Consider the following 288,358-nt stretch of genomic DNA (forward strand, 5'->3'; position numbering starts at 1 on the left):
CGCGTGTAGTATTCGTGTAACACACGAGGATCTTTTTCTTATAAAGTTAGCATCGAACTATAATTAAAAATATTGGTTCTGTTTCTTCAGTAAAGATCTTAATTTGTTCTTTTTCAACAACTTTACTAATTAATTAGAGACAATTACTGCATTACTGTACCGTAACCTATTGTATGCGTCGTCAACATTGGCGGTCTCAATGTAGGCTACGCCTATATACTTATATCAAAATGTTATATTAAATATATATTCAAAATATATTTTAAAATGAAACGATATAAGGCATTAATCTAACTTTTATTAATTGAATTGAGAACGTCGTAAAGTTAAGAGTACAAACAGACCAAGTGACGTTAATAACGTGATTCTGTCATGTCATGTGTGTAGTATTCGTATTTCTTATAATGTAACATCGAACTATAATTGGAAACTGGTTCTGTTTTCTTCAGTTCTTTACTAACTTTACTAATTATGCTTGGTTCCCACTAGTACGACGTAACGCAACGTAAGTGAGTTGACCAATCACAAGCGATGGATTATTCGAACTGTCGCTTGTCATTGGTAAACTCGCTTACGTTGCTTTTCCTGGGAACTAAGCTTAAGAGACAATTACGCGTACGGTACCGTAGCCTATTGTAATGCGTCGTCGACATTGGTGGTAATGTAGGCCCATAGTCTACTGCAATTGTCACTCCACACCAAAAATATAGGTAAATTAATGTATTATATTACGTTATTTAAGAGATATGGGTTATGACACAATCTAAGAAAACAAAACCATAATTACCACAAATAAAAAAGGGGCCGACAGTCGATGACCTTGTGATGTGACACGAGCCAGTTTCACATCATGGTCTAACGCGCACATGGCGTTGAAAGCTCTTGCAGAACAAATGCTAAATAAACATCTTCATAGACAGAAATCTTAGTGTCTACAAAATACAAGTCAAACGGTTTAAGATATTATTCATTTTACTTTCCCTACAGAAAAATATTTAAAAAAAAGCTAATTAAATGGCGTCAAACAGGCGAGATATCCGATGGTTATGGAATGATTTTTCTGTTTCAATTTTGATATATTTGTACTTTAAAACGCCAATTAATAATGTCGACATAAACTGTCTCTTCAGGGAAGCAAGTTCAGTCAGATAAAAACTATAGAAAAGAGTCCTGAGGAAAAACCAATAGGTCTATTTACACGGATGATTCAAGGAAAATGAAGAACTTAAAGTTGTGAATACTTGGTACTTTCTAAAGTTTTCTCAACCTCATTTCACACCAGGTTTTAGGGCATTTAGCAACATTTGTATACAAAATATCAATTACTAAAACAATGTTGTGAAACGGTAAGCATTTGTAAATACACTTTTTTTTTATATAGAAAATGATATCGAAAAATATAGAATATTACGTATGTATGTTTATTGTCCTTCTGCAGTGGGGGACGAAAATGTCGAATACAATGATACAAGGATTCCCCATAAAATGAATTACCAATAATATGTCTACGTTTGTATATTCCGTATGACCGTAAACTCAATATGGCGACACTGTCTTTTATGTGTGTAATATTTCATATGAGTAATGATATGAATAACAAACATGATAAAAGTGTACAATGTTTATATTAGACGAATCTTTTATTATTTTGATTACTATCACAACAAATAAATCGACCAAAATGCGTAATAGCCAACATGTGAAGAATAATTATGTCTACAATTATAATTCTACAATTCTAATAGGATAATACATTTAAAATGTTTTACAAATAATTTGGCAATGCAAACGTATACCTGACAGCGTTTTAGTAATTTAGTAATTGCCTATTCAATTATTGGTTAAATAACCTAATGTAGTAATTATTTGATTTAAGTTACATCTACTTCTGTTGCAGAATCAGTCATGAGTTGTTGTTAGAGGCCCAGCTATAGGCAATTCCAGATTACTTGAAATCATTATTTTCTTACCAGGGATGGATTCATAATTAGCAACAATTAGATACGATAGGGCCTCAGAATAGTCATAACTTTTTTTTCTCATATCACCACCGTACGAAAAAACAACAAACACCAAGTTTTCCAAGTTTTCTATCCCCAACAGCTTGTTGAACCTTTGAACAACTACTGTTTGGCCTATCGTGGAAATCAACCTATTTCTCCATGGTTATAACAAGGCAGTTGTTGGATTGAATTGGTTACTACGACAACTAGCTCCTGAACGCTTTAAACAAGATAGATATTATGGTATGAAAAAATACGAATGTTTGCTTCATCAGGAAAATCAATTTGTTACCCTTCCTGATTCTGATTAAATGGCGCCAATTAAGAGAAACCTTAATAGCAATACACCTGCCTCTGATTACATTGTATTAATTAGCAAAAGGTTAAAGGTTAACGGAAAGTATAAAGCTATTTTCCTTTTGACTTATGAACTGTACATATCACTTCAGTGTAAAGTACCAACATGAAAAAGAAAAAATTAATTAAGTATTTATATAGGCCTATGTTTGATTTGAATTTATTTCGAAAATATTGCATAAAATTACAATATAGAAGATTTTTTAGGATAGTAACACAACGCTAATGAGCTTATTTAAATTGGAGTCCTACAGTATTATTTTTATCTATTATAACGTTATTATATTTAACACTTATAATGTGTCCACAATTCCATGTGCCTTTCAAACGATGATAATCACAATTGCGACAGTTTGGATGATTCATCGTGTCGTGATTGGTCAAATTACTTGCGTTGCGTTGCACGTACTTGCTTGCTGCTTCATATGAGAACCATACGAATCTGCTGCAGTAACCACATTACAGCAGTAACATTGCTTATTTGCGTTGATTTTTTAATTAAACAACAGTATTATAATGACAGAATTACTCTACAAGGGGTTTCATAATCCTAGCTTTAATTTCCTATACAATTACAGCAAAGGATTCAGAATAGTTGCCGATCAATAAGAACCTTATTGTATGGATACAAGGTAGCCGAAGACAAAATGATCCAATTTAATGTATTCGTTAAGCATAGGTTCCTGTGATCGATTATTATGAAACCATGTACATTTTGTTGTTGTGTACTGATTATGGCCTGTGGGTCTTTATCTAACCTTTGACATGTTAAAACATTATTTATACCTCAAATCAGAATTGTGATTTCATTTTGATTGTACTAGTCATGATAGTTCATAAAGTCGTTGAAAAAAATAAATACAGATCAGTATCAGTGTGGATGGAATAGAACATGTGGCATATGAAAGAAATGATAAAGCTTTCATTGTGTTGTCTTTCTTTATCAGTTATGCATTAATTAACACTATCATATGCCTTACTATCTTATACTTACACATTCTTGTATCAGGATACACATCGTCATTACAAACCGTTATGTAAACATGTAATCGACAAATGTCGGTTTAATTGATAGGTTGCGTGTTGAACTAATTACATAAATGCTATCTAAATCGGTTTTATGTTGGTAGATAAAACTGAAAATTACACAATCTTTGAATGAAACCAAACATTGGCATTAGTATAGCGCACGCACAGGAGGTCTACTTCGTGGTTTAGCTCTCTGTTATGCCGCTTTTGCCGAGGCCTAATAAATGCAACAAATGCTCAACATGATAATTGTTGCCTGGAAGAAAATTCCTTCCCAGGGTGTGACTAAAGAGATTCTCTTGAAGATGAGCAATTTCGATCAATACAAGAGAAGTAATTAACCATTGTATTCGTGTGTTAATAAAGGTGTCTAACCATCTGCATATAAAGATAACATCTCCATAAGTGCCCTTACAGACGACAGTGAAAGTACACAATTGTCAAAAACATTGCGCGAATTGTATACAGACCTACCCGTCCACAGGGCGGTTACAATATTAATGAATGATTGATGGGGCGGCTTTTCCAGTTTTACAATAGACGATCATTGATATCGTGCGCACCTTTAGGTTTATACCGTAGCCTATGTTGAAGACGAAGTCTATAATACGATGAAGAGGAAAACCATATTGCGGATAGGCCTACTCGCCAACAGGCAATTGTGCGAACCTTTCTTTTCACAACAATCAGCTTCATTATTAGACACATTCAATAGCAAAAAAAAGAACATACGGTATTCTTTCTGTAAGCTTTTGTTCAAATATTTTGAGTGGATCGTTTTAAATCTCTCCAATTTTGTGTAATCAAAGCCCTAATATGTGCTTTGATATGCATTCTCCTCACAGTTCGATAATCATTCTGCGCTTCCGGTTACATCTGTTGGTATTCCTCCAAACAAAAACGTGCTTGGAATGTTAATATTTAGTAAATGTGTATGGTTTGTCAATATCTTAAATTCACAGCAATATGCTTATTTGTTCGTACAAAATGATCGTTAAAAAAAACTATCGTGGGATTGATATTATTAAACAAAATAAATGGAAACTGATAGATGAACGTAGAGACTACGCTCTTGCTTGTATCATGTACAAATGTATACATGGTATTGCACCTTCCCGTCTGTGCAACGATATTGAAATGGTTTACGACCAACATGGATACTCTACGAGATATTCCCAATCTCTGAATGTTATACCACCTATGCCAAATTGCTTATTGATGAACGGATCGCTAAAGATTGCAGGAGAAAAAGCTTGGAATAAGATCCCTGTAAAAATTCAAGATAGTTTGTCTGTAAATAGTTTTAAAATTAATAAAAAAAAAATAATTGTATTTCCACACGTATTTTTTATTAACGTTCTATATTCACTGATTGTTATATTTTTTTTCTATTTTTCTTGTGTTTTTTTAAAAAGTTTCATTGCAGGACCATATTGAAAAACAGAAATTTTGTGATCTTTTATTTTCTGAATTATGTTATCCTGCCTAAATATGTTTTAATAAATAAATAAATAAATTATAAATAAAAGTCGTGCTGAATTTCTCTATTTTTTAGATCAATAATTATTTTTTAACTGATTACTCAAGTGTGACGAACGCACGAATATTACACGCGTAAGGCAATTTATTTTTTATCCGTGGTGGAAAGGAAAACACCTGCTGTCCGATATCACTACAATTGTTTGAACAATAATAAAACAATATTCATTGTCGCTTTAGAAGGTGTAACATACGATATAGCGTACACAACGGCTTAAAATTAAGCTCAGATTTGAATATAATGCATAAGGATTAAATGCATATTAAATAGGATCGTTTTCATGATGATAATCGATTGTTTTGCACATTCTTAATACAAGAAATAATCTTTACGTACTGTACATAGACCATAATACTGGTTAACACGAAGGGAGGGAGGGGAAATGCATGATAACCTTAAATTTAGCTAACTATATTGGTATAGTCTATCATTCTTCATGTGTGAAGTGAAATAAAATAGTATTAATTTTTATATTTCGTGATATTCTATTTTTTTTTCTTTTATGGCCGACTTCTGTCGTAAACGACAATGTCAATTAATCTTACATTCATCTGAATGATGCTAAGCCAGGACTGTTTAAAGCACCTTTGGCTGATCTCAACATTGACCAAAGGCCTTCTCTCGTCCAGTGCCCACCTTAACCAGAAGAGAGGCATACTAGATGCAGGGGCTGCCGTAAGAGTTAGCAGTGCTGATTTCAAATGCCTAATGGGAGCCCAGCTTCATATACAGCACCCAGTATTCCCAGATGGTCTCCCATCCAAGCTCTAACCGGGCCCAACGTTGGTCGGTGATCTGACGAACGGTGTTTCAACGTGGTAATTATATATAAAAGATAAAGATATTCTTGAGATAAAAATATTCTTACAATATCCAATAATACTTACCTTTCATGTAATCTTAATTTCGCCAGGTAAGACTAATAAGCGTGACAAGTGTCTTATTTCTAATCCAAGAAACGCGCGTTCAAGAGATGTCTTTTATGTATCGTCCGTCCACGTGACAGCAACCTCAATATTCAAGCGGATAACCAAACAGTTTATTGAGCATGTGGACAAAATGTGGTTGACGGTTAATCAATCATGTTTTAATCATTGTTATACAGTTTTTTGTATAAAAAAAAAGGCACAAAATAACAGCAATCTTGCTTACCGACCTACCTTAAAAGAACTGTCAGATTAGGCCTATTTCTAGTGTTGTTCGCGCGCCCAACAATATTCACCGGGCAAACTCTGGAACCCTGCTGACACCACTAGAAGACCACTCGGCAGTCATGGCTCAGATAACCCGTTTTGTCTGACGGTTTCATGGGTTTAATTTTATATGATGGATATATACTGTTCATTCTACGTCTTAAAAAACGCGTTACATTCGTCAATTATTCGTTCGGTTTTTATCTATAAAATAATGATGGAATGCTCATTGTTATTTAAAAAAAACGCGTTAATATTCGTTAATTCTTTCGTAACAGCTGATGATCAAAGACACAAAAACAACTCAATTTCCAGCTTAAAGGCGCAAGATGCGACAACATTATGGCAATCAACTTCGATTGCTAGTCATGCAACAGACCTACTTTTAAGAACAATAAACGAATTGTGTCATATTAAGTCAGTGGTCCTTTTTAAAAAACAAAGTTGGACGCACACACTTATTGCTGTCCAGACAAGTACATTCGTTGAAAACGCTCATGAAAAAAATATTCAATCTAAATGCAAATAATTTAAAGCCACTCATAAGTGGTGTTGAATTTGCTCAATATGGATTAAGTTTATGTAAATGTTACACAGTAAATCAAAATAAAAAACACATATAGCTTATTAAGCATTCGTTAAAACAGGTTCTGAAGAGTTTTTAATTGATTAGGTTGTGTATTACTCGTCAATCTTTTCTGTGTCTACACTTACTGCGTCAACTAGACTTTAAGATAATTATTCAACAACTAAGATTAACGAGAATACATTTTTATTGCTGCAATTTAAATTTTTTTTTAAATCTTATAAATGTATTGTCGTCCAATAGTTCATGCCACAATACTGTACCGTGTATTATTATTGCATTAAACTCTGTCTACACTATATCAAACTAGTTTGACAAACAAAGTGTGATGTGCCCAAATATGGTAGTGAAATTCCCAAATATGGTAGTGAAATTCCCAAATATGGTAGTGAAATTCCCAAATATGGTAGTGAAATTCCAAAATATGGTAGTGATATGACATTATCATGTCCAAACATAAAGTTTGATAATGTGGACAAGTCGTTAGGGTATAGATATTAACATACAGTAAAGTAATCGGTGATAGTTGTGTTGTTTATTCACAAACAAAATATTCATCACAATTAACAAAATAAATATCAACATTATTAGCAGGCACGTAGCCAGGGTGGATTTTTATGGTTCGGACGAACCACCCCCTCCCCACCCCCTTTACATCGAACCCCCTAAGCCGACTGCGAACCCCCATCCCTGACATGCCCAATACCTCACCCCATCTCTGAAAATTCTCCAAATACGTGCCCCACAGTACAAAAGGTTATTCGTAAATTGAAAAATTCGTAAACTCGTTTGTGAATAACTCATACCTTCTTCCCTGTATGAGCGTACGTCGAGCGATACGTGTTTGTAAGTTTATAAGAGTTGCAAATGAATTGCCGATTTTCACCTGAAAAATAAATACGCATTTTTGGGCAGTGACCCAAATACTTAGTGTCCGAACCCCCCTTGACAGATCCTGGTTACGGCCCTGATTTGAGTTATCTATTTTATTGTTTCACGTTAATTTCATCATTGCATCGTCTGATCTATCACATATGAATGATTCTGCCACGTCTTATTCGAATCGCTGCCGCATCACTATACATAATAATGACAAACACGTATTTCAATTTCCTGGCAAATAAATGTAGATATTAGTGTCAAAAGTTATATCGTGCTGTTTTCAGATATTTTATTCAAAAAAAATGTGAATGGATATATTATTTGGGTTTGTCAAGATAGCGATGGAGGTGGAGAGAAAGCAAATACAGCAACGGGTATCAAATCTCTGTGGTCAAGGAAGAGTAATTTTACTTTCCTTGCTATGGCCCGTGTGCAGAAGCAAAAGGATTGTAAATCGGCTCGGTTCTTCAGTGACGTCATTATCAAGTTGTTGGGTTAGATCAAGGCAATTGTATTGGTTTGATCAAGTTTCCATTAATGTCTTGTTTTAAACATGATAATATATGTATTTGTTAATTTGCAACCATATTTAACGTGAATTCTCCTGTATACCCGCATTCCTCTTTATCATTAAGAACCTTGTTTCAAATGAGAATATTTTCCAAGCGAGTAAACCTCTAATATTTCCAATATGTATCGTCGCGCATCATAAAAGCTTTAATGTTTTATATTTACTGTACCGGGATAACCTATGCTTAATGGCATTTATTCATTCATTCATATCTTTATTTAGTCTTTTTAAAAATCTCAAACAAGAAACAACACAAGACGACGGCAATCAAGTAGACAATAAGCAAGGAATAAAATCGCTGAAGCAAATCTCACTAATAACTGACTTGTCCACCTTAGATTACATAACAAAAAATTAGATAAATTAAACATTACAAATAAAATAAACGTTCTAATTAGAATAATAGTAAAGTCAGCATCATTAGGGGAATGTCATTGAATTGAATCTAGTCATTTATTAACCGAACCTGGGGGAGTTAATGTACTGTATAAACATTTTTATGTTGTCAATAATTGCATGCCTTTCCGAATAACGAGGCATTCGTAGAAACAGATTATGAATAATCGCTTTCCGTTTTGCTTATGTCTATAGAAAGTAGGCCTATGGGTTAATGGACTGTTGGTTTGCTACTCTAATAGCTCGTATACTAGAGTATATTATTGCGTATGCGCAGAGATTGTAAAGGTATGTTTGTTGAGTGTTTGCCGAAACTACAGTAGGCCTACAAAAACTGAAATGATCAATAACATATTCCTGAATTTATGAGTGTTCAGTATGCGAATCTGTCTAATGATTTTGTTGAATTACCACAACGAATGTTTGATCAGAGATGGTTATACTAGATGTTATGTTGTGTAAATGGACAAACTCATTATGTTGTTTGCGCTTTTTCGGATGTACCAACATGAGAACTGTACGTGTCTTCTGCAAATAAGTTCTGTCAACATACATTTCCCGCCAAAAGCACTTAATTGTCTTATGATTCACACAGGCAACATTTCTAGTATAGTTCGCCGAACATTTGTCAATCAATGAGATGATTTACATCACCTTGTATTAGTGTCCTCCACTGAGAGTGTACACTATTAAAAGCATTCAATTGCAATAATTAGCTACGATTCGCGATCGACAGCGCGTCACACAGGTAAATTAGATAAAGTAGCAGACGACATCGTCTTTCTAGTCGGCGTGCTATGCTCTACTTCAAAGGTACTTTATGACAGTAAATGATGTAATATGAAAATCAGTAAGTACACTAAGCTACTGAACTTTGTATTCATGAATAACCAGGGTTATTATTACATTCATCACCTTTGAAAAGAATCTATAATGGTTTTCTGGTAAAGGAGTAGGCTATCTGACTTGACACTATACCAACTTAGTTATGCCATTCTTCAAAGATCCTCGATTTAAAATGATAAATTGCAGCATGCAGTTTGGTAAATACTCAATACAAGTTCAATGACTTTCCTATGCTATATGTATTGTGCTCAGCTGACGCAACATGTAGTATGCTCATCTTTTAAAAAGAGATATTAATTTTAAATGGATAAACTTAGCTTTAACTAAGATATTCTACTGTTACTCTTTCCACCCTCGATTTACCAGCATGTGCCTCTTTTGTTTTTATTTCTTTCATTCCAGTTCACTTGATGTTTCCCGAAAGAAAATTGTTCTGGCTGTTTTCATCGTTTTCATTTAGCCTTTTGCTTATTTTATTTTGTATCGCCATTGAGATCCAGCGACTGATACACACTACACAGCATTGTCATTTTTGTTCAGTAATTTGCCTTTGATTTAGATTTAAATAGAGATATTTTTATTTTTTTAAATTTTAAAATAATTGTTAACAGTTTTGCCCGCCATTTAGTACCGTATAGCTGCAGAGTATATGAATCCATTAGTCGTGAGGTCAATTAAAAATACCAACAATTAAATGAAATAACTCTATAACCATCAATGTAAACGTCACAAACACAGAAGAGCGAAATACAATAAAGTGCTTTGAAAATGAATTGCAACAAATAGGCCTATTTGCGCTTTAATTTCATAAATAACATCGGAAGGTTCTTACAGAAGTAGATAATTTAAACAAATCACATAACTTACAATGAAATACAAATAATTTAAAATAACAATCATTCTAATTATCTTCACGTTAAATACAAATCACTATTAAAATGTTACTGTGGATTGATTTAGGTACAAAAGGTGATCATTTAGTAGCCGTGGCTATAATTCTGGTGTCACAATAATTGGAGTTCGATCGTTGAAAATTTAGTTTTCACCCGAAGGCATTTTAATGTAGACAGTGTTGTCACTTTTAACAAGATATCATGTGATGGGACCAATTGCATTTCCAGATTTTAGCACAAATCGCTCTTTTGGAATTATTATGGCAACATCCACGTGATCGAGGTGCTGTAGTTTTATATATAAACCTGAACCACCGTAGAAAGAAGGTTTGGCATGAAGAATAACCACGGCTATTATTCATTTTATTTACAATACAACTATCAATTTACTGGTAATAAAAGGCAAATGCCATTTATATCAAAATTTAAGGAGAGCGTTCTTTAAAAGCTCACGCAGTCTTACGCAACAACAATTTATCATCCGTGTCACTAACACCAACAAACAACCAACCGGTTTGTCCAACCATGGTCCAACAGAAAGCATAATATTTAATTTAAAATAAGTATATATATTGGCTAAGAGATGACGCAATCAGACGGTTCGCCATTGTGTTTCATCTTTGGTTTACTGCTTCTCCGAATCAGACTACGACTTCGTGTCATATCCTTGTCGGAAACTCTAAATTTGCCATCCTTATGTCTTGACTTGTATCCGTACTCACTCATCCTTCTCTTGAGCACTGGGCTTAACTCTCTTGCGGCTGGGATCTTTGCAAGCTCTAGAAGCTTTTGAAAGATGTCTAGAATGCTTTGGTTCTCCTTTGCAGATACTTCTAAATGTGCACAATGCCAGTTCTCATTGATAGTTATATCGTTGACTTCTCCTTCGCCGACTCGACGACCAATCGATATATCTAGCTTATTGCCAACTACAACTACAGGTATCTGATCATAGTTAGATCGTTGCTCTCGAATCTGTTCGTAAATCTTACGAACTTCTTCAAACGATTGACGGTCATCTATAGCGTACACAAGCAGAAAGGCATGCGCAGTTGATATAGACAATCTTCTCATTGCAGGGAATGCCATTGCTCCAGACGTGTCCAGAATATCAACTTTGATATTGTGTCCATTTACCGTATATTCTCTACAATGTAAATCCTCAACAGTTTCTTTATATTTTGTTTCAAACTTATTTTGTAGAAATTGTGATATGATAGAACTTTTTCCAACCCTGCCAGCTCCAAGAACAACAACTCGGTAACGCTCATCCGAATCCGACATATTACTTAATAGTATGAATTTTGCAAAATTGAAAATGTACTGTAGTAGCTACAACTGATGACGCAATTATAAATAAATTTGATTATTCGAAATTTATTTATTAAATGTATTCTCACTAGCTACCAATTATAACCTCTATTGTATTTTTATCCAATCGGTATCATTGTCATTCAACAAATATGTGTTCCATTTGTCTGCTAAGCTTCATGTGCAATCTCTTCATAGCTGAAAGACACGATTTAAGCAAAGACTATACCGTTGCTTACTATGTCGTCATGGTGATAACAACCCTACGAGAAAAACATAAAAGATTTTAAAACACTTATTCAACGTTAATTATTAGTTTGACCAGCAAATAGTAATTATTTTAATCTGATCGCACTCAGATTAATTACAACCATTTTTAAAATCAAATTTATAACATAAGAACGCCATTGTTGTAATTTTTGCTTGCTAGCAATCAATTCATTTCCTGCAATAAACAAAATATGATGATTAAATTTCATTATTAAAAAATTCACTTCCGTTCCAAAGAATATATTACCACAGTAGTCAAACCTAACACCAATCCTTTCAGTAGTGTTAACATAATAACAAACGTTATTATTCTAATTTATTTACGCCCGCAGTCATCGAGTACGACTACTAGATGCTGTGTTACATCATAGCCAATCAAAAATTAAAAACAATTAAAGCACTAATGACGAATATGGAAAATGCTTTTAGCAGGAACCATCCGGGTACTTGTTCGAATGACATCATGTTGTATATTTTAAAATGTAAATTAGAAACTGTTCATAATTAATGATTGTTATCTCCAAGGCTGTTCAACCCGACCAAAAGCAGCTGCCCTTTAGAAATTCCATTTAAAATCATAAGCATGACAAAATAGATCCAGCTAGCTAATTTCAAAGTTACTCGAGCGAGTTTAAGGCCTGTAATGCTCCAGAAACTGTGGCCATTTGCCTAGCATTAAACATAATACCTTTTTTTTTTTTATTATGAAGGAGGTTGTATTTTGATAAATGCATTTTTATTTTATTGAAGGCCGTGTAATGATGTTGGATTGCATCGATATGTAAAGAAACAATTCTTAAGTTAATGGCTGCTTTAAGTTCCCCTTTAAGCAAACGTATAATGTCATCGTGAAAAAAGATGAGAGACGAAATTGACGCTTCCAGCTAACGTTGCTTCTTACAATAGTATGATCAATTTTGATGTTTACGTGACTTTCAATGGCTAAAAATATTAGATACATTCTAGGAAGCATTGTAATTCTTTCATTAATCGAAATCAACAAGGTAAATTTCTTCTACACATTTTGGCTTAAGAATGATGGGTTTTGGTACTAGGGAGATTGTTCAGGCTTTTCCATGGAGTGTGAAGCAACGCAGAAATTATATCTGTCACAAGTAGTACTTACATAATCCTGAAACAGAAAATATTGAATTTTGAAGGAAAAAAACCCAACACTATTACAGTTCAGTACCACTTTTTGTGATACTGGGCTTTAATCAATTTGTGTCGTCACTGTTTAGGCCCGATTTAAAGCAACATTTTAAGCTTCATAAATAAATAACTCTTAATGTGCTCACGAAGTTTTATTTATCAACTATGTCAATTAGGTATAACATAGCTTAGCGGTGATGAACTCGGATTTTACGAGTATGAAACACCTTCTATTCATCAAACGAAACGACTATTCTGAAGAAAAGAGCCAGTTGACACCATAAAGATTCTTATTTCTTTCTGCTAACACGCACGTAAATCTCTTTGGAACAATAAATTAATTCTCTGCATTCGATAACAAAGTATACATCACTGAACTGAATGAAACATCACCCTTCTATTCAGAATATAAATTTTGCAAGTTCCCCGGTCAATACAGTGTTTGTATCCATCCAGATTTATCCAGGGACAGTCTTACCTGTACCTGGCTGTAGTCGCCACTTTATCCAGGGGCGTATTAATCAATGTCTTAAGCTTTAATAGAATGCTAGGTAGAATTCCAAATTGCAATCGATAGATTAAGATATGAAATTATGTCTGAAGTTATATTTCTTCTAAAAGTAACGTTTTAAATCATTTTTTATCACCAAATAAATAAGATGAAATTCTTTGAACATTAAAAAAAGATAAAATGATTCCTTGGTTACTGATAAACGAAAATTCAATTTCAAAGGAATTGAATGTAACTAATATTGAACGCTAGAACTTCAACTTTAACTGAATAAAACCTATATATCAGGAAAAATTATGTTACTGTGGATTCGACTTAAAAGTTTGAAATGTATGTCGGCTTCAAGTAATCGCATGATTGGTAATTACCGCGCGGTACTTTTTTTTTATAACACGCATTACATCAATCAATTTATTCGTAAATTTTGCCTCAACAGTTCACTAATCTTCACAATAAAATAGTTTTTGCTATTCGACTATAATAAAAGACATTAATAATGTAAAACATGCTGGAAGTCATGCGCGACAGACAGGCTGGGGATTAGAATACGATAACATTTTATATGTCTCTAATGTAAAATTGTCCAAAAGAAGAACTAGTGTGTAACGAAATTATCCGAACATGCAATGGAATAGTTCATTGAAGTCCTCTAGTGGGGACCAGTCAGGTCCACCCCTCTCTCTACATTATAATATTATATATAATGATCGTATCTTAGTACGACGATAAAAACAGATTTAGTGAAAATTATTATAATTTTTTTTCTGTTTCATTTTCGGTGCTAATTATATTTTACGTGTCCAATAAAGCATAATTTATATGCTCTCGTAAATACACACTATTGATTTGGAGATATTGTGTTCGTCTTTTTATGTATTCCTGAAAATAGAAACTACCAAGATTATTATATCAACTCTTTCTTCTTCATAAGTAATAAATTAATAACAAATATATTAACTGAAAAAAAACCTCATCGAAATATGTTTCTGTTGTTTAGCTTGTCATAATAACACTAACAATTCATTTTGAAACATTACTATAAATATAAAGAAATGAATAATTAATTGATATCCAAAATATAATATAATTATTATGTGAATTGCATATAAATCTCTGTATGGTATAATCTTTAACCCACAATGCACTTTTATGTTACGCTTGTCGCGCGCGCGCCGCTACATGACGTGTGAATAAACCGTATATAAAGGGGTAATTTTTGAACGCTTCCGTTTATCATCCGTTTTTGTATTCATATCAGCTGTTTCTTCAATATAACGCCATACGATTCTTTTAAGTGAGCCACTTAAATCTAAATTTTACCTCATTAAATTTGTAATTAATTTACTAATTGCACTTTGCTATTATGCTTTTCCATTTCCAAATCGTGACAAAAGTGATACAAACATAGTTGTGGCGGCAACATACATGATGCTCACCACACACGCAAAAGACAAATTTACTAGCGCCACACGTTCCAACAATACCAGAATTCACAAGCCATGTAATGGAACGTGTCGGTGCTGCATTGTCAACGATTTGCAAACTCGTCTATTTTCTCCAGTACAAATTAAATCGACATTAGCACCAGGTTGGGCATTCTTTACTTCGTTAGCCTGTATTATAGTTTCTTTGCTGCTTTTTTTTTTACAGTGAGGTCGTCGTTAATTTTCCGTAATTTCCTTTCACGTCCTTTGAAAGGTTTCGTAATTTAGCATTGGACATGACAATAACTTAACTTAACCACTCAGCCGGATGGTTCTTAATTTTCTAAGTTACGTGACAAACGCTAATCTACACGTTGTGTGCGAGTTGAAGCATTACACAATGTTTTCCGTTTCTATAACAACGTTGATAATGTGTTGAATCGATAAAACCAGGTTATGAGGGACAATTGTTCTTTCAAAGCTGAGATTTGGTTATTATACTATCGATCCGGTCAGGTCGACCTATAACAGCAATATCGGCCTACCTAACTATGGGTGAACATGCAGTAAATTGAGTTGACCTCAGAAAAACAGGATAAAGATAACAAACTACCTAATTATCACATTTTGATTTGACGTATAATTTAATTAATGTTGATTCTCTTTTATCTCCAAATAATTAAAATTACATTAAAGAGCGCCGCATAGAGTTTACATCGCGCCCTCTATCACAAACTTTTGTTCAGACCCATGATGTTTATTACAACTTAATTCAGAACCACTATATATTTAATACATCAGATTTTCTTTTATTTATGGTTATTCTTTGAAAATGTAGAAAGGTGAATTTTGCAATTTCCCAATAAATGCAATTATGCGATAGTAATTTTAAATATACACAGATTCTTTGTCTAGATGACTCACGTAATAATTCCATTAAAAACATAATTTAACATCTAACAACATGCCAGTTGAGTATTTTAGTAAAGATAAATGATTTAAAATTGGCATTGATTGTCCATTAGATTCTCTATTTAATATCATAAGATTTACGACGGGGGAGGTTAAACTGTCATTTAGTATTAATTTCTACGCCTAACCGACAGTGTACAGTATATAGGAAAATAAATTAGACGCACGCAGAATATGAATAATTATGCCATGTGATTATTATGTGAACCAGCTAAATGCTGAAAACATTAATGCTGTGGGTATCATGTGACTTTATATTTATTTATTTATTCTTATTTATTTCATTAAACTTGATTAGAATACAAAATAGATAAGCAAAAAAAGATATCGTAAGTGTGTAAAAGCCGGAGTTTGCTGGGAAATGTAGCAGGGGTGGTATTACTAAAAAAAAGAACTTATTGCTAGTGATGCCAGACTAGTTTTTATTGGTCTACGGTGTTGGCATTGTTGCTATTAACTTCACACAGTTTTAGCCATTAATATATTATGTATTGATAATATTCCTACTTAGGGGCATTTCCACCGCCAAGAAAGCTTAACACTGATTAAGTAATATTTAATTATTATAACTGTGTCTTTTTGTGATATAAATTATTCAAGTCGTGTATTAAGTAAGTGTATACTTATTTTCGATAGGCATTTAAACATTGGTGGTCCGCTGACAACGATTGCATTAAGTCATATTATAGTTCTGAATGGAATATCATAAAATATGTTTTTAAAAATAGAAGATTCAAACTTCAATCGTAAAAAAGTGATTCACCTTGAACAATAAAGGACCGTTGAAAAAATAAGCATAGTCTGTCTCGTTTAGCTGTCTACAATTAATAATAGAATAGCATATATAATTCAAACATCCATATAAAAGATTACGAACAACAAAGAGCATCTAAAAGCGAAGGGAAAGAGAGAGAAATATAAATCGTCTAGACAATCTGAACGCACACTATGCATAAGATACAGAAAAGTTGCATACAAGTAAAATATAATTATCAATCAACAAAATACTAAAGCAATCAGATTACTTAAAATCTAGCTTGCAGAATAACGACAACTTCCGTAAGTAGTCAGAATTGGTCGTATAATATATAACGCCGCTAAGAGTTCGGCAAAAAGTGCCTCGAGTACTCAGAATATTAGGTAATCCTTTGAAGCGTGGTATATATTATAACTGATCACCTTTAGCTAACAAACGTTGATTAATACCGTAATTAACCAGGGGTTTGCTATCAAAAGGGGTCTCTATAACTAATTCTCCCTGCGGGCCTTCTTTATCATGTCAGTTGCAGTGGAATACGCAACGTAAACGGTATACTTATAGCAAATTAATTGCACGTTCACTATAAATATATATCGTGTGAAACTAGCAACCTATATACATTTGATTCTGAATTTATACAGATCGTTAATAATAGTACTATTAATATAAATGATAATGAATTAAATGAATGAATTTAAGTGGTTATTACTCCTAATTATATTGACGATGGTTAATAATTAAGACATGCGCAATGCATACTACCATTTTTGTATCACCAGGTTCTCGTACATTAACGTCTAGCGACAATAAACAGCCCCATTAATTATAGTTTGTTGTCTCCTGACTGCAACCTCACTCACATGGGTTTACCCCTGACACTATGCCTATGTGTGTTTGGACAAAGCATGTTACCGTCTCTTGACGTGAAGTGTTTGGTGTCTTTTTAGACATAAAACCGTACCAGAATCGAATCAAGTTACATCATGTAAAAGCGTCATTACATAGGGCTGAGAATAAAGTAAATTGCATTAGAAAATAATTCAATGAGTTGTGTGTAAACAAGAGGCAAACTGATCCATTAGTGAAATCTCTGGTGATGCTTTTTAATTAAATTACATGCTGTAAAATCTTAGCTCTAAAATAATGATTTTAATAGCCTTATGTTTCTGCCGATTTGTTTACAAAAATATCGTAAGAGGGTTCACATCAATTAACGTTTTTAGGTCAAAATTAAATCAGTCTTGTATTTTGTACTGTAGCCTTCGTTGAAAACAGTGGGGAAGCCATGAGCGTTAAATCGAATCCCTACAATACACCATGCACACAGTAAGATATATACTATACGATTTATAATAGTGTAGAAGAAAACATACATTGAAATACAGGATAAATGAAAACCAGAAAACCTTTTTGAATATCAGAGATAAAATACTTGCTTCGTATCATAACTGACTCGCTTCTTTAATTACCTCGACTAAGTTTAAATGTTGTCAATAACGTTTTGATAACGAATGCATACACTTCATAAAACCTCGTTTAAGAAACATCAGAAGGATATACGATCGTTTATTATCTCACAATCTTGCAATTAGTTAAAAATGTTCGCCGTTGAAAGAGAGTGACGTTTGATGTATTATATTGCATTTCATGTACCGATGGACGGCTTATACAAAGGCCTACGGTGTATTCGCACAAAGGGATGATGAAAGGAAAAACATTCTATAAGTAATAGAACGCATTGAATACACTCTTATAGTTTGTGAAATTATCTAGAGATCTACACAAGGTGAATGGGAAATATAAGAAATATACAAAAAGAAGCAACAACAATAGTTTCATTTTCAAAGAATGAAATGCCTATAATGATATTCAACCATCATAATCAAGATTCTGATTAAGTTTAGTAATGAAGAAATAATTGAAATAAATGTGAGTGAATCTCACAAAAAAAGTATAAAAGCACTTATATTAACTCTAGCGCAACAGAAGAAAATGCAAAAGTTAAACCAAGTAGGCTTACTAGATAATTCTGTAGTAGACATAAATGTTCTTTTAAAAGTAAATATAAAGAACAAATTGTGAGTAAGAATTCCTTTTTGTAGCAATGAAAAGCTAAACATCTTTTTAAGGAATTTGAAACCGATTATGTAGACCAAGAAATTGCTCGGTTAGCTTCAACTACTACTATATAATGAATACTGACTGCAGACCGAATGTAATTTAAGACAAATAAAACATCCCTTCAGGGTAAAAACAATATATTGAAGATTTTTGAAAGTCGATATTAAGCACGATCTTTTTTATCGGAAAAAAGTATATTTATCTATTTAATTGATGCTTTTATTTAAGCTTATTTCTGACTATATATTTACTTTACTATCGAATCATGTTAAGATAGGTCTTTTAACCATGTTGGCCTTTTCCATTCTCTTTTATCATTTATGAGGCTTTCAAAGCACCCACAGTTTAATAATTGAACGTACTGTAATTGTTAAATTGTAGTCATCTTTAATTTCTGTAATGGTTTTCTTTTTTTTTTCTAAAATCTTAATCGATTTGTGCAATCTATTTGTATTTTATTTATATATTTTTAAAATGGAAACAAACGTAACTCCGTATATTTTTATAAATAAATAAATATTGATTATCAATATTAATACGAGTTTTTTTTTTAAAGTTTGTATTTAATTAGCTAATTGTTTTACTATTGACTATATCTGAGAGAGTTTGGACTATCATGATAATTTAAGAATTATTCCTCAGAGTAACATCAAAACATCTTTTGTGTCTTTTTTTAGAGTTAGAAATGTTTCTTTCTGATTGAATTGTTTGTAAATATTGTTTAGAATAACATACGGTACAAATTATTTCCTTTCTATTCCGTATACTCCCTACAGATCTGTTCTGTTTGTATATCTCAGTTGATTTTAGCACGACCGCTTTCACTCGTTTCCTAAAAGATTCGTTAAGTTGGATTTGCAATTAATCTGTAACAGTTTAGTAAGTCTGTGTTTTGGTATTAACGCTAGCTTGTAATTCCAATTATTTATGCTACGCAAATCTCTCAAATCAGCAAGTATACCAATAGTAGGCCTAATCGTAAAATTGCATAAAATACTTTCCAATAATATAAGTCACTCTACTTTGGCAACCATATTTGTTTAGAGATGATAAACAATTTGAAGGATACATAACAAGTAATTTCAGTATTTCAAAATATTTAATGGGTAATTCAAATGTTATAGTGTCAATTAGTAGTTGTTTGTTGAGTCACTGAGTCTGGTACCTTATGTTCGGTTGCAATTATGTTATACACATCAACCATTTACACTAAGATAAAAGGAAACGGTTTTGATCGGACCGTTCTTTCATTTGTAAGTATACAATAATTTCTAAAGACCACAATTCGTAAAATACGAAATCTGTTACAAACCAAACAATACCGGTTGTGTGAATGTCGAACAAATAGTAGATATATTACAGCAAAACAAACAATTTACATATTTTGGATGTAGGCTTACGAAGCATGGTACGACTAATGAAAACACCAGACGTTATTGTATCAAAAGATAGATTTAGTTTATGTACATTGATGTATTCATACTTACCGTGTTTCAGCTCTTAACTGTAATTCCAATGTATTCCGCCAAATAATACGACAACCGATTTTCGAATACACAAGTATGACAACAGAAAACGCGTAAATCCTAATACAATGTATTATAAAACACCATCTGTCGCCAAGATAGACAGTGAAGGCGGATCAATGCATTGTACATACATGTATTATGAAATAGTAATAATACTTTTTTTATGGATTCATATCTGTTGATAGTGCGCGCTGTCCAATAACAACAGGCTATAAACTGTGTAACTGCTATCTTTGATACTATAGAGCAATTCTTTGCTCTACGATACTAAACGTGATGTAGTCTGCGTTGGATGTTATAACCAATACGGTAGCAAGCAGACGTTAATGTAGGTGGCGCGAAACTGCAATAGGTCGAATAAACTACTGTGTATCACTAAAACACAATACTGATGCAATGTACAGACAGACGGTTAATAAAACCTGCTGCAGCATTGCTAATAGAATTGATCAATAGTAGATTGCCGATTCATATCAATATCAGTGTATATTGCAGTGCAAGTTTATTTCAATTTAAAATAAATAAAGACCGCGAAAATGTCTTTAACAAAATAAAGAAAACGTATTTTTTTATTGTACAAAAGTTGAACTAGGGGGCGATATTGCAGTTTGATTCATTGTCATGTCTAAATATTAAAGTTTTGCTTTAAAAATATTATTATATAAAACTATTATAACAAAAAAATCATACTTTTATTTCCAATATTAATCAGGTACATTACATTTTAAAAATCGTTATATTATTTACTGGTACAGTATACTACATCTAAAACATTGTCTCCACATTATTTTACAGTCGGAATATATATGACCGTAAAATGTTATCATAAACTATGAATCTGTTACTGAGTATTATAACATTGTAACTGTGTTCAGAAAGCATGAAATAATATTGGCCATTAATATGTATTTATAATATGATATTAATCATTGTTAAAATATACACAAAATATACACATACGTTTTAATATAATATTAATTATATTACAATTCTACAATATCCACTGTATGTACCAAGAATATTATAAATGAAACTTATAATGGTTAAATTATAATAAACGTTCATAATATGTATTCATAATTCTAGATTTATATGAAATGTTCCTGATTGTGTCTTCCTTAACATATTAATTAATTATATTATAAAACATCTCACAAATTGTTTTTGTGAGAATTTCATCAAAGTTAAAAAAAACTAATTGTTAATTATAGAGAGTGACTATAGGATACCAAAAAAAGTGGCACTTCTGAAAGGCCTTTTACTAAAAAATAACCTAAAATTAAACTACAAAATTTAATTTAATTAGCCTAAATAATACATTTTAATTCTAAATTATACTTCCACCCACATCTCTCATTAGAAACCCAAGTATATTACATACTAAAAGCAACTTGGATTATATCCTTGAAACTAAACTCAGTAAAAAAAACCAACACATCAATAAAATGCTGTAATACGGCATTCTGTAGTAAAAAAGAAATAGTACGATATGTCAACAGATAATTGACATAAAGCTAGCTATACTCACATTGCATAGTCAGAACAACTTTTTGTTCTAATGCCGATATACAGCAAATACATGAATCAAAATACTATGAAGTTTAAATCTGGCATAAGTTTGACGAATGTACATTTCTCTAATTCATCTCTTCCACTGTCAAGCCGATGGAAGAATGACAGAGAAAGCTGCAAAACGCACTTGTTTCCAGGTTATCTGTCTTACAATGTGCATATTTTATAACTTAATTGCTATATCCAGCCCAAGCCACAATGTTTTTTAAATCAACTCATTTAAATAATAAAATCTTTAAAATATAGTAATACTAATTAGCAATAAAAAGTGCAATGACAAGATTTGAGAAGCAATGAGGAAACCTCTGAACTCTACTAGACCACCATTTGCAAGCTTAAATCTCTGCTGGCAAAAATGTTTAAACGCTCCAGATATTAAATTTCTATTGTTTATTATAAAATATAAACCTTTGCACCAACATTCATAATACTGTAACTCCATATATTTTTCGTTAGTGGTAAGCAAAACAAGTGTTAAAGGTTCTTATATTATAACCAATAGAAATTTAAAACCCGGCGCTACCCTTCAAGTTTTTTGTAGGTAGTAAAATGTATTATGTATCCATCAAATAATATACATTTACAGTCATTCCATTTGAGTAGGATAACTCATAACAAAGATGTCAACAAACAAAGCCAATTGGATATTTAAAAGAACTTCTTACACAGACGTGTCAAGAACCATTTCTAAAAACTGAAAAACACACCATGAATGATAAATAGAAGATAAAGCAACTGATGTATAAATTATGTGTAGACACATGTTGACTTAATTAGACATAAAACTCCTATAAATAAGTAATGGTTTTACTGCATGCGTTAAATTATGCAAGGTATAATTATACAATGATCATTTATAGGTTAAGAGTTCTTAAAGTTCAAAAAAAGTATTAAAATATAACTTTTACTCTACTATAATTTTTTCAAGTAAAATAGAGAATCTATATATAAATTATGGTTAATTCTGACATAGGCGAGCACAATGCAAAAACTTCGGTACAAATCTCCGCCTTGGATACCTACCTAAAGCGTGGTTCCCACTAGCGACGCAACGCAAGGACGTAACGCAACACAAGTGAATTGACCAATCACAAGCGATGACTTATTCGCTTGTGATTGCTAACTGTCTATAACTTCGCTTGTCATTGGTCAACACGCTTGCGTTGCGTTTACGTCCTTGCGTTACGTTCTAGTGGGAACCAAGCTTTATCTATCTCAGATGTACCGCGAAACGTAGATTTGATAACATTAGTTTTCACATCGACGCTATTGTTCCATATTTCTATCTTAGGAAGATATTATAAAGGGTTTTATAAGAAATTTTCTGATTTCAATCGGTAAATTTTAACTCTACGCGCGGTAGAAGTCATTTGCGGGTTCACGGTAAGGTGTTGGTTTCAACCAGGGAGTTGTAAAACAACTACCTGTTTCAACTAAGTTGGCCGTTGGTGCTTGGTGGCGATAGCCATTTTGTTTTTTTGTTTATTTTCGGAAAGCGTGTGTGAAGGTATATAATAGTAGTACATAAACCCCGATAGCCGAGTTTTTGAGTAATCTGCCAAGACTTTATGTATACTGTGCGCTATCTGTGTCCCGTCAGGACCCTGGGATACTTCTGCCCATGTTGCAAGCCGTCTAAAACGTCTTTCTTCTTAGGCCACTGTGTCGCGGTGTATTAATTATACCAATTACGATGGTATTTATTTGAATAAACGCCCGGAACACCTCCCCAATAAAACATCAATTCAAATAATTATCTCGCTACTCAACCCCACCCCAAATACATCTAATAAACGCCCATCCACAATATTATATTTATAACCCAATTATACTATTTTTAGTAGATTTCTTCGGACTGTTATCTACAATTTACCAAGCATTTGTTATTCTTTTTTACCACTTTTCATATCTCAATAAACACTATACGCCTTAAACGCTATTAATCATCTAAGACACTTAGGTTAGTGAGTACGTTTAGTTTTACGAATATCAAAAGCATTTAAATAATGGTAACCGACCGAAATTGTCCAGGCCAGAATGTCCTTCTAAAACTGTTTACGTCCCGAGTCATTATCATTCCGAGAACCATCGTCTACACTTCCTAGAGGGGGAGCGAGCGAAGCGAGCTCACCCTCTAGTAATATAAAATACCCTTAAGTTGTGTTCACACTGAGCCTGGATTATCTCTATGGTTAGTTTGAACACTACACACATTTTTCATTATTTTTCATCCAACCTAGAATCCGGGCTCAGTGTAAACATAGCTTAAAGTGCGACGAAGAAATAAACAACAAAATTGATACACTAACTATACTGATTCAAAATCTATGCTCAGTGTAAACATAGCTTAAAGTGCGACGAAAAAAGAAATAAACAAAATTTATACATTAACTATACTGATTCAAAATCTATTATAAAGTCTGCTATGAGTCTATATCTATAAAGTCTACTGATTGCATAACTTTTGTAATATACATAATTGCAATTGAAATGTATTTGCATACTATACGTACCTCTTCATAATGTATTTTAATATTGCCTGATCTATTTGTATCTTTCCGCTTGAATGACTCTGTGAGTGAGTGCAACATTACACAGCACTGGATAAAGTCATCAAATTTTATCGTATGGACATCAGTTCTGTCAAATTTTCGCATAATCAAGTGACAAAAGTTCATTGACCTATATTTAATTAAATAATAAATAAAATAAAACACAATTATTATATATAATAACACTATAATAATATAAAATAACAAAACAATTTAATAAAATCTAAAGTTAAGATTTATTAATTATTAAAATACTCACAAATTGTAACCAAATGTAACAAAAGCAGAGTGCAGCTCCTGTGCATCTATATTGCCAGATCTATCTTTGTCAAATCTATATAAAAACAATTAATTTAAATGATGGTGACAATGACAATGATTGCTATGTGATGGTAATAATATGTTTTCTATTTCAGGGCCATAGCCACCAGTACGGTTGGTAAGGTTTCAACCTGATCACATTTTCACAGAGGCCTTTGACAACTCAGTGGCTTGAACAGAGATTATTCCCTTTTCTTGTGAAAACCTTTATTTCTACGTTACATCACTGTATTTAGATTGAAACTATGGTATAAAGCTCTGTCTACACTATCAAACTAGTTTGACAAAAAAAGTGTGATCTGCCCAAATATGGTGGTGATATGCCCAAATATGGTAGTGAAATTACATCATCATGTTCGTATGGACATAGACAGAGCTTTAGATGAGGTTGATCAATGGTATGGTTGCTTTGGGGATTGAGGGAGAAGCGCTTACCTATCAAAGCATTGTTTCCATTCTTGGATGTATTTCCACAAAGCAGAGAATTCATTAAAATCAATTGTTCCATTTCTAAATGAAGGTACAAAATTATATATCACTTTATTTCAGTTGGATAGTGCAATAGCATATATAATACATATAACCAATATTAAACTATTGAGGTATTATATACCTCCATGGTTAATCAACATACTGAGATTAAAGGCTGCAGAATATGCAATGCTGTAATTTATTATTGCACAAGATGCTTGAAAATAGAAATAATACTTTAGTTTATCATTAGTATAGTAACAAGTATTTAACAAAGCAGTGAAATAGTTTCTTCTTAAAGGATGTTGCATAGAAGGTAGTGAAAGCAATGATGTCACAATCATTGTTTCCCTACAATCTGCAAGCACTTTTTTCGAATTCCCATCACCAAGTTACAACATTGAAATTATCATGTAAATACTCTTACTTGTCAGTATCAAACATGCCAACCATAAGGCGGCAGGTCTCTTCATTAAAATGGGACCAATTACCATTGATTAGAGCCTGCTGAAGCTCGTTCACAGTTATAGAACCACTATGGTCAACATCCACAGCCTTTAATAACAGCAAAGTACTAGAATTAAGCAAGCAACTAAGCACTGACAGAGTAGAAAATTAAGCCAAGGCAATTAATAAAAGAACATGCACAGGAGGAGGGATTAAATTCAAAGCTTATTTCTACGAAGCTTCTCATTTATAATTTTAAGCAATTTATCTCCCTAGTTATTCAAGCAGTGAAATGTATGCATATCAAATAATTGCCATAGCTTAAACCTTCAGCTCGGTCTACACTATCAAACTTTATGTGACAAAAAAAATGATGTCATATCACTACCATTATTAGGCATATCACTACCATATTTGGGCACATCATACTTTTTTTTGTCAAACTTGTTTGATAGTGTAGATATAGCTTTACTCTGTATTTGTGTAAATAGTAAATTTGTTAAAGATTTCTTAATTAAAATAAATCTAAAAACTTAATCAAATTAAACATTATATTTCAAACTGTTGTCCAAGTGGTTTATAAAAATTTGGGCAAATAATGTAATAGTTTTTGAAATCACAAATTCAATCTTTAACAAATTTACTATTATAATTAAAAAGATATTCATCTTTAAAATAGCACTTCACATTGACCGACTACATACTTATTCTTATCAAACATTCCTATCATAAGTCGACATGTCTCTTCGTTAAATCTTGACCAATTGCCATTAACGAGAGCTTGTTGGAGCTCTTTTGTTGTGATCTGATTGCTACTATCCGCATCCACTGCCTTGGGTCATTGTGAGGGAAATGTGCATTAAAAAAGCAAGAGATGTTTCTTAATTAATTCTCATGAGTGAAAAACACAAAAGATACAAATTACAAAACCTGTGGTTTCAATATAACCAACGCCTACAAATAGTGATTACTTTTTCTTTGTACTTTAAACATTAAATATTAGGACTTTTTCTCCCAATGTTAGTGAATTAAAACAAAAGTTAATGTTGGTAACTGTTAGACATTCTTACTGTAATAACCTGAAAATTTAATATTTTTGTTTAATGTTTTTAATACTTCCAAAGTGGCCTAAGGCAAAAACAACAATAATCACATGATTTATTGATGGATGAATAGAATGAACAATTATGTAGTCACCTTAAACCAATACCATAAAGTTTCATTTGCTCCTTGTGGTGGTAGGCCAGGGTCTCCTGGCCTACCACCATATCCCTGTGGGGCACCATATCCTTGTTGCGGGGCACCATACCCTTGCTGAGGAGGAGGGGCACCATAGCCATGCTGAGGCGGAGCACTGTAATGTTGTTGAGGGGCACCGTATGCTTGCTGTGGTGGTGGTGCTCCATATGCTTGGTGTGGTTGCTGTCCATATTGCTGTGGTGGCTGGCCATACCCACCCTAAATATTAAAAAGATTGAAAATGGTTAATAGCAACAGGACAGTATACATCAAAAGTAAAACTAAAATGTTTGAAAATATAATATTGGCTATCATTATCAGCACAGTCAACCATGCATGTAATTTAATATAGTTTTCTGTTGACATGTAGGTGGTATAGGCACAGTCCGGCACAGTCGACTGTGTCAAATGCATTGTTACCTATCACCACAGAATGTTGTTTTGGGTAAAAAACTGGGCGGCCGAAATGCACTGTGGTCGACCTTGAGTTACCTTGTAACCGCCCCACACACTGTCTACTAGAGTATACTAGCCTAGGCTAGGGCCTAGCCTAGGCCTAGCTTCTGGTAGGCTAGCCCTATCCTAATATAGATAGGCCTGTGAACCTATTGTTTATTATCTGATATATTAATTACATGATTCGGGTTGTAGGCTGGATGACTACCTCCGTAAGACATGTTTGTATGCTGTTTTCTAATCTAAAACTCGGAACGAAGTAAATTACACTAAAATAAAAATTACGCACTAGGCTAGGCTACCGCCCCCTATTTATCAACCAGGAAGTGTGTTGCTAATAGCAGACGACCTTTCCTAAGTGTTCAAATGCATAATTATATTGTTATTGATTAATACATCAAATTTTATAAAAAAAAGTGTATACTACGACAAATTATATATTTAAAATATTTTTTTAATGAATATCATAGTAAATATAATTATAGGTAAAAAATAAAATAAAACAAATGAACAACAAAGTGACAGAGGTGGTTGATAGCAATCGTTTTAAAAATCCAAGATGGCTTCTCGTAACAACAAGGGTTCTTCCGTTTCTAAAGGTGGTATATGGGATTCCCGTACGCCAGCCTACACTAAAGAAACACAAGATCTGTTGAAAGGTATTTAACTAATAAGAAACATCCAACACATTATGTTTTAGTGCTGAATAGTGTGTAATTATGCCACACTAGGCCCTCCATCTAGCCTAGTACTAGGCCTAGCTAGGTAGGCCAGTAGGCTTTTAGGCTAGCTATGGCTAGCCAGCTGGCCGGCCCGGCGGCCGTTTTCAGCCGCTCGGGCCTAGGCCTAGATCGGCGACTTTGCGATGGGGCGTCTTGACTAGCATCCGCCTAGATCTGGCCTAGTAGGATACAATACTAGACTTAGAGGAAAGAAAGATTTAAACAAAAAGGTTAAATAGTAGTAATAATAATTATTGAATTATCAATTAAATTAACCTAGGTTTTAGCTAAGTAGTACTATTAGGCTAGTATTAATTTTATATTTTATTTATAGTAATGATGCAAGAATCGAAATTAACTGCTTTCCAACAACGTCAACTCCAAAATACGATGAAAAGTAAGTGTGTTCATACTATAGAAAGTGATGATGTTATTGAATACATACTGTATGTATGTAGTGTAATGTTTGAAAAAAAGATCCAGATAGAGGCATATCTGTATAAGCTAGCAATTTGTATACTGTAAGACAGATTACCAGACAAGCTTTGCATTGAACGATAATTTACCTGTAGAAACTTTTTTATCTTGTATTATTAAATGAATAGATATTTAATAATTGTGTACTTTTTCTAATACAGATGGAAACAAGCTTCCTCTGAAATGCAATCCTACAAGTAGTGCTAAGCCAAGAAAACCCATGTCACCAAAACCATCCAGTGTTAAAGTGGATGTAAGGGAGTACCAAGGTGGTATTCGCAGCCGGGATGAGATCGAAGAATCAGGGGCTTACGAACGTCCCAAATATTTGCCAGGTCCAAGCAGTAAGTCATGTGTGTCTGTTGTAACTGGCAATTAATTCATTGATTGGTTGACCTTTTGCATGGCATACATAAATTACTCTTTGAACCGAGTAAACATTATTATTGTATAAGGTTGTTATTTGAGCATGGCATGACATTATACTTCATTTCTATTAAAAGCAAATACTGTAAATAAAAAAGCCTTCCATAGTCATTTTAAAGTACAGGCAGTGGAGATGGACACAACTCATAACTTTCATATGTATTGTAAAGTCACTTACTTATGGAAGGAATATTTATTTTATTTAAATTTTCTTGTTAATTGATAGGAAATCTTGAAAGAGAGAAAAATAGATTACAAAACTTCATGGCTTATGGGGAGGACTTGAAGATAACAGAGAAGCGCAAGAAAGAAGTTCTAAAACCTCCAGAACCACAGCCAGAGGCAGACAGGTTTGATGAACGTAAGAATATTGTTTGATATATGTTATATAATAATGTATACAAAATTAATACATTTTCTATCCTTGCTTCTCAACTTTGAATGTGATTAATAAAAAGTGCCATATTCTTCAAATTCTCTTACCTCAACTTTACTAAACAAGTTTTGATTTAAACTATTCTTAGTTAAATAAATAATATGTCATCATGTCCATATAAGGGCACTTTTATATTTTGTTGTCACATAAAGTTTGATAGTGTACTGTAGACAGAGCCTTAATGTAGAAAATAATGTATTTTATTTTGCAGTACAAGAAGAGATAAATGAGCGTCAAAGTTTTCTCAAAGAGATGGAAGGTTTAGGGCGAGGCAAGCAGTATAAAAGTATCATAGCAACAGAAATATCACAGGTAGGTGTCCTATAATAAGTAACCATGGCTGTTCTTGTGGCAATGCCTAAGAAAGAAAGAAATTAATCTTAAAAGATTTAAATTAACCTTGCAATTCATATTTTTATCTTTAGAAAATACGAGAAATGGAAGTAATAGACAAAAAGAAAACTCAAGAATTGAAGAATGCTTTGGAAAAACAGAAGAAGTCTTCTAATGATAATCACATTCCTGAACCTTCCTTTGATGGTGACAGTGAAGGGTGAAATCATTTTAAAAAAAGCACTAAGAAGCTGAATGTAGCTGTATTGAATAAGGCACCACAAGTAGAATCTTAAGCCTAGTCTACACTAGCAAACTCTTGTTACTGGAGGCTGTTCATCTGAAGATCACATGAATGACTACACAAAGTTATATGATCCTCAGATGGACTGTCTCTAGTAAGTACAACCTTCAGTATTTATTTATTCTGTCTTTATACTGAATGACGCTAAAGTATTGATTTCCAAAGTGGTTCAGTAGAGAAACATTACTTTGTTCAGTAGAACAAAAGATTCTTTAAAAAGTCTTCTTTAGAGTTTTGTATATAATTTCTAATGTGAACCATCCCAGTAAATATGTGTACATTGTGTGTAATTATAGATCATAGTTATATATATATATATAAATGTATTCAAATCCCTTATTTTTTATAAGACATGTTAAATTATTGTTTGACGATGTTGCTATTACAGACTTAACAGTGTTATTATTTGTGCGATTTCTGTAGATTTTATTTTTTTCTTTTATGGGTTTTATTCTTCAATAAATATGTAACAGTAGTTTCAGACTTATATTTTTAACTTATTGTTTTTCCATTAAATTCATGTTTTAAAATAATTAATTTAATATTCTGTACACATGATGTGTTATTAAATCAAAGTTAACGAATATGGCCTCACAGATATTTATTAAGAATCTTCTAAACTGTACATTTGACTACCTTTGTATATACAAAATACTAAATATTCATCACTCAATAATTCCATTGATAATGTATGTGGTCACCTTCTGCACCTTTAACACAGCAGTGCATATATAGTTCTTTTTGTAATAAAAAATCTACATCATCGAAATGTTATTCTTTTTGAAATAATTCAAGACGATAAAAAATAGTACCATTTAAACAGCAACATATTATGACATATACAGTTATAATTTAGACGTTAATTAAATAAAACTAAACTGTTTTATATTTATTGATATATTATGTTATACATATGTTGCATATTAAAAAATTAAGATTAAAACAATTTGTTTCTAAAGCACCTCAAATGATCCCATAGTTTTAAAAGTGCCACAATTATTTGTAGCAAAGGCAAAATATTTAACCATCAAACTGAATGACTTAAAAAAAATATATGATTTGTTTATGCATAGACAATTCTACTACAATATCTGCTGTATACTACCATTGATAACCATTCATAAACTTTTGTACAAATAAAGTTATTTTATCTTTGAATACTACAAGACTAGTATTCAAAAAAGTATTTAAAAAGTAGTACGCTGCAAATCTACTGCTATAACATTAACAACGTAACTCACATAAATTTGCATATGATGGTTAAAAGTGCTGTTAAGATAATACTTTGGCTGTTAGCGTTATTTAACCATTCAAACAAGACACAAATCCCTATTTAAACGCTCACATTTTGTTGATTTTGTATTTATATAAATACTGTATAGCATATACTACTTGGGATATATATTCCAGTCTCAGACAAGTTATATAATAGCTATACTAGTGGAACAACTGCAAGGTATAAGTCCAAATCCATACCTGAGGAACATGACTAAAACTTTTCTACATAATTATTCCACTTTGTAACTACGCTACAAATAAAAATAAATATTTTTAAAAAGCAGCAAAGTGATGGAATTTAAGTATGTTAAACATATTTGGAAATGTTTAAGTTATAAACAAAAATTGTTTAAATTAATTTTCTAAAATACTGAAAATGTATTTAAAACAAATAAACATTACATATTTGATATGAACCATTATTGTTCAATGACAGTAAATCTATGATAATGAATTAAAAACAATTTGGTATTTAATATTTAATAAGGCAAACACTGGCATTTGGCATTTAGTGTTTAAACTAATTTAAACTAAAAATAAAATGTAAACAAATAGTTACAGTTGCAAATAGCAATTGGTAACAGCATAATGTAATGTGGAAGCAATGTACTACGTCAAATCTAGATTATATCTGATGCAAAGAGGTGCCTAAAGCTCTGTCTACACTATCAAACTTCATGCGACAAAAACAATTGGTGTGCCCAAATATAGACATGATGATGTCATATCACTACCATATTTAGGCGTATCACCACCATATTTGGGCACATCACACTTTTTTTTTCAAACTAGTTTGATAGTTTAGACAGAGCTTTATACAAGAATTTGAAACCAAATGGAGAACTTCATACAGAAACACAATGTCTTCTTTTTCTTCTAATAATGTTGATAATTGCCATATTCCACTTTCTTCTTTTTTACCATAGTATTCCCTTTGATTCCCTTTTTTTTTTCTTTTCCTTTTTGCTTTTCACTTTCTGAGATGATATGGGTTGTTTGCTTAAACCTGAAACAGTAATTTAAGAAAATTCTTTAAACATGACAGATAGATAGATAGATTAGACCGGTGAGAATCATAGTGAAATTGTACAACCTACTCTTTCAACCAAATGTTTCACAATGTACTTACCACTTTCTCTCATCATAACACGTATGTCTTCGTCCTCCTGCTCTTCTCGTATACGGTCGTTCTCAAGTCTGTCCACCACTTCAGCCCTCTTTGTTACTACATCCACAAGTAAGTCCAATAGTCTTTGTTCCTCTACAGCATCTGCATCTGTTTTTTCATGTTCTTGTTTTAACATGATACGTCGTAGGTCAAACTCAATTTCAGCATGTTTCTTTTCCAACTCCTGCGATTGTGCTCTAGATATTGAAAAGGAAAAAATTATTAATTAAATACATTTAAATGAACAATGTCTAAATTGTATATTGTGTATACAGTGTGTATTAATTGGGATTAGCAGGAAAAAAAAAACTTGGTGTTGCTGCTAAAATTAAGTACAACTAAAAAAAATGTTATCATATTTTTGTCAGTAGTACTAATAGTAAATTAAAGGGCGTGGCAATAAATTTTACCGGTGGAAGAATATAAATAATTGACTTACAGTGCTACAAGTTCACCTTCTCTTCTTACTAACTGGTTTTTATTGTTGACAAGTTCAAACCATTCAATTAACAAGCCTTCATCATTAGCACCATCTTCTATGAAAAAGAATCAATTAATATTGAGATAGGAACATGCAATATAACATGCAATAGAGCATGCAATAGAACATCATAGAATGTTTAAAGCCTTGTCTACATTATCAAAATAGTTTGACAAAAATAGTGTCATGTGCCCAAATATGGTAGTGATATGAGGTCATCACACCAAATTTTCTTGTCACATAAAATGTGATAGTGTAAACAGAAGAAAGAAAGGGAGAAATAATTAAAATATGTATGAGGACATTAAATGAAGCAAAGGAGAAGAGAACAGGGAAAGTTAAAGGACAAAAAATAGAGGAAAGGAGAGTTACAAAGACACTAGAGAAGAAAAGGATTACTAAGCATTTGCAAAAACTAAACAAGTGAGTTGGATGATAAAGATAGTGTCTGTTTTTATTTATTTACAAAAAATCCCCTTGCTATGTAAAGGAAGTAACAACTTCCTAAACAATGCATATACAGTATTTGACTCATATATTTGTTGAAATTATATAATTAATACATATTTTAAATAAACAATACAAGATCGAATTATAATCAGCCAATCAGTGAGCTGAGCTAGTAAATTAATGAAATGTTTGTTATTAATTTAATTGTTGTTATTGTTTTGTTTAATTTGTTTGTCATTTATTTATTTTCACCATTTGATTTTGTTGTCTCATTTGATAATTTAATTAGTTCTCACCATTCATTTGTTCTCTTAATTTTTCTTCTAGCATAACACCTTTCCTTTCCATATCATTTTGTTTTATTTCGATTTCTTTCAACTCTCGTTGAATGACAAGCGTATCAACATGGTGTTTTTCAACCTAAAACAAAAGCAGGGTTTGAAATTTAAGCATATATTTTAAAATTTAAATATCAATTTATCAATCAACATCGTAGTATTGAAAGTGAAATGATAAGTAACATTTATTTTTAAGTTGTTTAAGTAAAAGGACTACTTTTATGATTATTTCCATACTAAAAAATGTAATCTTCAGATACTTTGTGGTTAGAATGCTTACAATATTATTCAGGTGGTGACATATCTATAGTAAGGGCCTCATACATGCATGCATTGCAAGATAAGAACACAAGGAAATGAAACTATAGAAGAAAACAGATTGTCTGGAAAATATGACATTGACCGGAAAAGGTGGTAACCAGAGAGAGGAAACAAGTTTTAAAATGAGTAGAAAGATGAGTGGATTAAGGAAATTGAGCAAAATCCTTGTTTACACTATCAAACTTTATGTGACAAAAAATATCACTGCCATATTTAAGCATATCACTACCATATTTGGGCACATCACACTTTTTTTGTCAAACTAGTGTAGACAGAGCTTTAGGACGTGGATTTTACTAAGGTTTTTATAGTTCAATGTCTTACCTCTCTTTTTATCAGTGGGGGTGGAGGCGCTTTGAAAGATTTGCACGATTTCCTCTTTGACATTTCCTGAAAAGAAACAAGTTGAGAATAATCAGAGACATAATTTAATAGTTGTCTCAGGAATAATTAAAAAAGGAAACAAATATGAAAGTAATCAGATAAACTATTTCCAAAATACAATACTTACTGGTGTGCCAATTTTGGGGGAGTTTGCTCCATTTTTCTTGGAACGCAGAACACTGAAAGCAAGAGTAAACAATTAAATGAAAATGCTAAACAAAACAATGGAATAGAGAATAAGACGATGGAGAAATGCCAAAGAATTTTGTCTTTCGTGCTGTTCTGTGTGTATTCTTTGCAAGAGGTTTTTTTCCCATTAACCTTGTCCTTTCACCAACATTTCAAATTAAGATAGTAATCAACTTTACCTTGGTGATTTGTGTCCTGAAACCATCTTCAACTGTACTTTCTGAAACTCCAACTGTCCGTTATTTCCAGCAGGCGGTGGTGGGGGCGCTTTGCGATCTTTCTTCCTTGTTTGTCTTGGAGGAGGGGTTAAATTGGCTTTAACACTTGGTGAATGGCTTGGAGGTTGACTGGGGCGTGGAGGTGCACGTCGTTTCTTTTGTTTTAACGTTGATCGATCACGCTGCATTTCTTTGAGAATTTCTGTTCTACTTTTCACTGAGTATGAGACACCAGAATTTTCTTGTGTTTTTGAAGGTGGTGTTCGTGGTGGGTAGTTGAAATCAGACTTATTTACTGGTGATCCAGTAAATGGATTTACATCCCCACCGTTTGCTTCCTCATCATTAAATGGATTCATTGCTTCATCATAGTCTTCGTCGGTATCAACTTCTCCAAATGGGTTATCTCCGGAGTAGTCTGAATCTTCAGAATCAGCAAAAGGATTTTTATCATCATCATAAACCTCTTCTTGATCTGGTTGAGGAGAAACCTCAATTTCTGTTTTTTCGTTGTTTACAATTGTTATATCTTCGCTCCCATTGTCTGCTTTTTGTACTAGCTCATCTTTATCTTTCTCTGAATTCTTTTCATCTACTTTTCCCTTTTCCTCATTGTCTGACTTTCCTTTTTCATCAACCTCTAAGCCTTCCATTTCATCTTTGTCCTTTTCATTGTCTTTCTCAATCTCTTTCTTTTTATTCTCTTCTATTTGCTGTGTCTGTGTTTTTTCCAAATTCTCACTACTTCCTTCATTAGCTTCTTTTGTCCCATTTGTTACCTTCTCATTATCTACTACAGCTGTTTCAATCTTCAATTTTACATCATTGTTTACATCTTCATGTGCATTTTCTTCACTTTGATCACTTTGAGATGGATCAACCTTTCGAGCTGAAGCTGGAGATTTTAATCCAGTCTTTTTTCTTGGTGGAGGTTCTAGACTACCACTACTAACTGAATTTGATTTACTTGAAGAATCATGTGAACTAATTGATGGTGATTTACTGCCAAGAGATGGAGTCAATATTTCTTTACTGGAAGTCATGTAATCACGACTCGATTCTGAACTTAAACTGTCTTTACTGCTATAGCTTGAGGAATCACTTCTAACAGCTGCCAATGATTTCATCAGACCTTTTCTTGCGTCTTCTTCAACTTGAAATCTTGCACGTGATGTCTGAGCAGCTAAAAGATGAGGATGTAGTCCAGCTGCAGGGAGCTTTACTCCTCCAAATGGCTTTGGAAATAATTCTGGTTTATCTGACGGATCTGGTTTAATTTTTCGACGTGGAATCTTTGGCGACATCTTCTGGTTAGGTATCAAATCTATTCTATTTGCCCAAGGATCATTACTTTCTCTTTCAGGTTCTGTGGCAACTTTAACTGGTGGTTTCTTCTTGATCTCTGCTGGCTCCCCAGCGGTATGAGTTTCCCAAATAGTATCTCCACCAACGCCTTCCGATTTTGGAGCAGTTTTTGCAGCTGCTCTTTCTGAAATATTTGCTCGTATTTTCCAGATATCATTGCTGTGGTGAAGACATTCAAACTCGCGAGAGTCTCTCTTTTTCTTATACGTTCCAGAACGTAGGGTCGCTTGACATGTAGAACACTTGAAGCAGGCTCTGTGGAATAGTTTTCCCTCAATCACCAACCGTTCCATTAAATAAACTTTTTTCCCGCACGAAATACATTTATCACCCATGATTGCTATCTTGCGTGGTGGCTCACTTGCATCCTATAATTACAAAATATTTCCCTTCATTAATATTACACAAACTTATAATAATGGTGGAATGTCTCTTTAAAGCTCTGTCTACACATCAAAATAGTCAATATCAAACAAAAAAAGTGTGATGTGCCCAAATATGGTAGTGATATGCTCAAATACGGTAGTGATATGCATGTCCATATCACCGATCACATTTTTTTGTCACATAAAGTTTGATAGTGTAGACAAGGCTTAAGAGATTGAAGTAGATTATTAAACGAATGTGCCTCACAGCATACAAATGCATTTATACAGGCTTCTTTGTTCTTCTCTTACTTTGTTTCATAGTTACCAAATGAATAGAGAGTATAATTCCCAGTCTCACCAACTCTTCACAAGCCTTCAATAAACAAATTAATTAAAATGTGTCTCACCTTGGGCAGAGTTTTCTCTCTCTTTTTCGCCCCAATGTGGCCAATCCCAGATCCTAAATAAAGGGGAAAAAGAGGTTAGTAGTTTAATGCAATGAGTATACTATGGGAGGAATCACACAGAATCACATAGTGTGTGTGATGTGCAGCATAGAATGCATTGCAGAGAAAGTACAACTAAAACAGCAGACTCTTTTAAAACTATAATTATTTATAAAACATTATGTTGAATGTCAGCAGTGCATTGTTCAACGTTAGGGCCAATTTACACACGGCAACAGTAAGCGAGAAAAAAAATGTAGCTTGTCCCATGCAGAATCTGCATCTATCCTGAGTGGGTTTCCGATCGACCACTCCACTTTCATGTAAATAGATTTTGGTTTTCCGCTTACCGTCACCGCTCGTCTGTGTAAATTGGTTTTTATGCTGCCAGAATGTGCTGTGCTACAGTATGTCTACTGCCGCTAACTAACCACTAAGTTAAATACAACCAATCCTCTCGCCAACTAACCTGCTTTTGCTGAGCCTTCATCTATTGATACTAATACAAAATAGTATACATCAAACTAATAATATAACCTTACAAATACTTGATAAAAGACTAGTATAGTATTTGGTTCTTTAAGCTCCTACTAGCTGTTTAGTTTGACCTTGCAAATGCTTGTTTTAAATGTCATTGTCAACAACATTGTGTACGAGACCTGGCCACAATTTATTTCAATTCTCCTTTCTTTATTCTTAATGTAGCACAATGCAATATTTAATGTATAGTAGTGCTTTAAAGAATATAAAAATAAAATATATGTTATATGCTGGCTAACTATGCAGTATACTGTACTGTAAACTACTACATGATTTTCAATTGATTTGTTTAATGTCATTGTCAAATAAAATGATTAAATTAGAAAAAGTTATTATCATTTCAAATTAAATTAATAATTACACAAGTAATGAAATGAAATATACAAGAAATTAAAATTAATATACAAAGTAATATTTAAATAATGTTGTTAGGAATATTAAGAATGATTATAAAAATAATGCTAACTAGAATATTTAGGTTGAGAATATATAATTATCATGAAACTAAATAGTGTATGTTATATGTTGCACTATGATTAACATTAATGTTGTATGAAACATCAGTAATGTTCTTGACCTTTAACCATGAATCAGCACATACAGTAGAACGACAATTAGGGGAGACCTGCAGGATCCAAAAAAAGAAGAGTCCCCTTAAAAGAGGTGTTCCTTGAATATGCGAGTCCCAAAGGACATTGTACAGTACAGTATAGCTAGGTATATTTCCCCATCAGGAATAGACCTTGCACATTGTTAAATTGAAATGGGGGCCTGTGGGGTGTACAGTAAATATCATAATTCTACTATATTAAAATTAATATTTCCTGCTTTATGAAAAATCATGTTCATCCTCTTTCATCCCCTTCCTCTCTCAACAATATCAAGGATTCCAAAATGACAGACCACATTTTAACCATCAGTGAGCAACACAACATAGAACATTATAATTATCATTTTTTTGAAATGTTTTTATACAGTACATAACATTGACATGATGACATATGATGGATGATGACAAGTTAAAAAAAAACATATAATCCTAGAATCTAGTGCCTGGCACTGAAATAAATAATTACTTATGTGCTTGCAGTAACTGCAGACAAATGATAAATAATATTAAATATAAGAAATATATAATAACCTACCATTGCCCTGATAGTCTTTTATTAAAGCTAAACTTCTCATTTTCGATCGTCTAAAAAGATTTCAACTCTAAAAATCTACTGATTTCCGTAAACTAACCACATCAACATCTTGCTTCAGACTGAATGTTTTGCAGCAAATAACCTTCCCAGAATGCATCAGGGATGTTAATGCACATTTTTCGTTTCCTCTTTAAGAATGAATTCTTAAATTGATATATCAAACCAATGCAGACAGTATTTATCAATGACATTATTAATGACATATTAATCTATAAGGCTATAGATGGATTAAGGCTACTAATCACTTTTACTATAAAAGTTTAGACTCACAGACATAGGGACTGTATCAAATTGATTCTATTGTAATTATTTTTAACACTGTACACTGTTATTTTTTTTTAAAGAATGACACATTTTTAGTAATAAATAATTTGCTTATACATTAGAAAAGCAACCTCTTAATAAATTCTTACTGTAGTTTTACAAAGAGAAATAGAAAACGAATATGAAGAAAAACTCTCCATCTTAGATAATCACCAATTTGTTTGTTTCTACATTTTTAACCAATTTCGAACTGATTTTTTTAATGTTGATATAAAGTTTGCGGTACACCACGTATATTAGTTCTGAAAATAACTGTTGAGTTTCCTCGACGTTTTTCGATCAATATGCTTTGATCGTCCTCAGGAGTAAGAATGCAGAAAGTCCAGGAAACTGGGAATATAAGTGGAATAGGGTGGGACTGGTGTGAAAGCTAGAAACAATAGCAAGTTCACACAGTGGGAGGGATTTTTAACCAGAATGTTGGTATTATTATGCATTTTTTACTTTTTGTATTCAATTTATTCTTACAATTTCAAATAATAATAATATAATAATAAATGAAATGACATTAATATTATTTGAAAATCTGAAAATGAAAATACTGTCACATCCAATAGTATTATATTTAGATGCATTACATAATGCTGGTTTAGTAGACAGAAATTGAGGAAACGTCAATATTCAGACACAGATGTTAAAAATTAGTTTAATAAAAATATAAAAAAACAAGAAGTGCAAGGTCCTAGAAATTTATCAGTTTATAATTTATCTTATTTTTCATTACACATTACCAATTTGTTTGTAGCCCCTTCCTCTCTGTGCATGGCACCACCTTCCACACACTAAACATACTCTTATCACTCTAGACTCCAAAGTTCCCTTTATTAAAACATTAAAGTTTAACACTTGTATCTCCCCACCCCAGGGCTTCCCTTATAAAAGGCAGTCAAAACAGACTCGTAAAGGAAATGTAATTTCCTAACTATGGATCAAATATAAAGTTTGAATACAGATAACACATTGATGTTATAATCACTAAACTTGCATAGTGTATACTGTATAATTTGTTTGATAGACCTGTGTTATGTCATACTCTTGCAGACTTTTAGCTCAATGTTGATACTGTCCTGAGAAATCCATGAAAGTCAAACAACAATGTCTAACAATACATACCATAAGATCATAATTTGTGTAAAATTGTTTGCTCTTTTATTTTTAAAAAATGTGGATCAAAATCATAACAAAAAACAAAAGTGCTATGGCAACAAAATGCATTAAAATAAATAAAAAATAATTAACTGCAATGATAAATTATTAATAATCAATTATTAAATTATACAAAATTTAAATTTCAAAATGCATTGTGAGTTTAAAAAAAAAAATTTATAATTGCAAACACTTTGAATGAAGTTGTGCCTAGTCATCTGAATTGACCAAATATGGGCACATCACCTGTGCTTTATGTAAATGATGATGCAACCATGCATGACCTTCAATTATGTGTATTAAATAAAAAAAGTATGCATGCTTTTGAGTATAACATAAAAAATCCGTCAGGCAGCAAACTAAAAATGATTTCTTTGACACATACCTTTCGGGCGCTTCTTTGCTGAAAATGTGAAAGACATTTTACCTGTATATTGTCATTCTAATATTCACTGTAATTTATTTGTAAGAAATCTACAACAGACATGGACCATGGGGGAGGAAATGATATCAATTTGCCATTTCCCGAGTTGATGAAGCTCAGTGCAGGAAAAAAAGCAACAAAAAAAGTGTTGTAAATTAGCGGTGATGTCGTATAGTAGATGTGAAATAAATAAAACTGCAAAACTTCATTATTAAAGTATGCCTGATTCTATAGTTCTTCCAAAAGATGTACAGTACATTTTTACATTGTTTTGCTAAAGCTCTGTCTACATTATCAAACTAGTTGGACAAAAAATGTGATCTGCCCAAATATGGTAAAGATATGCCCAAATATGGTAGTGATATGACATTATCATGTCCATATGGGCATATCACATTTGTTGTCATATAAAATTTGATAGTGTAGACAGAGCTTTAAGGAAAACATCCTAATATATCACTAAGTTAATAGTTCATAACGTTCTGATAGCTTTATTATTCATTTGAGCTGTTGTTACTTATAGTATTGAACTACTATGATACAATGATTTTCCTAAACAAAAAAGCACCTGTTGTTCAACATGTTGATTACTAATAATGACAACATGATACAAAAGCAATACACCTTGGACATAAAGGTCATTTAATGATACACTTGACAATCATAATCAAGTCATAAACAATACAATATAAACATTCATGATGACATTTTATAGACTACTTTATGAATATTCATGAATGTCAAGATGTATTGATACTTCTTTATGAATATTCATGAATGTCTAATACAGTATATTCAAAGAGATTTTATATTAGAAGTAGTTTGAACAAGAATTTAATCTGAATATATTCATACAAAGTGTAGACGAAGGTCATGTAATCTTATGAATGCTCTGCTTTATTCTAAATTGAAACTTAGCATTTATACAAATGAATACTGATCTTAAATGAGGTCACCACTTCTTAGGACCTGCTTAACAAGTGACCAATTGTACTAATTCTACAAGTATAGATTACAAGTGGAGAAGAAACATGTATCGTATTTATACGTTTATTTATACCAATCCACTTATCAGTCAGTCACTTGTATAATGCAACATAACATCTTACTTTAGTCACATGACCGGTATCTAGTCACATGACTGGTATCTAGTCACATGACTGGTATCTAGTCACATGACTGGTATCTAGTCACATGACTGGTATCGAGTCACATGATTGGTATTTAGTCACATGATTAGTATCTAGTCACATGACTGGTATCTAGTCACATGGAAGTTAGGGGAGTTATTTACAAATAAATGAAAACTGAAAAAAATTTAAAAAAAAACACTTTACCTGGTGACTTGCCGTGGAAATAGTTGTAATATTGTGAGACGTAGGTTAGGATGCTAAGTCTGTCTGGTATCAGCATTGTTGCCATGTCCTCTGGGTCCAGCAAGGCAGGGATGCCAAGATCCCGTTCGGCAACCTCAAAGGCCTACAAACAAATGTTTTAAAATGTTCAAAGCCGTTAAAGGTAGAAAGTTAATTAAGATCTCAGTATTAAACCACATAATCAAACATTTGAACAAGAATATCAATATAAAAAATCCACCTTATAAAACTCGCAACCTGCAAAGCTAACGTTAATATATCAAAGAATTTGAGAACAATTTGTACCGAGTGGAGCCAAAGTCATGTGACTTCCTAGTAACTGATAACAGGTGTAACACCTGTAAACAAGTGAACACACCTGAGGATTTGTCTTATTTCATCAAATTATCGAGATCATTTTAGACAGGATGTAAAAACAAACTGTCAATATTTAAAGGTATACCATTTATGTGACTGATTTTTTTTATTATGTGAAATGCTGCAGTACTGTACACATGGTGATACTGGGAGATTTGATTTTATCTGAGGATTTTGTCTAGAGCAATCACCAACAAGTTTAGTTTTTTTTTAAAGTAATTATAATCTACCTTGAACTTTTCCCACCCATCCAACACATGTGATGTCAAACCATGATGATCAACTAATGAATGTTTAATTACTTTACTTTTTAAAATCATTTTTTTTTTACATAAAGAAAACAATTATACAAAGAAAAGTTTTGTCTTAATTTCTAGGTTACCATTTATAAGTCAGAATGAAATAAAAATGGTTTGCGAGTTTGTTTGTGGAAATGGAGACAATATGACGGTGTTGGCAATATCATTGGATAATTGAAAACACAAGTTGCGGCGAGAGCGGCAATCTGTCTACGTCAATCACATGATGGGCTATTACGCGTACTATTTTTCTACTGACTGACCTAGTCAAAATGGTGACTCATTTAATTCAGTTTGTTAAAACATCTATTTTAAAAATAGGTTTGTCATTTGAAATTGTGAATTTAAATATAGATAACAATTTGTTAATTTTTCATGCCATATCTGAAAAAAAAATTTTACAGAAAATTATTTCATTCACTTTAATACAATCTGTTCTATTTTGATATGGGTTTAATATTTGAAATTGTGGATCTGAATATACATTTTATTTGTTTTTTTCCATGTCACAATTTTTAAAGTTTTTACAGAAAAACTATTTTATTCAAAATTTTAATTCAGTCTGTAAAAGTTTATATTTTTATATTGCAAATTACATATAACATTTTTTATAAAATAATTTTTCCCCTAAATGTGTATTTAAATATAAAAATGTTTAGTTCACATATGTCCTGTAATATAAATATAAAGATGATGCATTTTAAAACCAACTGTTAAACTTTTTTCGGAAGGAAAAATCTGTAAAAGTATTGAATCTATGAACAGAATCCATTTCCTACTAAAAAAATTGAAAGGAAATCTAATAATATTGGTAAGACAATGGTAAGATGCTAAATTGTCAGGAAAAGGGTTCAATAGCATAATTCATGCTCTGCATAGCTGTTGTGTGGATTTGAACCTGTCACTCTCACTGACAGGCAGAGTACTATACTGTTAGACCACACTTTTTTTCATACAAACATTTTACTTTCAGTGTTTGAAGCCAGCTTACAGTATGCACTACAGGTATATAAGAATTAACTAATGAGTTTCATAATAAACATAATCGCTAGACTGTGTTTATTATATAAATAGATCCCACTTGTTGATGATTGCTAACAATGTCACCCAGAACTTTCACAATGAGACCTGGTGAGTAACCTTGGATTTATTTTATTTTTCTGCAGTGTACTTCCTGGATACCTAAATAATGAACACCTCTGCACATGGGCTTAACAGACTAGACATATTGTTCTTATCAGAGAAGAGTAAAATTATAATTTCAACGGTCTGTATTTATACTAAATATTAATAATTGGTAAATCAATAAACGGTCTTGGCATCATAATTTAATTATCTTCATTGAGACAATGCAACATAAACAGCCTCTATTTCAACTTGACCATGTTTATTTCCTAATTATTTAAATACTTTTACATATTTATAAAACTTGAATGAATTATAAAGATTGAATTTATTTACATAAATTTACTGGATTCATTAAAATAACTATACTCATCACAGACATGATTTTTATCTATACTGTAAGTTTTTTTCTATTTTTTCTACTTTTTTTCAGATAAACTACAAAAACAAAACAAAAGTATGTCACATAACTTTATCTACTTACCAAACTGTTATTTTCCCTTATATTCTCCTTTGCTAATGCATCAAAATCTCTAAGGTAAGTAGAAACAAAAAATGTAAATTATATACATAATGACTAAGTTACATGAATTTAGACGAAAATAAACGAGATTGAAATATGAAAGAACAACAGAGGAACTGGTTTAAAAACCATTTCCTTAGTAACTGATTGATAAAAGGTCATGAACGATTCAATGTTTTTTTTTTTACAAAAAAAGCTATGTATAATGTTTTACTCCAGTTGGTACTAGGCTACCAGGTATTAATCTGTTCGGCAAGTGTCGTGTCAGAATAGTGCCGGTTTATAGATTTTTAATTTATTTTTAACTTTCTTTAGAGAAGGTTTCCTTCCATTTGAACCGGCAGGCCAGCTCATATCCAGGGGCCTATTTAAATAATTAATATAATTAATAATAGTATGTATTTGGAGAGGTCATCATTTTTAATTGGGAAGCAATCTTGCAGGCTACTGTAAAGTGGTTGCAAGTTTGAGGTAAGAGAGAATAGTTTATACATGTCAGCATTGTACAATAGTATTTTATTGTAATATATAAACCTAATTATCTAGCCTTTCCGAGGTTACAATTGACAAAAGGGTTACTTTTCTTTACCTCTTTTCTTTGGAAAAACTAATAACTATTGAATACTGTACAAGATAAACAAGCATGAATGTGCGATACTCGGGGTACAGCAAAAGAAGCTGTAATGACGTCATAAGACGGGATGTGACGTCACATACACATCAATAACCTTGCTAACAAATAGTTTATACGGCTATACGGTACCATCTTCGAGACGTCATATGGCTGCATCCGGTTTGAAATTTAAAAATCCGGCTCTATAGCTTTGAGGACATGTCCCTGTAGTATAGTCATGCCAAATCCCAGCTCAATACTACAACGAATAAGGGAGGAGTAGTACTTTATAAATCGCACTTTTTACTCAATAGTGTCGGATGGAAGAGCAGAAGATGAGAGAGTCCTAGACTCGGGTATCCCGAGTAACAATAAATTAAAGCTTGTTATACATCAAAATAAACAATATAACCATAATAATAAAGGTGTTTCTTACATAAGGTCAGGTCTGTAGTTGTGAATAATAGCGCAGAATGCAAGGCCATCCCGCCATGATTTTGTCATGTTTTCAATCTTGACATCTTCGTAACCTTCGGTGACCTGCTGACACCAAGACTGAAGTGCTTTCGCACCTCTCAGCGCCATCTTCTATCTGCTTCTTGTACACTGGTGTTGGCCAAGTAGTTGATTTAAAATTAAATGCTAACCATCCTCTATAAAGTATAAATACAAAATAACAAATAAAAAGCACAGAATTAACAAATGAGCTGGTAAATAGCTTTATAAAAAAACTTGCTGAAGGGCTGGTGCCCGAAAGCTCCGCTAATTTTTCTGGCTGTTTTATTTTATCGTTTTGATTTAGCTTTTTGCTTTTTTTATTTTGTATCGCCATTGAGATCCAGCCACTGATACCCACAGCATTGTCAATTTGCCTTTGGATTTATAAAAACATAAACTATTATCTGACATTCAACCAACCTAGGATCATGGAGGAAATATATCTAGGATGAACAGATTGTACATGTTATTTATTCAATTATGTATTGTTTATTCGATTACTGAATAAACAAGATAGACCTGTACAGTATATTTATTCAGATACTATAAATCAGCTATTCATGGAAAAATCAATTTTATGTTATCTGCTCTACAAACTGATTGCTTTAAATTAATAAATAACATTTTAAAAGTATTTGTTAATTACATACATACATACATTAATAACATTTATAAATATAATAACAAATCAATAATTCATGTCAATGTAAAAAAAAAAAATGAAAGAATGGATAAATGAATTTTAAGATGAATGGAGATACCTGAATGATGATTGAAAGGTGTAAATTCTAAATTAAAATCAAGAACAGGACTGATGATATATCACTCTATAATAGCACTCAAACTGTAATTACAATTTGTCTGCAGCAACCATATTGTTAAAGGATTAATAACTAGGCTTAGACTAGCTAATTGTTAATAGTGTTAAATTAAATTCTATAAATTGATTATGCATGAGAGTGAATTTTGTAATTTTATTCAAAGTATTGTGAGGTAATATATATGTGTGTACGTTCTATAACATAAAAAAAATGTACAATAAAGGTACTGAACAGAATAGAGTTAGAGTAAGTGTCCTCTCTTTCTACTCAACTGTATTTATTAGTATTTAAATGTGAGATAAATAATTATGAATTCAAACAAGGCCAACAGGTTTATAAATACTGTACAATAAGTATAGTACGGCCATGGTACGGCTCTGCAATAAAAAATAATAATTAGTAAATTATATAATTTTATAAATATTTCAAAAAAAATAAATAGCATGGAAAAGAAAATATTAAAGCCCCCTTCCCTACGTTTTTTAGATCTAATTTAAGATCACAAACTATATTTAATGTAAAAATAATACTATATGGTCCTATTGCGATAACTTTTTTCGTCTTTAAACGGTTAAAAATGTGAAAAATAAGTCGATTCTAATAATTATAGCGGCCCGCTATAAATCCCAAAATGCATTGCGCGCGGATTGATATTTTTGTTTTTCACCTGTAATTCGCCCACTTTTCGATCGATCGTGAGGCCAAAACAAATGGATGACTCCTAACTTGTCAGCGAAAATACCGGGTTTTCCCCAATTTGTATCAACGGAGTCTGGCAAAAATAGAAAGACAATTAATGCAGCAACTATACAACGTCAGGCTAGGTATATAGCTAGCGTACGATGTTCGTACGTTACCGATGTTTACCAGCTAGGCCTACAAAACTAAGCCTAGCTAGGCTAGGCCTAAGACCGTCCACGAGAGGTCGATCGCCGCGAGCTACTTAGGTAGTGCATTGTTTCTCACTTTTTATCATAATTTACCATAAAACGTACATTTAAGACAAGGAATGACATGGTTTAATGTTTTTAAAGTGATATATACGTATTATTTTCCAAAAAACGTCCAAAATTGCAGGGAAGGGGTCTTTAAAACTAAAAGGCGGATCAGGTGCCGTTTTCGGCCACCTCGACTTGTATGGACTATACCATTATAAAAAGATGGGAAAATAGGGGTGTCCTATTTATTAATTGAGTGTGCTAATGTGTTAAAATACTGCTGCTTTTGTTCTTTTGTTTAGTGCATTATGTTTCAGCAACAAAGGGAAAACAACTACGCCCTGCTTGCTGTAGAATTAATTTCAGTTTTCAAGTTAATACAGTATATTATGGCTCTTTATTTCTATATAATTTGTAGGTATCCTTTTCTAAAATGGATATTAGGTGGACTCCCTAAGGTGGATATTGAATAATGTTTACGGATTTATACAGAAAGTATATAAAGAAATTAGTTTTTATTCCAGTTACAAATAAAAAATATAATTTATCTAACGATAAGACAGTAGTACATATTTAACAAAGATGACAGTAGTACATTTAATAAGATCTATCACATACTGATTATTAGGTAATCAGTAAAACAAATAAACATTATAATTTTGTCAATGAATCTGTACCATTTTGTTCCCAGAAAACAGAGCGTTTGAAATTGCGTGTTTTTAGGTTTGGTTTTTCTAAAACGTTTTAAACACGTTTTTAAACATCTTCTGTTTAGAAATACATGTTCTAATTGAACGACTTTTGCATCAAAACGTTATAATAACGAATGCAAAACGGAGCTGACAATGTCGCCATGAAGAGAATGATTGGTGTCTAGAATGGAATACATGGGCAAGCCGTTTGCTGTATAAACGAGTCAAGCATTTGCATAGACAAACCAATTACTTTCCCCGCTCTACCCAGCACCTTCTCAATTCGGTCTTTATCCCCCTTACAATCCCTTACTGATATTCCCAGCCCAACATACAATCCCCAAATAGAACATCACTGATTAGTAAAACATAAACATTCTATAATACAAATATCCTGCTTTACCCCAAAGAACCGAGTTTCCTCAAGCAGTACAGCCTTGTATTTAACTCCTTAACTATGATCAACATGTCCACCCATTTAAGCTTTAGTCAAAAACACTCCCAGATACTTATCAATCTCTACTTCCTTTCCTTTAATTAATGTATACTGTCAGACCAATTTTGTTTTCGAAAATCAATCCTTATTTCTTTCGTTTTATTTATGTTTAGTTCAAGAAAATTGTTGCCATAATCGTTTCATTTATTTACATTTAACATTAAATGTATCAGGTAATCAGTAAAACAAATAAACATATAATTATGTCAATGAATCTGTTACCAGTTTGTTTCTGCATGGAGGAATTTCTCCATGGTTTCTGTATCTACAGTTCGTTTTACATTTAGCATTAAATGTAGATGTATCAGGTGATCAGTATTAAAACAAACAAAAAACATATAATTATGTCAATGAATCTTCGATTATACTCGTCTACCGATTCCAGGTTCTTGGGTTCAAATCCATGTTGTTGGGATTTATCCCTTGCAAATAAAAAATATGATTTATCTACCGATAGGATTGGGCCGATTAGAATACATTTGCCAACATTCTTTTACATACTTCACAACATTATAGAGTGTTGGTAATTTATCCGATTGTAATGTAGTATTTAGGATATTTTAATATCGATTGTACTGTAGTATTTAAGATTTTTTAATTCCGATTGTGATATTTAGTTTAGTTGTTTTGTACAGTAGTTTAACATGTAATTCCGATTGTATTGTAGTATTTAGGATCGATGTTTTAATTCCGATTGTACTGTAGTTGTTTTTAATATGTTTTGATTCCGATTGTACTGTAGTATTAAAGATTTTCTAATTTCGAATCCTATTGTACTAAAATTTAATGTGTTTAAATCCAGATAGGCATAACATAGTATTTAATATGTTTTAATTTTGATTATACTGTAGTGTTTCGTTTAGTTTTTATATATAGTAAGTAAGATACCTACTTATATAGTTAATATTGTTACAAAATTCTGGCATTCCGTAACACAGTACCTAATAATAACATGCCTTATAAAAAGTACATGCTTGCTAGTTTTTGATGTTCTGTATTGTAGGTTACATAACAGAACAATTGTATTGTCTTCCCATTCAATAGACACCCTTCTCTACATAAAACATAATACACCACACCCCTATCATAATAATGGTATAGTCCATACAAGTCGAGGTGGCCGAAAACGGCACCTGATCCCTAAAAGGCATTATCATGATACTGTATCTTGTTTTGGTTGGCCAAAATATAATATACTGTATATGCTAAAAAGCACAGTCAGACTGTCAGTGTACTGTCTACTACTACTATCTAGGCCTAGACTACAGATTAGTACTAAATACTTAATATACCTAGTCTAGCCTCTAGGTAAGCTTATCTTCTATACAACGAACTGGCCTAAGTGATCTGGAATGTGAAGGTCCGCAGATTCCTCCAAACCACTGAGATTCCCTAGGCATAAAAACAAATATTCGATGATCTGCTTAACTACTAATATCAGAGGTATTGAATAGTTTGACTGGCGTCTTTCTCAGATTTAAATATAATATTGAAATATAACAATTAATTACCAAAACAGTAAGCAACTCCTGCGTGTTACTCCCACGGGTCGGCCGGAAGTTAATAATATATTTCAATTGAAGATATGGAACAGGCTGAGGTTCAAGTCTTGATTGATGACTTATCAAATGCAAATATGTTTTGGAAAAGTCATCACAGTCCAGAAATGTATACGAAAAATCTAATTACTGCTACTTGTTATAAAAACGTTGATAATATGAATGTTTTCCCAAGTTTTTGTTTAGTTTCCTTACCACATTTCCATTGTTTATACTTTGTAGAGTAAATGACATAATAGGAAGTGTCATATCCTCTGATTGGCCAGTCTCGTGATGACATGACCTCATATGCATTTTTCTTCTTTTCATGTCATTTCTCCATGTGTTATGGCGCGGTGGTGTGTGCGCGCGAGTTTGTTTTGATTGTTTTTATTTATTAAAATGTGTTTTTTAGTTTATGTTTGAGCTGCTAAAATGGGTCAGGAAATCAATGAAATACTGGTTTCTTTGCATGGCTTTTTAAAAAGTCCTATTTCTTCGCATTCTGGTGAACATGCTTGTTTGTTAGCGGCTGATTTGTCAACCACTTGCTTATCCCAGGCCTCAGAAATTAAAATAGGTCAGTACTGTACCGATTTGTTTGCCTTTCCTGTCCGCGTTTTGAATCGGCAGCCGCTTAATGGTCGTTTCGTCCCGCTTACTTGGTATAACGCCCTCTATACTTCTTCAATGTATTTTAAATTCATTTTGTTGTTAATGTTATTAAAAGTCAGGAGAAAAGTAGTTTTTATTACCTGGAATCAACTTTTTGTATAAAATTTAAAAGACATGAATATTTAATCTACTAATGAATTATTTTGTAAATTTTTTTTTTTTTTCTTGCTTTTTGCAGCCTACTACTCATCTGTTCTTTTCAATGAAGAAAAAGGAATTTTATGTTTCTTAAAAACAGCTATCCAATATGATGAGGCAAGTCTGACCGTGACAGTAAATGATAAAAATGTGTTGTAGAAAGGGCAGCAGTGGGTAAAGAGTTGTGACCAAACAAGAGAAAATGTTGATTATATCCATAACTGCTGATTAATCTGAATTGCAGTTTTGGCTATACTATTTGATAAATACAATAAAGATTTGACTATGCTATACTGACAAAAACATTCCCTGGAAATGGCACTTGTAAACTTTCTTACAGTCTAAACTCTGGCAAACTAAGTACACCAATGCCAATCAACCTCAACAACATAAGGTGTCACAGAATTTAATTAATTGTGTTGAAGAAATACATCATTATGGAAATGTGTGGTTACAAGAATACCATTCAGATATGTGTTATTTAAGAATGTTACATTTAATATGTTTAACCATTTATATATTCACAGTTCCTTGACTGTAAAGTAGAATTACTTGATTTCTTGGTAAAGTTTATTGAGAAGATCAAAAACAAGATTGAACCTTATGCTGTAGCTATCAAGGATGTCAGCTTTGCCATCACCTGCAGAGACTCTAAAGCAAAGGCTAAAGTGAAGGCCTTTGTGGTACTCATTAAAGTAAGCAAACATGTTGTAATTTTCTCCCAAACCCATTCATTTATTTAATAACCTAGTACATGTAGGAAATCATTTGTCCACAACTTAATACATGTCTCCAACTCAACATTTTAAGATAGTTATGTCAAGGAAAACAAATTTCATGTTCGCTGTGTTGTGGTCATGACAATAAAGTCTTATCTTAATATCGTACATTTACCAAACTATTATGTTTGTATTCTTTCAGCTACTGGAGACTGTTGGTAAGACCAAAAGCGGTCCTGATTTGAAGGCTGAGCTTATGATCAAGAGGTTTTTCAGTGACTTAATGAATCCCACTAAACTCGCGCAAACAGGTTAGATAAATTAAATATCCAACAGCTTAGCCCTTGATTGGCTGGAAGGCTATTCAATCAGTGTTAAACATACTGTTAGCCCATTGGTGCCCGTATATTAAGCAGTACACACCCAAGTTCCAGCATATTTAGTTGCCAAACAACAGTTTTCCCTCTCAGATCCTCTTACTTTTATGCATAATATTATTTTATGTTTAATTCAACATTCATTTCTGTCTATTATACCATTTTTTATTTTTCAGTTAAACAACACTTATACGTGATATTGGGCATTTTCGCAGAATTTTATCCCGAACTAATGATATCACTTTCAGAGAAACTTCTGCAGGTCTACCTGAGAACATTAAAAGATCAGGTATAGTAAATAAACAAAAAATCATTAAATTACAATATTTTTAAAATATGTGTACAGTAATTATATCTGTCGGATATCTTTGACCTCTGAATGTGTGATATGTAAAGAATTACCAAGCACGTGGATGTGCAGAAGATGAGAGGTTCTGCACTGTGACTATAATATAAAAATATAGTCTTAAGGCCAATTTACAAAGTCGAGCGGTAACAGTAAGCGGAAAACCGTGTAGCTTGTCCCACATAGAATCTGTATCTATCTTGAGTGTAAACCGCCCATCAGCACCGCGTTGTGTGTAAATGGTTATAATCAATAACATAGATTCTGTATTTTTATTACCTTTACTGCTCGTCTGTGTAAATTGGCCTTTATACTAAATACTGTTGGTCTATTTTTAGATGACATCTAAAAACAAAAAACCTGAGACTACGACCATTGCTGGATGTCTTGTCGGACTCACTCATTACCTGACAAGTTTTACTCAGTCATGTGAAGAAGGTAGTCAACTTCAATATAGGCAGAAGTATTAAATAGAAGCGCAACGTTTGTCACTACAGCATCTGTATTTTTTGTGCTTGATCTTTTATTTTATTGTTATTTTAAAGAATCTGAACACACAGCAGTAATCTACCGGTATGCTAGTATGGCAATCGACCCTACTGTTAACCTTGTGAGGTATAACATCCCTAAGGCCGGCCTACAGCTCTTTACCAAACATGCACCTCAATTCAATGATTTCCTATACAGAGATCATATGGTAAGTCAACTGATATTATTGTAGTAATACTAATATCATAAAATCTTCTTTCTCTTTTAAAAGTTTCGAAGAGTAAACAAAGCATTAAATCATTTTATAGGTAATTTATGAGAAGATTTATGATTGGACGAAACATAAAAACCGTGACATGAGCAAAGCGGGATACAGGTGTCTGGATTCTTTTCTTAAAGTGTTAGCTGACATGCTGGTAGAGAAGGCTAAGAAATCTGACAGTGAGGGCAGAGCTATTTTTAAGGTAGATTTTGTATTATAACAATAAGAGACAATGATACCACAATCAACAATTGAGAATTAAACAGTCTTTTTTTTTTCTTTTTTTCAGTGGTTTATTCAACAATTTAGAAGTATTATTGACAACCCATCCAGTGACAGTATGGACCTGGCAACTGCAGTCAGAGGTTATGGCTTCTTTGCAGCTGTAAGTGCAACTACGTGTAGTTATTAGTGGAACCTGTTCTTAGGGACACCCTTATTGAGCGGAGGTTCGTACTCTCGGAGTACCCTCTGGTTTTTAATACTATGGCCATCGCCTATTTAGAGGTGTCCTCTTTAATATGTGTTCTACTGCAATTGGATCTTAAACTAATTCTTTGCCCAATTAAAAGCAGAAATTAGATATTTAGAATATTAAGATATTGTCAGATAAAAGTACTAAAAGTGGGTACATCAACCCTTATTGTACATATGTTATGGTCCTGACCCAGAATTTTCTATTTTCATTGTTGTGTGTTTTTATTTCTAGCCCTGCAAACTATTTTTATCCAAAGAAGATGTGCAATTTATGTTCAGTGAAATGATTCAGAGAAGCGAACAGATTTACCTACAGTCAGTATTCCCATTCAAGATTTGTATCCCATTCAAGATTTGTTGTTTATACATTTTATTATTATCCTCTTTTATAGCGCATATTTTTGTACAATTGTAGTTTTTTGGAGTTTCATTTTAACAACTTTCATTTGTGTATGTAGACAAGAGGTTTCAGAGGAGAAAGTTAGTCACCTACCAAACTTTTTGGAAGCACTTGCTAGTATTATTCAACAACTGGATCAGGTAAAAGCAATTGTCATATGTTAATATCACTGTTTCTGTAGTAATTGTTTATCCGACTTTTGCATCCTTCAGAAGAGTAGTGGGGTTATCATATATCATAGCATTTATTTCGCCAAATTTCAAATACAGTACAGTAAGACATAAAAACAGTACAGAAGTAAATCAAACCAATCTTAAATGGATTTTAATTTAAATTTTTGTTTTGTTTTTTTTTTTGTCAGCTTTCCGATTCATTTCTGCTGTCTTTGGAGAATCTTTGTTCTGTCATGATCAACAGCTATCCACAAGTGCCAACCTTTCAACAGTTTCTGTGTACAAATGCAATACTCAATGTTTTCATTACTCTTGCACCTAAAGGTTCAACTCTTAAAGACCTTCTATCGGTTGTTGGTAAGTCCATACAAACGAGTTAATTCTTTTTCATCTGTTCATTCATGTATTCATCAATTTTATTTAATTTAAATGTTTTGATTGTTATTTTCTACAGTTTATCAAGGCATATTAAAAACCATTTCTCACAAGGTGCAATTTGATATGGTAAGTACAGTATCATTATTGGAAGTGGCTATAGGTACATTCAACCATGCATTTAATGTTTTACCACTTATGCACAGTTGATCATATGTCTAATGTAAAGTTTCCATCAGCATGGTCAACCTTGAAATATGAATTCAATAGTATTTATGTATTGCTTTCTAATTTATGGACAGGATCAAGATGTTATGGAACTGACAGCTGAAGACATAGAAGATATCAAAAGAGACGCCAGAACCATCACATACAAGAATTACATGCAGCTGTGGCTTAAGCTTCTTGACAGTCCTTTCATTAAGGTTTTAAATCTCTTCATCATCATTATCATTATCATCATCATCATCATCATCATCTTTTATTTGAGTCAGCTTTTTCCCTCTTCCAAGGGGTCACTCGTTCCAGGTTGCACACCATCTCTCCACTTCATCCAGTCTTGCACATCAGGTTCCTCCAAACCTACTTTCCTGCTTTCTTTCTTGATATATACCGTATATTACCCAAGTATAATCCCATCATTGAATATAATCCCAGCCCTTAATTTAGATTAAATTGTTAATGCAATCTGAGTATAATCCCACCCCATAATAACATACCCAGGCCTCCTTGTACACTAATAAGACATATACAGTACAGTACTTCATTTTACCATATGCTCAAGGGTAGGGATAAAATAGATTAGGAAAACATTTTACACAATATAACTTTGTGTAACTTGACTTTTCTTTCTTCTAGGAAGTTGATGCGTTTGGTACCAACTATCAGGAGCGATGTGAAATCCATAAGATGATATACGATGAACTGCTAACGTCTGTGCTTAAGATTCTACAAAAGCTGGACTTGACAGCCACAAAGAAGCAGACCACTGAAGATGAGGTTAATCATTCATTTTCCTCAATTAGTATCTTACTGTATCGTATAAGCAGTTAACCAAATATGGCTATCTCTATGTTCAGTCTTAATATGGAAGCCCACTGAAGTGTATGCAAGGTGTTGATGCAGTAGTTGATTAGGAATACTTGTATCATATATAATAGTTTGTTTGATGCCATGGTGCTCAACAAGCAGTCCTTCAAACCTGATCTTGAGTGCATTTCATATGGCCTGCAAGGAACTACTGTCAATAAAAGTAGTAGTTTAAAAAGAGGTATACTTGTTATGGTCTGTCTGGCCTGCAGACCATACTAGAAAACCTGTGATTAATGTTAATGTATGAGTAAACATTCCAGAAATGTTGTTTATCCAATTTTTATTCTGAAGAAAAGAATTCTGAAAAATATCAGTAGATAATGCTTTTGAAAATATCATTATAATTATATTATATTATTTATCTTTTCTTTATCTCAGTTGTTAGATGAGCTTGCACCCTCTGGTGACATATCATCAGATCCAATACATGGTCTACAACCATCAAATTACAAAGACTTCCAAATATTCATCAACTTGGTAGAGTTTTGTCGCGATATTCTGTCAGAAACTAAAGGAGCACTTTTTGAGCAATGGGTGTTAAAGTTCAGCCAGGAAATCATTATAATGTCTACACAGAAACCTCTCATTAGTGGCTTCTACAAGCTGTTAGCAGTTTGTATGACTTGTGCTCAAAGAATCTCATATTTTGAGGTAAGCGACAGTTACTGCAGTAACGATACTGCAACACATTTAATTTATTATTGCATTTGATATATGATTGATTTCATTATTCTCAGTTACTGCATTAAACATACTGCAACACATTTCATTTATTATATATTTGATTGCATTTAATATCTGGTTGATTGCATTATTCTCAATTACTGCAGTAAACATACCGAAACATATTATTTATATCGGTTGATTTTCTTCAAAACTACCTTAGAATTTCCATCAAAAAGATCTTTATAGTGTATATAGAATAAGTACATTCACTAACCTTACGTTATTCTATTTTATTTCAATTATGCATTATTGCTAATTATCTTTTACACATGACTTTAGTCTAATTATCGGCTAGAGAAACACTAATAACATTGTATGTTTTCTGCTTTATTGTAATAGGACTGTAATAATGGTACTGAAGACAGTATGGACATAGCCTACACACAAAAACAAGAAGTGTCACAGAATGAGAGAAAGATCTGTTTCACTTTGTTCACTAAATTCTCCTTGGAGGTGTTGACACGGCTGAAGTTGTTCAAGCATGACCTGCTTTTGGCCTGCCTTAACTATGTTCTGTCTCTTCCATACAAGATTGTGGAGGATATTCTTGAGCAGCTTATTCCTATGATGAAGGTGAAATGCTTACTTCAGTACATTAAAATTCATCCTTTGAGACAACTCTATTAAGTTGACACTTCTCTGTAAAATAAATGAGGGGCAATATATGTGTTTACACTACATGGATTGGCCAAAACCTATTTATGGAAACCCCTATAAGAGGACACATTGTTGAGTCCTGAAGGTGTTCCCTTAATTGTTTATTTAGTTTATTATTATTTATTATTTATTATTAAGTGTTTAATCAATCTAAGTAATAGGCTATCTGTTTATTTATCTAGATTACGTTCAATCTAGGACTTGGTTACTTGAAAATAGCAGAGACTGGTCTATCTGCACTTAAGACTTGGACCAGTAACATTCCACAACATAAACTAAGACCACTGTACAATGAGGTCCTGCCAATTTTTGATGATTATTTAAGGGCATCAAGCATAAAAGGTAGATTGAGAAAACAGTATATTGAATTTATTACAAATTTAAATGGAGAGAAGACGACAAACATCTGTCTATCTATCGATCTATATATGATATATCTATATATTGTTTTTAAAAATTAATACATTTGAACATTTTTTTTTTAAACACATAAATTCATGCTATAACTACTTTTTCATTCATTCACTTTTTCATGGTGAAGTTTAATTGTTCTAAAATCTAGTCTTAACATCAGTAACAACCAGCTGGGTGAAAACCGAATCAGAATCTTTTATTTTTATTATTATTCTCTGTCCAAACAGCCCAAGTCAAAGCTGAACAAATTTCAAGTAAAAGTGGATATCGTAGACATGGAGCAAGCCTTATCAAAATAAAGGAAACCTCTAGTCAAACTGAAGAAACACCATTGAAAAAGATACAACTAGGCATCCTAGATTTCCTAGGCTCACTGGGAGGACAAGTAAATTCATGTATGCTAAACACCAACAGTGAAGACATTGCTAGAATTGCTGTAGCCTGGGACAGGGAGCCAAGGTTACCTTTTCCTGTACCATTTGTTGATATCAAACCAACTGTTAATCTAGGTATTTATTGTTCTTTATCTCTTTATATTCTTATGATGTAGTATCACGAAGGCAATCTAAAAAATGGACACTGAGCTCATCTTGCCAAGATTGGAACTTGTAACAGTCCTTTGATCTTATGTCTGGCTGCAACAAATACCAACAGTATTTGTACTATATTCTCTGTGTTGCACAGTGTCTGTTAAGGGGTGTGGAACTGGTCGTGTTGTAGCCACAGATACATCATTTAATCTCTGGAGCTCAACATCCTGTTGTTAGATTGCCTCACCCTTTCGTCTTCCTTACAAAATAACATATGCGAGCGTAGGTAAAATTGTGTTTTAAGCTGGACATACAATATGTCTGTAGACTAAGTTGCTTCTTAAATGATATACATGATATACATACTCAAAAGAACAGAATATTTTCAACTTTTTATTCATTCTTAATGTATAAATGTATCTTTTTTCAGACCTTTTCCTACCAAGAATTGTAGAGTTGGCTTTGAGTTCTGGTGGTAACAGACAGACAAAAGTAAGATTATTATTTGATGTACTTTGTATGTCTCATTCATGTTAAAATTAGTTTTATTTATGTCAAATTAATTCAAATTTGTTTCCTACAAAAATTAGTTTCACTATTTTGTTTTTCTTTAGGTTGCAGCATGTGAATCATTGCATACAATTGTCTTATACATGCTGGGCCGCGGAAACCAGCAAACAGGAGAAGCCCAAGCAAAGGTAACTAATGCAATAACAGTTCTTGATCCTATAGTCCATCATTATAGGTTCTTTTGGCCAGGTGAAATAAAGAATAGGTATATATAGTATTTATGCGTTTTTATATTTTAATATAATATGTATTGTTTATGATTTCAGAGCCCCATGCAGAATCTCTATAAAAGAGTGTTCCCTGCTCTGTTACAACTAGCTTGTGATGTTGAGGAGGTTGCCAAGCAACTGTTTGAACCATTTGTAATGCAGCTCATCCATTGGTTTACAAACAACAGAAAGTTTGAAAGCGAAGAGACTATGTCGCTCTTGGGTGCCATCTTGGATGGTATCGTTCATCCTACAGACACAGCCTTGCGTGACTACAGCGCTAAATGTGTGAAAGAGTTCTTGAAGTGGTCTATCAAACAAACGACAAAAGCTCAGCAGGAGAAATCGCCAATTAATGCAAAGTCACTTCTAAAGAGACTTTACAGCATGGCACTCCATCCAAATGTCTTCAAAAGACTTGGTGCTGCACTGGCTTTTAATAGTATCTACACAGTATTCAGGTAGGTTCGCATAATAGGTGCTTATTGTGTACTGTTGGTTGGCTTCTCTTGCCTTGTTAAATAGTAATTTCTAGTACTTTTGCGTTAGCTATCTTTTCCATTGCATTTATAGAACATAATTTATGTTACCATTTGTATGTGTCAACTCTCCCAATACTGAATCCTTGGGCTGTAACTGGTTTTCAAACAATTCTGGTATTCCAAATGTGTTTTCAATTTGAATTTTAGAGCTTTTTGACATAAAATGAAGGTTTTGGAACGTTTCTGGTTTTAAGAGAGTGTAGTATTGACTATAACATGATCATTTTTTTCTGGTAGAGAGGAAGATTCACTAGTTGACATGTTTACATTTGAAACTGTTGTGGTGTATATTAGAAGCCTTGCATTGGCACACCATGATGACAAGTCAGTCGGTAGGTCTTTTGCATATATTTAACAACCTACGCATTCTGTCATGTTGTAATAGGACATTTTAGTGCTTTGTGATGATTACTGAAAAGTCTTTACTATACACAATAGGAACACAGGAACAAGCCAGTGAGGTATTGAAACATCTTGGACGAATTATGAAAGAGAAAGCCAGTATATTTAACAAGCAAAGCAAGCACAGGAGAGTGCCCAGGTAAGAAAACAGGTTGATCTAGGGTGATATTGGTCGAAAATTGTGGTAGGCCTACAATTTCAAGTTTATTCTCATTTATATGCTGAAGGTCAGATGAACACACTTTCAGGTGAATGGTTATGTTTTTCTGTTTTTAGAGGCTTTCCTCAAGACCTGTCTCCAACTCTTAGTCACATGGTTTTGTTTCTGTTATCTGAATGTGGGCGACCTCAGACTGAATGCCGCCACCAGTGTATGACCTTAGTTAGTCTACTGACACCGTTACAACCAGGCATGTTACAATTGTCTATCTCTTAACTTTAAACATATTAAAATGCTTCTTTGTATTTTACAAGAATTTAAAATTTTTATTAGGTTATTAAATGTTAAATATTTGTTTTGAATACCAGGTGGAAATAGCACTTCTGATTGGATGAGAAATACATTGAAGGAAAAAGGACCAGACTATTTCACTTCTAGGTACAGTATATCTGTTTTCTAGTTACAATTTTCAAAGAATAGATTATTGTCATTTATATAAATTATAATTTGATGATATAATAATAAAATAACTCGTTTTTATATAGCCAGTAAACCACACATCGTTTTACACTATTTTGGGTACAGGAGAGACAACAACAAATAATTTTATTAAAAAGCTTGTTTAAATGGGTTTTTTGATGGTATTTAAAAATGTTATGCTACACTATGTTGATTTTATCAAGATTATGATTATGATTATTTAGATTTGAGGGTGGTGGAGGAACAGGGGTGTCTGTTGGAGGTATCAGGAAATACCCAACACTGGCATCTATGTCAAATAAATTTACACTGAAAGCCAGCACACGTTGGTTTGACCATCTGCTTGCTGCGTTGGACTGCTACTGTTGGTCTTTTGGAGAGAGCTTAATTACTCCAAATGATGTGTTTACAGGTAAGAAAGTATTTCCGCAGTGTTAATCCCATTTTTATGCTGCAGTAATCTATGACAGTCCTGCAGTACAAGTGAAATGCACATATTTTATTTTAGTCAATGTTCTTTATTTTCGAGATCATCAGTATGTCATATAAAAAATGATTTTTCTTTCCATGATTCTGTTTCTACCTTACTTTGCTAAATTAGTTATCTCATTTACGTCATTGTCTTTTGTCTTCCACCTTGTATCTAGTCTTGACAATTTAAATGATATTTAACATGTTGGATTCAGAGATATTGTATTTGCAATTTTTTATTACTATATTATTGCAATTAAAAAGGTGTATTTAAATTTTAGGAAAGAATGGTAAATCTCTGTTTGCATCTTTGGAATTCTTTCTGCACAAGCTGGCCATGTCCGACATCACTGCAGCAACTCGTCTGTTCCGCATCAATTCCTCGGATACATTTACTCCGCAAGAAAATGAAAAGTATGACTATGCCAAGTGTACACTGACTGTCAGAGTGTTTGACTTCTTGACTGTTGTGCTTATGCGGCCGTCTGATATCCAAAAGGTATATTGTTGCTGCACCTAAAGCTCTGTCTACACTATGTGTAGAAAGAGATAAAATCTAAACCACTGGACTTATCTACATTATCAAATTGTTACAACAAAATATGATGTGTTCTTATATGGTAGTGATATAACATCATCATGTCCATATATGGGCACATCACATTTGTTGTGTAACATAAAGTTTGATAGCGTAGACAGAGTTTAATATAATGAATAATTTTAGCGTAAATTAGTAGAATGAATTTATCTTATAGGTGTTGCCTCCTAAAATTCTCAATGAAGATCTGATTGGTTTAATTGTATCTTGCATCTTGGAACCATGTAGTGTAGGATTCAACATGGCTGACATCATGGTGTCAAATAATCTACCAAAAAGGGTAAGTGTTAAAAAAGATTTTGATATTTATATTCAAACTTTCTTTTAGTTTAATTATTGACATGGTACTAATATTATACTTTTCTTTCAGACTTGTAGTCTCCTTAAATTACTCATGGATAAAATGGATAAAGTTCCTTCTCTACGAAACAAGATAGAATCATTCATCAAAGAAAAACTAGTTAAAAACAAGTATGTAGTTCTTTACATATTTATATTTTATATGTAGTGGAGCCGTAGCTTAGTAGTTACCCTTTCCTTCCAATCTCAAGATTCAGGCTTCAATCTAGATCTAGTTTCAGGCTTGTAACCCACAGGCTATATAAATGGCAGAGAAGTGATTTCATAGGTAAATACATGTGATTTTCATATAGCTGTAAAATAAAATCTAACATTAGTTTTTTTCTTTTCTTACAGAAATCTCAACATATTTAATCGGTTGAATTCTTTATTCACTGACCCAGAGTCTGATTACACTACGCTTGGCCATCTTATATCTGGTTATGAACAGCTCCACAAAGTTGGTTTACTTGTTCCAGTTGTAACCAAGGTATAGTTGTAACCTTTACATGATTATTAACACCTTCAGGACACAATAAAGTAACCCCTAAATAGGGGTTTGTTTAAAGATATATTTTTTCTAATTCGTTTCATGCAAAAGTGACTCCTCAGTCAGGTTGTCCCCTGAATAGAGGTTGGCCGTAGCGTTTAAAGATATATTGTCCCTAATACTTTTCATGCAAAAGTGACTCCTCAGTCAGGTTGTCCCCTGAATAGAGGTTGGCCGTAGCGTTTAAAGATATATTGTCCCTAATACTTTTCATGCAAAAGTGACTTCTCAAGTCAGATTGTCCCCTGAATAGAGGTTGGCCGTAGCGTTTAAAGATATATTGTCCCTAATACTTTTCATGCAAAAGTGACTTCTCAAGTCAGGTTGTCCCCTGAATAGAGGTTGGCCGTAGTGTTTAAAGATATATTGTCCCTAATACTTTTCATGCAAAAGTGACTTCTCAAGTCAGGTTGTCCCCTGAATAGGAGTTTCACAAAGAAAGGGTTCTACTGTAAATTGCTCCAGATTGTTGTAAGTTATCCTCGATACCATATAATGCGTTTTCCTTTAAATTTATAGATATGTCAAAGAGGTCAATCCCCAGTAAACCTTGCAAACCTAGTACTTGACTGTGTTTTCAAGTCACTTTCCATTACTCAAGATGGATGCCTGGTAACCAGTAAGCCAACTCCTATGGCGTTAGATCTCAGGCAACAACTGTTGAAACTGGCATTTGCAATTGGTATAAAGGTAATCTTTATAATAATAATATTTATTCTGTTACCAACAAAATAATAACCAGTTAGAATAGGCTAAAGCCCAAACAAAGGCAGCCTTTAAGTATGCCTAATTTACATTTTTTCACAGACTAAGTTTCTTGTCAGTTTTCTGAGAAACAAGGAACAAGTATCCAGCAGTTCCAACCCATCAAAGGGTGGAACCATCACCAAGGGAGCTGTTTTCTTCACTACATTCAAGACGACAATCAACTGCGAGTTTATAAAGGATGTGAACGAGGTCATAAAGTTACTGATGCATGAACTTGACGATGACCCGCAACAGACCTGCAGCATTATGGGTTCTATACTGCAGTACATCATCAACGACAAACAACTTCGAAAGAAGTGAGAACATAATTTATTATGAAGATGAAAAGTTACTTCAAGTGATGTTTATTGCCATAATGTTAAATAGAAGTTACTGAAGTAACTAAATAAAGAATAATAGTAGTAGTATAATTACTGCAGCAATAATTCTGTCAGTATCTAAATATTATATGATTTTTTGAATTAACTACTAAAGGTTTGTATATGGAAACTTATTTAAAACTTTTTATTTATTTTAGATATGGAACGAACGTTGTGAATTCGGTTTTATCAAATTGGAACAAATTGCGGCCATGGTGGATAGCAGGAAGCACTCATGAAATGAAATCCGCTTGTTTGCTTTTGCTCAAAAGTTTACTGCAAATAGATTCAAAGGTATTGTATCCCCTTTTCTTTATGGATTTATAAATATGTTTGTATTTTAAATGGAGAGAGGTACTATATGTCAACAGATAAGTCTTCGTCCTCCATGATTTTGTTATGTTTGTTACATAATGCTTTGTATTTCTTTATTGTTTTAATGTATTTATATAGATCATATGATCAGTTTGTCTGAAACAAAGTTGACTTGAATATCAATAATCTTGACTTCAAATCAAATCTATACTAATTGCACTTTTTCTTTCAATTATACCTTTTTTTATTTTCTAGTTTGCGTCAGACTGTAAACATCCATCATTTAGCTGCATCTTCAAGATGTTTCAACAATTGCTTTGTGATAAAAAGTCACCTTTGACCTTTAAAGCTCAAGTGTTGGAGGTTCTATATTTCTTTACTCAAGTTCCTGAACCACATCTCACAGAGTTGAAGTAAATATTTGTATTTGCTTTTGGAATAACATTCCCTTTTATTAAGTATAGTGATTGATACTGACATGCCCTTTTTATATATGATATTAATTGCAACAGTTTATGGCACATTATTTTTTTATTTCAAATTCAAAATAACATGTATTTACTTCCTTTTAAGATTTAAACAATAATGGAATAAATAAGAAATAACATAGACAATAATTATAATAAATAATGTGTTACATGACATAATTATATTGTCAATTAATTTCAGAGAAAGCCTAGATGAATTTGTAACTTATAACTTTCCATTGAGTTCAACTGAATTTAACGTTGGTACAACAAAACATAATGATTACATCACAGCTTTGAATAAGGTACAGATATACATAATACATTAATCAATTCTAGAGTGGAGCTGTGGCTTGGTGGTCAGTATTGTTTCTATTGACAAATTACAATACATGTAGAGCATTTTGTGTATATGTTTGTTTCACTCTGTCTCGTGTTTGTCATCCTTAAGAAGGATAGTGAATTAATTCGCTTATGTTATCCTTGGCAATTTGCCTAAATATGTAAACAAACAAAACAGAACTTTGGATAATTTTATATGCAGTGGATTCTTAGAAAATGACTTAGAATATGTATTTTGATTGTTTCCCCAGCTTTTAACAGCTCTGGTTTTTTCGGGATCAATGATGTTACTGCAGGTCATCATCAGCATCGTTTGTCGTGAAGAAAAGCATGTTCACGAGAATTGCATTCAAGAAACGTTTGCCGCTTTTATCAAAAGGTTAGTATAAAATGTGTGTTAATCTGTACAATTATTGGTCTTTCTGATGGCAATATCTCTCCATTCCCTGGACCAGATTTTTCGCTCTCTCTCCCCCAGATTTCTCGCTATCTCTGGATCTGGTCAAAATTTGTTTATAAAATGTCTTTTACAGAAATGTGTGTTCTAATTTTACTATCTTTGTAGACTTCAACCAGACGAGCAAGAAAAAGCATTTAATGTGTCATTTGAGATATTTCTCAAGGAATCCAGTCTGCCTAAGGAATTGCGTCGTTCAACCATTGAACGCGTCTGTATTCCAATGCTTAGGCTCTCCAGCAGTACTGCAATCAAAAAATTCTTTACATCTCATATTAAAAAGATTCTGGGAATCATTGAAGCAAAACAAACAAAGGTCAGAAGACTCCCTCTATACTAAATGTTTTACGAGGCTTTATTCCACTGAGGGTCATTTTTATAATTTTTTTCTGTTATATTGACAAGCGAGGGAAGTTACTCATTCTGCAATGGAATGAATTTTTCACAACACCATCATTTAAAATACTTCTTCATATCCTAACTACATTCTAGTGCCTGGATATTTACTTCATAGTAATAGCCTGTAAAAAGTTACTATATCTGGCCTATAAGATAATTTCTAAATTATTACAGTCAGAAAACTGATAAGAACTTTTGTTCTGTTTATGTTATTCTCTTTCTATCTAGTATCCTGAATCAGCGTTTGAGACACAACTTGTGTCCAAGATTTGCTGTTTCCAGTTAGTAGAAATCATGTATTCACGCCTTACGAAAGAAGAATTACGCTCTCCAAGCTCAGAGATCAATAAAGCTTTCTGTGGCTTAGACAATACTAAAGGAGACGAGCTTACAAGGACTATTTCTAAGTATGTTTTTTACCTTCTGCACTTTCTTTCTTTCCCAAGTCTACACTCAAGGTTTGCCACTTACAGGAGGGAACTCGGACAAACAAAACATATATGCTTAACTAAACTAATGTTACGAAACATATAGAAACTAAATATTCAAAAGCTCTGTCTTTACTATCAAACTTTATTTGAAAAAAAAAAAATATGACATGATATATATGGACATGATGATGTCATATCATATTTAGACATATCAATACCTTATATGGGTACATCGCATTTTTTTATCACAAAGTTTGATAGTGTAGACAGAGCTTAAATTAGGATTCCTTAAAGCAAAATAATTATACCAATAGCTCTTTTTTTTCAGGTCACTGATTAGTTTATTCCACTTTGCACTCTGCCATAGCCATCTGTTTTTCATAATTTCCTGCCAAGTTCCTCTATCTTGGGTCATCCTTCCTGATTCTGCTAGCAATGATATTCCTAGCTTGATAATGCCTTATGCCATCTCTCCATTTTTGTTTGGTCTATCTCTTGGTCTTTTTCCATTTTAACTTGTACTACAATTATATTGTAGAATAAGCTCTTAAATCTTGTTTACAATAGAATCAGCCGTACAGTGATGCTAGAAGATGTCCGTGGTGAGTCGGTTGCCAAGGAACTAAGACGACAACTTCACTGTATGGCTTACAATACCATGATGGCTGTAGTATGCTGTACTCAAACTGACCTGAAATTTTACAATGCTTTCCTATTCAATGACAATGCCGCTAAGGTAAATTTGTAAGATATTATATTTCATTTAAAATAAATAATTATAGTATCTGCAATGATAGAGTACGGTATTGTTTTTTAATGATTATTTTATACTATTATTTCTAGCACTTTTAAACTTAATTTTATAGTTTTATATGTTTGCTGATGACAAGAAATTTTCATGGGGAACTAATAAATTAATTGAATAGAAAAATTGTAGATTTCATGAAATAATCTGTACTTTGAAATATTATAGTGAAAAACGTTGTTTGATTGCAGGGTCAGTTATTGTTTGAAAACATCATTGATTCTAGACGAGAATACAAGTTTGAGATTGAATACGATTCACAGCCTGAGCGAAAGAAGCGGTACATTGCGATACGCAATCAAGCTAGAGCGAGAACCAGTAGTGGACAAGAAGGCGGTAAGATTTGTATACTAAGCAATACATGAAGCTAGTGGTGTTTCATTTATCACACATACATTTGTACAGTTCAGTTTGAAGCTCTGTTTACACTATCAAACTTTATGTGGAAATAAAATATGATGTGCCCATATATAGGCTATCAATACCATATTTGGGCACATCATACTTCTTTGGTCAAACTAGTTTAATAGTGTAGATATAGCTTTAGAATATTGGGAAACAGTGACACACAGTTGTTGTTATTAATATTATGTACTTTTTATTTTTGTATTTAGAATCCATTCATTACCTGTCATCTCAATACTTAGCAGACAGTAGTCTGAGCGAGGACATCCAGCGGTTTGATTTTACCAGTTCAAGGCAGTTTACACCAAGTATTGATAGCATGTCACAAGCAGACGACAGTAGGGAATCAACCAATAAGGAAGCTTCATCTTCAGAGGTAAGGTAGTTCTCAGTAGTCTCCTCCAAGTTCAAATGTCATAGGTTGTTAACTATGCTTATACCTCTTTCAGACTCCAGCATCTGCTATGGTCTATGGTGACTCAGTCATTATGGAAGATGATGCCCTCAATCAGCATGAATGTATGGCATCGCTGGTTGGACTTTTAAATCACATGAAGGCTAACATAATGATGCAGACTGCACAGGTCAGTCTATTATTGAGAATATTCATTGTTACAGTAGTGCTAGTATAGTCAGGCACAATCCTAAACTAATTATAATGACATTTTAGTATGTGCTTTATTCTGTCTTCTGTAGAACAATAATACTAGTTCATTCTTATATAACACATACAAGCAAGCTCTCAATGCACTGCACATTATTACCCCGGTAATGGAAATATACTCAATTCAATTCAAAATAACATTTATTGAATTAATTTTAAGATTTAAACAATAATGGAATAATACTCCCATAATGCAGCTAGTAATCAGCGCAAAGTTGTGTCTTGATCTAACCTGGTACCCATTTTATACACCTGGGTGGAGAGAGGCAAAAGTAAAGTGTCTTGCCTAAGGATACAAGCAATGCGGTGAGAGTTGGATCCGAACCACGATCTCACGATCAGTAATCCAATGTCCAACACACTGTGCCACATGCCCTCAATATAATAATTAATGCTTATTTGTTTGTCCATATTTGGTAACAGGGAAGTCAGAGCAGCAACATGCCAGGATGGATGTCATGGCTTAACCAGAAGGCAAGGACATCAGGTGACCTGGGAATCAAACTGTTTATATCAAGGCTTATTGTTAATATTCCAGAGGTATAACTTAAAACGCATATTTTTGTTTTATCTGCAGTCTACCTTGTGTACAACTTGTTAATAGAAATAGTTATTTATTTGCCACTATGTATTTTTGTTTTTTTTTTTTTATTTTAATTCTATAACACATAAAAATGCTGTAAAACACAATAGATTCTAGACAACTCATTTAATCCTGAGCTCACAGATGAAATACAGTAGTTTCCATTGGGCTCCTAAAAACATGTGAACACATTTTTGAAAAAAAAGTTTTATACTACTCTTATACAATCAAATACACTTCTATATTTTCTAAAAAAAATATAAATAAAATTAGCAACAAAAATATTTTCTTATTAGTAACATGAGTAGGCCTAGTTATTTTTTAACAATAATTTTGTTTAATATATTTTGATTCTATAGATTTTCCAACCATATGCACAACATTGGTTTAGCCCTCTAATGAGCCTGCTCATTGGAGGCAGTGGTAGTGAGGGCATCCATAGCTTGGTTGTAGATATCATGGTTGTCATGCTTCAGTGGACACCAGTAGCAATTCCACAAGAGCGAGCTCTTGCTAATCGTTTGGTGGAGTTTCTTATGTTCTACTGTTACCATGAAACAAGACCAATACTCCGGCGTAACCTTGATCTCATTAAGACCACAATAGAATGCTGGAAACCGGTTCTGAACATATCGACAAGGTACCTAGACATTTTAGGCTAACCCACAGCTCCCGCAGAAAATTGTAATAGGCCTAGACTATTTTGTATTTTATTGGTACTAGTATTCATATTTGTTTATTGAATATAAATTCTACAAGTACAAGTTATTATAAATGTGGTTTTAAAAGGTCTTTTAATGTATTCATTTTGGATTTGTTTAGCGTTGTGATGAGCAGCTTTTCCATTGGAGACTGTAATGATTTGAAAAGATCTGTCGGAATTCAATTACTTGGAGTTGTGTTGGCTAACAATCTTCCACCGATTAGCCCATCATCAGATGTTGATGAAGAAGTGTATGTACATAAATGTTATACATGTATATGATTTTAGTCATATTAACTTTATTCTTGAGACATTTATGAAAATAGAAGGAAGACATAATATGATTATATTATCATTTTACTGTAGGTATTATTATCATATTATAATCAATATACAGAGAGAAAATCCTGTGAGAGAAAACATTGAGACTCTTATTTTACTTAAAATGCCAAATTTTCTATGTTCTACTCCATAGTCAAAATCCTTTTTAATGGCCTAAGATCCCATCTAGCGTTTGACATTAATTCAAGATGGAAACTGCAGATTAATTTCAGAATAAAATGTTATGATAAATGAAAAATACAACAATTAGCCAGTTTAAATACAGGGCTGTAGCCAGCATGATGCAGAATTGTCATCACCCACCCAATTCCCCAGCACAGATCATCATTTTTTATATTAATAATTATATTTAAAGCATCTTTGCCTCGTCGGTTTTTAACCTCTCGCTACGGCCTTGAAATATCTTGTACTGATGTGAAATAAATATTGTTTACACAGATTTTATAGCAAACTCGCTAGCAATCTCTCATGCAAATACAAGCAGGTTCATGCACCAACAGCTGAGGTCATTGGAATGATAATGAAACGGATGAAAGATGAAGACCGATTGGTTGATGGAATGATACACAGAAGCACTGAAAGAGAGTTGACCGCACTGCATTCTACACGAAAGGAAATCTTTATTACTTGCATGGACAAAATCTGTCTACATTTCCCATATTTTGCTGACCGGTAAGTTTTTCTTGATTTTGTGATATGGCCATATAGCCCCTGAAAATGTGATATGCCTATATATGGACCTGATGATGTCATTTCACAACCATATTTGTCTAGCTTTTGTCAAACTAGTTTGATGGTGTAAACAGAGCTTAAGGTATATCATTCAACCTTGATTTGAACCAAACATTCTATGATTTGTAAGCACAAAACTACAATACTACTAATTAAAATACAGATGACAATATAAAGTTTGAAGTATACCACGTATGTTTAGTTCTGAAAAAAACTGTTGAGTTTCTTGATATTTTGATCAATTTAACTATATATATAACAATAACTATATAAAAACATATAATATTTCAAAAAATAACATTCTTATATCTCCTTTAGGTTCATGCATAAAATACTTTTTGACTTGCCGTCTTTGCATGGACAACCGAAAGTGCAATGCGTGGACATCCTTGTTTCAAGGGTTGAGGCGATTGAAAACGTTTATATCGTGATGAAGAATATTGGCATAGTAGATCTACTAAGCCACAGGTAATAAGAAATAATAATAATATATTATTATATTATAGTATGTTTTCACTTTACAGCTGTTTTACTTATACATGAGCAGTATCATGTTTAGTGAATATAAACATCCTGCAGTATCATGTCTTTTGACATCAATCTTTATCCCATATGTTATACTGGTATTATAGTAAGACATCATTTAGGTTAGGTTAAATTAATATGTAGGGGAAACAATTAAAAAGCATGACATTTATTTTGATTCTAGTAATGTGCAAAATATTTTTATTTTCAGAGATGAAGCCCAACAAGTGTCCGCACTGAAACTTGTCAATGGAACTCTCAAAGTTCTGAAAGCTAAGGAAGTACACAGTCTGCTTCCCTCTATTGTCAACTTTGTGAGCAACTCAAGTGCTGCCTGTAGAGAGGTGATGTTTGATATTTTGATGTGGATCTTCGATAACTACAGGTAAAGTGTGTCTTTCTAACCCAACAGTAAAAATTACAACAAACGTTACAAATTATTTTACTTTAAAGGAATAATGCTTCTAACCAGTTTTGTATGGTATTTTGGTATTTCAGAGATGAGACTGTTCTAGCAGAAGAAGGTGCAAAGGATGTATTAGAGATGGCTCGAGTCGCTCTTCTGCAAGGACTTACAGATGAAGAGCCAGCTCTTAGGTATATGTTAATTTTCATTTCTATATTCTACATTAGTAACTTACCATCTCATTACTAAGAACATTTTGTCTTGTCTACATATTTCAACATTGTATACTACTTTTTTTAAATAAGACAGACATTTTTTCCAAATAGACTTGTGGTGCAGAACTTCTGGAGCCACGAAACTAGGCTACCAGCAAGTACTGTGGATCGAATGGTAGCAATATTACAATGCATGTACTGTCCAATCACAGAGACTAAGTTCCTCAGCTATGCAACCAATTTACTATTGGAGATGACATCACGCAGCCCCGACTACAAGAGAGAAATATTTGAAACCCCACTGTCGGAATGTAGATTTGAGGCAAGTATTGAGTAGATATAAGAAGTGAAATATATATATAAACTAGAACTAGAATCTCACCTTTTGAACAACCCCTATTCAGTATTCTGCTGTATATAACATGGTGAAACAGTTATATTTATTGTATTTTTTTTTCTTTCATAGGAAGTTATAATAAGCCATTCCTGGAGGCAACGTCATCAAGCGATATCAACGCCATTATTTGTAGAAACTCAATCTAGCCAATCTACTAGTGGATCAGGCTCTCCTTCGTCTTATCAGGACCAGGTAGGGGGTAATATACGGGCCACTCAAGATGCACAGCAGTTCATGGCAACTCAAGATATTGGTAGGTCTTATTTTATTTATACAGAGATTAATAATAATAATATTCGGTATATCTTTATTAAAAAAAATACGGAGAGGGCGAGACCATATTCGAAATATGTCAGAGGCAAGAAGCTTTTCACCAAAAGGCAACACCAGCATTTCCTCCTTGATGCAATCGATGGAAGACCGATGGTCTCGCACGCCTCTTTGATATACAATCAGGCCTTAGTATTATTCAAAGAGCTCGTTTCTGGGTTCAGTCTTACACGCCTCTTTGATATACAATCAGGCCTTAGTATTATTCAAAGGGCTCGTTTCTGGGTTCAGTCTTACACGCCTCTTTGATATACAATCAAGCCTTAGTATTATTCAAAGAGCTCGTTTCTGGGTTCAGTCTTACACGCCTCTTTGATATACAATCAGGCCTTAGTATTATTCAAAGAGCTTGTTTCTGGATTCTCTCATTAAAGTAAATACAAAAGAGAAAAAATAAAATTGTTTTATTACTTCATTGCAGATGCAACTGGAAACAGGAAGAACGCTTATAATTGGTTGACAGGAAGCCAAGATACATTTAGTGAATTCGCAACAGGTTCAAGCCTCTCATCATCATCATCTTCACTGCTCTTCACGCTAAGTGAACCAAGTAAGAAACGCAAGTTTGGCAGGAAGGACTACAACAAACCAGTTGGGCCTGGGTTTGGAAAGGTTAAGCCTAAAGCAACAGATGCCCCTGATGCAGGTACAGTGTTTCCACTTACATTTATAAACCAACAATAAGTACTAAGTATTACAAATCAGGTATCCGGCTACGTCCACTAAGAGGAGATCATGATTGTCTTAGAAATTCATTTGTTCTAAATTCTTGCCATTTATATAACGCAAATATTAAAAGATAGATTGATAATGTAATTTTAAATAACCTATGTTTTACATTTGTATTTTTGTTTTATGACTTTTTTATATTATAATTGTTTGAGCTTGTCAACAAAACGAATTTCCTTTTGGACCAATAAAGATTATTCTGTAAAGACTTTGTTACTAAAAAAAACATTGGCATTTTTAGTTTATCCAGGTACCTATCAGCACATTATATGATACTTTCATCTTCCTCTTTGTAAATTTTGTAGGTGATGCTGCATCAGCAAGAAACAAGGAGATTCTTCGTCTGAAACGGCGTTTTCTGAAAGATAAGTCACAACAGCATGTCCACTTTGCTCGTCAAGTATCAAAAAAGAAACAAAAAATTTCGGTACGAATGTTGTAATTAAACTTTGGTTCAGTAAGCAAGAATCTATATATAAATTTACGTATAAGCAAAATTAACTTACTGTAAACTGATTTAAATTTCGGTAGGAATGTTGTATGTTGAATCAATAACCAACATGTAAGAATAAACAAAATAAATAACTTACTGTAAACTGATTTAAATTAGGTTTTAATGTTGTATTTAAACTTTGAATCAGTGACCAACTTGTAAGAATAAACAAAATTAACTTACTGTAAACTGATATAAATTTGGTTTTAATTGGTATTTTAACTTTTGTTTAGTAACCAACATGTAAGAATAACCAAAATTAACTTACTGTTAAATGATTTAAATTTGGTAGGAATGTTGTATTTAAACTTTGAATCATATCAGTAACCAACCTTTAAGAACAAAATGTACTTACTGTTAACCAGTTTTTCTGTTTAACAGCATGAGACAAAGCAAGAACATGAAAAGCATCTGAATGCTGTAACGATGTACCGGCAGTATCGTAAAGGAGATCTACCAGACATCCAGATTAAGAACTCTTATGTTATTGCACCTCTTCAAGCATTAGCTCAGGTAATCATTACCTAATTGTTTTCTCTCTTTATTAACACTCTCATACAATAAACAAAGCTTGTATTGATTAATTGTATTTGAACTGGCTGTTTTGGGCTAATTTAGCTCCCTAAACTTCTCGCTGTTTATATTTTAGCAGAAGATCTGCAAGGTGTTTGCGAGTGACCAGTTGAATACGCCTTTTGATTACACTTTCTTTTAGTATGTTCATTTGTTGGATTGTTCCATTCTTTTATGGGTAACATTACATATTTTCCCCTACAGCATGATGCTACTTTAGCACAGATGTTGTTTACAGCCCTCTTCTGTGGAATATTTACACAAATCGAAGAAGTAAAGCGTGAAGTGGAAGCAGCAACAGTTGTCAGTGATGTGAATCAACATCTAAACAACATGATCAGTTCCTCAACTAAATACTTTCCTCCATTCATTCACAGTATACAGGTAAATCATGATGTATCTTTCTTATACTCTTTTCACACCTGCATAAAGTGTTACAACTTGTAACTCCTGATTTATTACATGTTTTCATACATGCATACACTGACTGTGAGAAATCTCAGGAGAAAGCATAGTTGTGCCCTATTTGATCACCATGACTGGTCAGTTTTATACCAGGGCAATACATGCGCGCAGTAACAACTCAGGACATTTCGGGACAAAAACAGACCTCTCATCGGTGTGTTTTTCCAGAAAATTTTTTTCACAATATGCAAACCTGGTTACAACTTGTTACTTTTTGCAGGTGTGAAAAGGGTTTTCATTAGTTATCTTATTCAATTTGTATCATTATTATAATTATGTACTTTATTCAAGTCTAGTCTACAGAAAGTTTGCATTGTCATTTCAAGCATTACCTTTCACACACTCAAAGGCAAAATTTATTTTTTTAGGAGATAACATTCCATCATTCCAAGCAACTGAACCTTGACCCCTCTGCAGTGAGCACAGCTAGTTTGATGAGCCAGGAAATAAATATGGGTAAGTTTACTATCGAAATAATGGATGTTATAATTATGATTAGTTAACTCTTTTTCTTCATTAGAGTACTAACTTTTATATCAACGCTACTATGTATTGTAGGAATTGTTTTATTAGAAGAAAAGTTGATGAAAAAATGTTGGAGTGAGGAGAGTCGTCGAAAGAAACCACGACTAGAGAAAGATCAACTGTCGCCAGAGATCAGCACATGGATTGAACTGTCCAGGTGGGTTAAAAAGATAATCATAAACTTATTGATGCCCTTGAGTCTTATATAAGTTCCACACACATTTGAAATCCACCTACAATCTGCCACTAGGTAGTCGTAATGTAGTTTTGATGTTTACCAGAAACAATTTCAAGTCAATACAAGATATACACAATAACTTCTTTTCAGGCTGTACAAAGCTGTTGGTGAGTTTGATGTACTTCAGGGTATCTTTACAAGCAGGATAGGCACAAAAGATATTACCAAGAAAGCAGTAGAGACAGAGGCTAGAGGGGACTATGCAACTGCATGTAAGCTGTACAATGAGGTATGATCATAACTCACTCAAAGTCAAAGGTCAAAAGTTGTTTGGAAACGTGTTAATTTCTTTCTTTTTTTTCCCCATTAGGCTTTGACACGTGATGACTGGGCCGGTCCAGAACCCCAACAAATTGAACAAGATTTTTGGGATGAAGCTCGTCTAAATGTAAGTTTTCCTTTTCACTATTTTGACTTCATTTTCAGTAAAATTTGCTATTTTTACAGCTTATTGTACAATTGTTTTTTAGTGTTGTAACCAACTGAGCCAGTGGAAGGAACTTGAAAAATATTCTGTTGAAAACATCGATGAGCAAAGACCGCCTGACCTCACTCGGATCTGGTCTGACCAATATTATAAGGTATATTGACATTTTGGTTAGTTATTCTAGTTTATATATCTTGCATTAAATATCTGCCGTATACAGTCACAGTTAAACCACAAAGACTTTGAAATATTGCCTTACTTTATTATTTATGATTTTGTATATATTTTTTGATATAGGATTGCTACATGCCATATATGGTAAGAAGCAAATTGAAAATGTTGCTATCTGGAGGAGAAGATGAGTCACTATTACAGTTCATTGACCTTTCAATGAAAGACCAAGATAAGCGTGATTTTCTGGAGGTAAACATTTGAAAAATACTTTTTAAAATTTGATAACAATCTTTTCTTTTTTCTCTAGGACTGGTCTTCCTGATCTAATATTCATTATAAGAATCCATTTTTAAAGATATAATTATTGTCCCTGTATTGAACCTTTTATATAATTGGATCGGAAAAAACATTATTTTACCTGAAAAAACTGTAATTTAAAGGGAAAAAGAGTCAAATTGACTGGAAGTCAACAGGTTTTGGTTTGATTTAACGATTTATATTAGTTTTTTTTTCTACGGAAGTGATTACCTTTATTAAAACTGCGAAATGGCCTATTCTAAAGCTCTGTCTACACTATCAAACTAGTTTGACAAAAATAGTGTGATGTGCCTAAATATGGTAGTGATATGCCCAAATATGATAGTGTTATATGATGATGATATATCATCATGTCCATATATATTTGTTGAACTAGTTTGATAGTGTAGACCGAGTCTTTCTTGTTATGTGTTGAAATCATATTTTACTTGTTCTGTTTCAGTCTTCATTCAGTGAGGAGTTGGGCCTTTTGTACATCCTTCAAGAAGATTACAACAGAGCAAAGTATTACATAAATGAGTACTTGCAGTTATTTTTACAGGTAAACTATTCACTAAACTTATTCTGTTAAATCAAGAATCTTGGAAATTCTCACCTTGGTAACTAGCATTTTGTCAAGTATATTTCTTGCTTTGTATATTTCATTTCATCATCCAGAATTTTTTTTTAAATAAAGGTAACAAATAATCAATATATTGGTGATGTCACAAAAGCTTACTAAAATCTTGAGTTTTCTGTATTATACTTCTTCCTAGATCTTCCACTTATAATGGACTTAAATATTAAATGAGTGTTTGAATAATTTGTAACATTGTTTTTTGCTAGAATTGGTGTGGTCTTGGTCAGCTCATGTCAACAAGCCGAATGAAAGAGCTTCGTAGTGTACAGAGAGTAACTGAAGTCAAAGAATTTCTTCATGTTATTACGTCAAGTAAACCAAATGTTTCCGACAATGCTGCAATTTTTGTGTTGCTTGATAAATGGAATAATCGATATCCAGACCCAACGCAAGATCCGATAAATGTTTGGGATGATGTCACAACTAATAGGTAAGTTTTCGACCAATCAGTTTTTTTATATTGAAATAGCTATGTTACCATCATTGATTATTTACTTCATTGCTTCGTTCCTCAAGAACACAGTTGTAGCATAACAACAGAAACATCAAGACATTCTCAACTCTACCATAATGCTGTTCATCAAACCTTACTTAAGCTCTGTCTACACTATTGTATCAAACTAGTTTGACAAAAAAAGTGTGATGTGCCCAAATATAGTAGTGATATGCTTAAATATGGTAGTGATATGACATTACATGTCCATATATGGGCACATCACATTTTTTTGTCACATAAAGTTTGATAGTGTAGACAGAGCTTAAGGTTTCTTGTAAGTGTAATAGTAACAATGTAAATAATTAATAGTTTCATTTGCACAAGTAAAAGAGATATAGAAGAGAACTTGTAAATTGTTTAATGAATTAATTTTTTTTTTCTAAAGGTCCTTTTTTATGGATAAGTTTACAACAAGAGGAAGATCTGATGACACCGAAGACAGTGAGATGATCTCACAAGATACAAATTTATGTGAAAGAATTGAACTTGGAAACCTGACGATGCAATTGAAGATGGCAGACAGTGCTTGTCAAATGGTAAGATACTCTCTTGTTTAATAATACTAATAATAATAATATTTATTTAGTCACCAATGAAAAATAACCAGGAGTGAGAATAGGCTAAAGCCTAAAGAGTTTCTGAACTCACTCCATATAATACAAATAAAACCTTGTCAAGAAAATTAAACAATTTTAATACAAATAAACTATACATAACATGAAATAAAGTGTTAGAGCAGCCTTAAATATTGAAATTGTTTGTTTTAAAAAAAAAGCATTTTTCAAACCAAAATAAAAAAAAAATACAATAAATTTTTGAAATAATTTTTTTTTCTCTTTTAGGCTAACTTTTCAGTGGCAAAGAAAAGCTTAAAGAAAAGCTACTGCATCCTTAAAAACCATGGTAGTCTGCTGCCAGAGTGGACATTTGCATATGTGAATATGCATCAAACACAGGCACCGTTATTGGATGCAAATAGCAGAGTTACTACAGTGTTAGCAACGTTCAACCCCTTAGGTTAGTAAGAAATATTTATTACGCTCTGTCTACACTATAAAACTTTTATGTGACAAAAAAATGTTATTTTACATCTCGAGTCACTAAAGAGAGATTATTTTTTTTATAGAGAAACTGAGTAGCTTACCTGTTTTGCAAGAAGAGATGCCAATTAGGATTAGATTCAATCTGAAATTGAGCAGCTCATATGAAATTATTGCACATACACTACTTGAGTCAGGTAAGAGAAATAAGCTGTTTACTTACTTTAAGTCACACACTTGGAATCAAAGTTTTATACAATCTGGTATAATCATCAGTTATGATACCTTCTAGCTATATAATTATTTTCTAGGTGAGACAGTCTTTCAAGAAATAGATGAAAGTAAACTGCGGAAATTAAAAGAGTTGATTACTATCCAATCAGATGATCCAAATGAGGTAACTGTAAGAATTTTAAGAGTTCAAGTTTTTGTTGCTGTATCATAATGGCTTACATTATGTATACAACTATTAGCATTGTAGCTTGAAAATAAACAAATCACAAGTAAACAAAGTTATAACTACAAATACAATAAAAGAGACAAAATAAAAAAAAAAAAACAATAACTTGTATATGTCTGATTCTTAGATTGCAGAGGATTTATTTAACAATGCCTACAGCCATCTTAAGAAGGCTGTGGATTGTGCCTTCCAGGCAACATCTGCTGAGGTTGGGCCTATAACTAGCCAGGCCCACATGGCCATGGCTTCATACTGTGATAAGCTGCTTCGATGTCAAGAAGAAGGTACAATGTGCTTGAAGATTATTTATTTTAAAGAATAATTAACTAAACTCATTGGAAAAAATTGCCCTAATTATTTTGATAAATGGTCTTGTAAGTTTATATAAGTTCTTATTTCTCTCCCTTTCTCTTCATATAATCATCATAATTATATTTATATTACCAAATTTACCTATCTTATATACATTTTTCTATTATCATTATTGTCAAATTATACTTTCATTTATTAATACAGATAAGAAGTTAAACCTAAAACACTTTGAATCGTTTCCACTTGCGATAGTAACCAACACACTTCAGGCCATGAAGGACGGTTCATCCGAAGCAATACAACGATTCCCTAGACTCCTCCAACTGGTAGAATCCCATCCAGACACTGCAAAGGAATTTATAGACAAGGTGAACATAATACAGTACAGTACTAGAACATTTATACCAAAGGATTCAAAGTCTGGTAGTATGTTTGGCTCGAGCCCATAATCTTTAGATCATAAGCCTGGAATCATACCTCAAGACCAGCAATCTTGAATTACTAAAGTTTTATTTGTATATATTTGTTTTCAGTCTAGCAGTGTACCCTGCTGGATGTTTATTAGTTGGATTAGTCAGATGGTCGCTCTATTGGATAAAGATTCTGGTCACACGGTTCATGGCATTGTAACAGACATTGCTACAAATTATCCTCAGGTATTGTACTGTATATATCAATGTTGTTAAGGCCTTTTTCAATTATACTTAATCTGCAACTTAACCTACTTCTTCTACGATGATATGATTGGAAGCCTTCAAAACCATCATGCTTTAGCTCCACTATTTTATCAACAACATTAATCCTTATTATTTACATTCCTCCACATCAGGCTCTTTGTTACCCTTTCAAGATCAGTAGTGATAATTTCAAGTTTAACAAAAGTACCAACACTGGAGCAAAGAATTCTGAAGCGGTGGAGCGTATCCAAGATGAGCTGACCAAAGTACCCATGATAGAAAGCTTTATCAATGCTCTTAACCAACTTAGCAATCCTGATCATCTGTTCAAAGTAAGTAACTCAGTTCAACAAAGGCAATCTAACAACAGGATGCTGAGCTCCGGAGATCAAATGGTTTATCTGTGACTGCGACATGACCAGTTCCACTCCACCGTGCGCCGCGAAGAATATGTACATAGTACAGTACTGTGGTATTTGTCGCAGCCAGACATAAGATCAAAAGACTATTACACGTTCCTATCTTGGCAAGGCGAGCTCAGTGTCCTGTTGTTAGATTGCCTTGGTTCAACACTGCCCTCTCTAAGACTGCTATAAGTATGTAGTGATCAAGATAATTTATTAACATTTTAAAGTTAAAATTATTAAAAGAATAAAAGGACAAAACACAACTAGAAATGATTACACTGTTTTTATAAACCAATTTCACCCATATTTGCTTTTAACTTTCTTTCTTGCCCAGGATTGGACCAAGGAAATAGCTCAGCTGTTTAAGGCTCCTGTACTTGACAAGTCAGCCATTCTGAAATCATTTAAACAGATGTATACAGCTTTGTTTGATTACAGTAGTTCCCGTGGTAACGCTGATCCTGGTGCTGCTGTGTTTGGAAACTTTAGACGTAAATTTGCTCAGGTGCTTTGTCTTATTGTGCTTGTTTTTAGCTTTTTATGTCAGAAAAAATTTTGGAATTTTTGAAATATTGAAATTATTGTGGTTTTTTGTTCCAGGATTTTCAAAAAAAAGTCATTGCTGAATTTGGAAAAGATGGCAGCAAGTTGGCAAAGAAGGTAATCAACTTAGATTTGACATGAAATGAATGAATTTGTGTTGGTAATGAATTTTAATTAAAGAAGTACAGATAATCAATTACAATCTTGATCTGAAAAATTCCCCAGTAAAATTTGTTATTAAAAGCCAGGTTGTAATTAACATATCTTGATTGTTATCTTGTACATAGACAGTGTCCGCAAGCTGTAGAAAGATCCAGGGTGAAATTGAACGGACGAAGCGGTCCATCCCAAGTAATATTAAAGAGTATTCAACTTGGTTCCTGGACTTCCACACAATCAATCCAAATCAGGAGCTGGAAATTCCAGGTAACATGTTTACACCTTGGCAGTCAGTACAGTAACAGTCAGTTATTTGTGTTTTACAAACTTTGTTGATCACACTTAAGCAAGATCTCTCTCAAATACTAAGTATTTCACTTCACTAAGTAAGTCACTATTATATTTAAGGATTTCTCTTAAATGATTAGCACTACACTATCAAACAAAAAAGTGTGATATGCCTAAATAATTATGGTTATCATCGTGTCCATATATGGGCACATCACATTTATTTGTCACATAAAGTTTGATAGTGTAGACTGAGCTTAAGTGTTTTCTTTAGCCTGTGATTAGTGATTACCATCACAGTAATTCATATTCCATTTCCTAATCTAAATTTCATTTATTTCAGGTCAATATGATGGCAAGACAAAACCACTCTTATCACACCATGTGACTATAGCTGGTTTTAGTGAACAGGTACTTTTATACTTAAACCTATCAATGCACCTGTATAATGAGTTAATGTTCCTCTGCTAAGTTTAAACCTGTAGCTAAGTGGGGTTTGAGTTTCCCCCGAATCCTCCTTTTTCCTGACATTCTCTTGAGATCAGCAATGGAAGCGATGCATTTGAGATTATTACGAAAATAGAGACATGCACATATCCAAAAGCGCATTGGGGAATTTTGGGATGATTGGTATAGTACAGTGTATTTAAGTTATGTATAGAATAATTGCTGTCATTGTTCCTCAATAGCAAATTGCTGTGATTATTCTATTCAGGTGAAAGTGATGTCATCTCTTAGAAAACCCAAACGAATTATAATCCGGGGTAACGATGAAAAGGATCACATGTTTTTAGCAAAGGGTGGAGAAGATCTTAGACTGGATCAACGAGTTGAGCAGCTCTTTACACTCATGAATGAGATTTTGGAAAAGGATGCAACGTGTTGTCAGCGTGGGTTAAAACTGAAGACATATCAAGTTATTCCAATGACACCTAGGTACATTACCAATAAAATTAACAAAATGTGCTAGATTAAAATAGCCTTTAGTAAGATTTTATGATGTTTAACATTTTATCATTACAGGTTGGGTTTGATAGAATGGTTACAGAAAACGTGTGTGTTTCGTGAGTTTCTTTACGGAGCGATGACAGAGTCACAACTTAAACGTTATAATTCTGCGTAAGTTTTATAATGTAGAATTCTACACACAGTACTGCAGTACAGTATATGTATAGAATTCTACACACAGTACTGCAGTACAGTATATGTATAGAATTCTACACACAGTACTGCAGTACAGTATATGTATAGAATTCTACACACAGTACTGCAGTACAGTATATGTATAGAATTCTACACACAGTACTGCAGTATATGTATTGATTATTACACACATTACTGCAGTATATGTATTGAATATTACACACATTACTGCAGTATATGTATTAATACACACTTTACTGCAGTATATGTATTAATACACATGGTACTGCAGTATATGTATTGATTAATACACACAGTACCGCAGTACAGTATATGTATTGATTATTACACACAGCACCGCAGTACAGTATATGTATTGATTAATACACACAGTACCGCAGTACAGTATATGTATTGATTAATACACACAGTACCGCAGTACAGTATATATATATTGATTAATACACACAGTACCACAGTACAGTATATGTATTGATTAATACACACATTACTGCAGTATATGTATTAATGCACACAGTACTGCAGTAAATGTATTTGTTTCTCACTTTGTACAGAAATGGTTCTAGAGCAAAGATTTTTGCTTGGGTTAAAAAATTTGGAGGTGGACAGCAATTGAATCAGCAGTATGAAAAGATGTACAGGTAATGATCACACTGAAACCTTTTATTTTGACTGTCAATAAAGTGACAATATATCATCATTTGCATTTTTCATAGAACATATAGTATTCTGATATAAGTTATTTCATTATTTGATGAACTATTGTTTTGCTTTTTATAGCAAGGCAAATCGTACAGAAACCCTGGCTTGTTTTAGAGACTGTGAATCCCAAGTACCACCAGATTTACTTCGGTTCGTATTGCTTTTATGCTTTATTTCAAACAATATAAAACTAATTTAAATACATTTTTATAACCTATTTAAACAGTATATAAAGATGTTTATTGTTAGTGTATGTTGAATACTGTCGGAGAAATAAGTTAATGTTGCTTATGTGAAAACTTCCGCCAAGTACTACCATTAAATGTATTCCTAGTTTTATGTTGTTTATCGGGATAAATCTATTCTATACATCTAGACAAGCTTTCTTTTCAATGAGTTCTACTCCAGAAGCTTTCCTTACCTTAAGGACGCATTTCATACGCACGCACAGCGTCCTCTGCATCTGTCAATATCTACTTGGAATTGGTGATCGTCATCTGTCAAACTTCTTGGTCGACATGGAAACAGGCGGAATGATCGGCATTGATTTTGGACATGCATTTGGATCAGCAACACAGGTTATTATGCAAATTAATATTTAGTAGTGTAGTAGATTAGTAGTTTAGAATGGTAGTTGTTGATATACAAATTATACCCTTTCCAACTTGTAACCAGGTTTGCATAGTGTGAAAATAATTTTGTATCAGAACACACTGATAAGAGGCCTGTTTTGTTCCGAGATATCCCGAGTTCTTACTGCACACGCATGTATTGCCCTAGTATTAAACTGACTAATCATAGTAATCAAATAAAGTGCAACTACGCTTTCCTTCCAAAATTTCTCAGAGTTTGCGTATGCGTATGCCTGTGTGAAAACGTGTAATAAACCGGGAGATCAAACCTGGTACAAGTTGTAACAATTTATGCAGATGTGAAACAGTTATTTAGTTCATTACATGATTGCTAGAACTGGTGTCATCAAATAAGTCAAGTGCATATGTAAATAAGTAAAAAAAATACAATTATACATCTAACAGCCATTGACTACTGTAATTGTAGTTTTTAAGTAGCATTTATTTTGCATGCAAATCTTTATTTTTTATATAGTTTTTACCAGTTCCTGAATTGTTGCCATTTCGATTGACACGACAAATAATGAATCTGATGCTCCCATTCAATCAAGACGGATTACTTCAAAGCACTATGTGTCACACGCTCAGAGCAATACGCAACAACCACGATTTACTTCTCAACACGATGGACGTGTTTATAAAGGAGCCGTCACTGGACTGGAAAGTAAGGCATCTTCACAGATTATTGCCTTTCTTACCATGCTGCCTAAAGCTCTGTCTGCAATATCAAACTTTATGTGGCAAAATAATGTGATGTTCCCATATATGGACATGATGATGTCATATCACTACCATATTTGGGCATATCACAATTTTTTTTCAAATTTGTCAAACTAGTTTGATAGTTCAGACAGAACTTAAGTTGTCTTATTCTTTATTATTATTTATTCTCATATATGAAAGGTGCAGACTATATTAATGGTGTTTTTTTAGGTGTTAGGATTTATATTTTTTTGACAATAATTCTTTTAGGAATTTGCTCAGAAAGCAGTTACACAGAGGACTGATGAGGATGAGGTGGATGGAGGTGACATGTCATGGTACCCTAAAGAAAAAGTCAGCTACGCCAAGGCCAAATTTAAAGGAGCTAACCCAGCATATATAACCAGGTTAGTATAATATATCATTTTGGTAGGCCTATTACTGTTATTGCTAATATTGAAGAGGTTAATCAAATATACATAGTTGAAACTCATGGTGTAAAGCTCTGTCTACACTATCACACATATCACTACCATATTTGGGCACACACTTTTTTTGTCAAACTAGTTTGATAGTGTAGACAGGGCTTAAGAAACCATGGAGGAATTTCCTCCATGAAGAAACTATGTTTTGAAGAAAACTGATGGACTATTCCATAATGTTTTAGGGTGTCTTGTTTCTTAAGTGCATAATTATTTTCTCAGACAAGAACTTCATCTTGGTCATGGTACAAAGCCTGTGTGTGTATCATTCAAAAGCGTGGCTAAAGGTGATCCTAAGTACAACCAGAGAGCTCGGGAACCAGACCACGACCTAAGTGTTGAAACACAGGTAGCATGTTTGATTGACCAGGCTACTGACGCTAATGCTATGGCCAGGATATATCATGGATGGGAACCATGGATGTAGGCTGATGTTCATAAATGGTTTCTCAATTCTCAGTGCTGCAAATATAGACACAAATATGATAAGGTTATTTCTTTTTTTTTGGAACATGTATTCATATCATTTTACTAAATTTCAGGTGAAAAAAATAACCACAAAACTACACTTTTCTGTGTTATTAGCATCATCAAACTATACCAAGCTTAATTGACCAAATAATATGGTACATCTGCATTGAAATAAAAACTGATGTGTCAGGTATGTTTATGCAGATATACCAACTAAAGTGTGGAAAAGGTCATACAAACTTTTAATGCAAACAGGCCCTACTGTATGCAGAACAAGTCTATAAAGCATATATTATGTCTATTATTCCTTTGTCTGGAAAAATAGACGTATTAGTGGCTGAGATCAAATCATAATTTGAACAAAAACAAACAAAACCTTCTTTTCATGAATGGATTCTTAATAACATTTTTTAAAATTATTTTTCTTTTTGTTGAAATAAATCATCTTAATCGTTGACAAATTATGTAAAATCTTTTCACAAAAGTATACTCGTCCTAGTTTAAAATAATTTATTAGATTTCCATGGAGACACTAAGGATGTCTTAAGTATTCGAGTTGCCTTAGGATCTGTATTTATTTCTCTTTATCTTTTTTACGGCCCTACGTCACACTATGACTTTAATCTCCCATTAGATTTATTAGATATTATATTAATCCAAAGGCAAATTACTGAAAAAATGACAATGCTGTGGGTATCAAGGGAGATACAGCATGAAATAAGCAAAAAGCTAAATCAAAACGATAAAGTAAAACAGCCAGAAAAATCTTTTAATACAGTTGTAAAAAAAGAATAATATTCGGTAGCGGGTCCACAGATTTCACTCAATAGGTGTAAGTATAAAATCGTAAATATGTATAAATAAAACACTAGTAATAACAAACTATATACTTTATTCTATTAACAACATTAAGAGTTGTAAATTGTGTATAAAGTTAATTTGTACTGTACAACAATTTGGGAAATATAATGTATATCTTGGTGTGTATTATTATTTTTGTCCACGACATTGTCATTCATTTGTGTTGTTAAAAGTGTTTGTCAATCCTGAGCAATTGCATTGATTTAACTGTATTGTTGGAAACGTACAATCAATGTCAGAGTTTACTTTTTACAAGGTTGTTTTCTTAGCCACCGCAGCCCTGAATAATTGCATTGATTTGACTATATTGCCCGGGATAGCAGAATCCACCAGGGCTTTAGGAAGCATTCCGCCAATGTCAGAGTGTACTATAAAAGTCATTTCACATTTATTCTCATCTCTGTAAGAAAAACAAATGAAAAAAGATTAATAGCAATGATAAGGAGACATGCATTGTATTAAAGCACTCTCCAAAACCATATTTTGAAATCGGTTTATTAAATTCTATGTCGTCATAGTTGGTGTGGGTTATGACATGATGATCGTGAATATGTCAACCGGTAACATGTGTTACACACATTAAACTTGTGATTTTATCTTTCGACGTAGGCTATACAGTTTTCACTTACAATGATAAGGAGACATGCATTATATTAAGGCCAAACCCATATTTTTATATCGGTTATTAAATTCGATGTCGTCGTCATAGTTGGTTTGGGTTATGACATGATGATCGTGAATATGTCGACCGTTAACACATGTTTTACACTTTAAACTTGCCGTGATTTTATCTTTCGACGTACGCGGTTTTCACTTACAAAAGTTTCTATTTTTCAACGTTTCTCTTTTCGTTGGCGTCGTCGCAATGTCGTGATTTGCGTGGTCGTTAAAACGGACGGACGTTATGTCATTTGGTGACGTACACGAATCAACTTGTAAAGTTAAAGACCCCTTCCCTGCAATTTTGGACGTTTTTTGGAAAATAATACATATATATCACTTTAAAAACATTAAACCATGTCATTTCTTGTCTTAAATGTACGTTTTATGGTAAATTATGATAAAAAGTGAGAAACAATGCACTACCTAAGTAGCTCGCGGCGATCGACCTCTCGTGGACGGTCTTAGGCCTAGCCTAGCTAGGCTTAGTTTTGTAGGCCTAGCTGGTAAACATCGGTAACGTACGAACATCGTACGCGAGCTATATACCTAGCCTGATGTTGTATAGTTGCTGCATTAATTGTCTTTCTATTTTTGCCAGACTCCGTTGATACAAATTGGGGAAAACCCGGTATTTTCGCTGAAAAGTTAGGAGTCTTCCATTTGTTTTGGCCTCACGATCGATCGAAAAGTGGGCGAATTACAGGTGAAAAACAAAAATATCAATCCGCGCGCAATGCATTTTGGGATTTATAGCGGGCCGCTATAATTATTAGAATCGACTTATTTTTCACATTTTTAACCGTTTAAAGACGAAAAAAGTTATCGCAATAGGACCATATAGTATTATTTTTACATTAAATATAGTTTGTGATCTTAAATTAGATCTAAAAAACGTAGGGAATGGGGCTTTAAAAGCACTTACTCTGACGAGGTTTTAAAAAAAGCGCCACTTGCGTAGTTTTTACCGCGTACCCATTTGCTTTGGACTGGATACTCTGAAAACTCAATGCTGAAGGAACTCGAGCTGGCAGTTTTTGTTTCTGAATTATTGCTGAGTTTTACAATGTCGACGAATTCACGACTTGATATCATCCCCATTGCTATACTCTTGCACACTGTTCGCAGAATTATCGTGTCCTAAAAATAAAAGTCATGTATACAGTAATGTCGCAAAGATCTGTACATTAACCCACAATTGTTGGCCATAAACAATTTACCTGAACGAAATTTGTTCTTTCTGTGTAAAATATTTTAAAATGAGTAGATGATAATGATCATGTAAAAGGAAATTAAATGTGTCATAACGATGTTTGGAAACAAAAAGGGATTTAGACCAAACGTATTTGTATTAACTTGTTTAACTTCTTTTGTAAGTGTATTATAGACAAATATAAGAAAATAAATGAAAAAAGGAGGTAGGCCTAATACGGAATTCATAAACAACTTACCTGATCGAAATTCTTAACAATGTCGCATGATTCCAGTTGTGTATCCCATTCCATTCTTGTTCCCATTGGTCTGGGAAGCCAGACGTGGAATGCTACATCCAAGTTGCCATTGAGAGTAAGTTCAGTCTTGTATCTATGAAAAAGTCAATACATATTACTGCAACATCCTCAGTGATGTGGGAGTCTGACCAAGGCAATAGATAGCCTTGGTCTTTCAAAGATATACAGTAAAGGCCTAACGATCGACTTTAAGGGTGCATATTTCAATGCTTTAAACAAAGTTCCCTCCCTTACGATTAAGTATTTTTTAAATAATTTGTTTCTTACATGAAACTACCAGCTTCTTTTGACTTCTTCGAGTAAACAATAATACCATCCTTCAAAAAAAAAAGAAGTTTTGTTTTGTTTTGTCCTCATTTACCATGTTTTTAGATTTTATAATAGGGCCTACGTGGTTTTATAGAATTATCCATTTGTCTTTAAGATTTATATTGTGAATTCCTTCTTTTTATGATTTTTTATGAAAATCGATATATGGCCTGATGTGTAGACTCAATTCAAGTGAAAATGTTTTAGTCTCAACGATTAGGCCTATAGGCAAAGTTTTATATAAGTCAAAGATTCTCTCCATGTGAAATGCCATTCTGCGAGTAGTTGTAATTAGTTCAGTCTTGTTTATTTTTTATTAAGTTATATGTAATTTTACTTTCTGTGGACCAGAGATTCAGAATAAAAGATTGAATGAATGAATATCTAATTTACCGAATTAAGTCAAATTTCTTACTGTTTTCTTTGTCTCCGTCCAGTTTTCAGTGTCTTTGTATAGAACTAGAAGTTTCTTTTCTGCTTCTTGCCCAGCTTCTATGTAGTCTATTTGATTTGACATCTTTGATAAGTGTGAGCTGACGTAACAGATAACGGAGCATTTAAGATTCCTTCTATTTTGGGTTGTTGGTTATTTCGTGTGGTTGTTGTTTGATACATTGTAACATTCAAACAGTAGGGTTTCAATGTTTTAGAGGGATACCATCCACATGGCAAATTAGAGATTAACACATAGGCAGGATTGGGGATAGATTTTATAATATTTATGTTAACCTTAGTAGGCATAAAGGCCAATTTACACAGACGATCGGTAACGGAGGTAAACGGAAAACCGCGTAGCTTGTCCCACGTAACCACTCGTCTGTTTCGCGCGCTTTGTGTAAATGGTCATAAGGAATAACATTCTATATTTTACCGTTACCGCTCGTCTGTGTAAATTGGTCATACATGTCTTAATCCTTTATTGAGACAATTTCTGTCAACAACGCAGATGTGAATCAAACCATGGAGTTTCTTTTCTCCATGATCAATCCAAGGACTTGTAATAAATCGTTTGTTATACTGTACAATGTAATGTTTAGAGTGCACACTTAATAGTCCCAAACACTTACTTTCTTTCTGAATCTAGGCCAATCGGTTGTGTATGCACTACACCTGAGACAACCTACAATAACGAGTCATATATGCGAGTCATATGGCCGAGCGGTTAAGGCAGGGGCGCCGTTTATCGTACCTAAAGAGCCAACAACAACATCGGCAAGGGTTCGAGGCCGACTCGCTCCTAGTTCTGGTGGTGGAACAAGTCTTCTCGGATAAGGACTATAAACCGTAGGTCCAGTGTACACAGTTATAACCTGTGTGTACTTTAAAGAACCCAGTTCATTATTCGAAAAAGAGTAGGGGGTTACCCCGGTGAACTGGTTCACACAATAGCCTCTGTATCAGGGGGATTACCACCTATCTGATAGGACAGTGATTAATTCACTATTGGTAATCCTTGGCCACAGTGCCTAAAGACATAAAATAAAATAAATAATAAATAAAAAATAACCTTCAAAGGCCGTTGAATCACCCTTCACAAAATGCGTTTGTTTTACGCTATTTGCAGCCTACAGTATCAAAGTCCAAATATATTAAATGTATTATCAGTAGACCTAATAGATCAATAAATCGGACAATATAGGTTTGAACTTAAATAAGGGGTCAATTAAGTTTATGCAGTTTGCATAGTATGCATTGCCCAGTATGTTTCATCTATATAATGCTGTATACAGTATTATGTGTTGTTATTGTATTGATATTTATGCTGGTCGAATAATAATTAAATAAAAACTTAAAATAACGAAATTACTCGTTATACTGTAAAATTAAACACAACCCTATCTTATTTATTATACATTTATTTCATATTTTGAATCCGTTTTTGAAAATCGATTAATTTTATCCAGCTGCCATTTAGGCACTGAATACTGGAGAGTGATGTGACACTTTGTAATTGTTTTTGTTAGTTTTTCATTTATCTGTTTTTGTATATCTCAGACCAAACATATATAATGTATATTTTTATATGCAAATGACAATAAATGGAACTAATTTTCCACTGAAATAATATATTTAGACGATTTTCGGATTAATACGAATGCCGCAAAATACCGTAACTAATCTGAACAGCGATATTTTCAGAACTTGTCGTTGTCTGTTGGATTATTCTAAAAATCAATAATATGTATATTTAGTATTAAACGGGATTATAATACAGATTAGTCTTTCAATCTGGATATTATTAAAAGGCCTTCATAATCTTTTTGTTTTTTTAGTTTTTACTCAATTGTACGACTGGCGAAAGTCAAACTAAGAAATACGTTAGTTTACAAATATGTATTTATAATCGTTTGTTGATTCACATCCGCGACCCTCGGCAAATGATTATGTTTATTGATAAAGGGATAACACGTGGTTATTCGTAAAATAATAAAAACTTCTTTATTCCAATCTTTTCTAATTCTTAATATTCCAATCGCTCCAGCCTACGTGCCAAAAACATGTTTGTTGCCAGCCATGTTGAACTCAAACCCCCCTAAACATTAAATTTCCTGTTGTGGTATACAGTAAACCACTGCTGTGTTTAGACCGTTAAAATAGCAGCAAGATATCCTAAATTGTACTCATTTAGGGTCTGTTTTGAAGTACGTTCAAATATAGGTCCACGTCATCGTTTAAAAAGCGCGCGCGTGGGCGCTCACGTACGTAAATTTACCCCCTTCAATTTTACCAAAGATTATTTAAACATGGATTAATTCCTTAATTCGTGATTTAAATATTTTATATAGTATGTTAGTATTCTCGCATCACTGCCAAATTCAGAAATACTTATAAATTAGAGGGTGCTTCTTAGTACAATAACGTATATCTTTGTCTTAAAGACAAAATATGTATTGTTGACAGTGTTACACTTATTGAGCCATAAACAACTTAGTTGAGTAAGACAAAAGACAAACAAAGAATTAAACATTCATTATTTTATTTCAAAAACAAAAAGAGTTGAAGGAAAAGTGTTGTGTTGAAATTGATAAAGACCTAGTATAGGCTATTTCCAAAGATCGTGGTTCCAATTTGGAGTCTGAATATTGTGAACCATGTGTGTGCATATATTATATTTTGATCAGTGGCATAAACGTAGAGACCTGAGGCCTCTGGTTTAGGAACCTTAGGTGGCCCGCCAACGCTGGAGGCCTCGGGCGTTTTTAGCCCTTTTCAACATATTTTAATGCCCATGTTTTCCTCTGGGCACTGCTCAGGGGCCCCATAAACTCCGTGCCTAGTGAGCGCTCATAGCCGTTACACCACTGATCAGGATCCTTTATATTTAATGGCTGTAGAATAGATACAAAGAAATACAGTTTGATGATGTGAAATTCAATCTGTTCAATATGGTCCACATTTGATACCCTCATACACATTATAATAATCTTAAATTCTCTTCTATTCTATTTCACACTCTCCTCCAACTTGAGCCATCTTTTTCTTGATTTCTTCTGCTTCTTCTTTACCTATGTCTGCTTTTAATACCTGTGGCACTGACTCAACAAACTTTTTAGCCTGAAATGTAAATTAAAAATTGTTTATTGTGACCCGATAACGGACATCTCAAGAACGTTTGTCTTGAGAGGTAAGTTTTAAATTGTATTTATTTTTTTGTTTATGTCTTTAGGCACATGTGGCCAAGGATTACCAATAGTAATTAATTAATCACTGTCCTATCAGATAGGTGGTAATCCCCCTGATACAGGGGTTATTTTGTGAACTAGTTCACCGGGGTAACCCCTACTCGTCTTGAATGATGACGTGGAGTGCACACGGGTTATAACAAGGTACTGTATTAAGTAATGCGCATTGTTTGATGCGATATTGTTTTAACATAATCATGTCTGTTATAATCATTTACCTGTACAAGGTTCATGGTTGGATTTAGTGCTTTAATTTCTTTAATCAATTTAACTTTGCTAGCTGTATCAAATTTGTTGAGTTTTATTGAAAATGATGTTTGCACTTGTTTTGCTGGAGCATTTTCTTCCTCCTCCTCATCCTGTAGGAGAAAAAATGTTTAAAAGTACAAAAAGTGATTTTTATCATACACAGTACTATGTATTTAAAAATCAGAAATGGGGTGTTAATGCACAGTAATTCCATTTATCCGTCCATAATATGATGAGTCTAGGCTTACCTTTTGTTGACTCTGTTGAACTGGTGCTCCATATGACATGACGGGAGCATCTTGTATATTTAATCTTTCCTAAAAAAAAAATTCAATAAAATTTGTGCTTGTATTTTGGTGTACATATAAAGAATCAAAGTGAGCTAACCATACAATATATTATTTTTGCAAGCTTAAGTTAATGTTCGGCGTGTTTTTAGCATGGTGTAGAAATGGACAAATATTAAAAATTATATTAATATTAATTATGTGTTTATTAATATTATTTCTAGTATGTTTTATTTTCTAACACACCTTCAAATGTTGATTTAGTTGAGACACTTCTAGTAAATTAAGTGTTGCAATCTGGTCAACAATATTTGTTATTTTGTCTGGGTAGACTTTAGGTTCTCCTTCCAATGCTGGCAAGGGGAGTGGGCTGGTACAGAGTGGTCTCGAATGGCTGCAGGACAAGCATCGTAAATGTCTTCTTTCGACTGATTTCTCTAGCCTATTTATTAATAATCAAAAGCAAAGTAAGAATGATTAAAGCTATGCACGCTGTCCAGCTAAGTTCAAAATATACTAAAACTGAAACACTGAAGTCATATAGTATGCCAGGCTTAGGCCTAGCCCTTTACCGGTTATCTTTCACTGAGCGATCACCGAACCGGGACTGTCACTGTGCTGCCAGCGGTAGCCTACAGCTGAGTAGAACACAGACTCAGTAGGCCTAGCCTAGGCCTAGAGAAATATGACAAAATTCACATTAGAAAATAGGTAAAAATATAATTTACCTCCACAGTTTATTGTGTGTTCTGAAACTTTTCCACAATATTCGAGAAAAAGAGGAGCTCATATTTAAAAATGTTTATTTTCAAGTTTCTTTTCGAAATTGTACACACCATGCGTTTTCCACATGAGACAAATTATTATGCCTTAGTAACCTTTGACATTTAAAAAAATAGTCGCATCGCGCGGCGCGGCGGCGAGCACGGCATCAGATCGGATCGTGAGACCTTGTATGAAATTCATTCGTGAGGTGTGGGGCCAAAGAGGGGTGGGAGACAACTTTAAATGTTCTTTTTTTTACTTTGCAAAAACAAACTCAATATCGGATATATTTTAATCATAAGCCACTGGCTTTCCGATCTCCGGTAGATAATCCGAAGATAATAAAAAATCAGATATATAAATTAATTATTAAATTATATGCATATTGACTTTATGATTTATTAGATTAGGCCTATATTTGATTTGAATAACTATTAAGAATCTTTTTAAAATTAAATCAAATCCACATTTACAACATTGTCCTACAAATATTTATTAAAACCAATATAGATTGAAAGGGATTATGCTACGGAAAATTGTGGTTTTTGAAAAGTTTCATAGAATATTAAGATGTCGCGTTCTGATAGGCTTATCTAACTTAAAAGGAGGATGTTCATTGAATATAAAAGTACTGGCGTACGCACAAAAAGATAGATCGTGTGCCACTTTTTATTGTAGCAATCATCTTTGTTTTGTAGAGGTTCATCGATTATCGCCATCTTCCAGTAAAATTATTTAGCATTTCTGCTCAGAATTGCGATATTTAGTTTGTGAACTAATTTTAGGTAGACATACTGTGGAACTAAAGGTTAGTAGACTAGCCCTGTACTTAACTTTTCTATCAACTTTTAAATATTGTACAAATTAGGTTACACAGTTCCCGCTGATCTAGCCTAATTTTAGATGATGTTAACCATTACTTTTTATATTAAATAAGTGAAAAATACCAGGATTTTTTTTTTATATCTTTTAACCAATTTTTCTACACAGAAATACAATATGAAGAAGCCAATCACAGCCATTTTATTTTCGTATATATTGGCGACTGCTTTTGGCGGCAAGCCTGACGGACCACCACCTGGACAGGGGCGTGGTCTAATCGATTCCTCGTCAAAAGAATTCCCTCGCATTGAAAATCAGTACATTGTAATGTTGGAGGTGAGTACGTTGCCAAATTTACATATTGTTTGAAGGTTTGCATGGCGAAATCAAATGTTGATATAAAGTTTGCGGTAGGCCTACACCTATATAGTTCTGAAAAGTTATAAAGCTATATATCAACAAATTTAGGCCTAATATCAGTGGTCGTTTGAAATCAAATCTCAAGTATAATCCGGATCTGCGCCGGCCGGGTTGCCGCATTACATTTTCAATAATGCCGTTCAGATTATCATGTACTGTACAAAGATGTACAGAGTAAAGTTGTCTTTATTTGTAATTGATTGTCCTGTTACAAGTGCGTCACTATACAAAGTGATCCCATCGTACCACGAGTGAACATGGGTACAAGACATCGTACCGTTATGCGTAACCGGTTTCTATAAAGATTTATTATATAATAAAGGGTCCATTAGTCAATGTATGCATGTCTTCCTCGGTCTCCTGTTTATTCTGCACGGTATTCGTCTGGTGATTCGAACTTTTAGGCCTAAACAACCCCAAAATGAGGATACTCGGGACACAAAACGAGGCCGTAAAAGTGTAAAATGTTATCCCCTCGTTTGTTTTACTAAAGAGCCCTTACAATGTTGATTATAGCAAACAGTAATAAATCTGACAATCAAATAGTGTATAGTGATTCATTTTTATTTCTAAGAAAATTGTCTCCGAATTAAAACAAAATGTGTGTATATGAATGCTTGTAATTAGTGATTGTTATGTATAATATATAGGATTCTGTTGATCTTGAAGGAGCGAGAAGTGAGTTGGGAAGACTCAATAGTTTCGTTCACAAACGTGACCTGATTCTCACAAACAATGGTGTCGACGTGTTTAAAGGCTTTGTGGTGAAAGATCTGAACCGTGGTAGAGCAAATAGTGTAAGTATTCACAACCATGTTTTATTTCTGCAGATAACCTATATCAGATCGCTCAAAACAGTAAGATGATTCGGCGCGATTTAACTAACATATTAATTCATTTTGTAAAATAACGCAACGCAAACGAGTTGACCAATGACGAGCGATAGAATAGTCAATCCCTTGTACTTTGATTGGTCAAATCACTTGCGTCGCGTCTTAAGTGGGAACCAAGCTTAACAGATAGTTTGATATTGATTTATCGGCTCTTCGCACTTACAAACACTTCACTGTAGTTACATGTTTAGCGTATTTAAATACTAAACGTGTTTATAGCTACATCTTGTTTTCTTCCACTCGTTTAGCAGTCAACATGTCACATGTTCAATTTCTCCACATGTTTAGGTACGTGTTTAACGTTGCGAGAAAACGATTTTACTGTGGCGAAAAAAGCTTCAAATTGCTCCACATGTTTGACAATCAACACGTCACTGATGTGTTGAGTTGTATACAGACTACATGTTTAGAATGTGTTTAGAACCTAAACATGTTTCATATCAAAACATGTTTAAGGCTAAATGTGTTGGAGAAGTGGGTACAAAATACATGTTTAAGATCTAAACACTATTTTTACAGTGTTTAAATTGGTTTATCTACAGATTGCTTCAGACGCGAGGGTTAAATCAGTTATTCAAGATATGGAAGTCAAGACAACTTCAGCAACATTTCTGGGATTGGATAGAATCGACCAGCGCTTCCTACCTCTCGATAATTTTGATTTTATTCCAGAAGGTATAGTCAATGTTTACAACATAACCTCCTCCACCCCACCCCCAGCACTAGACCAGGACATATTTCATGTCAATGTTGTGCGCGCGCGTATGCGTAGTTTGGTTCGGAAAGTTAGTGTCGTCGCGCTTACTCGTCAATTCTAGGTCCAGAGGCAATTGATCCTGCTTCCGGAGAATGTTTTTATTTAATTTACCAATCGATGTAGGCCTACCTGAAAAAGTATTGAAAATTGAAAAATTTAGGAAGGTGAATGGATCAGATAAGCCGCAAATACTTCTCTTTTATGTGTGTTGGATGGAAGGTGATGTTAATCTAGCTATTGAATAATTTGTATTACGTGTAGGATTTGGTCACGACGCCCACATCTATATAATTGATTCCGGTATTCGGGTAACTCATGACGATTTCAACGGCAGAGCTTTTAATTTTTTAGATGTCGTAAACCCCATAAGTTCACCACATTGGGTAAGTGCACTCAGGCCTTAGTAAACATAATATTTATTATTAGGTACAAAATAACTGAAATGATAAATAAGAGAACGTGGTTCTATCTATGTAATATTGATATCCCCTTGGGAATTTTCTCAGTCAGGACTTATGTAATCCCTCGATGAAAATATAAAATCCCTTGTAGAGGATATACATTTTATATATTACACCTCTAAGCAGGCAATATCTGTATAATATATGTATTATAACACTTTCCTTTTATTTACAGTTTGTAGATTATCATGGTCACGGTACAGCTTGTGCTAGCATAGCCGCCGGACGCAGATATGGTGTTGCTAAGTGTGCCACTGTACATGCCGTTAAAACGATTGATCCCTTTTCTCCGTTTTCTCTTTCAGATCTGTACTCCGGTAAGATATACTTATTTTTTTCCTTGGCACATGGACGCAACGCAATAATTAAATAAATAACGATGCGATGATCTTCCAAATTTGTGTTTGTGATTGGTCAATTAACTTGCGTGGCGCTTAATAAACTGTAATGAATGTGACAAAAAGTGGGATGTAGGGGTGGGGGGTTGGGAGGGGGTGTTTCAAATGCGTTTCTGAATTGTACAGGTCGAGTGCCAGTGGCCTTCATATCTGTGCGAAATGAAGTGAAGATGCCTGGCCACTTTGTTCTGTTTCCAAAGCTTTGATGATGAAATTATGGAAAACAATAAGTGATATATAGAGAGGCATTTGCTGCTTCCTCTGCATACAGGCCTTGTAATCACTCGCCTAACACGCACCTAAACTGCTCTTGAGGAGTGCGATTTGCATGCAACACACTTAAATTTGGCAAACTTCTACATACCAAAATATAATAGCACACCTGCGACAGCAATTTGTTGCAAAAAAGACAAAGCCTGTATGTAACGTATTACTGTTTATATTTACCTGAAATGTATATTTAGTTTATATTTATTTATATTTATTTATTTATATTTACCTGAAATGTAGGCCAATACACCTTTAAAATGATAAACTGTTCATGTTTTTTTTAGTTAATATAATAATCACTCATTGATCTATCTGTCTTTTTGCAGCTTTGCTTCTTACTGCCGGCAACGCACAGGCACCAGCCGTCATATCATTGTCTCTATTTACGGGATATGATGCCTTGCTCAACGTAATTGTTGATTACATTACCAATGAATACGAAATACCAGTGATTGTTACAGTTGGAAATCCGATCTCAGGTTTAAACCCTTGTTTGGATTACTCTCCTACATCAGCTGCCGAAGTAAGTAAAGGCCAATTTCTTTAGTAGCTAGCTGGTCTCGTGATTCTTCCGTATGCTTCTTCCCAACAGAGACGCAGCGCAAGGACGTAAAACACAGCGAATGGTCTTATGATTTTTGTGTGAGACATACTTTGGTTAATCTGTAAATCCAATTTTGGTGATGTACTTTCGGGTCAGATGTCAATGATCTATTTTTTCACGCAATTTTACTAATATCTTTATTTTATGGCACAGTCTTTCATGAAATCGTCTATTGTTTTGGAATTTGGCTCAATGTAAGCTGATGAATCATACTAGACATTGATTTTCATGAAAAGTCATTTCCAAAAGAATTAATGAATTTCATCAAATATTGTGCTATAAAATAAAGATATTGGTAAAATTACGTGAAAAATAAGTCATTGACCTCTGACCCGAAAGTGCATTACCAGAATCACTTGAAAATTGGGTTTTCAGACGTACCAAAGTATGTCTCACACAAATATCATAATGGTAAACTATGTGCACTAATCTCTCAGTTGCGTCAACGTCCTTGCGTTGCGTATCTAGTGGAAAGCTGTATAGCTAGGCGTACGTAATTCTTTAATAGTTCTAAGTTATTCTCTAGTAGTCCTACGTGATTCTAGTCGACCTATAGATTCTTCAGTAGGCCTACGTGATTCTTACCTACGTGATTCTTCAATAGGCCTACGTGATTCTTCAGTAGGCCTAACTGATTCTTCAGTAGACCTACGTGATTCTTACCTACGTGATTCTTCAATAGGCCTACGTGATTCTTCAGTAGGCCTAACTGATTCTTCAGTAGGCCTACGTGATTCTTACCTACGTGATTCTTCAATAGGCCTACGTGATTCTTCAGTAGGCCTAACTGATTCTTCAGTAGACCTACGTGATTCTTCAGTATACCTACGTGATTTTTCAGTAGACCTACGTGATTCTTCAGTAGGCCTAACTGATTCTTCAGTATCTACGTGATTCGTCAGTAGTACGTGATTCTTCAGTAAGCATAGTAGACCTACGTGATTCTTCAGTAGACCTACGTGATTCTTCAGTGGGCCTACGTGATTCTTCAGTAGGCATAGTACGTGATTCTTCAGTAGACATACGTGATTCTTCAGTAGACCTACGTGATTCTTCAGTAGACCTACGTGATTCTTCAGTAGGCCTACGTGATTCTTCAGTAGACCTACGTGATTCTTCAGTAGACCTACGTGATTCTTCAGTAGGCATAGTAGACCTACGTGATTCTTCAGTAGACCTACGTGATTCTTCAGTAGGCATAGTAGACCTCGTGATTCTTCAGTAGGCATAGTACGTGATTCTTTAGTAGACCTACGTGATTCTTCAGTAAACCTACGTGATTCTTCAGTAGACCTACGTAATTCCTCAGTATATAGGCATAGTAGTACGTGATTCTTCAGTAGGCATAGTAGACCTACGTGATTCTTCAGTAGACCTACGTGATTCTTCAGTAGGCCTACGTGATTCTTCAGTAGGCATAGTACGTGATTCTTCAGTAGACCTACGTGATTCTTCAGTATACCTACGTGATTTTTCAGTAGACCTACGTGATTCTTCAGTAGGCCTAACTGATTCTTCAGTATCTACGTGATTCGTCAGTAGACTGTACGTGATTCGTCAGTAGACCTACGTGATTTTCAGTAGACCTACGTGATTCTTCAGTAGACCTACGTGATTCTTCAGTAGACCTACGTGATTCTTCAGTAGACCTACGTGATTCTTCAGTAGACCTACGTGATTCTTCAGTAGATCTACGTGATTCTTCAGTAGACCTACGTGATTCCTCAGTAGACCTACGTGATTCCTCAGTATATAGGCATAGTAGTACGTGATTCTTCAGTAGGCATAGTAGACATACGTGATTTTTCAGTAGGCATAGTACGTGATTCTTCAGTAGACCTACGTGATTTTCCAGTAGGCCTATACGTATACTGTACGCGATTCTTATTTTTTCACTATAAGAATGTATTCGTGCGAATCGTTTTGTTTTAAATATGCGTATTTGTGTTCATATTTCCAATATTATACTTTTTGTGATGCGAAAAAGCAACCAATCAGAGCTTAAGAAATTCGCAAAAATAGAGATCGTATAACTGAAAACGGGCTCAGTGAATTCGTTTACCTCAATTATTTCATCTAATAAAATCTAATATCTTACTCTATAGCTTTACATTGTTATTTATATTATATTTCAGGCGTACGTCGTGGCGGGAACTGACGCCTTATCGGACATACCATTGCCCGGCCATGCGTCCTGTGTGGATATGTTTGCACCCGGTGTATTAATCGAAAGTGCAACTCACCTTAACGATTTTGGTTCAACGTTTAACACTGGGAATTCGTTTGCCGTACCTTTCGTAGCTGGTAAGAGATCTTCACTATTCAATTTGTTTCATTGCGCTTCTGTACACACCTAATTGATTATGTGTACTGTATCTCCAAATGGCATTTTATAATATGTCCTGTGTATCAAAGGTAAATTTTGCAATACAGGGTATATTACATGACGGATATACTATTTTAAAGTTGCTTAGGCATTTGGCCTATGATAAGGCGTCACATGTGACGTCACACTGCGTCACGGATTTTTCCGATGATGCTGTGCAATACCTGTCATTCTGTTAATCATGGAACACCTTGTGAAATATCTATATAGGAAATATTAAAAAATAAGCTTAATTGGATTAAATTCGATTCGATTCTAATGCGCGCATGATGTAGAATCTATCCAATTAAGCTTGGAACCCACCTATGACGCAAGGGCGTAAGCGCAATAACGTACCATAAATAACTTGACCAATCACAAGCGATGGATTATCCGAACTGTCGCTTGTCATTGGTCAATTCGGTTGTGTTGCGCTTACATCCTTGCGTTGCGTCCTAGTGGGAACGGAGCTATCGATTTGCGACGACCGACAACTAAACTACGTCATATTAATTAATTGTGCGCATGTAGAGATATTCTGACGGATGTCCTTTCTAGGTCCAGGCGACGATCAACATCGATCCTGACCTAGGTTGGTGGTCGGTCTTCGCAAATCGAAAGCTTCCTTTATTTAGGCCTTACACCGAATGAAATTCTGGTTCAAGTGTAAACAAATATTTGTCTTTTACATGAAAAGGTGTTGCAGCCATTATACTGGACCTCGAGCCATATTTGACAGCAGATGAAGTGAAGGACAAGATATCCGCAACTGCAACTCAAAACATCATTTCAGGAGTAACCACCTCTGAAAACCATCTTCTTTATACTTCTCCATACGATGATACACTAAAAAGATGTGTTTAAACTGTTAAATTATATAAAACAGTGTAAACACATTATTTAAACACATCATTAAATATCGGTATTTAAAATGACGTAGGGAAGAATAGATTTTGTTTTTTACCGTAAATAATGCTGTATGAGCAATATTTAAAGCAAACTTCACAGTTACTATATATAAGCTATATTATAGTAGTAATATGCAGTGTTAGTTAGGTTTGAACGAAGTGTGAATCACGGATTGTTAGAAGGCGTATACTGATGCCTTATTATATAATATTGATATTTAAAATCACTGCAACATTAAGAAACTTTCGATTTGTGAGAATCAGGACTTATGACGTCATGGGGAGGTTTTGCAATATTTTTCAAGTCGTCGGACTCAATTTGGCAGATTCTAGTTAACTATTTTGTTATCATAGACTAGAGTGTGCATATTGTAAGTTTTGGGGTTTACAATCGTCACAAAAAGAAAATTAAAATCGATTTAAGACTTTTAATGACGCAATGCATGTCACAAACAGTTATAGTTACTAGGTCGACGTCACAAATCGAAAACTAAATATTATTTATCTTGTTTCCATTCAATCATTTATAATATCCGTATTTAACGTATGAATTTATATTTCATAAAATTAAAATCATTATGATAAAAAATGCCCATTTCCGAAGTAATTCCTGTGTTTGTCGAAAATGGCAAAAAATATGTTTCAAAATACAATTTGGATGCATTGTTATTGATATTTGCGCATATATTGCGTTAATAATGATCATATAATTATAGTAACCAATTATAACGAGAATCATTACATGTTCTGCGCATCTAAATTATGATATAAGTAACAAGTTATGCCGAAAAATAGAAAGATCGAAATTGGCAATTTTTTGTACTATAGTACAGGGAAATTTTCGAAACATGGCAAAACTTGTTACTATATCATAATTGACATGCGCAGAATCATATAATGTGTTGGACCTTTTTGTTCTTTGACATAAATGGTTACTATACGTGTATAAGATGCTTATAACGTAATATATGCACATATATAACAATATTATTGGATAATAACAGTATTTTAAAAAGTGCGTATTTTGGCCATTTTTCGTAAAATCCCTGTACTATAGTACAGGGATTTTACGAAAAATTGTCAAATTTCGACCTTTTTATTTTTAGACATAAATGGTTACTATGCGTCTATAAAATTATTATAATGCAATATATGCACATATATAGCAATATTATTGCATAATAACAGTATTTTAAAAAGTGCGTATTTTGGCCATTTTTATAAAAAAAATCCCTGTACAGGGATTTTTGTCGAAAAATGGCCAAAATTAGACCCATTTATTTTTTGATATAAATGGTTACTATACGTCAATAAGATGATGATAACGCAATATATGCTCATGTATATCAATGTTATCGCATAATAATAGTATTTTGAACAGTGTATATTTTGGCCATTTTATGAAAAAATCCCTGTACTAGTATTTTGAAAAGGGTATATTTTATATTGGCCATTTTTGCGCATGTCAATAATGATATAGTAACCTGCGACTTATGCAAAAAAATAAATGGGTTGAAGATGGCCAAAATATGACCTTTTCAAATTTCAGTTTATATTATGTGTTAATAGTACTAAAATGGTTTTTTATGGAAAGGCTATCAGAATGAAATGAACTAACAAACTGTTTTTAGCTGGTGTACAAAAAATACAATTTATCATCAGAAAGCAAATTATTACAAAAAGTACTTGGAAGCAACTTTTTACACAATACCGTAAATCATATTGCTCTGGCATACACATCAATATTGAGACGTTATCAAGAGGGTCACAACAAAACACCCTGTAGTCTTTGCTCTCAACTGTATACCTAGAGGTAAACACTACCCCTAACTGGTGGCACCGTGTAATACATTGTGCATATTAATTTGACCTCTATGAATCTTTTTATATGTAAACTTATATTTTCTCATCATATTAAACTCTTTATACTGCTTATCAGCTTATACAAATAATTATCATCTTTCAAAGTTGATATCAGTTTTTATAATACTGTTAAGGGCCTTTCACACCTGTTCCGGCACGGTTCCGGTCCGGCGACGGAAAATCCAATCGAACGTCAGTGTTTCGTTTTCACGCGGCTACGCGCATATCGATTGGCGCATAGCCGCGTGGAGCGTCGTCAAAACGAAACATTGATGTTCGATTCGCCGGACCGGAACCGTGCCGGAACAGGTGTGAAAGGCCCTTTATTCATGAATTCATACACTTTTTGCAAAATGTAGTAGAACTTAATGGTATAGTCATACATATCTGTAGAATTGTGTAGTCCCAAGTCTGTATTTATTGTAGTATACGTATGAAACGCCATATGTGCCAAAATATTTATCTTTTTACCAATATTAAGTGAAAACTCTGTCTGGAACCCAGACTAAACCCTAGGGGAGAACAACTATTTTGAGTTGATCTATGGTTAAATAAAGTTTAATTGAAGGCATTTTGTGATTAAATTATTGCTACTATATAACAAGGTGGTCTTCACCATTTAGACAATTTTACTAAATAATTCACTAGTTATTATTACTAATTATATCCAACATTTATAGGATTTGTGTCAATCAGTTGCAGTCATTATTGTTCTATAATGTCGTGTTAGTTTACCACCGTCTAAAAAATAATATTGCACAATTTCAAACATAATTTAAAAACAGTAAAAGCTTAAAAATAATTAAAATGTTCACGTCAAGATTAAAGCCTCTCAAATGCAATTACAGATATATGCAAGATACTGAAGCAGAACATCATAGCCAAGAGAATAAAATATTTGGATACAGTACCTAATATATAAACATGAGCCTGTAAGTGGGACACACCTACTTTAATGAATAAACATGAGCTTGTAAGTAGGACACACCTACTTTAATGAATAAACATGAGCTTGTAAGTAGGACACACCTACTTTAATAAATAGACATGAGCTTGTAAGTAGGACACACCTACTTTATTGAATAAACATGAGCTTGTAAGTAGGAAACACCTACTTTAATGAATAAACATGAGCTTTCTAGACATCTTCTGGTACAGTCTGTTCCTTAAGGTAGCACAATGCATGAAATAGATTATTTGGTATGTGATCAGTTACCATACTGGGATTGATTATGATGTAAGAGAAATCTTCATGTCGTCCAAACTGTGCTTCATAACGCCTCTTTCCAAAGCAGGATCTGAAGAAATAATAATGCAGATAAAAAAACAGTTGTAATCTGCCTCAGGAACAACATAGTGTGTGTGTGTGTGGGTATTTAAAAGAAAGAAATACTATAAAAATACAACATAATAAAAGCAAATTAAAGTACAGTGAACTCTCCCAATACTGAACACCTTTAAGCTGGCCAAATACTTTTTCGGAATGTGTTTTTAATGGTAAAAATGAATTTGGGAGAGTAGACTGTAATAACCAAGAAGACTATCACAATAAAAACAAGCAATTAAACACATTAGAATACTTTACCTGTTAACCGATCGCGTTTCTTGAATCCAGATAAAATGTCCTGGCGGATAGAGCGCTACCTTATGAACAGACTGCGAACTCGTAGATGTACTACTGCCCTCACCTGAATACACCTGGCGAACAGGTGATCCAGGAGAGTCATCAATAAGCGGCTGTTGTGGGTCTAAGGATTCCTGATTCCCGCTGTTCTCCTCAGATTCTTCTGGCAACTTTTCTGGAAAACCAAAAAATGAATGCCAACATGCCCCAAGCATTAGTTGATACTGCAGAAGAGAATATTTAATATCATTAAGCCTAAGTCTACATTATCAAACTATATGTGACAAAGAAATGTGATGTGCCCATATATTACCATGATGATGTCATATCACTACAATATTTGGCCATTTCATGTTCATACTGTATATGGACACACCATATTTATATGATAGTGTAGACAGAGCTTTAAATAAATGAGAAACTGCTATTATTTTGAGAAACAAGTCTGCATTAGTTAAAGGGGTGCTCACTGGTATTTTGTCAGGTCACATAAGGTCATAGTATCAGATTTCACCATACCTTTGGTCTTGTACTTTTCTTAATGACAGATGACATGCGTTCTTTCAAATCATCCAACGTTTCTAAAGTTAATCTTGAAGAGAAAGATAAACAAAATGGATATCTATTATACCATGAATATGATTAATAAAAAAAAGTTAGTAAGTTACAGTACGTTTATGAAAAATAGACATAATCTTTTGTAATTTGGTGAATCCTAGGGTTGTAGTTTCAATCTACTAGTAACAAAATCATATCCTAATTTACAGTTTTTTTTTAATTTAAAAAAACAATTATTTTTTTTTAGTAACTTACCTGGGTACAACATCTTCTCCTAGAACAACTGAACAAATAAAATCAGCAGAATATTGCACCCCAGCCGCACTGAAACAAATTGATAATACTATAAATAGAATAAATCAAACATTCATTTTTTTATAAGGTACAGTATAAAGGGAAAACAATGTACAGTAGCTTAATGTAGAATATTTAGAAAAACAACATTTTCGGGCTAGCCAATCCTTTGTGCTTAGTAAGCTTGTACAAAATTACAACCAGTTTCCACTTTCTGAATTGTTTGCTTACCTGATCAATCCACCAGGCGGTGCATATGCAAAGCAGGTTAATGAAGGCCACCTGGATTTAAGCATAATAGACAAGAGGCTGGCTGTACCTGCTCCCAGACTATGACCAACTACAACTACACTATAATCATCACTCTAAACAGGGATAAATCATTAACAGAATAGGGTAACAGTAACATGCTTCAAAGATAGATAGTATGGTAGTACAGTATAGGATAGTATGAATATACACTGTTCCTCAGCAAGAAATAAAAATAAGTAAAATTCTAGAAGTAAAGCAATTGCTAGAGGATTTCATAGAGGAAATAGCAAAGATAAACTTATCATACATAACCCATGCTCAATTAGATTGAAAGTTACGCACATTATCATTATTTATTCATTCTAGCGAGTTTCTTGTTAAATATTTGTTACAGCATAAAATTTATAAACTTCAACTAAAGCTAATCCTTTTTTTGGTCTAAATGAGCACATAGGAATTTATAATTCTATCTAACTAATCCTTAAATTCTACCTCTGCTTTCTGGAATGCTTGTTCTATTATTTGGTTGTCCATCAGAATTGTCTTGATAGTCTTGGCACTGCGTAGGATTCCTTTGTGAGCATAGATCTCATGTCCTTCAATGTCCATTAGCTCACACTCTGCTGTTGCATCTGTTAATGCATCCTAAAACATCAACAAAATTACATCAAAGTACAGTAGAACAAATTTAAAGCTTGGTTCCCATTAGAATGCAATGCAATGACGTAAGTCATCATCTTTCGCGTTGTGATTGGTCAAATCACTTACGTCCTTGAGTTACGAGCTTTATTTTATACGTATCCAACAGCAAGAAACTCACCAATTACCTAATGGGAACCAAGCTTTAATAAGGACGATTTGTGCCAAATACTGTTTAATTCTAGTCATTCTTTTTATATGTAAATGTGCATAAAGATCTGTCTACACTATCAAACTTTATGTTAAGAAAAAATGTGATGTGCCCATGGATATGATGATGTCATATCACTACCATATTTGGGCACATCACACTTTGTCAAACTAGTTTGATAGTGTAGACCGACCTTAAGAGTTACTGAATTACGGAAGCCCGTTCGGGCCACAAGTTAATTATATTTTAAAAGCCTTTATCGGGCGGCCGCCACTTAATTAACCGCCAGATAATTAAGTGGCGGCCGCCAGATAACAGCTTTTAAAGTATAGTTAACTTGTGGCCGACAGGCTTCCGTACTGAATACTGCCTCCACTATTAGTATAATGAATGAAAGTTAAATCTTACTTTTAAAGATAATGTTCCTCTAATTGAAACTACAACTGCTTTCTCTTTATGATCCAAAGCAACAAAAAATGGTACTTCATATATCTATAAAAAAAAAATTATATCAAATTATAATATAAAGTATGCTTCACATCTGCTTCCCATAGTATGGTTCAAATTCATTTCTCAGTTTGATTGTGATGACCATTTACAAAAACCATTGCAAATTCAATAATTTGTTTATTTAACAATCATCTTTTTTCGAAAAAACAAAAGAAAAGTCTGGGTTTAATTCTGTCATCTATTGTTAAATTTCAATTAACTGTCTAAAAAATATTACCTTATTCCTGTAACTCATATAAACTATATCCTTGTCTTTTAAGTTTGTGAGCTGCTTAACGGCGGATGTATTACAATTGCAACAATTGTCATGCTGGGCTACACGTCCTGATCTACAACACATAAAACATTGACAATGCCGACACAGCCTGCATAGACCACATGACATGTTATCATACATATAGTACATCCAACCGTAACATCCTAAGGCATAGAAAATATAATGACAGCATTTGTCTACTTCCTCTTCAAGAGGCATTACAGGTGGTGGTACAAGTGGAATGATCCGTTGCGGTATACGAGGGCGCTCTCCACGGCGTTGATGCCGCTCCTGATCGTATTGCAGTAGAACAAGTCCAGCTGCTATATCTGAAGGAACAATATCAAGATCCTACAAAAAGTAATAAGAATAATAATATTAAAGAAAGTTTACATGAATTTGATTACTAAAAATATATTCAAGTACAGAATCATACTTTAAAGCTTGGTTCCCACTAGAAATGCAATGCAAGGACATAGACGCAAGCGAGTTGACCAATGACAAGTAACTGTTTCGAATAATCCATCGCTTGTGATTTGTCAAATCACTTACTTTGCGTTGCGTCTCTAGTGGGAACCAAGCTTAAGTGAACTATTTATAAATAATTTACTCATTACCTTGAAAAATGTGGCCATTAGGGCAGACACATCAGAAAAGGCATCTTGGGAATTTTCATCATTACCAGCACAACAACATAGCAATCGACACCTTGGAAAAAGAACAACAAGTATAGTAAAATTAGTACTAACACAGTACAATCCACAGCAAAAGGAGCTAGAATTTACACAAGGGATGATGGAACCCATTTCTACCTGCAAAAACCAACATGAAATCAGGTGTAAAATGATGTCATAGATAGATTATAACCATATATAGGTCTTGTTTTGTGTCTTTTCTTTATTAAATGTAAAATGTATGCTGAATTAAAAACAAATTAACCCTCTAAAGCCATGTCTGCACTATCAAACTTTATGTGAAAAAAAAATGTGATGTGCCCATATATTGACATAATGATGTCATATCACTACCATATTTGAGCATATCACTACCATATTTGTGCACATCACACTTGTTTTGTCAAACTAGTTTGATAGTGTAGGTAGAGCTTTATGATTACCTTCTTTCCCAGACTTGCTTTGCTGCATTTCCTGTGGTCGACAGAAACTCCCTTGAATGTGATAAGTGTTCATCACCATCATCTGCAGTATCGTCAATTGAGCCAAGCGGATCAAAAAAGATGAAAACAGCAATCAAAATAAAAAATGAAATAATCCAACTTGTGACGACTGTCCCTTTAACAGCTCGAACCACGCTCATGTCGCATGCTTTGCCCTCAACAGGAGTTCTATTCTCCCATTCACTAAATCCCCAATATGCTCCAACTCCACTCCATGCGAGTTCAAGAAGAAATATTACAAGTCGAATGTAGAGAAACAGGGGGATGAACCGTCGAGGATGGGTGTTCGTTATTGAGCCTTGTCCACTTGTGTAAATAATTATTAACTCTAGAATTATTGCTAAACTGATGAGCACGATAAAACCGATGAAATAGGCCTCCAGCAACTCACCACCAGGACAACGAAGAGTTTCACGGTGAGAAATATATACAGATGCAATTGCAGCCAGCCTAGATAATGAGGAGTAATGACAAATGTTTATCATATACTTTCTATATCAATCGTCATGGCTGATCTACAGGTATGCAGTGTATTAATTAATATAGAACTGAATAATAAGTAAATTATAAAAATAAATAGTTACAAAACACAGTGAAAATGTGACATAAAAATAATTGCTTAAAGTGCTTACCACAATAGTCGTATAAAGACAGAGGTGATACCTGGAAACACAAAATCATCACTACCGATGGCCCAACGACGTCCAAAAGCAACCAGTGCAGGCATTTTGGGTAATTTGTATAATCTAATTCAAGTCTAGTAGACTAGTAGTTGTAGCTAGGATAAACATAACATATCAGGATCAGTTGCTGTTGTCATTTTATTTGAGATTCTGCAAACACTAAAAAAAGACAATAATGACAATGTAATAATTAATTAAAACGGTATTAAAAATATCTTCTCCTTAAACTTAAACATACAGTAGGTCTAAATAAACGAAAAATGGAATGTGCATGGAGGTGCCTGGGCTGTGTGCTAGCAGCCAAACCTACCGGGCCGGGTCCGGCCTGTTCGGTGTATGTAGGCTAGGGTAGGCCCTACGTTAGGCCTAGAGTCCTAGTCTGCTTCTCTACTAACTAAGGCCTAGGGCCTAGGATAGCCTAGTAGTAATGGTCTAGGCCTAGCCTAGCTAGAACAGAGCCTAACCTAGGCCTAGCCTTAGTTTACATTCGCATATATAGATAATTCCATAAAGAAACTTAATTAAACTATGGCGCGCCTTAAACTATTTCTTGTACCTCTCTCTCTCTGTCTGTAAAAAGTACGGAAATAGCATAGGCTTAGTGTGGTATGGTAAATTCGATCACGAAGATGTCGATATTCGATATTGCCAAAAATCGAACAATATGACCTTTTCTCAGGTCAACAATCAATGGAGCGGAAAGAAATAACCAACAAGTCAAACAAAATGAATGAATCAACAACGATACGTGGCCTATTCGCAGTCTGGAAATGTATGTGTCGAGGATTAATTTACAAAAAAAAACAATGCTGATGGATGGAAATTGATTAACTTATGAAAGTTTTTGCGCCGCGGCTTTAGGCAGTTATATTCAAGAGGACAGAAGCATTGCCATTAGGCTGTATCCCGCGGATACTACTGCTGCTGAAAAATGTTTGGACTGGACATGCGCAAACCCCAAAGCACGTCTAGGGGGAGAAGTAGTAAGATCTGTTCAATAAACAATGTTTTCGTTTTGGCTGACAATATTACTATAATACGTTACACAAAATGTTTAATACTATTTCCTAAATTATTTAATAGAATATCAATAAAAAAGCATAATTTAATAAAGAAAGAACAATAATTAAAACTGTTTTTTGTAAGAAATATTTCTTGTTATATTGACTTGTTCCGGAAACGGGTTAGGCCTACGTTAATAATCTAGACTGGTATGGATTTAATCTTTGCCTTTACGTGTGCAGTGGCACGGTGTGCGATCCATTAATTTTGGCTAAGGCGTCTGTGGTTTTTCACGAACACCTAAATAAATTCCTGTGATTTGATTGGACGATTGTGGGTCACATGGCGTGCAATAGTACGTACTATTTAACGATTATTAAATAGTACTTTTTTTTCTTTTTTCGTGTTAATTTTTGGCTATGGTTAGGTCACTACGCCATAATCACCAACTGGGCCGTAATTTGTTATTACTCAGGTCTCAATTTATGAGCATAATTATGACAAAATAACTGGAAATTGTAGGGTGCGCTATGTACATATCGGATAGGTTGTATCATGGACCAATAAAGTAGGTCTTATTAATTTATGGTTATAATTACGGTTTTTGGGCAAGCCGACTTCTTGTGTGCCGGCACACCGCCGGGTGCCTAATCGAACTCAAACTGCGTTACGAACGTATCAAAGGGTGTTTTCTTATACAGTACTGTATTTATAATAAATAGGCCTATCATTAGAAAACAAGCAACGTTTGTATCATAATACATGCCTATAGGTAGTCAATTACGGTACATTCGCTGTTATTAGACGGGAACTAATCCGTTAGATAAGGAACATAATTTCCTCTATGATGCTTTCAACCCACCGTACCCATGAGGTATGTTACAATATTATACAAATACTGTATAATAGTGTATAATGAATATAAAGAAAGTTAAAATATAGAACAATCTACGGTCGTCGTGAATACATTTAAAAACTTTATTGATTTGTTGATATTTAATCTTTTTAATGTCTCACGAATTCCCAGCAAACTGTGAGGCATGCGCTCAAATGCTGACTAAATTGCTGACTAAAATGGTGGATACTCTATGGTGTGTCCGTCTGTGTATATTAAGTGTGCACTCGAGTATAGATAAAATAGAAAACGCTGACCGTCAAACTACTACGCATCATTGAACGCACGTGTACAATTTGAGCGTCGTCGTTCAACTGGTAAATTATGAAGCTTCTTATTTAAGTGTGCAATATTTAATCATTTTTAATAGCTGTTTGCCAAAGTAATGTACTGTATGCCCGTCGCTCTATTTATCTACATATACTGTGTATGAACAGCACAAGTTTCTGATGTTTATAATGCTGAAATACCTGTTGACAATTCATGCGACCTTTGATACTTAGAATAATTAGTCATTTTTCAAAAGTAACACGTTTCAACGCTGCATTTCACGATTCTTTAGCATAACATGTCAACAAATATTACTGTAAATGTTCGGTGAGTTGCCTTTTTGCCTTAGTTTTCTGCTAGGGCTAGGGTTTACAACTTAATCAAACATGAAAGATGGACTGGAATATTTATGTTTAATAGGTCGTGCAATAGGCTAGTGTTATGATGTGCACATTACACGATTTGAAACATTATCGACTTAAAAAGTGTCTTCATAAGAAAAGACGTTTTTGCATCATCATCACCACTTATTTAAACATTATTTTGTGTTTTTTTCTTTATTCTCTGTGCTAATGTAGGTAGGCCTAGGGTACGGTTATTATGGTGAATAAAACAAGATGGCGACAGGTCGGGATACTCATGTGTGCGTCCTTCTCCTTGTACGTAGTTATTTCATACCAACAGACATACACAAAAACATGTAAGCGTCTATGCAACACGTAAGTATAACAAAGTGCAAATTATCTTCTTGACAGTGAGACGGGAATGTTTATTTTGTGACGTTTCATGAGGGGTCCCCAACTTATGTACGAAAAGAAATATCGCAGCCCGCGCTTTTAGCGCATATCGCAGCCCGCGCTGATAGCGATTTCAAAGTCAATGTTCAATACCGGTAGAAGCCTGCAATGCTGATATTCGATATTCCTAAGCTATATTAAAGCAATAATTATTTTAGCTGGAATCATGAATATATTAATAATCCATATCATACTAGTATTCAATTTCACATGATACGCCGTCAACAACGGAAGATATATGGAATGCATAATATACAAAATGACTGTAAGGCTCATCGCCTGTTCCGAAAGGTGAAAATCCTAATTATTGACAAGCGTCATAGTACTGTTCATGGGGTACCATGGGACTAATTACGAGTTGATTTGATCTTCTATCTCTAAGAACTTCAAGCATATTATTACTTTGTTCCATTTTCCCCCGTATCAATCGACCATTTATCGGTTACATGAATGCATTGATCCCATTACGCAAATTGTCATCTTTATTGCATTATTTCAAATACTTTATGATCGTCTGTGGTTTAAATTGTTCATTTATGCTCAAAGTACAATATCAGTTCGATTACAGTTTACTTAAAGGATAAATTGTGAATGTCATAACATGCCAACATATTTACATACGGTAATCATTGTTGAAATCGTTCGATTTTTGTCATCAACTTAACGAATGAAGACCTTTGCCCTTTTGGATGAATCATCAATTTGAAAACATTTTGGTTCGCCTGCGCATGTACCACTGCTCGAGCTGCGCGTGACCCATACTCGAGGAGCTGCGCATGATTAAGGCACGATTTGAAAAGTATACAAAACTTACGGTACTATCTATTTCCCTTCTCTGTGCTGACATACTAAAAGCTGGCATTTAACATTCAAAATACGGTTAGATTTTAAATCAGAACACAAGTTGATAATTTTCTACTAATCACTAAACCAAGTTTGACATTATTTCATCTTAAAATTTGAGAATCTATATTGATGAAATGATAAAATGCGATAACTAGTGAACTTTATATTGGATTAGGTAAGATACAAGTGCCATATGCGATGTTTCGCAAATCTTCAATTTATGTCAATAGTTTGATAGTGTAGACAGAGCTTTAGACTAAAATTAAATTGATATTAATCCAATAAACTGGAACTGTCAATCAACATTATCAAGCATTAAGAAACATTAACTCGACCAGACTCATTATAACATAAAAATAACATTACTTTGTTTTCATTGGAATAAACTGTAAGATAGTCTATAAAATTCGAACACGATTACAAATCATAGTGTACTCGTCCTGTTACATTACTTATCCTAAGTGTGCTGCATTTTCTAGTTTAATCATTTTCAATTAAGCTGTTTACATATTCATTCATTTTAATTATTTTCTTCGACTAAAGAGTTATTTTTATCTTTCTAAGTGAGCCCTTTCCTACTTCCCTCACAACCGACTTAAAAACGTTGTTTTAAAAAAGCCTGAATCTATGTGAATCCAAGGTGGTACAAACATACTTTGTTTCAATTTAAAATTGGCTATCCCCGCATGACGTATGCGTGTCTCACGCAAGAAAATAACACCAAAGACAGAGAGACTCATGTTTTTCAACCAATTCGTTGGCGAAAGAAGACGCAAAAAACGAGCTTTCGTTCCGGGACGTTTTAAACGAACTTTAATCGCATAATCACCGTCCGATGATGCAAACCATGGTATCAAAGTGATTCTTTTTTAATTTCAAAAATTATTTGTATATTTAGAATATAAACATATAAACAACTATTTGACTATTTTTTTTAATCGGTAAAAAAGTGTGTGAACAATTTGAATATAGTATTATTAAGTGTGTACAAGAAGTTTGAAATGATTACATGCGAATCAAGATATAAGACCGCCATCGGCTGATATTGGTTTACAGTCAAACTCATTCCTGAAATTGTTTTTACAGAAAATGAACACTGACACGATGTTAAATACAGCACAAGTTTGGCCGCAGGACAAAATGTCATGATTGTTATTCCATGTTTGTCTTGAGCAATGCCATGGTTCAGATACACTTGGAATTGATATTAACAGATGCATCAATAATACTCGATACAGATTGTCAGCGATACATAGACGCGCGCGTTTAAAACCTGATAAAATAAACAAACCAATTTTTGTCTTTAAAAAAACTGAAAGGATAATAATACACTATAAGAAATAGCATTAGTAGAAACAACCTATTAAAATCTAAATTTAAAGTAAAAGTTGATCAAAACCAACCAGTTACGCATCTCATTCCACTATCTGTGTTGCCATTTCCATTAATGACAGGAGAGTTTTATGTTTTGTTTGTATAAAAGCATTGCATTTTTTTTGAAAAATAATGCTGTAGCCTACACCGTGCATGTTTCTGAAGATCAATGGATCTTACTAACTACTTCTATCAGACGATTAGATGGTCAATTCAACAGTTCGAGAAAGTATGTTCAGAAAACGGGGTTAAAGTTGAAATGTATAAACAGCGTATTTTCCGTCGGGCATGGCTTTAGGATTTCCTTTATTTTAGACGTAAATGAATACGAAAATGTACGTCGTATCCACTTAACATTTAACACTGTAATGACTGTTGGCCTGCGGCATTACATTGTAGTTAAACACTGATTGATGGACATCTGTCTCGGGACAAAGTGTTTGATTCAACGGCCAGTTTTGTACTGTTGAATCTTCTTGTCAAGACTTCGGTACAAACATTACTTGCTACTTGCTATCCCCGCATGGCGTATGCGTGTCTCATGCAAGAAAATAATACCAAAGACAGAGAGACTCAACTAATTCGTTGGCGAAAAAAGACGCAATCACGAGATTTTGTTTCGGGAAGTTTTAAACGAATTCAACGGCCAGTTTGCACTGATCCATCTGTACCAGCCCAGTGAAAATTGGAGGCATCTACATCATATTGTACTTTCATTATATATTATCTTTTTTGTTTATTTTCCTAGGTTAAATGAATGTTTTAAGATAAACCAGGCTGTGTTGATCTATAACAATGACGTGGATGAGAAAAAAATGTCATTTAAACAAAATCAAATGCCCGAACTGTCACCTTTTCAATATATAACCGAGTTTCTTAGCGGGACTTTTAATAAACGAGATTGTCTGCTGAAATCATACTTCAGCGACATCCAACTACCCACAATGCAACATACATGCGCAATAGTTGCCAGTGGTGGAATTCTCCGTGGAAGCAATTGTGGCGATGAAATAAACCGGCATGATTTTGTATTTCGTGCAAATCTTGCTCCAATTCAAGGGTACACGGCAGACGTTGGATACAAAACTAATATAACTATGCTTAATTTAGAATCATTAGCTAGAATTTATAGAAACTTCACAGAGAATACTTCTGATATTCATGTCGTCGAAGACATGATCCTGAATCGGATACGTTTTCTGAATGATTCAATCCTCTGGTTTGGAAAGAGTATGCAGAGACAAGACGCAAAGTTGAAACTTAAAAAAGTGATTGAGGTTATCAGAAAGAAACATAATCTCCCGGTCAGGGTGGCTTACAGTTGGAAATCTATATCAATCGAAAGGTAAATTACCCGTCATTCGTACTAGTTTTAATAGAAAAAGTTTTCACAGTCTGTGTTGTGACGTCACCGCTTTACTGGGACCGCTACAACAGAATAATGAATTGTTCACATCGTGCCTGATCATTGTGTAGTTGCAACAAATATAAAACGTTATTATTCTATATTTTTAAATAGGTATTGGAAACTCCTGCATCATGCTACCACCGGCTTCAATATGTACGCAGTCGCCGCGCAAATCTGTGACAACATCGCCCTCTATGGGTTCTATCCATATAGTGAACTTGACGACGGTAGCCATATACAACACCATTATTATGGAGATTTGAAACACTTTTTCTACCGTAGTCACGTGCACAATATGCCATTAGAGTTTTCAAAATTGCAAAACGATGCAATGACCAAGGACAATGTACGATTAATAACAAAACCGTGTAAATAAATGGAATTATAAATTAACAATACAGTTTTTTTTGGTGCGATTTTGATTAAAGTGTTATAGTTTTTTTTTTGTGTGTAAATTTGACAAAAGTAGGTCTACTAAATAAAGAATAACATCTCCATATGAAATTGCAATGCTCATGCAGAATTTTATAAAATTTTCCCCCAAGAAAAATGTTTTCAATTCATACTAGGCCTATTAGACATTAACAGTAAATTATCGAGATCGAGTACAATCGATCACAATGATGAGGTAACCGGGCCTACTATTCTTGGTTGTTGACAGTAGCAATAGCATGCCACTATGTGCATGCGCAAGTTGATTTTCCTTCAATGCATTTCACCACAGCACAATCTACCTCGCCAATAATATATAAGCGTGTACCCCATTGTCCACCCACAACAACTTCAATGAATACAAATTATACAAATAAAAGTTATTCCGATACACATCAATTATTACATTATGGATCGACGAACGGGAACGATATATTAATGGTTTATTTTACACTACCTATAACTATATAGATTTATGGCCATAATAATCATCAGATTTTAAATTTTAATCTAAATATATTTCCACTGGGAACCATGATAATAAAAACATAGAGGTATTGGCACCAAAAACAATTAAATATTACCACTGCCTTGAGATATTAATAACTCATCAACGTCGACACACAACCAAAAGTGCAAAAGATCAAATTGATAACGCCTCACGCGTGCAAACCATAATATGAGCGCAATTGTACCGAAATTTCATAGGGTATATTATAGACGAAATGATAATAAAACATTGCCGTACACTTTTACACATTATGATTATAAATTAATTAAGATCATGGAACCAATGAGCATAATACCAATTCATTCCAAAAAGTAGTATATTTCTGCATAATTATATAAAATAAATCACCCCGCTTAATGAATTTAACTACCTTTTAATACCCATAACTCCTAACTTCCTAATTTCGTTACAACTCATTACCGGCAACTTATAAAACGTTTCGGCATCTGGATATCCGAACGTAACCGGTTAGATAACTTACTTCGTTAATTGGTTATTGGAATTATGGTAACAACACCTGACAGTATTCCTTTCTATATGCCGCACGCTATTTGTGTAAATAATTTGAAAATAGCATAGCATATGAAAAATGTAGGCCTATATAACACTAACAATGTTTTAGTGCAGCAGGATAGCCATATAACACTGTCTCTTCATACGGAATGTTACGTCCGACTACACTGTTACCATGATTTGACCAAAGACCTGTCTACGATCTGGCTAATCGTCGTATTAAAGCGTCGTATCTCGCAAAAACATTAAATTTGGTCATAAAATTAGAATTACTGTTATTCACAATTCACGTAATGGTTTACGATATTGAGCGATAAAAAAGAGAAATTCTTTACCGATTATTACACTCCTTCAAAAGGTTTGTCCTTATACATCTTACTACAAACTATCTGTTATTATTATGCATGCAAGTCTACTAATTTATAGGTCCATGCTGTAGCTAACTTTACCCGTGTAGCAGATTTAAGGCGATGAATTTATCATACTGAAGTATTTTGTACACAAGGCTTTCCAAAAAGGGATAATGTGGTACAACATATAATGTACAATGCATCGACATTAAAAAAATAATAAAAAGACGTAGTTCAGGGAAGTTCATCTTCATCATCGTCTTTATCATCATCTATATAATGCTTTAACGACTTACTAATGAATAAATTAGGCTACTATATACCGTATACAGTTTATAACCACAGGCGTAAGGTATCATCTGCATGTCGCAGATCCAGGATTTTGAAAGAGAAAAGAAGGGTTGCAAAAAATACCGAAGTGCTGAACTAATGTTAGTGGGAACGAAACTGATAGCAACCATGCCTAGTCTGGGTTCCACACGGAGTTTTGGATTAATATTAGTAAAAATATAAATATTTTGGCACATACGGCGTTTCATCGAAAACTCGAAAATAACTACAGACTTGGGGCAAGTCTACATCCATGTCCTATACGTGGAAGAAGCTCTGATATAAAGTAAATTAATAATGTTTACATAAATATTGATAGACACCCCATATGCACAAAACTACTGGTAGATAGCGTCCTACTTTCATATTTTCGGAGCAGCAACTGAGATAATAATCGTCGTATTTTTCCAATGCGGATGTTTTTAAAGTGGATTAAAAGATTTTATATCTACTGAAATCTAGATAGTAGATCAGGTTGCATCGCTGTTTTTCATGTACGTTGATAGTTGTAGAGATTAACGATGAAATAATGAACTAACTCGTTTAGATGTATAATTTAGACAGCTGTATCCGCATCATCCAATCGATAATAACTTTGCCGTAAAATGATCGAATAGAATATAAAAGATTGGCGTACACGATCAAAGTGTTTATTAATGTCATATTATATTATACCCGTGTTAATTTTATATTAAAGATGTATTGTCCCTTGAAACACAAAAAAATGAAGGTCAAAATATTCTAAATTTAAATTGGCCATATCAAAGTAATATTAAAGTTATTCACTTTAAGTCGAAAATTCGAGCCAAAAACAACAAGTTTACGCAATTAACAGGTAAATTAATTTGATTAAATTTTGTCTGAAAAATCGTCGTGAGCGAAAGTAAACAAAGATTTCAAACCACGAGTATGCATTATGCATGATGCTAATTAGGATTGTTTACAACTCGTCACGGTTATAAAGGTGTTTTCACACAGATCGCGAGGAAGTTTTATGATTATGCATACAGAGTAGCCAAACAAGCGTGTTGCATTATGAGATATGTTTTGATCGAAAACTTTGACTGGAAGTCAAAGTTATTTTTTGAACAAACAAACGTCTGTATTTCAGTTAAATGATTTTTTTTTCGACTAATTTTTGGTGAAAGTTAATAACTATTATGATACTTCGAAATGATCCACTTTTTTCGAAATCTTTTTTTTTTTTTTTTTTGGAATTAGTCAAAGGGACAATACATCTTTAAACATATTTTCCTTACAACATTATAGTAAATTTTCTGTTGTATAATAAATATTATGAAAATAAACACAATTGTACATAGTATAACCATGAAATATTGGAACTAAAGCTCTGTCTACACTATCAAACTACTTTGACACAAAAGTGTGATGTGCCCAAATATGGTAGTGATATGACATCATGTCCATATATGGGCACATCACATTTTTTATCACATAAAGTTTAATTGTGTAGACAGAGCTTTAGTTTGTAGGTCTTTTAGTTTAGTTTTCTAGGTATTTTAATTCATTGTGCGCATGCTGGAATGTTGGTACGTCACGCTATTTTTCAACACAATTTTGGTGGTTTAGGTCCAGATGACCACTAACGAAACATCAATGCGTGGGTCTAGGTCGACGAGGCGTTACACGTCGAAAGCTCCCTACACCCTGTCCTTGCAAGTTGGCGATTCTGTAGTCATTTATGTTACCATTGTCTCCTACACATCTGTCTAAGCACTTCCTAATCTAATAATTTAAAAGCATTTTAAGAAGATTAAATAAAAAAACAATTAAACAAATATAGAAAGCTAAGCAATCAGTTTTACAACGATTGTAAAAATATAAATTATTGAGACTACTTATTGGGATTACATACAGTATTGAAGAATAAGTTGAAGAACACGCAGAACAGTAACCTTTTAAAGGAATGTATCATCTTCATTGGTCTATTTTTCACAACGTAAAGTTATGTAAATGTTAAATCTTAAATTGGTATGTTGCTTTTCTGTTATGCATGAGGTACTGTAATTATTGAATTCAACTTTGTTTATTGTCAATAACAGAGTGAAAAATTACATAGAGTTGACAAATTTAATGGCGTTAAGTTATTGGCATATAAATAGATTAGATTTAAAAACGTTTTAATGTTGAATAAAATATTAATGTTTGATATTTGGTTAATAAAATTAAACGTTAATTGTATTGTTTTTTTTTCTCTTTTGTGGTGTAATCTACCACATTTATTCGTTCATCATAATTATTACAAATACATATTGACATATTACTCTCTTTTTTTCCATTATTTTCTTGAATTTAGCATACTCAAGTTTAGAGTAAATAAAAGTAACAAAGCATAAATAATGTTTACAATACAGTGTAGTATATACATCGGTATATCTAAAATGGCTATATAAAATATCTCATCAGGAGGTGGGAACACCATGAATGATTAATAAAAATTATCTTATATATTGTAAATATATGAATGTACATAAAAAACTAGCGCCATTTGCATTGCAGATTTTTGTTCACTTTTGTTGTGTAACATAAACTGAATATATTTAAAATTAATTCATGCAATATAATTATGCTACATTGTATGGTAAAATAAATATAATAAAACACATTTAAATCAAACCTACGGCAGTCATATCAACTACATTAGATTTAAAGACCACCCATGGATTTTGACAAAACGGCTTTTTTAATTCATTATATATTTTTATTTTATAAATAGAATAGGTAGCGATGGTATATAATTGGTTTTTTGTACAATTTCCACTGCCAAGAATGAGCTCTTTAAAAGAGCTTTTACTACCATCAATATTTTTAAAAATGTTATCTATATTTCTCCATAAATTCTTGTTACCTTGACATCAAAGAACATGTGTTTTTCATCGTCTAAGGCATCACAATTATTGCATTTACTAGTACTCTTAATATTCCACATACATAATCGACTATTGGTAGGAATAGTTCGATTCAACAATTTATAATTAAATTGTGCATATTTTTTGTTTTTTTCATTTAATACTTTTTGTTTCCAAACTTCTGGCCATTTAATTAATTTAATTGTATTGTTAATGTTTGTATTGACATTATAAATCATAAAGCATTACAATTTAGTTTCATTTCTGTCTGTGCTTTCCTTTTATGCATGAGGTACAGTAGAATTTAACTTTGTTTATTGTCGATAACAGAGTGAAAAATTACATTTGACAAATTTAATGGCGTTAAGTTATGGCCTATAAACAGATTAGATTTAAAACCGTTTTAATGTTAAAAGAATATTTGGTTACTACAATTAAATTAATTGTATTTTTAATGTTTGTATTGGCATTATAAATCATAGCATTACAATTTAGTTTCATTTCTGTCTGTGCTTTTCTGTTATGCATGAGGTACAGTAGTTATTGAATTCAACTTTTTTATTGTCAATAAAACAGAGTGAAAAATTACATATAGTTGACAAATGTAATGGCGTTAAGTTATTGGCCTATAAATAGATTAGATTTAAAAACGTTTTAATGTTATGTTAAACAAATATAGTTTACTACAATTAAACGTTAAGTCCTCATGTTTGTATTGACAGAATAAATCATAAAGCAGTACAATTTAGTTCCATTACTGTCTATGTTGTCGTTTTTTAACAAGGCCAACAGCCATAAGTCGCGTGCTAAAACGCATAGTGATACCGGACCGACAGACAGACCGACCGACCGACATAGTGAACTATAGAGTCACGTCCACGCGACTAAAAACCAGTCAGTGCACACCACGACATGGTGGTGAAACGATATACATGTTCATCGTCATAAGTTTTACAATCAACATATTGATTATTACGGACTAGGAGGCCTAATAACTAGAAGGCCTACTTTGAGTATGGTTATAGTGGCTGTGTGTGACAGTGGCTGTGTGAACCAGTAGGCCTGCCACCGGGGTAACCCCCTAATCGTCTCGAAAGATGTACTAGGTTCTTTGAAGTTTATTTATTGAATAAACTAATTGAATAAACGAATAAAAGTACACACGAGTATTTTGTGTACACTATACCTATACGGTTTATATACGTTATCTGAGAAGACGCGTTCTAACACTATAACCACGGAGCGAGTGAGGTTCGAACCCTTGCCGATATTATGTACGGCTTTTGTACGTACGACACGAGTATCAACTTTGAGATTACAAAACAATAAATCCATCAAACTGAAGCAGTTGGTAAATATTACTATTATTAATTCAATGACTGCATATCGATAGGCCCCGAGTGTGAACTATATAATGACCACGGTTTGTGCAGGCATCGTTAAATAAAATACTATTTTGTATGCACCGATTAATCTTCAATCGAAGTATGGCTATCATCGTAACTGTATCGTGCCCATTAATATATCTATAGAAAGTTGAGCAATTATGATATGTCGGTTTATCATGACCTATCGAGTTTCATTCGCATGGCTTACTACAAAACGCCTCTAAAAAATCATAGTCGTCCCCAGTATGTTGTATGTTGTGTCAATCAGCATTTCAATTATGGAATATATTTATTATCACAAGGCTATCATAAGAAAAATCTTGAAAATTGAAATAAACTATCTTTAAAGAAATACGATTATTTACAAATTTATAGTAAAATTAGATAATGTGGGTCACAAATTAAACAACTAAATGAAACACAAAATTTAGATATAATATTATTTCTGATAAAATAAAACAAAATAATAATATTATTAATATTTTCAAAGAAAAAGAAAGAATGGAACATTTAGTTTTAACTGGGAAAAATTGACGGAAAGCAAAGCAGGAAGACAAAGAATAAAATTCATACACACGACTGGCAACGATCAGGGACTATCGAGAGGTTTTCATAACCGATTGCAATTAATATATAGCCAGACATGAAGATGTCCACTAAAGTCATCGTTCATAGGGAAAAAGACACCAGAAAAAGATTGTAGTAATTGTAAAAATAATAGGCAGAAAAAGAAATGAAATGATAACTATGTAAGATGAACATGCAGTTGGCTGAAACAACAAGGGATTACTACCTCCATGATGATATTGTTATTTATAAAAGAAATTCTGCGTTCTCATTTCAAACTTGGTGTGTATAAAAACATATAATGATCCGTCTGGAACCGCATTAGGCTGAAACACAATCTGTTTTTTGATGAAAACATATTTCGAATTTATTACTTAAATAAATTCAAATTGCGTTTATTGTCGCAATATAAAAAGTAGAATCGCAGAGGGTCTATAATAAAACAACGAAACATGCTTTGAATACAGTCTGACGTAATACCGTGCTTATTTCATCTCAGGCATTGCCTTTAAACTAATGAAATTCGCAAGTATAACAGGTATTTAATTTTGTTTGGTTCGCCAAAATCTTGTTATGGTATAGCGTCAGACATATTATAACGCGATGAACGAAAGAGAAACGCGGTTGATGTGCGTGTTAACGCGAGTAAAATGTCAGACGCATGTTTTTCAATATTCTATTTCTATCGACAGATGGTCGCAAATGCCACTTGATGAAATCAAAAGTCTCTAAAAATTCCATTACGTTTTAAATGCAAAGCTTAATCTTCCATTTACGTTTAAGTAAAGTACAATCATGACTAGAGCCACACAATTAATAATATTTTGCATTTATGTAATCTACTAATGTAATTAATTAAAATTCAAATCAGTATGAATATCACTATAGGAAATGTGAATATAATATGGAACTTAAGATAGATTACGTAAACATGAATAAGAAATTGATTTGATTAGAAAAAGAACATATGCATTACGGTACAAGTCGCTTAAATAATATCTATTATGAAGATTTACCGAGAATAGACAAATGAAGATCAACCCAGTATCCCAAGGAAATTTACAATACTGGATAAGATTTCATGCAAAGTAGGAAGGGAAAGAACCAGAGATCTGCTAAAAGATTGCTAAAAGAGGTGGTGATAAGCAATCCACATTGCAAAACATTAGATGGACAAGCAGTATTGCAAGGGAGTGAAAAGGAAAAAAAGGAAAACCAAAAAAGAGATAGAGAAACTATCTGCGGAAACAACTGGTTGAGAAGCAAAAGAGTGAAGAAAATTGAGAACTTTGGAGGAAGGATACTGTATTGATTTGCAATGGACTGCAAAACAATGAAGAACAACAAAAATAATTCCCTATATTGTGTTCTATGTTCTATCCACATCTTTAGTATAAAGACGCATAAGTGCTCACAAATCCCACATACATTTGTGAAGAGTATCTTAATTTAATGGATTGAAATACGAACAGATTTTGATCATCATTTTACATACCTTGTGTGTTGCATAAATGAATGTTTCCAGGAGATTTATAAAATAGTAGACCTACATTAATATTTTTGATGATTCATCTGTTGTGGGAATTTTTGCAGACGACACGGGATTTTGTGGCGGTAAACGACACAGGAGTATTATCTTAATGACATTTTAAAGAAAATCATGTCCTGGATAATATTCTGTTCTTTTCTTCTTCTTGAAACGTTACACATTAAGCTTTCCACGATTTGTTTCCATATTTTTCTATTTAGGCAGGATGGTTTGTTATTGTGCTAAAGACATTTTTTCATTTTAAATATTTTTTATTTGGTTTATCCAGTTTTCTTTTGGTCTTCCTGGTGGTCTTTTTACTTTCTTTTCAGTTCCCTTCATTGCTTGTTTACTTGGTGTATCATCCGGTAGTCTTATGTGTGTGTATGTGGTCATACCATTTTAATCTTCTTCGCTTATTTCTTTCACTCTTTTCTTCTATTATTTTTCACACTAAACACCATATACTATAAAACACTATATATATAGTATACTAAACACCATATAGTATACTAAACACCATATAGTATACTAAACACATGGGTAAATCATTTAAGGTACTCTAGTTGATACAATATTACTATTGAATTTGACATGTATAAATATTAATATCAAAATGACCTAGAATTTCATTTCTTTCTTTCAAAACGTGCAGAAACGATCGAAAGCACGTTCCTACGGCAACATTTTATGATACATCATCGTAACAGCCACACACAAAACAGAAAAGAAATGGCCCATAAATAAGTGTTGACTGAGTTTCTTATAAAACGGGTTGTTACACAGACGATTTGTAGGACTTGCGCGCGCGTAGAAAACCGTATTTTTAGTAGAAATTTCAAACCACATTTATTTCTCGAATAAAAAACGTATATATTTATAAAACATAATAGTATGTTTAAAATATGATATTCTTGTCAACATTATCTGTATATATTTTATACGAATGTTTTATAACATGTTTGGCATTTCTTATGTGCGCCGACGATTGTTTGCGTACCGTACCAATACCGACGTAAGTATATTTTGACAATTTTCATTTTCGAAAATCTTCGTTAATAATTGTTGTAGGAAGCGAAAATTATTATAAATTGTTGTTTGTACGCACAATCACAACGCGGCGAAAGGTGAAAAATATGTGTACTTGTGACATCATTTAGAGAAATTTACGGTTATAATCAATACATTTCATGTCGCCTTAAACGTATCCGACATTCTTCGTAAACGGAAGCTCATTTGTTTCCGATTGTTTCGTTTATCCTTAGGTCATTATCACTCATTCAAACGACCTGGTTCATCATTTCTACTTTTACGTGTAAAGGTACTTGTGTTACGTATACGCTGGTCATCAAAACACGTCTTAAAACCGTTAGAGACGTGTATACGCATATTTTAAACCCAGAGGCAGATGACATGGAAAGATACATAATATGTAATGGACAAATTGTTGTGTTTGGACACTTTTTAAGACATTTATATACTATACTCTTTTATGAGATGAGATGTTCAGGATTTTAACACTGGTGTATCACCGGGCACGTTAGTGCGCATCATAAGCAAGCATATACCAAATTAAAATACAACCTTACCACGTTAAACATCGGTTCTCGTCAGATCTCCGAAGTTAAGCAACATTGGGCCCGGTTAGAGCTTGGATGGGAGATCATGGGAATGTCGGGTGCTGTATATGGAGCTGGGATCCCATTAGGAATGTGAAATCAGAACTGCTGACTCTTATGGCATCTCCTGCATCTAGTATCTGCCTCAAACGTATTGGCTTGTGCCTCTCCTCTGGTTTAAGGTGGGCACTGGACGAGAGAAGCCTTTGATCAACGATAGGACCAAACAAGGTGCTTTAACCAGTCTTCTCGACAGACGTCGGCCAAAATCCAAAAAAAAAAATTAATAAAAAATACAAATAATATACACAATAATAATGTGTTAAACTCTATTATGTATTTCTTTATGTTTTTGCTGCAAGCAAGTAGTGTGTATTACAACAGATTTGCTCGTTAACAAGACAAAATATTTTCGTTTGATGACATTAATAATATTAATCGTACTTATAACAATGCTACTGGCTTTCTTCCTTCTTGAACATCGACATAGATTATAGATAATAATAAGCCGATAGTTTCGGGCTTTATTCAAGGTCCTTTTATTATTCAATTAATCAAAAACATCGCGCAAGATACTGTCAACAAGCGACAGTTCGGATGCTCCATCCAACGAGCCGTGATTGGTCAAATTGCTTACCTTGTGCCTACGTCGCAACGCAAGGATGTAAGTAGTACGCAAGCGAATTGACCAATCAAAAGCGATGGATTATTTTAACTGCCGCTTGTGATTGGTCAATTCGCTTACGTTGCGGCTTACGTTCTTGTGTTGCTTGCGAACTAAGTCAAAAACATAATATATATATATATATATATATCAATATGTAGTTGGCAATCTCCGTTCCATGGTGTCATTTTCGACGTAATGAACGCATCTCCATGTCAACGGTTATACAGAGAATAATAATTCAACTATATTTTAATGCTATACATATGTTGTTGTAGAGGACTTTACAATTATACAAGTTTGTTTTAATCGTTTTACTAACAGATGTTATAACAATACAGTATTTATTAAACTAGTATTCTAGTAATATTGCTATATTTCAAGTGAGATTGTTGAAGACAAGACCTTGCAATTGATGGTGGTTACAGACTAATGCAAGTGTAATGATTCGTTACACCACTGAGAATAAAAGAAATAAACTTCACAGTACGTGTTAAACGACGAAACACAATGCTATTACAAATACATCACATACAAACGTGGTAAAGTGAGGAGTTCACATCGCATCAATGTCTGAATAGACATAGTTCATTATAGAGTAAAGAATAATAGTAAAGTAATTGCTTTTACTGCAATAATAGATGTAAAAAAACGAATGTGAACAAACAACAACGATTGACTCATGATGGTGATGGTTACGGTCTATAGATTATTTCGTTGTGTATTTTTCTGGAACTCGAAATTCAGCTCAAGTATAGTATGACACGCCATGTAGGCCAAAATATCTGTCTTATTAGGAATATTGCCCATCGTCTATATAGGACCTATGCTAACTGTATTTATCGATAGGCCTATCGTGTAAAGAAATTGAAATGAAACAAGAAAATGACACAAATCAAGTGATCACATCTTAAATCAAGAATAACAATTATAGTGAATTATGAGAGAAAATGATAATGATATTAATGGTAATCAAACAAAGCCGCAGGCACATGAATTTGCAATTGTGATGAAGTAGTGATCAAATAACATATTCCGTCTCATGTGACAAGCGTACGTCCAACAGCAGTATGACCTGAAAAAAGTGTATTCAGAAATGGCGGCAAACCTGGTCCACAGACCACCCGATTATTTGTACTGTTCACATTGTGGCATCTGTATCAACAGGCATTATGAAATGCAGTGTATCACATGTGGCACCTGTACTAAGGTACGGATACCATTTCACAGTTTCAAATAAAAGCTTGAAGTTTGTAATAATTCGCCAAGCAGCCCCTGTGCGAGCGCGTAGCTAAGCCTACACTTAACTCGAGCGGAACATTAATACACATAATACATTGTATTTAGGACGCCCTCTGTATCAATAATCAAATGGAAACGTCTGAAAGAAGAAGTAATTCGGTTCGGTATCAATCTCTGTAAAACAACAACAATACGAATACGCACTAATCATTTTATAAGGATTCGACGGCTAATTTAATTTGAGGTATCTTCAAACAATATGAAACCACAACCTCCATGTTGAATTACCTATAATAACTGCTTATCCATTTGATTTAAAATCTATTCTACAACAAATCTACTGGATTACTTGATCATTGTATTGTTTTTTTCTTCTTAGAAACTTATACTAAGGCAGTGGCACTGTATACGCAGTTGCGCCTCCAATTTTTTTTCAGATCACAAAAAAAAGTATCATCTCACTTCTCGCATCTATATTGAAGCTATATTTCTTTACTATTGATGATTTTTCATCCAATCAATTGTTAGTATCACATGATGCTTAGGCCTGAAAGTATTTTAGATTATGTTTACAAATATGTGTTTCGCACATCTGTCATACAATTGAAACATTTACCAGGTTTTCAAATGCTGTAGACTTCTTCTTGACATTAACCAATCCAAACCACTCACAGATCGTCATCATTATCTGTTTGCTCGTTTTGCGTCATTTGTGAGCGAGTTAGCGATTCGCAACCGAACTTCCATTTTCAATTTATTTGAACGTTGACTACCAAACTGAACGTATGCTAAACAATGCTCTAGTAAACTGTCAGCAGACAACGAACATGTAATGTTTAATTCCTTTTATCTATTTGGACAAATACATCATTTGCAATAACTACAGTAAACCGTAAGTAGAAACAGTTTTATTGGTCTAATTTATAACAGTCATGGCTTTATGTACACACAGCAATATCATTATTGATACACGCAAGTTTAAATGTGGGATTCTATGAAACCTGTGCGCATCAGCTATCCTAAGGACTACAATTGAAGGTAAATATTGAGTAATGTAAATTAAGAGTTATAGTTAGACTAGTGCTATTTTATATATACTTTAATGAAGGGAATAAATGTGGGACACGACACCCACCAAAGTGAAAAAAAACTATGCTAAGGATTATACGTCGGACCGACTATTATTATTTTCATCTCAGTAAATATTGAAAACAGACAACCACACAAATCGCAAATTATTATATCGCATGCAGTGTGTAACGAACTTAAAAGTTACAGGAATACGAATGTCACTTTTAAGGTTTTTTATATTATATCTTTATATATTATTCCTTGAGAAAAACACATTTGTAGTTTTTATAATCATTCATAACATTCATGAATCTTGTGGTTTAATGAAATTCTACTTTCTGTTTATATTTGTAATCTGGAGAATTAAATTATTATTCATAAATCATAATGGGACCGGAAGGTTTTTAATTTCCTAGTAAGGCATAATTTCATTAAAAACTTAATTAAGACATACGTTTGTTATTGTTATCATTGTATTTCTTAGAAATATGAACAGGAATTGTACGCAAATCATGAAACTACCTCTCACTAGAGAGGTCTGTAGTACGTCTTACATTATTAATTTTTTTCTGCGATTTATCTTATATAAATCTCATTATCAACATTCATTCTTGTTCTTATTTAGTAATAAATAGCTTGTTATCACAGTGCGAGGCCTACTTGGCATCAGTCCCTTGTTGTGATGCTATTTTTCCCTGTTCAGTTGTTCAAGGTTATTTACTTACAAACTGACACGAACGTAAAATTTAATATTAGTAATAAAACAGGAATTAGAACATTGCACTAAAGGGTTTTATCATACCAGTGTTTGTCGTGTGAGTGCATCAAGCATAACTATTTGTCGAGAAAAGCTAAATTCACAGTTCGTTCTGTTTCACGGAACGGATGACGGTGCCGTTCCAGCCGTTTTGTAAAATAATGGAACAACGCCGTCTTCCGTTCCGTGAAACGGAACGAACTGTCGATGTTATGCTATAGATAATTAAACGACCGGAAATTACGTTAAACGGAACGAACTGCGGATGTCAGCTGTTTTGAACGACGGAGAATTGAACGACGGAGAAATCATAAAATGTAGGAAATGCCAATACACACAAGAGACAATGCAAGTGACAAAGCAAGTGACAAATATAATGCAACTAAACCTATATTAAACAAGTATTGTTCTTAGCCCAACTTGATGCATTGATGAACAAAGAACTATGAATTACCAATAATTTAATTCAAGTTAAACTCCGATCCGATTTAAAAAAAATGAAATGAAGAAGTTTAATCATCCAGAAATCTGGTTGAATAACAGTTCATTCGAACAAACAGCAAAACACTTGATGAAAATCGAAAATGATCTCAAGAACATGACTACAAGCAACCGCTAATGAAAAATGAGAGATGGCATACATATGACCCTATGAATGTTGACGAACAAGTCCCGCAAGTAATGTGAATGAACTAAAAACATAATCAACAAAAATACCTTGTCTTCATCAGAAAGCAGCAAAGCATAAAATCTTATTATTATCGTTTTCAAAATTGGATAAAACATATCCGAGGTCTTTCCGGGTGATGCATATAGTTAATCAACGTTTGACAAAAACAGACACAAAACTAGGAGAACTACTCACAACTATTTTGATTAAAACCCATATTAAATTAATGTATATAACTGCAATTGGCAATTGTCTAAACAGCAGAAGCTGAACGTGTGTGCTGTGTCTACTTTAGAAGATAACATGCATATCATGGGAGTCTAAAGCTCTGTCTACACTATCAAACTTTATGCGACAACAAAATGTGATGTGCTCATATGAACATAACGATGCCATTATCACTACCATATTTGGGCACATCGCCCCTTTTTTGTCAAACTAATTTGATAGTGTAGACAGAGCTTTAGAGTACCACATCTTCTTGGCAATAACAATTTAATTATGAATAAATACATAGAAATGAAGCACAATTAAAGGTAAACAGTACTGCTTAAAAGTTGAATCATGTATTAACGTTTCCGTACCGTGAAACGGAAGAAGATTGTGAATGTAGTTGGCTTATGGGTAATTTTGCTCATTTTGAATTTTATTGTTTGATGGTTTGCATGGCGAAATCAAATGTTGATAAAAAGTTTGCGGTACACCACGTATATTGATATACCACGTATATTAATATACGTGGTGTACCGCAAACTTTATATCAACATTTAATTTATTGTTATAAGAGAATAAGCTGTCAATTTTAAAGTTTATTTTAAAATGTTTTCCTTTCAAACCATCGGTTAATAAATGAATACTTTATCGGTGACAGTTGAGGCCTTTAAAAAGCTGTTTAATGTAGAAAGTTGTAAAAGATTATGAATGCATTAACGACACATTGTAATGCAGTTTAAGCTTGTATGGTGATTGCGCCGAAATGTTTGTAAAGCCAAAAAGTCGTTCCACTCGTGATGATATGGAATATTAATATTGTAAATATTCATATCAATTTATCACAATATTAAAGACAATTAATCAACCTTGCGTAATACGAAACACACATGTATGTATAAGAATAGATATGCCTGTACTGTACCAATAAGACAAATAGATATTTCCTTTTTTTTTATCTTTTATGGGCTTGTCCCACTTTTATTTCAGTTTGCAGTAAAAATTAAAAACAAAGGTCATGTTCTCCATTTTTCTTGTCACATGAAAGTGACGCGTACATATTTGTGATTATTGTTAAAACGTGTTTTATTTTAATGACATAGTATATTTAAAAGTGAATAAAAAAAAAATAGATATTTCCTAATAAAATGTAGAAAATGCAAAAGAACAGTGCTAACCCACTATTTTTAACGACAACTTTATAGAAGTATTCCAGTTGCATTGCATTCCGGCTCATATCGTATTACTTTCTCTTGTCTTAATATAAAAAAAAAATAATAAAAGCAATTGGAAATCAATCATTCGAGAGTTCCATATTTGCGAGTCATTGATCTAGTAAATACATTTTTTTCCATCTTTACTTATTATTAAAAGTAAGGTCTGGTGTATTGCCTCAATAATAACGCTTTACAATAATTGACTGCTGTTGGCGATCAAGTAGTTACTTATTTGACTTTAAGCATCAACATGATGGCTTAATCATGATTAATCTTCATTGTTCTTCTTAGAAAATAATCAGACTATAGTGCCGACACTGTGCGATGGCACAGTGTTTTCCCCCATTTTAACTGTTAACTTAACCTTAACTTTCACTTTCACGTCATACAAACAGTACAATATGTGAAAAGGAGCCAAAAAATAGCTTTCGCTAATCGAGGTTTGGCTCTTGTGACAAAAAATAAATTAGTCAAAATGCATACATTTTGATGTAACAACAATAATTCAAGAAAGAAACAACTATAATAAAAGAAATAAAGTAAACAAGGGCTAACATTTTGCAAAAGTAAACATTTTAAAACGTTTTAAACGCGTAGAAACTAAATGATTTACGGTACTTTAGATTGAGAGCCCAGCATAGACGCACACATTTTTGCGCGCATTATTCGCGTTGAGACAATAAGCATTAATATCGATGCGACGCACACGCAAATTGAACGGTGGTTACACACTCGCGTCGCGCGAGTTAAGGATAAGCATGGGCCGGGGAACACGAAACCGTTAATTTACACTTAAAACATTTCCAGTTCTAACTTTGGCCTAATACAGCACTGTGATATGCATTCACTTATTACGCCTGATATATACTCCATAGGTTAACTAAAAATATCTTTAATAAATGAAACATTTGCCACACGCATGTTCAAAATTTGTGTGATGAAATTAGTACGACTGTTGTGTACAATACAAAAAAAGTTACATTTATGAAATTGGCTTGCAAGAATGATGAATTTTTATAATTATGAAATTGTTAGCTTCAACTCATAAATGAGCATGAATCAATAGAAAAGTTCATTTCACTTCAATAAAAAAATAAAAATCAATAAAATGCATGTGTAATATCTAGTGTTTAAAGTAGGTTAAGCAATTTTAAATTAAACTTTCTAATAAAAGTAGTTTATTAGATTTAGTACCAATGATCCAAAGTATTAATTCGCCTTTGTTGATTAAGTTGCTATGTAGACATATTGATTAGTTATAAAACTGACCAAATTTCGCTAATTATAATTATATATAGGTGCATGTATTCTGTTACTTTGTACATTTCAACAGGGTGTACAGTCGTCGAGAAAATAAAATAAAATATCGAAATCGAGTTTACAGTAGGTCTACAGAGGGACGTCGCAATATCTAGTCATGTCGTCGCAATTCGAAAGTTTTCTATTTTTCACAGGTTTAAATTTATTTCAAACGCGACCAATCGATTTTTTTTCTTCTAAAAAAAACACACAAAAAACACCAGCCTCTGCAAGTTTCAAACTTAAAGTTTCATCTTCTTACCGTTAGCCTACCGTTAGACCTACAATGCAGTCCCTATTCAAAGCAATAATACTCTATCACGAGGGTTCATTTTGTTCGAAATGTAATATGTTATCATCAGAAATGAATTGCTAAGTATTATTATTATTATACGGTATGTTCGTACTCAAATATTTAACTTGAATGTAAACGTGCTTAGTAGTCGTATATTACAACCTCATCGCACATATGAGCCTTCAGGTGACAACATTATGCCGGCGGTGCGATTACATAGTGTACATTTCAATCATTCATTATTCAGTCTATCAGTAATCCTTACTTACTCCGGGTTCATCTTGTCTCCAATGAAAGTGCTTGTTACTATGTTGTGTCGTACCCACGTCTAAGTACGGTCTTTAACTAATTGAACAGACACATAGGCGCAGTGAGTGCCCAGCACACGTCGACCGTAAAACACATCCGTTGCATTGACTAAAAACAAAAATCTTAAGAAAAATAAGCCTAACCTAAGTATTTTCAGTCAAAAACAAACATACATCACAATTCATTACCACTAATTCGACCCTTAAGAAAGAAAGATGTTATTTAAGAGTGAATTTGATGTGTATCCCTTGGCAATAGGAGGTACATAAATAGCTTTAATTTATAACTGCTTAGGCCCTAATGTTCTTCCTAAACCTGATTGATTAGAATGAGATAAGCTACTCGGAAAGGCAAGCCAAAAAATCAATCTAACAAGCGTGTGTGAAACAGGGTGGACGCGCGCGTTAAAAAGTCGTATCATTATCATCAACGTGTGAACGCACGTTTCAAATTATATGTCTATATATTCTGTTATCATGAATTATCGATAGAACGGTACGTATTGTGAACTTTTTCAATTATCTTCCTTTTCCTTGTTATTTAGTAATGCATAGTCATACAATATTTAATCTGTATTCCTAATTTATGTCAAATCTGTTAAATTATTGAATACGTACAACAACTATAAAATGTAATTGTTCAGAAATATGCTTATTATTAATTACAATTAGCATTTGTCTGTTAACACCTTTAGCTGGAGTCACGTGGGAATTGTCAACATGCGGTAAATCAAACTGTAATGATATCAATGAAAGAAATTGTAAAACTTTTAACTATGTAATCAAAATTAGATCTTTTAACTTAGAGTAAAAAAATAATTATTTTCATGCCTGGTGATTTCTGGCATGTTGGAAAAATTCCTAGTTGAAAAAATGGATAGGGCTGGGATCGGTGATGATTTAAGTTTTGGCCTGTACCAAGAAAACCCAGATGCGGTCCCGCGATTAAACAATTTAGTATCATAATAGCCTAATTTAAACAGATTTATAATGGTCGTGGAAATGTTTAAACATTTTTAATGTAGTTTATCTAATAGGCCTATAGGCCTATTACATAAAACACATCTTTAAGATTCTGACATTTTTCATTTTGCTATTTCTCTCAATTGTTCACTTTTGGCTGTGTTTATTAATGTTACATTTCTTAGCGCTTCAACCATAAGTTATTCATATGCGCGCGTCTTAAAAGCAACATATATGATTGATGGATTCTGTCGTTGTAGTATTTGTAATTCTTGATTTATATATAAACTATTGTTTGCTACTGTACTAGCGATTAGGTACATGCATCACATACCATACTACACTAAGCGGACTTGATTTCCAGGCTAAGCCGCATGACAAAGTACATGCAATTAAACGAGACATAGGCCTATTTATCCAAGACATATCTTAAAAGTTAAGGTATAGTTTATTGCTTTAGTATCTTAATGTTTTTTTCGGCATTTTCTGCTGTACGAATATATATATACTCATTCATCTTAAAAACGATGGATTCATTTTAGATTGATTTATGATGTTGGATTCATTTTATCATAGAATAAAATAAAAATGTCAACTTGCTCCAAAAATTCAGAAATTTTAATAGCTTACAATATTTTAAATGTACTTTAAACTTCAAAGGAGTCAGACAAACTATCATACAACATTCCGTACGTCTGCGTTAGAAAAATACGGTAACATTGTGCATTAATGCATCACTACGCATAGGCGTAAAAAACCGTTCATGTGTGAACTTACAGTATACAACATCTAATCACGATTCGGCGCGAAAACATCATGTGAACCACATTATACAGCATCGTATAGATGACGATAATCATTCTCTCGTGTGAGCCAGCCTTAAACATCTAATCGCAGACGACTAATTGCTTTCATGTGTGAACCAGAATTATGAAACACAAAAATCAATACCGTAATAATTATTTTGTTCATAGGCGACATAATATTTTGAAAATGTATATAAAAAAAAAGCATTACGACTTACGTACACATAAACCTAATAACAAAAAGTATACCTACGTCATAAACAAAAATGTTTCATATTCCTGCGACAGATCAAACCAGGTTTGTTAAGCTAGCCCACGCTCTGATAACATAAGCCATATTATACAGTTCAACGTAGTTCTAGATACGATGCCATACCAAATGACAAATAGGCTTCTGTATTAAACCCCTAACATTATGCGTGGTATTGTTGTTAATGAGTATTTTATTTCTAAAAACAAAATATCAATCATATGCTGTATTATGTAGTAATCGAAGAGACGATCCCACAACGAGGATTATAAATAAAACGCATTGATTAAAACAACCTATACAACATCTAAACAATTCCTCACGCAGTCTTTATTACTGAATCAATCCCGTTTTTTTAAAATGAGGTCAATATTTTAAAAAAAATGTTGATCGAACAACCTTGCAACCGTAAAACAAGATATTATAAACAAGTTCTAACAAAACAATTCCATTCGGAATAATTAACAAACGATGATATTTAAAAAAAAATAATCATAAAATATTTATCGTCACGTGCAATTTAAACATCTAATAATAATTGCACAATTCCCACAACGTCTGATATACGTTTATGATTATTAAACTTAACAAAATGAGCAGGGCAAGAAAAATCCGCGGGCCCATGGTAGTCACAGCACAGTGCAGTGCCTAACTATGAACGAACGACAGGAGCGGGCTCAGATCGACTGCTACACCTGGGTAACCCCTACTTTTCAGAAAGATACAATGAATTCTTCTTTTATAAAACTTGTTCCACTAGGGACGAAACGCAAGGACGTAACGCAACGTAATTGATTTGACCAATCACAAGCCATGGATTATTCGAATACCGGTAGTCGTTTGTCATTGGTCAACACGCTTGCGTTGCGTCTACGTCTTTGCGTTGCGTCTCTAGTGGGAACGAAGCTTAACGTACATATACGAGCCGGTTGTGTAATGGACCTCCAGTTATTATTCGAGGGGACCTGTTCTACCAACAGAACAATGGTCAAGGAGGGCCTTTAACCTGTGCCAATGGGTATGGTTTGTGGCCCCTGCCTAAACCGCTCGCGGCACTCGACTCGTAATATATGAATGTTGTACGTGCAAAAAGACGCGCACTTTTCTTACACGTTTGACTACTGTGCGTTCTTTTTGTGATCAGTGATGGAACATTCAACAGGTAACCAACTTTTCCAGCGACGTCAGCTGACTTCATGGGCTTTAAAGCTTTAAAAACACGTTTTCATGGAGTTAGAACACGAACTCTCAACCAAAATATTAGATCACTTACAGCATCAGAAAAAATTCAAAATAACAAAAAACAAAATCTGTTTTACTCTTGCCCTAAAGAGATGTTGCCATAGAAACGGATAGAAAAGGAAAGATAAGCGTGTGAACGCAGTTCAACTGTCTCTCTAAGGGTCGATTACGTAAAGCCTTTTCCATTTAGGAAAGGTTAATACGAACAATAGTTGTACAAGGTGATTAGGATACGTGCTTTATTACTGGTCGCAATGAGATACAGTAATCCCCGTAAATCTGCTAAAACCCCCAAAAATCCGAATACGAAGGTATCTCTATACAAACATAAATATAGATAAAAATAGGCAAAGTTCACAGAGAGAAAAAAAATCTGGTAAATATTGATTTTTACTCCTAAATAACTGAAGTACTAAAGTGCTTTAGATTTATGAACTCATAACATCTTATAATCTTATCTTATATAATATAGTACATTCTCTATGAACCTATTTTCTGTACTGTATCTATTTCCGAAGTATCATAGGCATATTTGGTAATACAACATCACATGTGTTTCACATGTATCTAGTAGAAACCTGAACAGGCACCACATGTGATATAAATGAGATGCTGTATTACCAAACATTCATATGATACTTCGGAAATATAGATATTATTACTCCATGATAGTATGTGGAGCACTGGGAATCGGGTGGTATTGTACGGTACTGTTTCGTTGTAACGTATCAAAGATCTTGTTCGATACGTTACCAACTATAATAACTGTGTCATGTACGTTTCAATCCTTAATAACCAAAAACAAAATGGCTTAACTCAGGCGTATAATTTGTTTTACGTATTATACAACTATTATAAACTACTGTATTTAACTTAACTTGTTTGTTATAATAAATACTGACAACACATTAGTAACATTAGTTGATATCTGTAGAATCAAAGTACAAACTCATGTCCTGCAATGGCAATGTTCGGTTGAAACGGAGTACAACGGCCATAAAAATAATACTTAAAATAGCTTAATTATCTTGATTTTATCCTTAACACAAACTGAACTGCAATTTCAGTAAACTAAGTACTTTCAATACGTCATTTGGGTGTCATCGAATTCTGTAAACGTTTAAACTGTAATCCATATACACTAATAAATATTAGAGTCCGTCTAAAGGACCAAAGCAAATGACATCACAAAGGGTCAAATAATTGGCAGCAGGAGCGTCTCAGCTGAAGCGGATGAAAGTAATTTCTGGATTTATACGCATCCTGCGCGTAAATACGCGTATCTTCGGTATCACTGACAAAGTAGTTATCGAATTTACTATCAATAACACCTTAAAATGCTATCTCAATCTATTATTAAACAAAAGTTTAATATCATTACAGATTAATAACCCTGTACTTTATTAGTAACCAGCAAAGTAACCGAATCTATTGTACTGTATAGATGGTCACGTTTGAAGGTAGAAAACAGATACACTAATTGCTGTATAAATACGATAGTATCCAACAGATCGACACCTTCATTTCTCAAAGGAAATAAATCATAAAGTGTCATTGCATTTCAAAAGACACCTTCATGGCGTTGATTGATTTATAAAGTACTACAAAAAAAAACATCGTTGTTGTTAAAGTCACGATTCATAATAATAAGTTACATTTATTTTCCTTAATTCGATAAATAATAATATTAGTTGTATTCTGGAATTCGTTGTTCTTTAAGTATTATTTTGTCCGATTTCTAGATTTAAATTAAAAACGTGTCTGGTTTGGCCTTAATGGCCGCCCATACCATATAAACATTATTGCCATACGTTTTGTTTGAGGAGCTATTCTCTGTGTGTACTGTTAAATGTATGGACATTATTACTACTTTTTACAAGTTTAATGTACCGTACGGCAATATTATGCAATTTTGTCCTTAATTGCACCATAGGGTAGGCCTATTAAGACAATCTTGAAGGCATGTAATTAACGATGAACGGTCATGTTCGTAGGAATTATGAGTCCCATTGTCATTTGAGGGGTGGGGGTGGGGGTGGGGGTGACTTTCCTTCCTTCTATATAATTATACGCATCCGTTTACTAAAATGTATCCTGTTGATTTTATCATTCTATAGTTTATACGCCAAATGAGTTATTGGAATATTTCTTATTTCACCTCACGCTTAAACATTACGCGAATTGACCAATCACAAACGACAGTTTTTATCCATCGCGTCGTGATTGGTCAAATTATTTGCGGCGCACTTAAGTTTTTGCGGGAACGACTATTTAGAGAGCAACATTTCAACTATGTCATTTACTGCAACCTCTGTACGAAACAGACAAAATTATTATTCATAACATTCAATTTCAATATAAATGTTTTTGCTATATGGAGTTGCCTCAGGGGTCTGCGACGACGAACGAGCCCAACTTGAACGAAGGCAATATTGCCCGAAGAAAACAGAAAACATACCATATGGAAATTAATTAATTTCAAATTCAATTCACAAAAAATTAATTATGTTAGATAAGTAAAAGTATACTATATTGCATTCGTGACCTATATCGTAAATGGGACTCTCAACAAAATCCTATTTGACAATTTAAGACAAAGCATGCATGATAATATCAGAAAACACTGACCAAAAATGTTAATTGTAACTACTGTAAATTAATTTTTTTTTTATGGGTTAAGTATTACAAACGTTAATACTAAAGTGACTCCTTTTGAAAGTTGTTAAACGCCAAACGTCTAGATAAGCATGGGGCTCCGGGGACCATCTCCCTTCATCCATCGCCATACTGACGGCTTAAGCCACAATAGAGAGCAACACCATTATTTTCAAAAACATTTCCAAATCCCTAGGGATCCATAATGAACGTAATAAATAATGTTTGGGGAGAATTGCAATACACATGGTCAATTATCAAGGAAGATAACAGTATGTAAAAATAACATAATAACAAATGACATTAAAATATAAAAAAACAAAGCATGATAACAAAAACCCGATCATACATTACAAAAATCATAAATGTTATCTTTCCGCCGATGGCTGGTTATTTTGTCTACACGATACTTCACGATAACATTTAATGTTACTAGACCAATTTCAGCATTTCATAAATGGACTTCAGGTCACAGGATAACATACATCCAATTTCCCCACACGTAATTTCAACATTTAACATTGCGTTTGCGGGTGACGAGTTCAAATATATAGGTAAAAATAGAAAAGGTACGCAGTTTTGATCGTATAGTGTTGTACTCGTTCATCCACCCGTCTATGCAGATGTCAGTAGATAGAGCCTAATAGACTTTCGCTAGCCATCCAGATACAAGTCAGACTGTATTAGATACTTTTAATACACGATACGTCTGACGGCTGCAGAATCCGACGATTCTTTAACATTTTGTTTCAACCTAAACAGACTAGGCAAAAATAGAATGGTACGCAGTTTTGATCGTAGTGCACTGGTTCATCCACCGTTCATGCAGCTGTAAGTAGACATAGCCTAACTGACTATTGCAAGTCATCTAAATACGTTTCTGACTGTATTAAATACTTGTAATACACGATATCTCTGTTATTATGCAGCTATTCGTTAGGCCAGGGCTTCCCGCCAGTCCGTCCCATAACAAGCTAATACTAATAGAAGCTGACAAAAATTACGTATGATATAACAATAATTGTTGAAGGAGACTGGTGATGCTCATGGGGAGAACTATTGAACTGTAGGGCCTGCAGTATATAAATATGATACACCAGCAATTTTAGTTCCCGTTGAGTGGAGGGGGGGGGGGTGTTATCCTGAATACAAATATCATGTTATCCTTGTTTGTAGAGATATGAACAGACTGACAGAGATATCTTGTATTAAAAGTATTTAATACAGTCAGACTCGTATATAGATGACTTGCGATAGTCGGTTAGACTCTACATCTAGTGACAACTGCAAAATCAGATGGTTCTTCAACACTTTGTCTGAACCTAAACAGACTTAAAATATTAACAAAGGATTTACCTAAAAAAGGTGATATATCAGTAACTAATGCTGTCATAATACTTCTATTAGAAAAAAATAACCAATCTGATAAAATGAAACATTTTATAAGTTACGATCAAAAACTTCTCTGCAAATTCATCAATCATGACGCTAATGTATATATTGAAACCTTTCAGTCATCATTCACACATTTTGTGTGATTTTTTTTTTTTATATATATAAAACTATGTAGAAGATTAAATGTGATGAAACGTTAATAATAATAAACACTCAAATACAAATTGACAGGATTGAAAAATTGTACATAACCTTAGGAGATGGAAAGAATCCAAAATAAGTATCAGCAGTCTCAGAAACAAACACAATATTTGTCGGTACAATATCATACTAATTCACTGTATTATAAACTTAAATCTTAATAATAATTTGCGGCGCGGGTACACGTTCAAAAGTTTACAGAGGGATATTATATTTTCAAGGGTGCGTACAGATCTGTGCTACTCTGCGTACCACAAATCTGGAAATACGCATTCTCCATGTACACGTAGGTGGTGTATGTGGAAATAAATTAAATCTGAAATCTGAATCTGGGGCCTTTGAATCAATGAAAACTAGCCGCCTATGTTATCGCAAACCCGTCACGAACAGTTCCCCTTTTCCCGGGAAATATTGCGCCCTTTCTGGCGTGGACTTTTTACTGTCGTTGTTAGTTCAAGTCCATAATATTTTTCAGTAAAACAGGTAGCGCAAGTGCCTCATGTCTCGTAGTGGCTGCTGCACCTCCCCGTTTGGTTTGTAAGTGACCCCCCTCCCCCGGGATCTGGGGGTAGCGTCGCGGTATGTCAAAAGGGTACACGTTTGCTTACTATCGTCCCCACGACGAAAATAGCTTTAAGTTTACCAAACATACTTTTACATGACTGTCTGTCTAAACAATTATTACATAAAATACACATTTACGACACGATAAAATGAATGTACAAAACATATACCGGTAGTTGTTAATATCACGTCAATCAATATATCTCTTTACAGCATCTTATGAAAATTACAAATCCAATAAGATATCAAAAAAGATTAATAATGGCTTGGTTATTACATTGATATAAAGTATAGGCTACACTCTATACAAGATGAATTTACTTTGTATTTGTATATGAAAGCGAAATCATATGTACATCCCTTATACGTTGTGAAAATATGGTCCTCGGTCAAGTTGTCCTTTAAAAGCTCTGTGCAGCTATATCGTTTGAAAATCTACATAGCCCTAATTCTACAAACCACATTAAAATAACATTACATTTAGTCCATAAACGCATGCAGTCGAATTTAAATTGAGAGTGTTCAGGCATAACTGATAGGCACACTTTTGACAACGGTAAACCAAACATTTACAAGACAATTACTGTTAAAAATGCATGTTAAACATATTTGTTAATGTGATATAAATAGAGCAGACAGGATGATAAATGTGGTTAAAGAATAATAGTTAGAACGTGGATACATCATTGTGTTTGATATTGCGAACTGTATCACGCCGTCTAATGCTTTCCATTATCGAATAAATTATTACGCACGCGAATCAACATTTCTGAGTTCTGATTGGTTACAAAAGATGAAAATATTAATACGTATACGCATTAATCAACGATGTCGATTCGCGCAAATAAATTTGCCTAGTGGAAACGGGGCTTAAATGTGATGTGAAGATATCTAATTTTATAAATAGTCAGGACATACTTGTTTTAAAAGGTTTGATCCAAAATTATAGTCATCAGACGAGCAGTAATTTGTAACATTAAAACATGTATGAATGCTATATTTGGATGGAATGATGAATGCGGCATGAATGGCGCCAATCAATAAGGGCCTCGCAGGGTTTCTATAAATAATTCAATTGATTACCTTTTAGTGCCAGGAGGCTATAGTTATAGTGTGTTTCATGGCTGGTTTGTTTCTTTTATACATTCTTCCAATGCTATTTATAACGATAACCATCCACCACCCCACCCCGTGCCACAATCCCCTTTTACCCTACCACTTCCATACGTGCAAGACATCCGACTAAGAAGGTACAGGCCAATTATGACTTTTACGTATCTCAATTGCACCCCTCCTCAACCTCATGCTACAGAATTTGTCTTTTTTTTTTGTTGGTCAATTTGATTGGTAAGTAAGTCAATTTCCATAGTTTATTTATATCCTCGACAATCCCCTCCCCTTCCTTCCACTTCACTAAGCGCACTGAGACAACATATTGTGGAACGCGGTATGTTTATAATATGCATTATATATAACATTTAAAAAGTCACAAATTGAAACGTTTTTTTTTCTTTAACAAACACCCAGCAAATACCTAAATATTCCTCTAAAAAAATGAACATTAATTTTGTCTTTTGAATTTTCATCAAACCAGACATGTAATTACCATAAAACTTTAGATTGATGCTATTGATTATTCCATTTCATTTTTCAAGATATTCGGAGTATGTTGCATTTGTGGATTTTCGTTAGATTTCCTGTGCATATGGTATACCTATTTTTAATTACGTTCATTTATTACACTAAAAAAGGGCACAGGTTATACTCATAGTGCATAGCTCTGTTAAAGTTTGAATGCAGCCAAAATAATTGGTCATTTTAAAGCGTAATATACTTTTATCATCTCATAGCCGTACGTACGTCCAACGTAAATCCATTTTTACAAAAGGTATTATACGTACGTACGTAATTATTTGTCATGCGTAGAGAGGTATTTGGAAGATGGAAGAAACATAAATACGCTTGCGTGTAAACTGGCGCTTTCGATTCGCGCGAACAAATTCGCCTAGTGGAAAATAGGCTTAAGCTCTGTCTACACTATCAAACTAGTTTGACAAATTGAAAAGTGTGATGTACCCAAATATAGTGATAATATGCCGAAAGATGGTAGTGATATGACATCATCATGTTTCCATATATGGGCACATCACATTTTTTTGTCACATAAAGTTTGATAGTGTGGACAGAGCTTTAGAAATCTTGATGTGGCGACAACGGAAAATAATCATTGAATTTCTTTTACACACGTGATGTATATTATTTATGAAGTAGCTTGTTGATAATTAACCTTTTTTATATCTGATAAATATAGATAACTGTATGATTGACTATAGTCTATAGGGCAAATTAATTGAATAGATATGGCAGAAGATTTATATCAACCATCTCCGAGGTAACGAAAATATAATAAGTAGCGTTCGTAATTATGTAACCACTACTCGTGTTGTGCATAAAATATACATATATAAATGTTTAACCAATGAACTCCTAACCGCCTAAAGCGATATATATTGAAGTAAGTAAATTAAAATTAATGATAAATATGAGAAAATCGGCACGAGCAAAACAAATGTCAACAAACCATACCAATGTTTCATACGCCTATATCATCTACCAGCGTGTAACATTCGACGAATGCATGCTCTTATCCTACCAAGTGTGACAGTAGTTATTACAAATTATGAAAGGTTTATTTATCCCCTGTTGATCCTGTACGGTCTATTCGTCTATACGGGCTTTTTATTTATTTATTTATTTATTTATTTATTTATTTATTTATTATCTAAATGTAACTATTTTTTTTGGGGCCTCCTATTACAAGCCCCTTGGGGTTTCCTGGTCCCTTTTATCTTCTTTACATTTGTTTTACTCCTTTTTATTTTGTGTATTGTTTGTTTTTGATTGATGAATAAAAGAGATTGATTGATTGATTGAAACGTAACACGTCATCAACGGTACATGCACGTAAGGAATAATGAGCTTGTGCACAAATTCACGGAAATCTAATCATGCAATATCAAGACGCCGCGCGATTTAGCAAAGGTGTCGTTAAACTAGTTTGACAAAAAGTGTGATGTGCACAAATATGGTAGTGATATGCCCAAATATGGTATTTGGTTATTGATGAAAACAACGTTGGTCAATTTCGTGTAAGAGTTCAAAATTATGACCGGGTCAAAAGTAGGCCTATACAAAACTAGTTCATACGTTCAGACGACGTTGAACTATTGTGTGTGTCAATTGTTTTATTCATTTAGGAACTTTCGTTGTCATATAATGATTAGTTGAATACGTTTTGTATTCGAATGGTAAATTGTAAAGGGATTGTGCTCAACAGAATATCATTCGAATAGAAAACGTTAACAACGCAAGCTTTTTCGTTAATGCTTGGTTTACCACAAGAGACGTAACGCAACGTAAGGGATTTGACCAATCACAAGCGATGGATTTATTCGGCTGTCGCTTGTCATTGGTCAACAAGCTTACGTTGCGTTAACGTCCTTGCGTTGCGTCCTAGTGGGAACCCAAACTTAAGAACAATCGCAACGCTCAAAATACGGATAAACTATACTCAACGGTAAAACTTCCAATCGAAAATGACAAATGACGACGAAACGATTACATAAACGTACGAATTGACAAATGTAGTAGCCTAATGCTCTATATCAACACTGTGTCCTGTGTGAACAGGTGACAAAATACTGTTGTTATATCTCTCAAACAAACTACAATTCCCCTGAGGTACATCGTAATTGTCTATTTAATCATTCTATGATACGTATCAACACAGCCGTATATTTCAAATTTTACAGTAAATAATTGATGCTTTCCACACAAAACAAAAACTATCTGCGTACATAGTTATATTATCGATCGCTTGAAATAAATAATTTTACCTGATTTAAACGGAAACGAAGAAGAATTAACTGGTGCAATATTAAGTTCCATGAATGTACTACCGTTATTTGTAGGATTTTAGAGAGACTAATGATGGTCTTAAAACAACGGTGTATAAACTAGGTCAAACAGCTTGGTTCTTACAGAGGACGTGACGCAATGACGTAAGCGTAACGCCAGTATTTGACCAATCACAGGCACTGGATTATCCGAACTGTCGCTTTTGGTCAACTGGGTTGCGTTGCCGCAACTCCCCAACCCAGTTGACCAAAAGGTCGCACGTCAAGCTTCACATGGAGGATATTATAGGGCTGCACGTGATATATTCCGAAGTTGCAGTTGAACTCGCGTTCAGCACGTCGCCGCCTTTACCATTCGGATTTCTCGTTTTTTCAATATTTTTTTTTGTGGAATTTGCCTTTCCGCGACGGTGGTGCACACAAAGAAATTAAGAATTTTCAGCGAAATATTTAATTTAAATTTAATTGCACTACTGTATTTATTTTACTGACACAGTAAATTTGTGCGGTAATACTTGAATCACACAACGAATTAGTTGTCCATTAGTTCTATTAACGTAGAGTGTGATTGATTTGATGTCTATTCATGAAACATCTGTCTTTGTAATATTAACGCAAAAACATTACTTTTATTTCGAGTATTTCGTTAAAGGCTCAACAATAAAAACATATAAAACATATATAAATTTAAAACCATTAACCTAATGTAATGTTAAGGGATAATCTTTTTAAAAACATCAAACGATGCAGTTTATTATTTTTTTTAATTCATATTTAGTGCTCTGACATTTCTTTTAAATTTGAGTCAAAAATTAATTTCTTGATCGGGTTTTAATTATTATTATTATTATTATTATTGTGACCAGATGCTTCTTTTGTGGTAAAACAGTACTATCGAACACTATCAGTTATGGTCATGTTCTATTAATTTAATCACGAGTTTTTAATGAATAAAAAATGTAAAAATACACTCCAGAAGAATTTTGAAATTTTCATGGTATTTGGTTAATCGGAATTTACAATTTTGCAAAATAATCGGAGACCTTTCGCCAGTTTTGCGAAGACAAATTTGACATTAGCGCGAGCGTACCTATGATTCTTGGGTTTAGGTTGTAATGACAGGTTCGAATGATATCATTCTCGACTGCTGTTTACATGTGTGCTGAAATATACCAAGTTTTCTTAAAAGCTTAATATTGCAGTAGAATAAACACAGATAATCTGCCAGATTGTGAATTAAACTAAGTAACCAAAGCTCTCGTGAATTCCGTTGACCATATTTAAAAATCAAGAGCAGATGTAATGATACCTTGTCATTTTATTGTCTCCTCATTCCTCCTCATTCTGCAGGATGTGTCCTAGTTGTCAATCGCTTACGACACACTGGGGATTTCACTTTCTAATTCTCATTGTTGCCACGCTTTTCCAGTAGAGCACTTACGCCCAGTGTTTAATTTCACATATTGTTAAACCATCATTTATGGATTTTTAACAGGTCTGACTGAAATTAGTCTGCATACCGGATGGGATAAATGCCAGAACAATGATTTACAACATTTATGTATTTTGTAAAGTAAACCATTTATGTGTGTGGACAAACAGGTCGACTTCACGCTTCAATGGGCTTTTCGCTTGCACAAGATAACATTTAACACCTGCGTATTCAACAATTCGACGTTGTGATAGCTTATGAATTAACAACAGTCTATATAAACGATGCATGCCTAAACGTATCTTTTTTTTAACACAGGAAAGAAATGTAACTGACGATCGAATGCCATAATCAACATGGAATTCAAAAGGCAATATCTTATTGTAACTTGCATCTTATTTTTGATATCGCCATGTTGTGCATTTCGACAACCAGATGCAAGACACAGACGGAATCCTGTTCAAGAAATTGAGGTGGGTTACTTGGCAACGGCGACCAATTCCTTGTCAAGATCTGCCCGGACGGCTGGTGGCGCTATGACTTTAGCAGTGAATGAAATTAATAACAATAGAAAATTACTTGAAAACTATAAACTAAAGTTTGTCTACACCGATATCCAAGGTGACGAGGAGAAATCGATTGCCGCGCTTTCAGACATGTGGAAACATGGTGTCAGTGCTTTCTTTGGACCGGATATTACGTGTACAACTGAAGCACGCATGGCGGCCGCCTGGAATCTCCCGATGATATCGTATGTAAGTATATTCTTACTGTGGTGTGACACATGTTTTCTCTACTCTCTGTGTAATATTGTAACATTTAGGAGGCGACCTTAGATTATGAAAACTTGCATATGTGTTGGTGGAACTCAGTACTCTTCTAAGTTCTATTCTAAGTTTATCGCAAATATCTTGATTTCGCGATGAACGTCATTGCACAATGCATGGTGGGAAGGCTTTGAGAAACAAACAACAAATCATGTACGTACGCGTAGTGACGTTTTCTCCCAAATTCTTCCCACCATGCGTCGCGCACGCTATTTGCGATAAACCTTATTGCCACAGCAGCGTTGTCGCCTTCTTTATGTTTCATTCACATTCCTCAATACGATGCTATCATGTTATCGAAGTTCATTTTATTCCTCAGCAATGTGCAGAATACGAAGTTAGTGACAAGTCGATTTACAAAACATTCGCAAGGACTAACGCGCCAGACACACAGTTTACACGCTCCGTCTTGTCCCTGTTGGAGCATTTCAATTGGTTTAAAGTTAGCATCGTAGCAGGAGACGAGACGCGTCGTGTCAGTATGAAGGACATTCTTCAAAAGACTTTGCGTTACAACAACGTTACCATTCAACATAACTTGACATTCGAGTCACCATATTGGCGGAATTGGACCAAGACACGACTGCTTAGGGACATTGTAGAAAAGACGTACATGGACACAAGAGGTAAGATGTAGTTTAAATTATATTAATATCAATATGAAGCTAGCCACGAAGAACAACAACGTAGTAAAGAATGCAAGTCCGTAGCCAGAAGGATTCGAATGAACCGCCCCTCTATGTTTTCATTCTGAATTCCCCTTTTCAACTAGAGACAGGATCAAGTAATAGTAAATAGGCCTAAAGCTTTTGACGATTGTTACCCTTTTTGTGGAAAAATGAAAAAGGACTCCTTCAAAACATCCTGACCACGGCTTGGTGAATAAAGTCTGGTCTTCTATTTAATTGCATCAACAACAAAAAAGGTTACTTACAAATTATATAATGTCGTCACACAACAAAACAAATCTCATCAGATAAATACATTTCAACAAATATACACGATATAACCTAATAACCTGCATATTCAATTTCTGAGTAAGCTTTATAATTTGTATTTCAGTTTACATTTTTCTTGGGGAGAGATTTGAATTATTTCATTTCATGGAGGAATTGGACGAAAAACATTTATTAGAAAATGGAGAGTATGTAGTAATATCAGTAGAAATAGAGGAGTATAAAAAGGATTCAAACAAGAAATTGCTAACTAGTGAGTATTCAATGAATATTATGTAAGCACGTGCCCATTTAAAAATTCAGCGATCGGAATTGGGCCGCGGAGTAAGAGCCGGTTTTATAGACGGAACACACTCTGCATGTTAGTTTTCGATCGTGCATATCCATAGGCCTCCGCTGTGAAATATATGCCCAATCGCGAGGAAGGCCGGGTCCAAATAATGCGCCGCACGTGATACAATCAACCAATCAAATGAAAGGATACACTATGGAGTGTCATACACTTTAAATACTGATTTATTTATTTTTTTTTAATTTGATATATTAGGATGTTCGATACTGTAAGGAAACAAAGGAAAATGATTTTTTAAATGTATTTTGAAATAATGAATATTATTAAATCCATTGTCGGTCACTGTTTCTATTATGATATTTTGAACTAAGTAGGATTTCGTCTATTTTCTAGATCCATACGATTTGGCGAGGTCGCCTAAACTAGAAAAATATCTCCAGTCAATGTTGCTACTTTACCAAACGCCGCCGACAAACCCAGACTACGCTAAATTCCAGGACGCTGTCATTTATTATCTGGAAAAGGCTCCATTCAATTTCAACTTCTCAAATATCGTTCGTGCGAGTGAGGACGCCATTGGTGAACCTAGAATTATGGTAAATCATTTTTATAGTTCTTACTAGCGACGCAACGTAACGCAACGCTATGACGTATTGACGCAAAGTGCTGTATTGAGCATGCAATCACAAGTGGGAACCGACGACGCGACAGTGCTGAAAACATCGCAGGTTTGATTTCACGCAGGCGGGGGCAAACATCATTATTGGAAGGGAATTTTCTTTCGTTGCGTAGATTGCGTTACGTTGCGTCGCTAGTGGTAACCAAGCTTAATGTGTGCCACATCCTACGATGTACAATATCATGCAGTTCCACATTTTCCATGATGAAACAAATGCTATACTAAAATGATCAAATCATCTCGTTTAATGCATCATTAACAATTTAATTTCTTGGTTGTTTTTTTTCCGAAAATATTCTTCATACCCACTAACGTGCTTAAACGGCCACAACATTGCGCTTAGTATACTTATATTTTCTCATACACAACTTTCAAGGGGGAGGGGGTTAGTGCACTTAGCACGTATTCCATTCGTCAGCTTTTGCGAATTATTCTTTGTGAACTTTTAAAAATCAAGATTGTTAGTACCAAAAACGTTTTTTGTATATTTCAGGTCACCGAAGAAGCTGCTAATTTATATGACGCTGTGATTGAATACGCGCATGCGCTCAACCAGACATTAGCAGAGGGTGGCTCGATAACAAATGGAACAGCTATTATGAACAAGATTTTCAAACGATCTTATATGAGTAAGAAGTTATAGTTTGGATTAAAATATTCCTAAAACTATATAATAAAAATAAAAATATATAAGTATATGTAATCAATGGGCAGATTACTATCATGCTACAATCGTATTAACTATTATTACTTCTGATAAAAAAAATACACTAGGACTATTGCTGACCTGGTTTTTTGTATCGTTAGAAAACTCAGTGTTAATCTCACTCACTTTAATCGTCTGGTGCGATATAATGGTTTAAATTGACGCATCCAATATTGCCAGATGTAGTTATGGTTTATTAAACAGAGAATATACTCACAGACAAAAAAAACAAGCAGCACTTTTAAAAGCAAATGCCCTGATCTATATAGAGTAGGGCTGTATATAGATTATGCTTAATTCTGATAGGCGGACACAACGGAAAAACGTATTTAAAATAACAGTATACCCTATCACAGCTGCCGCGGATATTCGGCGAAACGTAAATTGGTTAGTCTTCATTCACGTACGTCGTACATGGAAAACAAAATGCATAAACATGACATCATTTTTACGTTTATCTAGGCGTAGCGGGTTACACACGTTATATTGACGTAAATGGCGATGCAGACGTAAACCTAACGGTGATGGCACTTCAAAATACGTCAACTGGATACGCAGTGATCCCCGTCGCCATCTTCCAAGAAGCAAATGGTAAACCAGTAAGTCACAGTGTGCACCAGTACGAAGAAACTATGTCCCCATACAAAGATCTGGTATAAGATTTCCACGTACTTTCGAATTGGATTAAATTGCTCGTAGACGATTATAACAATCCTATCCAAACACTGTCTTGTGTAATTAAGTTCAAATGTCAACAAAAATCAACACCCATTACGATATAAAGTTGTTCTAATTAGATGCCTCTAGCAAGATCATCCATTTTTAACAGCTATCAACTATACAATACACGTACGTATTATAGTACGAGGTCATATTTAATACAATATACATAGTTATCTAATTATGAGATGAGACATTCGACGTTTAGACATTTATACTAGCAAAAATTGGAGACTGTTATTGCCAAACTTGAAGTTTGCCAACTAAAGTTTGTTAGCGTAGAATCGGGCTTATACTAACAAACATTGGAGACTGTTATTGCCAAACTTGAAGTTTGCCAACTAAAGTTTGCTAGTGTAGACTGAGGCTTATACTAACAAACATTGGAGACTGTTATTGCCAAACTTGAAGTTTGCCAACTAAAGTTTGCTAGTGTAGACTGAGGCTTATACTAACAAACATTGGAGACTGTTATTGCCAAACTTGAAGTTTGCCAACTAAAGTTTGCTAGTGTAGACTGAGGCTTATACTAACAAACATTGGAGACTGTTATTGCCAAACTTGAAGTTTGCCAACTAAAGTTTGCTAGTGTAGACTGAGGCTTATACTAGCAAACATTGGAGACTGTTATTGCCAGACTTGAAGTTTGCCAACTAAAGTTTGCTAGTGTAGACTGAGGCTTATACTAGCAAACATTGGAGACTTGTTGAATATGCAATTTTATGTTACATAATAGTTATTCACTTTTACCAAAATATTGGATCGAAAAAAAAAATTACCTTAAAAAGCTAAATTTAAAGCAAAAAAATAGTCAAATTGGCTTTTAAAAAATTTTTTTTCCTACGAAAGTGATTCACTTTCATTTCATTTCAACAACATGGACTATTCAACGTCTGATTTTTATTAATCTTCATTTTTCATGATTTTTAGGGACAATATATCTTTAAGACTTTTATTGCCAAACTAAAGTTTGCTAGAGTAGTCTAGGCTAAATCATCATTGTATTTATCAAAAGTCTTACATTTATTTGTATACTATATTGAGTACTATTTAATAACTTACTTACCTTTAGGTATATACTGCGAAAGAAGGGACCAAGATCCTTTGGATTGCCGGCGCACCTCCGATCGACGAACCCGAGTGTGGATTTTATGGACAGTTCTGCATTCGGTCCACGAGTATTCGACTTAAGGTGATCGAAGGGATCTTGGGCGGACTGACACTCATATCAATTCTGGTAGTTTCTGTCATCTACAGGTAAACGATAATTTTAAAAACTTTATATTCTTTCTAAAACCTAAACTCCACTTAAACGTCATGCTTTGTGCAAACTTTCAAAAAACAGTTTTCTGCAAGTTTGTGAATTAGTCTACATCAGCAAACTTTGGAAAATATTTCTGAAAAACGTTGAAGACAAAAGTGGTAGCTGAATGTAGGGTGTAAAAAAGGAAAAAAGGAATCTACAAGTAAGAGTCTATCTATTAATTGCAATCAAATTGTAATAAACATGGCCATTACTATTTACTTACTTATAGAGTGATTACTTACTCTGAGAGCAACGAGTGCACCCTCTTATAGTTTTCGTAAAATATTATAAGATTCACAGTTTTTCAATAACTTATGTTATCTATAATATTAGTATTAGGAGAATAACGAATACATAAAACAAGTAATCTATCCATCGAAAAATGAAAAAGATCGATCTTGTACTAACATTCCTGATGGTGATGATGAAAATAAATATCATATCATTCAATCGTGACCACATCCCTCTTATTGTTGTATTTTTTTCTTTTATGCGATACTAATTACAGTACTGTATCATTATCTTATTTAAATGTCTTATCTCATCTGTCGTGTGTAGATTATTAAATCTTACATTCAGCCGATCGACTTGAACAGTCATGACAATTTGATGAAATATCTTCATTATTTCCCTTAAGACAAAGCAACTGTCACTACAAGGCTAATAACCATTTCTACACGTTTTCTCCATTAAAAAAACATTTAATCAATTCTATACACATTTGAAAATAATAAATGATTATATGCCTATAAATGACTGTAACGAGTGATTTCAAACATCACTGATGTGAGATAACGAACTAATTAAAATGATTTACTCCTGGTTATTTAATTAATAATTTCAATTCAATCAAAAAAATCATTTTAAAACACAGTGAGGCCTAGGAAAATCTCATTTATTTTTTCCTCCATTTAATTATGAAGATTGATGATTTTCATTAATACAGTACAAAAATTGTCATGAACTGAAGAAATTCTATAGAAGGGGTACCATTTTACGAGAAAAAAGGATCAAATGAACAAATGACGTAGAACAAAGTCTCGATAAGGGACATTAAACATTGAAATGAAATATTAAATGATAATAAATTATTTTTATGATATAGTACAAAATATGACAGGGGTATCGTTAAAAATACCCAACCTACTCGTTAATCATAAATGTCATCTATGTATTGACGTCTATTACACAATAATTGCAATCTCACAAAATTACAGAATACAAACTATACAATACACAAAGGAATACTGATCCTATAAAATGAGAATATTTTATTGCAGAAATTGGAGATATGAACAGGAGTTGGCGAGTCTGCTATGGAAGATAGAGTTTAATGAGATTAGCTTTGGCAGATCAACTTGGCCTAAGCATGCTAGCAGTAAGGTTAGTCGATGGTAGACAGTGTTTATTCATCAGGGTTAAACTACGCGCTTATCTCAATACGCGTGTGGACATGCATACATAGATGGAGAAGCGTTTCTTTAAAGTTTGATTTTATTTAATTTTATTATATTTCAGTTCATTCAATTAAAACGAAAAGGTACAATATTAAAGATATATTGTCCCCCAAAAACATGAAAAATGAAGATCAATTAAATCAGACTTTGAATATGTTATTTTGTAGTTTTAAACACTTGCGTAGAAAAACAAACCGGAAAAAAATTACCGTATGTTTTCCCTTATAAAATGACAAAATAAATGGTTAAATTCAACCATTTTTTTTTCATGCAAAATAAATAAAACAACAACATCAATAAATGTCCTATATAATCACATACTAATTATGTGATTATTCTATATTACTTATTTTCAAGTTATGAAGTACCCAGTATCACAATGCGTCATAGATGTATAGAACACATCAATATTGTTTAAAAATAGGGCTAATGACGGTAATTAAACCGTGTTTGCTAAAGGCTGATCATGTGATTACGAAACATCATACATGATAAACTGGTACTGGTACTGGTTCAAATAACCGTCTCACAGAGACATCTGGTAGCCATTGACACAAAACGAGCAAAACATGCTTCAAGCTATACATTCACACTGGTTCTGTTTCACGGAACTGAACTTCAGCGCCGTTTCGTAAAATAATTGAAAATCATATTGTAATTATTGAATAGCGCCGTATGAATGTAGCTTTAGTCATGCACATCTAAACTAAATGTATTAAAGCTATATTGTGAAATCAAGATGTTTTCTTTTCAGCTTAGTATAGTTTCACACGACAGTAATGACACGCAGCATACGACAGATGATATGTTACGTATCAATCAGAGTTACGCAAGAGCGGGAATGTATCGTGGTACAATGGTTGCCATGCGACCAGTTAACAAGAAAGCAATAGACGTTACAAGAGCTGTACGAAAGGAACTAAAAGTAGTACGTAAAGAATTTTAGTACACATTTCTAAAACCATCTTAATGTGTTCTAAATACCATCTCTTTGGTGGTTTACGAGTTTTCATTTCTACCAGAATTACAAGGCAATTTGGCAAAACATGAACATGTCTAGCTCCAGTACAACTGTTTACTTGATACTACTTACTTTATACTTGATAGCTTGATCCTTTATTCCTGGAATGGGGAAGGGTCCTCAGTCTTCTATTAAAAGATGCCACTGATGGTGCAAAGAAAACGTCAGGCTTTAGTAAATTCCAGCTGTCGATAACTCGGTTGCCAATAAAATTGCTTTCCAACGTCGGAGTTATATTTTACTTTAAAGGGATCTTTCAGAAAACAATGTATTAGTGTCACTGTTCTTGAAGCCGTCTTCTTCTGAAGACACATGACCGTCATTGACGGATACTTAGTATCGGTCTATAAAGAAATTAAATTAAAATGATTGTTTTTATTTTAGATACGAGATCTACGTCATCCTAACATCACATCATTCATTGGTGCGTGTATTGAAGCACCAAACACGTTTATTGTCACAGAGTACTGCAGTAAAGGCTGTCTGCAGGTAAGAATACGATACTGTACAAGTAAATTAAACTATAATACGCAATTACTATACAGATGAATTCCAATATCGCAATAATGTAATAAACAATGTAGGCCTATCAGTTAACTAACAGTTTAATTTTACATGAATTTCCAAAATGGAAGTATTACGCCGTTCAGTATTTACGTACGACGATGACCGGTTAAACAACACGTTTACGTATTGTATACGGTATACATTATGTAACCATTCCTTATTTACGCATAACGAAATTCGGCCGATGCAACATTCATAATCATGTTTTAGAAAGAGGAATATTTCAATTCTAAAAGTTTGTTGTTTTTGTTTTCCATATTTAGGATATTTTGGGAAATGACGACATTAAGCTAGATGACATGTTTAAAGCGTCACTGATTGCTGATGTTGTCAAGGTAACACACATTACGTCATTTCACCTTTGTAATGTTTATGAAATTGTAGATACTTATTATAGGCCTGATATCATTTTCTCTTGAACTTTATTTCATTATAAGGGCATGACATATCTACACGCGAGCGAGATAAAATCACATGGTAATTTGAAATCGGCGAATTGTGTGGTGGACAGTCGATGGATTCTGAAAATAACTGACTTTGGCCTGCACAGCTTTACAGCTGGAGAAAAGAAAGAAGATTACGGCGAGCATGCGCAATATGAAGGTAGGCTACGTATCTCAGTTTCCATCTTCGGGTCATCCGATTTTTCTTTTCAGTAAAATTTCTGAATTTATGCACACATTTTCAATTAATGAAATAAAAAAAAAATCTAGCCTCTGTTGCTATTCTTCTTTACTATTTCTGATTTGTGCTTTAGATATGTTGTGGAAAGCACCGGAGTTGTTACGCAAGCCCCATGCTCCACCAGAGGGCTCGCAAAAAGGCGATGCGTACTCATTTGGCATCTTACTTTATGAAATCACACTACGGGATGGACCATTTGGCAACAGTCGATTTAGTCCACCAGGTACAGTACTTATAAAATCATTATTTACTTATAAATTGCATCATATTACTTAATCTTGCAATTCAGAATACAATTCTACTGCAGTTCTACTTAACATTCTACTGCAGTAATGTTCTATCGTTCTAAACTATACATTCACTCAATATTTACCTTTCATCAAATGCAATTTGGCAAATAATAAAACAAAAGTTTATGACAGATACTTTACAATAAAAAACTGGTTTGTTTTTTTTATTTTTCAGAAATAATTCAGAAAGTAGAGTTCCCTTTAGACAACACCAATCCATTTCGACCAAATATCATGGTGATTGGAGAATGTCCTGAATGCATACTGAAGACCATGCAAGAGTGCTGGCATGAAGATCCTGAAAAAAGACCAGATTTCAAATCTATCAAGACCAAACTACGCACTTTACAAAAAGGAATGTAAGTACAGTACAGTAGCCGTCGCGTGATCTACAACTATAGTAGCCTACAAAGTCACTTACGACATCAAGTTAAATTCTCATTCGTACTTTAATTACAACTACGATGGCCTGACAATTAATGCATAGCATTCACCAATCCACCTGTACTAGCGATGAACAATGGGCAATCAGCTTGCTACGTAATACCGTTATGCATTACGTCATTTTCAATCACAAATAACGTAGAGTAGGCTACCAATGCTATCACAGTCTAGTACCATACGGTACATGAACAAAATTCACAAATAATAAAATATATTTTATTTTATAGGCTATAGTTCCATCAAATATAACTTACCTATAGCTTACCTTTAAAACCATTAGTAGGCCTACTTGTTGTTGAACTACGCACTCTTATACTCTTACAACAACGTCATCGAACACCAACCTACGTATTTATATGCCTACATTGAATTAGAAGCAGACGGCCACTAATTCAATTCCTAAACAATTTCTATAACTTGTACAAAAATAACTTTAACTTTCTAAAATTACCTTCCACAAAGCGCTATTGCTGCTGTACCGTGATTGCTACTAACTTGAATGGCGTTGCGTTACAGTCGTCCACTTGATCATGAGGCCTACGACGTTTTTTCTTCTTTTCAGAGTTCTAACCATTTTTGCGCTTTGTCGTCATCCGCGTTTTCTTGCAATTTATGAACGCGTTTTAAATGTTTTGGTGTATGTTGTTCGTCAATGCCGTTTCTATGTTCACGTTTTCAACATATTAATAGTTTCATATTATTGTCCCAGTTTCCTAATAATACATGTTTGTCTCGTTTACCTTAAAGTAATATATTCAGACAAGATGACACACGCAATACTGTCAAACAACGGTAAAGTCCATAATGAATTATATTAATGTAAACTATTGAATGTTCATCAAAACAATATTATATAATATATACATGTAGAACGCTTCTCATGTTGTAACTCTTACTTCTTTATCTCAAGCATGTTACAATACTTCATATTCTGTATTCATTTAGGCCTATATCTTTGAATAATATATTTATTTAATTTGAAAAACGACTAGACCTAGTTCTGTTAGATAAACATTCATGACGTCATCAGTTGTCTAATTAACTCTATGCAACCTAAAACAAATACAATTCATAAACAAGAAACATCTTTCTATATTTCCAAATCTTGTTCAAATTCGAAAATAGATATAGTGTAGACACATTATATTCAAAAGCTTGCTTTGTAACTGCCTTATTATCTTATCTAATATATCTTTGTCTGCTTTCTTATGATAAAAATCATCTTCTTTTACGAATTCTTCCTATTTAAAGCTCATCAATTTCACAATGGTTTGACAAGAAAATAGCTTGAAAGAATACAAATGTTGAGTTAATGGTGTTTTAGCTAACATTAGCCAAAGAGTTTTCAAGTATATTCTTGACCTGACTTATTTATTTGTCACTCCTTGGAATGTGCTGTGGAAGTATAATACGGCACGTACACTTTGAAACACGAAAATACGCATATAATACGAAAGACATCAAAGCGGTACCAAGCTTGCGTTGATAAAATTAGGTTTCTAAATAATAACATTTGTTGATTTTTTTATATATATTTAGGAAGCCAAATATAATGGACAATATGATATCGATTATGGAGAAATACGCCAACAATCTAGAAGAGATAGTTGATGAGCGAACTCAGCAACTCGTTGAAGAAAAGAAGAAAACGGAGAACTTACTACACCAGATGCTCCCACGGTACGCGATACATCAAGATAAATACTCTTTTGTATCTTCCCTGTCCGTCATCGTTTTATTTGCTTTGTTTCAAATTAAATCTGCAGCATATAAAAAGATAAATTAATAATTACAAATAATATTAAATGACATGACCTCATTTATACAATTTTATATAGTACAAAATTAAAATGGGGATAACACATTAAAAAACCAATAATACTAAACTTAGAGTTGTTTATAACATACTGCTGTTTATAATTCTGGACGAAAGGAAAGAACGCTGTACATTCAAGAGATTAAACTGAGTTGTCATTTCGACGTAAGGCACATCACAAGCAATAGGATGATCTATGACGTCGTGATTGGTCAATTTACTTGCGACGCGCGTACTATACGTCCTTGCGTTGCGTCCAAGTGAGAACTTTAATAAGATAGCGTTACTGTTTATTTTTATTCAGGCCTGTTGCAAATCAACTTAAGCGTGGTTACACAGTCATTCCTGAGACGTTTGACTGCGTCACCGTTTTCTTCAGTGACATTGTTGGATTCACAGCCTTGTCGTCAGAAAGCAATCCAATGCAGGTATGTGCCTTTATTTTTTCAATTATTGTACATCTACGTTCCTTATTTTGTTTCAGCTTCACACTTTCTGTACGTGTCAAAGTACATGAATGTATAATGCATGCTTGCGACAACTCCGGTATCAGAAGTGGGCTTTTCAAACTATACAGGTTCGATCCTATTAAAGGTCAATTGCACAGACGAGCGGTATTGGCAAGGTGGAAACCGCGTAGCCCTTCCGCTTCGCGTTTTGTGTAAATGGCCATAAGAAATAACATAGATTCTATATTTGTATTACCGTTACCGCTCGTCTGTGTCAATTGGCCTTAATGCTTTCATTTGTTTCAGATAGTGGATATGTTGAATGATTTGTACACATCTTTTGATGAGATAATTGGCTATTATGATGTTTATAAAGTTGAGACCATAGGCGACGCGTACATGTTAGTGTCCGGTCTTCCACTCAGCAACGGCAATAGGCATGCGTCAGAAATAGCGTCAACGTCACTACATCTTTTGATAGCCGTTAACAACTTTAAGATACCACACAGACCTAACGAAACGTTGAAACTTAGAATTGGAATTCACTCAGGTAAACAAAGCATTTGATAATTGGCTTCAAACGGTTTTTCTCTCCTCTTGATGGTTTTTCTTAAGACATTTTGCATTTAAGCTTGGTTCTCACTAGAGACGCAACGTAATTCAGTTAACCAATTACAAGCGATGGATTATTCGAACTGTCGCTTGTCATTGGTCAACTCGCTTGCGTTGCGTCGACGCCCTTGCGTTGCGTCTCTGTGGGCACCAAGCATTAGGCCGAAGTGCGACCATTGTCACATTTGACTCATCTATGAATCCTCTTACTTCAAATAAAAATATAACACTGAATAATAACTGTTACTATCAACTCTACAGGTCCAGTAGTTGCAGGAGTCGTGGGCCGCACTATGCCACGATACTGTTTATTTGGTGATACCGTTAACACGGCTTCTAGAATGGAATCAAATGGAATGCGTAAGTAAAATTACATTTGGGGTGCACACAATCGTCATGTCAAACTTAACTAACTTGCTGTGGCACTCATGGGTAAAGATTAGGCCAAAGAACCGCAGCAGCACGCCGTGTTTGGTACCGTAACGCCGACAAGTCAAGCTTTTATTTATGAAATTATTTATCACTATAGTCTCTAACATCACCACAATTTATTGCATATATTATTTATTTCAGCACTGAAAGTACATTGCAGTTTAGAGACAAAGACAATTTTGGATAATATCGGAGGTTACGAATTTGATGAACGTGGTTACGTTCCAATGAAAGGCAAAGGCGACGTACAGACATACTGGTTAGTGAAACAAGACCCAAGCTTACTGCGTACAGGTAAACCAGCTATGATCGAAGAAGACGATACAACGCATTTACCAGTGTCATCGTTACCGCGATTTCGTCGGCCATCACTCAATGATTCGACGATGGATATGCTAGATAATGCGTTAGCAGCCAAATTGGCCAAACATCCGGTTTCATCAGAAGATGCAACTGTTAGGTTTGAGACAACATCCCGACCCAAGCTCCCAACAAACCAGGCTGCATACGTCAGGACGCCATCCACGGTCAGTTTTTCTAGACCTAATAATGAAACTCAATCCAAGGTGTCATCGTTAAGCAATAACGATAAATTGCCCGGGAAAATGGTCGATATTGTCTGTCACGATCCACCGAAAAAAACAAAGTCAGGCGAATTGATTTCATTAATGAGGCATCGATCAAATGAACACCTTGCTAACCATTTTACAGAAATACAAACAAACGAGTTGAGGTTCACAAATGGATCGTATGCTACTGAAGGTAGCAAAAAAGATCCATGTAGCACGTTCGTTACGTCTTCGGGTAAGCGCGGTAGCGTAAGCGATATGGAAAGTCATAGCTCTGCTAGCGGGTATGAAGTGCCAGTTGGGCATAAAATAAATGGCACCGAGTATAGAATCTTGAGCTACGATTGCAAAGAAGATACTTTAGATTTAGGTCTAGATTGTGTTTAGATTAAATCTATCAATTAAGTAATAGTTGAGACCTATAATGAAAGGAAGTATGGAAAGATGTTATATTAATAATGAATATCGATAGTGTTTAACTATTAATAGGGAACTTTCGATTTGCGACGACCGACGACCAAATTACGTCATGATAATTCACTGTGCGCATGCTGATCAATATATTGGGACGCGTGTGTCCTCGCTCCCCATCGCGACACGAGTTTGATGGTTCGTAGGTCCAGCGACGACCGGCCGACGACCAAACTACGTCATGATAATTCACTGTGCGCATGCTGATCAATATATTGGTACGCGTGTGTCCTCGCTCCCCATCGCGACACGAGTTTGATGGTTCGTAGGTCCAGCGACGACCGGCCGACGACCAAACTACGTCATAATAATTCACTGTGCGCATGCTGATCAATATATTGGGACGCGTGTGTCCTCGCTCTCCATCGCGACATGTGTTTGACGGTTCGTAGGTCGACGACCGACGACACACCGATTGACCCACATCTCTATGATTTACCTGACCTAGGTTGGTCTTCGCAAATCGAAATCTCCCGGAATTAAAAGCGACGACATCGTACTCAATCTTTTGAACGCGTAGTAGAGCCATGTTTTCCTCTACTAGAAAATAGTAGTCTTCTACTAGAAAAAGCGTAATAACCAATTGCCCTTCACAATTTGTATTGGGAAAATCTAAAGACTGTGTAAGGAAGATAAAGAAAATGAAAATGAGGGCAAAAAACCCACTGAACGTACAAGTCAAGCAGTCGATGAAAATTTGCAACTAAAAGATTAAGAAGAAATTGAATGACTAATAATATAATATACAGTAATATGTTTTTTAAGGCAGAACCTTATGTACACTTTACGAATTAGAAGATAGGAGGATATAAATACTTCTTTCACATAATTCCTTTTATATACCGTAACATTCTAAATTCACCTATTCCGTAGTATGTGTATATTTTGTAATGTTTCTCAATGTACCTTTATTATTTATTCCAAAGATGTTTTAGTATAGTATTGTAAATAATAAACAGTTTGTTTTGACCAGTATTATAAAAAGGCAAAGCAAGTAGGGAGGATTGGTAACATATTTTGTTTGGATTTATGTGTACATAATATGGATGAAAAGCAAACATACATTTTTAGATAATTTTTATCTGTTGTTGTTTCTATGAATATCATTTCTATAAAATATATAATAACACGTTCAATGTAGCTTAATGGTTAGCATAGTTATCTGTAACAGCTTTAAATTGGTATTCAATAATTTTAAACGGCGGTACATATCAACGCATGATCTGAACATTATTTCTCCTTATCTTATTAGATAAATAGCAGAGCTAAAATTCATATCAGAAGACAATACCGTAAATCTTCTAATTGTAACCCTGGGTTATTATTCTTTGATTGCTTTTTAGGGTGGGTTACTATTAGAGTAGTGGGCTACTATTACTAATCTTAAATTAGGCATCTGAAAATATTAACCCACCCCCAACTTTTCCGGTCAGCAACTCATAGCAAAATAATAAAACAGTACGAATAAACAAATTTGGTTGAACTCTAACTTTATTTTATAAACTCAAAAACACCTACTCTCGAGATCAACATGCATTATCTCCTCATTACCGGAATATTGCTTTGTTGTATCAAAAGGAGCTGCCCTTGCTATATTTCAAGGCAGACACCGTATTTGTCGCTCACGTCATAAAGACATTGTGTGCGTACAAAAGTACCTAGTATGACACTCTCCTTTGTGCGTGCATCAAAAACCGAAATGTACATTATATTCAAAATGGTATAAATACATACACAATGCATATTTCATTATTCAACGTATGTATGATGACTTGTTGTTATTTAATGATAATTAAATCATATTTATTGATTAAAATGAGCCACGTGAGGTTTATTAGCAAACGTGTTTACATAAATATAAATGATGCAACACCGTCATAACCCAACTTTATATGTATTTAAAAGAAAAACAAAAGTTTCGTTTCATTCCTTTCAAGAACATTTATTGATGATCTCAATAATGGCAAAATAACATTATTTTATAATTAAGAAATTATTGAGAATCCTGTAGAAGAAGAAAACAAGTTTCTTGTCACTTGCAGGATCCCAATGAAAAAGATAACAAGAACAACAAACAACTATAAAGCAACAAACACATTTCAGAAAAAAATGTTTACGATTATTTTAAAGCAAGTGTTTGAAATGAAAACACTTTTAAACATTTTTTCCAAAAATAAATATGGATTTAGCGGTTTTTAAACTGTAGTAAAAGTGATTTTTCTCCAGTGATAAACTCCACAAAATAAACTAATTTTCTAATGTGATATACAGGCACAACGAAATTATATAGTTTGAAAGAAATCGTGAGATGACCAACGGGTCATAATTTCCCAGGCCAGTTATACATCCGGTTCTCTTTTCCGATTGATTCAACATTACCTTCTTTCTATTCACAAACCAGTATCCTTGACGGCCAAATTTCTAAGTATGTAAACTCGTAATTGGTTTGTTCCATGAATGAAGCGTTTGACCTGTTATCTGTTTCCATCCTGGATTAAAAGTAAAGCGGAAAAGTTTAGACATCATCCATTTTAGGAGAACAAATGTAGTAGAGTAGTAGCCTGCTAATTGTCTCCAATCCAAAGGTCCATGGTTCAATCATGGAGAATGGAGCTATAAATAGTTCCTGGTTCAACCCTGATCTATAATGTGCATGGTTGTAAATCACACTTCTTTCTACTCCACTCCCTAAGCCTAAATAATACTTAATTTATTAGCACATGATTATAGTTCAACCATCCTGTAATTGCCGAGTTACTTGCTACTGAATGTTGAAGGAAGCACACATCCAAAAGCGTACGTTGACTATCACTATTTGCACGCACCGTAAAGTGTTACAAAAATAATCATCAACGAAAGGATAGAGAAACCTGGCTCACCAGTCGTCGTCATCAACCATCCAATAAAGTGTTTTCGGGAAATATTAAAAAAAAGTCTTTTTAACCGAAAAACAATTTCAACGTGTGCAGCATTTTCATTTGAACACTGTGATCAATAACTGATAGGCCTAAATGAGTAAGACAAATTTTCCTGTAATTGTTTACACCACCAGATTGAGTACAGTATTGTTTTGTATAGCATTTTGCCTCGCTGTCACTGGCGTCACAATTTTCCCAGATTTAAGGCCCATTTACACTAGGGCGATAACGATCGACGATAAAAGATAAATATGCATTTCTCATACCTAAATCTAAAGAATTTAAAAAAGTTTTCATCCTAGAACTATAGGATTATCATTTATGCTGCCTTTGATGAAAATAATATTTCCACACGTCCAATCAAATGACTTTATGATTGGTAAGAGCAATAATATCATTACAATACAACGATTTTAATGTTTTTATTGATCATGACGTCATTTGATTGGATTGTTTAAAATATTATATTTATCAAATACAGCATACATGATTATCCTATAGTTCTAGAACGAAAACTTCTTTTGTTTTATCCAAGAAAAATGTATGTTTATCTATTTATCGTCGATCGTTATCGCCCTAATGTAAATGGGCCTTAAAATGTACGACGGATCGAATAAATCAGATATTGAAAAAATCTTGTTATAATACAGTATTTAATGACATTTTTATTAGTTTTCAGTATAAAATAAAGTACATTTATAATTATGAATGAATAGTCCTTGAATAAAACTACACAGTGTTGTTGAACAACCTTGGCTGTTTTACCCTTTCCTTTTCCTAAGCCATGTGTATTTGATAGCCTGATATATTTCATGGTCTACGGACACGTGATAATCAAATTGTTGATAAAAAGTGTTGACTTTTTCAGATGTTATTGTCATAATATAGGATTATCGGAGATAAGGATCCAAAATTTCTGAAGAAAACGATCATCTTATTCCCAGGCAACCGGGCTACATCAAGGTCTTTAAAGCCGGTTTCTCGTTGGAATAAATTGGGCGCGAGCAACAGTGTACGATATAATCGATGTATCCAAAAATTGTTAAACTATAATGAAGAATAATAGTGGTTTAATTTCAGGTGGTTTACCGAAAGTAGGAATTTACTATTTAGAATAAATTATCACTTCAGGGTGCAGTAAAAGAAACTAAGTTGACGCGTAAGCCGCAACGCAAGCGACAGTTGGAATAATCCAATGACAAGCGAAGTTATAGACAGTTAGCAATCACAAGCGAATAAGCCATCGCTTGTGATTGGTCAATTCGCTTGCGTTGCGTTACGTCCTTGCGTTGCGTCGCTAGTGGGAACCACGCTTTATTCGCTTAGGTTGTGGCTTACGTCCTTTTTTCGTTGCGTCCTAGTGTAAACCAAGCTTTAAAAGACTGAATACCACGACACGCCGGTAAAAAATGTTGTCCTCCGGTTCAAACAATGACAAATTAAGATGCGTATAAAATCAAACTGTTATAGTATGGCATTTTGTAATTATTCATTTTCACAGGGAAAAAAACGAACACAAATTTCACTCAAAGACAACATACACAGTTACATTTTACAGAAAATTGGCTTCCGATTGATTATTTTTTTTAGTTTTTTGGTTAACAATTTATTTTAGATTTTTGGTCAAAGTAAATAAAAATATATAATAAATAAAAAAATAAATAAATAAAATGATATAAGTAGTTCTTTGATAGTAAACCAATAAAACTTGCGTTGGCAAGACAGTTTCGTCTAGCCAACGTAAGTTTTATTGGTTTATTATCAAAGAACTACTTATATCATTATACGAATCGAAACCAGAAGAAATGTTTTCATTAAATAAATAAAAGTCTGATATTAAAATGGCCATACAAAAAAAATGTATTACAATAATCTCTAACGCTCAGTGACAGTCACTATACATTTCATACATTAGTTTCTAGTTTTTATTTACATTAAAAAGTACTAAATATGAAAACAGATAAATTAGCAGGATAATGGCAGAAATTTACTCGCCGCCTGAATCAACTTTTATCTGTTGAAAAAACAAAACAAAAAGCAAGACAGAAGGTATATCTGCCTATTATTTCCAGGATGGATTTTAAGAATGTCCGGTCGGCTGTGTTTGGTTTTTATCATTCTGGGACACATACCTGGATTGCTTCCGGCACTAGGCGACGTAATCCCACCCTATCATAGCCATGTAGGTATTAGGCTAGTCCCTTGGAAAAGTTTTTGGACTATTCTATTAAATAATCAACATAAAGTTTAATATAATATTTTTAAGTGTATATAAAAATATGATAAATCAAATATAAAACCAATTTATAAAATAATAATAACGTTGACTGTCTTATCTAACATTCACATTTAGGCCCTATTATAAACAATGTCAATAATAACAAAATATAATTAACAACCCTAACTTAAAATGGACGAATCTCCCCAATAAATAGGCCTTGCAACTAAAATTAAGTTTCATAGTTCCCAAAAGTTGGCTAGCAGCAGTCTAGTAAAATGGTGGTAAAGTTTATATCACTGGCCACTATGGCCTTTGTTTTTACGCTTGCTTACACCAAGCCCAGTTCAGATAGCGTCGGAGGACCAGCAGGTCCAAAAGCCGATTCTGTATCTTCTTTTCTGAACGCTCAAACCGTGAAGCGATCTGCAGACAGAACAGCATCACAAAACACATGGACGTCGTCTTCTTCAAAACCTTCGTCAAAACATTCGTCGGGTACTTTTACGTCGAAACGAAAACGTTACGTCCCACATCACCCAGCTGGATACGTTCACCTTCCGCCACTACGAGAAGCTGAGAAGAATGACATTATCTTCAAGAGTTTAAAGAAAACATTTACAGAGAGAAATAAGAGGCGTCAGAAACGTCAAGCCGCCGCCGGGGAATCAGATGGGTTTACGTATGAAGATTTATCATCACGTCTGAGATACATGCAAGCCCAGCTCTACAAAACAATCCACGACACTGCACTTCCAAAGACATCCGACGCCGAGTCTTACGAACATCGTCTTACTATGATCGTACCAGGAAAGATTCTCAACCAGGCCGATTATGATCCCGCTCTCAACTTGGCCAATTACCAAGATGGGGATGAAATTCCAGCGTCAACGGTAGAGAACGAATTTAGATTAGCTGACGTAATTCCCGATGTAACACTGACTGGTGGAGACACAAGTAGGCGTCTTTCACTAATCTATAAACGTATTTTAAACTACCTCGTACCCAATGAACCAGTTGTAAGTGAGGCTCTCCAGCAAAGACGTAAAACTGCCGAGAACTACCTACTAGAAGAGGTCAAAGATCCAGTCACCCAAGATACTAAATCACGTCTTCAGCAATTTCGTCACTATCGACAACTTTATTATACTGCCAAGTAAGTGATTTCTTTTTTATATATTTTTTTTACAATACACATCTTGCATAACGGGCAAAGTACGTGGCTTAACATTGACATCATTGATTGTCGCCGCAAGATTGTGATAAACCCGGCCAATATTGGATCGTCCTAAAGCTGGTACATACGCCATTACTGTAGCTTTAAACTATGACATTTGATGAATAATTGCGACAGGATCTATAATTAAGATTTTTTTTCCATATTTTTTTAGAGATAATTTAGAACGTGAATTAGAAGAAAAGAAGGAAAGCACAGATATCAAAGAATATAGAACATGGTTCACTCGTCATTTTACGAACTTAAACAACATTGTGGAGAGCACGTACCTTGATTGGCTGCTGATCGGATTCAAGAATCCAGTAGAGGACGCGATCACACTCCTAGATACCAGCAATTCAGCCATTGAGCTTGAAGCTTCAAAGGTTTCTCTGCGAGCCTCTGAAACTACCTCAATCGACAGAACAAGTCTTATCTATCCTGTTACAATGACACCGAGCAACTGGTACGGCTACCTCAAATACAGGTAAATTCAGGCCATTCAAAAACTTCAAATTGTTCTAAAAAAAAAAACCACTTTGACGATCCTACTCCACTTTCAGTTATGGCTAAATGCAAACTCTGTTTTAATGAAAAAGTTCCCTACGTGCACACTAATCGTCTCTGATGAAACAACAACTCTTGTGTTTATATCATAATACAATACCTCATAAATAACCTAGAAAATTTTCTTTTTGAATTTTAGAGAGTTGAAGAAATCTAGATCGCAGTTGATGATAGAGCTTGTAGAATTAGAAAAACGAAAATTGGATTTCGAATCTGGCGTTGACGTACAGAGATACTACGGTGAACAAGGACGAGAAGAGAAAAAAGGTATAAACATCACTGCTGAGAAGATAGAATTGAAGGAAAAACAAACAGCTTTAGAAAAGACTAAATTTAACTGCCGTGAACGAGATTTTTGGTAAGCATTGAGATCATTTGTTTTATTCAGTGCTGGGACAACTTTTTATCAGGTCGACCATTATAACAAACACTGGACATGTAGGTACAATAATTTCTTCAATCTATCTATTTATCTTCAATAAATTTAATTTAGGTTTGACGATTGTACTGATCTAACGGCTGCAACTGGCGCGTACAATGACGAGTACAACGACTGGCGCAACAAGGAGACAAAATACCTTCGGTACGACATCTTGGATCGAAATGAAGGCGCTCTCGTACCTTTCTTACAAAACCAAATTGACCAGATCAGTGCCGATATAGCACTTATCAAAGACGAAATAGACGCAGCAGCATTAATCACAGAAGAAGAAAATGAAATATATTCAGAGCAAATCGCAGAAGATAACGAGTATGAGTCTAAATGGACAACAGTTGAGTTTACCTCCAAGTCTTCTCAGACAGATGAGTCCTCCATTGCGACAACAAGCCAGTTCTCGACAAGTGCATCAGCCGGTTACAGTGGTTGGTTCTTTGGTGTATCTGCTAGTGCTAGTCATTCAGTAAGTACAATTTAAATTAATTTAATTACTTTACCTATTACGAATTCGTTGTAGTCTAGGTTGTATACCATATTTTTAATTAATATCATCAAAAAGATAATTAGTTTGGCACATATGGCATTTCATACGTATAATAGTTGAGTTCACAAATCAAAACGCCGACGGGTGAGCTAACATAAAAAAGACAATAAATACAGACTGAAGGCAAGTCTAGTTGATAAGGCTATAATAAAAAGATATTGTATATATATTTGACACTCGAACAATCACTTTTAACATCTTTTCTTGCAATTTTATGTTTTATCTTTTAAACATTTTACAGTGGAGAGAAAAGTGATTTACTGAAATAGTTCTGCTATGTTTTATGTGTACTATACTTTGTTTTAGTCCTAATAAATATCATGTATATATATAAAAAGAGCAAGACGTAGCAATAGTATACAAACTTTCGTTGAAGTAATGTTTAATATCTATTACAATGAAAGTGGGACGAGTCCATGAAAGACAAGAAACACAAATCTTTGATTCTCTTCTTACCAATGTCATGGTAGTTACAACGTTTGTAAACATTTATTGCCGTCTTAGTTGGTAATCATATGTAACATTTAATTTATTTTATTATCTAGGAATCTCACTCATACGCAAACTCCAAGACATCTTTCAAATCTCTGGAGATGAGTGGTTCTATCAAAATACTGAGAGTGTCCATCGACAGAGGATGGTTCAATCCGTCCATCTTTGCCAACGCTGCAATTGGTGTGGTAAGTACTAGACCTTTGATCTTATTTCTGGCTGCGACAAATACCAACAATACTGTACTGTACATTGTCCGCGGTGTCTATTAAGGTGCGTGGAACCATGGAGGAAATATATATATTTCCTCCATGGTAGAACTGCTTGTGTTGCAGCCACAGATAACCCTTTGACTCAAGGAATAACAGTTTTAATAAATGTTTCTACTTGATTGAGCATTAATGTGTTTCGTAGTAATTGGATACTTTATAAACTATAAAATAAATAGAATGCACTTGTTTTTAAATATTTTATCTATAAGTATAATACACATGCTTTTACCTTAAATCTATCTTTAGACCGATCCAACAATAGCAATTTCTCCAGGACCTGTATCAAACCTTGAAGACATCGGTGATGCTTACGAACTTCCGGTTTACTCTACTGGTCTTCTACTTGTGAAAGATGTCCGAATTCGTCTGCAGGGTCTTGACTACTCCACTGAGAGTACTATCATCCAGTCATCAAGTTCTACAAGTGGTGGTGTTGGTGGTAGCTATTATGGTCTCTTTGGTCTCAGCGTCCAATCTAGTTCTTCCAGGTCATCTGACTCAGCCAGTTTCTACGCCGAAAGCAACGAAGATGGTCTCACTATTGTAATTCCTGGAGCTCAAATACTTGGCTATTACAATGATGTCACCCCCAAGTTCCCATAATTGTGTTATCATAACCATTCCAATTGTCATACCAATGATGTAAATAGGTCAGTATGTGGGTCAGTGTATTCTTAACTAAATACAGTGATGTCACAGAAAAAAGGCTTGACACAAGTCTATAATTAAATGCCAAAAAAGTTTTGTATTATTTTTTTGTAACTACTGTCCTATCGTAGTTAAACAGTCGCGGAACCAAGTACTTATGTAGTATAGTGTACTTGATGGCGGAATATGTTCATAAGCCCATTACAGTTGAAAATCTAGTTCTATGCTAGTGCTTGATACTGGTTCTTTATTCAGTAGGCCTGTCACGCCAAATGAGGTACCGCTGCCAAATGAGGTACCGCACTTAATTTGGCGTCTAAGGCGCCAAATTAGGTACTATTGCAAAATGAAGTTCTGAAGTTCTATTGTCATTTTTTAAAATACAGTTTATATAAAACAATCATATTTGAGCCAGTATTGAACTACAATATGTATTATGTGTTGTTACGCCTGTTATTAGATCACCATTACATTAAATTAAATATAGGCCTAAAGCAGAAAATAGTTATCCTTTTTTGATTTTCGTCGAATAGATCGAAGCGGAAGTGCTTCGGTCATGGTCCGCAAATTATATGATACGCCTTGTGTGCCAAAATCTTTTTACTGCTTTTTAGTTGTGCTGCAGTGCAGATTGTCTGTGATCAAGCAGAATCTGAGGATTTACCTGTGCTTGGGGGTCTGTCTATCAAGGTACAACATTTCGACGAAGCCAATTTAATATTTTCATTTTTTTAAATATCTGTAGAATGCGTCGTCATTTATTCTGAAGCTAATACTGTAGGCCTATATACCGTAATCAGGCGGTATTAAGGCTAGTTCACGTACAGTAGAATTCACGTAGAATTATGTGGTGTTGTTGCTTGATTGTAAATTGCCCAGATTCTTCATTAGAAAAGAACTGATATTAAGGTTAATTCTGGAACTGATATTAAGGAGTTTTTAGAACAGATATTAAGTCCTCTATAAACGGAGTCCTCACAAACTCATATAAGAGGTCCTCTTGTGAAATCAGGTTCCCGTCGAATTTATTTCAGCTAAGTAGCTAAATTATCATGGATTTCGTACCCACCATTCCATCGATAGCTTTTTTTCTCTCTTTTGTGGCGCAAACATATTATTTAACACATTTGTTAATTCCCAATGTCGTTACAATTCATCAGTAACATTTTTACATTTATCAATTCCGTATTACCTCCTATTTCATTAATGTTCATATTTTTCTATACACTTGACAATGATCATCATTATCATCTATATCTCGTTTTAAAATATTTTACACATAAAGAATTTGTGAGATTTTCATTTGTTTGTTTTCATTTTACAACCCGGATTATACAATGTAATTTATATACAAGATGAAACGAAATAAAATCAGATCAGTACCACCTGTAACTCGTATCACAGTGAATTCCTTTTCTGATAATCGTAGCAAATTAGAAATTATATTAGCATAATAGTATTTCTTAAATCTACCCATTTTTCTATACTTGTTTCTTTATTGTTATATGTTTCACCGTGATTCAATGTTATATAGCATATTGCTTTTAAATGAATTCCATAAAAATTTACCCACTGGCTTATTTAATGCTGATTTATTCTATAAATAGTGAAGGCTGCAAATGTGTAAATATAAGCCTAATCTACTATTCCATCGATATAGCTAATTAAATTACTGTATGTCAATAAATAATATATTAACTTGATTACAGTAGCATCCCACTCTCATCACCCCACAAAGTATAACAGTATGATGCATGTTCCACATTATGTACGACGTATAATTGATGGAACGAACAACCGAGATGAAAATAACGCATGCAATCTCCATTGCAAAATTAGGTTCCATTTAAGTATAAATTCTAATATTCCCGACCTCAAAATAATTAGTGTTATAACTAACTGTATTTAGCTTCCTAGAATTTCGTCCACCCCTCCAAACGTGTTTCCAACATCGTATCAAACAAGGTGGCCGACTTCATTGCAAAATTAGGTTCCATTGCATTATTGCGAATTTAAGGTTGTTCCCCCGACTTCGAAGTAATACTTGCTTAGAATTTCGCTCAACGCCCCATTCCCATCCAAACTTTTTTCCCACATTGTAATATGATCTGAACAAACGACTTTATTGCAAAATTACGTTCAATTGTTTGCGAATTCACGTTGTGTTCCCAACCTTAAAATAACTCATGTATTTAGCTTGCTTAGAATTTCGCTCACCACATTCCCGTCCAAACATTTTCTCACATCGATATGAACAAATGAGATGACGACTTCATTGCAAAATTAGGTTCAATTATTTGCGAATTCACGTGCTTTTTTCCAACCTCAAAATAAGTATCATGTATTTAGCTTGCTTAGAATTTCGCTCAGCCCATATCTCATCCAAAGTTTTTTCCCACATCATATGAACAAGATGACACGACTTCATTGCACAATTATGATCCATTATTGCGAATTTATGTTCAAATGTTCCCGACATCAAGGTAAAAAGTACCAGCTGAATAAAATATCTAACATATTGCAAAATTAGTCTCTATTATTGGGAATGTTTCCGACATCAAAGATTGTTAAAACTTTATGAAAATGCCATTAGGATTGGTGAATTAATTAGTTAATTACCATTATTTATTTATTGTGATATGCATGTTCAACTGTTACCTTCTATTACGGTACGTGACATGAAACGATTGATAACAAAAGAGAACAACGCAATATCTCAAAATTTGGTTTCATTATCTATTTATGTTCTAAATGTTTCCGACCTTATGAGTTATTGTTTTGATGAAACAATTTGATGAATTTCCCCTCGAAGTAGGCCTACCTGTAGCCTGCCATCCCTTATTTATTTATTATAGGTCACACACACACACGTGTAACAAATGAAATGATGAAATTATAACAAATATCTAACTAACAATTTGCGACTTAGGTTCGCCATTATTCCGAATCTATGTTTTAATGTTTCAGACATCAAAGTAAATATAGTGTTATACTGTAGGTATAATAAGTGAAATAAATGTGATCATGTAACTCATATTCTTAAAGAACTTATAAATAAAAAACATAAATAACATACATTTAAAAAAACCGGAATTGATTAAAAATGAAACTAAAAGGTTAGGAAACTGTATAGTTAAGCAATGTTAAACAAAAAAATATATACAATATAATCAATAGAATAACGGGATACATTCATATTCAACGAATAATCATTTTAATTTGAAAACATAAACATAGAAATTCATAAAAACGAACAAAATAGTAATGGGAATAATGTACCGACGAAAGGAACGTCAAATCAAAATATTGCTAGGAAATAATGCAGAAATGGCGTCCTATAACTCAAACAATCAACGTTTTAGCGCTAAAGGCAAATTGTCCCAGACCATGTCCGCATAACATGCAGACGTGACTTCCGACACTTCCCTTTGGCGCTAAAACGAGTAGTCTTCTTTTCCAGCTGCTTAGAAAGGGGTCGGTAGGCTTCCCATCATGCATGTCGAGTTTTCTATATTTTTCGATGGCAGTACCTTTCGTTTTTTACACTAAAATCGTAAATTTTCGTCGTATGTTTCAGTTATAATAATTTAATTTCATACAATGAATAAAGATTATTAGGTTAGAAATACTCAGGATAATAATTTTCAGTTTGTGTTTATTTGGAAATAAATAATATCAATATTTAATAACACGATTAGCTCGCCAGAAACGTGCTGCCAAATTAAGTGACCTAGCCTTGTGCGATACAGACCACGCGCACCTCATTTGGCAATGTCACTTCATTTGGCGTTACAAGGCCTACGTGGTTGAAACGTTAACAACGCATCATGCATTATTTTGCTTTGATTTTCAAACTAAAATTGGCCTAACACTTAGTTTTTTTAATAAGATTAATAAAAAAAAACAACCAATTTTTTTTTGTAGTTGTGGATTTATTTATTGCGCAGTTTCGAATTGCAATAACAATGAAACGTAGTAGGCATACAAGGGGAAGCCCCGTATCTCACTCATCGGCACTCTATCCGATCGCAGTAACACTGAAAGTAGGCTACTTTGCACTGTTTGAAATTACCTCCAGAGGAGACGGCCTCTCTCACGTCACAATCTAGGGGGGCCAGAAACAGTACGTTGTGAGGAAACTACCCTAGCCTAGTATTCTCATAATTTATAACTATTATAAGTAAAAAAGGGTCTTTTTTTCTACTATTAATTATAAGAAAACTACAATATAAGACTTACCCCAGCGAGATTCATGTTATCATCCGTTGAAAAGATTAATTGGTACACATCATTCTCGACTAGACAATTTTACATGGGCGCAGCCATATTGTTTTGGTTAGGACGCCCTCAACAACTACCAATTCTTCGAACATTTGATTTGTAAACTCCCCAGAGAGTTCAATAAAGCCTTCGGCCGACTATCTTTGAAACTCCCTCAACATTTTCGGAATTTCACTTTTAAAATCTGTAATCCCTCTTTATATATAATATAATAACTTCTCAAAAAATCATATATACTGTAATTTGTAAGGAATACAATACAGTTTTCTGTGTTTTGTGTGAATATACCATGGAGTAAAGAATATTCTCCATGGAATATATTTATTCATTCATAATAATTCACAGTTCAACTATTATCTCCTTGTGAAAATGCTGAATTCTCAACCTTTAGTCCAATACTCGATGCATTAAAGCAATAGTCATTTTTAGCAGACATAACACTGTCTTCTCAATACAACCCCAATGTGTTGTGTTATGTTATCATCTCAAAACAGTTGCATGTAAACAAAACTATAACAAAAGTAATACATTTGTTGATTTCTATCAAAAAAATGTTTTATTATCAAATCCAAAAGATTCTTCAGGACCATCTCTCAGGATAATCCCATAATCTATTAAATATCGGAATTTGATCATTTAATATTTTAAAAACGTGGTTGTTATATAGTCAGAAAGAGTTCTAAAATCCTTTAAAAAAACATTTTTTCCAGCCATTAATATTTTGGTTATACTGTATACCATTATCATAATACCAGCCATTATGTTAACTTAACAATCTAGATCTCCATGACTACTACTGGCTAATACTCTATCCAAACTAAAAACCTGCTAAATGTATCCCTTTCAGGATCGATAATTCATAGTATTGTCTACCCCGTGTATGCTACTTATTGCATAGGGGTACCTCACCCTCATGTGGGGTATTTCAAACCACGTTTAAACCTTTTCACAAATTTCAAACCTTTATCCTCAATGCCAACACATATAATATCCCCAATTAAATGTTTACATGAATATATGTTTAAAATATTCAAAAATAAATGATTATGAAATAGATTTTAATACATAATTCCATAAAAAAAATGTTCATATAAATATTAAAGTTATCTAATTATAAAATATGAATATTAATGTGGCACTACAATTTGACGTGTATGATATGTTTTTTTTTTCTAAATTTGCATTTTCTAATTGTCTTGATTTTATTGGGATTAAATATCTTATAGATCATTGAAATAATTAAATTAAGGTTTTTCATAAAAACACACAAATGTAAATAATAAAAAAACTATTCATAATATTTTAATCTATTTTAATTACAGTAAATCTATTTTTTTTGTATCGGTTACATACAGTATAGCATAGGATTTTTCTGGTCAATTCAAAGGGTTGTCAATCAATTGTTTTGTCCATTGCCTAATATTGTGTAGTATGTATATTATGCAATTGATATGTCTAGGCCTGCTATATGTAGTAGGATGAACAGTAATAGCTGGCAGTAGGAATGACCATGTAGTACTTTTAATCCATAGATAAAATTAAATTATAGGTAGTGAAAAGGGGTCTACAGTTCAGGTTCGTGTCAGACTTCGCAACGCATCTGGCTACCCGCATATTGAGTAAAAAGATTGGGGCATAACCAACGTGTGGAGCATCGTGAAAACATTGCGACGCGATTTTATTTGCTTGAGCCAGACCGGAGCAGGTGTGAAAAACGCTTTAAGAGCTAGCCAAGGTCAACCAATGTGAAAAAGGCTCTGGGTTTGGGACCATCTGGGATAAAGGAATGATACATAACATATGATGGCTTTAACTGAATAATAATGAATAATAAATCGCATTTCAATATCATAAAAAAAGAATAAGGTTAACACCTACTTTTGATGAATACAATATAATTATTTATTTAATTACTTTTATTATACAAAATTTATCTGGGTTACTAAAAACTTTAAATAATTACTATTTTGTTTATGGGATGATACTAAAATATATGAGCCGATACAGTTAGCTAATCTCAAATGTTTTGGGTGGGATACACCTGTTTACATGTTGTATAAAAGTCAGTCAGTAATGTAGTATTAGTATCAGTGTACAGTAGTAACAAACATGCTGTAATGCGATACGTTACTGTATCAAGTGGTCGTACATTGTTATACAAATAACGTAATCATCTTTTTCCACTAATTTTTATCATAATCGTAATTGAAATAATGGTCTGACTATACAGTTTAAAACGTCTATACGTACAATACATATAAAAAACTATTTACATAAATGAATAAGTTTACTACCTTAAAAGATCCAATTATTACTTTAAACAGTAATTGGTGGTATATATTTGTTTACTTGTTGCATTTAAACTATACAAATTGTTGGTACTCCTTATTATACTAAAACAGGCTGAATCATGTATTATTCTAAAGCTCTGTCTACACTATAAAACTAGGTTGACAAAAAAGTGTGATGTGCCAAAAAATGGTAGTGATATACCCAAATATGGCAGTGATATGAAATCATCATGTCCATATATGGGCACATCACATTTTTTTGTCACATAAAGTTTGATAGTGTAGACAGAGCTTAAGCCATGGTTGTAAAACCCTGGCATCAACAGTTCAAACGTATCATGGATTATCGGACTTTTGGGAGCATTTCCAGTTGGGTGTCTATTATTGGGAAATATGGTGGATATCATTTCAAGGCCAACGAAAATTATTATTCAATAAATTTAATACAGAAAATTAAGATTAATATTATCCAACACAACGTACAGTACAGTAACTTGAATCTGAGATGCCGGTTATTGTACTAATTTGTTAAGAGCACCCACATAGATTAGGCAGTGTAATTTACAACCAACACACCCTTATCAACAGTCAAAACAAAAAACACAGAAAATATGATCAACTCCCAAAAACCAGAATATTCTATGACCATAAAATCTTTTCTATATTAAAAATGCAATCTGAAAACCAGTACATATTTTATATAATTGTTTGGTTTTCAGACATTAACTATATAATTAAGAGTTTTGTGCAGACAAATTACCAAAAAAAAAATTAGATGAATGAAACCCAAAAGAAAAAGTGATACAGTCTAGTAAATCTATTCACTACAACAATTTCACATCCATTTGATGTCACTCTAATATAAATTCAAACATTAATAATCATTAATGTAGAGTTCATTAAGTAACTTTTACTTTAATATCAAGATTTTATCATATAAAAAACTAAACAGTGAAGACATAGGACTTCAATAGTTTACACATTCTAAACGGTTAAAACTGTAGATTGGTGGTCTGGTTCAATAACAGTATGATGCTGTATCATACATGTGATGCTGTATCATACATGTGATGCTGTATCATACATGTGCTGCTGTATCATGCGATACAGATAATACTGTACATGCGATACAGATAATACTGTACATGTGATGCAGTATCATACTGTACATGTGATGCAGTATCATACTGTACATGGGATGCAGAATCATACTGTACATGGGATGCAGTATCATACTGTACATGTGATGCAGTATCATACTGTACATGGGATACAGAATCATACTGTACATGGGATGCAGTATCATACTGTACATGGGATGCAGTATCATACTGTACATGTGATGCAGTATCAAACTGTCCATGAGATGGAGTATCATACATGTGATGCAGTATCATACATGTAATGGCTCGAACTGGCATCATGTGACATATTACAGACTTGCAGAACATGGCACCAATTGCATAACAAATGCTGTTGTCATGTGTAAACGGTAAACCGGATATTTGGATATTAAGTAAATTGAGAAAATTTCTGATGAATCTGCAGGTTCTCAGATGTTCATTTTACACTGCTTGGTAGACTTTGGTGCTTGTCCCTAAAAAATTCCTCCAGAAACGTTGCTGATGTTCTAGCGTATCTTTAAAACCAAGTAACACAAAAAAAGTGTTGTAATTGCGTGCTCAGCTTCAGTATATCATTCCAAGTCCACAGAGCCACTCAATAAACCAATCAGACTACAATAAACAAATTCAATGTCTTTCTAACAATCAGATTCCCATACCGCTGACCTACACGGCACCGCTAGTTGTATAGTAATCAGTCCAACTTTCAAAGGTGTCAAAACATTTCTTAAAATCCACCAGCAGTTATGATGTTCTTCAGAATGTAATTTCATCCACCCTCTCCTGGCAACACTAATGCCTTAGCCTCCTAATACCATACATTCCTTCACAGCAGCATGTTAGCAATCATTTAAGGAGATCCATCTAGAGTCTGGATTGATGAACCTATGAAAGTACTGTATTTTTTTTTTGTGGTAGAAATAATATTCACTGTAACATTAAGTTCTTAAGATTGTCTTGTAGTATCGTGTCTCGCACTGCATGAAAAACAAATCGTATGTTCTCCGTGTCGACTGCTGTGGTAAAGTGATGAAACAACGCTTTACTGCGTTCTCTACGTTTCGAGTCAAACATATTTAAGAGAAAGTTCTGAACATCTTCCAACTTTTGCGGGTCGCCATTGAAGTTTGGAAAATAGTCACTTATGCTGACTTGCTTAACTTTTACGGCAAGTAAGTCTGTTTTATTCAAAAACAAGATTATAGAAACATTAGAAAAATACTTGTTGTTAACAATTGTTTCAAAAATATTACACGACTCGAGGAGTCGATTTGTAACACGATCCTCCATAAGAACCTGATCGAATTCGCTCGATGACACCAAAAAAAGAATTGATGTGACGCTCTCAAAACATTGGAACCATTTTTGACGTTGCGACCTCTGACCTCCAACATCGACAAACTTGAATGGAACTCCTTTGATGTCTATCAGATGCTCAACGATTCCTTTGGTGGCTTTACGTGCATGTAATATATCTTGTGTTGTTGGAAGATAGTCCTATTAAAATAAAATATATTTGTTAGTGCTTTTTAATTTCATTGTCCTTCTCTTTCAGCTAATTTAATTTGAGTAGGAGTTCCTCATTTACATACGGTAATATTACATACCGAGTGGTATACTAAAAATTAATGAATTTATATATTTATAAATGTGGAAATCTGTGAAAATTAAAAAAAGTCATCCCAACTGAGATTCGAACCAAGATTCTTCTGCTTGAAAACTCTCCTACAGTAATAATTGTCTACACTGACAAACAGAATAGAAAATCATAGGCCTCAAATTCTTTCCTCAATAAAAAAAAATACATTCTGAAAAATCTATAAATCGATAGACTCTGGGCATGACCGACCGAGGGTTTTCTTTTTAAAGTTTACTGATGTCCTCCAAGAAACCTACAATCCACTACTATATAAGATGATTAGGCAAAAATGTCCATAGATATAAATAGTAAAAAGATAATGAGTAATAATTGCTGTATTATTTTCTTAAACGTTTAAATGTCAAATATCCTATATAAAGTGTTTGATCACTTTTTTTAAAACACATCGCAGGTTTAAATCCCATTTTAACCTCATGGAAACATGATATAGCAAAATTTAAAAAAAGTATAAATAGATTTTAGACATCGTAATGAGTAATTGTTGGGGGATAGTATTTAGTGTAAAGTATTCAACCAAAATTTAGAACATAGTAATCTTTCAATACACTGTATTTGTATAAAACATTCTATTTTATTTCATACACTTCCAATAGCGAGTAATTCGTCAATTACAGGATGGATAAACTATTTATCATTTATCGTGCTTATAAACTAAGTTGAGGCTTAGGGAGTGGAGTTGAAAGAGTCGTGAGTTACAACCCTGGCACTAGGTCAGGATTGAACCCCAGACCTTGAGATTGGAAGGCAAGCATGTTACCCACCAAGTTACAGCTCCACTCCTACTACAGCTCTTAAACTTGGTAACAACAATGGGATTGTAGCACCATAATTAACATACAGGACAAGTGGTGACAAATCGTGGGGCATATTCAAATTCATGTCAATGATTCACCTACACATACAGTACAGTAGGCTACAGTAAAAATAACACGGTACTTAATTAATTACCAGAGAATTAAAACTACTGTACTGGGCGGTTCTAGGGGGTAGGTCTAGGTGGACAGGTTGGTTAAACTTTAAGCACAACTACCAAACGCCTACTTCCTTTTAAATAGAGCTTCCTCTTTAATAAATCTTGGATCTGCCCCTGTGATGTACAGAAGCAACTTTAAAACTCTCATAGTATCATTGGCAATGTAAACATTAAATTCCAATCAAGTTCCAAACATGTTCCTTACATTCTTTGATTTATCTTTTGTTTATTGCATGACAGTTTGATGTTTAATGCAAACTTTGTAACTACTGTACTGTACCACCAAACCATCTGTTAAGTCTTTAACAAGCTTGGTTCCCATTTGGACGCAACGCAAGTAAGTTGGCCAATCACAAGCAACAGTTTGGGTGATCCATCGCGTCCCGATTGGTTAAATAACTTGCATTGTGCCAGGTAGAAACCAAGCTATATACAGTATCTCTTGTTTACAGGAAAGGTATTTACAGTACATGAACTTTAAATACTAATAATATACAAAAGAACATTTTTTATCTATTCGTCCTAGAATTGATTTGATAATTCTAAGATTAAAATGATAATGGGAAAGGGTAACGGAATTGAATTCACACACATGAGTAGACCTTATCAATACAAGCCTGTCTAGGGCAGTAATGAACAAAGCAATTACACAAGAAGGAAATACTTCAGAATAAAATAAAGTAGGTAAAGTTGTTGGGTTTTTTTACCAATTCTAATTTTACTTTTTGAAGTAACAGTGAGTAAAAACTGCCTAATTAAAATTGGGACTGGACAGTTTTAGAGGCGTTTACCACCTATTGGTCCCATCCTTCACTAAATGTGTATTTTTGCCTAATTTATTTGTATGTGCATTTTAGTGAGAAGAATAAATAAAATAAAATAATTGTTTTACAATAGAACTACTACCATATGATTTTCATTACAAAACTATTATATAAAATAAGCCATAATATAAATGCTGAATGTAATCTGAAATCGGAAACATACTACAGTAGTTTTGTAATTGTGTTTTTGGATACCCTTTGATAAACAATAGCAATAAGCTGGTATTGTGTAGCATTTGGCTATGCTATGCTGGTGAAATTGTTCTGGGGAAATTTTTTATTTTGTTTAGCAATAATTGCTTACCAAACTGAATTTTGAGTTTAGAAAATTGCACTGTATTGTACCAGGATTGGATTGACAATTGAGCAAAGTGTTCATATTTAGCCTAAATTAGAGGGTGGAATTACAGTATTTCATTTTTAGTCACCGGTTAATTGAGTAGTCTAATGGTAGCTAACAATATCAAAACCTTTGTATTCTTAAAAACACAAAGGAACTCAAATATAAACACTGGTTATTCCGCACCAATAATTTAACAATTGAAGTAAAAACATTTACTGGGTGTTGCCATTGTAGTAGAAGCCTGGCAATATGCAACGCTTGGTTTTATATTTGCCTTGCACTGCAAGTCTTACTTGTACCAGGGAGATGTAAAATATTTATTTTACATCTCCCTGCTTGTACCTTTACCCTTGTTTTGTCAATGGCAAATAGAAATGTTATAGCATATTAGTTATAGTGTAATTACTGTACACCCTATAAAGAAAATTTTCATTTTTAAGTTTGATTACCAATAACTGATCAATAATTGATACTCCTTTTAAGTACAATACATAGCTTTGTACAGCATTTTCATACAAAAAACATAGTTTTGTAGAGCATTTTGATACACCTGTCCTTTGTACGAATGGGTAGGAAAGTTAGTTTTGTGTAGCATTTTGCTATGCTACTGTACACTGCCAAAAATGTTTCCCGATATACTAGTTGTACTATAATATAAGCCTGACTAATGCATTGGTATACATGATACAACAAGGAGTTTAGTACATTCAGTTCCTTCTTTACAGAATGCATCACAAGTAGCTACTGTAGATAAACATCCAGTGAGCTATAACTAGAATTGTAGCATAATGGGTAAAATGTGGTTAACCTTTGTACCTCACCATTACTTGACTGCTAACTAAAGCTCTGTGAAGACCTTTCTTAATGAGTAATTAACACAGACTTACAAAATCTACCACAAAATACCATTTCTGACCAAATGTGCAACACAATTTTTGTAAGTGTGGTTGTCCTAATCCTACTTAAGCATAAAAACTGTACAACGAATACTATAGTAGTATTAACCTTCAAACAATTCTTTTGTTGTCAATAAATCTTGATATGATGATGAGTAAACATGCAATTCCACATTTGACATTATTTTTTGTAATTTGAGCCGCTTTATCCATTTTTTAATTCAGAGATAATATGTGCAAGTATTGGGTACCTAGACCGACCCCAACAATAAGCACAAACAAACCAAAAACTTTCTTATTATTCTCTTTAATTGTGAGCCATTGCTACATAACAAAACAGAACTTTTGACAAGTCATGGTTTAAGTTCAAATTAAAATTCAAGTCAATAAGCAAAGATGTATTGTCCCCCAAAAACATGAAAAATGAAGATTAATCAAATCAGATTTGAATAGGTTATTTTGTAGTTTTAATATTTTAACCACTTACATAGAAATTTAAAACGGAAAAAAAAGTTTTCACTCATAAAATGACCAAATAAATGGTTAAATTCAATTTGACTATTTTTTGTTTTAAATTACTGTTTTTTCAGGTAGATAAAATTGTTTTCGATCCACTTTTTGGTCAAACTGGATACCTGTTATGCGACATTAAATATTCAACAACAACAATTTTAAGAATGATTTTTTCAGGGGGACAATACATCTTTAATATGGCATAATATTGTAATAAATGATTCATTTTATTGTATGACGATATTTTACCTTCTTTCCAACTCTATCAACCTCATCCAAGAAGTATTTCACTGCATCTGTCTGCAAAATAAACAATATAAAATTTTCTTTTAATTTGCAAAAAAAAAAAGATTATTTTAACATTTAATAGACAATAAAGTTTGAAAAAGAATGTTGTTTAAATCAAAGGGCTACAGAAATTGAGCAGTCTCTGTGAATCAGAAACAGTAGAACAATTATATAAATGGGATACCTTTGGGACCCAACAGAGTGTCCTCTCCTCTTGTTAAAGCCTCATTTGTTTTACAGAGAAGTATCACTCTCTGCATTAACAATAGATTTGAGTGAGGTAGGATTATACTCGAGCCTGGAATTATACTCAGTGATATGGTACAGTACTAGTGTACTGTACTGTACAATAATCATACTGTGTCAGGTACATTTAACTAAAACATTTAGTTTAGAAAAATAAACGCACACCACACAGTATAAACTAATAATATATCAAGTAATAACTATAGGTTCTTCAGAACACTTGAAAATAGTCTTGGTAATTAACATGAATTCTAATTAAACCAATATCATAAGTGTTTCAAAGTAAATAAGGCTACGTAGGGCAATTACTGTTACTGCAAAACTGCATTACCTATCATAAACTTATGTTAAACACACTATAGCCCTATTCAATATAGTAAATTGGTAACCTATATAGTCTTGGTATTATTTTAATTGGTTGGTAGTGTAGATCAGATATCCTTCTATATTCCTTCTAAGTTCTAAGTTGTCTACAATGCTGAAGATGTCTACAATACAATGCTGAAGATGTCTACAATACAATGCTGAAGATGTCTACAATACAATGCTGAAGATGTCTACAATACAATGCTGAAGATGTCTACAATACAATGCTGAAGATGTCTACAATACAATGCTGAAGATGTCTACAATACAATGATGAAGATGCCTACAGTATAATGCTGAAGATGTCTACAGTACAATTCTGAAGGTGACTACTTGGATGTAATCAATGGAAAGTTGAGAGGAAGGACTCGGGTGGTCAAGTTGAATTTGAATGGGATTCCAAAACAACATCCGTAGGGAATACAGAAATTCACAACCACACTGTATACAGTACTCCTAATCTAAATTAATTATTTGTACCTGTAGTGACTGTAATACATTAAATTATTATATTTATTATATAGGGCATTAATTACTATTGATTGCAATTGAGATACTGCTAGTGCTACCTGGAGAACAAACCAATCAACCAATCTCTGACAGACCAGAGTTTAATATATAACCTATTTGGGTCACTATCCATTTGTAAACTACTGATAAATTGAATTCTGATAATGTAAGGGCACTTAACCAGGGTTACAATGATAAAGGCTCTATTAAAATGTGTTTGTATAGAATAGAGTTAGCCAAAACTGGTTAAACCCCCCGCAAATAATTAAATAGTATACCAATCAATTTAGCCAACTACAACCAATTTGGTCATGTGACCCGTTTCTGCTGTGAACAAATAACCGATTAATAAATTATGGATACACCCATCCCAATTTATTGGCAGCATACACACAACAAAAACCAGTTAATAAATGGCATTCTCAAAACAATGGTGAGAAAATACCCAATTGATGTAGGAATGGTATTTACCAGTAATAACGCAGAGTTGAGTAACTTTAGTTTAGCTGCAACGTAAAATAATGATTATTTTGATTGGATATTTGAATTTTTGGGAGCACAAACGAACTTATTATTAGAAGAAATGGGGTCAATATAAAATCAATCTAGGTAGGCTAGGCCTAGGCCTACATTTATTACCTAATCTAAAATATTGTACGGTACAGCTAAAAAGGACAGTACTGTACTACTACATAGGGCTATACAATATAATTTGTTGAAGAAAACCAGTTAGGCCAGGCCCTCATCGACAACCCTTCTTGCATGAATGAACTTACCAGTTGAAACTCTCTCCGCCTGGCGAACGCATCGCGGATTCCGTTATCCGACCACAGTTGCTTACAGGCTGGCGCAAACGTTTGAAAGACTGCGGGATCTAAAGCTAGCTTGTTCTCATAGGACATAACCACAGCTGCGGGGTGCTTATTTTCGGGGTATTGCCACGGTATATTCAATTTATCCCGGGCGTCTACCAATACCTTCATCCCCTTAACAATGTTTGTGTAAATAATAGTACGGTACTCCCGCACTTCTTCGTCTCGGAAGTTCACGCCATGAATAATTTTCATCTGCTTCAGAAATGTACTCTTACCGCTCTCTCCTGCCCCTAATAACAGAATCTTTACTTCTCTACGTAGATACTGCTTTTCTTTGTTTAAAACTCTATCAATATGTTTACTTATAGCCTGTTTCCTTCGTTCATCTTCGCTCAAACAGCAGGTTAGTAAACCAGCCATGTTGAACCCACCAAGTTCAGCTCTCGCTCGATCTCAGAGTTTATACCACACCCATGACGTCATAACCGGAAGTAAATACACTCCATGAGAGAACTCTAGGCTTTGATTTTGACCTTTTCAATATTATTTTAATAATAAAATACTAACGCAAAAGATGAAAATGCACTCATTTATAATATATTAAAATCATAATAAATTAAAAAAATAAACAAAAAACAAAATAACCATCGTATCTGTTGTTATTGAAATATGAATGCTCGATAATTAATATACCATAGGAGCAATCTTAATTGAATTAAAATTCAATTCAATTTGTCTTAATTAATTAGTTTCAATTATAATCTAAGTTTTGGTTTAACTGAATAGTTATCGTATTAATTACGTATTGTGTATTCATTTATTAATTTTTTTTTAATTTGTAGTAAGTAAATGCAAAAATATCAGCCTCTTAGTATATCAGTGATGGTTCCATCAGTGACAGACTTCATTAGAAGACTCCAGCACACTAGCCTAAATATCATGATGATGAAAATCCAACTATCTCTCACGTCATGTTTGGTTTAAAATATTTATTTGTTTATTATTATTTATAATGCGTTAAAATTATCAATAAATAATATTGTTCAATCTGTTATGTATAAGTGTATGTCGCCCTCTATTTGACAATGAAAAACTTTAAACAAAGTTAAAGACAAGTTTTAGACTCTAATCCGTATTAAATGTCCGTCTGTCTGTGTTTTGGTATGATTTATATTCTTTGTTAATTTTTTAAGCTTAAGCATGGCTAAGTACTTAGCACTATATATAAATGAAATATTTCAAAGAAACTGAGTAGTAATACACATCAGTGCATTATTAGTTTCAGATGGAAACTTTCCTCTGACAGATAGGCCTAACAATATATGGTTTTCATGTGAGACGCAGATTTTGATTTGGATCCGCCACTGAAATAGTATTGATTGATGATAATCATAATACATTAGTTATGAATAAATGTCAAAGGGAAACAACCATATATTGTTATTTCGTATGACGCGCCAGTCTCCTGTTCATTCAATTGGCTTGACCCAGGATATATTCAATGATAAAACTTCCAGTTACCTTGACCATTTATTATGACGTCATAACCAACAGAGACATTATGCATTTCCTGGACTGAATATAACAGTGTATGCTATAGAAAATGACATGTTGAAACAATGAAACACTTTCCAAGAACATACTATGCATATCCTACAGATATATACAATTTTTCCATGTACACATTTTTATATGTGAAACAAATAAAGATTTGATTTGATTTTGGAAATAAAGGTTTTGATTTTTGAGATAGTGGTGGGCAAATAAGTAGTTTTAGTTCATATTTGCATGAATTAGAGAGAATTTGATAAATTACTGTATAAGTAATAATTATGTTTAGTCCCCATTTTCCCCGACAGACAATTTTAACATTTAACTTTGAACAGGTTATTTTTTAGTTTTAATAAAGTTAATCCCTTCTGTTTTTTTAATTTAAATTACAGTTTTTCAGGTAAATACATTTTTTTTCCAAAGTGGATAACTGTTATGTGACATTAAAATGGAATATTCAACAACAAAAAGTTTAACAAATTATTTTTTCAGGGGGACAATACATCTTTAAGTCACTGTTGCCCAAACCGTGGTTATCATCTTAACATAAGAACAGAACAGCCAAAAGACAATCTGATTCAATGTTTTATAACTAAAATAATGAATTCTTTATTATAAATATCTCATAAATGTACACTTGAAAACAATCAAATACCTATCAATATCAATCAATTCCAATCAATATAATCAATAACTCTCAATATTGTTCACTCTATTCTAAAGCTAAATTTGTATTATTTATTTGAATAAACATTCAATTCAAAACACAGAAAAGTACTTCTTTGAAAAAAAGTATAGTTCATTAACAAGTATTTCATGGAATGGGATTATAATAGTACTTTTGTGAAGAAAAAAAGACAGAGAATTAAAAAACTGAACATACACAGGTATTGGGTACAAATTAATAATTGAAACATCAATTAAACTATTCATCTTAATATTTAAGTGTACCATTACATACCGTAGACTAAAATTCATTTTCTAATTATTAAATAAACTATATACCTATCTATCAATCAATTGTTTGATTTATATATCTACATTTACTTTGATTTATTTAGATAAAAGGTGTATTGATAATAATTTTCAAAAACATGAAAAAATAAAGATTAATAAAATCAGATTTTGAATAGGCAATTTCACAGTTTTAATAAAGTTATTCACTTCTGTAGAAATAAAATCATCAAAAATAATTATTTCACTTATAAAAAGACAAAAGAAATCGTTAATTTCAACCAAAAACCATTGTCTTCCAGACAATTTAGGTATATTTTGCTTTAAATTACATTTTTTGGTGTAAAATGTTTTTTTTTTGGATCAAGTTTTTGGTCAAAGTGAATAACTATTATGTGATATTAAAATGGCATATTCAACAAAAAAAATGTAAAAAATTATTTTTTAGGGGGACAATATATCTTTAAATTATTTACTAAATCTACTGAATAAGTAAAGTTTTTAATCCAAAAAAAACAAACATAAAAGAAATTTATGCTCTCTAATTTGTCTTGAGTAACCTTACTCATAATACCTTGCCTATATATAGCTACAATATATATATTTATATATCTTTAATGACTTAGTTTCGACCAATTCCCTCATGGTACAACAATCTATTTGAAGAATAGAATACAGAACATATGAATAATGTACAATTGCTCATGTATTCAACTATGTTTGATTTACATGATACATGTCCCAAGGGTGTTGAAAACTGCTGTTAATTCATGTTTTACAGCTAATAAAGTTACACTCATAGTGAATAGTGTTAAGTCATTCAATTCAAAGACATTGTGTCCCCCGAGTGAGACGGCCTGAACCATGCTGTCCCCATGACAAGGTTGCGGCGGGGTTACAATACTTGAAGCCCACACGCTCGCAACTACATTGATTAGTGTCCAATTAAATAGCTTTGAACCCGCAAGGAAACGTGTTAATTGTTGCTCCCGTTGGTACGCCTCAACAATCAATGCCATTAATGAAAAAAAAGTATCTCCTCTCGATCAGAACTTGTTTTAATTTTACGAAAACCCAGAACGAAATGCGATACTGTCCTGGGTTTTCAACATAAAACATTGATTGAAGCAATCAACACAAAATATCACCAACATGTCGAGAAGACAAACCTTAATGAAATATTTGAAAATGTGTAATTTTCAGAGCAAGAACTCCACTTAAATCTAAAAATAAATATCCAATTTTAACCAAATATATTTTCATAATAACAGAAATTTAAATATGAATTGATATACAATAAATAACTTACTAGTATATAAACATCTAGAACATGTAAAGAAATATAATTATAATATAATAATATATAATATTACAGTAATAATATATAATTCTGAAGCATATCTATGTATGTGAAAGGCATAAATTGTTATTATATTCTATAATTTTAAACTAATAAAAATAAAATGTTTATTTTAATTCAAAATGATGTTTTTTAAAGAATACCAACTTACTTAAATAATGAAAATCTGTGTATATTACAATTACAATGTGTTATTGCGTGCTGCAGGCATCTTCTACCAATCTCTAATAAAAACATTTTCACAAAATTACAATTTAATAAAAAGATGATACACAGTGCTGGTAATCAATAAAATATTGAGTAATACAAAACACTTTAAATAAAAACAACAAAACAAAACAACTTTCAGAACAATTACATCTGGTTTCTTCTTTCATCAGAATAATTGCGTCAAATAATTGTCAAAATTAAAATTAAACAATTTGAATACGAGTATATAGATGACAAACAACACTCAGTTATTTTTCCTTTTATACTCATATTCATAAATTTACTATTTTGTATACTCTCTCCCCGTCGTAACTCTGATTACTTGCTTCTCTGGCATACGTGCTTGCGACATTCGTGAACTCTCCTCACCTTGGTCGATCCGTAATTTTGGCTGACTGGCTACAAATTTCACTCTTTCTGAGCTTTTCGATTTGGCAAAGTTTAATAACGCTTCATATTTTGATTTCAAAGAGTTGAGTTCAACTTTTTGTTTGTTGTTTTCATGCGCCAGCTTATTCACTTCATCTTGGAGTTTTTTTTGCTCTGATTCAAGAACATCTTTTTGCGACACTCTCTTCTCTCGACAGTTAGCAGCATAACCACGGTTTTTAAGAGTTCTTCTGCGTTGTTTCAGATTTAGAACCTGGTCACGAGGTAAGCCTCGTAATCGGCGGTTTAACTCGCGGACAGACAGACTAATAAGTTCATGATCAGATATCACAGGCTGCTCTTCCACAGATTCTTGCTTTATCTGAAATTGCATCAAATCAAATAAACTTTTATTTCTTTAAATTCAAACACATTCTTATTTACTTTTCTTGAGAAAGCCATAAAATAATATCTAGAACATATAATGTAACAACAAAAATAAAAACATACATATAATAATAACAGATGATAATATACAAGGTAAAATATAAAAGAAAAATGCTATAGAAGATGATGAAAGCAAATACACATGTACCCAAAGAATCTGTAACATAGTTACTTTGCGCTTTTGTTGCATAGTTCACTCTGAATTCACCAGACCATAAAAAAATACACAAAAGTGCAAAAAAAAATAAAGAAACGATTTCAATAGAGAGGTGATATTAGATATTTGACATTACGTTTTACATTGTTATTAAGTCTGTAAACGTGTATTGAATTAAATTTACAACAATTGCAGGTACCGTGTACAACAATTTTGAAATCAGTGATATAACATTAATTTTATAATTACTTTAAAATACACATAATATACAAAGAGTGTCTTTATTTTTATACTCTTCTGTAAAATAAAAACAGGAACTTGCGACAATAATAATTATTAAATATCAAAAGCATTATGTTACCTGCCCAGTTGGCGATAGCAGTGAAAAGGACGGCATAATTGCTTCAGTATACATGCGAAGAAATTATTGTTCCAACAACAGATTGAACAAATTGAACAACTTTTGTAACCAGTGAAAATCAAAAGTTTATAATTCCAAAATTAGGACGGTATAAACAGCACGTTGAAATCCAAAAGATTAAAAAACTTATGATTTATCGTTGACAAGACTAAACAGCAGACACGCAATATGGCGGTGATTGTACAACGAATGTTGGTTACAACGTCTCGTGATCAAACGGTATACTAAGTACGAGAATTACAACATCTCGGAACGACATTCAACGGGAATGATGTCAGCATTTATGAAAAATAAACGCTTTCAAAACAGGTAAAATGAGGCGCATGTGCCAACAAATTTGGAGGTGTTTACGAAAGTACTCTTAAATAACTTGTCTATGCTTATAGTTCGAAAAGACAATAATACACTTGTGTAGGATATACCACTTTCAAAAGGGGATAGAATTAACATCCAATAATAACACAAATTATAATTTAAATCACTGAACCTAACCGTTGGAATAATTTTTGTATTATAATTTGAGGTTTAATTCAGATTAAATACAATCTACTTAAGAATAACTAACAAATGAATTTCGAAAGAAAAAACATGAAGGTTATCCCCCCTATGAAACAATGGATGAAGCCATGACAATGCAGAAGCCAACACTAAGCAAAAAATGCTGACAAATCATTACAGATTGAAAATGAACTGACTCAAGATTGGATGCAAAAAAAGGAGGAAGAATGAACGCTGTTAGCGACTGCTTCTGATCACAGACATCGTCTGATGAATGATTGCTACATTCTATGGCCTATTACCTGTCAAATGTCACACATTTTGCCACAAATCGGTGACAATATGCCACACTATGAAACAATATTGGATCAGTCTATGACGACTGATCCAACACACTACTAGGAATTGTGTGTGATAAAACTTGAAACATGCAAACTATTTTATTTATGTTACATAATAATTAATATATCTAAGAGAATATATAATTAAAACATTAAGTTGACTTACTTTAATATTTGGCGGTCCTGCTTTCCGCACCATCCTTCTGTAACAGTCGTCAAAACAAATGGGTAATGCTCCTATGAATTAAAATCAGATTCAACATAGCAGATTTACAGATACCATATTGATGGATGGAAAAAGTTGCCTAATATTATTGTTCAAAATGCTTAATCTCTTTACACTTTGAAGACATCTTTTTAAGAAACATTAACTGAACTGAAAAGTATGGAGAAATGATGTCATAGATTTAGACGAATTTGATGCTAAACAGTATATTTATTTATTTAATTGTTTCATAAAAAAGAATTATTATTTAATTATTTAAGGTAGTTTTTTCGACAGTAGAAATAAGTTTTTGTTTTTTGTTTTTATCTTGATTTTTATTTGAATTTTTAAGTGAATAAGTAATATAAATAAAAGCTGTTGGTGTGTTTTCTTTTAAATACTAGAAGAACAAACTGTTGTTTTTTTAGACTCTTTTTTTTAATCAAACATGTTGACATAATAAATTTTGATGTATTGATTGGGAAAAATTTAAATTATTAAACAATAAATTAAAATTATTAATATTAAATTAAATATTGAAAAAAACACCATATGGAATAAAAGATCTGCGTCGACCGCAATCTTAAACATGTCAATAAATTGCATTGTCATGATGATGAAGTATTCCCTCAATAGATAACATTTGAAATATTCACTTTTGAAAAAAATATACAAAACCACGCAAAAATTATTTAATTTTTACACTATATTTTGTTAAAGAATTCTTACAATCCATCAAGTGTTAGGCTAATCAAACTTTGTGACAACAATATATGGACATGATGATGTCATATCACTATCATATTTGGGCATATTAGTACCATTTTATCAAGTATCATATTTGGGCACATCACACTTTTTTTGTCAAGCTAGTTTGACAGTGTAGACAGAGCTTTTAGTAAAGATCATAAAGTCCCTGGTTGGTATGCTACCTAACTACTGTAACAACCAAGGTTTGATGGTCAACATACTGAAGCTAGCCACTATTATTAACACACTTTCATATTTCTCAGCATAAAATAATTAACACACACTAGAGTACACTGCTTCGGATTAAAAGCTATACTTTAAAATAAATATACTGTATATTTTAATAAAATACCTTGTGTGTATTGGATAACAATATTAAGCCCATCAAATAGACAACTACTGTAAGCACACTATTTGTCATGATGTATACAAAGGAAAATCGTTATCCGGACTGGTTTGGTTAGTGTCGGCCATTTCCCGGTCAGTACAGTGGTCAACGCAACACGTGTTGCACCTGTACAATTTTAAATCATAAGCTCTGGAACGCTTGTATTATGGTAGTGCCCTCTGTATATATTTGTTCTGCAAATATTGCAATTTTTATTTTTTCAGACTGGTGAGAGAAGAGGTCATCGTATTAATAATTCAGATTATTAATTAATATTTGACAGATTTACATGTTGACCTTGTGACACTAGGAAATGCCCAACAACTTCCTATAAATTCCTTTCACTTCTTGCAGTCAATATACTGTAGTAATTAATATATCAATGAAAAGAAACATAGGTTTCTTTTATTATATTATTGGCAATTATTATATTAAAACATACTATAATATGTAGTTATAAATAATGTAATTTTGGCCTCCTGGGACTCTCGCTGTAACTTATGTACAATAACTTTTAAATCCTTGCAAAATGGAATTTATTGTCAATAGTGAACAGTACAGTACCTTATTTTTCTGACACAAATTATTAACTACTTATTTATTTACTTGTTAAATTAAATTAAACTCATTCATTCGCAATATAAGCAATTAAATTCTTTGCCAGTATTTTATATTTGCATTTCATAATTATTTAGCATAAATGTGATACTTATAAGGTTTTAGACAAACTGTATAAGTTCCTATTAAGTATTATATAGGATTAGTTCAGTAGCTTTTTTGTTAAAATGGCTGTAAAGTGTAATTAACAAATTAATTGTTGATGTACATCTCGGTTGGAGACTGACGAATATATACCCTATCACAATGACTCATGTTAAATAAAACCACAAATGTTGGAAATAAATAATCACTAGACGATGTTAGAAATGTGAAGGAATCAACTGAAGTACTGTAGTTCTTATAGGGGCCTACTAAAACTATTTTAAAAATAAAAAGCTTTATATTTTTTTTAAAACTTTCACTTCTTCTCAAATGTACTGTAAAAAATAAAAATAAAGTGTCAACAACTTAATTTATTTTATTTTTAGAAATTATGTAACATAAATTAAAATATACTAAATAAAATATTTTTTCTTCGTAGTTTTTTAAATTAAAGCATCTAAGTAGGGAATTAATACAGAGTGGGTCAGGCTGTAAATAAACATGACTTTATTAATAATATAAATTTAAATCTCATTATAATAAATATACAAAATTTATTTAAACATATATTAGTATTACAACCATGCCTAGAGCAGATTTTCCACTAGGTGAATTTGTTTGCGCGAACGTTTCACAGAGTGCGCTATCATTTCCACTCAACCAAGAGCGAATATCTAAGATTTTCATGTACATCGCGTGTCTGTTGAGCTTTTCGATTCGCTCATGAATGCATCATAGCTAATTTCCAGAGCTCTGGCTTCGCAAAAAGTAGAAAAAATTCGAACTACCAATTTCGCTGGAGAAAAAAACTCAAGGAACTAAAATTTGACGCAAAGAAATTTGGATTTGGAAGCCGGAAACACGAATATGCATAATAACCTAAATGCTTTTGATTCGCGTGAACAAATTCGCCTAGCCTAGTTGAAAATAGGTTTACACTAACAGACATCATTCATCATCCACCATTCATGCACTACTAGGCCTACAGCTAAATTTCTTTTAAAAAAAATGTATTCATAATAGTCATATATGTATGTATAATTTTAAATGAATATTTATTCTGATTATCTAAAATGTTGATATTAAAAACCAATAATATAGGCGTACTATACTATAGTTTGAAAAGAGGCTACAGACAGGTATCATTTGATGATCTGATAAGTGATAGGCCTATAATTACACGAAAACAACTGACAAGAGGAAAGTTTTAAAAATTAAAACTAGGGCCTAGGTATTCAGAATCCTACAGAGCTGTGTAACTGACAGGGGGCCTACCTAGCTGCTCTCTAACTAAAAAAAACAAATCAGACGAGAACCACGGACCACCGACAATTGTTTTATTTTAAAGTCTGTTTCATGGTTACCTTCAGTTTTCTCACTAAAAGTGCTGAGTAGGTGATTTTTTTCAACTATCGATGACGAGCTAAAGAAGTTGTTGAAAGTCCAAAGAACTGCTTATTCATCAAAAAACGAGTTGTTGTTTCACGACCTATCGCCCCGTAAACAAAACAAAAACGACAAGGTTGACACAATACTCACGTGAGAATGAGAAAACTGCTGACTCGACAACTTAGTCTATTATCTCCAGTCGTCGCGTTACAAAACTTAATCGCTAGTAATTTCAAAAAACATTTATTATGGATCTCTAAGACTAGCATTATTATTTTTTTAGAACCACACCGACTTCGTTTATATCATAATGTATTAAAATAAAAAATAGTAAATAGTATGTACTCTTTATTCTATGTATTACAATAGACCAGTGTAGCAGTCAAAACCAACAATCAATGTATTCATTGGTACATGGAGGTTGGTATGGTACGAACGTGTGAGAGATAGGCTGTGTTAAAGATGTATTGTCGCCAAAAAACATTAAAAATGTTTTTAAAAAATTAAAAATAAATAAATTAGACTTGAATATAATATTAGTAGTTTTAATAAAGTTAATCACTTCTGTGGAAAAAACGAAAAAAATTTGTTTTTTCACTTATAAAATACAGATACAGATCTTTTATTGTCATACAAAATAGTATAGTATGAAATTTGTCTTCTTGTTGCGAAAAAGCATACACTTAATTAATAGAAAAAAAGTTACAACGCATGCAAAATACAATAACATTATCAACAATGTATATACAAAATATAAAATGACAAAATAAATGGTTAAATTCAACCAAAAATCCATTGGCTGCCAGCCAATTTGACTATTTTTTGCTTAAAATTACAATTTATTCAGGTAAATAATTTTGTTCGATCTAATTTTTGGTCAAAGTGGATAACTATTATGTGATATTAAAATGGCATATTCAACAAAAAATGTCAATAATTCAGTTTTTCAGGGGGACAATACAACTTTAATGATACTGATTGAAATGTAATTTACATAACACAGTCTCTATAGGCCTATATAGCAAAGTGCTATAGTCTTCAAGTCTGAAGTTTGCACTAAATTGGAAGAAGAAGATATTTAAAATATTAATAGTATGACCTCATTTAATCAAATGTTAATGCAGTTTCATTATTACAGGTAAGGACAATTTTGTATGAAATTGGAATAGCAAATTATTATGTTTTATATTATTATCAAATTATTGATCTATTTTTTGCTCCACAATGATATGAATATGAAGGTTTATTTTTGTGTAGAAAATGTCCCCTATATTGTATTTATATAATCATAATATTTGTGAACCTTCAATAAAACAATTTTTTGCGCAAATAATTAAATTATTTCTACTCTCTCCACCACCTCCTCTGATCTCAAAGTTTGAGTGAGAGGGGAAATTATTAACATTGAGGGCAGTATTTTAAAATATTTGGCGCGAAATGTTATGACGACTATTCTCTCTAGTAAAGAATGGTGTAAACATTGAGTGAGTCGTATAACTCCTTTTTCTTTGGTGTATGCATTAAATTCAAAAGTGATGCAACTATTTATTTATATTATAAAACTTTTATAGTAAGTATATATTGTGTATATGTTTGTTATTATGTTATTACACCGCAGTTAATCCAGTACTCGACGAAACTAGCTAGGCCTACTAGCTAGCTAGGCTAGCCTTCCATTTTTTGTACTAGGCTAAATAAAAAGAAGCGGGCCTGCCGGCGACAACAGTTCTATGCGCGTACTACTAACTACAGACTTACCCTATATGAGGCCTACCCTATATAGACCTAATTTATAGAATATTGTTTCTTAATATTTCTTTCAGATATCATTTACATACATGAAGATTTAGGCTTAGTTAGCTTAGGTTATCCTGTCAATGATTTAAATAGACAAGTAATAATGAAAATATGATTGGAATACAGCAGCAGGGGACAACAAAAACAATAGAATCAAAGGTAGGCGTACATATGTACAATAATCATGTATAGCTACAAAATAAGATCACTGGGTATTACAAAAGTACTGAAATGATAATGTCATGATAATATCAACAAAATGTTTTTGTCTATCAAGAGTCTTCTATTCTATTTAAGTAATATTAAACCATTTTCTATTTATTGTAGTCTGCAGACCAAACAGAAGGCAATGAGGAAGCAAACAAAAAGCCAAAGGTTTTAACACTCAACAACTTTTTAAGTATAGGCTCTGGATCTCCGCCATCTAAAATGTCAGGAGATCTACGTAATTATTTTGGAACTAGCCCACCACCAAGCAAATCATCAGAAAATGGAGAAAGCAAACAAAAAAATGCAAAACATCTGTCAAAACAGGCATTGAATGACGAGAAAAACAAGTCAGAAAAGGCCAAAAATTGTGAGAAACCAATAACTAAAAAGAAAGAAAAAGCATCAAGTAATTTAAAGGAAAGTAATGGAGAGAAAGTAAAGGATGAAATTAGTAAGAAAAATGGTGGTAAAAGTATTAAAAATTCAAAGAAAAAGAAGTCTGAACAAACGGTTGTAAAGGAACCAGCATCCATATCAAGTGTAAAAGATGAGGGTGCCATGGCAGAAGATGCTAATTTAAGCTTTGTCTCATTTGAAGATTTTGTTGGAGATGATAAAGAAAAGAAAGAGAAAAAACAACACAAGAAAAAGGAGAAATTAATGAAAGAAAAACAAACAAGGAAACAGAACAATGAAAAAGAAAGAAATAAAAAACAGACTGTGCCAAAGGAAAACCCTCATAGTGATAATGCAATACAGAAAAATACTGAAAAGCTTGTACATTCTCAGAATAATCAAGTAAAGAAAAAATCTGTTAAAAATCTACTTTTGAATGATGATGTATGGTTTAAAACTGTTGTAGCTGAAATTCATCATCGTAGCCCTGTTTCTAGTAAAAAATGTCTAAATAAAAGCCCCCAACAAAAGAATCCAAAGCGTCGATCTAATGTCGTGGTAGATTCTGAAACTGGAAAATTCTGTGAAATAGAGGTCGTCCAATCAGATGTACAGAACAATAATCAAGTACAGTTTTATTTAGAGTCGAAAAACAACAGAAATAAGCCGTTTCCAATATTCCAGAAAAGAACAGAAGAAACAAGTCAAGTAAATAAACCTGTATTCAGTATATTTGAAAAAAAAAGTAAAAAGAATGACGAGGATAAATCGCTGGAGGATGAACAGAAAAACAACCTGAAACGAAAGAATGTGAAACTTGAAAAAGAAAAGATGCCACAAAAGAAGAGAAAAAAGATGGATTCTATGGCAGAAACAAGCATGGAGAGTGTGGATGATTTTAAGCCATTAAAAGAGAAGTCAATTAACAAGACCCGCAAGAAGTTGAAGAAAACAAATGTAAATGATGTATCTCCTCAGAAAGTTAGGAGATCAACACGGAAGCTGGCGAGTTCAACTCCAAAAAAGGAGTTTGAGGTTGAGAGCGCAATCCGGTCAGATGGAACAATACGCATGAGAATAAGACTCAAGAAAACCCCAGGGAAGGTAATGCTTGCCCTTCTGTCTAATTTGGAAGGTCTGGAATTTAACTGTTTCAAAATTTACTTTACCCATACCACAATGACATGGATAAAAGCCCCACATACAATGATCCTTAAATAAAGCCCAACCCATTACAGTACAACCATTTTATTCTTATATACCAGATTAACAAACTATATATTTTAATTATTTTTATTTTACAACAGTGCGATGTCAAAACAGCCACCGCTAGTAAACTTTTAAAGAAGGCTAAGGGTCAAAGTGCAAAGGTCATGTATGCCAATAAGTTAAAGACCAGTCCAACTAAAATTAAACAGAGAAAACTATCCGGAAAGCAGACAATCGCAGAAATCAAGGAGAAACGTACAACCAAACAGTTGGGAAAACGTATAGTTACTGAAAACAAAAAGAAACAAAGTACAAAGGATACAGAAAAACAGACTACTTTAAACAACAAGAAAACTGCAACAACAAACAATGGTAAATTTAGTATGATTTGAACACTAATTCCGTGAAAGTACATAATCAGGCAAGGTAATTGGTCTGAAGTAATTTGTACTTTATACTAAATACATTGAGAATACTTGCGAATATATCTCCTCCATGGTACAAAGTCAAAACATCTGACCAATTGCTCAACACCCTGAAACACAGTAGTTACAAACAATCAGGCAAGGCAACTTATGATTGTGATTTTGTGTTTTAAGTTGTTTATTTGTTTATTATAGTGGCATTAATATTTACTAAAGATGGCAGAAAGAAAGCTTCTAAGGTCATGAAAGGCGCAACATCATCAACAGATGAAAAGAATGAAATAATAAAGAAAAAACCCATTTTGGATGAGGAAACTATGAAAGCCAGACGTGCCTTTCTAAATAAAGACACTGCCATGGATAACAGCAAACAAACAAACAGTATCATCAATGTAAACGATTTGCAGGAACCTCCTCTGCCCTCTATATCCCATGTGTTGCAACTTGGTAAGTTAACCCTCGACCATTTACTTAACATTTGGCAGGGTGTGGATAGACCTCTATGTACTTGCTTCTGAGAGCAGTTTGATAACTTCTTTGTTTTGTATCCAATTACACTACCAGATCTACATATAGGCCTACTACTTATAATGGATTATTTTGTTTTCTTTAATTACATAGATGACAATCCACTTTGGAATTTACCCAAGGTGAATTTAAATATAAAGAGCACTGATGTCAACCAGATCTGTAACAGAACGTGGACAAACGGTCTGATTAATTTGGATCAGAAAAGGTACAACCAATACAGAATCAAGGTAAGAAACACTATTTAATCATGTTATTAGATGCAAGAAGAATACAATCTTCTATGCATTCTTTCATTGCCTCGTCCTTCGGATGGGATGTAAAGCCATTGGTCCTTTGTACATTAAAGAACTATTCTAAAAGAGTAAGGGATTGTCTCCCTGTGTGCTGATCTGGTAGGCGCTGCACTGCTGGCTGCCATCGGTCCAGGGAGGGCCTAATCCGAATTTCTTCAGTTGCCAGTTAAGCTTGAGGACCAGTATAAATACGTTTACCTTTTTCATATTCATTAATATTTTATTCATTAAAATTTTGCTCTTTTTTTAAAGGATTTTTCTGGTCATCTGCAATTCACATATGAAACTCAAAGACTACTTTTAAATAAACTGAGTTTGGAATATCCCACATATCCTGTTCGGAGAATTTTTAAACGATATCTTAGCAAATATAATGGAGAAAATGTTAGCTGCAATAAGAACAAAAGGAGCAGTAAAGGGCACGAAGATCTAAAAGCAAAATGTAAGAAGGAAATCAGTAAACAAGTTAAACGAAAATCAACAATATTGGAAGAAAATGAAGGTAGAAGTAAGAGAAGGAAAGTACCAAATAATGAAAAGAATGGTAACAAAAGCGAAACAAATGAAGAAGTTAGACCTACAAGAAGAACAAGAAAAAAGAATGTTATTACAGATGACGATGAGAAGGATGAAACAAAAGAATGCAAGAAAGAGGAAAAGAAGGAAAGTAAGAAAGAAGAAGCTAGTGATGTTAAAGCGACGACTAAGCCAGTTGGATTGTTGTGGACAGAGAAATACCAACCGTCAAACATGTTAGAACTAATTGGTAACCGAGGAAACACTAAAACGCTAGAGATATGGCTAAATGAATGGAAGAAAATATCAATAAAAGAAACAATTAAGATAAAGAAGGAGAAGATGAAAAATGGAAAAATTGCATCTCAGTCAGGCAAAGGTTAGAAATCCACATTTTTGTTTCAAGTTTTCGACACAAGTTAGCAAAACAAGAGCTCAAATATTTGTAAAGGTACTGTAATACTACTGTACTTTGTTGTTCTTTAAACAGATTGGTGGACACAGGATAATGATAGTGAATTTGAGTTTAATGATTTTGATAGTGGTGAAGATAGTGAGGATGATGATTATGGTGACATCCTATGCAACACCAAGATACTGGTGGGACCAAGCGGGTCAGGAAAGACGGCAGCTGTATATGCTTGTGCTGGTGAACTTGGATTTAAGGTAATAAATTAGTTAAAATCATGTGTGTGTACAAGCATTACATGAACTTGATGTCTATCACATGACAGTGATGATGTTTATCACATGACAGTTATGATGTTTAAAGTCCCATTCACTACGTTTTTTAGATCTAATTTAAGGTCACAAACTACATTTAATGTAAAAATAAATACTATATGGTCCTATTGAGATAACTTTTTTCGTCTTTGAACGGTTAAAAATGTGAAAAATAAGTCGATTCTAATAATTTTAGCGAGCTACTAGGTAGTGCATTGTTTCTCTCTTTTTAAAAAATAAATTTACCATAAAACGTACATCTAAGACAAGGAATGACCTGGTTTAATGTTTTGAAAGTAATATATATGCATTATTTTTACAAAACGTCAACAATTGTAGGGAATGGGTCTTTAAGGCAAACTCTGTATCTATCAGATCATCTACGTTTCCTCAGTAAATGAAGACCAGAATTCAAATTCTTATTTTTCATCTAGGTTTTTGAAGTGAACGCATCCAATCGTAGGACAGGCAAGCAAATTTTATCGGAGCTTGGTGAAGCCACCCAGTCTCATCATGTTGCCAGGCAGTCAGTGAGTGGACCGTTGGCTAGTTTTCTGTCGGTTCAAGGCTCGCCACAGAAGTTGTCTAATCCAATAAAGCCTAAAATTGGAATACAGAATTTTTTCAAGCCAGCAGGAAATGTGGACAAGCAGAAAGGAGCAAAGAAACAACCTAAGAGTAAGATACTGTACTTGCATATTTGTGAACTATTTTAGGAGGCTAAAGCTCTGTCTACATTATCAAACTTGATGTGACAAAAAAATGTGATGTGCTCATATATGGACACGATGATGTCATATCACTACCGTATTTGGGAATATCACTACCATATTTGGGCACATCATACTTGTCAAATTAGTTTGATGTTGGAGACAGAGCTTGAGGGGGGGGGGGGGAGTTACAACCTGGCAATAAGTCAGGTTTGAACTCTGGACATTGAGATTGGAAGGTAAGCTACAGCTCCATTGCAAGTTAGAAATGTTCTCAACTTGATATTGGCTTCTTCCTATTTGGTGTCTTTTAGAAGGTGTGCCAATAATCAACATGTTTTGTTCCTTTTTACTAGCTCTAAATTTCAATTCTAATTATTATTTATTACAGAGGTAATAGAGGTAAAGAAGATAGAGCCAGTTTCAGACACGGAAGGACAGCCTTTAAGCACTGCAAAGAGGATTACTAGAACATCATTGATTTTCTTTAAAGATGTAAGACTTTTTAGAATGATTTGATAGTAGTGAAAGCCAGCAGGGGTGTGTTAACATAAGTTTAAGCATAATAATATTAACCTATTTGGAATCAATAAACGGCATTATAGCTTTAGTTATTATGTGAAGCATTTGTTTTTATAGGTGGATATAGTCTTTGGAGAAGACAAGGGATTCTTATCAGCAATAAACAGCTTAATGGAGACTACTAAACGGCCAATCATAATGACTACCTCTGACCAATCAGTATGCGACGAATTTAGCAGTCCGAGTGAATATCTTGAATTTAAATACCCTAATGTTGTAAGTTTGAGCATAAATGGAAATCTCAGTAATGTTTTCAAGATTAAAAATTTGAAATGAAAGTTGTTAAAATCTCTTTCTGTTTTCTAGGATCAAGTTGCAGTGAATCTACAAATGATTTGTCTTGCGGAGAATGTTTTAGCCAATCGTTCTGATTTAATCAACCTCGCGAATTTACTGAACTGTGACATGAGGCGATGTATAAATACCCTTCATTTTTGGGTAGAATCTGGTGCTAGTTTTAACATGTTGCCATGCAGCCCAATGACGTTTAATAAAGATGTATATGAAGCAATAGAAACAAAAGAAGAAGGTGATCAAATAAAAAATGTGGAAAAGAATATGAAAGAAGCACCATTGACGTCAGGTGCTATGGTAGACTCGGACATCCCAATAGAAGTTCCACAGCATGTTGGGTGTTTTGAAAGCTCTATTGGTGTTCTTAATAGACAAACTAATTTGAAAGACATGTTTGATAGTCTGAAAGTAAGAAAATCATTCATTATAATTATTTCATAAGTCAATATCATAATTTCTATTGTTTAAATGATCTTTATACATTTTATTTTTCAAATGATGCGTCACAGCATTCAAACACTAGGGAGCTTTTGATTTACCATCTGGGGCATAGGAACTAATTTACCATCTAGGGCCTAGGAACTAATTTACCATCTAGGGCCTAGGAACTTATTTACCATCTAGGGCATAGGAACTTATTTACCATCTAGGGCATAGGAACTAATTTACCATCTAGGGCCTAGGAACTAACTTACCATCAAGGGCCTAGGAACGAATTTACAATCAAGGGCCTAGGAATTAAGTTACAATCTAGGAACTAGTACTTCATTGTGCGCATGAATGCGTCATTTGATTCCTCAACACAGATTGGTGAATTCTAATTATGTGGTTCTAGGTTGTTGAAAATTGGAAAAGATCCCTATAACATAGTCAATATATTTCTCATTATAACCCTTTTTTCTTTGTTTCAGCATTCTATCCAAAATGCTTCGGATTTCTGCAAGCAATGTGATTTAGTCTCTGCATTCAATAATATTGGAACAAGCATCCTACAGAACAACATTCATACTTTGTTGCCAAGATTACATATTAAAGAATCCAAGAGAACAAATGCCCCGGATCACAATAGTGATGATGGTGAGCACAGAAATACTGACAAGGATCACAAAACTGATGATGTCAACACAAGATTGTCTAGCAAAACTATGGACTCATTTTCTGAACTAGCAGAAAATATGTCATTTATGGATGTATGCAATAGTTTCACAGGATCACAAGGAAAATCAACCTTTAACCCTTTGAATCAAAGTTCAAAGGTTAGAACAGTGCAGTATAATGAGCCTGCTATAATAAATGGTCATTCTTTGAACATAGCGGCCGCTATACAAGTTGCAAGTTATCATTGCTGTCGACGAAATTTGTTGGATGTTGAAAACGAGTTAAAGGAGCAGTGTAATGATACTTCAGATTTGGTAAATGAGGAGAACCAAAACTTCAATCAGATTCTTTGTCCAAAGGAAATAGAAAGGTATTATGTTAACATTGCTTCACATTCTTAAGCTTGGTTCCAACAACGCAACGCAAGTGAATGGACCAATCACATGTTCGGATGATCCACTGCTTAGTCACATACTACGTGCCAGAGTATCCATTATAAAACATAGGGTAGTAACACACATGTACAGGCAATGGCAGGCGAGAGAGAACGCCTACTATGCACTATAAAGCAAATATTCATGTGGCCTTTGTGTATCAGCACCAACAAGGAACATGACAATAATAATAATAAAGCTCTGTGCCCATATATGGGCATGATAATGTCATATCACTACCATATCTAGTTTGATAGTGTAGACAGAGATTTGCAGTACATATTTTCAATTTTCTGCTTTGCTAGACTATCTGATGTGTTTCTAAATGAGTACATTATATTCTAATCCTCAATATTTTTGTATTCCCAGGTCTTTTAATGACAAATCATCGATGTATAACTTGGTGACATGTCAATTACCATTACAAACATGTGGCAAGCAACGTATTCTTGGTATGGATTATTTTCCAACTGTTCGCAACATTTGTAAGAATGAAAAGTTTAGAAAGGAGACACAGAGAAAGAGAAGGTAAGGAGTAAAGTTGTTTTTGTGGCTTCCTTCTCATGAAAATAATGCCACTGTCAAAGACTCTGTTATAGAGCATCTTGTGTGTGTCTTAAAAACTTAAAAGGTCCAGTGTACACATCTGGCTTGTGTGCACTTTAAAGAACCCAGTACATCTTTCGGAAGAGTGGGGTACCCCGGTGTGTTGGTCCATTCAGCCCCTGCTGTTGTGGACAGATGAACGGGTTCCGTTTGGTAGCAGCACTCGACACGAAGGGACCCCTTAGGGAAGTAGAAAGTTGTGGTGTGTGTCGCTCACACCTGTGCGCAATCAAGCCCAGTAGGCTGCAAGTCGCAGGTTATTCCCCTATTTATATTTACTTGAACTGCGACCATGTAAATCTCCTGCGAAGGATGAAAAAAGGTAAACAGTATCTGTATGGACACAATGATGATATATCACTACCATATTTGGTCACATCACACTTTTTTTTATCAAACTAGTTAGGTAGTGTAGACAGAGCTTAAAGCCTTGTTTGTCTTCCTCCTTGTACAGTATGTTGTCTCGTTTAATATTCTTTATATGTTGTATAAACTATTTGCTATGTCTTAATTTACTATTTGTCTTTTTTTTATCTTCTTAGATTTCTTCATTACTTGGATTCGAATTATATAGTACTGAAGGAAAATACTCACATACTACTGGCTACCTCGTTGCAAACGAATCAACAATGAATGGATTTGACTTCCTGGCAAATAAATATTTTTTAGATTATATAGACACAGGTATTATAGTTATTTGAATAATTACATAATTTTTGATGTGTATAAATTAATGTTTTCTAAAAACTGTACATAACATTGATGTTGCATATTAAGATATAAAGTAATTGAATCTGAAATATCAAAAATTGATTTGTGAATATTAATAAATTGAATTGAAGTACTATTTTAATAATAGAGATAATGAACATGTATTAGACCTGAAACTTTTGAATATGCAAATGTTTTGGCATAGGAAACAGAATGCATGATGGGAAGGGTTTATCATGTATTGTGGGATTTTATAAAATATACAAATTGCATGTCTGTTTAAATGAAATCATGTCATTTTTAGATTTAAATCATTTGGTTTTGTATGTATATAATAAAATACTATTTTCAGTTTGTTTTAATTTATTTAAAATGGTGATATCCTGTATTATGTTCTATTGTTTTAAACTGAAATAAATTGTTCATATAGTACCATGTGTTTTACTATACATTGTTTATAAGTCACTTACCACTAGTGTTTGCTATACTCCACCACAGGTTCCACGTTCTTCATTTGATGGTAGATTAGTCGACATTCAATTCTTTCACAGTTGAATTGAATTCAACGTTGTATCTGTCACACCAAAATCAGTCCGGGCCAAAATCATCCATGTAATGTACCTACAAATAACTTACTACAAACTAAACATAAATATCACCACAAACAATATTGTAACGTTCGGTTTATTTGTACTATACACTGCTGCCTTGCATGAAATCATTCAGTCATTTTACATGATTTTAATACATGGGGAGCCAAAACTGTTGGATATTTCCAGTTACTGCAGTATGTACTACAGTAATTATATAGTGAGCAAAAAAACAGATAAAGATTCTGATTTGGTTAAACCTACATTTTTATATTTAGGTTTGATGTCTGTGGTTCAACCTAAATACTGTAGCAAGATGTATACAATTCTCTTAAAAAAGCAAATAAAATAAAAAATTAGACTTTGATAAATGGAACATATATTTTTAAGTGCCTTCTTCAATTTACATTGCTTGCAATCATAAAGTCATAGCTACTGTATAGCACTATTTAAAATCAGAGAAATATATAGGTAATATATATCTATGTATAAATTCATGATGTCATTGCAGACATGACATGACATGTTGGTGTAGTCACAACACTGGTTCAGAATTGGTTATGTAATAGTTCTTAAATGGTTGTGCAATAAAACTACAGTATCAGGTTGTGCAGGTCCAAATTACTAAAAGTATATTACACAAAAAAAAAGTTTTATAAATTAAATATATTTTATGATGTAAAGTATAGTAAAACTTTTTTTTTAATTCATAAAACATAACTCTTATAATAAATAATATTCATAAAATGAATTAGGCATTCACAGGAATTTAGTAGTAGTATTATGCATATCATAATTACTGGAGTAATCTGTAACAGTATTTAAGCAAAAGTGTTAAGTACGTACTTCAAACAACAATTTCATTTATTCTTAACCTGGCAGTATTGATCACGATTATTTTATTACCAAATATTAATAAAATAATTCAATATTAAAATTGCTTTCAGGATTAAAGAATAGAATGTCATATTCACCACATAATGGTAATAATAATGATGATAATGAGCATTATAAAAACACTATCGCCTTCAGTGCAATTGCAATCTTAGACCCCATTTACACTTACGGTTGGGTCCTGGGCCGGCCCAGGATCGGGTCCAATTTAAATTGTTTAGGCCTCATCCAGTACGTTTACACTTGCATTCCAAACTATGGCCATGATGATTAATTTTCTCAAGCCATTGGTCACGGTTCACTGCATAAGCCGTTCCTGGACTTACTCGAGAGGTGGCCCAGGGCTGGCCTAACTTTATGGAGTGTTTACACTTACCGATTGACGGCCCTGGCCTTGCCCAAATCGTAAGTGTAAATGGGGTCATAAAGCCAGTAACAACTGATGTTGCAATACAGTATGGAACTGAATACGACTGCTAAAACAGCCTGCTATATATACAGTGAAATATTCAACCATTGGTCCACATTTATAAACTTGCAACAGCAGCATGACTCTTTGTCAAATATTTAGAACTGAACCTTTTTACACGTTCTTATGTGAAGTGTCAGAAATGTCGTACACACTGTACCATATCCAAGTGTCTCACCAGTGGGTAACATTTTATTGGCTATCAGAAGAAACCATATTTGAAGGAGTGTTCAGATGTTTTAGCCAACGAAAACATTATAGGTCTAAAGTTTTACCTTTTGCTAAGGGTTACCCTAAAACCTGGTTTCCATAGGCTTTAATCTAGGCTCCATAAAAACACTAGAAAGCTAAAGGGCAAACTTTTATCGGCTTTTGTAATCACAAAAGCCTTTGGCGACTTCCTTAAGCTCAGTCTACACTATGATGTACCCATATATGGACACAATGTCATCATATCACTACCATATTTGAATACATCACACTTTTTTTTGTCAAAATAGTGTAGACAGAGCTTTACAATCTGCTTTCGATCACAACTTGTAAGGTGCGTGTGATTAAGCAGTACAGCTTGTACTAAAACATAAACTTCATATTTACAAATGGTACATGTCTACTTCTTGTATTATAAGCAGAAGGTAACCATTACTTTTCCTCACGAATCATTGACCATTACAAACTGCTTAATTTTAATATTCATATAGATAGCAAAATGTATCAATATGGCTTCATATTTAGCAATAAAATACATTATATTGGCAACTTATGTTTACAACTATTTTGCAAATTTTATATTTCAGCTCTCAACCGTAGCCTTTGTATCTTTCATAAGGTTTGTAACCTTGAAGGCAGTTGTCATTTATTCTCATCTGACTTACTTGATCCCAACCACATCTTCAGTCAAATCCTCTTAGTTTAACAGCTTCAATACTTTGCCAATGGCAATCGTTTTCCCTGTAATTTTAAAGATAAATAGCACAATATTGGTCATCTGTACGCTATTCAGATTATGAAGGCAAGTTATTAACTCTGTGATAAAACACCTCCCATGTGGTGGTGCTTCTCAGTGTAATATACTGTTTAGTACCTGTAAAGTATGTACAGTACTGTACAAGCCTGTTGAGGCTTGGCTATTTACACAGGTAAGTTAGTAACCTACCTTAGGGGAATATACTCACCTAAGTTAGTGACAATTGGTCCATAAACCAACTTACCAGCTATGTTCTCTAATGCCTGGTACATAATTATGTTTATTTTAGATTATGAGACAGAAAGTTCTTATTTTTTCAGTTTACATACTGAAGCAATAGTAATTTACATTGACAAAGTACTGCTTATGTGTAAGGATGTGTAGATCTAATGTAGCTCCATGCACATTTCTACAGCCACTATTGAATAAACCTAAATCAACCTACCTTCATCTCTCAATGTGAACCTTCCCATTTGTGGAAAATCTTTAAATGTTTCTAGACAGATGATACCAGCTGTGGTTATACGTGCTATGGCTACTTGATCTTGCTTAATGAAGCGTGGTCCTTTTGTTTTATTACCCGTCTTTTTATCAACCAAAGCAATCAGGGACTGTAAACAAAACAAATCAGTTTATTATACATAATTCACACAGGCAACACAACTGTTACATGGATAACTTCTGGGATAATCTTACAGAGTTAGATTGCTTTCACACTATTTTGTCAGTGTAATGTATAATATAAAAGCTGTGTAAAACTTATTAGAAAGATACACACATAGAAATCAAAATATTTTCGAATTGCATCGATGCTACAGGCCCGTACTAAGGTAACAATTTGTTACAATATGTTGCAAGATTTTTGTACATGTGTGAATTTATGTGTTATTTCTCAGAGTCTTGGGATATATTTATTGGCGACCTTTATAACAAGTTCATAGTTTGACTTACAGATAATTGCGCTTCTTCTACAGCACTATGGATGTGTAGTACAGCATTATAGCCTGCACATATTATAGATTTGTATTCAATTATCACAATCTGAAAATAAAATAACAATTGGCATTCATACAAAAACATTATGCTGCAGTAATTATATATCAGTTACTGCAGTAGCCTTCTTAGTAGTTTAGTTACACACAAAATACTATTATTAAGTTGAATTACAAATTAATACAATTGCAGTAGGTGCTTACCTGTGCTGTAAATTCCCGTCCTGTGTGGCAGGGGTTAACAGTATCACATAGGACAAACCCAGACGAAACATCCTAGTTATAAAATTTAATAGTTTATTGGTTTAAATATTATGTGATTCCAAAAGATTTGCTATTTAGATTTTTGTTGTTATATATTTCCACCTTCTGTTGCTAAGCTCATGTTTGCTCCTCGAGACTAAGGCCTTGTGAGGAGCCTCTGGGTGAAATATTGAATAAAAATATAATATTATGAATCAACAGCTAAGTCAGCTATTAGAGGTAGGTATACAAAATGCAGCAGGAATTTCTACAATTTGTTCGATGAAGAAACTAGAAGATAGGGTATTGTCATGCAACAATACACTTTATTTCATATATGGACATTTGTACTGTCATCACGATTGTGGGTCACATGGCACTTAATTTAATATATGGTTATGATAAACAAATTAAACAATACATACATCTTCCTCAACACCGCGAACCTTGACCTTGACATTATCACCAGCGGAGGCACTGTTCCTCTCATCATCATCAACTAAAATAGTCAACACTTCTACTGGCGTCTAGAAAAAGAATTATAAACTTCCAGCATAAAATAAATTTTTATGTACTGTATTAATCATCGAATAAATTCATTAAATAAAATGCTTTGTATATGTTTTATTAATCATCGAATAAATTCATTAAATAAATTGCTTTGTATATGTTTTATTAATCATTGAATAAATTTATAAAATCTAAATATTATACTGACCTTATTTGGCATCAGTAATAGTGATGAGCCTTTACCAACCTCCCCTGATTCTATTTTACCCAGCAGTATGGTACCCATGTCCTATAAATAATAAAGGTTATCATTTTTATTACAGTAGAAACCCTATTAACCCTTTCACTGCGGAGCATTATTCCCACCTCTGTGCGTAATATATATTTAAGAAAAACATATGGTATTTTAATAAATTGCAAAAAAATACTAATTGAGATAATTGTGTAATTATTTTTGTGGTGTGTGATGGGCAAAGGGTTAGTCTACAGTTAGGTATAAAAAAAAAAGTCATTTGCATATTGATGACGTCATGTGACGTCATTACATGTATTTTGAATTTCGTGTTTTTTATCGAATCAATAATAAAAACTATATTTTCTATAAGAAATTCTTATGGAATATGTTTTTCCAACTGGATATTGATGAAGATATGTATAACAAATAAAAATATAAAAAAAAATTGAATTATTTTTATTGTTTTATAAAAATTATGCACAAATCAAAGTTTTGGGGCAAAATCGTGAAAATAATGACATTTTCCAAAAATTCACTATAGTACAAAAACTAACTATTGTTTCAGAATTTTTTTTGCGTGTTGTGATAAACACAATGTTGCCCTATTGGGGCTGGTAAATTTTGGTTACCTTCAAAATGGCCGCCATTACGCTACTCAAAACAACTTTCCAAGATAGAATACTATTATATATACTATACTATATATAATATAACTATAGAGGGCGCATGATTTTCAAGACGATAATACAACTATAGAGGGCCGTTTTTTTTGCTGAAAAAATTTTTTAATGACTTGCAAAAATATTCAAGTTCATCGAACAAATATAGAGGGTGCTATATATTATAGGCAAATACGATTAAATCATTGTTTTGCCCATACCCGGTATTACCGTGTATACGTATTTCAACGACGTCTGTTTATACCCGGTAGTACCGGGTATACGCAGTGAAAGAGTTAAGTGGACATAGAAAGTATTCCATTAATACTAATAGGGATGTTCCTTGAATGTGGTTGGCTGTAGTTTTAAAATGTATATTCCCCTTCATTCATTTCACAGGAAAGTGTCCCATTAATGGGATTAACCCTAAACAGGTTCAATCGAGAGGTTACACCTAATCAATCTTTAAAAAATGTGTAGTTCTGTATACTACTTACCTTATATTTATCAACTACTGGCATAATAAATGGGCCATCAGTGGGCAATCGTAATATAGATAAAGCATCTATATACTGAATAAAAGAAGGACCTCTATATACAAACAAGAAAAACCAAGTTTAGTATACAGTGTAATAGATTGAAATGAAACAGTGTGCGTGGCTTCTATTGTACTGACTGCCGCAGAGTAACCTTTGGCTTTTATTCAAACAAGACCATTCCTAAAAAGGAAGTCGTTTATATCGCCTAAGACTTACTTGGGTACTTATATTCGTTACATTTCTAGAGTCTTGGAACCGATAATTAAAATTGTAAATAATGTTTATTAGTATCCAGTTTACTCAATACAGTTGAACCGTTTATATGAACTTCTGGGACTGAAGGCGTTACATGATGTTATCTTTGTATTGCTAGATGTGAAAACATAGGTTAAGACAATGTGTAAAAAAAATAAATAACAACTTACGTATACCAGGGGCATTCAGTGCTTATGTCCTTAAGATTGGCACCAGTCATTCCTGATACAGGTATGAAAAAGACATCTTTTTTTGGATTAAAACCAACTTTCTTTAAAAATGGAACAAGTTTTGACTGACATTCTGTGAACCTTTAAACAGAAATGAGATTATTATTATGGCGTAATATAAATCAAACGGTTGATTGATTATTATTATTATAGTCTATTACATTAAAATTACATCAATATCTACACTCAATGCTAACACAACCAGTTTTTACTGAATTAACGCATTAACAAGCTACTAACCTTTCTTCTGACCATTGTACTGTTGGATCATCCATTTTGTTTATTAAAACCACTAAATGTTTCACTCCAGCAGTTTTAACTAACATAGCATGTTCTCGGGTTTGCCCTCCCCTTTCAAACCCGGTCTCAAATTCACCTTTACGGGCCGAAATTACCTGAAAAAAAAAAAGGTTTATGCAAAGTATGTAAACTTATTTACAAACAGATATAAACAAATAGCAGAAAATATGTGGACATCTTGAATCAGATACATTTTGAAACTCACCAAAACTGCTAAATCAGCTTGAGCAGCGCCACCAATCATGTTTGGTACAAAGCTTCGATGTCCCGGCGCATCCAGCATCGTAAAATGCTTGCAGTCAGTCTCAAAGTACGCCCTCCCAACCTCAACTGTCTTGCCTTTATCTCTCTCTTCTTGGTTTGTGTCAAGGGCCCATGATAAATACCTGTAGCAAAAAGTGTCACATTAAAAGAAAAATGTCTTTAACCATAGAGATATTGTAGTGAACTAGAGAAACAACACTGAATTTCTCCCGTTGTTTCAGAGATCCGACGCGATAAGACAGGAAACAACGGTCGACCTACGTGGATACGTAACACTAGTTTTGTTGTTGAGGGCGTAAATACTAAGAACTGGAGGTCGGGAACCAGAGTAAAAAAGTATTTTGTGGATACTTTAGTTTGTGTCATTGTTGCTTCACTATAATATCTCTATGATTTAACCATGGAAGCCCAAATCAATAATACATTTACATACTCATTGAAAAAATGGAACTCACCAACTTTCACGATTTTTTTCTCTTGCTTCCCTTTCATATTTTTCCAATGTTCGTTTGTCTACTCCCCCGGTTAAAAACCTAAAATATATAGAAATAAGCATTCCTTTCATCTGATTAAATTGATTAAATGAACATATAAACATACTTTTGCGAACCAGTATGCTAATTGAAATGCTGGGATAATACTTAACATTTGTCATAAATTATGAATCAAATTAAATATTTAATTATCAAAGCAAATTGTCTTACATTATGTGGCCTCCTATGGTAGATTTACCAGCATCTGTCAAAGAAATATAACATTTTCCACATTTATTATTTATATTTTCGGATTGAATACAGGTTTATACAGGTAATAAAAAACAAAGTCACTATTATCAAGATATATGTTTCAGATATCTATTCACTGCCCATTTCCATTTGCGATCTACATAACAGACTACAGACATAATTTTACATGTAATACTTAATTGACAATACTAGGGTAGTTGATTAGCTATCAAAAGAAAAGGGCCAGTGTCAAATGGCTAACCTATACATATCACCCGGGCAGAATCTTGTAATCCAGATCAGAAGACTGGATTACAGTCCAGAGGCAGATTTAGAGGATTAGATATTTAAAGATATATTGTCCTCCTGAAAAAATATTTTTTTACATTTTTTTTTAATAAGCCATTTTAATGTCACTTCGACCAAAAAATGGATTGGAAAAAAAAACCTGTTATTTAAAGCAAAAAATAGTAAACTGTTTATTTTGTCTGTTTTTGAACCAGGCCTGAAGATGACTTACCAACATGTCCAATAAAGACCACATTCACATTCTCTTTCTTTTCTTCTTCTTTTTCTATTTTCAGGTTTTTCTTTTTGGGTACTTGTATGGCAGTGGTTACTGGTGCATCTTCTTCTGAACTTTTCTCTTCTGATGAAATTAATTTAAAATTCTTTGTGAGTAATGACGAACTTAATTATTGAATAGTGTATTCGATTATATGATATGATATTAGAAAGCTGATACAGTAAATGTTGATTAGGAGAATGATGATGGTTGATGATTATAAGATAAAATAAGATGAGGATTAAAAGAGGAGATAAGATGTGGATTAAAAGAGGAGATAAGATGAGGATGATGATTAAAAGATGAGATAAGATGATGATTAAAAGATGAGATTAGATAAGGATTAAAAGAGGAGATAAGATGAGGATTAAAAGAGGAGAGAAGATGAGGAATAATGCGGAGATAAGATGAGGATTAAAAGAGAAGATAAGATGAGGATTAAAAGAGGAGATAAGATGAGGATTAAAGAGGAGATAAGAAGAGGAATAAAGAGGAGATAAGATGTGGATTAAAAAATAGGAGATAAGATGAGGATTAAAAGAGGCGATAAGATGGGGATTAAAAGAGGAGATAAGATGAGGATTAAAAGAGGAGATAAGATGAGGATTAAAAGAGGAGATAAAATGAGGATGATGATTAAAAGATGAGATAAGATGAGGATAATATTTAAAAGAAAACAAACCTGATATTGCAATTTCATCATCTTCTGGTGTTAAATCATTTATGTTGCCAGCTGCACCTTCAGCTAAAAAGAGTAATTTAAAATAGGGACTGGCTATATGTACAGCGACGGTACGTATAACAACTATATACTTATACGTACCGCGACAGGCAACCAATTATAGAGCATGTAGATGTCATGTGTAAATCCATATGATTTAGAATTAGCTTTTTTCAGTTCTTTAATTATGGAAAGGGTTTTTCTGCAAGCCAGACGTGTGGCGTCGTGGGTTTGTGATGAGGCTATGGCCTAGAGGTTGTGGGATCAATTCTCTGCTTAACGACTTCTTTTTTTTTTATTTAAGAGAGATTATTTAGAGGGTTAGGTTTTTAATATTTATGACAAGTTTTATTATTTAGGACGAGTTTTACTATTTAGGACGAGTTTTACTATTTAGGACGAGTTTTACTATTTAGGACGTATTTTACACGTTATACGTCCAGCGGCTGTATGTTATAACTATCTTTTGTTATATGTCTAGTGGCGATACGTATATCCTCGTCCTTTAAATTATGACAGAAACAAAGGATGAATTGGCATTGTTAATGTTACACATATTCTACTGTAAATAAAATAAAGTGTTAATTTAAATTGTAAAAAAAAAATACCATATTAATAAAGAAATAAATCATTTATATTATAAATATATAGGCCTAGGCCCTACTACTAGTAGTAGTAGTTTGATCAAATTCATGAGTTCATAATTGTATTATAATATTATCATTAGGCCTATATTAATTATTATTATTTCCACAATACTGTCAGTATGACTCGTATTTATTTTGAATTTAAAAAAACACAAAAATAGGCCCTCTACTCTAGCCTAGAATAAACAATTTCACTAACCTTCTTCTTGTTGGACATTTTGACCTTCTTCTTCTGTGTTTGTGTTATTTTCAGTCGCATTACTACTAGGTTCAGTAACAAAACTGGGAACAAAAGCGGGAGCATGTACGTTCGGTACAAACGTCGGAGCATTGACGTTTAGATCGGAGATATTCGGAAGTTTACTGTCCCCGCTTCCTAGGCCACTTACATCTACTGGAATCGATCTTCCTGTCGTGGAAGAGCCTTGATCCTCGTCCTGGTCCCAGCTGTCCAAAACAGCTGTTTGCTCTCTTTGATTCTCCATCTTTGTGCTTGATACAAGCACTTTCTAGTGTTAGTCGAATGTACTAAAAAACTGTTTATTTAATCGTTTTATAGAAATACAAAAAAATAAGGCGATAAAATTACATCTACGATTGCCAACCCAATATTTCACAATCTTTATGCCACCATGAACCTCGTGTGTGCCGGTTGAGCGCCACCATATATAAAATGACGTCATATCCGCTAATATTATCCTATCTCGTAACATTGAAAAAAATAGTTTTATTCTTTATTTTAATATCAATGTTACTATGTCTCCTTGTATTCATTCACTTTCAATCGTGTACTTGTACTTGTACGGTTTAAAAATCGTAAATCAGGATTATTTAACATTCGGTTCGGTACATAAAAATACCAATTTGGTCAATGAATATATATCCCATCGTCAATTTTTAATAAATTAGGCCTATGTGAAAGAGAGGACTTGTGCACGTTATTCAGACCAAGCTAACTCTAGTTTATCAGTGTAAGAAGCATATGAATTAAACCATGGAACTATTATAGTTCCATGATTAAACCAGGGAAGAGTTATTCCCTGATTAAACCAAATAATGTTCAACAGGTTCAATAAAATAAGTGGATCTAAGCGGATCAACAAAAAATGTTTTTTTGGTTTTTTTCCCTGGTGGTTATTTGCTGTTAGTATGAAAAACCAGTCTTTATGTGGATTCCTTATTTGTTTATTATGAATATTGAACATGATAGGGAAAAAAATCGGCGGTAGTGCGGTGGGAACACTGCCTGCCACTCTGCCCCTTTCTTAAATTTGGAAAAACGTATAAATGCAAAAAATAGAAATTCGACACTTAATTGAATGTTATATGAATACAGTTTGTGAGTATCTCTCTGGTTGAGTATAGTAGCAATAGTATAGTAGATAGGCCAGGTCATAATTAATTATTGTTCGATAATTTTTTCAAAATGCCGAATTGCGCCGTTATGCCTTTTCCTTTTCTTAACACTCAAGTTTTTATTTGTGTATATTCAATCATTCACTGACAGTGGCACCGTCGTTGTTTTTTGTAGACTAGCAAAATAATGTGTTTAAATTCACTGATTTAAAAGTAATGCTACTACAGTAGGCCTATGTTATTTTATGAGAGTTGCGGCAACTTTTAACCGTGGGCGTTTTTTTACAGCAAAAAAAGTTTTTAATGTACAGTACTATAAAATTGTTCGTCAACGTTGAGGGGGCCATCCATGAACAAGAAAACATAATGGCTACGTCAAAACATGTGGAGATCGCTGAGTTTAGAAAAAGTCAATTAAATCCTGTTAAGGTTTGTTGTTATGAACAATAATGAATTAATTTTCGAAATAAACAAGCTTATTGTTTTTCTATTACTTGTTAAATAAAAAATAGGGGTATATAGTAAGGTAAGACCCAGCTAGGCCTACACTTACTGCTCACAGACAGTCACTCTCCACAGAAATGGTTCTTGTCACTGTGGAGTGTGGTCATCATGTGAGACACGTGCGTGTGGGGTGTGCATCGTATCGGCCTAAAAGCAGCCGAGCAAATAATGAACATTTGTTTTTTTTATAGGTAAAACAGGCAGTGTTGGCTTTGTTTACCCAGCATAAAGTGAAGAAAGAATCAAATCCGAGTCTATTTGAAGATGTACATAATCTAAAAATTCAAATTACAACTTGGAAAGTATCTGGAGCGAAAAAGAAATTAATGAAAATGTACATTTTTTTCTATTAAAATACTAATTAATATACATATTAAAAATATATGTCTTTTTTTTGTGAATAATTTTTAAATTAAAATATACAATATTTTTGAATACAGTATAGGCCTAGTTAAGTTAGGCTTAAATATAATTTGGTAACTCTTTAATTTAAAATACTGTATATACAGTAATAGTATTGGTTATAAATAAATACTATACACACTTGATAATAATTATTATGTATAGGCCTATATAGATTTCTGTAGAAAGTAAAAGCAAATAATTAGGTAATTTTAAATGTTTGATTTAATTTATATATTTAATAGCAATTTACCTCATTCTGTCCGTGGTGATGACGACATTGATATCTGCTTAATATCAAGAGATGAACCAGACAAAGATAGTGAATCTACCATAGAACATTTTCAAGATTTATTACAAGAGAAAGATGTCTGTAATGTTAAAGAGGTTGATATTATAGTTTGTTTTTTTTCTCTATTCAAATCATTGTTTACAGGGATTTAGCTAGAGTCTTGATGCATGGGTGTATTAAAAAACTTGGTGGGTGGGAAAAGAATAAAATGTCCAACACTTTCAGGTACCAAGAGGTTTCTTAGGAGCGTGCGATGTTGAAATTATGATGGGTTGAAGACCTAGACCTTAGAATAAGCTTTAAATGGGTGCAGCTCCCATCCACCTCATCTCAGCACTGTTCATCCATAGGTTTTTATCTTTAGCATCATCTAAACCATTTTATTATTTATGAACTATCATTCGTTCATATACAAAGTTTGTTCAGAAAATCTATTTGAATAAAACAAAATGTAAATTGAAATTATTTACAGGTAATCCCATTAAAAGATCTAATTGCTGAGTACAAGTCGTTTGAATCTAGAAGAAGGCTGGCAAGGAAGTATGATGTGTTCTTGGCCGATAGAAGAATTTTCCACCGAATTTCTCCTCACATGGGCAAGGAGTTCTACAAGAGAAACAAGTTGGTTTTAATTTATATACAGTACAGTAATAAGTTTTTAACCAGGATGTAAACAGAATACTGTGTATTAAGTAAAATAGATGTCTTTTTTCTCTCGTAAAAAAAAATTGCAAATGTCTGAATCATAACACATAAGTGTGTCTGATGAAAGTTAACTGTTTTTATTTCAGATATCCAATCAGAGTGGATATGTCAAAATCGGATTTGAAAAAAGAATTTGATGATGTGATTCATTCAGGGCATTTGAATTTTTCAGGCAAAGGATGCAGCAAGTAAGATCACAAATATTTGTATAATAAAGATGTAAATAAATAACTTACAGATAATGACTTCTTTCAAATTATTTAACTACTAAAAGATATGGGTGTAATATCTCTTGCACATTACCTAGCCAATTTCAGATTTAAGACGCACCGGTGTACGTACTAGGGAATGTGAAAGTTCAGAAGCAATGATACACAGTGTATCATAATTGAATACCAAATTGGATGAAGTAGAGTTAGACACATACAGTACAGTATTTAAAGGCAATATACTGTTTTTACTTAGCTGCATCATTTTATATACTATGTGGGTTTTTACCAGTTAATACTGTATTTAACCTTTTTCCGTAGCTCTATGAATGTTGCCACAACCGAGCAGAGTGTTGAGGATGCTGTAGAGAATGTAATAGCAGCTGTCCAAGGCATATCCCTCAAGATTCCAAGTGGATGGAACAATATCAAAGGCCTGCATCTCAGGGTAGAGAACTCTACAACACTTCCCATACATGAGTCTCTTGTTTTTGAAGATTGGTGGGCTGAGAACAAAATATTTAAGGAGGACATCCATAGAAGTATGTATCATTGTTGTTTTCTGTCATAAAATGATATGAATATGATACTGTACTTGTTGTACAGAAAACGCTGTTACTAACCAATTCATTACCCAGATAGTTATCATTCATCACCCAGATAGTTATCATTCATCACCCAGATAGTTATCATTCATCACCCAGATAGTTATCATTCATCACCCAGATAGTTATCATTCCACTTTGTGCATATTTATTAAAGTAATCTATTTTATATTTAACTGTTTATATTGTATAACATGTTTATTACTATTTTAGTGAAAAGACAATTGAAAATGGAAAAAGTTAATGATGAAGAATCTGAAGACGAAGAAGTAGTATCGAAAAAGAAACCAAAAACAAATAAGAAATAAATAAGTGCAGTGGGCTGTATGCAACAGATAAATAATAAAAACAATGCTCGCACTAGGCTGGCAATTATCTTGAATGTTAAAGATGTATTGTCCCTTGAAACACAAAAAAATGAAGGTCAAAGTAATATTAAAGTTATTCACTTTAAGTCAAAAATTTGAGTCAAAAACAACAATTTTACGTAATTAAAAGCTAAATTAATTAATTACATTTCATCTGGAAAATCGTCGCGAGCGAAAGTAAACAAAGATTTCAAACCACGAGTATACATTATGCATGATGCTAATTAGGATTGTTTACAACTCTTCACGGTTGAGAAGGTGTTTTCACACAGATCGCGAGGAAGTTTTATGAGTATGCATACAGAGTAGCCAAATAAGCGTGTTGCATTATGAGGTATGTTTTGATTGAAAACTTTGACTGGAAGTCAAAGTTATTTTTTGAACCAAAAAACGTCTGTATTTCAGTTAAATGATTTTTTTTTCGACTAATTTTTGGTGAAAGTTAATAACTATTATGATACTTCAAAATGACCCACTTTTTTTCGAAATCTTTTATTTTTTATTTTTTTGGAATTTGACAAAGGGACAATACATCTTTAAGTAAATTGTGCCTTATGTAAACTTAACATCATTAACACTGTATTGTACGGCCAAATCTAGTCTGCTCTAGACTGCTATCTGGCTTAAAGCTCTGTCTACCATATTTAAGCAGGGCATATCACTACCATATTTGGACACATCACACTTTTTTGTCAAAATAGTTTGATAGTGTAGACAGAGCTTAATATTTGTACAAGAAAACATTGTGATACACACAGCATGTCATACCTATAATACTTAAGATTAAGAACACAATTCCAAATGGCCGTTGTTGGCGCTTGTTGTAAAGGAATACTAACTAGGGGCAAGTCAAGCCCAAATCAGTAAAAAAAAAACATGTTACATTTTAATACAAGTTTATTGTTTTCAATTCCTTTAGTTACATAAATGCTTTGATAAAATAATTTAACTAATACATCTGTTTAAAGTAATGTGTAACGACGACAAACGTTTAAAACCGCCTGAATTTCAGGCACACAGCAAACACATAGCAGTCTTTGGATTCTATCTATCACTACCAACGTGATGATGTTGCATTTGCAAAACCTGTAAACATAAACAAATCTTTGTTAATCGTAGCATACTGTAAAGCTCTGTCTACACTATCAAACTAGTTTGACAAAATAATTCCCAAATATGGTAGTGATATGACATTGTCATGTCCATATATGGGCACATCACATTTTTTTGTCACATAAAGTTTGATAGTGTAGACTTGACAATATTAAATTTATGAGGAAATGAATAATCAAAGTTTGTAGTGCTTCTAGAACTTAAGTTCAAAATGAGTATAAATGAGCACAAGTACACTTACTTTTATGTGATTGGTCAGTTCCACGTTCAACATACTCTTCAACTTTGATGTTGCCTTATTGAAAAAGAAAGGAAGGCTATAAATATAAATCTCTGTCCACACTATCCGACATGTCATATCAGTAAAATATTTGGGCACATTTTTTTTTTCAAACTAGTGTAGACAGAGCTTAAAGGACAACTTGACCGAGGACCATATTTTAACAACGTATTAGGGATGTACATATGATTTCAGAACAATCGCGAGATTAAGGATATTGCTGCATGCGCTCGCCGTACAGCCGTCAATTCAAGTAACGGTACCTATCTCTTGTATATGTTAACAGTGAAAACTCATTAAGTAGATTTTGCGATGAACCATTGACGTCACAATTGACGGCGACGGCTGTACGGCGAGCGCGTGCGGCAATATCCTTAATCTCGCGATTGTTCTGATATCATATGTACATCCCTAATACGTTGTAAAAATATGGTCCTCGGTCAAGTTGTCCTTAAGACTATATACTGTAATTGTATTGAAGGGTGCAGACATAATCAAAGGAACTAAAGTATATACTTACATGGTTTACCACTTAAACAGTCTCTTATTTGTTTTTCTGTTTTGCGCCAAGCTGAAAGAATAAACTCATTAACTCAGTAAAGAATAAAGATATCGGTATAATTAGCTACAAAGTAACTGTTAGATCACAGGCCTGTAGCACTTTGATGTTATGTTTTAGTACTGTATGTAATAAACACTTTACCTTCCGACAGCATTTTAACATTTGCAAGGTGTTCTTGTGTATAACTAGCAGTAACAGATGCTTGGAAATATGGTCTAGGTGAAGCTTGCATGCTATGAACAGAATTTAAATTTATTCATTATAGTTTAAGTATAGTATAAAATCTATTAAACTATTAAAAAACATTTAAAGCATAAAACCAGAATATTCTAGTTTACAATTGAAAGATTTGAAATGCATTGTTCTAAAAAAACATTTTGTTGAGCGAAGTACATGAATTTAAACAAAAACAAAACAATTGGTGACTCACTTCATATCTTTCTTCATTTCTCGAGAATCTGAATTATTTTCAATTTGTTGAGAATATCCTTGTTAAAAATAAACCAAAAAAAAGATTATTATTATTAATAAACATTAAAATTATTAAAAAATTAAACTCTCTGTATCGTATGCAATATTGATTGGTTAAAACAATATTTTACGGCCTGCTGTATCAATGACCATTTTTAATTGGTCAAAAATAAATCCTACAATGCACACCTATTTTTCGAATGGAATAATCCAACCTGCAGTTAGATCTCTCTAGAAAAGTTAGTCCTTCATAATTAGCCTAGTTACTAGGCTAGTAGTACACTCTGTACAGAAAATTAAAGAAAGAATTAACCTAGGTAGGTTTTCTCTAAGTAATTTAGACGTTAATTAACCTATCTATCTATACAAATTATGCAGACCGTACTCTTATATTTAGGTCCTAGCTAGCTAAGAGGCTTCTGAGTAGAGTAGCTAGGCTAGAGCCAGTCAGCTAGGCCTAGGCCTCCTGCTAACTAGTTTACCTCGCGAGTCGCACACGAGAGAGAAGCGCATTGGTTTTTGCATGATGCAAGCTGTTAAACTCACCTCCTCGTCGGCTTTGGACATTAATTTTGCAGGGACCCTTACTCAAGTTGTACATGATCGTCATTCCATTTCTGCAAAAACTGTATCGAAAATATAAGCTATTGCAAAATTAAAACAAACTACAGTACAATAAAACTCCCTGAGACATGTGTAAAGTTCGTTCTTATGGTGTTGAAAATAAAACTACCCGCATGCTCGCGAATTGCAAATTTAAAAGGTCGACGGAAACCGGATGAATTGTGAATGAATGAGCAATTTGCAAATTTTTACATTGAAATTTGTAACAGAGCAATAATGCCCGCCCTCATGCGTGAGGATGTATGTCGTATCTCTGCAAATAGCAAATACAGCTGATTTTATCATCATATGCTAATTTTACACTCTGCACTCTCATGACGGAAGGGAAGGCCATCAAGTTGGTTGTATGGCTTTTAAAGCTTTGCTTGGTAGAACCATGGACCTATAAATTAGTAATAGTAGAACAATGGATGTAGAAGATCATCCGGCACAGTGTCACACGCTGCATCATGTGCAGTGTAGGAAGACTAATGAGAGTCTTTGGCGGCAGGAACTTTCAGTAACCACCAATAAGGTGTATAACCAGCTATAACCAATGTCACTTATTCCTTTGCTGTTGTATGGCGGCGAGACCTGGACCCTATACCGGTATCAATTATGAAATAAGAACTGTGCAACAAAGTCAACACTTATTTTCATCAGTGAAAACGATTTGTGTCACCAATGACAAAGTCTGAAGATATAAAGAACCGTAAATAACATATCTGTACTGTAAAGCAATAAAAAAAGGGAAAGAAAATTAGAAACTGAAGTAACAAATGTTCTGAAAAATGTTTACCAGTTTGGGGTTAGGATTATATATAGGCCTATTGGTGTACATATCTCTCAATAAGTGACTTTCCAGATTAAACGCTGTACGCACCATTTTTACTCGCGCTACCATACGGGGTGATTTTATTCCATAGAGTCAAAATTGAATCATCTATAGATGCAGTATTAATATTTGAATGTATACAGTTGTAGTTCCAGACTTAGGTACACTTTTATATTGTGTTTTGTTTCTCATGTTTTTATATTGTTTCATGTATTTTATTTGAATTGACAGAGGACCCCTTAGTATCAGTTCTTTTTTAATGCCTGCACGGGTGATCCTCTCTAAAGATGGTTAAATATAAATAAATATTACATATCAATCCACCATTTTATGAAAGTAAAAAGCTGATTAGTTTGATCATTTTTATCCACCGAAAAAATATTAAAAATTCACTGCACGTCTTGACTTGATGATAAATAATCTTAGTTTTACTATCTGTCAAAAAGTTCAGAGTTTATAAAACGTCCGCAATAAGGTGGCCATAAAAAAAAAAAAATTAGATTTGTATAAAAACAAAACAGGACAGATTGTTGGGTGGAGTAAAGATGTATAGAAAATGGACCAAGGTCCATGGTATTTAATCTGTCTTTACTAATCTCTATATTATTATTCATTCAATTTTCTCAAAATTGGAGCTAAAAATTTAGATTTAATACCTACTGCGACTGCATGGAGAGAAAGTTTCTGTGACATTGGAGTTTTTATTGTATTTAATAACTAAAATTTCCCCTTCTTTATCTTTTGGATAGTGGTAAATTATGGCTATTAATTCATCTGCGATCTATCCTTGCCATTGCGTTGACTGCAAATAGTATATCTACTACTCCTAACGCATGCGGCGCCCTACGTCATGGGGAATCATTACTGTTACCGAAAAAATCGCATATTGCTTTTTTTTTCTTATATCCTTTGCCGTGTGCATTCGTTCCCTGGGAAGAATCACGCGTTGTATCGTATATTAAACTTCATACAAAAACGCGTTTTATTTATCTTGAACGCTATCTAGTTCTTCGTTAAAAATGTACGAGATAAAGATCTAAATATAGCCATGCTTTCTCTTGAAGCACTGCTGGTGTAATGGTATCATGCAAGATTCCCATTCTTGCGACCCGGGTTCGATTCCCGGGCAGTGCAACGTGTTTTTTTTTTTATTATTCCTTATCCTTATAAAAAAAACTTGCTCAACTATAATTATAGATTTAACTTTTCAATCGATCATTAAATCATGTTTTTATCCACGTCGAGTGAATATAATATTGATAACAAAAGTCAATAAAATTATTACGCATTCTTCTCATTGTTTAAAATGTTAGGCTTTAGTCACAGAGTACAGTGTGTAAAAATTATGGTGTGAGGGTAATAGCTCATAAGATTAAGGGCAGAATAGATTAGATTATATTCTAATCCTTTTATGAGGATTAGGATGCCGAGACTTTTTTTTAACACTGATGTATAAAATAGGACTAAGATTAAGAAAAAGACACATTTTAGATAGAATGAGATGCCGACGTGGCGAGTTGCATTTTGCTACCTATGATTTAAAACAAAAAGAGATGTACATTGAACCGAACTGCGAGTCGTTAATCTTTTTTCACGTTTTCTTTTTACTCGTGTTTTTCAGTTTCTAATATTTTTCTTTGGACCGTACCTTCACAAGCTTTCTTATTGGGATTTTCCCCCTTTTAAAAAATGTTGATTTATTACTGTGATTGATTGATTAAGTTATTGATTTATTAAACCTATATAAATATATATATAATTTTTATCATCTCCGTTACATATATCATGGACAAAATAAGTTGAGTATTGACATAGATAGTTCCGCATGCACAATACAGTATATACGGCATGCATGCAGTAAGTTATTACAAACAAAGAGGGCGCCGTATACAACATTTTTCGTCGGTTTTCATGTTCTGAATTTTTATTACACACTTCAAACAAAAAGGCATAAAATACCCAAAATCACCATGGCCGACGAAGGAAGATTGCAGAAAATGGAAGTTGATTATACAGAAACCGTCGATAAACGGTTACCAGAGTGTGAAACCCTAGCTAAGGTAAATAACTTCAAATGAAAATTAGGCTAGGCCTAGCACACCGGGCACACATGATGTGACTCAGCAACAATGAACGAATCTTGACGTACCACCCGGCCGGTCGCCGACTCAGTAGCTATATATCCATAGGGCCTAGGCCTAGCTAAGTACAGGAATGCGAGGAGCAATAATTGCATGAAGTTTAATTAAACAACAAACGTCTCAATGCAATTAATAATACATTGTTTAGCTTTCCTTTATTATTAGTCTTTTTGAGAGATATTTTTCTTTATTTTTAAGAAAGTGAAATAAATATTTTTTATTTAATTATTATTTTTGTATTTAATTATAAAATAAATGAGGTTAATTTGGGCATATTTTAATGTAGTTTTAATGATTTAATTTTATACAGATACTGTAGATCAGATTAATTCAATTAAGTTTTCCTAAAGAAAGGGAATGATACGTCTTAACATTTAAAATAAAAATTGCATCATATTATTTATTTAAATTGTATTTAAATCTTATTAATATTTTGATACAGGAAGGCAAACTGAGTGAGGCATTGGAAAGTTTGTTGTCACTGGAGAAACAAACCAGAACAGTAAGTTCCATGATTGTTGATAAAAAAAAAACAATGTACATATTTAACAAATACAATTAAACAAAGCCACAATCAGTCAATCATTACTATGTATTGCTGGATGAAATTGAAATACAAAGCAGAACATTAAAATGCTGTGGGATTTCCCTCTAAATTTACAGAAAAAGGAGTACATTACTGTAAAGTCCTGTATTGTACTTTATTTCATGTTTTATTTTATTTTTCTTAGGCAGCTGACATGCATTCTACATCAAGAGTTCTTGTAGCTGTAGTCCAGTTATGTTTTAAACAGTCAGAATGGAGTCTATTGAACGAACACATTTTACTGCTAACAAAAAGGAGAAGTCAACTTAAACAAGTAGGTACTAATTAGACACTATTACAGGTCCATTCATCATGTTATGATTGTTGTAGACACATTATTTTTGAAAATTTTAATTCAACTTATTACAAAATTAATTTATTATAAAATAATTGTTTGAACGTATGAAACAATGACTAAACTGATGTTACTTTACTTTACAACATTTCTAGGCTGTGGTAAAAATGGTTCAAGAAGTGTGTACTTATGTTGACCAAACCCCTGACTTAGAGACAAAGCTGAAATTGATAGATACACTCAGAACAGTAACAGCAGGCAAGGTAAGCACAGAGATGGCGGAGGCATATTGATTATATTAGTGCATTTGAACCAAGGCAATCTAACAACAGGATGCAGAGGTCTGGAGATCAAAGAGTTTATCCATGGCTCCGACACGATCAGTTCCACGCCCCTTAACCGTGCGCCACAGAGAATATGCGCAGTACTGGTGGTATTTGTCGCAGCCAGACATAAGATCAAAGGACTGTTACGAGTTCCTATCTTGGCAAGGCGAGCTCAGTGTCTTATTTTATTGTCCTTGTTTGAACCTTACAATATTCCAAATTTAGATTTATTGTTTTGACGTGTATGGTGCTATGTAGATGGTAGGATGGAAATGTGGTTAATGTTTAGATTAATTATGAATTATGAGTGTTATGAATTTTTTTGTTCTCTGTGTAGATTTATGTTGAGATTGAACGTGCTAGACTGACAATGAAACTTGCTAAGATAAAAGAAGAACAACTTGGGGAAACAGCGGAAGCTGCAGAAATATTACAAGATCTACAGGTATGTATTGAAATTGTCTTTTTCATGATATGTATCTTCATCATTTTCCTTGTAAAGGTGTGTCACTGCATCGAAAGCGATTGAGTTCGCTGTTGGAGTACCCCGGGTCTAGCATGTGTGATGTATGTGTTATTGTTTGAATTTTAAAATCCTGTATAAATTGAATTGAATCATTTTTAACAATTGGCAACAATAATAATAATATTTTTGTAGGTTGAAACATACGGATCAATGGAACGAAAAGAAAAAGTTGAGTTTATCTTGGAGCAAATGCGACTATGTCTCGCCAAAAAGGATTATGTGAGGACGCAGATCATCAGCAAGAAAATCAGTACAAAGTTCTTTGATTCCACAGAAGATGACATTCAGGTACTTATTATGGCTTTCCTCACTTGACTACTTTGCTAGTCACATTATCTCATAACATTACAAACACACGCGCATACAAAATGTAGTCTAGCATTTTAACAGAAGATGAATACTTATGTCATCATTAGACTACTTTGACGTAAGTTTTACGGTTTTATTCCTTTTGGATCATACAAAAGAAAAAATTATTTGAATAGACTACTTTGCTTGTTACCTCAACATTGTTTTTGTCCACATCCTATTTTGTTAGCTCGTAACAAAATTAAACAAACATGCATACATAATACAGTCTAGTGCTAATTTTACACTTAAGCTAGCAAGTTCTCTGAATGATTTTTTAGTAGAACTTAATTGCTAGGCTAGTACTAAGTATAGTAAAATTACAATTTTATGGATTAATTTTATTTATAGATTAAAAAGCTGAAATATTACCAGTTGATGATCGAGTTGGACTTGCAAGAAGGATCTTACTTGAAAATCAGCAAACACTACAGAGCCATCTATGACACCCCTAACATAAAAGAAGATAAACCTAAATTAAAACAGGTATGGCTTATTTGTTGTTGACTTAGTTCACTGATTGATTAATGTTGATTGATTAATGAATATATTGACATTGATTGATTAATGAATATATTGATGTTGATTGATTAATGAATATATTGACATTGATTGATTATTGAATATATTGACCTTGATTGATTATAGAATATATTGATGTTGATTGATTAATGAATATATTGACGTTGATTGATTAATGAATATTATATTGACGTTGATTGATTATTGAATATATTGACATTGATTGATTATTGAATATATTGACATTGATTGATTATTGAATATATTGACCTTGATTGATTATTGAATATATTGACATTGATTATTGATGTTGATTGATTATTGAATATTGGCTGATTGGTATTGAATTTCAGGCTTTGAAGAATGTGGTGTTGTATGTAATATTGGCGCCATTTGACAATGAGCAGTCTGATATGATTGAACGATTGAAGAAGGAGAAAGGCCTTGAAGAGGTTCCTAAATACAAGTAAGATATTATGTTAAAGTACCTGCATGTTCTTTAAGCTCTGTCTACATTATAAAACTTTATGTGACAACAACATTTTTAACAATGTATTTTATCTGTATTTTACCAAATTTTAACCTCATTTTTGTATTTTTGTTGGAATTTTTAACTTTGAACAAACGAAAATAATTTCAAACCATGTACTTTATTTTACCATAATAAATAAATAAAATATAACAAATTTGTTGAATTAGAACAGTTTTGAGTAACCAGGATACATGATGAGACTTTGCCGTGCAGTCAAATCTTAAAAAACCACACACTCTTGGACTGGTCCAGAACCAGCAGGAAATTGATGATTATTATGCTTATATAATCAGTTGAACATACCAGGAAACTGGTAAATCTACAGTACAGTATAAAATATGACCAATTTTTTTTAGGGAGTTAGTTAGCTGTTTCACAACGCATGAATTGATGCGATGGCAGCAAGTATGTGGCATATATGAAGCAGAACTTAAGAAAGGTTCACCAGATGACCCTCCAACTGATGTGTTTACAGACACAGAAGATGGCAAGAAACGCTGGGATGACCTGCGTAACAGAGTAGTTGAACATGTAAGGGCACCGTTTATGGTTCTTATTTATCTATTTTTGTATAAAACATATTAATACAGACATATTACCAGTATAATATGATAGAACACCATATGTTCCTGTTTTAAAGATCAATTTATGAATGTTAACTTTCATTATAGTACCATGTTTGAGTTTTTAGTGGCCATATTCATCATTCATAGAAATTCTGTTATTTCAATGAAACATACTAGAGTTTTATTAAAAATTGACCTGTGTAACAGAGTAGTTGAACATGTAAATGCACCGTTTATGGTTATTATTTATCTATTTGTTTATAGTTTAAAACATATTAATACAGACATACTATCAGTATAATATGAAGGAGAATTATATGATCTATTTATAAATATTAACATTCATTAAAGTACCATATTTGTGTCTTCAGTGGCGATATTCATCATTCATATAAATACTAAGAAATTCTCTTATTCAATGAATTCTTACATGAAACACTGGTTCATACAAAAGAGCTAACTTGAATTGAAGTACTAGAGTGTTATTAATAAATTGATTTTACTAATATCTCTATTTCAGAATATTCGTATAATGGCAAAGTATTACACACGTATCAATATGGCAAGGTTAGCTGAACTCTTGGAGCTGACTGAAGTTGTGAGTTTAAATCAATTTTATTTTTAAACTTTGACCCTATAAAATTGTTCCAACCTTGACATGATAAATAGTGCTATTGAATGGAACATTAGACATTTGAAAGAAACATCACATCCAGAACCATAATTTAGAACTTAATTGAATAGTATAATTTATTAGAAATAAATGTATTGATTTTACTTACTTTTAGGAAGCTGAACAATTTTTATCGGACCTAGTGGTCAAGAAAACTGTGTTTGCAAAGGTTGACCGCTTAGCTGGTATTGTACACTTCACACATGAGCAAGATCCCGTACAGATCTTAAATGGATGGTCTCATAATCTGAATGAATTAATGCAACTGGTTAGCAAAACAACACATCTGATTAACAAGGAAGAAATGATACACCAGTTTAGTAATTAATTTCAATCTCAACAAAGCTGTCTTGAGTATTGTCAACTCTTTTTCTATATCTGTAATATTCATACAGTACATCAACTGAGGTTAAAAGAGGTTTCCATTTTGGTAACAGTTCATACCTCTTTTTTTGTTGTAATGTTGAAGCTTAACCAACACAATCCTAATCATTTGAATGTTTTGACAAAATATTTCTGAAAACATTTAATTGAAAACTATGTATAAAAAGTTATAAATTAAAATTTCTTTAGACAGATTGTTTTTTATTTGTTTATTTTATTTTCATTGCGTTACTTTGTAATAAATGATTCAACATGAGGTAGTAGTGGCATAAACAATCCTTAGCCAGGATTGGTAACCACCAAACTACTAAGTGCCTAAATATAATAATACTGTATATATATATTGCTTACATTTTATCTAAGCTAATCAAAGCACTTTAGCACAATAGCTTTGTATTTATAATCCAGTAATGATCATCATACAACAACTTCCATTTCTGCTAAGGGTTCATTCGTGTTGTGTACACTGGACATCCACTTTTATCTGTGGCCAAGTAGGGGCTTGAACCTGTGCCAATTTTATGGCTATGCTTCGTGGAACCCCTGCCTTAACCACCCGGCTCAAAGTAAAATTATAGGCAACAACATTTGAATTTTTAAAATCTATAATGAGGGTGTACAGTACCTTACCTTAATTGTAGAACTAACTTGATATAATACAGTAAGTACATTTATAACTAAAAACTAAAGCTTGGAGGTTCTCACTAGGATATTCAACACAAGTGCAAACTAACCAATCACGACACACTGGATCATCCAAACAGTCGCTTGTGATTGGTCTACTCACTTACACCCTTGCATTGTGTCCTAGTTAGAACCAAGCTCTCTAGAAACATTGCAACATGGAATGCATAGACATGACTTTGCATAACATAATTAAGCGGTTCTTGGAAAAGCTGCCTCCAGTACAGTACAAAATTATTACTGTATACAGAGTCTTGACATTTGGAATGTCAAGAGAATTATTCTGGGTTGACTATCATTTAGTCTCCAGCTTCACTTTCCATATTACTTTAGACTATATTACACATAAAATTATTTGTTTTATAAAACTGATAAGTATTTACAACATAATATAAAATAACAATATAGCCAATATTCAGATTTGTGTTCTTTTTCTTTTACATTTTTGTGCTACCTTTAATTATTATTATTTCGGGGGTTTTTTGTGATGTTTATGTAGAATGTTTATATTTGTACTGTATCATCAATGATCAATATCATCAATTTGATGTATGTACTCTGTATGACCTCAACAGTCTCGCATGTTGTTGACCGAGCTAAAAATTCTTGAGGTTCCTGTAATATTGGCAATTTTTATCTTTAAAATCTTGTTTTTATATATTTTAGTTTCCTGTTAATACTGTATTGGCTTGTATCTGGTTTTTATGTATATTATTTTAGTTTATTGTTAATATTAGCTTCTACTATATCTTTAAAATCTTGTTTTTATATATTTTTATTGGTTCCTGTTAATATTAGCTTCTACTATATCTTTAAAATCTTGTTTTTATATATTTTTATTGGTTCCTGTTAATATTAGCTTCTACTATATCTTTAAAACTTGTTTTTATTTATTGTTATAGGTTACTTCTACCTTTAAATCTTGTTTATATCTATTGATTAGGTTGCTTCTACCTTTAAATCTTGTTTATATCTATTGATTAGGTTGCTTCTACCTTTAAATCTTGTTTATATCTATTGATTAGGTTACTTCTACCTTTAAATCTTGTTTATATCTATTGATTAGGTTACTTCTACCTTTAAATCTTGTTTATATCTATTGATTAGGTTGCTTCTACCTTTAAATCTTGTTTATATCTATTGATTAGGTTGCTTCTACCTTTAAATCTTGTTTATATCTATTGATTAGGTTGCTTCTACCTTTAAATCTTGTTTATATCTATTGATTAGGTTACTTCTACCTTTAAATCTTGTTTATATCTATTGATTAGGTTACTTCTACCTTTAAATCTTGTTTATATCTATTGATTAGGTTACTTCTACCTTTAAATCTTGTTTATATCTATTGATTAGGTTGCTTCTACCTTTAAATCTTGTTTATATCTATTGATTAGGTTACTTCTACCTTTAAATCTTGTTTATATCTATTGATTAGGTTACTTCTACCTTTAAATCTTGTTTATATCTATTGATTAGGTTGCTTCTACCTTTAAATCTTGTTTATATTTATTGATTAGGTTACTTCTACCTTTAAATCTTGTTTATTTATTGATTAGGTTACTTCTACCTTTAAATCTTGTTTATTTATTGATTAGGTTACTTCTACCTTTAAATCTTGTTTATTTATTGATTAGGTTACTTCTACCTTTAAATCTTGTTTATTTATTGATTAGGTTGCTTCTACCTTTAAATCTTGTTTATATCTATTGATTAGGTTGCTTCTACCTTTAAATCTTGTTTATATTTATTGATTAGGTTACTTCTACCTTTAAATCTTGTTTATTTATTGATTAGGTTACTTCTACCTTTAAATCTTGTTTATATCTATTGATTAGGTTACTTCTACCTTTAAATCTTGTTTATCTATTGATTAGGTTGCTTCTACCTTTAAATCTTGTTTATATCTATTGATTAGGTTACTTCTAGCTTTAAATCTTGTTTATATCTATTGATTAGGTTACTTCTACCTTTAAATCTTGTTTATCTATTGATTAGGTTGCTTCTACCTTTAAATCTTGTTTATATCTATTGATTAGGTTACTTCTAGCTTTAAATCTTGTTTATATCTATTGATTAGGTTACTTCTACCTTTAAATCTTGTTTATATCTATTGATTAGGTTGCTTCTACCTTTAAATCTTGTTTATATCTATTGATTAGGTTACTTCTACCTTTAAATCTTGTTTATATCTATTGATTAGGTTGCTTCTACCTTTAAATCTTGTTTATATCTATTGATTAGGTTGCTTCTACCTTTAAATCTTGTTTATATCTATTGATTAGGTTACTTCTACCTTTAAATCTTGTTTATATCTATTGATTAGGTTGCTTTTAATATCGAAACCATCTTTCTGATCTTGTTTTCATTTTTTTTAATGTAACACTCTGTTTCCCAAAGAATCTTCAGAAGCTTAATATCATCTGACTCGTCCAAAGGCATGTCAACAGAAATCGGTGGGCTGAACCGAAAGTATGGAATCTGTAACGAGCCACACCAGGCTTGAGACCGGTCTACAGAACGGTTGACAGAGTCGGTAAGCTGTAATTAAATAAATCAGAACATGTGTTTAAACTGCGAATAATTTTATTATGATGATCGAACCAAAGATTGATGATTAATACTGTAGTGAGGGAGAATATTGTACGATCACAACTCACACATTTAATATAAAGCTCTGTCTATACTATCAAACTAGTTGGCATAGTAGTTGGATATAACCATGCCTTTCGCAAAAAACACAAAACACATAATTTTAGCTCAAAGACATTTTCATTTACAGTATATGTTTCATTCACGTGCCTGTAGAGCTAGATAATTCAGTTATTAAATGGTGTAATTTATTGTAATCTTGTTAATTAATGAACTAATGTGTTAGGGTTAAACATTTGTGTCACTTTGTGAAAACGCAAAATCCATTTCACGCGCGTTGTGTCTGTAGCAACATCAGTGTCACTTCGTGGTGTCACCGATGATATATGGGCACACCACATAAAGTTTGATAGTATAGACAGAGCTTTAGTTACTGAGGATTTTGATGTAGTACATACCAGTTCTACAGACATCTGTCCCAAAGATGCAGCACCCATTGCAGCATTGATTAAATTTAGAGGACTATCTGGTCTCATAATATCTATCTTCTTAACAGTCTTGCGAGGGACTACACCAGTACCAATAGACAACACCAGTCCAGTAGACTTGGTTGGCAAATTCTGTATAAATAAAAAGTTACACAATTGATTATGCATCGCACAAAATAACTGCAATATGAGTGGGCCTAATTATTGCCTGTAAACATTGAAAGCCTAAGGTCTATGGTCTGCCTGGCTTCTAAGCATCGAATCCTGCTACCAGAGCATACTGTAGGCCTACATGTCAAACACTACAAATTGATATTGTTAAAAATAAAGAATAACACAAAGTTTCAAATGAAATAGGTTTACTTTTACCTTCATTTTCTTTTCAATGTAATGTTCCTGAATTTCAGTCATAGCATCCAGTGTTGGGTTATTAGCTATCAAGCCACCATCAAGATAGCGGCCCATTGCATTAAAATATGTTGGTGCTGCCCCACTTGCCCTGGCAGCCTGCCATAACAATTGATCTAAAAACAATATTAACGACTCATATCAAATCAGTATTTCACTCCCTATTACAATAAAAAGTTCTATCAATGATGAATAATTAAATAAATTATTTTAATAAAACTTTCTACTTGAAAATGTAATTTGAGATGAGAGTCTGTGGCCGGTTTCACCAATCACACTTAAGTGAGATATATCCCTTAAATAAATTTCACTTAACTCAATAAATATTTCCCTTAAATTGTATTCTCTTAGATAGGAGATTTTGTTAATTTTAAAGGCCAGGTGCGGGCAAAAAATTTCTATTGATCATACATTCCAATAATTATCGATCTATAGTTTCCCCTATGTTTCATAATTTTTGGGATTTTATTTGTGTTACACGAGCTTGTTGAAAAAAAGCACTTTCTTATCAGTGGGGGGATAGTTCAAATTACACAGTAAAATCTCTATTCTTTTGTACACACATTTTGTAAATAGAGCGGCATTTTAAAAAGCTATGAAAACTAAACGGTGTGGTAAAAAATTTTATCAGATGACTAAATATAGGTAATATAACTTGAATTTTACATTTCCGGTATTTTTATTCAACTTCAGATTTTTATTTTCATGTTATAGCAAAAATTATCCACCGTATATCCACCATCTTTTTTCACCTTCTAGGGAGTCACCAGACATGTTATTACATTAGGTTAACTACCTAACTACTGAAAAAAGTATTCCTGGTTTTTATGGCAGAATATTGCCAAATTTTGTATTTGACCATATTAAGGGAAATTCATGTTTTTTCGTCTTGATTTCTGTTACAAATATTTGATTTATGTACAATTAACCAGATATTATATTTAAAATTCATGCCTGTACCTGAGCTTTAAGAGTAAGTGTTTCCCTTAGCCTAAGTGGGAATGGTAAATACAGCCTCTGGAGGCTAGGTTCTTTACTGTATTATTCCAGGTATGCACTTGCCTTTATAATGAGCTGGAGGTTGAAAGGGTTCACTATGAGCTGCTGCATGAGTAGAGGACGTGCACGGTGCCTCGTAGTTACGAAAGAAGTGAAGTACAGGTGGAATTCGGTCAGCTACAACGCATGAAACGAGAACTCTTGAATAGATACAGTAAATTAGTTAGTTTTGTATAAAGTACTGTATAAAGCTCTGTCTACACTATTTTATGTCACAAAAAAATGATGTGCCCAATTATGGACATGATGATGTCATAATCACTACCACGTTCGGGCATATTACTACCATATTTAGGCACATATTTGGTCAAACTAGTTTGATAGTGTAGACGACAAACACAATTTATGTTTAAATTACTTGTTGTATGAGGTTGATCTTCTTTTACTCACTTTGGTTTTTCAAAAGAATCCATTTTGGCTTCCTCTCCAAAGAAATCCTTGAGAAACGTTTCAAATTTTTCCTTTTTGTAAGGCCGGGTTCCCTGAAACACCTCATCCTTTAAACGGAAGTAGAGTTTGCGGCATTCTATCAAACTATATCCTAAATAGCAAAGCATGTTAAAGTAAGTGACACCTTCATATCTTACCCAATTTTTTTTTTTAAACACCCATGAAATTGTGGTTGCCCATAATATGCGATTGTGGTCACCCATAATGTCATTTTGGTCACCCATAATATGTCACTAGGTATACCCATATGCCATTTTGGTAGCCTATGCCATTTTAATAGCTCATAATTGGTCTTTTTGGTAACAACTTAGCTGCATGCTTTTAACATAAAGTTATTTTCTTTTGTTAGAGGGTGTTCATTTTCATAATCCTACAACACACGTCAATGGATGATGAGTTGGTTAGCTAACAAAATGTAAAATATTGTGACGAACCTTTTCCCAGAGCAAGAGCCAATATTCCACCAGTACTTGTACCAACAATCCAATCAAATAACTCATTGATTGGACGACCAGCTACCTTCTCTATTGCCATTAATATCTGTACAAGAATCAGTCCACGAATACCGCCCCCATCTAGACATAACACAGTCTCCTTACTACGCTCTGATTTGACACCATCTACAGACACATTGTTTTGCTTTTGTATTGCTTGGGTAAACATGTCTATATATTCTTCAAAAACTATTCACAAAAAAAAACACATATTTTACAAATTTATGTTGGTTTATCATGACATCATTAAAGTACTGTAACAGCATAAAAATAACAATTGTAGTCAAAGTTGGAATTTTCTTGGTAAAAATTGCTGGCCAAATTAAATTCAGTGTGATCAAGGCCTTTGCTTGTGAACATGTGAGGAATTTCCGAGAAAAATAAAAAAAAAACTAACCGTTGTGGCATTTATTATCCATGATATCCAGTTTGTCAGGTTCTTTTCCATTATATGAGCCATTGTGTGCACATCCTTTGCTACAGTCCATAGGCTTAGGGCATCGCTGAGCACCTGCAGTGTGCAGTATGCAAATTAATTCACCTGATTTAAATAATGGATTGTAGTACTGAGCAGCAGCTAGATGACGCGGTGTTTCTCCTGAATTGTTAACAATATTTAAATCTGCTCCGAAAACTACCAATGCATACACCATATCAACTGAACCAGCCTGAAAAAAAAGCATAACTGCCGTTATAAACAAATATATAGTGTCAGTGTATCTTGAGACATGCAAATGCAATCAAATGTCAACACACAAAAAAGCCCTTGAGGTGTGCCATTTACAGCCCATGAGGTGTGCAATTTACAGCCCACTAACTTAAAAGTAGAACTTTAACAAGATCAAGATACAAACACAGCACACCAAAAACACACCAAATGTTGTAGTACACCTGTAATTTTCAAAAGACAAGGCCTGTTATTGCTATTGCTTCCATCGTTGATGCTATATCATGCGATAGAAAATAAGTAGAGACTGTATTATACATGAGTATCTTACCTTGACGGCTGTGTGTAATGGTGAATCACCATTCAATGCTTTAATAGACGGGTCAGCACCTGCACACAGCAGAGCCATCAAGCATGGAAAACGCTGTCTTCTCACCATAATATGCAGAGCAGTATCTCCACTCTTACTCACTGCATCAATGTCGCAATCATACTTTAAGATAACATCTACAAAGCTCTGTTCTTTGGCCCAGTGTAATGGTGTCCCTCCATGTTTGTTATCACGGACATATCCCTGCTTTGGATTGGCTTGTAAAATAGCTTCAGAAGTCCTAAATAAAATGCAGTTATTTGATTTGATTTGTACATAAAGCATGTGGTTTTTGAAAACGTAAATCAGACTTATATTTACTTTACTTACATGCTTTGTATGTAAAGCCTTGTCTACACTATCAAACTTTATGTGACAAAAACATGTGATGTGCCCATATATATATGGGTACATCACACTCTATTTGTCAAAATATATATATTGCAACAGACTATGCCTCGGTTTTTAGAAAAATTGATATATTGGGGCATCACAAAGCTTATTAGAATCTAAAGTCATCTTTATTTTCAATATGGCCAGCTGAAATATTAAATAGCATAGCTCAATTTCTGAGTGCATAGTGTATTTTGATATAGTGATTTCACTTTAATTGAACTATATTATAAAACTTTATTAAAAACGTTCTTATACATTATACATTACCTCAACTGATTCTTTTTTAAAACATGATGGATGGGATAACCAAGCTCATCTGCCACATCCACTGTTGCATTGTTTGTCAGCAGTACATCTGAGCTGTAGAAGTTCCCCACCTTGCAGGCAACGAGCAGTGGCGTTTCATTTTCATTGTTTACACGGTTAATGCCTTTCTTGCTATGCTTCAGTAACATCTACAAATACAAATTTAGTATTAATGTGACATATATACTGTATGCGTGTTAAATGCCTTTATAACATTTTAAAATATCACATACACTACTGTATGTAAATGGTGAACAACCTTGTATTTTACTGGGATCTTTGAGAATTAAAGATGATGTATAGCCGAGAAAATGTGTTAATCAGGGACTTTCCATAAGGATGTACCCAGCTTAAGAAAGTACAACCCTATTAGAACCTCTATAATCTAGAGTACATAGCACAGATTAAGTAGTTACCGTTGTTATAGATTCGCTATCACTCTGTAACCTTGCAGCATAGTGGTACACATTATCACCCTTATCATCAGCAATATCCGTTAGAGCATTGTTTAGCATTAGGTCACGTACTAGACAGATATTCTTTGTCTCAACTGCCAGATGAAATGGCGTCTTGCACTTATCACAGGCCTGGCTGTTGATATGGCTATGGATAGAATTAATGTTTACATTGGTATTAACTTGGTGATTAATGTATGTAGTCATATTTACAACCCTGCCCCTTCACAAATACCTTTTCCCACTGCACACACTAAAACATACAGTAAATTGAAAAAAATAAACCAAGGTTATGCAACTCAATTATTAACCCAAATGTGCTCGATTTAAACATAATGAATGCATAGCATAGCAAGCTCTGTCTACACAATCAAACTTTGTGATGTGACATCATATAATCACTACCCTATTTCGCCACATCACACTTTTTCTGTCAAACTAGTTTCATAGTGTAGACAGAGCTTTACAAGATATCGTAAAAAAAGCTAATTAATTTTAAGAGACTTACATTAAAATATCAGGTTTTTGAAAACAACCAGCAGCACTAACATGAATGCCAATGTGCGCAACCGACCAATCAGGATGCTCTCTCAAACAGTCACAAATTGCTTGCAGCTTTTCTACATTTGTGCATTTACTGGATGCTTTGTATAATAACGGGACTTTTTCAGTAACCAGCTTAAACATTTGTTCAGCTTTTTGAGAGTTTTGATAACGAAAAAGGCTGAAAATATTAAAAGGCTTCATTATTGCAATGCATTAGATGTTCTCTCCTACACACTACGTTTAGCTGCCATTAAGCAGACGACACGGGTGCTGTGTCAACCAGATACAGATCTGCCATGATAACTCTGCAGGGGTGGATCCAGCATTATAGATTAGGAGGGTGGGGCTAAGTATTTCATAAATGATAAAAACGATCTGTCACTCAAGTTGCAGAAAAATAAAAAGTCATTATTTTATATTTTTTAATTTTAGGAGGGACTAAAGCCTGTTTAGCGCCCCCTAAATCCGCGCCTGCTCTGTGCTCGCTTTCAAAGATGCACTAAGTCAAGAGAACAAGAGTTAATTGTGTATACTGATTTACAGTCATTACCTTAAGATGTTTTTTAAACAATTTTAAAAACTAAAAGTTGGGTCTTCAATAACTATCAGGGCTTTCTGAAAAAATATAATGGAAATAGTTTTAAAATTGAAACCTGAATGTTTGTTCAGAAACTGTTCTATCATTCAATAAACATTCCAACACATCTTTGTTCTTGTACAGCTTGACAGGGCCATTGTTGATCACTAACTTCCAGGTGGCAGTCCTACTATCACAGTCATCTAATTTGCGTACTTTGGTATAGTATATGTCAGGTTTTGGTACGCTGTTTAGGACTGATGTTACAGCTTCCTCAAACATCTGAGTCCAATCCATTGTCTCTGAAAAAAAGGCATTTTTATTGAGTTGAAATTAATTATTATTATTATCTTTCACTTGTTTTCACATTTTGAGACTTTTGTTTTTGGGATTCACAAATTCAGGAGCCAATACAGTAGTTGCTAAGCAAGTGGGCGGTGTAGTGTTTGATGGTTTTGGAGGCGGTGAATCTCCACATTTTCTATAAAAAAAGTTTTATTAGTTGTACGCTTTATAAGTACATACAAGTAACAAAGTATCGTGATCGCACACACCCACCTTTTTTGCCAAATCTAGCGGTTAGCAATAGTATTAATCTTCTTGGCCTAAATAAGCCACTACAAACCTCTACTGTACTAATACTATTCTACTTCTAGGCTACTACCTACCTACATAACTATTACTAAGAAAGAGCTAGTTGCACAGTCAGTAGTCCACTATCTAGGTAGTAGTAGAGTAGGCTCCTTCCTACCCTACACTGCACTGTAAGTTACAGTTACACTTTACATTTTAATTACAAAAAACACAGGTAGCCTACTAATACTACTACTAGCACTGTACTGACTGCTGAGCATTATTAGCCTAACCAATAATTAAATTGCAACTGCCTAAATACTGTTTTCTGTAAATAAAAACATTGCATACGTTTATTTATCTAATTTTTGACAAGAAACAAGAAACCACTTGCTGCTGCAGAAAAAATGTGGTTTAATCGTTAAATCACTCAAGCGTAGTTCCGACAACAAAGCCTTACCTTTAAAAGTGGGCGGAGCATCTGTGTGTTGCCGGAACTACTGCACGCTTGATTGATTTTATTTCTGTATTATCTTTTTATTTTGAATGATGATGATGAAGTAACATGATATTAATACATACAGATCATTATTACAGTGCATTTCCATTCTAAATCTAACCTAAACAAGACATTATACTATTAATATAGGTGAAGTATTTTGATATCATTTATTTGAAGAGTAGACCATGTAATGAATTAGAAGCAGTTTTAGCTTGTTTGTTATAGAATTTTGTTAAAAGTGTAGATGTAGAGTGTAGCCTACTAAATTGTCTCAGCATTAGAAGGAAGTATAGCAAACCATCCTTCAAGGCTTCATGTTGGTCAATTGATGGTTAATTCAAAAGGCAATAAATAAGTCGCCGTCAATTAGGTAGATTTAATTTAATGAATCAAACTATTTTTCAAAATGTATTGATTTCTGTTTTTCTTTTTTTGAAATAGCATAGTCGTTATGGTTTACAACGGTAGAGTACTAGTATACTCAATTGTAGGCTGCCCTCATTGTAAAAATGCAAAGGCGAGTCTCACTGAGCGTGGTATTCCGTACACTGATATCAGCTTGGATATGTACCCAGAGAGTGTCCGAGAAGATGTGATGAAACGGACCGGCAAGACGACAGTTCCGCAAATATTCTTTAATGCTATTTATATTGGTGGAAATGAAGAACTACAAAAGTTTGTGAGTTATCATTCCATTTTGCACCTATCATCATCATCATCATAGTGGAGCTGTAGCTGGTTAACATGCTTGCCTTCTAATCCCACCATTATCACCATCATATCACCATCATCACCACCATCATCATTATCATCATATCACCATCATCATCATCCTATAATTGTCATGCCCAATATTTATATATTGATGAAAGGACAAGGTTCTGTCATTATCATAATCCTCAATCATTATAATCACCATGACTATTAATGATTCATTTCCATCACCCATGAATTAATCATTCATAATATGATATTCATTAAATTCATCTTCACAGAACTGAATTTTACACGTTAATAATTTAACAATGGATTAAAACACTAAACAAACTAATAATATAAAGGAGAGAAAGCCCCCAAAAACACACAGAATCAAACACAATCACTTTGTAACAACTGCAAATTAAATATCATTATTTGTTAAAGATTGCAGATAAGAAACGATTTCAGGAACTCCTTCAGGAGGTAGTAAACAATGAACCGCCAGCTGATGCTCCTCAACCACCGGACGAGGCTACAATGTTATCGTCATCAGGTAACCTCTTAAGTACTTGGCAAAATTGATTGTAATTTTCGTGGATTAAAATAAAAGAATGAATGAATATACAATGAATGAATGAATGAATACTTGCACTAAATTAATGAGTAATAATCCTAAGTATTATTCTTCATAGGTTTTAATTGTTTATAAGCAGGATGTAATGCATTGACATTGCCTTACCCTAATAACCTTCAAACTCTGTCAATATGCACCAAGTCATGCAATATACAGTATATTCTGGTTGTACCTGTAAAGATATCCAGTCACTGATACCCACAGCATTGTCATTTTTGCCTTTGGATTTATATATGATGAAGGGCTAGTGTTGCCCAAAAGCTCTGTTAACTTTTTTGGCTGTTTTACTTTATCGTTTTGAGCTTTTCGCTTTATTTTTTGTATCTCCATTGAGATCCAGCCACTGATCATTTTTTCAGTAATTTGCCTTTGGATTTATATATATATATATAAATTAATTAATTAAATTTCAGTATATCACAGGGCGGTTTAGAATTAATGTTCTTTGCCTGATTTGTTTATATATATATATATATATATATAGACGGTCCGAGTCTCAGTTGGGGCGACTTTTTCTCATTCTCACGTATATACATACAGTCAACTCCCCCCAATATCGGACACCTTTGGGCTGGCCAAATATGTCTAGTTTTCCGGTAAAGTCTAGTATTGGGAATGTGTTTTTAATGGTAAAAATAAATTTGGGACCCTTAGTACTCAAGAAAAGTCTGGTATTGGGAGAGAATACAATAATTAAATGTCTTTTCTTTTGCAAATAGTGCCTACCACCAAATATTATAGGCCAATGAATAGTCTGAGTTTTGAGAAATGCTTATGATTTATGGTTTAAAGTGTGAGCATGAGAGGTAACGGTATGTGAGACTTTGGCATGTTAAGCTGGTAATAAAGAACTAATACTAATTGAATTAATATAGCTTAAAATAATCCTTTTTTAAACAATCCATCTTTTATGTTATAGCTGAAATAGATTTGACATGTGAACGTGATGAATATGCTCAGCTTGTGTATGAACTGAGGCTTAGTGGGTTAATCACTGATCGGCGTAAAGGCCTGCACACATATAAACACACCTTTGTTGGCAAAGAGTTTGTAGATTGGGTGGTTAAAAACAAAGGTGTAGGTAAGATTTATTTATCATTTTTAAGATATTCAGTACACTAAACCAGCAGTAGCCAGAACCATCCACAATTCCACCACCCCATCCAAACCCACAACAAAACTCATAGTCTCAGTCATAGAACAATGCTGCCATGTGAACAGCCCTATGTTATATAATAAAATTATATAAAGGTTGTCTCTATGGTCTTATTAGCCCTCCCCCTCATCCAGCAACTTCTCATTTCTTCAGATCGTGCCAAAGCAGTGGAGATGGGTCAAACGTTATTGGAGCAAAAGTTTGGACATAAAATAAAAGGAAAATCTGAGCACTTCCAAGATGATGAAAATCTTTACAGACTAATTGAGAATGATGAATCAATGGCACTGAACTCAGGCTTGCCCTCTGATTGCCCTCCTCGCCCTGGTAAGTCAATTATGCACGTATTGCAACTGTACAGGCTAGCTTTCCTAGTGTAGGCTCTAGATGACAATTCGACTTAATATTGGTAGAAATAAGACTTAAATATTGGTAAAAAGATAAATAATACCTTGTATTCTTTTTTCAATAGCTGGTGAAATTGGAGAGATCCTCCGTCGATTAATTCTGAATATTTTCAACGAGTTTTTGAGTGAAGATGGAAAGGTAGATATACTGTATTAAACTGCAAACTGTTGGTAATCGTTACCACATCTTCCTGTCTGAAGTTATCAAGCAGGAAATCATCCTTATTATAACAAAATTTTAAGACAAGCCCTCAAAATTATTTACATTCTTAAATATATTTTAATATATTTAAGAATGTAAACAATTTTGAGGGCTTGTCTTAAAATGCTATAAAAACTCAAATGCCAACTCCAAATTGCTTGATACCTTAATAATAATTTATATAGCGCATATATCCACTAACGTGCTCAAGGCACTAGAAACCACATAATGTAGATTCTAGATGGTGATTTTGTTTAATATTGATAAAAAGAAGAACAGGTTGGCACACATGCCATGCCATTACAAAAAAATTAAAAAACATCCACTAGAGAATCAATAACTAGAGACTAAGTTGGGGCAACTCTACGGTTGAATAAAAAGCTCATTATTAATTCAAAACGTGCTTACTGTAAATTACAAAGAAAATTGTGTAAAAATGTTTTATAGAAATTATTTCAGAAGTAATGTGCTGTTATAAATCATTTACATTTTACATACTGTACCAGAAGCAAGAGTTCTTGATGAAATAAAATAATTGAATAGGCCGCTAAAGCAGACACTTACCTATAAGTTGATATGTTTTTTTAGTCGGTAGACTACAAAGGTATTGAAGCAAGTGATGGGTTCAAATCCTATGTAAAAGCAACTTCAGAACTGATAAGAGTTGATATAGAAAGTGCCAGTAGAGAAGAGAAGTTAGCTTTCTTTACCAATATCTACAATGCTCTAGTAATACATGCCAATGTGGTCAAAGGTCCACCTGTTAGCCTGTGGCAACGCTACAAGGTATGCCCAATAGTTTCTTTAAAAAAAAAACATTTTATAAGATTATCATCATTTATCGAGGAATGTTCTCGATCTATCCTTGGCACAGTTTTTGGTTTCTAGGTTTGTTGAAATCGAAGACTCCATATTAAATATATATATCATCATAAATAGTTGGTATTTTATTTGTTTGATTCAATGTGAGAACCCGATCATTTTTAAAAATATATATTTTTCAGATTGATTTCCTGGATTTTTATTTCCTTAAAGTTTTAAAATGTGTATTTTTGTGTATTTTTCCTTTTTAGTTTTTCAATACAGTTAGTTACATAATTGGCAGCCATCTTTACAGCCTTCAGGATATTGAGAATGGAGTATTACGCTCAAATCGTAAAGGAGTTGGTATGTTCTTTAGACCATTCGGTAAAGATGATCCAAGGTTAAAGGTCGCTCTCAAGAATCCTGAACCACTTATTCATTTTGCGCTGGTCTGTGGAGCCAAGAGCTGTCCACCAATCAAAACATATACAACAGATGTAAGTCGCATTATAATAATACCATTGTTTTTTATACAGGGCAAAAGGTATCAAGTAGTGAAAATGATTCTACTGAAGTTACTATATTTATTTGTTGCAATGTCTAATATACCATTATGACTGAATGAATATGTTTGTGAGTCAGTCACTTCAATAAACAGTGTGTATTATTAAGCTCTGTAAACACTATCAAACTGCAGTAGAATAATTTTATCATGGTCCCGAATGTTTACCAAGCACTTTCATTCACTTACTAATGATTTTTCTTATTAGGGTGTAGATGGTCAGCTGTCCCTTGCGGCAAATGCTTTCTTAGAGAGTGACGATGGATGCCAAGTTGATGTTAATCATAAAGAACTTAAACTTAGCAGAATCTTTTGCTGGTATCGAGAAGACTTTGGAAAAAACAATGAAGAAGTAAGTTAATTTAAATATTTCATAGACTAAAGCTCTTTCTACACTATCAAACTTTTGTGTGACAAAAAAATGTGATGTGCCCATATATGGACATGATGATTTCATATCACTACCATATTTGGGCATATCACTACTATATTTTGGCACTTTTTTGTTAAACTAGTTTGATAGTGTAAACAGAGCTTTACTGTACTTACCTTGATGTTGGATTCACCATTTTATGGTATATTCAATTTGTTTTGAATCAATTATGTGAGAACCTTATGATATATGATTTTCTTCAATCTTGTCTTACGCAGATTGCTTCCTGGGTTTTAAATCATTTACCTGAGGGTAAGAAGAAACAACAACTTGCTGAATTAATTGAAGGAAAGAATTTGAAGATTACGTTTTTAAAATATGACTGGAGTGCTAACTCAAAAAAATGATTTGTTGAGTCGGGAAAAAGAGAAAAAAACTACAGTTTGGTCTCTACAGGCCTGTTTCGTATACTGTATATATCAGCTATGTCAGTGGATAGTATGATATCAGTGGTAGGTACATTTTGTGATTAAAGGAAGGTCAAAAGTCCAGACTGGCGATTTTTAAATTATTCATTGTATGAAGCTCAATTTTTAACTTTATTTGTAACAGAAATGTTAGCAATTGTTGACTTTTAAATATTTGTTTGCTTGTTTTGTATTTATAAAATAAACCATTATATTACTAAAACTTTGCTCCAACATTTTTAACCAAAATAATCTGTTTGTCATCATTTTGTAAGGATTGTTTAGTATATGAATAGTATGCAAGTGCACTGTACCAGATTGAGATTAAATATATATATACAGTGTGTACATTTAAAAACATACTATGAATCTGGAAGAACTATACAACACTAAACGTAACAAACATTAATTTCTCAAAACCAGAGACATATTATATTAATTAATAGTTGTACTACTCAAAACCAACCATGTATTTTTGGACTGCTCCATTTTGTATGCTAGTATTCATCCAAATCTTCATAAAATGACTAATTAATGTGCATTCATACTGTAATATTTCATATTATGTGTTGATATATTTTGTGTCAAATAAACTTCACTTTTCAATGTAGTTTTCTTGTTGGTTTAAATAGCGCCCTCTATAATAAATGAAGATGGCTGCGCCCATGTAATCCGCCATGTTGAAAATTACAAAGAAAATGGATCCGTTACAACTTGTAGGTTCGGAATTGTCACCATACACAGGGAAAGTTCGAGCTTATTTACGGTATAAAGGTATTCAGTTCGACCCTGTTCAGTCGTCACATGAGGTATGACATCAGCTAGGCCTAGCTCATACGGCTAGGCTACTAACTAGGCTAACTACTGTACTAAATAATAAAAGGCTATCTAGTCTAGGCCTAGCTAGGCTAGGCCTCTACTAGGCCACATCGGCCACCATATCGACCTAGTTAGTAGGCTAGCTAGAGGGCCATAACGAATCCGGGACGATTCGGCCCAGAGAAAAGATATTTTATTGATATATTATTACCAATGTTGATATAATATATAAAATAAATTACTAAAATTATGTCATTTTTAATGAACAATTGTATTCGTATTTATATATATATTGTTTTGTAAACAGATCCATGAAAAAATTCTGAAACCAAATGTGGGATGGAAAGTAGTTCCTGTGATTATAACACCAGATGGAAAATACGTACAAGATTCGACAGAAATCATTCACTATCTTGAGAAGCTCCACCCACTTCCATCAATCTACCCGCAAACACCATGCCAACGGATCGTGTCAATGTTACTTGAACTTTACGCGGACGAGTGGCTTGTTCTTCCCATTATGCATTACAGGTATTAAAAGTAAAAATTGTCATCATCCACAGTACTATTGCACTTGTTTTGAATAAGCACACTCACAAAATAAACTTTGTATTTCAGGTGGTCTTTCAAAGAAAATCTGCCTTTGATTAATCAGGAGTTTGGAAGTACTGTTTTCCCGAAAGAGACGGCAGCCGTGCAGAGGGAAAGAGCAAAGATGGCGATGGCATATTTCTCCAGTATGCTTCCTGTACTAGGTAAGAGAACAACATCATATGATCATTGGGTCCAGGATTTTGAAATGTGGGGACCCATGGCGTAAAAGTAGAGCAATGAAGTGCTTAACTTAACTTGATCTTTTACATTACAATTTGTGAAATTTAGGGGGTTGGGGTTGAATTTTCCCCTGATTCATTTTCTGCAAATTGCCCACTTCACTAGACATAACATTTTAAAAGACGTAGATAATCATAATCAATTGTACTAATTGCCAGTATTCTTTGCTTTACAGGTATCAATAAAGATTCAATATCAGAAATTGAGAGAGGATACTTAGAGTTATTGGACAACCTAAGCAAGCATTTTGAGGTGTATCCATTCCTCCTTGGATTTAAACCTTGCATTGCTGACTTTGCCATGCATGGTATGCTGTATGCCCATCTCTACAGAGACCCATACCCAGGTACATAAGTACAATTCAAGGCTGTAGCCAGAGGTTAAAAACAGGCAAACATGCTTTAAATATAATTAATATAAAATACGAGTTTTGCTGTGGAATTGGGGGTGGGTGGTGAAAACTGAAAATTTCAGACGAGACGAGCATCTTGTCTGTCTCATCCATGCTGGCTGGCTATGGCCCTGCAATTTAATTAATTTAGTCACTCTGCTCCTGGTATCATATGATAAACACTCTTCGAAACCAACCACAACATTGTTACATCAGATCTTGACACTGATATTGATACCCCTTTTTGTTTTGATTTTTGGTAACTTTTAGGTTTCATGATTCAGTGTCCTAAATGCCAAAAAACACTCTTATTAATATTGATTGATTGATAGATGGTTGGATTTCAGTTATCTGCAAAGTTAACTTTAGCCTATAGATAGCCATCATAAGTTTGTATATTACAAACATGATGGAACAACTATGTATGTATGTTTTGTTTACCAATTATTTAACCAGTAGCTGGTACGGTGTTTCTCATGTTATACAAAAATATATTTTTGAACAGGGTACATTATGAAACAGAGGGCGCCTCTCGTTTGTGCTTGGATCGAAAAGATGAACCAATTTACGAAGGATAGGTTAATGTACACGCACTCAATCAGAGATGGCAAAATTATTCTGGACCAACTGAACCGGAACCAACAAGACTTTCTTCCTGATGACCAAATTCCACAAACTCTTTTCCCAATTCTGGAAACAATCTTTCAAAACCAAGCGCCAGAAATTCTGGATAATTGCAACATTCTGAGGATTTATTTGAAGGTAGTAGAAGGATTCATATGTATGGATAAACCTTTCAAAAAATGGGAAAGTGTCTCTTAAGGAGTTCTAGTATTTTTAATGTGTGTTTTGTTGAATTAAATTTAAAATGGACAGAAATATGTTTTTATATTAATATCTTTTTTCTTTCAGGACCACCCTGATGCAAAGAGGCTCCCTCGAATTCTTGGGACGCACAGATTTAAAATTGGACAAACCATCAGTACACGAGGAAGCATGACCTATCCAATATGGATGTTGCAATCAATTAGTGATTACTACTACAGTTTGCCTGGAAAGATGAGGCTAACTGTTGATAAATTCCTAGACAAGTTTGAGGGTGCCAAAGAGTTTGTTGGTGTTGATCTTGATACATGTAGAGTGCAGAGAATTAATAACTTTGTGTGCCCTGAACAAATAAGAAAACAATCTAAACTTTAGCAATGCAAATAACTAAAAATACAGTCAACTCTCTCAAAATAATGAATGATTATTAGAATTGGTTTGGTTTCCGTATGGAGTACATGAGTTTCCATGCTTTCCAGATTCACACATTGAAGAATACAGTAGTACTGTACATCAAATAAATTCAGACCTTATATGATATGTGTCTTATATGTTACCAGATAGCTAATATATTTTATCAATGCAATTTTAGGAAAGATAGACATATAATTTTATACAGTAGGGACTGTAATATTGAATATTAATTTTATGAAGGAAGTAAAGTATATCTCTTTATTAATTTGGCACTGTATCGAGGGCCCAGATTAAATTGATATATTGTAAATAAATTGAACTGTAAATTTTTATTTAGACATTTAAAAGACAATATTTTGATAAGCAATAAAATAATTGGTACGATTTACAAAATAACCTGTGTTTATTGATATATATATATATATTGAAAATTGATATAGCACCCTCTATAGTGTAACTTGTTAGGTTGAAGGCGTTTATTTACACGTCGAATCGTGTGTGTGGCGCCTGGTGTGTGTACTGGTGGTCGCCGTGGATTCTTTGGAAGAGCTATCTTATTTTTGTACAATTTCTGGCATTTCATTATTTATTCTCTTATATATTAACTTTAGAAACTGAAATCAATATGGCAGGTTAGTATAAACCTTATTGTATACTGTATTATAAATGACAAAAGTAAGAAAACTGATTTAAATTTAGGAGAGCTATCTATGCTAGGCCGTGTAGGTCTAGGCCTGGGCTGAACTCTGCTTTGACTGGATAAAAACGCCCACTTTTGACCAGAGCATTCACTTTGTTGCCCCTTAGGGCCGGGGCGATGACAGTTTTCTGTAGGCCCTAGTAGTAGGCCTAGAGAGAGCTTAAAGTCATGTCCTATCTTGGCTTACACAAAGATGGAGTAAATTCTGCTTAATGAGATAGCCTTCTTCCAACCTACTACAAAGTAAGTTAAAGGCCGCCTACTCTACTTAATAAATTTATTTTAAAAACAAGTAAAGCCTGTTTTCCAGTTGGCGTTGAGTTGCAGCTAGTTGCATTGAATTGACCGGATTCAACGATTTTACAGAAAAAGAGAGTAAAAATCAATGTTAAAAATGTTAAAATATGCAATTGTTGAAGTTGAACCAAGTTCAAATTCAACGTTACGATCGTTAAAACTGACCAATCAAATGGTTCACAAATTACGTCATACATATCGTATTTTCAGCCTAGCGAATATTATTGTTTTACTCAACTTACCCATCATAACACTAACCATAGAGATATTATAGTGATAGTTCACTATAATATCTCTATGCACTAAAAGTCCACCATCTCCTCACATGCTTGTGTTTACAATTTGTTATCTTTATATTTAGATGATGTAACAGTAGGGTTCAAATTGTACATTCTTATGGTGTTGACGGTAAATGCAACAGCCTACATACTCCTAGTGCGATACACCAGATCACGTGACGGACCGATGTACTACTCAACCACCACTGTCATGATGACAGAGCTGTCGAAGCTCTGTCTTTCTATGTTGATCCTGATCAAGGAACACTCTAGCATTCGTGGCATGATTGTTGATGTCTATCGTAATGTATTCTGTAAACCTTCAGACACTTTCAAGATGTGCATTCCATCCTGTATTTATGCCATTCAAAATAACTTAGCATTTTTTGCTCTTTCCAATTTGGATGCGGCCACATATCAGGTATGCTTGTAATTCACAATATTTTATTATGATGTCCACATAAAGCTCTGTCTACACTATCAAACTAGTTAGATGTGCCCAAATATGGTAGTGATATGCTTAAATATGGTAGTGATGTGACATCATCATGTTCATATATGGGCACATCACATTTTTTTGTCACATAAAGTTTGATAGTGTAGACAGAGCTTAAAACTACCGTAGCTTTATTTCAAAGACGAAGAAAAATGTTTGCGGTTGTGTTAACTGTAATGTTGCATTGCTACCTATAATCCCACATCATTCAATCATTTATATCGGAATCTCTGGTCCATAGAAAGTAACAACAAAAATAAACTGTACTGACTACAGGCCTTGTCTTTTAAGGCCACTGAGTGCGATCACTTACCTAACACACTCCTAAACTGCCCTTGAGGTGTGCGATTTACAACACGCTTAAATTTGGTAAACTTCTACACACCAAAATACAAACAGCACACCTACAGTAGTACAGCACCCATGAATGTATTGAGGAGTGCAATTTGTAGCACACCTATAATTTTCGAAAGACAAGGCCTGTTCTCATCTCAGGATGGTATTCCACTGGGAGAGCATCTTTGACTTTGACATTATTAACGAATATTATTATATATATATTATTAAGACTGAAACATTTTCATACTACACATCAGTTCTTATTTATATCCTGTAATATATAATATACCTTATAAAATGTCTTTTCTCTTCCTTAGGTTACATACCAGCTAAAGATTCTAACCACTGCAATGTTTATGGTTTTAATGATCGGTAAATCAATTAGCCGCGTGCAGTGGGGGTCGCTGCTCTTGTTATTCTTCGGTATTGCACTTGTTCAATTAGATTCAGCAAATGTCAAGCAAGGTTCACATTACAACTACACGTATGGACTGGTGGCTATCCTTGCGTCATGTCTATGCTCAGGTTTTGCAGGTAACACCACAACTAAATAATAATACCAACCTTCCTAAAATATACAGTATACATACCAACAATGCATATTTGGTTACAAATTACAGTATATTAATTTCAATAAATATAGCATATTTTGCTTATGCATCTAGCTAAATAACATTGTTCCAATACACTTCAACTTAAAGATTACTTAAAGAGGTAAAAATGAATTTGGGAAAGTTTGGTTTTTGGTTTCAGCGGGTCTGTTATTGGGACTCTTTGTAATAAAGCTGACTGAAAACCTTATTTTTTTTATTTTTACAGGTGTATATTTTGAGAAGGTACTTAAAGGGTCTGATACCTCTCTGTGGATACGTAATGTTCAGATGTACTTGTTTGGTATCGCAAGTGCTTTCTTAGGCGTCTTGACAAAAGATGGAGCCAACATTATGGAAAATGGTTTTTTCTATGGGTATAATAATTATATTTACCTAATTATAGGTAAGACATTTTGATGACTATATTGTTATTTGAATATTAATAATTACTTTTATTTCATAATTCGTCCATAGTTGTAATAAAAAGTTTTAAAAAACAGCTAGTATTATCTCCATATTTCCTGTATGGAAGAATACATACAAGCCTTCTTCTCATGACTAACAAATTGTGGTCAAACAGCGTCCACAAACCGCTTTCAATGCAGCCGGAAGTATATACTTATGTAAATATATTCATAGCTTTTTATAACATGTAGGCTAGGCACAACATAGCTAAAAAAAGCACAACCATCTTAGCCTCTTCCTACCAGCTACCACTCCTTTCACGATAATATTCTAGCCACATTATTTCCTTGATTTTTAAATAATAAATTTGCTCATAATAAGGCATTTCCTGAATTATAGCTACCCAACTCCAAAACTAAATACTTAGAATTCATAGAATATCAAAACACTACTGTGCGTATAACAATGCCATATTTGTTTTATTACAGGGATTGCTAGTATAGGTGGATTGTATACATCAATTGTAGTCAAGTACACAGATAACATCATCAAAGGGTTTTCAACTGCAGTGTCTATCGTAGCATCGGTTGTTTGTTCTTACTTTTTGTTTGACGCAATGTTTGGTCAATACTTTATAATGGGTTCTGGATTAGTCATGCTAGCCATTTACTTGTATAGTTTACCAAAACCTGCGCCACCGAAACCTGCCTCACCGAAACCTGCCCAAGTTCAGACTGTTTAAACTGTGCAAAATTTAACAGTTTTGCATTCGCTCAGATATACTTTTTGTAACTGTACCTCATTTTAGGGTCAGTTGACTGAGGCGACCTATTTAGCCTGGGCACTGATTGGAGCAATACCCGAATAAACTTTCACATACTGTAGTAGGCTGATACATTTGCTCTTAACAAATTATATAGTTTTATAGTCTTTATCAAAGAACAACAATTCATCATCACTGTTTGACTAAATATAGCCAGTGGTGTAACAGTTGTGAGTGTTCAATGGCTAAACCCAGGAGTGAAGCAACTGAGCATGAGCAGCCCCAATGGAAATGCCCAGCGTTAGAGGGCCCCATAGGAGTCCCATGCCTTATGCCACTGAATATAGTCATACTACTTTGTATGTGTAGTCTATTCCAAATAATTATGCTTATAGTACATTTAGGCAGCTGAAAAATAATAATGCAGTATTATTTATCGCACTTCATTCTGTACATGCAGTGGTGAGATTCAAAAATACATTCCCACATACAATTTATACATTTTCTTATCCACCGTATATCTTAGAATTTAGTTTTAAATAAATTACTCACCTAGTAAAATATAGTAAAATAACTTTTGATAATGAAGAAAAAAAAATATTAGGACATACCGTAACTATTTAATAATTGACATTTTTCTCTAATATGATTTCATTTGTTTACTTTTTAAATAATATTTTACATTATTTTGTTATGTTATGATTATATGTATTCATATTGTATTTTCAATTTCAATCATCTGGTAGTAAAGTAATAATGATATACAGTAAATGATGTCATACAGTGAATGAAGATATTAATTACCATCATAATAATCTCATTAAATGATGTCATAGCTATTTAGATTTGTTCTAATGTTTTGTATTAATACAATACAGTACATAGTATTATGGTTAAGGGTAATTTTTATTAAATGTTTTCTTTTTTAAATGTGAAATGTTTTCCCATGACATTGAGAGAATTGACTTTAATGGTAAATGTTTATGAAAGTATGCAACCATCAAACCTTGAAACATCATTTTTCAGAAATGTGTAATTATAAAGGAAAGGCAGGAGTATAGTAGTTTAAAATTTTTAATTTCTCTTCTCACATTATTTGATTTAATTATAATATTTTGAATATTTAATTATTAGTTATTAATTAAACATGTATATTCTAATGTGTATATTGGTTGGTATTTCAAAGGGGTTTTTTAACAATTTAGTTTTGTAGCAAAAAAGCAACAAAAAAAGTTTTAGTATTAGAAAACACTGATTACCTTGCATTTTATGTATTTTTTAAATATGGGCCAATTAGGGTATACTGCTTATTGTAATAAATTGTGTTTAGTGAATTAGCTTGTGTTGTAGCATTGCTAATATGATTTAAAATCATTTTTTTGTTAATTAGGTAATGCCAGTACATATATTTTAGTGAAAACACTTTGAGATCATTTCTGGATATTTTAAACTGTAGTACATGACGTGTACATTTTGTGCACTCTCTGTCATCAACAACATTTTTTATTTTAGTTTGTTTCACTGTAAATGTTTATAAAGCAGTTATGCAATTGTTACTCAATACTGAAATAAACAATGTGTATGATTACAGAAAAGGCTTGCTAAATTATAAACAGGTTCAAGCACAAACAAAATATAGTTACTGCAGTAACATAATCCATGTCATGGTCCCATGTGTAGTTCACAATGTACTTTACTTTATATTTGTTCAGTAACTATAACCAGTGGTAGGTTTAGTGGTGGGCAAAAGGTGTGCTCACCTAAAGCTCTGTCTACACCTTTGTCAAACTTTATGTGACAAAAAAATGAGATGTGCCCATATATGGACATGATGACATCATATCACTACCATATTTGGGCACATCACAGCTTCTTTGTCAAACAAGTTTGATAGTCTATACAGAGCTTAATACTAAAAGCCTTTACTTGTACCATTTGACTGCAGTATCAAGATGGTGTGTTGTTTGCTTCGAATAATTACAGAACTGTAGTTAATTAATAAATGTAATTAAATCAATAATTCAGCTGGATTTAATTACCACAGTGACTACTAGCATTACTGCAGTAACTACATGACTTCATGTATGATGGATAATTGTAATACTATCATATGACTTTAAATTGTACTGCTGGTGGTGGTCTTTTGCTTTACAAATTTAATATCATTTAATTTATCATTTATACTAACAGTAACACACCAATAAAATATTTTACAACATCTGCACTGTTTATGTTTGTGACTGAATTTGTCTTACTACTTTTACTTTTGTACCTCATCAACTCTACATTATGCCCAAGTACAAATTGATAATTGGTCTGAATGTTTTGGGCTAGTTGGTTGGTATGGAAGATTGAATAACAGGGATTTGAAAGGTACACATATACTGTACTACTAGCATAAACGTGACGATGACGTTTATTATAATGCAGACTTTTACTACTAACTGCTCTAATTGAAACTAACTAGCCTTACGGTAATGTCAATGAAAATAGAAAGATTGAAAATGGAAACTTACCTCTATTTGATGTCTCCGTCATTTCTATTTTACGAGAGAGTGAGAAATATTACACATTTGCTGACGGTGGTTTAAAACACCCTAGGCCTATTACGCCGGATGGATCAATGGATCTAGGCCTAGTTGCTATGCTGTGTGCCCCTTTTTAAGTAGAAGGCTAGTAGGCCTAAAGTTAGCATCAGAAGCTTCTCTTGACCCGGTTATTTTACAGTTTACACAAATCGTTCTGAAAGCGGTTAAAAAATATACTTACTAATGTTACATTCACTTTATGTAGTTTAATAAAGCTTAATACGTACTTTTATGTCATTCTGCGATCACGTTAATTTCAAACATTGTGGTCGTCCGTTCTTATTCCAAACTTGGTGGTCGTCTTCAAAGTTTGGACGGGTTTCTGAATCATATGTGCAGGGTATAGTATAGGCTGATGCTGCAGTAGTCGCCGGTGATCAAGTATGCGGGGCAAATTATATAGTCTGCCATTGGATAAGTCATCAGGTCTACTTCCACGGCCAACCCACAACAACCATAAGATAGAAGTATATTCAAAGCGTCATTTTAACAATGGAGCATTCTCTACGGAGCGCCATTTATGCCTTTATTTACTTCCGAAATAGTTCTACGGTACTGGTCCAATGGTTCTATTTTATATCACTGTGCTTCACTGGTGCAAAATTGGGTCCACTTGAGCACAGTGTATTAACATACGAAAAGATATTAAAATTCAGTGACTTGTTTCTATTTTATATCACTGTGCTCCCCTGGCGCCAAATTGAGTCCACTTGAGCACAGTGTATTAACATACGAAAAGATATTAAAATTCAGTGACTTATTTCTATTTTATATCACTGTGCTCCCCTGGCTCCAAATTGGGTCCACTTGAGCACAGTGTATTAACATACGAAAAGATATTAAAATTGAGTGACTTATTTCTATTTTATATCACTGTGCTCCACTGGCTCCAAAATGGGTCCACTTGAGCACAGTGTATTAACATACGAAAAGATATTAAAATTCAGTGACTTATTTCTATTTTATATCACTGTGCTCCACTGGCTCCAAAATGGGTCCACTTGAGCACAGTGTATTAACATACGAAAAGATATTAAAATTCAGTGACTTATTTTTATTTTATATCACTGTGCTCCACTGGCTCCAAATTGGGTCCACTTGAGCACAGTGTATACGAAAAGATATTAACATTCAGTGACTTGTTTCTATTTTATATCATTGTGCTCCCCTGGTGGCAAATTGGGTCCACTTGAGCACAGTGTATTAACATATAAAAATATATTAAAATTAGTGCCTTATTTCTATTTTATATCACTGTGCTACACCGGTGGTCAATTTGGTCCACTGGACCAATACCGGTAGTACTATTTCTATTTCGGAAGTAAATAAAGGCATAAATGGCGCTCCGTAGAAGTAGAGAATGCTTGATCGTCGAATAACGCTCTGAATATATATATATATTACATAGCCTATGTAAATACGTGAACGTGATTGGTTGAAACTGCGTCACATGACTGTCGCTTCGAGGATCGTAAATCGTATATATCCTCGAGAACGATGATATTGACTGAGTAATTTTCGCGTAATTATCGTGTCCCCTGTCATTAATCCTATACATTCTCGAGTTCGATGATATTGACTGTGTAATTTTCGTGTGGCAACACTCGCGTTCGCCGATAAATAAACAAAAGTCATCTACTGGATTTGAACTCGGGTGGGAATTGTCACTCCATCGCAAGACAACGCTTCCGCCGTTGCGCCACGGAAGTTGCTTCAAGAAATTATTCATCTAAACTATTTAAACTATGCATACATAGCGCCCTCATTTGTTATTAGTCCTCCCTAAATGTGATGAAACACCGTTTGTGATTGGTCAATACTCACGGTAGTAACCTAGTAACTAGTACGCGCTGAACATCCGGTGATTCGGCTTCTCGAAGAGAAGACGATGAATTGTTTATTCGGCCTACCTGATTATAATATTATTATTAATAGGCTTATTGATGGAAATTCTTCTGTTAATTTAAACGACCTAGGCCTAAGTGAATATTTTATTGCCAAGGAATCATTAATTAGTAATTATCTGTATATTATTCTTCGCAAGGTAAGGTGTCTAGCTAGGCAGGAGGCTTGTTTACATACAATACAAATACTATAGAATAGGAGGCCTAGCCTAGCTTCACCAGCAGACTTGTTCTTGGCTATATAATATAACAGATATTGCCTTTTATATCGGTTAAATATAAGATTTGACATCCCCTTGGGAATGATATTATGTTCTCGGGGAATATATATTTCCCTCAGCTGGCGCTTCGGGAAATATATATTCCCTCGAACATAATATCATTCCCTCGGGGATGTCAAATCTTATATTTAACCTCTAAGCAGTCAATATCTGTATAATATTAGGATGGATAACCTCATGAGGTAAACCACAAAAATAAACAGTACACTCTGATTTAACATGAAACGAATTAAACTTGTTAATCTAATTAGATAGTTAACTTTAATAATCTTTATTTTATTTCACATCAAAGTATAATAATTGCCCTAACCATTTTTATACCTCCATGCCCTAACCATAACAATAATAACTTACCGCGCAACACGTTCATCGCGTCGCATGGTAGCATAATTGCGCGCTAGGTATCCATCACAACAGCTAGCTATAGCAACTTAACAACACAAATCATCTACAGCTTGATATATCAACTGTGTATGAAATACTGAGCGATAAATTCCGAATTATCTTCGTAATTATTATCAATTTAATTAAGTTATTGCGTACAAACAATGGAAAAGGTTCCAACGAACCGTGGTGAGTGGAGAAATCATTTAGAAACTTTTTATATAAATAGAAATAATAGTTGAAATGAATGACATTTTTTTTTGTTTTTTGGACACGATAAATTTCTTCACTGTGAAAATATTCACCCATCATTAGGATAGACCTATATTAATTGTGTGTGGCCAGAAGATAAATTGCCTAGGTAGCTTTACAGTGTACTTATCCTTTTTTAATATTTGCAGACATAATTGTCAACGAAACGTTCGGGCCTGTCATCCAAGGACTAAAACCAATATCGAGTTTCAGTGGGAAGACAAAGGCACAAGGAAACGATGCTACAAAGACCAGCATCAATGATTTGGCAGTCAAGCCAAAGGTTGAACGTCCTCAGCACAGGATTAAGCCACCAGTTGCACCAAAACCAGCGAAGAAAAGTGTAAGAATGATGGCTTATTCAATCCATGATGGCAATATTGTAAAAGAGGACAAGTTGCATCAGATTAAGCCACCAGTTGCACCAAAACCATCAAAGAAAAGTGTAAAAAAGATGGAGCATTCAATCCAAGGTGTTGGCAATATTGTAAAAGAGGACAAGTTAAAAAAGCCACCCAAAATAATCGGCTGGGCGAAACTCCTTGGCAACACCAAAACAAGAGGTGCATCTGTGAAAAATATGACACAGAACTTAATGCAGGTAAATAGACAGGTACTGTACGGACATACAATAATGCCATTTCTTTTTTTGTCTGTTATTCACAGGATTTAGTGCATCTCTCACAATCATCATGATTTTTCTCAACTGGTGGCCATATCCTAAAGTTTATTTTTTAATGCCTCATTTGACTGTTTTATGAATTTTATATACATTTTACAAGTAATTTTACATAGTGTATATGTAATTACATTTTTGTGTGGTAAACAATTAACGATTCTTTTCTAAGAACATGGTCATTTTTTAGTACTGTAAGCTGCTTTAATTATACCCATATTCATCGTTTAATTTTACAGGCTTCTCATGTTGAAGACATCCCAGTTCCACGAAAATCAACTCGAAATATGGCAGATAGTTTTGTTGATAAAAAGGTTGAAGACAATAACATGTTCCTTGACGATAGTACCCCAGATGCCGTTGCAGTCACTACAAAAGTGAAGGATTACATTGGAGAAATTGACAAAAATGCCGTGGATGAGTACATCTCCGGCATTATCTCAACCAGCATGAAGACTGTCGATGTAACCAACACCTTGATTGACAACACCATCTCTGACATTAATATTGACGACACATTGTCCAACGGCAAGATTGAAAACACTGTCTCTGATGTCGAGATTGTTGACACCCTCTCCGATGCCAAGATTTACAACACCATCCTTGATGTTGAAATTGATGACCCCATCCCTGATGTTGAGATTGACATCAATGCAGTCAGACAGTATGTCGCTGAAATTATTCGCTACAGCAGTTATGTCATCGCCACGGACAAGGCAGATGAAAAGGATAGTAAGACTTTCGAAAATGCCGTTCCAACCTGCAAGCCAAGCGAAGGTGATTTATTTTATTACATAAAAATAAACATTTCATTTTAATTACTAATACAAATAGTACTATATTATTAAAAACAAACATGGCATTTATTCCTTACAGACAATTTGGCTGGTGATGTCCCTGCTAACCAGAATTCTACAGATGTACCACGAGCAGGAATTTTCAGGCGGCTTTTCCGCAGACTTCGACGAGGCATCCGTAATATCGGTTGCCACAGAACACTGACAGAGGAAATCCAGGATACTACCGGTGAAGATATCGACAGCACAGATGCCAGTGCCAATGATGCCAGTGCCAATGACGTCAGCAATGATGACAGTGATCTTGCAGCGAATGATGAAGAAGTTGACACCATTGATCCTGTTCACAATACTTCACGCCACAGGTTCCTCTCTGCATTGTTATGCTACAAACACTAATCAAGTGCAATATTATACAGAATCAACTAATTATCAATATTACTGCAAAATTTTATATATAAAATGGATTTTATAACTATATATTATATTTTTTAACCAGAATGATAAATATTATTATGTCTCATATTATATCAAATGCTTAAATATAAGATTTCAAAGATTTTCAAAATATTGCCTTTGCATTTATTATTTGCCTTTGTGTTCAATGTTCATTCACATATGGGACTACGAATTTTACCAGTTAATGCTGATGAGGTTATGTTATATGGTGATGATGAAATAAACATAACACATACATTATTATATTTATTCAATATCCACTAGAAAAATAGATGATGATGTTGAAACAGAAAATGAATAATAAATCTAAAAGAACTCAAGAAATACATTAATTTCTCTTTAAAAAAGTTTATTAACATTGGATGTTTTAGCAAATTAGTTTATTATTAAAAACAAAATTCAGCAAAATTTGAATTATCAAATTAAGCCATACTGACATGATCCAACGAATCATGATTTGCATAATTTATGATGCAATAATTGAAATACACTTAACCAAGATATTTCACTTAAGTCAATAAATATATGGATTTCACTTAAGTGATATTCAGTTAGATAGGAATTTTTTATTTTTTATTTTAGGATATTTCCTTTAGATAGTGTGATATATGTAGGGCTACAGGTTCCTAGAAACTCTATTCCTACCACCAATCCACTACAATAGATGATCTCATTTGCCTTCTCATCCCACCTTGTTAGCAAGGCACCTAACAGTCAATCAATGTTTTAAAAAACAGTATTACTAGATGTTAAAATTCCATTGAAGCAATAAAACTCCTTCTTTGGGACACCCCTAGGGATTACTTTTCCATGAAACGAACGACAGGAAACATATTGGTGTTGACAACAGTCAACACATATTCAGGGGACAGACCATTATTAAGGCGGCACTCATATTAAGGGGACAATCTGTATAGTGAAACAACATACCAATTTGGCTGTACATTATGCATCCTCCCAAACTCCTCAATCTTGCGTTTTCCTGGTGAAAGTCGCTCAATCAATCCATATATTTCATCTGGTTTGTGACTTGTCTCTCTCACTTCGGCTAAAATGACATCACAATCAAGGCCCCTATTATACCCTGCAGGGTCACCCTTGACCCCAACCTACATGAATAAATATAACAGATAAAATAGTTTCCATAAAATTAAATCACAAAGATTTTCTGTAGAGAAAAGCCAACAAATTGTCTTTATGAGTGTCATAACTTGATTATGATTTCTCAATAAGCTAGACGATTCAAACTAACGAAAAGAACTGAATTCACAATAAATACACATTTACAAAATAAATACAGCTTGATTTACCAATGTTCTTTCCCATGATTCAACCAATGACCTGTCCTTCCTGTTCAGATTAACCTCTGAAGCTGGTTGGTCTTTACCCAGATGATTTCATCAACTTTATATCTGGTTAAATTCAAATGTAAATGTATGGTCACCCATCAATAAAAAATAAACTCTGTACAAATAGGCAATAAATATAATAATATCGCATTCCTATGAGAACTGAGAATACTCAATAGGTAGGAATCTTGATATTTTACACATGCTTGCTTGTAGTCCCAATATGTAGTCAGTGTGTTGCTTCTAGGGAAAAAAACAAAAAACGAGTACACTGGATGTTCTCTTAGCAAGCGAAAAGTTATGTAACATAGACTTCTTCTACCAGGGATCCATGATTTTGTGAAAGGGGGGTGGGGCGCAACTTTAGAGAGTCCGCACCAACTCAGACCCACCATGGTTGGGACTGAGTTGAGACGATTTTGAAAATTTAACACCTCTAGATGGTCGGAAATGGCACTCTCACGTTAAATAAATGTATTAAAAATTGATATTTTAAATATGAAAACTGAAGTACTAGCCTATTAAAGAGTGACATTTTCCCAATAGGCTTATTTTGAGTAAAAGCGTCACAACAGGGCGTTTCGCGCAAGTCAGCGTTTGCACGTACATGGCGGGAAAAGGTGCCTGTCCAGGGCCGTCGACAGAACATGTTATTAAATGACGCCCCAGATGGCCGGAAAAAATGGTACTCTCGCACATAAAATTGATGATAAATGGCACCTCTAATTTGCAGGAAAAGACACTCATATGTAGCATGCATGCTACCAATGAGCAAAACGATCATACTCTTCCCTCCAATAAACACACGCGATTAATTACAGGACGATATAACATTTTGTTGCCTATTTCATTCACTCAGTATTTAGTTTTGATTGCGTTGCGTTCAAGTTCAATTCGAACGTACATCTAGGGGAAGCCCCGAAAAAAATCGCAAATTTAATGCTTATTATAGATCAATATTTATTTACATCAATTTGTTGAAGAAATCAAATATATAAATATAATAGGTATTGATACAGTGGGTGGCCTAGGAAAAAAAATCGGTTGCTAATGTATACTACCACAGTACACAGTTACCTCAGTTAGTGTACTATATTATTATTAACATTATTATCCTCTATAATGATGATCTGTAGGTAACCACGCCGTGCCAATTTTGACGTATATACACTTTTATTTATGCTTGCTGACTGCCAGCGATATAAACAATGGGTAGGCCTACGCGGTTGTAAGTTCGTGCCCGAGTATGGGTACGATACACGCGTCAATATCATGTTACATCCAGGGACCAAAATGCGTTTCAGGTGAAAATAGGCTATTCATTTCGCAACTCTTAGAAATTTACAGACAGCAACGGCAATGGAGACCTCTAATAAAAAGTAAATTAGCACGGTGCTGAATGTGTTTTAACCAAAAGTGAAAGTACTTTACTCTTTTTTACGCTTTTTCCCCCATTTTTTTTCCCTTATGGTAGGATAATTTTTTTCCTCCAGATTTATGGGGGGGGGGGGGGGGGGGGGGGCGTGCGGAGGGAATTCACGAGTTCACGATTCGACAGGAAAGAATGCAACCGATTCAGTAAGTTCCCACAAAAGCCATACTTGTGCAATTTATCCATGGATAGGGTGGCTAACTCTGTCAAATGCCTTTGACCAGTCAAGGAAAATTGCATCGATACGGGGTGGATTGCGTCTATCCAAGCATTCCGCCCAATTATGAAAAATAGTGACAAGTTGGGTAATGCAGGATTTCTTGTGAGAGAAACCGTGTTGGAATTAGGGTATGATACCATGTTTATCAGTATGAGCTAGCAAATGTTTCGCAATAAGTCGCTCAAGCACTTTACCTACAATTACGGATGTAAGGGATATGGGACTATAGTTGAGAGGATATCTGTTAGCGGGCCAGAGTTATGGATAGGGATAGTATGTGAATGTTTCCAATCAGAAGGAACTTCACCCAGAGTTATGGATAGGGATAATATGTGCATGTTTCCAATCAGAACTTTACCCAGAGTCAAAGATATGTTAAAATTTTGGTTAAAACAGGAATAACAGAAAAAGAAGTTTAAGCATTCGAGCAGAAATGCCATCAGGTCCAGGGGATTTAGAAACAGCCAGAGAAGTAATTACTGATTTCACCTCATCCTCTCGAACCTGTAATTGTTTCATGATATCAACACCAGAATGGCATCAGAACTCAGAAACAGGAGGCATGCAGAGAGAGGATGCACGTGCTGTCAAGATCGCTCGAAAGAGGGCGGGAACTTTTTAAATAAAAGGAGTAATTAACGGTATGATTTCTATTTTTAGGCCAATAGTAGGAACTTCACACACATATTTGCGTGTGTGCGCTCAACGCGTAGAAGTTATGCAAATTGCTGTTTTTGTAAATATTTAGCGTTTTAACTTTACATATTTTACTACGTGTTACTGTATGTTATCGTGTTTCAATTATTGTACCGTTGTTGTATAGCCTACTAGAGCCTAGGCCCTAGCCTATATTTATTGTCCTGAACTAGCCTAACCTTACACTGCGCACGTACTACGCGCTTCGTGTGGATATTGTGTGGTTTCTACACTCCGTATAGTTTATTTAATTCGAGCCTAGGATACTTCCAGCTTATAGGATACTTCCTTCCAGCTTTGGTTGGACATCATTCGACTGCTACAATACAACATTACCGTATTCTAAATAGGGTAAGTAAACATTACAATATCTATGATAATAGATAACGATTAACGAAGTTTTAAAAGTAGACCATTACTTACCTTGAAATCCACCCAATATGACATAGGGCCTATTATCTTTCATGAGATTTTCGTATCACACAGAGTGTGGAAAGGTTGCTCTTAATTAACTTAACTTACCGCGCAACGTGTTCATCGCGTCGCATGGTAGCATAATTGCGCGCTAGGTATCCATCACAACAGCTAGCTATAGCAACTTAACAACACAAATCATCTACAGCTTGATATATCAACTGTGTATGAAATACTGAGCGATAAATTCCGAATTATCTTCGTAATTATTATCAATTTAATTAAGTTATTGCGTACAAACAATGGAAAAGGTTCCAACGAACCGTGGTGAGTGGAGAAATCATTTAGAAACTTTTTATATAAATAGAAATAATAGTTGAAATGAATGACATTTTTTTTGTTTTTTGGACACGATAAATTTCTTCACTGTGAAAATATTCACCCATCATTTATGATAGACCTATATTAATTGTGTATGGCCAGAAGATAAATTGCCTAGGTAGCTTTACAGTGTACTTATCCTTTTTAAATATTTGCAGACATAATTGTCAACGAAACGTTCGGGCCTGTCATCCAAGGACTAAAACCAATATCGAGTTTCAGTGGGAAGACAAAGGCACAAGTAGACGATGTTACAAAGACCAGCATCAATGATTTGGCAGTCAAGCCAAAGGTCGAACGTCCTCAGCACAGGATAAAGCCACCAGTTGCACCAAAACCAGCAAAGAAAAGTGTAAAAATGATGGCTTATTCAATCCATGATGGCAATATTGTAAAAGAGGACAAGTTGCATCGGATTAAGCCACCAGTTGCACCAAAACCAGCGAAGAAAAGTGTAAGAATGATGGCTTATTCAATCCATGATGGCAATATTGTAAAAGAGGAAAAGTTGCATCAGATTAAGCCACCAGTTGCACCAAAACCATCAAAGAAAAGTGTAAAAAAGACGGCGCATTCAATCCAAGGTGATGGCAATATTGTAAAAGAGGACAAGTTTCATCAGATTAAGCCACCAGTTGCACCAAAACCAGCGAAAAAAAGTGTAAAAAAGATGGCGCATTCAATCCAAGGTGATGGCAATATTGTAAACCAGGACAAGTTTCACCAGATTAAGCCACCAGTTGCACCAATACCAGCAAAGAAAAATGTAAAAAAGATGGCGCATTCAATCCAAGGTGATGACAATATTGTAAACCAGGACAAGTTTCACCAGATTAAGCCACCAGTTGCACCAATACCAGCAAAGAAAAATGTAAAAAAGATGGCGCATTCAATCCAAGGTGATGACAATATTGTAAAAGAGGACAAGTTTCATCATATTAAGCCACAAGTTGCACCAAAACCAGCGAAGAAAAGTGTAAAAAAGATGGTGCATTTAATCCAAGGTGATGAGAATATTGTAAAAGAGGACAAGTTGAAAAAGCCACCCAAAATAATCGGCTGGGCGAAACTCCTTGGCAACACCAAAACAAGAGGTGCATCTGTGAAAAATATGACCCAGAACTTTATGCAGGACAACAATGGATTGGATTGGAGCGACGATGAGGATGAGATATTTTATGATGCACTTTCAGGTACTTATTACAATCAATCTAATTATTTCTCTTATTTTGACAAGTTTTTTTAAAAACCTTACATGGATGTAATAATGTACAAAATGTCACACAATGTTTGCATTTTACAGACTTGAATGACATTTTTGATGAACCTCAATACATCAGTGGTTCTGAAGATATTAAGAATCATGTGCAAGATGTAGAAAGCATAAGAAAGGTCAGTGACCTGGATGTCACCACCAAGGCAGCAGCTGCAGCCATTGAAGTCTTCGACAATAACATGTTCCTTGACGATAGTACCCCAGATGCCGTCGCAGTCACTACAAAAGTGAAGGATTACATTGGAGAAATTGACAAAAATGCCGTGGATGAGTACATCTCCGGCATTATCTCAACCAGCATGAAGACTGTCGATGTAACCAACTCCTTGATTGACAACACCATCTCTGACATTAATATTGACGACACATTGTCCAATGGCAAGATTGAAAAAACTGCCTCTGATCCCAAGATTGATGACACTCTCACCGATGGCAAGATTTACAACACCATCCTTGATGTTGAAATTGACGTCAATGCAGTCAGACAGTATGTCGCTCAAATTATTCGCCACAGCAGTTATGTCATCGCCATGGACAAGGCAGATGAAAAGGATAGTAAGACTTTAAAAAACGATGTTTCAACCTGCAAGCCAAGCGAAGGTGATTTATTTTATTACATAAAAATAAACATGCATTTTATTATGTTTTTTTAATTAGTAATACAAATACTGTAGTACTATATTATTAAAAACAAACATTGCATTTATTCCTTACAGACAATTTGGCTGGTGATGTCCCTGCTCACCAGAATTCTACAGATGTACCACGAGCAGGAATTTTCAGGCGGCTTTTCCGCAGACTTCGACGAGGCATCCGTAATATCGGTTGCCACAGAACACTGACAGAGGAAATCCAGGATACTACTGGTGAAGATATCGACAGCACAGATGCCAGTGCCAATGATGCCAGTGCCAATGACGTCAGCAATGATGACAGTGATCTTGCAGCGAATGATGAAGAAGTTGACACCATTGATCCTGTTCACAATACTTCACGCCACAGGTTCCTCTCTGCATTGTTATGCTACAAACACTAATCAAGTGCAATATTATACAGAATCAACTAATTATCAATATTACTGCAAAACCATTGGATTTTATAACTATATATTATATTTTGAATGATAAATATTATTATGTCTCATATTATATCAAATGCTTAAATATAAGATTTCAAAGATTTTCAAAATATTGCCTTTGCGTTTATTATTTGCCTTTGTGTTCAATGTTCATTCACATATGGGACTACAAATTTTACCAGTTAATGCTGATGAGGTTATGTTATATGGTGATGATGAAATAAACATAATGCATACATTATTATATTTATTCAATATCCACTAGAAAAATAGATGATGACGTTGAAACAGAAAATGAATAATAATAAATCTAAAAGAACTTAAGAAATACATTAATTTCTCTTTAAAAAAGTTTATTAACATTGGATGTTTTAGCAAATTAGTTTATTATTAAAAACAAAATTCAGCAAAATTTGAATTATCAAATTAAGCCATACTGACATGATTTGCATAATTTATGATGCAATAATTGAAATACACTTAACCAAGATATTTCACTTAAGTCAATAAATATATGGATTTCACTTAAGGAATATTCAGTTAGATAGGAATTTCTTATTTTTTATTTTAGGATATTTCTTTAGATAGTGTGATATATGTAGGGCTACAGGTTCCTAGAAACTCTATTCCTACCACCAATCCACTACAATAGATGATCTCATTTGCCTTCTCATCCCACCTTGTTAGCAAGGCACCTAACAGTCAATCAATGTTTAAAAAAACAGTATTACTAGATGTTAAAATTCCATTGAAGCAATAAAACTCCTTCTTTAGGACACCCCTATGGATTACTTTTCCATGAAACAAACGACCGGAAACATATTGGTGTTGACAACAGTCAACACCTATTCAGGGGACAGACCATTATTAAGGCGGCACTCATATTAAGGGGACAATCTGTATAGTGAAACAACATACCAATTTGGCTGTACATTATGCATCCTTCCAAACAACTCAATCTTGCGTTTTCCTGGTGAAAGTCGCTCAATCAATCCATATATTTCATCTGGTTTGTGACTTGTCTCTCTCACTTCGGCTACAATGACATCACAATCAAGGCCCCTATTATACCTTGCAGGGTCACCCATGACCCCAACCTACATGAATAAATATAACAGATAAAATAGTTTCCATAAAATTAAATCACAAAGATTTTCTGTAGAGAAAAGCCAACAAATTGTCTTTATGAGTGTCATAACTTGATTATGATTTCTCAATAAGCTAGACGATTCAAACTAAGTCTAAACAAGGAAATCAAACGAAAAGAACAAAATAAATACAGCTTGATTTACCAATGTTCTTTCCCATGATTCAACCAATGACCTGTCCTTCCTATTCGGATTAACCTCTGAAGCTGGTTGGTCTTTACCCAGATGATTTCATCAACTTGTTTATATCTGGTTAAATTCAAATGTAAATGTATGTTCACCCATCAATAAAAAATAAACTCTGTACAAATAGGCAATAAATATAATAATATCGCATTCCTATGAGAACTGAGAATACTCAATAGGTGTCCTTATCCAGGTGGGAAAGTGTTCCAAGAACATGTTCCAAGAATCTTGATATTTTACACATGCTTGCTTGTAGTCCCAATATGTAGTCAGTGTGTTGCTTCTAGGGAAAAAACGAGTACACTGGATGTTATCTTAGCAAGCGAAAAGTTATGTAACATAGACTTCTTATACCAGAGGCGGATCCAGGATTTTGTGAAAGGGGGGGGGGGGGGGGGGCGCAACTTTAGAGAGTCCGCAGACGATTTTGAAAATTTAACACCTCTAGATGGTCGGAAATGGCACTCTCACGTTAAATAAATGTATAAAAATTGATATTTTAAATATGAAAACTGAGGTAATAGCCTATTAAAGAGTGACATTTTCCCAATAGGCTTATTTTGAGTAAAATCGTCACAACAGGGCGTTTCGCGCAAGTCAGCGTTTGCACGTACATGGCGGAAAAAGGTGCCTGTCCAGGGCCGTCGACAGAACATGTTATTAAATGACGCCCCAGATGGCCGGAAAAAATGGTACTCTCGCACATAAAATTGATGATAAATGGCACCTTTAATTTGCAGGAAAACACACTCATGTGTAGCATGCCACCAATGAGCAAAACGATCATACTCTTCCCTCCAATAAACACACGTGATTAATTACAGGACGATATAACATTTTGTTGCCGATTTCATTCACTCAGTATTTAGTTTTGATTGCGTTGCGTTCAAGTTCAATTCGAACGTACATCTAGGGGAAGCCCCGAAAAAAGCGCAAATTTAATGCTTATTATAGATCAATATTTATTTACATCAATTTGTTGAAGAAATCAAATATATAAATATAATAGGTATTGATACAGTGGGTGGCCTAGGAAAAAAAATCGGTTGCTAATGTATACTACCACAGTACACAGTTACCACAGTTAGTGTACTATATTATTATTAACATTATTATCCTCTATAATGATGATCTGTAGGTAACCACGCCGTGCCAATTTTGACGTATATACACTTTTATTTATGCTTGCTGACTGCCAGCGATATAAACAATGGGTAGGCCTACGCGGTTGTATGGCGGTGTCCTTTGTACGAATCGTTCGTGCCCCGAGTATGGGTACGATACACGCGTCAATATCATGTTACATCCAGGGACCAAAATGCGTTTCAGGTGAAAATAGGCTATTCATTTCGCAACTCTTAGAAATTTACAGACAGCAACGGCAATGGAGACCTCTAATAAAAAGTAAATTAGCACGGTGCTGAATGTGTTTTAACCAAAAGTGAAAGTACTTTACTCTTTTTTCCCCTTTTTTTTCCCTTATGGTAGGATAAATGTTTTTCTCTCCAGATTTATAGGGGGAGGGAGGGGCCCCCCCCCCCCCCTGGATCCGCCACTGGTTAAAGTAACTCCAAGGTATTTATAGTGGGACACTGTTTCGATTTGATTATTAAGGATGAAATATTGCAAAGAGTTGTTTTTTGAGCGAGTTATTTCCATGACTTTACATTTACCAGGATTGAGGGACATACGATTTGTTTCACCCCATTTAAGGATAGAGTTGAGGTCAGCCTGTAAAAAGTCACAATCAACTGGGGATTTGATTACTCTATAGAGAACAGTGTCGTCAGCATATTGTGGCATGTGAGATGAGATCAAGGTAGAAAGATCTGCAATATACATATTAAAAAGAATAGGGCCAAGCACTGAGCCCTGAGGCACTCCAGATGTAACGTGAACCGAAGAGGAAAGAGTGCCTTTGTAAGAAACAGCTTGTTCACGATTCGACAGGAAAGAATGCAACCAATTCAGTAAGTTCCCACAAAAGCCATACTTGTGCAATTTATCCATGGATAGGGTGGCTAACTCTGTCAAATGCCTTTGACCAGTCAAGGAAAATTGCATCGATACGGGTTGCTTCTATCCAAACATTCCGCCCAATTATGAAAAATAGTGACAAGTTGGGTAATGCAGGATTTCTTGTGAGAGAAACCGTGTTGGGATTAGGGTATGATACCATGTTTATCAGTATGAGCTAGCAAATGTTTCGCAATAAGTCGCTCAAGCACTTTACCTACAACGGATGTAAGGGATATGAGTCTATAGTTGAGGATATCTGTTAGCGGGCCAGAGTTATGGATAGGGATAATAATGTGCATGTTTCCAATCAGAAGGAACTTCACCCAGAGTTATGGATAGGGATAATATGTGCATGTTTCCAATCAGAACTTCACCCAGAGTCAAAGATATGTTAAAATTTTGGTTAAAACAGGAATAACAGAAAAGGAAGAAAGTTTAAGCATTCGAGCAGAAATGCCATCAGGTCCAGGGGATTTAGAAACAGCCAGAGAAGTAATTACTGATTTCACCTCATCCTCTCGAACCTGTAATTGTTTCATGATATCAACACCAGAATGGCATCAGAACTCAGAAACAGGAGGCATGCAGAGAGAGGATGCACGTGCTGTCAAGATCGCTCGAAAGAGGGCGGGAACTTTTTAAATAAAAGGAGTAATTAACGGTATGATTTCTATTTTTAGGCCAATAGTAGGAACTTCACACACATATTTGCGTGTGTGCGCTCAACGCGTAGAAGTTATGCAAATTGCTGTTGTTGTAAATATAGCGAACGCGCAACGAGCGATCTCTCTCTCGGCGTCAAGTTTTCAACGAGAAGACATCGACATTTTATGAGCAAAATATCAGCGAGTTTTTACGAGTTTAACGATAATAATTAGTTGATAATTTTGATATTTAGCGTTTTAACTTTACATATTTTACTACGTGTTACTGTATGTTATCGTGTTTCAATTATTGTACCGTTGTTGTATAGCCTACTAGAGCCTAGAGGCCTAGGCCTAGCCTATATTTATTGTCCTGAACTAGCCTAACCTTACACTGCGCACGTACTACGCGCTTCGTGTGGATATTGTGTGGTTTCTACACTCCGTATAGTTTATTTAATTCGAGCCTAGGATACTTCCAGCTTATAGGATACTTCCTTCCAGCTTTGGTTGGACATCATTCGACTGCTACAATACTCCATTACCGTATTCTAAATAGGGTAAGTAAACAATTACAATATCTATGATAATAGATAACGATTAACGAAGTTTTAAAAGTAGACCATTACTTACCTTGAAATCCACCCAATATGACATAGGGCCTATTATCTTTCATGAGATTTTCGTATCACACAGTGTGGAAAGGTTGCTCTTAATTAACTTAACTTACCGCGCAACGCGTTCATCGCGTCGCATGGTAGCATAATTGCGCGCTAGGTATCCATCACAACAGCTAGTTATAGCAACTTAACAACACAAATCATCTACAGCTTGATATATCAACTGTGTATGAAATACTGAGCGATAAATTCCGAATTATCTTCGTAATTATTATCAATTTAATTAAGTTATTGCGTACAAACAATGAAAAAGGTTCCAACGAACCGTGGTGAGTGGAGAAATCATTTAGAAACTTTTTATATAAATAGAAATAATAGTTGAAATGAATGACATTTTTTTTGTTTTTTGGACACGATAAATTTCTTCACTGTGAAAATATTCACCCATCATTTATGATAGACCTATATTAATTGTGTATGGCCAGAAGATAAATTGCCTAGGTAGCTTTACAGTGTACTTATCCTTTTTAAATATTTGCAGACATAATTGTCAACGAAACGTTCGGGCCTGTCATCCAAGGACTAAAACCAATATCGAGTTTCAGTGGGAAGACAAAGGCACAAGGAGACGATGTTACAAAGACCAGCATCAATGATTTGGCAGTCAAGCCAAAGGTCGAACGTCCTCAGCACAGGATAAAGCCACCAGTTGCACCAAAACCAGCAAAGAAAAGTGTAAAAATGATGGCTTATTCAATCCATGATGGCAATATTGTAAAAGAGGACAAGTTGCATCGGATTAAGCCACCAGTTGCACCAAAACCAGCGAAGAAAAGTGTAAGAATGATGGCTTATTCAATCCATGATGGCAATATTGTAAAAGGGGACAAGTTGCATCAGATTAAGCCACCAGTTGCACCAAAACCATCAAAGAAAAGTGTAAAAAAGACGGCGCATTCAATCCAAGGTGATGGCAATATTGTAAAAGAGGACAAGTTTCATCAGATTAAGCCACCAGTTGCACCAAAACCAGCGAAAAAAAGTGTAAAAAAGATGAAGCATTCAATCCAAGGTGATGACAATATTGTAAACCAGGACAAGTTTCACCAGATTAAGCCACCAGTTGCACCAATACCAGCAAAGAAAAATGTAAAAAAGATGGCGCATTCAATCCAAGGTGATGACAATATTGTAAACCAGGACAAGTTTCACCAGATTAAGCCACCAGTTGCACCAATACCAGCAAAGAAAAATGTAAAAAAGATGGCGCATTCAATCCAAGGTGATGACAATATTGTAAAAGAGGACAAGTTTCATCATATTAAGCCACAAGTTGCACCAAAACCAGCGAAGAAAAGTGTAAAAAAGATGGTGCATTTAATCCAAGGTGATGAGAATATTGTAAAAGAGGACAAGTTGAAAAAGCCACCCAAAATAATCGGCTGGGCGAAACTCCTTGGCAACACCAAAACAAGAGGTGCATCTGTGAAAAATATGACCCAGAACTTTATGCAGGACAACAATGGATTGGATTGGAGCGACGATGAGGATGAGATATTTTATGATGCACTTTCAGGTACTTATTACAATCAATCTAATTATTTCTCTTATTTTGACAAGTTTTTTTTAAAACCTTACATGGATGTAATAATGTACAAAATGTCACACAATGTTTGCATTTTACAGACTTGAATGACATTTTTGATGAACCTCAATACATCAGTGGTTCTGAAGATATTAAGAATCATGTACAAGATGTAGAAAGCATAAGAAAGGTCAGTGACCTGGATGTCACCACCAAGGCAGCAGCTGCAGCCATTGAAGTCTTCGACAATAACATGTTCCTTGACGATAGTACCCCAGATGCCGTCGCAGTCACTACAAAAGTGAAGGATTACATTGGAGAAATTGACAAAAATGCCGTGGATGAGTACATCTCCGGCATTATCTCAACCAGCATGAAGACTGTCGATGTAACCAACTCCTTGATTGACAACACCATCTCTGACATTAATATTGACGACACATTGTCCAATGGCAAGATTGAAAAAACTGCCTCTGATCCCAAGATTGATGACACTCTCACCGATGGCAAGATTTACAACACCATCCTTGATGTTGAAATTGATGACCCCATCCCTGATGTTGAGATTGACGTCAATGCAGTCAGACAGTATGTCGCTCAAATTATTCGCCACAGCAGTTATGTCATCGCCATGGACAAGGCAGATGAAAAGGATAGTAAGACTTTCAAAAACGATGTTTCAACCTGCAAGCCAAGCGAAGGTGATTTATTTTATTACATAAAAATAAACATGCATTTTATTATGTTTTTTTAATTAGTAATACAAATACTGTAGTACTATATTATTAAAAACAAACATTGCATTTATTCCTTACAGCCAATTTGGCTGGTGATGTCCCTGCTAACCAGAATTCTACAGATGTACCACGAGCAGGAATTTTCAGGCGGCTTTTCCGCAGACTTCGACGAGGCATCCGTAATATCTGTTGCCACAGAACACTGACAGAGGAAATCCAGGATACTACCGGTGAAGATATCGACAGCACAGATGCCAGTGCCAATGATGCCAGTGCCAATGACGTCAGCAATGATGACAGTGATCTTGCAGCGAATGATAAAGAAGTTGACACCATTGATCCTGTTCACAATACTTCACGCCACAGGTTCCTCTCTGCATTGTTATGCTACAAACACTAATCAAGTGCAATATTATACAGAATCAACTAATTATCAATATTACTGCAAAACCATTGGATTTTATAACTATATATTATATTTTTTAACCAGAATGATAAATATTATTATGTCTCATATTATATCAAATGCTTAAATATAAGATTTCAAAGATTTTCAAAATATTGCCTTTGCGTTTATTATTTGCCTTTGTGTTCAATGTTCATTCACATATGGGACTACGAATTTTACCAGGTAATGCTGATGAGGTTATGTTATATGGTGATGATGAAATAAACATAATACATACATTATTATATTTATTCAATATCCACTAGAAAAATAGATGATGACGTTGAAACAGAAAATGAATAATCATAAATCTAAAAGAACTTAAGAAATACATTAATTTCTCTTTAAAAAAGTTTATTAAAATTGGATGTTTTAGCAAATTAGTTCATTATTAAAAACAAAATTCAGCAAAATTTGAATTATCAAATTAAGCCATACTGACATAATCCAACGAATCATGATTTGCATAATTTATGATGCAATAATTGAAATACACTTAACCAAGATATTTCACTTAAGTCAATAAATATATGGATTTCACTTAAGGGATATTCAGTTAGATAGGAATTTCTTATTTTTTATTTTAGGATATTTCCTTTAGATAGTGTGATATATGTAGGGCTACAGGTTCCTAGGAACTCTATTCCTACCACCAATCCACTACAATAAGATGATCTCATTTGCCTTCTCATCCCACCTTGTTAGCAAGGCACCTAACAGTCAATCAATGTTTAAAAAAACAGTATTACTAGATGTTAAAATTCCATTGAAGCAATAAAACTCCTTCTTTGGGACACCCCTAGGGATTACTTTTCCATGAAACGAACGACAGGAAACATATTGGTGTTGACAACAGTCAACACCTATTCAGAGGGACAGACCATTATTAAGGCGGCACTCATATTAAGGGGACAATCTGTATAGTGAAACAACATACCAATTTGGCTGTACATTATGCATCCTCCCAAACAACTCAATCTTGCGTTTTCCTGGTGAAAGTCGCTCAATCAATCCATATATTTCATCTGGTTTGTGACTTGTCTCTCTCACTTCGGCTACAATGACATCACAATCAAGGCCCCTATTATACCCTGCAGGGTCACCCTTGACCCCAACCTACATGAATAAATATAACAGATAAAATAGTTTCCATAAAAATAAAACACAATGATTTTCTGTAGAGTAAAGCCAACAAATTGTCTTTATGAGTGTCATAACTTGATTATGATTTCTCAATAAGCTAGACGATTCAAACTAAGTCTAAATAAGGAAATCAAACGGAAAGAACTGAATTCACAATAAATACACATTTACAAAATAAATACAGCTTGATTTACCAAACAATGTTCTTTCCCATGATTCAACCAATGACCTGTCCTTCCTATTCGGATTAACCTCTGAAGCTGGTTGGTCTTTACCCAGCTGATTTCATCAACTTGTTTATATCTGGTTAAATTCAAATGTAAATGTATGGTCACCCATCAATAAAAAATAAACTCTGTACAAATAGGCAATAAATATAATAATATCGCATTCCTATGAGAACTGAGAATACTCAATAGGTGTCCTTATCCAGGTGGGAAAGTGTTCCAAGAACCTGTTCCAAGAATCTTGATATTTTACACATGCTTGCTTGTAGTCCCAATATGTAGTCAGTGTGTTGCTTCTAGGGAAAAAAACACAAAATGAGTACACTGGATGTTATCTTAGCAAGCGAAAATTTATGTAATATAGACTTCTTATACCAGGAGCGGATCCAGGATTGTGTGAAAAGGGGGGGGGGGGGGCGCAACTTTAGAGAGTCCGCACCAACGCAGCCCCACCATGGTTGGGGCTGAGTTGAGAGACGATTTTGAAAATTTAACACCTCTAGATGGTCGGAAATGGCACTCTCACGTTAAATAAATGTATAAAAATTGATATTTTAAATATGAAAACTGAGGTAATAGCCTATTAAAGAGTGACATTTTCCCAATAGGCTTATTTTGAGTAAAATCGTCACAACAGGGCGTTTCGCGCAAGTCAGCGTTTGCACGTACATGGCGGAAAAAGGTGCCTGTCCAGGGCCGTCGACAGAACATGTTATTAAATGACGCCCCAGATGGCCGGAAAAAATGGTACTCTCGCACATAAAATTGATGATAAATGGCACCTTTAATTTGCAGGAAAACACACTCATGTGTAGCATGCCACCAATGAGCAAAACGATCATACTCTTCCCTCCAATAAACACACGTGATTAATTACAGGACGATATAACATTTTGTTGCCGATTTCATTCACTCAGTATTTAGTTTTGATTGCGTTGCGTTCAAGTTCAATTCGAACGTACATCTAGGGGAAGCCCCGAAAAAAGCGCAAATTTAATGCTTATTATAGATCAATATTTATTTACATCAATTTGTTGAAGAAATCAAATATATAAATATAATAGGTATTGATACAGTGGGTGGCCTAGGAAAAAAAATCGGTTGCTAATGTATACTACCACAGTACACAGTTACCACAGTTAGTGTACTATATTATTATTAACATTATTATCCTCTATAATGATGATCTGTAGGTAACCACGCCGTGCCAATTTTGACGTATATACACTTTTATTTATGCTTGCTGACTGCCAGCGATATAAACAATGGGTAGGCCTACGCGGTTGTATGGCGGTGTCCTTTGTACGAATCGTTCGTGCCCCGAGTATGGGTACGATACACGCGTCAATATCATGTTACATCCAGGGACCAAAATGCGTTTCAGGTGAAAATAGGCTATTCATTTCGCAACTCTTAGAAATTTACAGACAGCAACGGCAATGGAGACCTCTAATAAAAAGTAAATTAGCACGGTGCTGAATGTGTTTTAACCAAAAGTGAAAGTACTTTACTCTTTTTTACGCTTTTTTCCCCTTTTTTTTCCCTTATGGTAGGATAAATGTTTTTCTCTCCAGATTTATAGGGGGAGGGAGGGCCCCCCCCCCCCCTGGATCCGCCACTGGTTAAAGTAACTCCAAGGTATTTATAGTGGGACACTGTTTCGATTTGATTATTAAGGATGAAATATTGCAAAGAGTTGTTTTTTGAGCGAGTTATTATAAAATTGATGATAAATGGCACCTTTAATTTGCAGGAAAACACACTCATGTGTAGCATGCCACCAATGAGCAAAACGATCATACTCTTCCCTCCAATAAACACACGTGATTAATTACAGGACGATATAACATTTTGTTGCCGATTTCATTCACTCAGTATTTAGTTTTGATTGCGTTGCGTTCAAGTTCAATTCGAACGTACATCTAGGGGAAGCCCCGCAAATTTAATGCTTTTTTAATGCAGATTTATAGGGGGAGGGAGGGGGCCCCCCCCCCCCTGGATCCGCCACTGGTTAAAGTAACTCCAAGGTATTTATAGTGGGACACTGTTTCGATTTGATTATTAAGGATGAAATATTGCAAAGAGTTGTTTTTTGAGCGAGTTATTTCCATGACTTTACATTTACCAGGATTGAGGGACATACGATTTGTTTCACCCCATTTAAGGATAGAGTTGAGGTCAGCCTGTAAAAAGTCACAATCAACTGGGGATTTGATTACTCTATAGAGAACAGTGTCGTCAGCATATTGTGGCATGTGAGATGAGATCAAGGTAGAAAGATCTGCAATATACATATTAAAAAGAATAGGGCCAAGCACTGAGCCCTGAGGCACTCCAGATGTAACGTGAACCGAAGAGGAAAGAGTGCCTTTGTAAGAAACAGCTTGTTCACGATTCGACAGGAAAGAATGCAACCAATTCAGTAAGTTCCCACAAAAGCCATACTTGTGCAATTTATCCATGGATAGGGTGGCTAACTCTGTCAAATGCCTTTGACCAGTCAAGGAAAATTGCATCGATACGGGTTGCTTCTATCCAAACATTCCGCCCAATTATGAAAAATAGTGACAAGTTGGGTAATGCAGGATTTCTTGTGAGAGAAACCGTGTTGGGATTAGGGTATGATACCATGTTTATCAGTATGAGCTAGCAAATGTTTCGCAATAAGTCGCTCAAGCACTTTACCTACAACGGATGTAAGGGATATGAGTCTATAGTTGAGGATATCTGTTAGCGGGCCAGAGTTATGGATAGGGATAATAATGTGCATGTTTCCAATCAGAAGGAACTTCACCCAGAGTTATGGATAGGGATAATATGTGCATGTTTCCAATCAGAACTTCACCCAGAGTCAAAGATATGTTAAAATTTTGGTTAAAACAGGAATAACAGAAAAGGAAGAAAGTTTAAGCATTCGAGCAGAAATGCCATCAGGTCCAGGGGATTTAGAAACAGCCAGAGAAGTAATTACTGATTTCACCTCATCCTCTCGAACCTGTAATTGTTTCATGATATCAACACCAGAATGGCATCAGAACTCAGAAACAGGAGGCATGCAGAGAGAGGATGCACGTGCTGTCAAGATCGCTCGAAAGAGGGCGGGAACTTTTTAAATAAAAGGAGTAATTAACGGTATGATTTCTATTTTTAGGCCAATAGTAGGAACTTCACACACATATTTGCGTGTGTGCGCTCAACGCGTAGAAGTTATGCAAATTGCTGTTGTTGTAAATATAGCGAACGCGCAACGAGCGATCTCTCTCTCGGCGTCAAGTTTTCAACGAGAAGACATCGACATTTTATGAGCAAAATATCAGCGAGTTTTTACGAGTTTAACGATAATAATTAGTTGATAATTTTGATATTTAGCGTTTTAACTTTACATATTTTACTACGTGTTACTGTATGTTATCGTGTTTCAATTATTGTACCGTTGTTGTATAGCCTACTAGAGCCTAGAGGCCTAGGCCTAGCCTATATTTATTGTCCTGAACTAGCCTAACCTTACACTGCGCACGTACTACGCGCTTCGTGTGGATATTGTGTGGTTTCTACACTCCGTATAGTTTATTTAATTCGAGCCTAGGATACTTCCAGCTTATAGGATACTTCCTTCCAGCTTTGGTTGGACATCATTCGACTGCTACAATACTCCATTACCGTATTCTAAATAGGGTAAGTAAACAATTACAATATCTATGATAATAGATAACGATTAACGAAGTTTTAAAAGTAGACCATTACTTACCTTGAAATCCACCCAATATGACATAGGGCCTATTATCTTTCATGAGATTTTCGTATCACACAGTGTGGAAAGGTTGCTCTTAATTAACTTAACTTACCGCGCAACGCGTTCATCGCGTCGCATGGTAGCATAATTGCGCGCTAGGTATCCATCACAACAGCTAGTTATAGCAACTTAACAACACAAATCATCTACAGCTTGATATATCAACTGTGTATGAAATACTGAGCGATAAATTCCGAATTATCTTCGTAATTATTATCAATTTAATTAAGTTATTGCGTACAAACAATGAAAAAGGTTCCAACGAACCGTGGTGAGTGGAGAAATCATTTAGAAACTTTTTATATAAATAGAAATAATAGTTGAAATGAATGACATTTTTTTTGTTTTTTTGGACACGATAAATTTCTTCACTGTGAAAATATTCACCCATCATTTATGATAGACCTATATTAATTGTGTATGGCCAGAAGATAAATTGCCTAGGTAGCTTTACAGTGTACTTATCCTTTTTAAATATTTGCAGACATAATTGTCAACGAAACGTTCGGGCCTGTCATCCAAGGACTAAAACCAATATCGAGTTTCAGTGGGAAGACAAAGGCACAAGGAGACGATGTTACAAAGACCAGCATCAATGATTTGGCAGTCAAGCCAAAGGTCGAACGTCCTCAGCACAGGATAAAGCCACCAGTTGCACCAAAACCAGCAAAGAAAAGTGTAAAAATGATGGCTTATTCAATCCATGATGGCAATATTGTAAAAGAGGACAAGTTGCATCGGATTAAGCCACCAGTTGCACCAAAACCAGCGAAGAAAAGTGTAAGAATGATGGCTTATTCAATCCATGATGGCAATATTGTAAAAGGGGACAAGTTGCATCAGATTAAGCCACCAGTTGCACCAAAACCATCAAAGAAAAGTGTAAAAAAGACGGCGCATTCAATCCAAGGTGATGGCAATATTGTAAAAGAGGACAAGTTTCATCAGATTAAGCCACCAGTTGCACCAAAACCAGCGAAAAAAAGTGTAAAAAAGATGAAGCATTCAATCCAAGGTGATGACAATATTGTAAACCAGGACAAGTTTCACCAGATTAAGCCACCAGTTGCACCAATACCAGCAAAGAAAAATGTAAAAAAGATGGCGCATTCAATCCAAGGTGATGACAATATTGTAAACCAGGACAAGTTTCACCAGATTAAGCCACCAGTTGCACCAATACCAGCAAAGAAAAATGTAAAAAAGATGGCGCATTCAATCCAAGGTGATGACAATATTGTAAAAGAGGACAAGTTTCATCATATTAAGCCACAAGTTGCACCAAAACCAGCGAAGAAAAGTGTAAAAAAGATGGTGCATTTAATCCAAGGTGATGAGAATATTGTAAAAGAGGACAAGTTGAAAAAGCCACCCAAAATAATCGGCTGGGCGAAACTCCTTGGCAACACCAAAACAAGAGGTGCATCTGTGAAAAATATGACCCAGAACTTTATGCAGGACAACAATGGATTGGATTGGAGCGACGATGAGGATGAGATATTTTATGATGCACTTTCAGGTACTTATTACAATCAATCTAATTATTTCTCTTATTTTGACAAGTTTTTTTTAAAACCTTACATGGATGTAATAATGTACAAAATGTCACACAATGTTTGCATTTTACAGACTTGAATGACATTTTTGATGAACCTCAATACATCAGTGGTTCTGAAGATATTAAGAATCATGTGCAAGATGTAGAAAGCATAAGAAAGGTCAGTGACCTGGATGTCACCACCAAGGCAGCAGCTGCAGCCATTGAAGTCTTCGACAATAACATGTTCCTTGACGATAGTACCCCAGATGCCGTCGCAGTCACTACAAAAGTGAAGGATTACATTGGAGAAATTGACAAAAATGCCGTGGATGAGTACATCTCCGGCATTATCTCAACCAGCATGAAGACTGTCGATGTAACCAACTCCTTGATTGACAACACCATCTCTGACATTAATATTGACGACACATTGTCCAATGGCAAGATTGAAAAAACTGCCTCTGATCCCAAGATTGATGACACTCTCACCGATGGCAAGATTTACAACACCATCCTTGATGTTGAAATTGATGACCCCATCCCTGATGTTGAGATTGACGTCAATGCAGTCAGACAGTATGTCGCTCAAATTATTCGCCACAGCAGTTATGTCATCGCCATGGACAAGGCAGATGAAAAGGATAGTAAGACTTTCAAAAACGATGTTTCAACCTGCAAGCCAAGCGAAGGTGATTTATTTTATTACATAAAAATAAACATGCATTTTATTATGTTTTTTTAATTAGTAATACAAATACTGTAGTACTATATTATTAAAAACAAACATTGCATTTATTCCTTACAGCCAATTTGGCTGGTGATGTCCCTGCTAACCAGAATTCTACAGATGTACCACGAGCAGGAATTTTCAGGCGGCTTTTCCGCAGACTTCGACGAGGCATCCGTAATATCTGTTGCCACAGAACACTGACAGAGGAAATCCAGGATACTACCGGTGAAGATATCGACAGCACAGATGCCAGTGCCAATGATGCCAGTGCCAATGACGTCAGCAATGATGACAGTGATCTTGCAGCGAATGATGAAGAAGTTGACACCATTGATCCTGTTCACAATACTTCACGCCACAGGTTCCTCTCTGCATTGTTATGCTACAAACACTAATCAAGTGCAATATTATACAGAATCAACTAATTATCAATATTACTGCAAAACCATTGGATTTTATAACTATATATTATATTTTTTAACCAGAATGATAAATATTATTATGTCTCATATTATATCAAATGCTTAAATATAAGATTTCAAAGATTTTCAAAATATTTCCTTTGCGTTTATTATTTGCCTTTGTGTTCAATGTTCATTCACATATGGGACTACGAATTTTACCAGGTAATGCTGATGAGGTTATGTTATATGGTGATGATGAAATAAACATAATACATACATTATTATATTTATTCAATATCCACTAGAAAAATAGATGATGACGTTGAAACAGAAAATGAATAATCATAAATCTAAAAGAACTTAAGAAATACATTAATTTCTCTTTAAAAAAGTTTATTAAAATTGGATGTTTTAGCAAATTAGTTCATTATTAAAAACAAAATTCAGCAAAATTTGAATTATCAAATTAAGCCATACTGACATAATCCAACGAATCATGATTTGCATAATTTATGATGCAATAATTGAAATACACTTAACCAAGATATTTCACTTAAGTCAATAAATATATGGATTTCACTTAAGGGATATTCAGTTAGATAGGAATTTCTTATTTTTTATTTTAGGATATTTCCTTTAGATAGTGTGATATATGTAGGGCTACAGGTTCCTAGGAACTCTATTCCTACCACCAATCCACTACAATAAGATGATCTCATTTGCCTTCTCATCCCACCTTGTTAGCAAGGCACCTAACAGTCAATCAATGTTTAAAAAAACAGTATTACTAGATGTTAAAATTCCATTGAAGCAATAAAACTCCTTCTTTGGGACACCCCTAGGGATTACTTTTCCATGAAACGAACGACAGGAAACATATTGGTGTTGACAACAGTCAACACCTATTCAGAGGGACAGACCATTATTAAGGCGGCACTCATATTAAGGGGACAATCTGTATAGTGAAACAACATACCAATTTGGCTGTACATTATGCATCCTCCCAAACAACTCAATCTTGCGTTTTCCTGGTGAAAGTCGCTCAATCAATCCATATATTTCATCTGGTTTGTGACTTGTCTCTCTCACTTCGGCTACAATGACATCACAATCAAGGCCCCTATTATACCCTGCAGGGTCACCCTTGACCCCAACCTACATGAATAAATATAACAGATAAAATAGTTTCCATAAAAATAAAACACAATGATTTTCTGTAGAGTAAAGCCAACAAATTGTCTTTATGAGTGTCATAACTTGATTATGATTTCTCAATAAGCTAGACGATTCAAACTAAGTCTAAATAAGGAAATCAAACGGAAAGAACTGAATTCACAATAAATACACATTTACAAAATAAATACAGCTTGATTTACCAAACAATGTTCTTTCCCATGATTCAACCAATGACCTGTCCTTCCTATTCGGATTAACCTCTGAAGCTGGTTGGTCTTTACCCAGCTGATTTCATCAACTTGTTTATATCTGGTTAAATTCAAATGTAAATGTATGGTCACCCATCAATAAAAAATAAACTCTGTACAAATAGGCAATAAATATAATAATATCGCATTCCTATGAGAACTGAGAATACTCAATAGGTGTCCTTATCCAGGTGGGAAAGTGTTCCAAGAACCTGTTCCAAGAATCTTGATATTTTACACATGCTTGCTTGTAGTCCCAATATGTAGTCAGTGTGTTGCTTCTAGGGAAAAAAACACAAAATGAGTACACTGGATGTTATCTTAGCAAGCGAAAATTTATGTAATATAGACTTCTTATACCAGGAGCGGATCCAGGATTGTGTGAAAAGGGGGGGGGGGGGGGGGGCGCAACTTTAGAGAGTCCGCACCAACGCAGCCCCACCATGGTTGGGGCTGAGTTGAGAGACGATTTTGAAAATTTAACACCTCTAGATGGTCGGAAATGGCACTCTCACGTTAAATAAATGTATAAAAATTGATATTTTAAATATGAAAACTGAGGTAATAGCCTATTAAAGAGTGACATTTTCCCAATAGGCTTATTTTGAGTAAAATCGTCACAACAGGGCGTTTCGCGCAAGTCAGCGTTTGCACGTACATGGCGGAAAAAGGTGCCTGTCCAGGGCCGTCGACAGAACATGTTATTAAATGACGCCCCAGATGGCCGGAAAAAATGGTACTCTCGCACATAAAATTGATGATAAATGGCACCTTTAATTTGCAGGAAAACACACTCATGTGTAGCATGCCACCAATGAGCAAAACGATCATACTCTTCCCTCCAATAAACACACGTGATTAATTACAGGACGATATAACATTTTGTTGCCGATTTCATTCACTCAGTATTTAGTTTTGATTGCGTTGCGTTCAAGTTCAATTCGAACGTACATCTAGGGGAAGCCCCGAAAAAAGCGCAAATTTAATGCTTATTATAGATCAATATTTATTTACATCAATTTGTTGAAGAAATCAAATATATAAATATAATAGGTATTGATACAGTGGGTGGCCTAGGAAAAAAAATCGGTTGCTAATGTATACTACCACAGTACACAGTTACCACAGTTAGTGTACTATATTATTATTAACATTATTATCCTCTATAATGATGATCTGTAGGTAACCACGCCGTGCCAATTTTGACGTATATACACTTTTATTTATGCTTGCTGACTGCCAGCGATATAAACAATGGGTAGGCCTACGCGGTTGTATGGCGGTGTCCTTTGTACGAATCGTTCGTGCCCCGAGTATGGGTACGATACACGCGTCAATATCATGTTACATCCAGGGACCAAAATGCGTTTCAGGTGAAAATAGGCTATTCATTTCGCAACTCTTAGAAATTTACAGACAGCAACGGCAATGGAGACCTCTAATAAAAAGTAAATTAGCACGGTGCTGAATGTGTTTTAACCAAAAGTGAAAGTACTTTACTCTTTTTTACGCTTTTTTCCCCTTTTTTTCCCTTATGGTAGGATAAATTTTTTTTCTCTCCAGATTTATAGGGAGGGGGAGGGGCGTGCGGAGGTTACGCCCCCCCCCCCTGGATCCGCCACTGGTTAAAGTAACTCCAAGGTATTTATAGTGGGACACTGTTTCGATTTGATTATTAAGGATGAAATATTGCAAAGAGTTGTGGTTTTTTGAGCGGGTTATTTCCATGACTTTACATTTACCAGGATTGAGGGACATACGATTTGTTTCACCCCATTTAATGATAGAGTTGAGGTCAGCCTGTAAAAAGTCACAATCAACTGGGGATTTGATTACTCTATAGAGAACAGTGTCGTCAGCATATTGTGGCATGTGAGATGAGATCAAGGTAGAAAGATCTGCAATATACATATTAAAAAGAATAGGGCCAAGCACCGAGCCCTGAGGCACTCCAGATGTAACGTGAACCGAAGAGGAAAGAGTGCCTTTGTAAGAAACAGCTTGTTCACGATTCGACAGGAAAGAATGCAACCAATTCAGTAAGTTCCCACAAAAGCCATACTTGTGCAATTTATCCATGGATAGGGTGGCTAACTCTGTCAAATGCCTTTGACCAGTCAAGGAAAATTGCATCGATACGGGGTGGATTGCGTCTATCCAAGCATTCCGCCCAATTATGAAAAATAGTGACAAGTTGGGTAATGCAGGATTTCTTGTGAGAGAAACCGTGTTGGGATTAGGGTATGATACCATGTTTATCAGTATGAGCTAGCAAATGTTTCGCAATAAGTCGCTCAAGCACTTTACCTACAACGGATGTAAGGGATATGGGTCTATAGTTGAGGATATCTGTTAGCGGAGTTATGGATAGGGATAATATGTGCATGTTTCCAATCAGAAGGAACTTCACCCAGAGTTATGGATACGGATAATATGTGCATGTTTCCAATCAGAACTTCACTCAGAGTCAAAGATATGTTAAAATTTTGGTTAAAACAGGAATAACAGAAAAAGAAGAAAGTTTAAGCATTCGAGCAGAAATGCCATCAGGTCCAGGGGATTTAGAAACAGCCAGAGAAGTAATTACTGATTTCACCTCATCCTCTCGAACCTGTAATTGTTTCATGATATCAACACCAGAATGGCATCAGAACTCAGAAACAGGAGGCTTGCAGAGAGAGGATGCACGTGCTGTCAAGATCGCTCGAAAGAGGGCGGGAACTTTTTAAATAAAAGGAGTAATTAACGGTATGATTTCTATTTTTAGGCCAATACAATAGATACAATTGTTGGAACTTCACACACATATTATTTGCGTGTATGCGCTCAACGCGTAGAAGTTATGCAAATTGCTGTTGTTGTAAATATAGCGAACGCGCAACGAGCGATCTCTCTCTCGGCGTCAAGTTTTCAACGAGAAGACATCGACATTTTATGAGCAAAATATCAGCGAGTTTTTACGAGTTTAACGATAATAATTAGTTGATTAGTTGATAATTTTGATATTTAGCGTTTTAACTTTACATATTTTACTACGTGTTACTGTATGTTATCGTGTTTCAATTATTGTACCGTTGTTGTATAGCCTACTAGGCCTAGAGCCTAGCCTATATTTATTGTCCTGAACTAGCCTAACCTTACACTGCGCACGTACTACGCGCTTCGTGTGGATATTGTGTGGTTTCTACATATAGTTTATTTAATTCGAGCCTAGGATACTTCCAGCTTATATAGGATACTTCCTTCCAGCTTTGGTTGGACATCATTCGACTGCTACAATACTCCATTACCGTATTCTAAATAGGGTAAGTAAACAATTACAATAGATAACGATTAACGAAGTTTTAAAAGTAGACCATTACTTACCTTGAAATCCACCCAATATGACAT

General features: G+C 33.8%; 26 protein-coding genes and 1 non-coding gene across 40 annotated transcripts; 13 read left to right on the top strand and 14 right to left on the bottom strand.

The window, feature by feature from the left end:
- Positions 1-10,166: 10,166 nt before the first annotated feature.
- Positions 10,167-20,595, bottom strand: LOC144839703 (GTP-binding protein Di-Ras2-like). The gene is made up of 2 exons (XM_078695168.1): positions 20,305-20,595; positions 10,167-11,870 (listed from the first exon to the last, which is right to left on the bottom strand). Exon 2 carries the CDS (start codon positions 11,578-11,580, stop codon positions 10,873-10,875), a length of 708 nt encoding a protein of 235 aa, XP_078551294.1. The 5' UTR covers positions 11,581-11,870; positions 20,305-20,595; the 3' UTR covers positions 10,167-10,872.
- A 671-nt stretch (positions 20,596-21,266) lies between these two features.
- Positions 21,267-155,714, bottom strand: LOC144840212 (sorcin-like). Of its 3 annotated transcripts, XM_078695945.1 has the most exons (8): positions 155,705-155,714; positions 27,584-27,656; positions 26,907-27,167; positions 26,414-26,541; positions 25,227-25,301; positions 24,730-24,804; positions 24,432-24,600; positions 21,267-22,612 (listed from the first exon to the last, which is right to left on the bottom strand). In XM_078695945.1, exons 2-8 carry the CDS (start codon positions 27,623-27,625, stop codon positions 22,580-22,582), a joined length of 783 nt encoding a protein of 260 aa, XP_078552071.1. In that variant the 5' UTR covers positions 27,626-27,656; positions 155,705-155,714; the 3' UTR covers positions 21,267-22,579. The 3 variants fall into 3 exon arrangements, with proteins under 3 accessions (XP_078552071.1, XP_078552072.1, XP_078552070.1); XM_078695946.1 differs by lacking the exons at positions 26,414-26,541; positions 155,705-155,714 and adding an exon at positions 25,690-25,817 and having other exon boundaries at positions 27,584-27,703; XM_078695944.1 differs by lacking the exon at positions 155,705-155,714 and having other exon boundaries at positions 27,584-27,703.
- Positions 27,960-30,581, top strand: LOC144841464 (UPF0193 protein EVG1 homolog). The gene is made up of 6 exons (XM_078697796.1): positions 27,960-28,063; positions 28,461-28,523; positions 28,765-28,947; positions 29,256-29,390; positions 29,677-29,777; positions 29,891-30,581. Exons 1-6 carry the CDS (start codon positions 27,964-27,966, stop codon positions 30,020-30,022), a joined length of 714 nt encoding a protein of 237 aa, XP_078553922.1. The 5' UTR covers positions 27,960-27,963; the 3' UTR covers positions 30,023-30,581.
- Positions 30,665-50,267, bottom strand: LOC144841463 (uncharacterized). Of its 3 annotated transcripts, none has more exons than XM_078697794.1 (13): positions 49,997-50,267; positions 45,477-45,693; positions 44,389-44,437; positions 42,085-42,226; positions 40,709-40,726; positions 37,070-37,122; positions 34,891-36,662; positions 34,650-34,701; positions 34,463-34,528; positions 33,776-33,899; positions 32,988-33,081; positions 32,510-32,745; positions 30,665-32,386 (listed from the first exon to the last, which is right to left on the bottom strand). In XM_078697794.1, exons 2-13 carry the CDS (start codon positions 45,623-45,625, stop codon positions 32,298-32,300), a joined length of 2,844 nt encoding a protein of 947 aa, XP_078553920.1. In that variant the 5' UTR covers positions 45,626-45,693; positions 49,997-50,267; the 3' UTR covers positions 30,665-32,297. The 3 variants fall into 3 exon arrangements, with proteins under 3 accessions (XP_078553920.1, XP_078553919.1, XP_078553921.1); XM_078697793.1 differs by having other exon boundaries at positions 32,988-33,084; XM_078697795.1 differs by lacking the exon at positions 40,709-40,726 and having other exon boundaries at positions 32,988-33,084.
- LOC144841171 (DNA-dependent protein kinase catalytic subunit-like) lies at positions 51,439-85,339 on the top strand. Its single transcript, XM_078697392.1, has 82 exons — positions 51,439-51,531; positions 51,758-51,866; positions 52,109-52,221; positions 52,617-52,716; positions 52,824-52,975; positions 53,076-53,231; positions 53,319-53,414; positions 53,739-53,821; positions 53,965-54,046; positions 54,268-54,436; positions 54,534-54,592; positions 54,757-54,879; positions 55,313-55,453; positions 55,925-56,197; positions 56,612-56,845; positions 57,112-57,271; positions 57,571-57,852; positions 58,304-58,365; positions 58,488-58,571; positions 58,710-59,113; positions 59,432-59,526; positions 59,633-59,735; positions 59,873-60,006; positions 60,125-60,194; positions 60,461-60,648; positions 60,989-61,206; positions 61,463-61,585; positions 61,676-61,776; positions 62,002-62,134; positions 62,714-62,884; positions 63,002-63,258; positions 63,480-63,615; positions 63,892-64,049; positions 64,306-64,408; positions 64,697-64,824; positions 65,011-65,218; positions 65,530-65,708; positions 66,300-66,468; positions 66,729-66,873; positions 67,152-67,318; positions 67,392-67,526; positions 68,030-68,146; positions 68,549-68,829; positions 69,012-69,143; positions 69,673-69,906; positions 70,285-70,434; positions 70,703-70,876; positions 70,990-71,088; positions 71,224-71,438; positions 71,583-71,762; positions 72,261-72,485; positions 72,874-72,995; positions 73,443-73,574; positions 73,839-74,018; positions 74,468-74,555; positions 74,658-74,781; positions 74,953-75,091; positions 75,173-75,250; positions 75,333-75,443; positions 75,587-75,712; positions 76,224-76,322; positions 76,607-76,830; positions 77,282-77,432; positions 77,739-77,913; positions 78,023-78,133; positions 78,248-78,333; positions 78,524-78,680; positions 78,913-79,076; positions 79,242-79,364; positions 79,538-79,717; positions 80,127-80,297; positions 80,393-80,452; positions 80,623-80,761; positions 81,126-81,193; positions 81,498-81,718; positions 81,806-81,901; positions 82,501-82,587; positions 82,727-82,798; positions 83,025-83,226; positions 83,756-83,944; positions 84,253-84,389; positions 84,687-85,339. Exons 2-82 carry the CDS (start codon positions 51,812-51,814, stop codon positions 84,889-84,891), a joined length of 11,973 nt encoding a protein of 3,990 aa, XP_078553518.1. The 5' UTR covers positions 51,439-51,531; positions 51,758-51,811; the 3' UTR covers positions 84,892-85,339.
- LOC144839252 (stAR-related lipid transfer protein 5-like) lies at positions 85,999-88,793 on the bottom strand. Its single transcript, XM_078694568.1, has 5 exons — positions 88,692-88,793; positions 88,235-88,284; positions 87,908-88,040; positions 87,382-87,596; positions 85,999-86,196 (listed from the first exon to the last, which is right to left on the bottom strand). The coding sequence occupies exons 1-5, from the start codon at positions 88,791-88,793 to the stop codon at positions 86,046-86,048; spliced, it is 651 nt and encodes a 216-aa protein (XP_078550694.1). The 3' UTR covers positions 85,999-86,045.
- Positions 91,237-93,361, bottom strand: LOC144840238 (uncharacterized). Its single transcript, XM_078695988.1, has 5 exons — positions 93,224-93,361; positions 92,742-92,937; positions 92,457-92,525; positions 92,178-92,318; positions 91,237-91,831 (listed from the first exon to the last, which is right to left on the bottom strand). Exons 1-5 carry the CDS (start codon positions 93,283-93,285, stop codon positions 91,715-91,717), a joined length of 585 nt encoding a protein of 194 aa, XP_078552114.1. The 5' UTR covers positions 93,286-93,361; the 3' UTR covers positions 91,237-91,714.
- On the top strand, positions 94,260-101,821 carry LOC144839253 (aqualysin-1-like). The gene is made up of 8 exons (XM_078694569.1): positions 94,260-94,418; positions 95,153-95,299; positions 95,938-96,070; positions 96,414-96,535; positions 96,789-96,930; positions 97,608-97,804; positions 100,021-100,189; positions 100,948-101,821. The coding sequence occupies exons 1-8, from the start codon at positions 94,260-94,262 to the stop codon at positions 101,112-101,114; spliced, it is 1,236 nt and encodes a 411-aa protein (XP_078550695.1). The 3' UTR covers positions 101,115-101,821.
- Positions 103,959-109,949, bottom strand: LOC144840209 (diacylglycerol lipase-beta-like). Of its 2 annotated transcripts, XM_078695941.1 has the most exons (13): positions 109,782-109,949; positions 109,175-109,384; positions 108,483-108,992; positions 107,983-108,073; positions 107,327-107,716; positions 107,008-107,091; positions 106,242-106,394; positions 105,729-105,862; positions 105,459-105,527; positions 105,165-105,237; positions 104,607-104,869; positions 104,133-104,319; positions 103,959-104,009 (listed from the first exon to the last, which is right to left on the bottom strand). In XM_078695941.1, the coding sequence occupies exons 2-12, from the start codon at positions 109,267-109,269 to the stop codon at positions 104,160-104,162; spliced, it is 2,022 nt and encodes a 673-aa protein (XP_078552067.1). In that variant the 5' UTR covers positions 109,270-109,384; positions 109,782-109,949; the 3' UTR covers positions 103,959-104,009; positions 104,133-104,159. The 2 variants fall into 2 exon arrangements, with proteins under 2 accessions (XP_078552067.1, XP_078552066.1); XM_078695940.1 differs by having other exon boundaries at positions 103,959-104,319; positions 109,782-109,948.
- On the top strand, positions 111,669-116,193 carry LOC144840971 (CMP-N-acetylneuraminate-poly-alpha-2,8-sialyltransferase-like). Its single transcript, XM_078697083.1, has 4 exons — positions 111,669-111,719; positions 111,971-112,111; positions 115,158-115,754; positions 115,929-116,193. The coding sequence occupies exons 2-4, from the start codon at positions 111,993-111,995 to the stop codon at positions 116,191-116,193; spliced, it is 981 nt and encodes a 326-aa protein (XP_078553209.1). The 5' UTR covers positions 111,669-111,719; positions 111,971-111,992.
- LOC144840204 (guanylate cyclase 32E-like) lies at positions 128,594-163,325 on the top strand. Of its 2 annotated transcripts, none has more exons than XM_078695933.1 (21): positions 128,594-128,723; positions 147,402-147,838; positions 148,230-148,536; positions 148,973-149,119; positions 149,552-149,754; positions 150,331-150,466; positions 151,006-151,142; positions 152,336-152,520; positions 153,850-153,952; positions 154,781-154,954; positions 155,432-155,536; positions 155,878-155,949; positions 156,052-156,217; positions 156,372-156,521; positions 156,764-156,947; positions 157,780-157,824; positions 158,572-158,712; positions 159,153-159,276; positions 159,604-159,847; positions 160,171-160,269; positions 160,483-163,325. In XM_078695933.1, exons 2-21 carry the CDS (start codon positions 147,440-147,442, stop codon positions 161,295-161,297), a joined length of 3,936 nt encoding a protein of 1,311 aa, XP_078552059.1. In that variant the 5' UTR covers positions 128,594-128,723; positions 147,402-147,439; the 3' UTR covers positions 161,298-163,325. The 2 variants fall into 2 exon arrangements, with proteins under 2 accessions (XP_078552059.1, XP_078552058.1); XM_078695932.1 differs by having other exon boundaries at positions 128,605-128,850; positions 147,398-147,838.
- Positions 163,326-166,749: 3,424 nt separating this feature from the next.
- Positions 166,750-174,600, top strand: LOC144840208 (uncharacterized). Of its 2 annotated transcripts, XR_013611878.1 has the most exons (7): positions 166,750-167,673; positions 167,909-168,220; positions 168,440-168,658; positions 168,794-169,202; positions 169,829-169,963; positions 170,294-170,953; positions 174,492-174,600. XR_013611878.1 is itself a non-coding variant. In XM_078695939.1 (6 exons), the coding sequence occupies exons 1-6, from the start codon at positions 166,796-166,798 to the stop codon at positions 170,648-170,650; spliced, it is 2,310 nt and encodes a 769-aa protein (XP_078552065.1). In that variant the 5' UTR covers positions 166,750-166,795; the 3' UTR covers positions 170,651-172,058. The 2 variants fall into 2 exon arrangements, 1 of the variants encoding a protein (XP_078552065.1); XM_078695939.1 differs by lacking the exon at positions 174,492-174,600 and having other exon boundaries at positions 170,294-172,058.
- A 913-nt stretch (positions 174,601-175,513) lies between these two features.
- Positions 175,514-186,282, bottom strand: LOC144839455 (guanine nucleotide-binding protein subunit alpha-12-like). 5 transcript variants are annotated; one of them, XR_013611747.1, is made up of 4 exons: positions 185,787-186,282; positions 183,850-183,900; positions 178,581-179,888; positions 175,514-178,356 (listed from the first exon to the last, which is right to left on the bottom strand). XR_013611747.1 is itself a non-coding variant. In XM_078694814.1 (3 exons), exons 1-3 carry the CDS (start codon positions 186,243-186,245, stop codon positions 179,319-179,321), a joined length of 1,080 nt encoding a protein of 359 aa, XP_078550940.1. In that variant the 5' UTR covers positions 186,246-186,282; the 3' UTR covers positions 175,514-179,318. The 5 variants fall into 5 exon arrangements, 1 of the variants encoding a protein (XP_078550940.1); XR_013611746.1 differs by having other exon boundaries at positions 178,437-179,888; XR_013611744.1 differs by having other exon boundaries at positions 178,413-179,888.
- A 2,291-nt stretch (positions 186,283-188,573) lies between these two features.
- LOC144840213 (transcription factor MafK-like) lies at positions 188,574-195,700 on the bottom strand. Of its 2 annotated transcripts, XM_078695950.1 has the most exons (3): positions 195,543-195,700; positions 192,300-192,370; positions 188,574-190,651 (listed from the first exon to the last, which is right to left on the bottom strand). In XM_078695950.1, the coding sequence occupies exons 2-3, from the start codon at positions 192,330-192,332 to the stop codon at positions 190,184-190,186; spliced, it is 501 nt and encodes a 166-aa protein (XP_078552076.1). In that variant the 5' UTR covers positions 192,333-192,370; positions 195,543-195,700; the 3' UTR covers positions 188,574-190,183. The 2 variants fall into 2 exon arrangements, with proteins under 2 accessions (XP_078552076.1, XP_078552073.1); XM_078695947.1 differs by lacking the exons at positions 192,300-192,370; positions 195,543-195,700 and adding an exon at positions 191,235-191,669 and having other exon boundaries at positions 188,575-190,651.
- A 1,299-nt stretch (positions 195,701-196,999) lies between these two features.
- On the top strand, positions 197,000-206,534 carry LOC144839909 (uncharacterized). Its single transcript, XM_078695488.1, has 15 exons — positions 197,000-197,137; positions 197,391-197,523; positions 197,692-199,074; positions 199,278-199,551; positions 199,800-200,051; positions 200,226-200,362; positions 200,681-201,323; positions 201,435-201,610; positions 202,102-202,345; positions 202,769-202,872; positions 203,017-203,175; positions 203,266-203,661; positions 204,165-204,721; positions 205,155-205,313; positions 205,934-206,534. The coding sequence occupies exons 2-15, from the start codon at positions 197,476-197,478 to the stop codon at positions 206,022-206,024; spliced, it is 4,623 nt and encodes a 1,540-aa protein (XP_078551614.1). The 5' UTR covers positions 197,000-197,137; positions 197,391-197,475; the 3' UTR covers positions 206,025-206,534.
- A 236-nt stretch (positions 206,535-206,770) lies between these two features.
- LOC144840957 (eukaryotic peptide chain release factor GTP-binding subunit ERF3A-like) lies at positions 206,771-216,561 on the bottom strand. 2 transcript variants are annotated; one of them, XM_078697064.1, is made up of 15 exons: positions 216,107-216,561; positions 215,222-215,278; positions 214,495-214,623; positions 213,954-213,987; positions 213,705-213,782; positions 213,191-213,371; positions 212,926-213,080; positions 212,626-212,766; positions 212,159-212,252; positions 210,976-211,056; positions 210,683-210,784; positions 210,219-210,290; positions 209,974-210,063; positions 209,468-209,633; positions 206,771-209,006 (listed from the first exon to the last, which is right to left on the bottom strand). In XM_078697064.1, exons 1-15 carry the CDS (start codon positions 216,390-216,392, stop codon positions 208,963-208,965), a joined length of 1,710 nt encoding a protein of 569 aa, XP_078553190.1. In that variant the 5' UTR covers positions 216,393-216,561; the 3' UTR covers positions 206,771-208,962. The 2 variants fall into 2 exon arrangements, with proteins under 2 accessions (XP_078553190.1, XP_078553189.1); XM_078697063.1 differs by having other exon boundaries at positions 215,222-215,284.
- A 1,046-nt stretch (positions 216,562-217,607) lies between these two features.
- Positions 217,608-221,167, top strand: LOC144840539 (ribosomal L1 domain-containing protein 1-like). The gene is made up of 7 exons (XM_078696375.1): positions 217,608-217,692; positions 217,959-218,101; positions 218,415-218,556; positions 218,934-219,082; positions 219,253-219,354; positions 219,697-219,917; positions 220,194-221,167. The coding sequence occupies exons 1-7, from the start codon at positions 217,630-217,632 to the stop codon at positions 220,286-220,288; spliced, it is 915 nt and encodes a 304-aa protein (XP_078552501.1). The 5' UTR covers positions 217,608-217,629; the 3' UTR covers positions 220,289-221,167.
- A 60-nt stretch (positions 221,168-221,227) lies between these two features.
- LOC144840540 (uncharacterized) lies at positions 221,228-223,568 on the bottom strand. The gene is made up of 6 exons (XM_078696376.1): positions 223,321-223,568; positions 222,734-222,791; positions 222,445-222,536; positions 222,262-222,312; positions 221,703-221,756; positions 221,228-221,434 (listed from the first exon to the last, which is right to left on the bottom strand). The coding sequence occupies exons 1-6, from the start codon at positions 223,382-223,384 to the stop codon at positions 221,403-221,405; spliced, it is 351 nt and encodes a 116-aa protein (XP_078552502.1). The 5' UTR covers positions 223,385-223,568; the 3' UTR covers positions 221,228-221,402.
- A 1,707-nt stretch (positions 223,569-225,275) lies between these two features.
- Trnag-ccc (transfer RNA glycine (anticodon CCC)) lies at positions 225,276-225,346 on the top strand. The gene has a single exon. It is a non-coding gene; the product is annotated as a tRNA-Gly (tRNA).
- A 755-nt stretch (positions 225,347-226,101) lies between these two features.
- LOC144840958 (26S proteasome non-ATPase regulatory subunit 12-like) lies at positions 226,102-231,306 on the top strand. The gene is made up of 11 exons (XM_078697066.1): positions 226,102-226,272; positions 226,796-226,855; positions 227,085-227,213; positions 227,390-227,497; positions 227,898-228,005; positions 228,219-228,374; positions 228,786-228,920; positions 229,310-229,422; positions 229,845-230,019; positions 230,575-230,652; positions 230,843-231,306. Exons 1-11 carry the CDS (start codon positions 226,183-226,185, stop codon positions 231,053-231,055), a joined length of 1,365 nt encoding a protein of 454 aa, XP_078553192.1. The 5' UTR covers positions 226,102-226,182; the 3' UTR covers positions 231,056-231,306.
- A 2,688-nt stretch (positions 231,307-233,994) lies between these two features.
- LOC144839711 (85/88 kDa calcium-independent phospholipase A2-like) lies at positions 233,995-241,579 on the bottom strand. The gene is made up of 13 exons (XM_078695177.1): positions 241,525-241,579; positions 240,677-240,900; positions 239,986-240,201; positions 239,439-239,625; positions 238,984-239,171; positions 238,282-238,561; positions 237,681-237,951; positions 237,224-237,472; positions 236,730-236,880; positions 236,343-236,479; positions 235,242-235,396; positions 234,843-235,004; positions 233,995-234,333 (listed from the first exon to the last, which is right to left on the bottom strand). Exons 2-13 carry the CDS (start codon positions 240,895-240,897, stop codon positions 234,115-234,117), a joined length of 2,436 nt encoding a protein of 811 aa, XP_078551303.1. The 5' UTR covers positions 240,898-240,900; positions 241,525-241,579; the 3' UTR covers positions 233,995-234,114.
- Positions 241,580-241,706: 127 nt separating this feature from the next.
- Positions 241,707-247,589, top strand: LOC144839682 (uncharacterized). The gene is made up of 10 exons (XM_078695136.1): positions 241,707-241,822; positions 242,117-242,354; positions 242,819-242,927; positions 243,928-244,089; positions 244,318-244,491; positions 244,637-244,710; positions 245,362-245,559; positions 245,847-246,074; positions 246,348-246,491; positions 246,791-247,589. The coding sequence occupies exons 2-10, from the start codon at positions 242,127-242,129 to the stop codon at positions 246,917-246,919; spliced, it is 1,446 nt and encodes a 481-aa protein (XP_078551262.1). The 5' UTR covers positions 241,707-241,822; positions 242,117-242,126; the 3' UTR covers positions 246,920-247,589.
- A 75-nt stretch (positions 247,590-247,664) lies between these two features.
- Positions 247,665-250,640, top strand: LOC144839401 (uncharacterized). Its single transcript, XM_078694731.1, has 6 exons — positions 247,665-247,788; positions 248,106-248,329; positions 248,417-248,553; positions 248,808-248,978; positions 249,529-249,785; positions 249,936-250,640. The coding sequence occupies exons 1-6, from the start codon at positions 247,678-247,680 to the stop codon at positions 250,221-250,223; spliced, it is 1,188 nt and encodes a 395-aa protein (XP_078550857.1). The 5' UTR covers positions 247,665-247,677; the 3' UTR covers positions 250,224-250,640.
- Positions 250,641-250,735: 95 nt separating this feature from the next.
- Positions 250,736-256,362, top strand: LOC144839402 (CMP-sialic acid transporter-like). Its single transcript, XM_078694732.1, has 5 exons — positions 250,736-250,894; positions 251,621-251,958; positions 252,690-252,906; positions 253,192-253,368; positions 253,859-256,362. The coding sequence occupies exons 1-5, from the start codon at positions 250,888-250,890 to the stop codon at positions 254,110-254,112; spliced, it is 993 nt and encodes a 330-aa protein (XP_078550858.1). The 5' UTR covers positions 250,736-250,887; the 3' UTR covers positions 254,113-256,362.
- A 3,496-nt stretch (positions 256,363-259,858) lies between these two features.
- Positions 259,859-267,420, bottom strand: LOC144839649 (uncharacterized). The gene is made up of 5 exons (XM_078695104.1): positions 267,368-267,420; positions 262,785-262,886; positions 262,405-262,583; positions 261,093-261,410; positions 259,859-260,978 (listed from the first exon to the last, which is right to left on the bottom strand). The coding sequence occupies exons 4-5, from the start codon at positions 261,348-261,350 to the stop codon at positions 260,913-260,915; spliced, it is 324 nt and encodes a 107-aa protein (XP_078551230.1). The 5' UTR covers positions 261,351-261,410; positions 262,405-262,583; positions 262,785-262,886; positions 267,368-267,420; the 3' UTR covers positions 259,859-260,912.
- An 8,044-nt stretch (positions 267,421-275,464) lies between these two features.
- Positions 275,465-279,371, bottom strand: LOC144839254 (N(6)-adenosine-methyltransferase catalytic subunit METTL3-like). The gene is made up of 4 exons (XM_078694570.1): positions 279,203-279,371; positions 277,045-277,169; positions 276,645-276,823; positions 275,465-275,655 (listed from the first exon to the last, which is right to left on the bottom strand). Exons 1-4 carry the CDS (start codon positions 279,369-279,371, stop codon positions 275,544-275,546), a joined length of 585 nt encoding a protein of 194 aa, XP_078550696.1. The 3' UTR covers positions 275,465-275,543.
- A 3,579-nt stretch (positions 279,372-282,950) lies between these two features.
- On the bottom strand, positions 282,951-286,879 carry LOC144839256 (N(6)-adenosine-methyltransferase catalytic subunit METTL3-like). The gene is made up of 5 exons (XM_078694571.1): positions 286,711-286,879; positions 284,921-285,045; positions 284,521-284,699; positions 283,214-283,531; positions 282,951-283,082 (listed from the first exon to the last, which is right to left on the bottom strand). The coding sequence occupies exons 1-4, from the start codon at positions 286,877-286,879 to the stop codon at positions 283,420-283,422; spliced, it is 585 nt and encodes a 194-aa protein (XP_078550697.1). The 3' UTR covers positions 282,951-283,082; positions 283,214-283,419.
- Positions 286,880-288,358: the final 1,479 nt, after the last annotated feature.

The sequence above is a fragment of the Antedon bifida genome, chromosome 4 (genome assembly GCF_963402885.1).
Source record: "Antedon bifida chromosome 4, ecAntBifi1.1, whole genome shotgun sequence".
NCBI classification, from domain to species: domain Eukaryota; kingdom Metazoa; phylum Echinodermata; class Crinoidea; order Comatulida; family Antedonidae; genus Antedon; species Antedon bifida.

Excerpts from the sequence above, each read along its gene's own strand:
- LOC144839402 (XM_078694732.1), top strand. Across the intron at positions 252,907-253,191 it reads TCTATGCTCAGGTTTTGCAG|GTGTATATTTTGAGAAGGTA; the intron begins GTAACACCACAA and ends TTATTTTTACAG. Across the intron at positions 253,369-253,858 it reads TTATATTTACCTAATTATAG|GGATTGCTAGTATAGGTGGA; the intron begins GTAAGACATTTT and ends GTTTTATTACAG.
- LOC144839455 (XM_078694814.1), bottom strand. The coding sequence starts at position 186,245 with ATGGCTGGTTTACTAACCTGCTGTTTGAGCGAAGATGAACGAAGGAAA. Across the intron at positions 183,901-185,786 it reads GGCGGAGAGAGTTTCAACTG|ACAGATGCAGTGAAATACTT; the intron begins GTAAGTTCATTC and ends TTTATTTTGCAG. Across the intron at positions 179,889-183,849 it reads TTGATAGAGTTGGAAAGAAG|GACTATCTTCCAACAACACA; the intron begins GTAAAATATCGT and ends TTATTTTAATAG.
- LOC144840957 (XM_078697063.1), bottom strand. The coding sequence starts at position 216,392 with ATGGAGAATCAAAGAGAGCAAACAGCTGTTTTGGACAGCTGGGACCAG. Across the intron at positions 210,785-210,975 it reads TATTACTGATGCCAAATAAG|ACGCCAGTAGAAGTGTTGAC; the intron begins GTCAGTATAATA and ends TTCTTTTTCTAG. Across the intron at positions 210,291-210,682 it reads TTCGCGGTGTTGAGGAAGAT|GATGTTTCGTCTGGGTTTGT; the intron begins GTATGTATTGTT and ends TTTTATAACTAG.
- LOC144839252 (XM_078694568.1), bottom strand. The coding sequence starts at position 88,793 with ATGTCAAATCAAATAGACTACATAGAAGCTGGGCAAGAAGCAGAAAAG. Across the intron at positions 88,041-88,234 it reads AAAGAAGCTGGTAGTTTCAT|ATACAAGACTGAACTTACTC; the intron begins GTAAGAAACAAA and ends ACTTTTTCATAG. Across the intron at positions 87,597-87,907 it reads TTGTTAAGAATTTCGATCAG|GACACGATAATTCTGCGAAC; the intron begins GTAAGTTGTTTA and ends TTTTATTTTTAG.
- LOC144839711 (XM_078695177.1), bottom strand. The coding sequence starts at position 240,897 with ATGGATTGGACTCAGATGTTTGAGGAAGCTGTAACATCAGTCCTAAAC. Across the intron at positions 237,473-237,680 it reads GGATAATAAATGCCACAACG|TTTTTGAAGAATATATAGAC; the intron begins GTTAGTTTTTTT and ends TTTTGTGAATAG. Across the intron at positions 236,480-236,729 it reads GATTCTTTTGAAAAACCAAA|AGTTCTCGTTTCATGCGTTG; the intron begins GTGAGTAAAAGA and ends TATCTATTCAAG.
- LOC144841171 (XM_078697392.1), top strand. The coding sequence starts at position 51,812 with ATGATCAAGAGGTTTTTCAGTGACTTAATGAATCCCACTAAACTCGCG. Across the intron at positions 65,709-66,299 it reads CTTACAAGGACTATTTCTAA|AATCAGCCGTACAGTGATGC; the intron begins GTATGTTTTTTA and ends TGTTTACAATAG. Across the intron at positions 82,799-83,024 it reads GTACCACCAGATTTACTTCG|ACAAGCTTTCTTTTCAATGA; the intron begins GTTCGTATTGCT and ends CTATACATCTAG.
- LOC144839649 (XM_078695104.1), bottom strand. The coding sequence starts at position 261,350 with ATGGTGTCAACTTCTTCATCATTCGCTGCAAGATCACTGTCATCATTG. Across the intron at positions 260,979-261,092 it reads CATCACCAGCCAAATTGTCT|GTTGGAACGGCATTTTCGAA; the intron begins GTAAGGAATAAA and ends CTTGGCTTGCAG.
- LOC144840209 (XM_078695941.1), bottom strand. The coding sequence starts at position 109,269 with ATGCCTGCACTGGTTGCTTTTGGACGTCGTTGGGCCATCGGTAGTGAT. Across the intron at positions 108,074-108,482 it reads AAGCAAGTCTGGGAAAGAAG|GTGTCGATTGCTATGTTGTT; the intron begins GTAATCATAAAG and ends TCTTTTTCCAAG. Across the intron at positions 105,863-106,241 it reads AAGCATTCCAGAAAGCAGAG|AGTGATGATTATAGTGTAGT; the intron begins GTAGAATTTAAG and ends ATCCCTGTTTAG.
- LOC144839682 (XM_078695136.1), top strand. The coding sequence starts at position 242,127 with ATGGTTTACAACGGTAGAGTACTAGTATACTCAATTGTAGGCTGCCCT. Across the intron at positions 242,355-242,818 it reads ATGAAGAACTACAAAAGTTT|ATTGCAGATAAGAAACGATT; the intron begins GTGAGTTATCAT and ends TATTTGTTAAAG. Across the intron at positions 244,492-244,636 it reads TGATTGCCCTCCTCGCCCTG|CTGGTGAAATTGGAGAGATC; the intron begins GTAAGTCAATTA and ends TTTTTTCAATAG.
- LOC144841463 (XM_078697793.1), bottom strand. The coding sequence starts at position 45,625 with ATGGCGCTGAGAGGTGCGAAAGCACTTCAGTCTTGGTGTCAGCAGGTC. Across the intron at positions 42,227-44,388 it reads TAAGGGAAAATAACAGTTTG|GCCTTTGAGGTTGCCGAACG; the intron begins GTAAGTAGATAA and ends ATTTGTTTGTAG. Across the intron at positions 32,387-32,509 it reads TGTTATGATGAGAGAAAGTG|GTTTAAGCAAACAACCCATA; the intron begins GTAAGTACATTG and ends TTACTGTTTCAG.
- LOC144839256 (XM_078694571.1), bottom strand. The coding sequence starts at position 286,879 with ATGTATATTGCAGATCTTTCTACCTTGATCTCATCTCACATGCCACAA. Across the intron at positions 285,046-286,710 it reads TCGTATGTCCCTCAATCCTG|ATTTGAATTTAACCAGATAT; the intron begins GTAAATGTAAAG and ends CCATACATTTAC. Across the intron at positions 284,700-284,920 it reads ATGGGAAAGAACATTGTTTG|GTTGGGGTCAAGGGTGACCC; the intron begins GTAAATCAAGCT and ends TTATTCATGTAG.
- LOC144840213 (XM_078695947.1), bottom strand. The coding sequence starts at position 191,288 with ATGTATACTGAAGCAATTATGCCGTCCTTTTCACTGCTATCGCCAACT. Across the intron at positions 190,652-191,234 it reads TGCTATCGCCAACTGGGCAG|ATAAAGCAAGAATCTGTGGA; the intron begins GTAACATAATGC and ends ATGCAATTTCAG.
- LOC144840540 (XM_078696376.1), bottom strand. The coding sequence starts at position 223,384 with ATGACGATCATGTACAACTTGAGTAAGGGTCCCTGCAAAATTAATGTC. Across the intron at positions 222,313-222,444 it reads TGTTAAAATGCTGTCGGAAG|CTTGGCGCAAAACAGAAAAA; the intron begins GTAAAGTGTTTA and ends TTATTCTTTCAG. Across the intron at positions 221,435-221,702 it reads AACTGACCAATCACATAAAA|GTTTTGCAAATGCAACATCA; the intron begins GTAAGTGTACTT and ends TTATGTTTACAG.
- LOC144839253 (XM_078694569.1), top strand. The coding sequence starts at position 94,260 with ATGAAGAAGCCAATCACAGCCATTTTATTTTCGTATATATTGGCGACT. Across the intron at positions 95,300-95,937 it reads ACCGTGGTAGAGCAAATAGT|ATTGCTTCAGACGCGAGGGT; the intron begins GTAAGTATTCAC and ends GTTTATCTACAG. Across the intron at positions 96,536-96,788 it reads CCATAAGTTCACCACATTGG|TTTGTAGATTATCATGGTCA; the intron begins GTAAGTGCACTC and ends TTTTATTTACAG.
- LOC144840238 (XM_078695988.1), bottom strand. The coding sequence starts at position 93,285 with ATGAGCTCCTCTTTTTCTCGAATATTGTGGAAAAGTTTCAGAACACAC. Across the intron at positions 92,938-93,223 it reads ACACACAATAAACTGTGGAG|GCTAGAGAAATCAGTCGAAA; the intron begins GTAAATTATATT and ends ATTAATAAATAG. Across the intron at positions 92,526-92,741 it reads AACTAAATCAACATTTGAAG|GAAAGATTAAATATACAAGA; the intron begins GTGTGTTAGAAA and ends TTTTTTTTTTAG.
- LOC144840971 (XM_078697083.1), top strand. The coding sequence starts at position 111,993 with ATGGTGAATAAAACAAGATGGCGACAGGTCGGGATACTCATGTGTGCG. Across the intron at positions 112,112-115,157 it reads TGTAAGCGTCTATGCAACAC|GTTAAATGAATGTTTTAAGA; the intron begins GTAAGTATAACA and ends TTATTTTCCTAG. Across the intron at positions 115,755-115,928 it reads AAATCTATATCAATCGAAAG|GTATTGGAAACTCCTGCATC; the intron begins GTAAATTACCCG and ends ATTTTTAAATAG.
- LOC144840539 (XM_078696375.1), top strand. The coding sequence starts at position 217,630 with ATGGCTACGTCAAAACATGTGGAGATCGCTGAGTTTAGAAAAAGTCAA. Across the intron at positions 218,102-218,414 it reads AAAAAGAAATTAATGAAAAT|CAATTTACCTCATTCTGTCC; the intron begins GTACATTTTTTT and ends TATATTTAATAG. Across the intron at positions 219,083-219,252 it reads GAGTTCTACAAGAGAAACAA|ATATCCAATCAGAGTGGATA; the intron begins GTTGGTTTTAAT and ends TTTTTATTTCAG.
- LOC144839254 (XM_078694570.1), bottom strand. The coding sequence starts at position 279,371 with ATGTATATTGCAGATCTTTCTACCTTGATCTCATCTCACATGCCACAA. Across the intron at positions 276,824-277,044 it reads ATGGGAAAGAACATTGTTTG|GTTGGGGTCAAGGGTGACCC; the intron begins GTAAATCAAGCT and ends TTATTCATGTAG. Across the intron at positions 275,656-276,644 it reads CATAATGTACAGCCAAATTG|TGTTTGTAGCATAACAATGC; the intron begins GTATGTTGTTTC and ends GCACTTGATTAG.
- LOC144839703 (XM_078695168.1), bottom strand. The coding sequence starts at position 11,580 with ATGTCGGATTCGGATGAGCGTTACCGAGTTGTTGTTCTTGGAGCTGGC.
- LOC144841464 (XM_078697796.1), top strand. The coding sequence starts at position 27,964 with ATGGCTTCTCGTAACAACAAGGGTTCTTCCGTTTCTAAAGGTGGTATA. Across the intron at positions 28,524-28,764 it reads ACTCCAAAATACGATGAAAA|ATGGAAACAAGCTTCCTCTG; the intron begins GTAAGTGTGTTC and ends TTTCTAATACAG. Across the intron at positions 28,948-29,255 it reads ATATTTGCCAGGTCCAAGCA|GAAATCTTGAAAGAGAGAAA; the intron begins GTAAGTCATGTG and ends GTTAATTGATAG.
- LOC144839401 (XM_078694731.1), top strand. The coding sequence starts at position 247,678 with ATGGATCCGTTACAACTTGTAGGTTCGGAATTGTCACCATACACAGGG. Across the intron at positions 248,554-248,807 it reads CAGTATGCTTCCTGTACTAG|GTATCAATAAAGATTCAATA; the intron begins GTAAGAGAACAA and ends TTTGCTTTACAG. Across the intron at positions 249,786-249,935 it reads TTCTGAGGATTTATTTGAAG|GACCACCCTGATGCAAAGAG; the intron begins GTAGTAGAAGGA and ends TTTTTCTTTCAG.
- LOC144840958 (XM_078697066.1), top strand. The coding sequence starts at position 226,183 with ATGGCCGACGAAGGAAGATTGCAGAAAATGGAAGTTGATTATACAGAA. Across the intron at positions 226,273-226,795 it reads AGTGTGAAACCCTAGCTAAG|GAAGGCAAACTGAGTGAGGC; the intron begins GTAAATAACTTC and ends ATTTTGATACAG. Across the intron at positions 229,423-229,844 it reads GAAGAGGTTCCTAAATACAA|GGAGTTAGTTAGCTGTTTCA; the intron begins GTAAGATATTAT and ends AATTTTTTTTAG.
- LOC144839909 (XM_078695488.1), top strand. The coding sequence starts at position 197,476 with ATGATTGGAATACAGCAGCAGGGGACAACAAAAACAATAGAATCAAAG. Across the intron at positions 200,052-200,225 it reads ATCCCATGTGTTGCAACTTG|ATGACAATCCACTTTGGAAT; the intron begins GTAAGTTAACCC and ends TTAATTACATAG. Across the intron at positions 202,346-202,768 it reads AGCAAAGAAACAACCTAAGA|AGGTAATAGAGGTAAAGAAG; the intron begins GTAAGATACTGT and ends TATTTATTACAG.
- LOC144840212 (XM_078695945.1), bottom strand. The coding sequence starts at position 27,625 with ATGTCTTACGGAGGTAGTCATCCAGCCTACAACCCGAATCAT. Across the intron at positions 27,168-27,583 it reads CAGCCTACAACCCGAATCAT|GGTGGGTATGGCCAGCCACC; the intron begins GTAATTAATATA and ends TTTAATATTTAG. Across the intron at positions 26,542-26,906 it reads CTTTATGGTATTGGTTTAAG|GCAGTGGATGCGGATAGTAG; the intron begins GTGACTACATAA and ends CAATGACCCAAG.
- LOC144840208 (XM_078695939.1), top strand. The coding sequence starts at position 166,796 with ATGGTGGTAAAGTTTATATCACTGGCCACTATGGCCTTTGTTTTTACG. Across the intron at positions 169,203-169,828 it reads CTGCTAGTGCTAGTCATTCA|GAATCTCACTCATACGCAAA; the intron begins GTAAGTACAATT and ends TTTATTATCTAG. Across the intron at positions 169,964-170,293 it reads CCAACGCTGCAATTGGTGTG|ACCGATCCAACAATAGCAAT; the intron begins GTAAGTACTAGA and ends ATCTATCTTTAG.
- LOC144840204 (XM_078695933.1), top strand. The coding sequence starts at position 147,440 with ATGGAATTCAAAAGGCAATATCTTATTGTAACTTGCATCTTATTTTTG. Across the intron at positions 147,839-148,229 it reads ATCTCCCGATGATATCGTAT|CAATGTGCAGAATACGAAGT; the intron begins GTAAGTATATTC and ends TTTATTCCTCAG. Across the intron at positions 155,950-156,051 it reads TGATTGCTGATGTTGTCAAG|GGCATGACATATCTACACGC; the intron begins GTAACACACATT and ends TTTCATTATAAG.